Source organism: Scardinius erythrophthalmus (assembly GCF_964197995.2).
Source record: "Scardinius erythrophthalmus genome assembly, chromosome: 11".
In the NCBI taxonomy this organism is placed as follows: domain Eukaryota; kingdom Metazoa; phylum Chordata; class Actinopteri; order Cypriniformes; family Leuciscidae; genus Scardinius; species Scardinius erythrophthalmus.
In genome coordinates, this window is record NC_138231.1 from 30,555,398 (window position 1) to 30,829,061 (window position 273,664).

Below are 273,664 nucleotides of genomic sequence, written 5' to 3' on the forward strand. Positions count from 1 at the left end.
TGAACAGTCATAAAAAAATGTCACATGTAACTGCGTCAGTCAGAATGACTTGATCGGTGCATGTGTAATGACGTATGACATGTGGAATGAGCTATTGTTGTTGAATTTTGTTGAATCATGTCATTCTAAAATTCTCCTTCTACTCATCGTCTGTGAAGTGGAGCAGGACAACGTCCCGCCAGTCCTGGTTTCTGTCATCCACAGACGCCTTGTTTTGGGCGCTGGAAGGGACGGCTTTACTGCTTGATAAATATAAGCAGCACTGCACTACGGTTTATATGCTCGTCGTCTCCTAATTAGAACCCGAAATAGATAAATTTTAAGTCTGCTCTTTAAAACAGAGAAAATAAGCAATGTTGAGAATAATTAGTCTGTGCAAACAGCAGGAAACTATGTATAATCGTGCAGTGTGCCCATGTCAAAAAATCAATTCCGATTTGAAGTTTGTGACACATAAACGCGCACATCAACCCGATCGCTTTATTTGGCGTTCATTTAAACACTATGTTCGGATTCATCAATGAATTCATTCCGATTGAAGCAAATGCGTCCATGTAAACGTAGCTACTGTCAAATCGACTATGAAAATTTTTATATGATTACCACTTAGGCTAAATGTAAACCTAATTCAAATGAAAAGTCCATTTTGTGGTGGTAGGCCAATGATAAACCTCTTCAGTGGTATGGAGAGGCCCGTCTTACGAGCTTGACTTGTGTTTTGTGGATATTTACAGCGATAACGGTTTTCAAGGACAAATGCAGTGAGTTGGTCTGCGAAAGCAATCCTACACCTGACTCACCTGCCTCAGAACATTGGGCCTGATAACACACTCTCTGATACACTCCTTCGCTCGGGCTAATCCATTATTAATTGAATCAAGAACATTTTTAAGCTGTAACCTTGAGGCAGGAGGATGATGGGAGGTCTTGTAGTTGCTATGTTGTGCCAAAATGAGTGCAGAGGCTTTTGACTCTTGGCTGAGTTTAGCACAATGCACTTAGTGTATATTAGATTATTTTTCCAACAGCAAATGCTGCTTTGAATTGTGTGTTGAATCCTGAATAGTCGTGTAGAAGTACTGGTAGGCTGCTGGTTAAGGCATTGAGCAGGTCAAAAACGTGTTCTAAACATAGGTTCAATACAATGCTGTGAACTATTTCCTCATTCGTTTTTCACCAACAAAGTTCTTTAGGTGTTAAAGCATCAGTGTGTTTGCCTGTTTAAGTTCCACATAAGAAAGACAGCCATACAGGTTTGGAACAACATGAGGATGAGTAAATGATGACAGAAATTTTGAGAATGTGAAGGCATACTATGCAAGATTTGTACCTTAATATGACAGCTTCGAAGTCATGTCGATGGTAAACGAACTCGCCGCAAGTTTGAGAGGTGGTGCCCCGACAAATCTCGTGAGAATCACGACTTGCTTTACGGCGCGACGTCACATACATCAACAACCTACGAAGCAGCCTTTATGGAAGACACTAGCACACATTTCAGACGTGAATCATGGCAGAGTTGACGAATAAAACGAAGAAGAAGAGTCAAGGAAAAGAAGACGAGAAACTGACCGCGTGAGGATTTACGACAGTAACGTTAAATACAAGTACTCCACAGCGACTCTAGGGGTCGCTGTTTGACAAAAACGGAAACTGCATAGTATGCCTTTTAAAGTAAGGTCCCTCTAAGTGTACTGTAAGCCACCTTGGATGATTTGTCTGCTGAATGACAAGTTTCAATCAAATAGCACACCAAACATTCCTCTGAGACGACAGAATAAAGAGAGTTTTTCCTACCGCAGATTGAATATCAATCTCCAATATGTGCCAGGACTCCATAACCCAGTCTATATAAAGCTCAGGGAGACGCAGGACGTGTTTTGCATCAGAAATGGCACAGTACTGTAATGGTTTGTGTGTGTGTTAACAATGTTAAAGCCTGAATCAATGGAAGGGACTTCATGCCTGCTGACTGTGAACTCTCATGAAATGAAGACAAAAGTGAAACGTGTGACAAAAGCCAAATGAAACGATTGGTGGAAGGACTGCTACTTTGAAATACATGGATATCATTACACTTACGTTCGCTGTTTTGTACTCTCGTTGCTTTTTGAGGTCATTTGAGGTCATTTTGACCTTTAAATATCATATTTCTGTGCATTAGTGAGGCACAGGAGTAATTATATGGTAGTGTCTTGAGTCCCATATCAGCTGAGGGTCAGTACATTCATCAGTATCTCCCTTGATGCCTCTCATTTACAAATGCTCAAGTCGCTTTTTGCGCTTCAGAGTTTCATAGATTATATGTATGTACATATTTCTCCTAGGAATACGCACACAGCTCCTGTTTAATTTATCATGCAATGATGCAGAGAAGCAAAAGGAAACATTGTCATATTACAGTAATGTTGTGTCATTTACATATGTATGAACTGTAAATGGCTTTTGCTGTGATATGATTACTTAAGAGTTTACAATATGCAGCATTCATCACAAACCAATAGCTGCAGCCTCTCTCTCTCTCTCTGTCTCTGTCTCTCTCTCTCTCTCTCTCTCTCTCTCTCTCTCTCTCTCTCTCTCTCTGTGTCTATGTGTGTTTTGTGTCTATTCCTCATATCTTTCTCCTGCTGTTCTGTGGTTTAATGAAATGTGCACAGTGAGCACAGTAGGAATGCCAGAGGAAATCAGGAAATGCAAGGGATAGGAATAGGATAAGTGGAGAGGATCTGGGGTGATTAGACCTGCTTCTCAGTGGGGTGATGTCAGTGGGATTTGTGCATGTGTGTGTGTGTGTGTGTGTGTGTGTGTGTGTGTGTGTGTGTGTGTGTGTGTTAGGGTTAGGTGTCCACAAAGATGGCAATATCCGAAATTCAAGGAAAACACTTTATAAATCAAACTAAGAAAAATAATAAAATGAAAATTAAATATAAAAATACAGAAGGTTTTCTGCGATGGGCAGGTTTATGGCAGGTGTGTGTGTGTGTGTGTGTAATTTCCGTAAAATCTGTGAAATTGGAGGGTGAAGGACGCAAAACTTCTGAAACCTGCCTAAACACGGGCTTAAATTAGCGTCCAGAGGAGATATTCACAAGTAATCTGATGTCCAAAAGGCTGTTAGTGGAAACGTTTCTATTTTGTAATTCGATACAATTGGAAAAGTTTAAGTGGAAAATTTGTTAAAAGCTCATAATAAACAGACATTTGGCTCCCAGAAGCTTTTGATGTCAGTGGTTTAGGAACTTTTTTTAAAGAGACAGTTCGCCTCTCCTATCACGGTGGAAGGGAATGGAGTCTCTGCCTAATGAGATATAGATTAAAACGCAAAACTAATTAAAAGACCCATTAAAAGTTTGGGAAGATGCTGCCCTGGCCTGCGGAAGAAGGGAAGAGAGAAAGTAAGCATACAATAGAGTAAAATAGCGATGCCTGCCAATAATCAGCCATAGGTCTAAGAATAAGGTTTTTGTGTGGTTGTTTTTGTTTTTTAATTTCCTCTCCCATCTGATAAAGATAGAGAAAGAGAAATTCATGAAGGCCCCACTAACCTTAGTCTCAGCTTCAGACATCGCCAAAGGTCAGAAATTGAACGTTTTTTTAACATGAAATTTAAAAAGTGAGTGAGTGAGTGAGAGTGAGCAAGCGAGCGTAATTTGCTGCTTAACCATAGTATGATACATCGTTGAAGAAAACAACTAGCTAGTCACGACTGTTTCCCCCGAATCCCCGAAACCATATTGTCGCAAATTTGTCTTTCAACCACATTGGTTAATGATGCCACACAGGTGGTGGAGTAAAAACTTATTTTAATTAATCATTTTGAGATCGAATTAATGCCAGATTTTTTGCTCTAGATTACGGACATGCCTTTGAGGAAATTCTGTTTTTTTGCTAATTTTGTATTGTTTTGATCGCTCAGATTGACAGGTCTTGATTTACCATGCGCCATAGAATAGGAGCGCAAAGCTGAAACAGCGCTGGAAGACCATCATTCATCAACCAGGATTTTATTACAGTTTGTTTATTCTATGCAGTTTTATTGTGGCATTTACACATGTAAGTAGTTCGGTAAAATCATTTGTTTGGAGGGTTGTTTGGACCCTTGGTGAATTAATTAATAATCATGTTTGTTGGAACTAAGGTTTCGGGAAACACAGACTCGTTGAACTATGCTGATAACGACGGAACTTGCGACCTTAGTTGGCTAACAATGCTTTTGGGAAACTTATCCCTGAATGGTTGTCGATATGCAGTTGCTTAATTTTTCTCAGTTGTTGTGTATGTGTTGCTTTGCAGTTTATATGGCATTTTGTGTTGTTTCTATGGCGTCACTATTGGTTTTCTTGGTGGTTTCTTATATTTTATTTATTTATTTGGACAGTTAACTGACATTTGAAACTAGTATATAATAGATATATTCTCCTACGCCCAGCATTTTAAACACTCTAATGTGTACATGACACACACATGCACAGCTACACCCCACGCAAGTAATTACTGAATCTGTGAGGTCTGGTTCACCTGCGATATCAAATGGGTTCTCCATGCCCATTTCACGGTGGAATTTTTGCCGTATAGATTTGAATATGCAAACGAGTTAGCATGCATGATTAATGAGGCATTCCACAATGCAGATGTAACCCCCAAGAGCCGGCGAGGAGTATTACTCTACATTAGAGTATTACTCGTGTTCATGGAACAGAATGGAGCTGATTTCTATGGTAATGCAAGCCACAAATCCTGTTCATTTTCTTGAAAATACTTCAGCTGTTATTGCTTCTTAAAGTCATCTTCATTGTCATCACTCCTAAGACAAATAGCAGATTAAATGACACTGTATTTATGAAGTAACCTTCAACAACATGGACAATCATGTCCCTCAATAATTGGCTCCTGTGTATGTGTCCAGGTCAACAGGGAGCTTGGGGAACAATCCACACAGAAAGATAATGATTGGCTGTACTATATAGACAGATGTATAGATAAAAGAGAAGAGAGAGTAATAATTTTGCTGTCCAAACTTCCTATACCAAATAAACCTTGAGCTAAACTCAAACTCGCTCTTTCTCTCTCTGAACTGTGCTGCAATCAATGCTTCCACTTTCACTGAGGCCCCAATTAAGACCACACTGGATCAATCCATATTTTTTTCTTCATTTTGGTGAAAATCAGTGGGCCGCTCCAGATCAATGGCTACTGTGCTGAAGAAGAGAGATGGAATTGAGGTTTTTTTCACTGTTCTCCAGCTCTAATTGATCTGCAGGATGAAATGCTTAGGCAACATATGATGTGTGCATGTCTCTGGCCATTTTGTACTATTTTGAGACCAAATGATACAGTACCTTCATGGTTCTTTCAATTTTACCCCATACTGGGGGAATTTGACAATTGCAGGGTAAAACTCGGGGATGGTAGAACCAAGGAGGTCTATGATAAATGGAGAAGTCTTTCTTTGAACATTCATTTCAGTTAGCATTCACTGTTTGCAATTCAGTATTTGGAATGAGCAGTATTTCCAAACACATATTCATAAAACAGTGAGAAGAAATTTGCACAAATGCAGTGCATACTCTAATAGAATGCTATTTCAGATGCAGCATAAGGCTTTGTTCCAGTCTCTAGTGAGTGGCATTTAAATTGCATTCAGTTTTATCCAAAACAGATGGACGTGAATCTGGCACGTGAATCTATGAGCATGTTTTATTACGTTGGTTGTTGCACGTATCGCAGCAATGAATTTCGGAAATGAAATGTGAGTGGTGGTAAAAGGTTAAAGCTTTATTGTGTTTGAAAATATCGTACCACCTACAAAAAAACCCTACCCTAATCCAACAGATAGTGTTAACAAAAAAAAAAAAAAAATTTACATTGACAATGCATTTTTTGAGCAAACATGCAACCATGCAGGACACATACCCATGTGCTCCGTATCACAAGTGCAATGCTGTTACAGGTGAGCTACCGAGCAAGTTTACTGCATTAGAAAGCCATTCATATGGAGTTGGTTATGTGATGCAAATGACAAAGTGTAAACAAAGTTTTATGCAAGAAACAGTTTTAAAATAAGTTTTTATTAATTGATAATCTGTCCCTGTCATAATCTGTGTAAAAAGGAATACAATTTTTAGTGTCCATTTTAGCTGGAAACTACAGTGAATTGTACAGTATAGTTTTGCAACAATGTACGTAGAGACACATTTTTCCAATGAGCCTGTTTTCAATATATTCGACAACACCTGCAATTTTGGACAAAACAAGGAATAATTTAGCTGGCAACTAATTGAAATGGGCTTCACACCTACGATGCCTCAATAGGTTGCTTAGCTAGGCAGCTGACAACATTTGGGAACAGAGCTTAATAGTGTAGCTGAATGAAAGGCATGCATTGAAATTCTAAAAAAAAAGTTCACACTGTCGCCAACCTTGCTGGTGCATTAACACCCCAGCTGGTTCATGTCTATCTGTTATGTGTACACACATCTGCTATGTGTGCTTACTATTGTTTACATCCGCTTATTCTGTGTTTGTTTACCTTTTCTTGCATCACAAACAATCATTGCAGTGATGGGGCAAGGCATTAATTGTATGCAAATATATGAAAATTACTGTGACTCGCAACTCAGTTCGTATTAGTCCTATGCATATTATGTTTGCTAAACAGGCATGGCTCATGTTCAAACCTCGTTCCCACCCCCACAAACCCTCGATTTCGCTAACCACACTAAATAAACACACAAACCATTGTCAAATCCCCCAACCTAATTAAATACGAGTCTCCAATCCAAAAATGCTCTCCCATCCACCTCATTGTCTTGGTTAGAAATCGGCCATTTCAGCCAAATGTTTGAAGCCTATCTAGAAAGCAAAATTCCTCGCTTGCGGAGGTTCTCTTCACGCTCATTTTGATTTAATTAAATGAGAAAAGAATAAGTAGCCTAAAAAGAGACTTAAAAGAATAAAGCATGGTCAGATGGTGGCAGGAAGAGTATTTCCTTTGCTCATTATCATTTAGAAAGATGAGGATGGCTTTGTCTTATTCTAGTCTAAATTCCCTTTTTTGGGTCATCTCCTCTAGGAGAGATTGTAATGACTTGGGGTTGGCACGACTTGAAAGTGGGAGGGGTGTGTGGCGTGTTTGGATATGTAGGATATTTATGGATTGCTGATAGGCTATATGCACTTTCTGTCCAATGTCATGCCATAGAGGATTATAAGACTTTATAAGAGGGAACATTAAGGGCCCTATCATACACCCGGCGCAATGCAGCGCCAGGCGCGATGCAAGTGTTTTTTGCTCGTTTCAGCCCGACGCAATTATCTTTTTCCCGTCCCGTGCCACGTTGTTTAAATAGCAAATGCATTTGTTCCAATATCAATATCATATTCTGTACAATAGATGAGCATGGAGGCCCACATATAACAGAAGATGTTGTTGTAAAACCTTTATTTTAAAAGTTAAATGTTTATATACAAATTACAACTAATAAAAACTAACAAAAAGCAAGAAATTGTTAAATAATAATAAAACCAATTTTAAAAAAGTAACAGCAAAATAATGTGGTTGTTTTTTCCTCATCAGTCTGTTATAATTCATAAATCAAAAAGTAGGCCTAAACATTTAGAAATTGACAAGAAAGGAGTACATTTTTTAAAATAAAATCATTTATTGTCTTATTTTTTAATAAAGATAATTTGGAACTGGTAATTAAATAAAGCTAATAAGTGTATTCATCCAAGTGCAGTGTGTTGTATTCATGTTTTCTTGATTAATAAATACATCATCAGCCGGCAGGTCAGGTGCATAATGCAATGCTTTGTGACTCGTGTCAATTTTTTAACTCTATTTACAATAGTGTAAAAAGATCATTCGTCGATTATGGTGCGCACCGATAATGAAAAGTGACAGTACCCTGCAGGCTGTAGACGGTAGTTTTCTTATTCCCAACGAAATAACAATACAACCTGTCTTTAAGAACGTCTTGATCGACTGGGTTACATTAACTCTTCTGGCCTCCCTCTCCTCCTTTTTCATGGCGTTTCTGGTACCCTGATTTATGTTTTCTTTTCCTCAACATTTTTCAGTCAGTCAGTCTCCTGCTCTTCCACCAAGTTAACTTCAGGCACCGCCGCCTCAACTCTGATTGGTTCTGTTCACGAGCTGGGCTGGGAAGTTTATTGGGTCCATCTGATGTTTGTCACTGACTGAATAATTAATAAATACTTTAGATCGGACTAAACCATTTTTTAGGGAGGTAAGAGAAGCAGATATTTGGAAAAAAGATTGAACCAAATTGCATGTTTTGTGTTTTTCATTTAAATCTCAGACATATAACTAATATAAATATTATAATTATTCATACAATAGGGGCCTATATAGTATAACTGCTGGATTGTGTGGGGCCCCCTGGGCAACCTATAATTGTCACCACCTTTCACCCCACTAGCGACGGCCCTGTGATTTCTACGCATTTGCGTTAAGTATATTTGTGCATGTCTTGGGCAGAATCTTGGGTATCTTAGAAAACACTATATACAACCCAGGAATTTGTTTACCTTTGCCCTATGGATACCCCTTTTCCCTCTTCCTGGGTTTGCCGCAGGGCTTTGTGCTCATCTAACACCGCAGTATTGTGCTCAGAGACAGCAAACTGAGCTAAAAGAGCACTCCTGACTTGAGACAAAACTGATTTGTTAGCTCGTCTCAGGCAGGTCATTTCTGCGAGGGCTATGAGACGTCGGGACACTGTGTGTGAGGAATATGTGTGTGTGTTTGTGACAGGCAGCTCGGAGTTTAATAGTGACACTTGCACTAAAACACAGAACTTGCCTGAAGCACAGCCTGCAGCTACATGCCACGCTTGCACTGCACGCACACACACACACACACACACACACACACACACACACACACACACACACACACACACACACACACACACACACACACACACACACACACACACACACACACACACACACACACACACACACACACACACAGTCTATTCTTATCCAGCTTCACACAGCCAGTGTAAATGCGTTAAGACAGTACAGTGCATTGTCATACTCCACCTGCCCACAGCAAAAAAGTCTTCTGCTATTGTTTTGTAACTGATCAGGACTGGCAAGATACAACACCAGGTTAGAGAGAGTGAGAGAGAGAGCAATGCTGTGTGATGCCAGCGCTAGAGAGTGTGTATCTGTATGTGTGTGTGTGGGTGGTTGGATGGGTAGGTGGGTGTCTGTGTGAATAATTGATGTTGTGAGAGTTGTGTTGTGTTGCTGTGGAGTCTCTGTCACTCAGTGCTGTCAACAGCTCCGAATCAAAACATACGCCAACCTGACAACTTCCTCTAGGGTCTCCCCTTCTGCCACACTATACACACATGAGAGAGACAGAGATACAGCAGCAACTGTAACGGAATGAGACTGCACTCTTTCAGACATTAAAATCACTGCTGTGTTTCCTCTATCTGTTTGATTATGTACATCGGTGAGTTTATTTGCCTCAGGACCTGATATACACCGTCTTTCAACTGACTACTGCCAAGTATGTGTGTGAGATACAGAGAGAGAGAGTGATATATATATATATATATATATATATATATATATATATATATATATATATATATATATATATATATATATATATATATATATATATATATATATATGTATGTGTATATGTATATATATATCATCAGCCGGTCATATATATATATATAGTAGAGATCAAAATTAAAGAACAACATACAATTTCCTAAATTTTAGGTCACTGCTTAGTTCTAGATTTAACCTAACAGGAGAAGAAGGGCAGTTTTTTATAGCATATTTCATAAGTTAAATATATTTAACTACATTATATAAAACTTGACCGAGACAATTAAAAAAATAACTCTGGTCAAAATTAGAGAACTCTTTCAGATACCTTCAAGTTATTGGTGATAATGAGGCACCTGGTGCTAATTTCCATAATTATCTGGCACATCCTATGTAACTGGCAGCAAACTTTCCAATTTTAACTGACTTTGCAAGATGGCAAGCCGCTCTAAGGTGACTGAAACCCTACGACACCAGGTTGTACAGATGAAGGCCAAAGGGATGACCCTTTCAGCTATTGCAACAGAAATTGGTAGTTCCTAGAAATTGGTCGTTGATTTCTATAATATTGAATCTTTACAAAGACACATTCATTCAAGTCCCCTAAAAAGGCTGGTCGTCCACGTAAGACAAATGCACGAGAGGACAGGTCGATGCGGAGACTTTCAATGGGGAATCAGTTCAACACTGCAGCTGGAATTGCTCGCCAGTTCAGAGATGGACACGGTAAGGATCTGTCTCGGCATACAGTGTCTCGTCGTTTAAGAGAATTCGAACTGAAAGCTCACTCTGCAGTGACCAAGCCTCTCATCAGCAGCAGAAATCAAAAGGCTAGACTAACCTTTGCGGAGGAGCATGCCATGTGGACAGAGGAGAGCTGGTCAAAAGTTCACTTTAGTGATGAAAGTAAGTTTAATTTATTTGGGTCCGATGGAAAACATTATGTTCGCCGTCAAACTGGGGAAAGATTGAACCCAAAGTGCATAAAGAAGTCAGTCAGAGGTGGAGGAAGTGTCATGGTTTGAGGGATGTTTTCTGCTACAGGAGTTGGGCCTCTGCTGGGCCTATTATAAAGCTACATGGCAGAGTGAATGCAAATGTTTATCAGAACCTCCTTTGGCAACATGCGGTTTCTCCCAATCAGCATCTCCCAATCAGCCTGGAATTTTCATGCAAGTCAATGCCCCCTGTCACACTGCAAAATGGATAAAGCAGTTCCTTGAAGCTCAGAAAATGTAAAAAAATGAAATGGCCAGCCCAGAGTCCTGATCTAAACCTGATTGAAAATCTTTGGAAAATCCTTGGCGACAAAGTAATGGCTAAGAAACCCACTACAGTTACTGAACTATATATATATGAGGAGGTGTGTGTGCGCTGCAGCATCTTTTCGAATAACTCCATCCATCCATCCATCCATCCATCCATCCATCCATCCATCCATCCATCCATCCATCCATCCATCCATCCATCCATCCATCCATCCATCCATCCATCCATCCATCCATCCATCCATCCATCCATCCATCGTTTTCTGTCCATCTGCCTGTCTGTCTAGCTAGCTTTTAATCAATTTATAAGAATTTTGGACAGATCCAAAATGCGCCTATATCTCTGTGGTGACCCAGTGAACAGGAGTCTTTGAGTATGTAGCGCCTCATACCCTGACCACTCACCACACTCATGTTTTATTCATAAGGCATTTCCACTGATAGTGCAGTTGTTTGATGCACAAGAGCCGACAAGTCCGACATTGATATAGAAAGCATTTGGGTGAACGTATGATTGATTGATACAAGAAGGTTTGAGTGGCACTGAAAGTTCACCTGCATCGTTGAGATCATCAATGGCTTTTTCTCTGTTACATTCATGCAAAAAAAAAAAAAAAAAAAAAGGTCACATCATGTTCTAATGATAAACTGAGGAGACTTCAAAACACAAGTGTGTAAGTGATTTAAGAGATGCTTCAAAAATGTGTGTGAGAGAGAGAGATCAGACAGACCAATGGATTGATCCGTCTATGGTGTCTATAGCACTCACCCGAGTCCAATACAATTGATCACGGAAAAGGGACAAAGAGACGGAGGGAGGAGAAAAAGACAAATCTTTTTTGCAGGCATGCTTACACCAAATGCCTCTGCTGGGCTGATTTCTATTCCACTGGCACAGACTCTCCAAGAATGTTATTGTGTTTCTGTCAGAGGTGCTTCAAGCTGATGGGCCGCCATGCCCGCTTGAAAAAGGCAATTTCACATCTGGAGTGGGAATCTTCTCCCGTTGTCAAAGACGCAGCGACTCGCCCCCTTGTGAGTCATGCCTCTCATCACAATAAAACACAGGAATCAAACCAGCAGGATAACAAAGTCTAATCAGCTATCGAATGGCTATGCTGTCTGGCCTTATTAATCAACACAAACCATAATGACCTTTTCAAACAATGTGATGGGACTGTTGAGCTCACATACAATTACAAGCTCATCAAGAGATGAGTAAAGCCCAGCATGGCTATGACCAGACGTCATGGCATGATTTTGCCAAGTAAAACATGTTCCTGGGTCAACATGTTTTGTTGATCCTGGAACAACATTTCTGTCTGAAAATTTAGTCCTAACCCTATCCCTACCCCTGAACCTAACCCTGCCCATAAGTTATCCCTAAAATTATAGAGAAATGAAAGGTAAATAACACTGATGTAGAAGCACCTAAACAGTCATAATGTTGAAAAAAATTACTAAAATTGACATAAACTGTAAACTTGTCCCTCAAATCTGATTGGTTGATTGGAATGTTGTACCAGGATCAGCGAAAACTTTGATCCAGGAACACGTTGTACATGGTGAGACCACGTTCACCATGACGAGTTACAGTTAAACACTAATAATGTCTATGATTCAAAACAGGAATTGAAGCGTTCTCAGCGAATGGTAAAGCAGATTTGGGACAAGGAAAGCGAGAAGAAGACGTTTGTATCTTATCTTCCATATGATATCCATATGAACAAGTAAGATATCATATGGAAATTAAATCTTCCGAATAGCAAAATAAATAAATAAATAAACATTAACTGAAATAAAATTATATATAGATAGATAATGTTCACGTGCCAGCGATGACTCCATTGGCACACATGAAAATAGATTATTTAGATTGTGTATTATGATTTCTGTATTAGCTCAAAAAATATAAAGAGGAAAAAATAATAATATTTAAGCTCCATTCTGGCTCAGTTATCAGGTTTCAGCTGAGGAGTGTAAAGTCACCTCTGAGGATTCTGGATGAAATGGCAGTTAATCCGTCTAAGGTCTGTAGCTCATTCCACAGTAGACCTCAATAAGCCTGATGGATCACCGCTGAGTTTCTCTCACTCCAAAAGCGTCCGAGACATAGAGAGACTGAGAGAGAGGCAGCTCCCGACTGCTAATTTGTTTGTTTCTTGGCTTAATCAAAAGTAGGTATCAATAACATTGACAGCTTTGTATAGTGTGAATGGCACACAGTTTCTCTTTTTATGCTCCACCATCAGTTTCAACGGTCTGTGATTATTGATACTTGCCCTCAATGGAAGAGACAACCTTTTGTAAGGATGAATTGAGTAGTTTTTCTGATGTTAATATAGATTCTCATATCCCAGCTAAATATGTAGTAGTAAATATGCAGACAGCTCTCTGTGAGACATTTGCAGGTTGATTTTCCAGGAAAGTGTAAACACTGTCTCTGTGCGTGGTGCTATCACAACATTGATCTGTTTGTTTGAGCATCACAACCAGCCTGACACAGCAAAATTGACTCATTCATTGTTTTAATATTCCAGGCATGCAAAACCAACTCCTATCTACTTGAATTGGGAAATACAAAAATCATCCAATGGTGTGAGTTTGATGTATGTTGTGTGGGGCGGCTACTAGGGTAGCTATGCAAGCGAGGGTGTTCCTATGCAGTTGTTAAGGTGATCTGAGTGATAAATTTGATATGCAGTTGCTTGGTTGTTCTGGATGGTTGCTAGGTCATTGCTAATACGTTTCTAAATGATTCTGACTGGTATGTGCTTGCTATTCAATTGCTAGGGTGGTGTGGGTGGGGGCTTGGATGTAGGGATGTCGCGATAACCCCAATATTGTAGTACCGCGCTACTGACAAGACAACCGCAGAGGAATGCAAGTAACCGCAGCAACCGTAATATTCACGTTTTCTTTTTTCAAAAGGCTATACCCTTCTTGTTTTGAACTTTGTGTGTATTGAATGTTAAATAAGTTAATAATGATAACAAGACTGTGTATCATGTTGATTTGTACAGAGGCTTTGTGGATTTGCACTAAAGCCTAAACAGACAGTGAATGAGAGAGATTGACTGAGCGTGTGCATTACCTGCGTCTGTCTTTGAGTCATATATATTCGTTAAAAAGGTTGCTGTGTCCAAGGAAAGCGAAATATCGTATTGCCCTTTTAACGTTTAAGGGTATTTCCCATAAATGGCATGGTAAAAAAAATCAGCGAGTCACGCATTGAAACAATGCCATTGGTCTCTATTAGGTGAAGCATCAGCTTCAGCTAGGGCTGGGCGGTATGACGGTATATATCGTTACCGCGGTAGAAAATGTCAACCGTAACAGTTTTTTCATTCCATGTATACCACGACATGTAAATAAGTGGGCGTGGTTAACTCACATGCAACGTGCGAGAGACTGAGACACTGAGATTTGTCAAAGAAACATGGAGAAAGCAAATCAAGAGGATCCACAAAGGAATTACGTTTTCTAAAGGGTTGTTGTTAACGTGATATTTTCGGGGGGAAAGGCGCAGCAGTCAAATAGAGTGCGGCAGGAGGAGTGCATGATCGCAACGGGGAAAGCATGAAGCTTACTTGACAACAACAGTTCATATATCAATATCGTAACGAATAGAAATAACCTTAAATAATGTATAGTTATCTGCATCTTTCTGTCTCTTATGTATAGTTACTTTTTAAACACGAAACTCGCATTCAGTATGACACGCGAGTGGTTGCCGTGGTAACAACCTGCTTGTTAAAGTAGCCTAAATAATCCTGTATCTGAGGCAAAATTACTAAATATGCAGCACGAGTTATATATTTCTAACTCCAAACAATTGGCCACTGAATCAGCTGATCAAATCTTGCTTCGATTTAATGCGTGATTACAACTTGTCATTCAAATTAACCGATCGCATTTTACTGATGCAAAAGACGCGCGCGTGCACACGCACTGAGAGGGAGCGCGGCATGTCGGTGTTCACCAAGCTATGTAAAATAATGGCGCAGTTACAAGATGTGTATAATTTACACTACTTAGTCAACACTAACAGTAGTTGCTGTTCGGTTTTCATACTGCTGTTCTCCTAGTCACTTATGAACTTGACACTTCTGATCCTCTCTTGATTAAAGCTTATATTAGTGCTGCTATGCAGTTACTGGGGTGTTTTGGGTTATAAGCTCTTGCTACCCAGTTGCTAGGGTTTTATGGGTGGTTGCTAGGGCGTTGCTATGCAGTTGCTAAGGGGTTCTGTGTGATAAGCTTGCAATGTAGGTTGTTCTAGATAACTTTTAGGGCATTGCTTAATGAGCTGGGTGGTGGCTAGGGTGTTTCTATGCAGTTTCTAATGGGTTCTGGGTAATAAGTGCTTGCTGGCCTGTTACTAGGCTTTTCTAGGTGGTATCTCGGTGTTGCTATGCAGTGGCTAAGGGGTTCTAAGTATTAAGTGCTTAGTGAAATGTTGCTAGGATGTTGTTATTATTCAGTTGCTAAGGGGTTCTAAATAATAAGTGCTTACTGGCCTGTTTCTAGGATTTTCTAGGTGGTGGCTAGGGTGTTCCTATGGAGTTGATAAGGGGTTCTGAGTAATAAGTGCTTCCTGGCCTGTTGCTAGGATGTTCTGGGTGGTGGATAGTGGGTTGCTACGCAGTTGCTAAAGGGGTTTTAAGTATAAGTGCTTCCTGGCTTCTTGCTAGGATGTTCTGGGTGGTGGCTAGGGTGTTGGTATGCAGTACCTGAGGGGTTTGAAGTGAAGATAAGCACTTGATATGCAGTTGCTAATATGTCCTAGGAACTGGCTAGAACGTTGCTACGCAGTTGTTACAGGGTTCTGAATGTGGAAAAATTGACATATTTGCAACACCTCCGGGCATCTACTGTATTTCAGGCGTGCAAACCAACTCTTATCTACTTAAATTAGGGAAATACCGAAATCTCAAAAACTACCTAGCAAACACACATTTAAATATTCCAAATCAGCAAACAAAATCTGACCTAAACTGTCCCATCATTTTTTCTCATGCTCAAATAGCATTGAAAAAAGTGTAGATTTCCTGTTGGCCTAGTCAATGTGCATGTGCAGTCCTCATGTATGTGTAAAGACACTGTTTCTAATGGGAACTGGAGCTTTTAATGACAGCTGCAGTGATGCAATGTCTTTACCAATGGGTGGCTTGCTGTTTTATTTAGAAGACAGGCCCTAATCCACCATATTGCACATTCCACTGTCTCTCATTCATAGTAATATGAGTGAACTGCCTTAGTATAAATACAGTCTTTGATGTTAATAAGCACTTGCTATGCAGTTGCTAGGGTGTTGGTACTTGGTTGCTGTGGTGTTCTGGATGGTTAATAAGTGCTTGCTTACTGCCTGAATTAAGCCCACCTGCAGGGTCTGACTGCATAGAAAAGTAATAGCAAGCCCACCACTCCTCAACAAGCCGCATGATTTGAGGTATCAATCATGTCCGTTGCACAAATAGTGCAGGACGACTTGCACTGTAAAGTTTAATATTTAATAATACCACAGTGTTTATGCTCTTTGGGAAGTTGAATGACAAATGTAAGCTTATTCACAGTCTGCACTTGGATAAGAGAAAGGGTGAAAAATTACACACTTCATCTTTTAAAAGTAGATTCATATTTCTCATATAATAATCGATTTTTCGAACTCACCATTCAAAATTATTATTATTTATTTTTTAAATACGGTGAAACTCATACACACAATCGCAAAACCCACACCACTTAGCTGCTTCACAGCTCTCAGACAGGAAAAGGAAATCAATGCGGGAAGAGCGAATCACTCAGCCCTCTCCGTGTCTCTCTCCCCAAACGAACAGCAGGACATAATAGCAAGTGACAGAAGTTAAGCGTCTCCAAAATCCAACACACATACCCTGACAAAAAGTACTAGCTCAAATAGTTTTGAGCAGTTCTGAAGCATATGTCTGTCTCCGGGCCAGATCATGAGGATGAAAAGAGAGACAGACTGTATCCGAGAACGAGAGAGCAAGGGAGAGTCCAGCCGGCGGATTGCTTTTGGCGTGTTGTTCCACGCGCACATTTCCCTCGAGTCTTCTGTAACCTCTTCACGGCTTGTCACCAGCTAGGAAAAGAGGAGAGAGCAAACGGGGGGAAAAAAAAGACTGAAAAGAGGAAAGAGAGAGATTGACAAAAAGAAACAGCCTCCACAGCCAAAGTGGCACTAAACTAGAGCATTACAAAGTGACTGTGAGGAAAAGATGTTTCTGAAGTTTGTCAACGGGAGGATGAGAGACCCTGTTTTTATAGATTCTGGGTGTTTTTTCCTCTCTCTTTCCGTCTTGTAAATGAAACTGAGTGACTTTTAGAGCGCTGCGGTGCTTTTTTTGGTAGTTTCGACATCTCCGAGAGTCTCTGTTGTGGCAGCGTATGCTCTGTTGAATGTAACTCTGTCAGTGTGTCAGTGTCCTGTCTCAGCTGTCTGTGAATCAGCCAGACATGCCTTAAACTTCCAAAATTTTACAAAAAGATATACAGTATGTACACTACCATGTAAAAGTTTGGGGTCTTTTTAAAATGTTTATGGAAGAAGTCTCTTTTATTCAGCAAGCCTGCATGGATTTGTTCAAATTTTGAAATATTATACAGTATAATTACAATTTAAAATAACTGTTTTATGTTAATATTTTAAAATGTAATATTTTCCTGCATGTGATAGCAAAGCTGAATTTTCAGCAGACATTACTCCAGTCTTCAGTGTCACATGATGCTGATTTGGTGCTAAATAAACATAATTCTGCCTACAAACGGAAGTATCGTATATATGTGTTTCCTAGTTAAAATCGGGCATTTACCACTGGGAATTTTGGGGATAATTTTGATACCCAAGTTTCCGAGTTAGGCGGGCCATAAACTTTAAACATGGCGGAGGGGAGAACAATTGCTACTGTAACTGGTATTCTTTATTAGTTTTTTTTCCCCACAACAGCTAAATCGCCTTGTCTTGTCTTTAAAATAGTGCATATTTACATATATGAATATTCATTTTAAAAGCAGGTAGTATTTGAACAAAATTCCTGAATAAATATAATTTTGGCTTTAATAAGATTTTCCCAATAAATAGGCAAGAATAAACCTGGTGTCCTCCATGATTACTGTTCTTTCTGACAACAAAGAACTTGAATGCGACAAGCTCGTAATCTCGACTCCAAAAGTGGGAAGTAGGAAATTGAAGGCGGTATAATTAACCTCACATAAAAGAACATAAAAGAACCTCACCTATTTGAAATATTATTTTTTTGCAGCATTGTTAATGTCTTTACTGTCACTTTTGATAATTTTAATGCATCCTTAAAAATACTAATTTCTTAATAAATAAATGAAAATAAAATTCTGTCATTTTACTTGCCCACATATCAGTCCAAACCTGGATGCTGTTATTTTTGCTGACTCATTGATTCAGTCTGGAGAAGTTAACAGCTCACTGGAGGGGAAGATTATTAATGAATAATGTCTTTAGGTCTGTTCCTCACACAGAAGCCTTTGATTATACACTGTGCCCCAAATTATTATGCAAGTGACATCGTAGGATTTAGTTTTAAAATATTCAGATTTTAGTTTTCAAAGAAAGTTGTTTGCTTGTTTTATTCCTCATATCTTTTTAGATTACTGGTATCAATCTCAGACAGGTTTGTTAAATAGTTTTCCAGGTCTTCTTTGGTAAATGGAAAACCTACTTAAAGAAATGATTCCACATTATTAAGCAAGTCACATTTCTCTTGTAATATGATCGATCTTTCTGAAGATGAAAAGCATGAAATAGTGCAATGTTTTGCAAAAGGCATGAAAATAACTAATATTTTGCAAAAACATTTTGAGTGATTTAAAGTACAGAAGAACCCAGTCAGATAAAGGCTTAAGGAAAGTTTCTGTCAAATAATTTAACTCTTAAATGCATGAATATTTCACCGATCATTATTGCACATTATTGCATTATTGCAATCGACTGTCTATTTATCTAATGTATTTCTACCTGTTGCGATAATTTAAAACTCTCCTGATATTAGAGCAACAATTACAGAAGAAAAGAAGAACAATTATAGCAGCAAAGTTACTTATAGTTATTAGAATGTCTAAAGTGGACTATCATAATAAAGTGTTACCAATAAAAATTATGTTGTTACCTTTTGGAGATTGGAATGGTTCAGTTTGAGCCGATGTTTTATACCATCATCACTGTCCTTGTGAGAGCTCATTTCCCAGTACATTCAGCATCTGGCTCATATTCACAATCTCAAACATATTCTCAATACTATCATTTTCAACATCTTCAAAATCAATATTTTGATCGCTGACAGCTTCTTCACCAGATCCACCATCAAGTGACAGAGACAATAATATATGATTGCGTTCAGTACTTGTTCTGCAGTAAATCACTGAGCCATTTCAAGTTTTGCTGATGATACTTCCTATTCTTTTGTTTTCTGCCTGCGGTAACTATGTGTGGAACGTCACTTCATCATTGTGTATCAAACATTACCACCTTGTGGAGTAAAGATGAATTGCACTTATTCAGTCATTAAAGATTCAATAATTGTTGTGCAGAAAAAAAAAAATACACCGTTACACGGGTCGTTAGCAATAGGGCTGTCGCGATAACCGCAATATCGCAGTACCGCGCTACTGACAAGCCAACCGCAGAGGAATTCAAGTAACCGCAGCAACCGTGATATTCGCGTGTTTAAATAAGTTAATAATGATAATAAGACGCGGCGATCATGGTTTTATCATGGTGATTTGTACAGAGGCTTCGTGGATTTGCACTTAAGCCTAAACAGACAGTGAATGAGAGCAATCTACTGAGCGCGTGCGATTACCTGCGTCTGTCTTTGAGGTCAAGTCATATATTCGTGAAAAGGTTGCCGTGTCCAAGGAAAGTTAAATATTTGTCCTGTCATCCTTTTAACGTTTAAAATAAAGGTTATTTACCATGAATGGCATCAGCGGCAGCGCTGGTCAGCATCCACAACGCGAGGAACTCGCGGTCGCGGGAAACAAAACTCAGTGAGTCACGCATTGAATCAATGCCATTTGTCTCCATTAAGTGAAGCTTCAGTCAGAGAATGTCTAATAAGACAGGCTCTGCTTCAGTGTTACCCGTGCGACGCATTGCTGGTCAGCTGAGCCTTGAAAAGTGGAGCTAAAAGTTAAAAAATAATTAACCTTGTTTCATTACTATCTTTTAATGAATCAGTCAGCGTTTTTGAACGTGTTATTGAATGAATAGTTTAATGACTCACTCAAAGACAGTCCGTTGCCGTAACAACTGCGCTCTGAGTGACAGACTTTCAATGCGGAGAGACGCTGTTTAGTTTCGGTTTATTGGTCACTAAAAATGTACTCGTTTTTGTGCATGCTGATTATTTATATAGCAACAAATAAATATAAATAAATCAAAATAAATTAATAAATGCGGTAAAACCGCATATCGTGCTATTGAGCCACTCAAAATTACCGCAAGGGAAAATCCTTCACCGCGACAGCCCTAGTTAGCAACCCTATACAATTTCTACAAAAAAAATAATGGTAAAACTGGCATTCTTGTTATATTACATTATGTAAACAATATATACACTTTTTTTCTTGTTAAATTGTTTATAATGAATTGATTGAGGAATACCAAGAAAGTTGATGAAAATGGGGCCAGTTTTTATTTCTATCTTCAAGAAGACGAGGGACCCACCTCAAAATCCATTGTACAAAATTGAGACCATAAATATTTTGTAAACATTTTCTCAAATGCTGACTTTGAATTACTTCCAAGATTGCAGAAATTATGTGAGTGCATCTCCCCAAAGCTTCCAGCTCGCTTCTTCATACTGAACCACTCCTATGAATTTCACTTATATAAGATGACTCTCATGAAAGTTTTATTCTCTGATATTCTCTTGGGCAATTACTGCTGTAAGCAGCACTATAAGCTTCATATTTCATTTTGTGAAGTTGAAAAGTGCGTTACTTTCCCTCCCAGAATCAGGAAAGTGTTTATGCAGTATGCACATATGCATCATTTTACACACAAAACCGAATGACGCGAACACGTCACTGTGTTTACCAGCATGTGTGACAGTTTATGCCTCTCCATTTGTCTCTGTCCAGAAAGTGCCAGGCTCATCATGGGCGCTTAGTACGCTTACATAGAAATAAAAATGGAGATTTTAATGTTCCAAATTGGACATTGGCATGGAAGCACACAGTTAAATGGTGATGGATGTTCTGTCTATACAGTATTTGGCTGATTTTATTTTTTTTTTTTATGTAGGGAAGCCACACGAACACTATACATGTATTAAATATCTGCTTACATGCGCATATATGTAGACTTTTACCATGCACATATGATTTATGGAAGAAACTAGCCCCTCCTAACTTTGATAAGTCCATTATCTTGGCACTTGGCTGTGGAAAATTTACTAACGGTGGCCTGACTTCAAACTATTAATCAGGGCTTCAACGCTTAGCACACCGTAAAAAGGTTATTTGTGTAATAGATAAAAGGGTGAAATGAATTAGCAAGCCGGAATTCAAAGTTCTCTCTTTCTGCATGGCTTTCTCGCTCCGTCTTTCTCCCAAGCGGCAGCGTGAAAGGCTGACCCTGTGCCCACCACCATATAGCACTTTACTTTCATGGACGCCTGGCTGTATCTCATAGGAGCGCTAATGACAGTCTCAAACGTAACCTTTGTGTAGTCCTCTCAATGCAACTCACTGTCACTTTGCAAAAAACACTCTCGGTTTCCACAGTTTTCTGTGCACTCCATCTCTCTCGTGTTCAGCAATGAGATTTGCTTTGATTTGTACAGCAAGGAATGAAGAATAACTAGTTAGCATTTGATTATCTCCCGCCAGAGAATATTGGTGCCGGCGTGTGATTAATCGAGGTTCTTTGGAATGTAAATTCAGATCAGCTGTGGTTTTGTGATCTGCAATGGCACCACATTGACTTCTTTTTTGTCACTCGTGTAAGTGCACTGGGTCATGTCATGTTTATTCCCTAGCAGGATTTATGCAGAATGGGCGTTCACATTTTTTTATGTCATTTATGCTTGAAATGAGGTTAGAGCTAAGTATGTGAGTAGCAAGATTTTGTCTGCAGTGATTTTGTTATTTCTCACTACAAGATAGCTCCATTACATGTAAAGAGGAAACTACTACAAGTTAATAGACTACCGTATTTACACAAAGAACAAAGATGACCTTTGCCGACATATAACACTCACTTAAAGGAGAACTCCGGTCAATTTTAACATTGAGCTCATTTTTTTGTACATTTGGAGTGCTGTCAATACAGAGAACAACTACAAAAATCGGTGTTGCCTACACCGAGTTATTCTATTTTTAAAATTTGCACCCTGTTGACTTCAATGGGGCAAGTACTAAACCTGCTTTTAGGCTCTTAACATCCTTGATGTGTCATTACAAGTGCACAGAAAATGTGAGTGATTCCTTCTGAGTGAACACGAGTGGATCTGACTGCAGTAGATGTAAAAGATATGTATAAAAATGATGTTATTTAAGCCAGCGCAAATACCTGTTTACATCCTGTTTTTCGGTTGAAGTCCAAAGTAGTCGATTGCCGAGTTCACGCGCGTGATCATAGGTAACTAAACCTATGCGCGTGAACTCGGCAATCGACTACTTTGGACTTCAACCGAAAAACAGGATGTAAACAGGTCTTTGACTGTACTAAAGCATAAAAATACCATAATATGTTTGCAGATATTTAGGAAACATCTATATATCTATATATCTATCTATCTATCTGTCTACCCATCTGTCTACCCATTATCTATCTATCTATCTATCTATCTATCTATCTATCTATCTATCTATCTATCTATCTATCTATCTATCTATCTATCTATCTATCTATCTATCTATCTATCTATCTATCTATCTATCTATCTGAGCACCGGACTCTCCCATCCATCCATATAGCCATCCATCCATCCATCATCCTTTCTTCCATCTATCCATCATCCTTTCTTCCATCCATCCATCCATCCATCCATCCATCCATCCATCCATCCATCCATCCATCCATCCATCCATCCATCCATCCATCCATCCATCCATCCATCCATCCATCCATCCATCCATAAACCAGTTTCAACCAGCATATAGCCAAAGCGGTTTTGAAATAAGTAATTTTAATAAAAAAGTAAGATAAAATAAATAACGACGAGAGGCTTGTCTCAAATACATCTCTCTCTCCATCTCTCCATCTCTCTTTCTCCCTCTCTTCCATCACACCCTTAGTGTAATCCCTCATTTCTGTGTCTCTATACCTTCTTTCAACCTTTTGGCAGTATGTGTCACCCACCCAAACCCTGTTGAGCTATTCATCAAAACACACAAGCACACCTACTCATCCACATTTCATAGTCAGTGACAAGCTGCTAAATGACACTTTCAAGCAGCACCTGCTCTGACTGACAGGTTTTCCTCCCCTGGCGACATGGTCTGTACAGTCCCTGGGTAGCCAGGACAATAATAGAAAGGCACAGACTTTCTCCCCAACCGCTTCTGTCTCAGACTTCATCAAACATGCAAGCGGTGTAGTACTTTTCCAAGAGTGAGCTAGCTTGGTGTACCTTTTTTAATGGGGCTTTTTTCCCCGCATCATGGTATAGCAGGACAGTTGATTTGGGCTTTATGCCCCCAAAAATGTATATATAAAAAACATACTCTTTAAAGATTAGATGTATTGAAGTCATTTCATTTATAAGTTGCATTTTTGCTACATTTTGGAATAAATTAGTCGATCTTGAAGAGTTCTTAGACTAAGCAGTTCTGTTTCTGTATGCGTTTGTATGGTAGTGGCAGTTGTGTCAATAGTGTGTGAAAAGCCTTCTTTTTCCCTCAAAGTACAGTTTAGAGAAAGTGTGAAAATATGACATGCAGATGTGAACTGAGAGTAGACATTCACACATCTGCCTCTCTTCTCCTCACCGGTTCTTCTCTGCTGAGAGTTTGTGCTACTTTAAACATTTTGATGCGCAAGAAACCAGCTATTGTCTCCCTTTCCATTCCTCTCTTTGGCAAGAAATGCTTCTCCTGTTGCAAGACATGAGTGACAGATAGACAGTGATGACAAGTAAAAGTAACAAGGTATTGAAGAGTGGGAGAAGGTAGATTGGAGACATTATAACATGCTTTTGTGTCACATAGACCTATTGATAAGCGCCTGTTTGCTTTCAGTGTGATTGTCATGGCAGTGACCGCCATTATACCTGTTAATCATACCCACAGCTTAATGTGATTAAGACAGATAGGACATGTTGCTTGATCAACATCCTTATTGGTCCTTGAACAACATTCTTATCAGCCAATCAGATTTTATTGTTGGGGACTTTAACAACATTCTTATCAACCTATCCTTTCACTCTGTTTAGCTTTAGGGCTATGTTTGTAATCTGTGTGGACGCATCAATTGATTTTAAGACTAGTGGTTTAAGGTTAGAGGAATTGGTAAGAATTAGGAATTTAAAGGGATAGTTTACCCAAACATTAAAATTATCTTGTCATTTACTCACCCTAATGCCGCTCCAAACACAAAACAACATTTGACCCCATTGACATTTGGACCCACGCATGCATAAATAAATTAAATAAATAAAACAAAACCACAAAAGTGGAGAATATCAAAAATATCTTCTTTTGTGTTCTACTGAAGAAAGAAAGCTATTCTGTTTTTTAAATACATGAGGATGAATAAATGACAGAATTTCCATTTGAGTGAATCTTTAAGCTTGTGTTTAAAAAAAAATGTCTGGTCGAACTCATTTAAGATAGTTTTACACATTGGAAATATTTTCTTAATATAAAAATACAGACATTGAGATACTTTCTCACATTACTCTTGTGCATAGGCAAAAAAAAAAAAAAATCAGCAAAAATAATTTCAGAAAAGCCCTCTGAATAAACATTTTTGAAGATTTTATTTATCGAAGGACATTGTGTGCAGGCTTTTGTATGGAAGTATGGAGTTTATATCTCACAATTCTATTTCTTTCTCAGAATTGCATGATATAAAGTCGCAAATTGTGTATTATGAAGTCAGAATTGCGTGAGATAATCTTGCACTTGCGTGTAATGAAGTCAGAATTGTGAGATAAAAACTCGCAATTGTGAGAAAAAAAGTCAGAATTGCGAGATCTAAAGTCACAATTGTGAGGTAAAAAAAAGTCTGAATTGCGAGATATGAACTCGCAATGTAAGAAAAAAGTCAGAATTGCGAGATATAAACACAATTGTAAGAAAAAGAGTCAGGTTTGCGAGAAAAAAGTCAGAATTGCGAGATATAAACAACTGTAAGAAAAAGAGTTAGGTTTGCAAGAAAAAAGTCAGAATTGTGAGATATACTGTAAACTTGCAATTGTGAGGGGAAAAAGTCTTAATTGTGAGATAAGAAGTCATAAATATCTTTTAATATATCTTTTTTTTTTTTTTTTTTTTTTTTTTTAGTAGAATCCTACCTGAAGTGAGTATAGCCCGAAAAGAAAGCCCAAACATAACACGAATAAATGTCTTTAACTACTGATTACAATCTAGCTAGATTGAAGACTAATTCCCCAGTGGTTCCCTCGAGATTTTCCTATGGGTTTTTATAATGGGGTTTTTCAGTTTATGCGTGAAATAAGATCTGTGGTACACATAAGTTGATGGTACTTTGACGTTTTGTTCTACAGAGTAAACTGCACAAGCGTTCTTATCTAGTTACTTCTAGCCTTCAAAAATAAACATAACTGCTTCAAAGTTCATGTTTTCAGTATGGATGTGTGTAATTTACGTTGTCGAACAAAACGACCTTAGTATTGTCAACTTACCACAGACCTTATTTTACTTATTTTAAATTGAAAAACCCCATAGGAATATCTTGAGGGAACCAGCAACGGATTTGTCTTCCAGGTTTTGACGTCATCCTTGCACTCGATTGTTTCATTATTAGTTTGGTATTAAGATGAAGGGTTTTGGGTAAGGGCTAAAGTCATAGGTGGAGGGTGAACCAACTCTTGGGTGAGGCTAGATGCGAATAGTTACGTGTCATCTATCAACAACCTACACATTCCAGGATAAACGCTCTTATTATTAAAGTAGTTACGTTCACAAACCACTATAATTTGAACAGGCAAGCCATTGCCTCACCCAATGCAGCAAAACATAAGTTTTCTTCCAATCCTGAATGGGTTATCGCTTAAGCAAGCTTATAAAACGGTTAGTTCCAGTCCTTGATTCTGATTGGTAAATAGCTGTGTTTTATTCACGATAAAACACGGCCATGACCGCTTCACCCAACGGTTCTATCACTACACAACACTCCTAGCAACCACTCTAGCAACGTTAGCAACGTAAACATATGTTTGATGATATTGTTCATTGAAGCTTATAGAGTAGAGTATTATGAGAGATCGAGTAAGTGTACCTGCATTTACAGTAGATATAGCATTTTCCTTCAGGTCAGTCCTATATTCGTGATAAAAAATCAGTTTGAATGTCTGCAGCGATATCTTGTCCTTTTAAAGAACACGCCGACTTTTTGGGACTTTAGCTTGTTCACCGTATCCCCCAGAGTTAGATAAGTCCATACATACCCTTTTCATCTCTGTGTGTGCCGTAAATCTCCAGCTAGCATACTGCTCCCAATAAGTGACAAAATAACGCCAACATTTTCCTATTTACATGTTATGATTTGTATAGTCACGGCATGTACAAATAACAAGGTCACATGATACACAGCCATCTTCTAACCGTATACATACTGGGAACTATATTCTCAGAAGGCGAAGCACTGCTACTTTAGCGGAGTGATTTGCTTGCAGCACCTGAGAAGCCCTGTGGTGAGGAGCTTAGAGTTGGAGTGAATCACTCCGCTGAAGTAGCAGTGCTTCGCCTTCTGAGAATATATATTTCCCATTATGTATACGGTTAGAAGATGGTTAGAAGTGTCTTGTGATCTTGTTATTTGTACATGCTGTGACTATACAAATCACAACATGTAAAGAGGAAAATGTTGGTGTTATTTTGTCACTTATTGGGAGCAGTATGCTAGCTGGAGCCGTTTACCTCCAGTCTTTGTGCTAAGCTAGGCTAGCGGTGGGTGCGTCAGACAGAGTTACGGCACGCATGGAGATGAAAAGGGTATGTATGGTCTCTGGGGGATACGGTGAATAAGCTAAAGTCCCAAAAAGTTGGCGTGTTCCAATTGATGGGTTTTCCCGTGCCCTGACATTTGTCAGTTGCATCATGCTTCTCTGGGTTTACAAGTTTCAGTCCTTTCAATATAAAAGTGCCCTCCTTAGTTACTGTCGCTATGTCCGACAAGCAACGCCGTTCTCACGCCACACCATGTTCTCACGCAGTGAAAAATACATCGCGGAGCAGAGAGGAGACTGACAACACGCTGACAGACAGGACAGACCAGGTTACTTTTCGATTACGTTTGATATTAAACATATTAAACAAAGTCTCACCTTTCAAATTTGGTAATTTTTTTTAAATAAATTTAAACAATAAATACCGTTTTGTGGCTCTTTAATGTGTCGTGACAGATCGCTGTAGAGCATCAGTTAAAGCTGCTCGTGAACCGATCATCTCTTCCTTCTAGTTAATTTATAGCCTCAAATAAACATGAACAAACATAAGAAGGAATGTTGTTTTAACCACGGAAAGGCGTCAGTACACTCTGTTTTTCAAGTTCAAATCCTCCCATGTTAATCTACTAACTCTCCTGACTGCTTTGTCGGACAAAATGGCGGATGGCGAAGTATGATTGGTCAGATCACCTGTCAATCAAGCTCCCTGCGAAGGGTCAATTAAGCTGACTGTACAATGAAGATCTTATTTAGCCTACATAATGTCTAATTTTTTTTTTGTTACAAGTTAAACTATAACGAGAGGATTTGAGAGTGCAGATCTTAGCACTGGACAAAAACTCTGGCGTTTTGAGTGGTGAGGGGATTCTTATTTAAACACCTCTGATTGGCCATTGCGTTCAAGAAATGATCAGATATGTTTGTGATTGGCTACATTGCTCAATGCTGCAAAAATACATTGTAAATAGAAAAAAACTATTTATATCATCTTTGACGCTCTCAAGAGCACAATCATTAAATCTTGTTTATCGGTTTATGATGAGAGTATTCGCGAGAGTGCAGAATTCAGTCAGAATTTGAGTTCAGCACACTGAACAAACCTCCGGTGTTTCAGCGATTACTTATCTTAATGCATCTGATTGGCCATTGCATCTCAACAGATCGTGTGTGATTGGTTATAGTGCGCAACGCTGTAAACCGTGTAAAACACGTAAAAAGTATGATGCAACATATATACAGATCTAAATTTAATGCTGCAAGCCCACAATCAACACTTTATTCACTTTATTACTAGATATAGTTTAAATGTGCAGGTGCATTTTTGTCCCAATCCCCCATTCATTTTTGACCCGTGGCCATTACACACGTAATGTGTTTGTTTGATATGAATGTTATTCTAGTACCACAGTGGATGCTGATCCAACAACGTTTTGATGGCAAGGTCTTATATGCAATGTGTACTCCCCTATGCCAGGAGACCTAACACCTTATGGTGTTTATTTTTTATTTTTTTATTGTTAATGCATTCCAGCAGGTTTTGCCCTCAGCTCCTGCCTTAGGTAATGTCCCTTTCACTGAATCATTATGAAGCCCCAGCCATCTTACTCTCTGGATCAGACCTGTGTGTGTAACCTTTCTCAAGCTCTCGGTACAAAAAGGTCATTTCTCGTCACGGTGCATCAGATGTGTTTAATTTAGCCTCTGTCCCCGAGGCTGAGCTGTCGGGTCTCGGTGTCCCGTCAGCTACATTCAGCCGTCTTCACTTCCATAGAGAGTCTCTCGTGAATTTGCTCTGGCCCAGATATGAGTCTCATGTCCACAGGCCTAGTAACACACCTGCAGCACACTGAGGCCTTCTGAAGAATCTCTTCTGGGAGATGAGAGAGAGATTATGATCATCAGAGAGACCGATGCAGTTATTTTAGAAGCCGAAGCATCAATCTATGCATGTCACAATGCAACAGGACTTATCAAGGCATAATCTTATACCACTATCTGATGTCATCTGTCAGGGTGGACAGATCGTCAAGCATGTAAACTTCTGTAAAAGCTAACAATCAGCGGTAATGGTGTAGGGGTTTCAACACATCTAAGTGAGGCTGAAAATCGATAAATTACTTGAGATTAATTCATCTGATTCATCAACACAGAGATAACCTGTCATTGCAAAAAGCTTCATGACAAAGCAGCCGCTGACAAGAGCATTAAAGGAGTAGTTCAAGTTGTTTCAAACCTGTGTGCATTTCTTTCTTCTGCTGAACATAAAAGAAGATATTTTGAAGAGTGTTGGTAACCAGACAGTTGTTGGATCCCATTGACTTACATTGTATTTTTTTTTTTTTTCTACTTTGGAAGTTAATGGGGTTCATCAACTGTTTAGTTACCAACATTCTTCAAAATATCTTCCTTTGTGTTCAGCAGAAGAGAGAAATTCATACAGGTTTAAAACAACTTGACGGTGAGTATATGATGACAGAATTTTCATTTTTAAGTGAACTATTCCTTTTAGCTACTCTTTGGCGGTCTGCGAGGAGGTGGTTGGAAGTCTGTAGAAGTTTTGAGCGAGAAATAAAAAAGGAACATTTATTGTAATATTCATTTATTTCTTCTGTTAAAATACATTTATAAGATTAAAATGGTTTATTATATTAAAGTTCTGTTATTTATTTATTTAATTTATTATTTTATTTTTAAATATTCATATACATTTCCTTCTATTGTACATATATTTAAGAGTATTTTTGTGTGTGTTTTCTTTCTTTCTTTTTTCATCACCTCTGTGCTTGTGCACTATAGTGTAAAGATGCTTTAAAACTATATTTAATATGAATACTGTGTTCAAATGAAATATTAATTTGAATTAAATTGAAAATATCCGTCCATCCATCCATCATCCACATCTCACAGTTGTCCATCCATCCATCCATCCATCCATCCATCCATCCATCCATCCATCCATCCATCATCCGCAACTCAGTTGTCCATCCATCCATCCATCCATCCATCCATCCATCCATCCATCCATTTTGAAGAATGTTGGTGTCCATGACAAATAAAAGCTAATAATACATTTAAAAAACAACGCATTGTCTTAATAGTATCATACTTGCTGAAAAAAAAAAAGACATGGATTTTTACGATGGATCTACTTTGAGTGAAGGTTGTGATGCATCAAGCCTCCGACATCAAGGATTATTAAATTCCAAAAAGTTGTTCTTTGAGATTCCGCTTTGACGTGATAATACTCTACCTAGAGCACCGGGCCATTAATCCCAGGGCTGAATCACATTTTTACATTTCTCTCTGATCAGCTGAGATAGTGTCTTCAGAGAACCTCCGGCTCGCTAGACAGCCTTCACCTCCGGATTTGATCAGGTGCAGATATGATGAGCTCCATAGTACATGCTGCCAACTCCTGTATTTTGTCAAATTACCCATGTCTGCTGTAGATCATACACTCCTCGCAACCTCATCAGAACCGCCACTGCTTTTGATGTACGAAAAGAAAACCTGACATTCCATTTAGGACGAAGGAAAAGAGAGAAAACATTAAATATTTTTTGATCAATACCATTTTGTACAGCACTGGCAAGATATAGAAAACGGTCTGGGCATATTCAAATATTTTTTAAAGAAATTTAAGATACGGTTTTGAAAATGTGACTTGTTATTGGCTCAAACGTGTTTTGTAATAAAATATCATTACAACAAGCTCCAAGTAATTCACCAAGAAAAAGAAAATACCACAACTAATATAAAATTATAAGATTAAAGATGAAACTCACTCTATAAATTCAAGTAAAGATAAAATTAGAATACATAAAAGGTGAAACATGGAAATTAAAACTAATGAATAACTAATGCAATATTTGCTAATTTTTTGCTAATGGAATTATTGATTTATTTATTTTGCAATTATGCACTATGTTTTCTAAATAATAAGTTGAATGTATGTCGCATCTGGTCAGCACTGAATTGTTGATAGCAATAGAAATAATAAACACTGATAAGTCAAATCCGTGCATTTTACATTCAGAACAGAATTATAAATACAATGGAAAGTAAAAACATTCCAAACAAATAAACATTTAGCATTTTACAACATTAAATAAAAATTTAGCCATGCAACTGATTTTATTTGACTGCATTTTAGTTGAGAATGATGATGAGTAAGCTACAATTTCAAGACATTTTTAATTTGCTGTGTTAATTTTCAAATGACGTAAGCTTGCCTAAAACTTCAACATTCTTTTGCTGCATTGAAAACATTGTTATTCCTTCTAGAAATGCAAATCTAGTTCAATTCATCACCCTGCTAAAGGCACAATTAAATCAGCATCTGTATAATTTTTTAGCATGGTTGATGCCTGCAACAGTCTGAGACACATGCCTTTAATATTTCAGAGCATAAACTGGGTTGGCGGAATACATTATTAAGATGTTTTAGGGCAATGAAACAATTAAAAGTGACATGGAGATAAAAAGAGGATTTGAATAGTGGATTGAATTGATTCCGAGTTCAGTTCAAGAGATGCAACAGATCTTAAGAGCGGATCTTTCCTGCTCAGGCGTTACTCTTTGACATCTGCAGTGTTTGAGGTCCACTGAGGACTCACTGACCCTTCATGCAGAGGATTGTTCTTCTCAGATATATATAGAGAGAGGTAGACACTCTATAGTTTTGCCATAGCTGGCCAGTGACAACCACAAGTCAATAGCTGCTAATACTGGAGAGGTTAGCCATAAATCCATCAGTTGTGTTAAGGACAGAGAATAAGGACAGAGGGAGAGAAACAGAGGGAGAGAGAGAGTAAAGAACTGCTGGTGAGCGATGCCTTTGCAGGGTTTCACTAAAAGGTAGGAAAACCTAGGAAAAAAAAAGGTTTTGGATGATTTACGGTGTGCAGTGAAAAAGATATTTGAGAACACTACTTCCAGAGCTGTGTGGCTCAAATGATCAATCAGTGGCGGAGGAAGGTTAACCTAAGGGAGAGAACAAAATATGTGCTATTCTTTCTTTTTCAGACACTTTTTGAGTATCTTAACATGGCCATTAGAAGTGCTCTATTCTGGAACTTCACAGTCACTGTATTAAACATTGTTCTTACACAACAAACTAACTTTGAATAACCCACTTCAACCCTGTGATGATGTTAGGCAGAAAGACCCTTAAAGTCTTCTGATTGGCTAAGCTAAAACTTTTGTTTATTACATTTACAAATCCTTTAATGTATTTATGCAGTTACTAAAACTAGTAACTAAAACTTTTAGTTATGAAGGGAACTAATAGATGAAAAACCTAAACTAAATGAATAAGAAATGTTGCATTGGCAATTAACTGAAATAAGTACAATTTGAAGCACTAAAAGGAATAACTGGGAAAAAACTATTGAATGAAATAAAAGTAATATTTAAAAAAATGCAAAATTACAAAAAAGCTACAATTAAAATAAAACCTTAAAATAAAAAACAAAAGCTAATTCAAATTATTATAGTAAATGTACAACGGTATAAAATAGTAAATAAATAATACTAACATTTATAGAACTACATCAAGTGAACATTTCAGGATCCTTAATTCAAAGATATCTGTGAAGTAATATGGATATTTTCTGAGTGACATAAAAAAATGACAGTGCATTTAAGAACAAAGTTAAGGCTAGTTTACACAGAAAACGTTTTTTTTTGCATTTCATTGCACTTTTTTTAATTTATATATATATATATATATATATATATATATATGTATGTATGTATGTATGTGTGTATATATATATATATATATATATATATATATGTATATATGTATATATATATGTATGTATGTATATGTGTATATATGTTTGTATATATGTATATATGAATATGTAAAAATTAGTTAGACGTCATTATGACGTCTTTGACCATTGAGCCTGCATTCTTTTCTATTCCATTGTGCTGCGTCTCAAAGTTTTAAACACAAGAACACATTCTGTGTGAATATTCCCTCAGGCCTTGGCTCAGATTGCTTGGAAAAGCTTTAATGCCTCAAACAGGATGCCAGATCTACATATTAGTATATGCTGACTACTGAATTCATTGCATCTAGTGTGTATAGTTTGAGAATCTCAAAGAGAATGGACAGAAATCTGCCAAGCGGGACGTGTTCCTGGATCAAAATGTTCCGTTCTGGAACAACAGTCTTGTCCAATAAATATAGTTCAACCCCGGCCCTGACCATCAATTACTCTTAAATTCAGAGGGACATGACAGGTTGATAAGAACACTGTTAAAGCACCAGCCCAGAACTAACCCTTAAATCTAATTGGTCGATAAAGGACGTGGATCCAGGAACACGTGCTACTTCAGTGAGTAGGTATACAGGCCTTGCTATCTGTGTGTCCATCATTAGGACTTTAACCAATTCTGATGCCCTGCATGGCGTTACTCTGGAAGATCTGACATGGCTCCCTTTGTGTGGTTCTGGTTCATTTGTCTGGTCTGTGCTGGCTTTTTAATCAAGCTTTTAGCATGAAGCTTTTCAGTAATGGGCTGTGTAAGAGCGATGACAGTCTGATGGACACAATTAAAGCTCTCTCTCTTTCTCTGACGTTAACAGAGCTTATCAGAGCAGACCTCTGTGAAGCCCTGGTCCCTGAAGAGATAATCAAGACCAACATGTACATGTGTGTCAGAATCAACCAGAGGGGATATTCCCCTAAAACACAACATATGCCCGCAATTGCTCAACCTTGCTCCGTGTATCCTACGTGCTGGTGAGATAGTTAGTTTGGCAGCAATCTGTGTGCAGTGTGGTGGATTGCAGTCTGAAGTGATGCATTATGTGAGGCACGCCGTGACTTCTACCAGTGGGCAATAATAGTTCAAAGGTCCTACAGTCAAAACTGACAAGGTCAGGATACACACTGCTTGATGTATTAGATCAGTATTCAGCACGATGGGTGACACACGCACACAAACATTCAATGTGGATTGCATATACTTTTCAGCAAACATGTTTCATTTCCTCCCTCGTGCACTTGTGTGAATGAGAGAAAAAGGGAAACCCATGTGGAAACTGCTACGTGTGTGTGTGTGTGTGTGTGTGTGTGTGTGTGTGTGTGTGTGTGTGTGTGTGTGTGTGTGTGTGTGTATATTGTGTATATACAATGTTTTTGAAAAAAGCCTCTTATGCTCATCAAGCCTGCATTTACAGTTTCTGAAATATTATTGCAATTTAAAATAATAGTTTTCAATTCTTTAAAAATCAAAATACTTTAAAATAGAATTTATTCCTGTGATGGTTACGCTGAATTTTCAGCATCGTTACTCCAGTCTTCAGTGTCACATGATCCTTCAGAAATCACTCTAATATGATGATTTATTATCAGTGTTGGAAACATGTGCTGCTTGATATTTTTCTAAAAGTTAAAAAGAACAGCATTTATTTCAAATATAAATCTTTTCTAACAATGTACACTACCGTTATCAACGGTTTGGGGTCAGTCTTTTTTTTTTCTTCCTTTTTTGAAGGAAATTAATACTTTTATTCAGCAACGATGTGTTAAATTGATTAAAAAAAAGTGATAGAAAAGATTAATATTATTAGAAAAGATTTCTACTTTGAATAAATGCTGTTCTTTTTAACTCTTTATTCATCAGTGAATCCTGAAAAATGTATCACAGGTTCAAATCAGCATATTAGAATGATCTGTATTTTGATCAAATAAATGCAGATGAGCATAAGAGACTTCGTTCATAAACATTAAAAATAGTGTTGATGTTATGTAAGTGGATAGAATATACAGTTGGTACAGTATAAAAACCATTATGCCTATGGAGAGTTCATGTAAACAACATATCCCAACGTGTGTGTGTGTGTGTGTGCGTGTGCATGCGTGTGTGTGTGTGTGCGTGTGTGTGTATGTGTGTGTGTGTGTGTGTGTGTGTGTGTGTGTGTGTGTGTGTGTGTGTGTGTGTGTTTAATTCAATGTATTTGTAAACATTTTAAGGAACACTGAATATGAATGCAATTAATGTCCAATAATGTTTAGTTTTAAGCACTTAACCAATGACATTTTCCCATTTTCTGTGACCTAATCTGAAGTGAGAACTTTTTACTCCAAATAACAAATAAAAAAATTCTTTACTACAAGCTAATTAAATAACAATAACCTTGTGCTTATTCTTCTCTCTCTCTCTCTCTCTCTCTCTCTCTCTCTCTCTCTCTCTCTCTCTCTCTCTCTCTCTCTCTCTCTCTCTCTCTCTCTCTCTCTCTCTCTCTCTCTCTCTCTCTCTCTCTCTGTGCGCATGTGCCGGGTGAGTGGGCGGAGCGAATGTGAGCGAGTGTTTGGCTGCTGTGTGAGGTACGAGTGGTCTATACTTCTCTATCTTTTGTTCTTTTCTTTTTTTGTTTGTTTTTGGTTCGTTGTTTATTGGTTTTTATTTTGTAGATTTAAGTTGTGAAACAGGGAAGTGAGTGTTGTGTCGGGGTGTCGGCTCCCACGTGTTGGGAGCATGGCTACCCCAGGCAGCGGCGGGAGTTTTAATTCTCTCACAAGGCGTCATGGTGATAAAATAGATTCAGTCGCTGGTGTGGAGGGATGCAGTTTAGCGGTGGGAGAAGCGGTCGGACACGAGAATATTGTATCAGCGTCCCGTATGAACAGCGCTGTTGTTGTTTTTGTGAAAACAGTGGATTTAGCAAATCAGTTAGTACAAAGTGGCATAGTGATTAACGGTATTTTTACACCAGTGCTTCCCTTGTCTACACCTTCTAAAAAGGTGACGTTATCGAATATGCCACCTTTTATCCCAAATGAAGTGTTGACTGGATTGCTGGCCCGTTATGGTAAAACAGTTTCACCTATAAAGATGATTCCGATTGGCACCAAGTCTCCTCTCTTGAAACATGTAGTATCTTTTAGGCGTTATGTTTATATGATTCTGCAAGATAACATTGATGAACTGGATTTGTCCTTAAATTTTCGACACGAGGAATTTAATTACGTAATTTTTGCCACCACAAACAACATGAAGTGTTTTAATTGTGGTGAATTGGGACATATGATCCGTGCGTGTCCAGGTAGACAGGATAAGTCAAATGAGAGACCTTTACAGGTTTTAGAGGTTGGAAACATTGTAAATGAAAATGTAAATCGGAATGTCGCTGCGATAGTCGCAGATGATGAGGTGCCTGGACCGAGTTCAGTGCGGATAGCGGCGCCGGCGACTGTCACAGTGGATGTAGAGCGGGCAGATCGTGCTGAGGAAGATGAAGGTATGATGGTCACTATGGGTGAAGATAATGAGGTGGAGAATAGAGACTGTGTTGTGGACACGGTAGACAAACCTTCTGTTAATCTTGAAAGTGTGATGGAGACTGAGTTAGTTGATTGTGCTTTTAAAACGCCACTGAAGCGAAGGCTAGAACAGCGTCCTTCAGATCAGCAAGCAAAAAAAGGATTGGGTCGTGATTTAAGCCAAACGGACACAGAAAGTGAAAGTGACTTTTCGGAATGCAGTGTGGAGTGCAGTTTGCCGCTAAGTGGTTTTTCGAATAGGAGTTATAGTTCAGATGACATTAAATCGTTTTTGAAGGCAACTAAGAATGTGAGAAAAGTTCGTATTGAAGAGCATTTTCCTGATGTGCTGCAGTTCATTGATAAAGCAAGAATATATAGGAGTGAAGGGTGTTTTAGCAATCAAGAAATATATCGTCTGAAGAAAATACTTGCCAAGCTTAATGCCCAACAAGAGTCCAATAGTTGTAATGAAAAATGAAAAGCACAGTTATGTGGGGTTGTGTTTGTTGAGTCTAATTTGCTTTTTTCTTTCCTCATTTATGGGAGAAATATGTATTGCGTCTCTGAATATGAATGGGGCAAGAGAAGGGAAAAAGCGGTTTCATCTTTTTGAATCAATTAGACAGAAAAAAGTGCAGGTTTTATTTGCTCAGGAGACTCATAGTGATGAGATAAATGCGAGTGATTGGGCAAGAGAGTTTGATGGATTGTCTATTTTAAGTCATTTGAGTTCCACCAGTGGAGGTGTTGCTATATTATTTTCCAAGAGTTTTGTTCCTTGTTCATATCAAGTGGAAGAGATTTTAAAGGGTAGACTGTTAAAAGTCAGAGCCCAGTTCGAGAATTGTTTTTTTGTATTTATTTCTGTGTATGTTCCTACCAGAGCAATCGAAAGAATGTGCTTTTTAGACACGTTGAGTCATGTATTAGCAAATTGTAACGTAGAGGATGTTTTAATTTTAGGGGGGGATTTTAATTGTACGGAAAACTTAACAGACAGGAATCATGTCGAGCCTCATATGCCATCACGAAAGAGACTCATTGAATTGATGAAGTCTAGTGAGATTGCTGATGTGTGGAAAAATTTTCATTTTACGCAAAGGCAGTATACTTGGATGCATGTTCAGGATAATCTGGTATCTCTAGCGAGGTTGGATAGATTCTATGGATATAAACATCAACTTAATCTTTTTAGGGGATGTTCTATTATCCCAGTTGGTTTTTCTGACCATAGTCTAGTAAAATGTGATGTGACAGTGGGTTCTATTAAGCCAAAAAGTGCTTAATGGCACTTGAATAACAATCTGTTATGTGATCTTTTTTTTAAAGGTATTTTTAAAGGTTTTTGGATTGATTTTAGATCAAAAAAATCTTCCTTTCAATCTGTACAGCAGTGGTGGGATTTTGCAAAAACACAAGTTAGGCAGTTATGCCAACATTATACCTTTAATGTCACACGAGAAAGAAAAGGTGCAATTTAAATGTTAGAAAAAGAACTAAAAGAATTGCAAGAACTTGCTGATGTCACTGGAGAGTTGACTGCTATCAAGAGTTTTAAAGAGAAAGAATTCTTTAAATGACCTGTTAGATGTAACTGCACAAGGAGCTCTCGTCAGGTCAAGATTTCAGAATATAGAGTTGATGGATGCACCTTCTAAATTCTTTTTTAATTTAGAAAAGAAAAATGGGCAAAAAAGGCTTTTACACACTTTACGTTCTGAGACTGGAGATGTGTTGTCAGATCCTTTTGAAATCAGAAACAGGGCAGTTAGTTTTTATGGAAAATTATATGAAAGTGAATTAACACTTGATGAAATGCAGGATGAGAGTTTTTTGAAAATTTGCCTCAAGTATCTGAAGAAGTAAATGTTGAACTTAGTAAAGCCGTCACTTTAGAGGAATTAGAAAAGGCACTTCAAAGTATGGAAGGTGGTAAAGTACCTGGAATAGACGGGCTACCAGTTGAATTCTATAAGACGTTTTGGACAGAGGTGAGCCCAGATTTATTGCAAGTATTAAATGAAAGTTTGATCAATGGACAACTACCTTTAAGTTGTAGAAGAAGTATTCTCACATTATTGCCAAAGAAAGGTGATCTAAATGAGATAAAAAATTGGAGACCAGTGAGCTTGCTGTGTACAGATTATGTTAAAACTCTGAATAAGAAGTGGTTGCATAAAAGAGTTGATACGCCTTGTCGTTCTGCCCTCCATCTAGGGGAGGATGTCAAGCCAGAATGGCGTGCATTGTATAAGTCGCCTTTGCCAAAAAAAGTGGGTGACTTACAGTGGAGGATCCTTCATGGAGCGATTGCCGTGAATGCGCTTGTCTCAGTCATAAACTATGATGCTAGCGATGAATGCCCTTTTTGTTTTCAGAAGGAGAACATATTTCATGCTTTTGTGTATTGTAACAGGCTTCTACCATTGTTTCAGGTTTTAAAGAGTTTATTTGGTCGTTTTGATGAGAATTTTTCTTTGGAAATGTTTATTTGTGGTTTTAAATACATCCGGAGACGTCGATTTTGCTGTCAATTATTGAAATTTTTTACTGGGTCAAGCGAAGAAGGCGATATATGACACTAGAAAAATAAGAATTGAACGCAATTCAAGTGTTGATTTGCAGATTATGTTTCTTAACCTAGTAAAATCCAGAATTTTAATTGACTTTCGGTATTATAAGACTATGGGGGATCTGATGACTTTTGAATTGATTTGGTGTTATTATAAGGGGGCTCTGTGTGAAATATTTAATGAGAGTTTACAGTTTGCACGTGTTTTGGATTGAGTTTTTTTTTAATTTTTTTTATTATAATTTTTTTTGGGTATTTATTTGGATATTTGATATGTTGAATGTGTATGTTTTTGTGTACTCCTGTAGCTAGGAACTGAATGTATTAGTTTAGGTTATTTGTAATAAAGGTGTGTTAAAATTCAATTCTCTCTCTCTCTCTCTCTCTCTCTCTCTCTCTCTCTCTCTCTCTCTCTCTCTCTCTGTGGCGAGAGATGAATTTGTAGTGTGACTGTAATTGAAATGTAGTCCAAAATGATTTTCCTACTATGAGTACGGCCGCTTTGGAAATTAGCATATTTTTAATTAAATGCCTTGAAATTTTGAAATAATCCAAACGAACCTGTCACTTTAAACATTTTGGCATTAATTAATTAATGTTTGCCCTTGACTTGTCAGGACAGACTTACATGTTTATTCATAATTTTGAGACTTGTATTTTTCCGTAACCCCTCGAGGATGGGGAGACTTCATGGGTGAAACAGCGTGAGAGTGGGAAACTGCCATATAAATTACTAAATGCAAATTTGATTGTATAAGCTACTTCCAGGAAGTGTGTGATGTCATGACACTATCATGAGCAAACATTAAACTGTTCTTGCCTTTCATCATGCTGTGGATCGGTTGCCATGGCAGCCTTCTGACTGGCTGGCCTGTGGATTGCTGACTGAGCGGAGTGGATACTGTGATGTGTGCTTGGCCAACGTTTCACTCTCACTGGAATGAATGTATATATATATATATATATATATAAACATATATATAAACATTTAGTAAATAATATATATATATATATATATATATATATATATATATATATATATAATACAAGGTGAACAAACCTCTTCTATAATGTACTTAGGCTTAAGGCCCGTTCACACCAAGCACGATAACTATAAAGATATCGATAAAGATAACTATATATGTGTCCACACCAGCGAGCGATAACGGTCTTTTTATTCTAAGCACGCGCGCGCCCGGATGATCCAGATCCATTTTAAATGCGCGAGACCTTTAAATTAGAATGGATTCTGATTGGCTGTCAGTGTTTTATCGTTCGACAGCTGGAAAAAAATCGTTCTGAAAGTGATCCCAACGATATCGTTCCTCATATCTTTATCGTTATAGTTGTTATTCTTTAATATGGAGAACGATTTTTAGAATTATATCCTTATCGTTATCTTTATAGTTATCGTCCTTGGTGTGAACGGGCCTTTACTCTTGTTTTTAATTTCTGAATTTAAATAAAACAAGTAATAAAAACTCAGTGAGTGTTTTAGCGCAATTTTCTGACGTCATGGGATCACAACACTAAGAGATAGTAAATCTTTTTAGGTTTTATTTTTTTTTTGTGTGTGTGCGTTCCCGAGATTAGACCTTCCTTAACATAATGCCGAAAACCCGAAGTCTCTAGGTGGTCTGGTTGAGGAGGAGATAGAAGTGCAAGATTGGTGCGCACAGACAGAACAGAAATCATGAGTCAACAATCGCAATTTTGTCCGTTGGAAAATTGCGCTAAAAAGCAAAATTTTACAAAAAAATTGTTTTTGTTAGAAATAGATTAAGAAAACTGCTTCATAAACATTTATCTCACACACTATCTCGCCTGTTGGCTCATGTTTCTGATTTCATAATAAATCCCAATCACCCTTATGTGACAACATGCAATCCTTGTAAAATATCAGATAATTTAACATTTTTGTCATGACAAGGTTAGTTTAGGAATGTCCCTAAACATATTTAGGAATTAATCATATAAATAAATAAATAAACAAACACATTTTTTACCTTGAAAATATATATTTAAATGTTTTGATGTGTGCTAAGGAAAATGTCATTACTTTTTACTTGATTACATTTTTTTTGAATCATTAAATTTAAACTTTTCTTGAAAATAGTCTAATATAAACTAAAATAAAAATTGAAACCAACATAAATACAGTAAGACTTTTCTACGAATTTTTGACACGTCTTTTAAACTAGATTTTTCGGTGACAATTTACAATACGTTTTCATTGTTTACATTTTGTTACTGCACTGTGAACTAACATGTACATAAACATTTTTTTAGTTAATACTTTATTTTACAGTGTCTTTGTTACATATGTTACATGTACTTACCATAGTAACAACAGTAAATTATGCATAATTACATGCAACTAACCCTAAACCAAATCCTAATCTTATACCCTAACCCTAACCCTATAGTAAGTACATGTAGTTGCTCTCTCTCTTTGTAGATGCTCTTATTAGTCAGCAACCCTGATACACTTCTTGAAACAGGAAGTCACAATCTGCGGATTAATTTTAAAGGCGGTATGGGAGTGTGTGTGTGTGGCACATGTACTGTATCCTGGAGAAACAACACAATTTATGCTTATTCAGATCACTCAGGGTCTTATTCACAATAGCTGTTTGGTTTTCCTGCTTTAAATTGCTTCCCAAATGGATGTCAAAGGGAATTGTTTGACTTTCTACATGCACCCTGCCTGAGAGGAATACTCAATGGCGCTCTGCATTAAGAGACCGACAGGAAGTGTGTGTGTGAGAGAGAGAGAGATGGAGGAGAGGAGGTATAGAGGGTTGGAGGGGGTCAAATCGTATCACGAGATCCAAATGAAACCATGGCATGAGAGTAATTGTAATTACTCAGCATTATTTAATTCATTATGAGTATTTAGTGGAAGTGTGGCCAAATGGCAAATGAATTGCGACACCCCTGTTGTGTCTTTCCATGAGTGACCGCACTGAGGATGTTAATTTCCTCATCAGGTTAAAGATGAGATGAAATTGTGTTTGGCCTCGATCAGGCACTGGGCGCTTATTAAATAATCCTCACATAAGGTGGATGTCCTTGTGATTGTTATCTCATAGAGAACACGGGCGCCTGAATGGACGTGAGATGGAGCCTGCGCTCAAACACATTCTATCTCTTTTTTCATTCATTTTTTATCAGTTCTGGTCACTTATACTCATTTACTCATTTTATAATTTCACCCAAGTCATTTAATAATTAATTTACTAACTATTTACTCTCTAAGTGGTCTTTGCTGTGGCTCTGCATGCAGATTTAATCACAATTAAAATAGGTTAATTCAGTCTGTTGACATTGAGTTCCTCCACTGGAAACTAAAAAGGCAATGTACAGTATATGGCACATTGCTGATGACTGTATCTATGACTAATCATCCTCAAAATAATCGAACATCATCAGTATATTATTCCAACAGCTAAAGAATAATGAATCATTTTGACAGTGTAATACTAGAGAGGGCAATTCCTGACACCTGGTGAAATGCTTAGAGTTCTGCTGCACCACGGTTGAACAAAGTGATTTTGTGACATTTACTTTATCTTATATACTGTATATTACACTTATTCATCACCTGAAGATGTCACACATAACTCAGTACTAGAGTTACACCCACTTTAATTTACAAAGAGCAAGACTTTTAGTCAGAGGTGCTTAAACTTGTTGTATACACAGTATACGCTGTATTTGCTGGTGATGGTGGAGGACATTGTTTTTATTTCTCCTCATCATTCTTAGCCCAAATTATTCAAATTGCTTTTGCGGAACAAGGTTAAGGCAACCCACTGTGTAGATTGATTTGTAAATGTGACTTTGTACATCCCTACTACAGAAACAAAGGAGAGCAGAAAGAGATGTTAATGTTGCACCCCTTTTGTTTCTCCTTGAGTTAATAATCCACAATGCTCTTTTATTGCGTCTTCCATCATAATCAGACACATCTATCATGTAGTGTCCTCTGTGTTTGGTCCCATCCACCCGGCCGCATGTTCCATTCTGCTGCGCTGTCCGTGGTGCTGAAACATTGAAGGCTCTGCCACTTTACCGATAGAAAGCATCCTCTTTGATTATTTTATTTATTCACTTGTGTGTGTGTGTGTGTGTGTGTGTGTGTGTGTGTGTGTGTGTGGTAACCCTTTAGATTAAGGAACACATATTCACAATTAACTAGGAATTTTTCCTCAATTAACTCATAATTACTGCTTATTTATAGTTAGCAACTAAGGTAGTTGTTGGAGTGGTTATGTTTAGGTATGAGGTATGGTTAAGGGACCTAGAATATGGTAATGCAGAAAAAAATAATTAATATGTGCTGATAAACAGCCAATGTGCTAATGCATGCTAAAACACAACCATTAATAGTGAATACTGTATGCGTTCCCTACTCTAAAGTGTTACACCCCACACACACACACACACACACACACACATTTATAGAAATTGAGAACGTTTATATTAATAAATTTGCAAAACTATTTGAGTTTATCAGTTACATGCTATAAAAAATCTAAAAAAAAACACTTAGTTCTGGGTAGATATATATATATATATACACATACATTTTTTAAAGAAATTCAAAAGTTTAAGTTAGCAGAACTTGCAGATTTCTCTTTTGTACTCGTACATTTTTATTACTCATAACTTGAAATATTTGAATAAGCTAATTCATCTTAAAATTATCATGTAATCTCATCATAAATATTTTTAGTAGTAGAATCTTGGCTAGCTTTAACTAGCTAATTCAGTAATTTCTACCTCGCTAATTGCTTTGATAGCATTAGCATAGCATAGCAATTGTTGAATGAGTGTTGCAATATAAAACATATCTGTTCTCAAACCAAGCTCATTCTCTACTCGTTACCATGATGGTAACCCTAAAAAAAAAACATATTCTAAACTAGCATAGTAAAACATTAAACATTACTAAATCTCCCACTTAACATTAATCTTGCACAAAAACATTATGTAACACTTAATTTTAACATTTACTCTCCCTTTCGAGTGTGGGAATTATCTAAATCAAGTGACTTGACGCTTAAAACAAGAAAAAACAAAACAAATCTGACAATAGAGTCCGAAAAATCAACTTGATTTCTCTTTTTTCTTTCTTGTTTTAAGTGGAAAGTCGAGTGTAATACATTTTTCATAAAACACGTAAATGTGAAACGTCTTTTTGCTTCTCTGGTATGTTGTATTTTCTCATTTGTAAGTGACTGTGCATGAAATGTATTCATGTTTTATTTAAGGGGTCTCAGACATAAGTAATGGTACTTTTTATTGGAGGACATTTAAAGCATGCGTTTGCAAATTTTGTTTAGAATCACATGAGGTTTCATACATAAAAGCATTATTTTAAGATTTTTAAAGGGACATGAAAGATAAACAGTTTTGAACACTAATTTACCTTACCTTTTTGCTATTGCCATGTCTTTTTTGGGGGGGCTAAAATCCCATTAAATGAGCTGTTGGTGATGATCCATTTGAGTTTATTTGTGTGCTAGTCATCATTTGAGAAATGCAGGCTCCGTTTAATACATTTTAGTATCCAATTCTTCCCTTGAGTTTTTATATGCCTCAGGTGCATCATCTGTGTATCTGTAAAAGTGGCAGTCAGTTTGTCTTGTTAGCAAGTCGTAAGGCAGTACTTCATTTAGTGTAATCCAAGACCAAGCGAGAATCAATTTACAGAGTCATGCATAAAAGAAAAATGCTTCAGTCAAACAAATGTTTGGGTTAACCCAGTAAATCACCCTGATGTTCGCACTACAGTAAAACAAAAGCATAAATACGCCTTTATAGTGGCTGACATCTGTGTGCAAGTGCTGGATTCACGCTTTTAGTTTTTGCTTATACTTTCCAAATATAGCTGGTCTAATTAACGGTGTCTGAAAAAGAGAAGGGTGAGGGGAAAAAAGAGAGCAGTTCTCTTCTTGGCCAGCCTGTACCCTGTTATCTGAGAGCTGTCATTAGGGAAGGCTTTGTTTTGCTACTGTTCATTAGCATTCCCGCTGTGGCCTCTTTACCTCCGCTACGCTGTTAGGGAGTGTCGTGAGGAAAAAGCACAGCCTACGATGTAATTAGCATTAGCATGTTTGTGCACTGACTAAGTGTGATGACAGCTAGGTTTAATGTGTCTTAGCGAAACGCGTTTACTTAGCGAGCTTTTAAATGCATGGTGCGATCAGAGCTTTGGCAGGAGGTTCGCACTCTGCATTTAATTGGGAGATAGCGGGATGCTACGCTAACCCAGGCCTGACTCCACGGTGTCACTTTGAGCTCCGTTTCCTTCTCTTTTGTAGTGAATTGTGATCAGATGTTAATACTCTTATATTATTTAGCAGGCGCTTAATCAAAGTGACACTTACTACAGGGGGTGATTTGTAAAGTAGATCATATATTGCACCTTGCAGGGTTTGAAGTTGTCTCACATTGCCAGACTTTTAACTTTTGGCATACAATCTAGTCTATTTTGCTGTTTTCCAAAACACCAATTTACACTTACATTTTTGATACTGTTCACGTTATTTAAATAATTTGTTTTGATTTAAGACAGTTGTGTCGGGATTCTCATTCAAACATGAATGAGAAATGGTTACTCTTTGGCTCAACTCAATTTTTTTTTCATTTTGAAAGAACATGTTTCAATCAAGTATCTCGATTAAAAAGTTCAAGAAACAAATTAATTGTTCATCCAGTTTACTTTTGAGCTTTTTTTTATAGTGTGGAAACAGGAGTTCCTCCTCCCATCATGCTTTGCTCAGGGCTGGATAAGGAGAGTAAATGTTGAAGTAAAGTATTATTTTATGCATTTTTTTGCAAGATGAGAAAATGTAGAGACTTGTTAATGTTTAATGTTCTATTATGTTTGTATTTAAAAGAGTTTCTGTTATGCTGGTGTTTTAGGGTTACCATTGTGGTGAAGTGTTGAGCATGTGCTTGAGTTGAGAACCTGCCAATATGTATTCGAGTTGCGTTTTAGAAAACAAAAACTATGGGAGTGTCATGGATGTAACTAATTTCGTCTTTGGATTGTTATCGCCTAACATCATGAGCCCTATTTTAACGATCTGAAACGCAAGTATCAAGTGTGAAATGCAAGTAACTTTGTGGGCGGGTCTTGGGCGCTGTTGCTATTATACCGGCGGGATAAATGACTCTTGCGCCCAACGCAAATCTAAAATTGGTTGGACTGAAGTAGCTTCATTAGTCATAGGTGTGGTTTGGGCGTAACGTGAAATAAACCAATCAGAGAGTTATTCCCTTTAAGAGCAGGCGCGCTTGTTCCATGGCGGATTGCTATTATAACGGCGGATTTGCCAGGCGCTCGCCACGAGCGGTTCACAACCGAGGCCGAGGAGACCGACGTTCTCGTCAGGGCCGTAAAAGACAGAGAAGTGACATTGGGGATGGGAGAAACCCACCCAAATTAGCTTCGGTTAAACAGGCGTAAAATAATTTGGGTAAATGTGTAAGCTAGATATATGCCTATTTTTTCACAACTTCATGGACACAACAATGATTTCCCTCGTGTGTTATTTTTTTTCCTTGTAATAATGTATGGTTTTCTAAAAAGAGAACTGCTGTGTATGTGTGTAGATGAGATAAGCAAAGTGTATGCGTGTTGTGCCCTTAAAATAGCATATGAATAACATGCGCAACACACCACTGACTTTAGACTAGGTTTTTCCTGGTCAGTGGCGGAATTGTTTTCTAAACCTGCAAAATAGCACCAGGGAACGTTTGCGCCGGAACACGCCTCCTCTTTGCGCTGCACCGCCCCCGGGAGTGCAAGTTCATTTATTAATTTACCGACGTGCGTCTGTGGATGGAAAAGAACGCTGTGTGCGGGTGCAATATAGGAATGATACATGCGTCGGTGTACAAAGTCAATTGCGCTGGGTGCAAGACAGGGCCCCTGGTGTGTAAAGAAAAGTTATATTTAGCTTGCTAGTATGGAAACATGCCCAAATAACTTGATTGAACAGCGTCAACATAATTCAGTCAAGTTATTTACGCATGTCAAAATTTAGTTGAGTGTACTCAATTCACTTTAGGTCATCCTACACGTTTCCATCATAAAGCAACCATTATCCATGATTGAATCAAATTCAATCAAAGAGTTATTTTTTAAGAGACTGTCAAAATGAAATGTAAAGTGACCAAACATTTCTTTTTCCAAACCATGCTTTTTCAGGATGGGTAAATCTGAAATACAAGATCATAACGTAGTAATAGACCAGCATCTGTCTTTATAAAATAAATAAATGTATATAATTAGGATTTCTGACCATCCATTTTTTATTTTTCAGATATTATTTCAGACATAAAAAGAAGAATGTCCAATTACCGGCCAATTTTTTTGGGGGATTTTGAATAGGCAAATATTTAAAGAGTCTATGACTGGATAATTATTACAGTGATTATCATGTTTCTAGCATATGTTTGGCAACATGCTAGAAACACAATAATCACATCAACAATTATCCAATAATAGACTCTTGAATATTTGCCTTTTTAAATCCAAACAGCGACTTTAGTGTTTAGTGTAACTGTTGCTCAAACAAAAACTTCATGATTGTAGCAACTTGCATTGTGACAAGTATATGTATGTATTTTATGTAAAGTGTGGTTATACCAAACCTAAATCTCATGATATTTGCATAGACGATACAATGTCCAATACTGACAACATTTAAAACATAAATGATTTATGTATGACTATTTTATAGATATCCTTATTTATGAATATTGAATTAATCAATTAATTGGTTGATACTATTGTATTTATGGCCATTGAGATTACTTTCAATTGCATTTGTTTGTTGCAGTTGACAAATTAACATCATTTGAAATTGTAACATTTCATTGTAACATTTGTGCTCTGTAATCCAAATATTTAGATCTTCATCTCCATCCTCAGTAGCGGCCGTAATCGCCAGTCATCAAATGGTCAGTGAACGGATTGTGGGTCCATGTACTGTCTATGGCTGAGACTAAGTTTAAACCAACAATTCTGGTCTTTTTCAGACCTTTAAAGGTGACACATTATGCCCCTTTTCACAAGATGTAACATAAATCTATGGTGTCCCCAGAATGTGTCTGTAAAATTTCAGCTCAAAATACCCCCCAGATAATTTATTATATCTTATCAAATTTGCCCCTTTTTGGGTGTGTGCAAAAACATGCTTTTTTTATGTGTGTCCCTTTAAATGCAAATGAGCTGCTGCTCCCCGCCTCTGTTCAAAAGACGGCCGATCCTTTACACAAGCTTCGGATACAACAACAAAACATGCAAATAATCTCACTCATTCAAAATCCCAGAAATAACCAGCGGAGTGCAGCCTTACGGAGAGACTCAGGAAGAGGTTGCAACTTTTAAACGCACATGGACGTTTCTGAATGTTTAATGGATACATTTATGTAGTTGTTGTGGAGTTAGTTTCTGGGTGATTTCCATTGAAAATAATAAATCTACTGTTGTCTTGTCTCCTTTGAGGCTGGGACTCTAAATAGTGTTCTGTGATTTTCATGATATGTCCCCTTTAACCACATCACTGTATGCCACGTTTTAAGCATTTTGCAGGGCACAGCACCTCATAGCAATGGATTTAGTCCACATTAACTTTGAAGGTATGGATGTGTAGTTTACCCCTGCATTAGGCCGTTGGCTACATTGTAAAAGTCAACCTGAGCCATCATGCACCTGCAAGACGCCATTGGCATTTTCCTACACATGTCCTCAACAAAATTAAACGTTGGCCTGTCGGGCATAGTGCGTTCTCTGAACACGAGATACATTGAAAGTAGAGAGTGGGAATGTGGCCCATCTGTCATTACATGGACATCATGTGCTATGTGATTGGGTACATCTTGAGGCTCTCTTTATAGTGACTCTCTGCTGGCTCCTTGCAGGGCAATTTTACATATTTCAATGCAATTTCTCTGAAGCTCTCACTCTCACCCAGGGAGAGAATTCTTCTCTCTGCTTCACACTTCTGTCCTCCTCCTCCTTAGACATTTTTTTTTGCTCAATGTGTCTACGATAAAGAAAATGAACAATCTAGTTTAAAACACATGTACCAAGTTCTTAGAAATGTACTCATTCAAGTATTTATGGTAGTTTCATATGGTTTTGAAACTTTTTAATGGTTTACATATGTATTCTACAACCGGAAGAATTTTTATTTATTTAATGACTCTAATAATGTAATGTGACGTAACCATCTAGTAAAATTAATAATTATATTATAATAATATTTTTCTTACATCTGTCACTGTACACATCTCGATCAGTATTAAAAATGTTTTTGAATGTAGTTTTTATGGTAAACCTTTATATATATATATATATATATATATATATATATATATATATATATATATATATATATATATATCCTGAATTATTAATCCATAAATAGTTGCATGTTATTTTACAACCTGAACTAATTTTACCTTGTCATATAAAGGTGAAATCGTCTGAATTGTTTTCTCTCCCTGGTTGCAGAACTTTTTTTTTTGGTTGCACCACATGACTTTGATTTGCCTTGCATGGTTTTTGAATGCAGTGAAGCAGATTATTATTATTTTTTTCTTAGGAAATAATAATAAAATGCCATACCAAACTATATCTCTCTGACATTTTTGCCTTTATGCCCCAAAATAAATATATTAAATTAATTTTGAGTCAGGAATTAAAAATGTTTATTGTACAAAGATATACACATGACATTATATGTATGAATTACATTTTTTAATGAATAGATGAAAAAAAAAAAAAATGAATGCGACATCAATGACCTAAACAGATATCACAATATAGGGAGGGAGGAATATATTGCAGGGAGGAATGTGTGTGTACAAGTGGAGTTCACGGCCCGTAGCCAGATTTTGATTGTTTTTAAGGTGCAAATGCGCCCTGTGCAAATGATGAGTAGTATTGACACAAACGCGAAACTGGCACACATTCTGAGAGAACGAGAGCGAGAGAGAAAACCTGGCAAGACGTGAGCTACTGTTTAAATTGCCCAAGCTGTTGAATAGCTTGACCGGTTTGGGCTCTCCTCTGCTCTCATGGGTACTTCTGTTCATCTGTCTCTCTCTCTGTTCCACTCTTTCAAATGAGTGCACCCCCTCAGGGCAGCACATGGCTCTAACAGGCCAAACCCCCACCTTTCCCTCACTCTCTCTCTCTGTCATACAGACACACATACACCCTGCAGTTAGGTTATAGTAATGAATTGTTCACAGGTGCTGATGATGAGCCCCTGAGCATCACTGTGGAGACGGGATGTGCCAGGCACAGGCCAAGTGGAAGAGAACAGATGCACGCTTAGAGTCCCCATGCACCCCTTCCGCACGGTTCTGTCTTTCCTTCTCATTATATCTCTCTCTTCCTCCTCCTCCTGTCTCTCCTTAAAACATAATATTTCAAATAAATAATATTTCACATCTTTGAAAAAAAAAACAGAAATGCTGCTGACCTTTGGACTTTAGTCCATTCTTAATAATGCAGTGTCGGCTTCTCCAACGTCTCAAGACCTCAAGTACCCTTACAGAGAAAATGGTTCTTTATAAGAACCACTGAAGAATCACTGAAGATCAGCTTAGTCTGATGATATTCCTTACACCTGGATGGCCTTTATACTGTAGATATAGGACACACATAGCTATAAGAAATGAAACTGTGTCCCATAATTCAATTCAATTCACATTTATTTGTTTGGCTTTTCACAATACACATAGTTTTAAAGCAGCTTTACAGAAAATGCATGAGTCCACATTACAATTTAGAATAATCTGTGATCAGAGGTCACTGTCTAAGTTAAGTATTTCAGAAATGTACATATGCAAAATCAGAGTTAGCTAAAAATGTATTAATTTAAACAATGTAATAATTTAAGGCAGAAAGAAGGAGCTCATTGAAGTAATAAAAACTTGTTTGTTGACAAATGATTATGACATTTAGAAAATTGTAGCACTGGAGAATAACAGAAGCATATGTAGCATAACAGAAGACCAAAGAGCTGCAATCACACAATTAAACATGCTAAGTGAAAAAAAATACCAAAGACTGCAGTCAAAGAGACTGAGATATCAAATATAAAATACGTATTATACAATCCTGAAAAGATCAAAAAACAACATTTCAATTTAGTTATGGATTATTCTACTTAACTATCATATAAAAAAGTTATCGCATTCCTGGTCAGTTTTGACCCAGTGGAACATACACGTATAAAACAACCATAACTTATCATTAATGAGGGAATTTGCACACATTTTGAAGTTTAGCATGTGGTATTACCACCTTATTATGTTATTACTACACTTACTACTTGTGACAAGTGAAAGTGACAATATGGCAATTCATACTCGGAATTTGTCCTCTGCAATTTAACCCATCCAAGTTAGTGCAATAAGTGCATACACATTAGGACCAGTGAGTAGTGAACACACATACACACACACACACACACACACACACCCGGGGCAGTGGGCAGCCATTTTTGCTGTGGCACCCGAGGAGTGATTGGGGGTTAGGTGCAGTGTTTTTTTTATTTTTTATTTTTTATTGTGCCGTTATGGATAAACATCCAACATACGAAGTCCCGCACATGACTTGTGTATGACAATATGTATATCGTGGCCACGAATTAACAACTTTTCCTTTGACTAATATGTTTTACTAATTCGTTTTTGCTAGTTTTGAGTGAATTTTTGCGAACAATATAATAATTGATTCCCTCGTTTTAGTAAATCGTGGTCACGTTGTAATAATTTGTTCCCTTGTTTTAGTTAAATCACCCAAATTTTCCTGGTAAGCCCTGGCAAGTGAGCAGTGTTGCCAGATGATGACTGACTCACACTTGGGTTTAGTTTGTTAACCAATTAGCCTTTGAAAACTGCCAAACTGACCCAAAACCAGCCCAAATTTTGTCCATCTGCCCAAACCAAATTTTCCCACACAATCAAAATCGCCCAGTTTGGTAGAAAAGCCACCCAAATCTGGCAACACTGCAGGTGAGTTTAAACGAGAATGTGTTGGTGATAATGCAGATGGGCCTTGTGTGTGTCACGGACTGGTTGTATATACACAACAAAGATGATAAAAAAGTCTTAAATTAATAATCCACATAGAGTAACAGATGAAAGCAGGAAAATGCTACAACAGGCAAAAGCTACAGAAGCTTTTGTTGTAACAAAAGCCCAACTCAAGATGAGACTGGGCAACTAAGAACAGACAGGCAGGGAGAAAGCAAACTCAAACTGAACATAATCGTAACAGTGTGAAAATGTGGAATGTCAAAATAAAGGTGTCTCTATTTACTGTAGGTATCGATTTTCTACGCGTTGCATCGATGCATCATATAATTAGTCATTTGTATTGATCCATATCGATGTATTGTTACACCCCTACTAAACTGATCAAAAGTGACAGTAAACACAAAATATGCTGTTCTTTTAAATAATCATGAAAAAATGTATCACCGTTTCTGCAAAAAAAATATTAAGCAGCGCAACAGTTTTTAATTCTGATAGTAAAAAGAAATGTTTCTAATCACCATATTTTGATTTCTAAAGATCACATGACACTAAAGACTGGAGTAATGGATGCTGAAAATTCAGCATTGCCATCAAAGGAAAAAAAATACATTTTAAATATGTGCATATGTATATAAAGTTATCTTAAATTTTAATAAGATTTCACAATATTACTGTTTTACTGCATTTTTCAAACTTTTGAATGGTAGTGTAGTATATCCTGCTCTCTATAAGTGTGCTTATTAAATATTTAGGCTAATTTGGTCACACTTTGAACCACTAGTTTTCAGTACGCTCGGCTCCATTTACACACATTTCGCTTCATTTAATTCTATTCTGCAGAATTCCACACCTGCTGGGGCCGGTTGCATAAACATAGACATTATGTTAAGACAGTTCTGTATGAAATTCCCACCATACCCATTAGTCAGGGGCAGTCTCAAATTAGGCCAATGTACGTTTTTATGTAACTGATTTAAAAAACAGCCTTAAAGATTTTATTTTTAAGTCTAACTAGTAACTAGTCTTAGAGGTTTAAGCAACCGGCCCCAAGGTCTGAGAATGAATAATAGTGGTCTTTGCAGTCATATTGCTCTCTTTCTTTAGCTCCTTCTATACCATTGTGCTTTTCCTTGCTCCATCTCAGTCCACTTGCTCCTGCCTCTTTCCCTTAAGGCTTATAGATTATGTTCTAACGTGCCACTAAAATGCTCATTACTCATCTGCCATAAGGATGGATTAACGCTCCGGTGTGAGGTAGCTTATGTATAGCTGTATGGGGACACAGTGGAAACACACTCGACATCCCATCAGTTCACTGTTTGGTTTTGTTTTAAAGGCCGCCATAGTTGGGCATGTTTTGGACCACAACACACCCCTCCACAGAGGTGCTATCGGTACCACAAGGTCGACTTATGCATCCCAAAGGGGCTGTTCTCCAAACGGCGACATTTAAAACCCCCACCACTCTCAGCTTTCCCACTGCCGGGAGTCTATTCCCCAAACTAGAGCTGCTTTAAATTAGATTATTTCACAGAGATTGGCCAGTGACCCTCTTAAAAGGCTATCCTATGGTGTGTGTGTGTACACACACGCTAAATTATTTACACCATGAAACAAGTGCGGTGCGCTCCATGAATAAATGAAGCCCGGAATGCCCTGCTCACCGGAGCACCCGTGGCTGCGGCTTCTAAACACACTTTAATCAACAGATAAATATTTCACCAGTTAATCAAGGATAGCTTTTAAATTAATTCAAGTTCTAATTTGATTCGGTTTCATTTGAAGTTGTGAGCAGAGAGATATTAGCTTGATTTATTTTTCCTTTGTTTTTTTTTTTTGGTTCAGACAGACATGTGCTTAGGCTACATGTGCATTACAAACACTGTCTGGCATTGGTAATTAGCTCTGAGCAAATCACTGTAAATTGATTTTAATGCATCAGCAGTCAAGCCCTCCATTTTGCTGCTCCTGTAAATATGGAATCCATGTCTCTCTGACCTTAGAACGGCTTTCAATCCATAAGAACCGTGCTGAACTCATTGAACGCATGGAAAATGTGCATTTTAAAATTAGTCAGTCATTTAATTCATGTTTTGACGCATTTAATTGAACTATACACTGCAGAAAATTATTTTCTTAATCATATTTTGGTCTTATTTTCTGAAAATAAATAAATAAATAACATCCTTAAAACAAGATAAGTTAAGCAAAAATCAGTCATGACAACTCGCATGGCAATGTTTATGTATTTGGTCTTGAAGGACTATTTCTGCTACGCTGCTGTTGCTGTTGATTATTGCTGCTGCTGTTGCAGAGCAAATATGGACTTGATATTGCTAATAGATAACACAGGCACTGTGATCATGTACGATATGTTGCTGCTGCTGCATAAATAGACATACATAAATCCCGTTGCAGATCTAGGCAGGTGGAGCTGGGGGAGGTAGAGGGGTGCTGGGTGACTAACTTACAACAAAAACTGAACCAGACTATTTAAACACTGAGCTAGCGATCTCATTGGCTCAATTTGAGTGCTAACTAAGCCATGTGGTAATGATGTGATTGCTTGCAGATTGCATGTAAAGGACCTATCAGCCTGCGCCCTCTAGAGTTTCATGGCTGAACTAATATTATATATGTGTAAGATAATCAGACTTTAGAGAACATATATAATGGCTTTTAACCTCTTGTAGACCTATTTCTAGAGAATTTTGTGGTTTGTTAGATTTATGCTTACATAAAGTAGGCTAAGCTAATGGTGTAAGAAAAATAAAATAAATAAAAGAATACAAAATTATCTGCTTGTATTATATAGCTTCTATTTGTAAATTAAAATCAGGTAAGTAAATAGATCTTGATTTAGGAATATATGTAGAGGTTCCCACTGGAAAACAAGAACACATTCTGCATTCTGAAGCTTAACTCTTTCCCCGCCGTTGACGGAAATTTCCAGATTTCCGTGTTTTCACCGTTGTGCGGTAGCTTACGCATATTCTGAAAGAGCGGATGATCTCCAGATCAAAACACATGCGAAGAAAATACAGAAACAAGCGATATCAATCATATGCAAATGTAAAATGACACGATCATCAACATTAAACGGCATATAAATCAAAACTGCCTAATGTTACTGAATGAAATGTTGACCCAGGATGAGCTATAGGACTGCTCAAGCATTAGGGGTGTTGATGGACTCGATTTACTCCATCTATGTTTTGATCATCGAATCCGATCTGAATGTAGTTTTTTACAAAAACAGGATTTTCTCAGCTTTTTCCTCAAAATGTTGCTTTTTATTAAACTTACCCACATTCAAGTGTTGATAAAAAGATGCATGTTTAAAAGCAGAGGGTCTGTTCTTTCTTTTGATATACTGCATGTTCAGATATTCATACAACAAAGTATTCTGGAAATTAAAAAAAAATTGGTGAAAATTATTAAAAAAAATATTATAAAAAAACGCTGGCAGGGAAAAAGTTAAAGGGACAGTTCATCCAAAAATGAAAAGTCAGTCATTTACTCGCCCTCAAGTTGTGTCAAACCTGTATGAATTTATTTTGCTCTGTTGAACACAAAAGAAGAAATTTAGATGAATATGGGTTATCAGACAGTTGTTGGTCCCCATTGCATGCCATATTTTCCATGGTGCCCAACTGTTAGGTTATTGACATTCTTCAAAATATAATCTTTTGTGTTCAACAGAAGAAAGAAATGACTCTTTTTCTCCCTTTATTACACCATATCCTGACAATTAGACACAATTACCAACAGAGGAACAAATTAAAGGCTTCTGATTGGTTATACTCATTTTTGCTCATCAGCCTGAACAAAAGGGACCTGCAGGTCACAGCCACAGACATGCCTGACTTATATCTGGTTTTTGAGCTTTTTTCAAAACTCTGTGAAGTACTGCTTCACTGTATTTTTATGCTGTGCTAATGGCCCGGATCAAATAGGGAATATCAGACATTCTGAGTAAGAGGGAAAAAGAGAGTAAGCGGGGAAGCTGATAGATTTTTATTCCTGTTTGAATCTCTATGAATCACGAATTTAAAGATCAACAGTGGACCTGTAGTCTTCAGATGAATAAAAGCGAAGTGTCTGTCTGCTTGTATACAGATTGGATTTTTAGTGTTAGATGAACAAGTTAGAAGCATAAGGAGAAAAGAAATATGTAATATACTCAACCTAATCTGAACCTGTATGAATTTTATTTTCACAAAATTAGATTTTTAAGTGTTTTGTGTGTGTGTGTGTGTGTGTGTGTGTGTGCTTCCATATTTTCTGAGACCATATCATTACATCATAGCTTTGAAAATGGGGGCAATTTTGCAAATTATGCTCCAAAATTTAATTAGGAAAAAAGCCATTTCTGTCATTATTTGAAAAAGAAAATTCAATATGTATATTTTTACCTTAGCATTTAACATTTTCTATGAATTATGTTTAGTATTTTATACTTAATGTGTTGTGCATCTTATATTTTTGATGTATTTTATATGTATTAGATGTGATGTTGTCATTGACATTTTAGTATGTAATTTTTTATGAGCCGCATTTTATGTATGGAAATTTGTTTATTATTATTATTGTGTGAGCAACAGCCGAAAAGTTGTATTGTATATACTTGGTCTAAAGGAGATTTACATTCTAACTGCAAGATTTTTATATTATATTGTATTACATTACATTACATTATTATAAACAACATACAGCTGAATTAAAATATAATTAAAATACATTTAATTAGTTTTGTGAATATATTTACACACATATATTTTCGGGCAACAGCCAAAAAGTTGTATTGAATATATAGTGTAATGGAGATTTACATTCTAACTGTGCAAGATTTTTATATATTATATTATATTATATTATATTATATTATATTATATTATATTATATTATATTATATTATATTATATTATATTATATTATATTATATTATATTATATTATATTATATTAAACAATATACAGCTGAATTAAAATACAGTTAAAATACATTTAAATAGTTTTGTGAATATATTTAACATATATTTTGTGAATGTAAATCTTTTTTTCCCCATCTCAACCGCCATTAGACCAGATAGCCCTCCAACTCTCAGCCCAGCTGTTTTTGCAACATAGTTTGGCGTGTAATTTCCTCTCTGCACCAAACATATCTTTATCTGTCTAAAGTTACAGCAGGCACATCTGTTCATTCCTTCCTTGCAAGCTCTGGTAGAGCCAGTCTGGCAAGCGTCTTTATATCTCTCTTCTTTCCATCACACTCTTCCTCTCTCTCTCTCTCTCTTTCTCTCACACAGAAACACAGACACACACAGACTCACACACTGCGGTCATGAGGGCACCCTCTCTTCCCTGGCATGGCTCAGCTCAATTAGCCTGCAGGGAAATGGAGGGAGGGAGTTAGCGCTTGAGAAAAAGAGGGAGAGAGAGGTTCTTCGTCTGCCAAATCTCCCTCTCGCTTCCGCAGGATCTCTGGAGCCCTCCGTGGGCTGTCTTTGTGTGCCGTCTGCCCAGCCGCTTTGTTTGTAAATAAGCCGTCTGGAAAATTAGCTAGGGCAGCCAGTCACTCACAGTTAGACGTCTCATCAGGCCTATAACTACCACATTATAGAGAGAATATCATGAAGAGTAGGGGATGGAAACCATAGACAAGGGTACCACAATTGGCGCTCGCAGAAGTAACGATTGGCACGCGAACGACGAGAGCGAGATAGATTCGTATGAAATGTGCGGTATTAAAAGTCCTTCACATCTGCTTGCCAAACAACCTCTTGGAGTCCTTCCTAATCATCAGAGAAGAAAAGACTACGACAAGCAGTTTTTTAAAGTGAGAATCTTTGCAAATGAAGAAGACATTTGAATTTAATTTGTTCATGGTGCATGCTTGAAAGTGAAGTGAAATGAGTCATTTCTGCACCACTGTGGCATTAATGAAATTGCAATAATTCCTTTGAATGGGCTGACTTGACTTTGAGGCTGGACTATTTGTTTGTCTGGCCAATGGGTGAAAAAGGGAGAGTTTGAAGGAATCAGTTTTCTTTATTATTATTATATTATAGACCAAAATTCATGATTCATAAATATTGTACGATTTGATTTGCAATCAGTATGAGAAATCAAATGAATCGAAACACCTTTAGAAAACCCCCAAAATCAACCAAAAAAGCAATGCCAGAGATCAAACGAATTAAAAAAGCACATCACGCAAAGCCGAAATTGGCAATCGCAAAGGCCTAGAACAGTGAGGGAGACATGTGGCAGCCTGTCTTTCTTGATGTGTGGGGTTGAGCTGTTTTCTGAGGGCCTTTGGGAAGAGGAGGGTGTCTTGTGGCGGCGGGCCAGTGAGCCTGAGGAGCGAGAGCCAGAGGAAGCAATGCCTGCAGAGCTCATAAATTACAGCCCTGCCTGCCTGGCTTTACATTAATGGATCCACAACTCTGTGCTTCTGACTGAGACTCTTCTCACTTGTTCTCATGCTGCGTGTGTCTTCAAGGACGAGGGTAGGTCGGATTGATGCCGGGCGGTCGACAATTTTAGCTGTTTTCCCATGGGGAATTGTATTCATATTCGGATATTTTAATGTATCGAATGACATGTTAGTTCATTCATAAGCTGTAATGATTTTGAGCGTCAACACTTGTTTTTTAAAGGAACAATTCACATTCAGTGTTACGTCGATACTGAAGTATTGGGGTCTCGCCGTTCGTCTCCGTTCCCTCCTGCAGGGAATGAGGGTTACATCAGTAACTGAGATTTTCACTCAAAAATTAAAATTGGAAGAGCCAGGATATTAGTTAATATAACTCCAAATGTATTTGTGTGAAAGGAGAAAGTTTTACACACCTAGGATGGCTTGAGGGTGAGTAAATTATGGGATTTTTTGGTGAACTAGAAGGTTTTTACCATTTTAATGGGACTGTTCACCTAAATGTATAATTTTCTTCTAAATATTATGTAGAACACAGTAGAAGATGTTTAGAGGAATGTGTTTTCCCAAAAACAAATAAATAAAATGTATGCAAATGGAAGCTGTTGAGATTCAAAAATGACCAAAAAACAAAACAAAACACACACACACACACACACACAAATGTACTGGTTATTGATACATTTTACATTGATTTATTAGCATTCATGTGCATTTATGTATGGTGCATTAAGAATCATTATGCTACACAATTGGTGTATTTGTCTTAAAATTATGTCACAATATTTGTCACAATATGTCTTTGAGGTCATAGGGGTTTTGATTTGAGGGTGATTAAATAATCTCCATTTTTGTGTCAAAATACTTTCTCCTACCCCAGTTTAATGTGCAGAGACAATGTAAGCCTTTCGTACGTTAAGCGTTGAAACTGGTGCTTTCAAAACATTGCTTTATGTTTGAGCATCCCGACATGTAAACTTCTCAGGCAATAGTGTGAATTTGGTGGTATGTCTTTGAAAAATTACAATATTGATTCTTAAAATCATTCGATCAATATAGTATACCAGTATTTACTGTGATAACACTGTTGAATCTGAATTTACATTCTGATAGTAAAAAACATATTTTACCTTGTTTTGCAGTCCGAATTGAATCTAATGCGATAAAACTGCATAATGAGGTAAGAAAAACACTCCTATTGAGTTTTCTACACAGACCGAACGCGTTTAACATTCATCGTGTCAGATTCACAGACACTTTAAACAAATCGAATTAATCTTTAGTTAACTAAAAACATATAGTGAAACACTGATCCAATTCACAACCAAATGGCTCTTATGAACTGGTTCTCAGCCAGCAGTGTGAATCTGGGGATGTGTTGGCTGGAAAATCTTTTTTTTTTTTTTTCAGTGGTGCAGAAACGACAGACTTCAGCTTTAATGCCCAATATATGCAGTACATGCCGCAGATCAACATTAATTCTTGATGAAGTGTAACTCTCATTCGTGAGAAGTTTTAGCCGGTGTACCCTGAGTATTTGATTCTCTCTGTGTCAGGCGCTGAGCGGTGTCGAGTCTCACCGAAACGCCCTGATTATTCAGTTATGATATGCTAATAATGCTCTGATGGGCATCTCTGAAGACCTCTGACTTTAAATGCATAAACGTGGACAGGTCACGCAAAGGTCGTCGTGCTTTTTTTCCTCCGCTTAACTAATTAAAGAGAAAAGTTGGTGGATTCAGGCTCTTTCTTTTTTGAATATGGAAATTATGAGGAAATTAATGGACAATTGTTTAAGTTTAAATCCTCTGAAATTATAAAAAAGCAATTTGCCTGCACCTACTTAGCCTCTAAAGCAAAATCGCTGGCTCTGTTAAATGCCATTAAATGGAGCTTGCTCACAAAGCTATTACTAATTTAACAAAATAACTGAAGAAAAAAAAAAAAAAAAAAAAAGCTTTCTTAAAAAGTGCAACACTCAGCTGGCTGCAAACATAGCAATTTATTACGGCAGTTAAATGGCAAATTAGTTGTTGTGTTTTTATGAATCCCGGAGGCGCCAATAGTTTTATTCAGAGATGCGGCTACAGAATGATTTTACAACGCTACAATGCCACGTGTCACCAGTCTCCTGCCAGTCTTTTGAGCTAATTAGCTGCAATTATTTCAATTAGATATCACAGACAAATAATCATTACTTTGTAATCAGTTTGCGCAGTAACAGTTTTGGAAACTGCCTCACACTGTCAGGCATCATGAAAGTTTTAGTGCGTTTTCTCTCTCTCTTTCTCTCTATCCATCCACCCTCGGCCCTTTTTTCCCCTTGGCCGGCATCCAGTGTCAAAGCAATCCTGAGAGTTGCTTTTCTCCAAAGTGTTCTAAGTAATCCCTTTTACAAACTGTATTCACGTATGGGAATGTTTTTGGCTCTGAGCAGATTTTTCAAGAGATAAGAACTGCCCCTGGCAAAGACCCAGGATATATTTCAAGTATGAGAGAAATATGGATAATAGTATTTCCTCTCATCTCTGTAGTTGCGTTAGCTGTGGATGCAGCGCTTAGAACTGCTCTGACTTTACGAGTTGCTCTGGCTTTAGAGATTAAAAACTCCTCTACTGGATCAGTTAGCATTCATTGATTCTCAAATAGAGCTGGAGAAAAATACAGATTTTCTAATATTGCGATATGTTTTTGAAAGAACACAATATTGATTCTTAAACTCATTTGGTCAATACAATTTGCCAGTGTTTACTGCACACCCCCACTGTTGAATCTGCGCCAAGGTAAAATATTTTGTTATGACATTAAAATGGTGTGTAGTATACTAAGATATAAATACAAGAAAAGTAATCTTTTCATTGAGTTTTCTTTCTCAGACTGCAAATGACTGTGACCAGTGTAGTATGATTCAGAAACAAATGACTCTTATGAACCAGTTATTTTTAATGAAAAAAAAAAAATAATAATAAAAATACAGTGCAACCACTGCAGTCTGACTCGGAAACAAATTACTTTTATGATCCGGTTCACTTTAGTGAATCAGAAACATTCAGCACAACATTTCATGAACAAATGACTCTTATGAACTGGTTCTTTCTAATGATTCAAAAACATTCAGCACAACCAGTGTAGTCATTTTTTATGAACAAATAAATCTTATAAACTGGTTCTCTTTAATGTATCAAAAAGTGCAGTCTGATTTACAAACAAATGACTCATATGAACCGGTTCTCTTTAGTGAATCAACAACATTCATTGCAACCAGTGTAGTCCGTTTCATAAACCAATGACTCTTATGAGCCGGTTCTTTTTAATGAATCAGAAACATTCAGCAGAACAGTGCAGGCTGACTCACAAACAAATTATTCTCATGAACCGGTTCTTTTTAATGAAATCAAAATGGATGAATGAATTCCAAAAATGGAATCAAAAACATTCAGCGCAACCAGTGTACTCTGTTTTACGAACACATGACTCAGACGCTCTAAAAAATGCTGGGTTGTTTTAACCCAATATTGGATCAAATATGGACGAACCCAAACACTGGGTTAAAAAATGTAACCTATATTTGACCCAAAGTTTGTTTATCATCATTTTTTATATGAACCGGCACTCTTTAGTGAATCATCATTCAGTGCAACCAGTTTTATGAACCTTTTATGACTCTTATAAGCTGATCCTTTTAATGTATCATTCAAAAAGGTTCACAAAGACTCATCACTTACTTCCAGTGATGGAATATTTTAATATATTGCAGGTTGAAAAAGATTGCTTGTGAATCAGAATAAGAACCGTGTACTTGACACTAATGCTTTCTCTCCATATTTCTCTCAATGTTCACACTATATTAACACCAGGACTTTGTTTTTATTTGTGTCTGTCTCTAATTGAAGGCTTTTAGGCTCATCTAACCTTCAGTTTTGTGTCTGTGGCCTTTTTGTTTGTATGTGACAAAAACATGTGTGGACACTGTATCTCAATTTGTGTGAAATGGGGACAGGTGAAGGTGAGACGAGACACTGGATGAGGTGTGAGAGCGGGCCAGGACCCCGGACGTGTGTGTGTGTGTGTGTGAGGCTCCTGGCATGGTCCCTGTCAGCAGGAGTCTGATGTCTGTCTATTCATGTGTGGAGCACTCATCATGGGCAATTAAGGCCGAGCAGGGGGTCTGGCCTTCCCTCTCATGTCCTTGAAGAAAGAAAGTAAAAGGGGGCAGGGAGAGTGATGGGGTGGAGCGACGTAGAAGGAGGGGCGGGAATTTTACCGGTAGTTTCTTGAAGAAGAGGAAGTTGAGCGGTATGCCTCCAACCTTACAGTAGGACAACAAAAGCCTGTCAAGGATCCGTAATGACTCTGTTTTTCTCCCTTCTGGTGCTAATATAGATTCTCTCCACAGGGTGATAATCACCATTCATTATTCACACTTCAGATGGCCATTAAAAGTCAATCTCAAAAACCTTGGAAAATGGCCCCAACTATGGGACCACTTGTTGTTGTCTTTGATATTGTGTTGTAATTTAGCACAAATTGATATTCCTCTTCAGTGCTACTCGTATAAGATAAGAGGGTTTCGTGAAAACACAATCCCTTTGGCTTGTAATTGATGATTTATTAATTTCATGTTCTGCCAGAGCTGGAATGAATAATCTCTTAATATTTAATTTGTCATGCCTGTGCACATGCCAGGAACATGGAGAAGTGTAAAAGATGGATTTGCGCAGTAGAAAGATGATTATGACCTTTCTCACGAGGATGTTTTAACAATAATTAAGTGCACTGCAGATTTTTAAATGATGAATAGTTGGTGTTTTCCCAGTGTCAGTGTTCTTGTCGGATGATAACAAGACCTACTTTTTGGGTTCACTTTAATGCACTGCGCTAAACATATTTAGAATGGAGGGTGTTTTCATTATTTTCTATTTACATGCAAGAAAGTGGGATAGCAGACTCGAGACGGCGCATACTCCCCCTGGAAAAAAGCGAGAGTGCTTAGCAGAATCAAAACACACACACACAAAAAAATTTTGAATAACACATGAAAGCAAAAAAAGTTATGTTCGAGATCAGGCTTGGGGCAGTTCTCTCATGCTTAATTGAAACACTTATTTTATGTCTGTTTAGATTTTTTTTAACCTGCGTTCAAACTGAGGGAACACTCAGAAGTTTGGAGCAAGTACGATGCTTTAAATTAATCAAAAGTAACAGTAAAGATTTTTTTAAATAATGTTACAAAAATAAAAAATAAAAATCAAATAAATGTAGAACTTATGACATTTCTATTCATCACAGAATCCTGAGAAAAAAAATGTATCACGGTTTCCACAAAAATAGTAACCATTTATAATGATAAGGAATATTTCTTGAGCAGCAAATTCCAATGATATCTGAAGGATCATGTGACATTGAAGACTGGAGTAATGATGCTGAAAATTCAGCTTTGTTATCACAGGAATAAATTACGTTTAAAATATATTAAAATAGAATAGAGTTATTTCAAATAATAGTTTGCAGTTTAACAGGTTTTACTTAAAAAATAAACAAATAAATTTGGTGTTGATAAGCATAAGAGACTTCTTTCAAAAACATTTACTAATCTTACCGACCCAAACGTTTTGAATGTTATGTATAGTTCAAAAAGTCTCATAATTTTACGTATTATTTCCTCTTAATTCATCTTTAGTTCTGAAAATATAGAAGAAAGAAAATTCTTGGTTGTCAAGTTTACTTGCAATTTAACTTGTTTTACAGTATATTGTGCATAAACATGACAAACAGTATAGGACTAAATGGATCAGTGTCTTTGGATGGGAAAATGTATTATTTTTATTTTTATTTTATTTTTTATGGTTCAATATAGTTTAGATACGTTTGCCCCCATTCTTGTAACCCACTTTTTAAATAGCTGCTTAAAATCCACAAAAGACATCAGAGTTTTTTTTCCCCCATCACACGTGGTGTGGTGTCATTTGAAGCAGGAGCCTCCTGTTGTCTGTAGGTTTCACCCAGCTGATGGTTGTGGCCCGGGGAGATTAACCTATATCTGTTAGCGCTAACCCTCATGCACCTCATCGTTGCAATTGTATTTACTCATTAGGCGTTATAGAAACAATGCGGAAGAGTTAATTATAAAGCGAGCAGCTTGCATTCTGCCTTCTCTGACCCAGTTCTCTTTCCTTCTCTCTCCTCCTCCCTCCCTCTTTTCCTTCCTCTTCCTTGTCTCTCTCCTGGTTAATGAGCGCACTTCATGCTATGAAATGGTTGCATGATTATTTTCACATGACTCTGACTGTGTCGTGATGAAAAGGCAATTTCTTCCTTTTGTGAGCTCGTTCTGTAAACGTCAGGACTCTGGTTTGATTTCTCCGCTTTTCATTCCGAGAAATGTGAGAATGTGTTTGTAATAAGGCTTTGCTGCACAAAGTGGAGGTCGTAATGCAGTGTGAATGATAATAGTGGTCAACCTCGGCCATAACATTCCTCTTAGATGGCTAAAGAACTCGCTGTGACCTGTCGAGAAGTGTTTGGCTGACCAATGAGATGATTTCCACACCTGCTGTTTCATTCTTAATGGCTCATCTACCTTGCCATACCGTCCTCCTGTCTCATGACCACTGGCTTCGCTTTAATAATGAAATCTCACTCCCGAATGGGTGTGATCAGGGCTGATATTGCATTCTAATGAAAGGCCAGGAGAAATTCTCAAAGGTTGGAGTAATATGTGACTTGACAGGCTTGTTATGTAACACTCATGGATTGTGGGAGGCAGGGGAAAGTGTATTCTTGTGATGTAATGTGATATGAATATAGGTACATATGGAGTATGAAATGATAAGGAATCCCAGTAGCAGCTGTGGGATATCACTGCCTTTAACTGCTGGTCTAGAATCAGTTTCTCCACTTTAAATCCTAAACTTCATTACTAAGAAGGGAAGACCTGACTCTAGTGGCGTGTTTTGTTTTGTAAAAAAAAAAAAAAAATATATATATATATATATATATATATATATATATATATATATATATATATATATATATATATATATATATATATATATATATATATATATATATATATGTTTCTCAATATGCATCTACCCTGAACTAACCTGCTCATAAACCAACTCTGGTGAAACAGAATCCAGAAATCTTCTGAGCACCGATGGTGAGAGGACCCTCTTAGAATTGCTCAGTTTCTTATTATTCTTCTCCAAAGTGAATCGCATTTTTGAGGGCCTAAACATGATCGAAAACTCAAGAAACTTTGCACACACGCCAGAACTCGTGAAAATTTACATCTGATATGGGTTTCAGAATTGGGCGGGGCAAAATGGCTCGATAGCGCCACCTATAAACGTTCAACGGAGTGCGCCTCCCACTACGTTTCACGTACTTGTACGAAATTCGGTACATACATGTAATGACCCTATACCTACGAAAAAGTCTCTTGGAGCATAGGCCTAAACACAACAGGAAGTCAGCCATTTTGAACTTCCTCTCAGATTTTTGTGTAGTTTTTGCCATTTTCAGGCCTCGTACTTTAATGAACTCCTCCTACAGTTTTAATCTGATCATCTTCAAATTTGGTGAGTATAATCTTAAGGCCTTTGCGACGTTAAATTGCGAAGTTCTTGAGTTTTCGTATAAGGGCGTGTCCTCGGCGGCCTGACAAATTTAGATGTTTCGCCATGAAACAGGAAGTTGCTGTAACTCAGGCAAACAATGTCCAATCTGCCCCAAACTTCACACGTTTGATAAGAGTTCTGTCCTGAACACATGACCCTGCTTATATTCAGTTATAGTCATAGCGCCACCTGCTGGCAACAGGAAGTGACATGTTTAACACTGTTGTGGATTCCTAATAACTTTAAAAATATGCCAGCAAGTGTTAAACATGCTAGCAACAAACTAGAAACATGCTAAAACATGCTAGCAAACTCTTAGCTAAGTGTTAAAGCATGCTAGAAATGCTAAAGGAAGTTGTTGTAACTTAAGCATACAAGACATCTACATGCCAATATTCAGTTATAGTAATAGCGCCACCTGCTGGTCGCAGGAAGTGTGGCAAATACAAATTACTTTTACATACTCCTCCTATATTTACCTACTCAAATGCAGATTGCCCATCGTGCTCTGTCTTCCTAAAGCCACCTGGTGGCGGTGGCACGGGTGCGAGGGCCCTTTCATCGCTGGTTGTTTCGCTGGTGATTTCAAGTTGACAAAACCAAACCCATCCAATCCAGCTTTGTTGGTACAATGATGATGATATTTTCCATATATCTTGAATATGTGTGAATGTACACATCGAAAACATACTTTAAAAAACAAAACAATTTTTTTTTTAACAGACAGATATTCAAACATATTATGTCTTGAGGGGAGTCATACCACATGGTTTTACAATGTTATTATTATTATAAGAAATATTAAATAAAAGAAATAAATATATAACAATATAATATACAATGAAAAAATACTAGAAAATTATGATTATTAAAACCCAGGGTTGGCACAAACTAAACTGAAACATAACTGGCTAGCCACCTAAAATGTCTTCATTTGCTTGTACAGTTCCAGATTAAGAAAAATAAGAATAAATGTGTGTTAGAACAATCAGAGGGGAACTGACCTCCACCTAGTTGGTTCATGATAACACTTTATTATTATTATAATAATAACATGTTTTCCCTTTATTTCTTGCAGGTATTTTAACCACCACTTTTGAGCTTTATTATGGAAACCAGATGTGGAGAAGCAGTGGTGAGTATCATTAAATACCCTCATACGTTTGGTATCTGACCATTTACTCTTCGAATCAGTTTTTTTTTTTATTGTGCTTCTTGCATCCCTGGATATAAACTAAACAAAGATAATCTTTATGTAAGCTTATGTGTCTGCGCTTTGATACTGTCCACTGCTGTGACATTTTGTTTGCATTTGCTCAGACTGTATTTGTTCTATATTACACATGCCAAATAAAACTGAATGTAAGTCAGAGTTGGATGACACCTCACACCTTTGTGTGTTTGGGATCTCAGTTAAATATTGGCTCAGTGCTAGTTTTCTTAGGGGGTATTTCTGTCTGTGACCTGTAGTGATGTGTAACTGACCTCAGACTGCGACTCATAAGGTCAAGTGAGCTTAAACGTATGTTTTCTCACACAGAGAGCGCTTTGTCCCCTGACTTACAGTACATGTCACTGCACGTATAGTGTAATAGTTGCCATCATGAGTGCAGAAATGACAAGGTAACTGTGCTCATCGAACAAAATGGACTCATTTGAGATGTTTTTGGTGGTACTTCAAATCATACCTCAAATATCTAGTCTACAAGTCTGAGACTACCAAAGAAAATGCTTCTTTTGTGCACTCTTTTCTAATTAAACAGTGTTTTTCAGGATTAGTTTAACCCTTAAATGCATGAATGTTTCTCCAATCATTACATATTTGGGTCTTTAGCACCCTGCATCTAACATGGATGGCTCTCATACTGCCACAATAGTTTAAATCTCTCCTGATATTTTAATAACAATTACAAAATAATAACATAAAGCATAATTTTTTCACATGTTCATATTGGTCAGTGTCACAAATTAGTTCAGATTTGTAAACATTTAGAATCAAAAGAGGATGAACAGCAAAGACATCTTCCCACAGCCCGATTAACTTATCATAACAGTATATTATTAAACAGCATTATTATTATACAGTATTTACCAAGAGTGGCAATGCTATGTATGTACTGTAAGGTTATTCTGGTGCAATGAGACTGTAGATGTGCTTTTAAACTCAGAACGCATTGCCTTCACAAGTTTTGTTCTTTAGTTGAATCAAATACTGAAGAAAAGTCTACCAATAACTGGCAGCTGTATGAGTTTTAATAAAGCCATTTGAACTGTAAGTTGACGGAAGGTGGAAATTCATCTTGTATGCCGCTAGATGTAGAGGCTGGAAACTTTGATTTAGATTTGTACTCTTCCAGAATTATCCTTCTCACCCACTCACTCCTGTGGCGTATGACATGCTTGTTAGTCTCATGTGTCTCCAGTGGGTGTCATGCTACCAAATGTTAGAATTATTTAGATTTTACACTGGTTTTTATTTATGTATTCATGTATTTTGCTCTGGATACATATGGAACAATCACTCCAATCGCATTGCATGAATTACATTGTTTATTCAGTGCTGACATTTTGTTTTCAGTGCTATCGCTTGGCAAAGTGAGACTTGATCTAAGACACGTTTTCTTACAATAGAGACCCTTACAAGTTGTGAAGATTGTGAAGTCTCATAGTCTATTCATCATACTATCAAAGACATGGAATTTTAGAATAGTTGACAGTATCATAAAAGAGGTGAAATCATGTGAACCAGTGCGCTTTGTAGCTGAGACAATGCAACATGTCAGCCTAGCATAGGGAATGTCTATATAACGTCTGTATTTAGGAGGAGATGAAGAGTCTCTCGGGTCCTCCCCCCATTAAGTAATGTCACTTAAAGAAAAGAAATAGAATATCAGTGTAGAAAGGTGCTGTTAAAACAGATTCTTCTGCTCCTCTACATACAGAACAACTCCAATGCCATGTAGTGCTGAGCGGCTTTACTGTGCTTTTTCGAGCGCTGAAGTGATTAAACTTTATGCTGGAAGGAATTAGAATTTATTCCCCATGTGTACTGATGCAGTTCTGTGGATATACAGTTGTGTATGTTCAGGCGAGAGGCTTGTTTCATATGTGTGTCAGTTTGCTTGGACTCAATTTTAAACGACATGGCACAATTTGTCTTTTGTCCAAATTTTTTTTTTTTTTTTTTTAAGCACTAAAAATACATACATGCATAAAAAAAAAAACCTCTTGTGATAGGATATAGAATGTTTTCAAATTCTAAATTAAAATTCATTTATATACACAAATGTTTGGGCAAAGTAAGTTTTAAAAATAAAATAAAGAAAAAGCCCCATTAAAATAATGAAATTCTTGAAAATAAAAGAGTTTGGCATAATCATAATTTTCTAGTATTTTTCATTGTATATTATATTGTTATATATTCATTTATTTTATTTAATATTTCTTATAATATTAATTAAAATAGAATTATCGTATTATAAGTATTATAAACACATACATTTCATTCATTATTATTATAACAATTTTATGATAAGGCAAGGTTAGTTTACATTGTAAAACCATGTGGTATGACTCCCCTCAAGACATAATGTTTGAATATCTGTCTGTTAAAAAAAAATTTTTTGTTTTTTAAAGTATGTTTTCGATGTGTACATTCACACATATTCAAGATATATGGAAAATATGTAATAATTTTTTTACTTGATGGTACCTGACTTTTTTTTTTTTTTTTTTTTTTATCTTGAATTCAAACTTCTTGAATAGTGATCTATTTATTTTTCTTTTTTTTCAAAACCATATGAAACCAACATGAACACACAGTACAAGAACATGGAACTTGTTATAAACAACAGCCTTTTCCTTTACTTTACCATAGACAATATGCCATCACTGACACTTTTGTGTGTGTGTGTGTGTGTCCAGCGTTGTACTCCTGTGCTGGGAGTTGTTGATAGGTTTGTCCCCTCTTTCATCTCTCTTCAGTAAAGGCAGAGAGCCCCTTAGCTGTCAACCACCTCTCCATAATATCATAGTTCCACCACGCTGCACACATACAGCCTGGAAACAAGTCAAAAGTAGTCCAGGCATCATAACTGATCAGTACATAACACATGTAACCTTCAGCTTCCCAACCAGAGCTAAAAACACACCAAGAGTGGCATAAAAAGCCAAGCGTAGGTGTGGTAGTGTGTGCCATCCTATTTCCTGTTGTTCATTTCATCCATCCATCAAAGAGAGGCCTCTGATCTCCTCCTTGACCACTGTTCAAAGCTCTCCACGCCTTCACAGACTGATTTACTATGACAAATGAGCTCTCAACCCCAGGAAGGTTAGCTCGTATGTGCATGCACACGCATTTAAACAAGCTTCTAGCTGGTCAAGGGGTAAAATAATCCGCTTTGCTCAGAAATGAATGGGCGCACTGAAAGAATTCACCTCCAGATGCCAAATCAATACGTGTCCTTTGGTGCGTTGCACTGTAATAAAGCACTGGGGAGGAGAGCGGGAAGGTTAAGACGTCATTTGGCTTCACTCGTCCTTCTCATATCACGTCTGACGGGAATGGGACACTAAAGATGCATGCATCGGAATGTGCTCATTGACATGCCATAACAAAAATTGATTTTTTTTTCCTTCTATGTAGACACAGGCAAAACTGTTTTATCATGCATCTGTCAATTTTGAGTTTTTGGCTTTTTTTTTCAGACTAGTTGAACGAAAACATCCAAAATACATTTTTAACTGTATCTTTTAGCACTATGTATTTGCGTCTCTAGATTTAAATTTCCGTATATATCTTTAAAGGCTGTTTTCTCAAAATGAGTTTTTCCTCCTATTGAGCCAGAAATCTCCCCTTCAGCACTTGTACACACCAAACTTTACAGTTTTATTTTTATCTTTATTCTGAAGGTTTTTACTGAGGGGTTTGTTCATATATAATTTTCCTGATTTTATACAACATTTAGAAAATGGTGATTTTTATTTTTGGCTGTTGACACTATTTTCTTTTTCTTTTATATATATATATATATAAAATTAAACAAGAATTTTGAATTTTGAAGCTTGTACTTTTTTTTTGTGCAATTATCAGTGTAATCAATCAACTGGTAAAGTATGGTAATGTATATCTATTAGTTATTTATGTTACCCTATTCACCTTGTCTTGCCTTAATTGTGAAATTCACTCACAATTTCTGAGTGAAAATTTAGTCTTCTGGAGCAACATTCATATTGGTCTTGAAATGATCAGTATGAGGGTGCCAAATATGATCATTACCCTTGAGAACGAATCCTGTTTGTTTATTCTTGCCAAGTTCTTTAGCTCAAGGAGAGTTGACAGGTCAGAATCACATGAAGTGCGTTGCATGGAGCGACGTGTATTGCCTGGGTGATCGAATTTTAGGATTGTGCTTATATTGATTCTTTTACTGCCTTTCTGAGCTTAAGCTGTTTTCTTGAATGTGGTCTGGCCCGGTGTATATCTGCCACAGCCTATAGAACCTTCTCTGGTCCCTTTTAATATATGATGGCCTGATTTTATTCCTTATCTCTTATACGTGTAGGGAGGGATGGCGGGAAGACAGTGGGAGGATGGGCTGCTATATGGTTAGATGGTGGAGAGGGGGAGGGGTGCGCTGGATTAAAATCTTGGTTGAAAACATCCGCATTAAAAAACGGAGGCAATGAAATAAACATCCCACCACCAAATGAGAAGGCAAGTGGAGATAGCAGAGAGAGAGAGAGAAAAATGCTCTAAAAGACGAGCAGAAAAAGGGAAAAGTGAGTGAGAGTGAAGTGAAATGAACTGAAAACAGGACACTGACTCTGTGGCGGGAAAAAAAACTGGTGATGAGATTCTTGCAACAAAATGAGTTTAGAACAACACAATTCTCCACCAAACCACAAAGGGAGAGCGAGATAAAGAGAGAAAAGTAATAGTATTTGTAGTACATATTTCATCATCTGAAAAGAGACACATATCCACATACAAAACAAGCAGATGTACAATAAAACATAATACCATCACACAGGCTTTATGCAGCTGTTTGTGATTACTGAATAAGATTTTTTAAAATCATTTTAAAGAGATTGCATTCACAAGGTACTTTCTTTCAGATTTTCAGAGCTTTGCATAATGAGAAAAAATGTACTCACGGTGGAAATATCCATGGTTTATCCATGACTTTTTAAGATTTTATTCTAAAAAAATTTTTTTTACTGGAGAAGACAAAGATATACTCCTTAAGAATGTTTTTTTTTTTTTTTAGTATTAATACAGTTATCCAAAATACTCACAAAAAAATGTTCCTCATAGAGAACAGACAGACCAAGATGTGCTTCACCTGCGACACATGACCCAAGATCACATCTCTCTGCAGGTGTGATCTACTTTTGACATTTACTTCAGAAAACCAGCAAATCATGGCAAATGTTAAAACCGATTTAATAAAAGATTATAAAATAGTGCAGTCAACAAAGTGGTCCAGCTTCCCGAATAGAGGGAGAAAGAGGACGACGATAAAGGAGTGAGAGCCTACTTTTAATGATAACACTACATTTTTATTGAACTTTCAGCTTTGCTGTTGCCATCCAATAAGAAAAAACACATGTACATGGTCGGACTACAGTGTAAAAGAGTCTTTATTTCCCCGTTCCCAGCATTTCAAACTTTACAGAGACCCATAATCTGTTTCAATGAGCTGCCAAATGGTGATTGGTCAAAGAGTTTGAATTGCTCCACTGCAGTAAAAGCTTCTTCCTAAACAGTGCTGTGAATATTTCTAGAGTTTCTTATGCCTTGGAATGATCATGGTGCCATGTTTAAGCCCACATACGAATGTTTTGAATCAGTGTGGAGCCAGATGTTGCCTGGTCCCGTTTACAATGATTGAGAGTGAAAAGGGCGTAGTGCACTTGGCAGCCCCTAACTGAGAAGAGGATGGAATTAAAATCAATACTCTGCATGATGAGGTGACTCAGAAGGTTAAAATAGAACTCGCAACTCTCCAATGGCCACTACGTAGCCGCTTTAAGATTATTAGCTGTCATCAACAGATGATCTAGTCCTGGGCGTAGATTTAAGTATAGGGATGGTGTTACCAACTTTCAGAAAATCAGAAATGTCCAGGCCAACATTTGGGCAGTTGTCCACAGTAGAGATCGGAGGGAGAGTTTAATGGATAGGAATACAAGCGAATCAAGCGAGAATACAGCACATTAAATTTCCCAAAGTTAAACGCACCGCTAAAGTTTCATTAGTCTGTAGATGCAAACGTCAGAGTTGATTCTAAAAGTTCAGTTTTAGAGGTCAATAATTTGAGTCTTGATTGGCTAAACGCTGTTTAAAATAAATAGAAAATGTATCTGGTACGGTAACGTCCGTCCGCGAGTCGATTTTGGCGGAAGAGTGATCTCTGACCCGATGTAAGACTTATTGACGAACATGGAAGCGCAGAGGATAGAGTAAAACAAAACAAAGGTCGCGAATTAAAAGTCTAAACCGAGAATTTTTAAAGAGAAATGTCTGAGGAGCTTGAGTTTGTTGCCCAGCCCGGTACTATACGGTTATCCGGACCACACCTGACCACACGTGACCACAACCGCTCTTGGTTGGTCGTAACCCCGGTGACGGGTAGGTTTAGGGGCGGGGTTGGGGTAGGTCATCACATGTGGTCCGATAATTTATAGCACCCCCAGCCCTGTTTGTTTGACCATTCACTCCCATTATAAAGCTGGGAAGAGACAGGATTTTTAAAAATATAACTCTGATTGTGTTTGGCTGAAATAAGAAAGTCATATACACATAGGATGGTGAGAGGTGGTTTCATTTTTGAGTGAACTAACCCTTTTAAGTTTGAGGTGGTTGTTTTTTTCGTGCCCCCTGTGCACCTGTTCTACTTTCTTGCTGATGTCAGTTGAAGATATCGTGTTCTTTTCTTCTGTTTCAGCAAATAAGTTGATGTTAATTTATCTGCCATCATCAATCCCCCAACACATCTCTTTCTGTCTTTATATTCTTTTGCACATGCTAGCTTTTTGGCATTGAAAACTCTCTCGCCCCTCCCACTCCTTGCGTTTTCTCCTGAAACCAAGAAACCAGGACAGCTCGGCGCTCGACGGGTTAACGCGCACTCGCGCTCGTGATTGGCTGCGGGAGCGGCGCTTTTAGAGAGAGGTAACCAGGCAACTTCAGCTGGAACAGCGGAGAGAAAGAACAGGGTAAAGGGGAAAAGAAGCGCAAAAATCCCATCAGTTTTGGTGTGCGATAGAAAGGATGTAGTCCAGGTCTGTGGCTGTATGTCCCCGGCATGGGAAAGTGGATTACTGCTCTTCTACAGACGGTAGAGACTGGATACGGAGTGATTGCGCGTGGATTTTTATAATGAGAAGTATGGGATCTGAACGCACCAGTTTAAAGGTAAGAGGGTTTGTCTTAAGGATGTGATTCGTGATGACATATGAGAAAAAAAGAAAAAAAAAAGAAAGAAAAAAAAAAACCCCGGCGTCGGTGCTGTTGCAATGAAACTTGTCCATGTGGAACATGAGGACATCTTCCTGCGCTTCGGTGATGGAGTTATGTCAGTTGATTGTATTCACGCATCTAAAGCAATTGGAGAGATATGACTTAACAGTTATCCCACATTTGATTTGCGAGGAAATGAGCCGAACCAACTGCCACCAGTTGACGGTGATCATGCGTCCACGCGCGTATGGAGAGGAGCGGCGTTTGCTGCATTGACATCCATGTTCTGCCCTGTTCGAGAGCGATTGATCAACTGAGATTTACTACAACGCTTCATATTTAACACCCTTTTCATTCATTGCGAAGCAGGGAGGTCTTGTAGCTACACTCAAGAAGTGCTATATGCGCGCACTCATTTGCAACTGCAGTGAAAGATATGTTCACTATTCCGGACGGATTAAAACGCACGAGTAGCCTACTAGTTCAAGACACGGTAGCGTGATCTTTCCATGTATTTAAACGTGTTACGAGTAAAGAAAAGTGTAGATTTTGTTTGTTTGGTTCAGGCAGGATGATCGGTCCGCAGGGGCTCCGCGGCAGCAGATTCCCGCATTAATCGTACTGCCCGTGTGTGTGTGTGTGTGTGTGTGTGCGCGCGTGCGCGCGCTCCTGCGCGTGTGACAGGGAACCACCGTCCGTCCGGGCGGCGAGAATTCGTTACTCGCACTCTAAGAATCTGTCAACTGACTTGGGGCACCGGCGACCGCGTTAAACGCGTCTCTACGTGACGTTTTATGAACGGTTGCGCTGCAGGAATATGTTCCTTCAGTGTTTGAAGCGGTAGAAACGGGAGCGCGTGAGGATAATATGTGCTTTGACAGAGAACATCCTTTTCTGACTGCCTGCGGACCGCTGCTTGTGGTCGCACTGAGAGCTGTAGTTTCAAAACGAAAGACGGTCCCCTCGACGTTTACTAACAACGCTTGAAAAGACACCGAATCTCGTCGTGTTGCCTTCACGTGCGGTTCCACTAAGCGGAGCTCGGTCTGAAAGACAAAAGCGCCAGTGACTGGAATGTCCGGTGAGGAAGACTTTACCATATAGTAAAACCTAAAATAACCTACACTGTGGTGACAAGCCAACGGTCTCCGCAAGGGAAGCAAAAAAACAGTTTAATCTAGGCTACTAAGTAATGTCTTGATGAACATAAACATGTGGAATGGTTTGTGTGAGGGTTAGCTTTGGGATTAAATTATTGCAAACACCATTACCTCGATAAAAACAACACAAGTCAATAAAAAGTCCTCATCATCATGGAAAACAAATGTGTATGACAGTTTCATCATTTATCAAAGACTTGTGAAAATTCCTGTGTAAAAAAAAAAAAAAAAAAAAAAAAAAAAAAAAAACGTCCTTAACCCATTTAACAATTCAAAGGCAGCACCCTTTAATCTGTATTTCTGATGATAGTTCTGACCCTTATACATGCCTCCGTAGTATTGATGGTTGAAAATTCAGAGTCACAAAGGTGTATTTTGTTTCTTTTATATTTGTGTCTGAACTCATCCAGGTGTCAGGTGTTCATTGGCAGCGGCTTGTTTTTAGGTCATTTGTTAATATGTCACCCATCTTTTTGTGTGGTTCAGCCATCAATTTGTGTTTATTTCCAGCTGAATGCTATTTCATTGTTGTGTTTTCAGGCAGAACTACCATTGTGAATTGTTAAGATAGATAGATAGATAGATAGATAGATAGATAGATAGATAGATAGATAGATAGATAGATAGATAGATAGATAGATAGATAGATGGATGGATAAACATAGATAGACGGATGGATGGATGGATGAACAGATAGACAGATAGATAGATAGACGGACAGACAGACAGATGATGGTTGGATAGATAGATAGATAGATAGATAGATAGATAGATAGATAGATAGATAGATAGATAGATAGATAGATAGATAGTCAGAAAGAATGATAGATAGATAGATAGATAGTCAGAAAGAATGATAGACAGATAGATAGATAGATAGATAGATAGATAGATAGATAGATAGATAGATAGATAGATAGATAGATAGATAGACAGACAGATAGACAGACAGGCAGACAGACAGAATGATAGCTAGATAGACAGAATGATAGATAGACAGACAGACAGACAGATGATGGATGGATAAAAAGATAGATAGATAGATAGATAGATAGTCAGAAAGATAGATAGATAGATAGATAGATAGATAGATAGATAGATAGTCAGAAAGAATTATAGATAGACAGAATGATAGATAGATAGTCAGACAGAATGATAGATAGATAGATAGATAGACAGACAGACAGATAGATAGACAGACAGATGATGGATGGATGGATAAAAAGATAGATAGATAGATAGATAGATAGATAGATAGTCAGAAAGATAGATAGATAGATAGATAGATAGATAGATAGATAGATAGATAGATAGATAGATAGATAGATAGTCAGAAAGAATTATAGATAGACAGAATGATAGATAGATAGTCAGACAGAATGATAGATAGATAGATAGATAGATAGATAGATAGATAGATAGATAGATAGATAGATAGATAGATAGATAGATAGATAGTCAGAAAGAATTATAGATAGACAGAATGATAGATAGATAGTCAGACAGAATGATAGATAGATAGATAGATAGATAGATAGATAGACAGATAGATAGGTAGATAGATAGATAGATAGTCAGACAGATAGATAGATAGATAGATAGATAGATAGATAGATAGATAGATAGATAGATAGATAGACAGATCAAACGAGGATACATAAAAAAGGGGGAAAAAAGCGTGTGTTTTTTTCTGCCATAATCAGGTCACTATGCCAACCTGTGCCAGATGGCTCACTCTCCCAACCGCTCATATTACATCAATGAACTGCTTATAGGTTGCCATTACCGTGGTAAAGGTGGTCTGTTCAGTGCTCTGGACTGTTCTGTGTGTATGGCAAGTAGGCCTTTCCTTCTCTGCCTGAATGGGCCCAGCAGGAAACAGTGCATCTCCATGGAGACGCAACACAGAGTGTGGGAACCCTCAAAGCCAACATTGTTTTGCTCTCTCCTCTGTGTTCATTTATTCATTCTACAAGCTGGGTTTGTTTTGAGTTAATGTAGAACTCAGAGGTAGCAGGGTTCATATCAAGACTTGGGCAACCGCATGTTTAAGCAAAATTAACAATAATGCATGTTAGTTTGGCCTGAATGAATTTAATGGCAAACCAAACCAGCTTGCTGTTCTATGTAAATGTCTGTTTAAATGAATTCCAGGATTGGTTTGGTACTTATTTATGTAAAGATGTGAGGAATAATGGCCACAATAGACCTTATTCAGAGCAGCGCCATGACTGGTATGAAAGCGAGGCTGTGAGGGATAGACTTACATAGACTTACAAGGCTGTCAGTCCCTCACAGCCTTGCTTTCATTCCCGTTAAAAATCAAAGATGGCGCCTATGTGAATAAGGTCTATCCTGTAGGACTTTTCCAAAGAAAAAAATGTGGGTCATTATTTCTGAATGCCACTACATTTAAAGTTGAAGTCGCACTTTAGTTTTCTGAGGTGTTTGTTGTAAAAGGAGTCTAAGGATGTTTTGGGTTGATGGCATTGCACAAAATGGAGCAGCTTGTGTCTTCATCAGATCAGTAGGTGTTGGGGATTCCTGAAGTAGAGCCGTTCCGTGGGGGATGTCCCTTCTCGGGAATCTGTCCGACATAGAGAGGAGGCATCGACTGCCGTCCCTCGTCCTCAGTATTGATCCCTCTGTTCTGTGTGACATTATCTGCTCCTGCTAATTAGAGCTCGGGAATGGGCTCACCCATCGGATGGCATCCGACACTGAGGACATGACACTGAGCCTGAGGGCACAGCTGCCACGGTTTTGGCTCAGACTTTTGCACATCAGAAGCTTTCCACTCAAAATTTAGGAGTAAAAGTGACAATTTAAATGCGAAAATGCCATTGCTTGAATTCATTGGATATTCATTAGGGTTCTGTGTATTTTAGGAATCTCTAGGTGAGACACTAGTGAGCTTCCTAAGGTAACATCCTTATAGGATTGCAAATTCATAAGTGACCACAGACTAACTCACAATTGAGTTTTTCATGTTGCTCAACTAACATCACGACACTCTATTAAGCATAAAATACATAAACACATCAGTACACACTGAATTATTTTCATCAATACATTTACTTTTTAAAAGCTAATTTTCTCTCTAAAATAGTGATGGCATTGTATACGTCTTTTAGCTATACAGTTGAAACGGATTATTTTAATGTTTACAGATTGCCCCATTCACTTCCGTAATAAGCCTTCCATATAGCCTACTCACCAAAACTACTGATTATCTGTACACAAAATCCATTCTCCTTTCTTTTCTCAAGAAGACTTCAATTACACTGTTGTAAATGTTATTTGTGCGTTTCAGTTCCAACAATAATTCCCTTTCTATCGCCATGGAGGCTAATGCTGAAAGTCGAGTCTGTCCAGTCTTATTTTTGGCATAAGTTTTAATTCTCTTTAGGGCTGAGAATGTCCGCTCGACAGAAGCAGTGGACACAGGGACAGTCAGCGCCAAACAAGCCAATGTCTGCCCCATGCTCTCACTCAGATTATTCTGCTGAAGGAAATGAAGGAGATCAGCTGGACTTTTAAAGTGAGTCATGGCATACATTACAGTCCTGTTTTTAGCCGGGACAGATCGAACAGTGTTCCGTGACTCTGTGTCAAGCTGGATTTTTTCCGGTATGTCTGAAACTGCTGGGGGTTGAGGAGAGAGACACATTCATTTTTCGTGGTCTTGAAATCTATTCCGTATCTGGCAAAGAATGTTGTCCAGAACAGTGCTGTGGAGTTGGTGGTAGTATGCACGAAGGTCTCCTTGTGCTGGACCTCTCCGTCCGCTCCTTGACATCCTGTGTCAGCGTCCACCATAACAGCGACTTTTTTAATCTCCCTTTTTATCTCTTCTCCCATTAATTCAGCAATGGTATTAATCAGGTCGTTTTGCATTTTGCCTTTGCATTTGTGGATCCAGCGCTTTCATCGTGTCCCCGAAACTAAAGTTCTTGTTTACCCAAACAATATGACACAATCTATCAGTCTTTTCAATATTTCCCTGTTTTTCTTCGCTCCGTATCCCTGTTCATTGAGCTGTAGATCCACTCGGGTTTCCCCAAAAGTTTTCAAAAGCACCGTTGCTTGTAAGTGTCCGGCCGTGATTTGGTGTCTCGCTGCTGCTTTGGTTAGACAACTGAAGTCTGCAAACCCAGTGTGGCTCCAAACACCAGTGTTCCTCGGAGGCTGTGAGCCAAGGATACCGCTCGTAGTTACTGCATTGAAAGTGGTAAACCCTTTCTCCGGCTGGGACAGGCTTGCTAGCTTCAGGTTGGCCGACCTTTCCTTATAATGTCCCGCTTTTCTTGAAAAGTACATTGTGAAAATGGCTTTGCAAGTAAATCTGCGACCAAATAAATGTATTCTTCTCTGTCAGCCATTGTAGTTTGCACAGTGGTATTTAATAGCTACATGAATATATTTTTATATTGTACAGATGCCGTTTGCATTCAGCTCTGACTAGTAGTAATAGTTCGCGTTCTGACCTTCCAATCAAAGGACGTGAAAAGGCCGACGTTATTCTAAGCCTGCTAGATGGCCTCAGTGTCACCATCTTGAAATCCGATTGGTTGATTAAATCTGATTGAGTATCTGATTGGTTAAAGCGCACTGTTAAATTGCCATTCATTTTTAAGCTACAGACGCCCGCACTATTGATTCTGAAGGCCTCAAGGCAGATTTCTTTGATCATGGCAACACATGATGGCTGTAATATGATTGGATAAAAGCTCTAACATAAACTTGGACTACTGGAAGAAGCGCGACCAAGAAAAAAGCTATGAAATTAAGAGAATAGACTATTTGGAATAATTTAATACACATTCACGGGAAAATATATATTAAAATGCAATGTTTATGCCAGCAGAGAAGGCCTTGATGGCCCTGACGGCCCACCACTGCAGGTTGTACAAGGTGGAAGCAGTGGTTCTCTTTGTGCCACATGCTGCAATGCCCCGCTGGCATCTGCCCCATAATCTCCTTAAAATGGCCACAATCTGTCTGCACAGCTATTCGGGGCCAAAAAACGACACTGAAACATCAGCCCGCACACAAGCAAGCTCAGCATACTTTCACATGTAGTCTCATCTTTGTTCCACGGTCTTTTGCTGATGTATAATTCAAACACTTGTTAACACTGGCCTTCTGTTCTTGTCTATCGAACCTGCCTTCAAGTACATAACTAACAAATAGCATAACAGTTGCACATTGATTGCAGATGACTGCAGTTTCAGGGTCTATAGTCTTGAACATATATCTGCTTTTCATTTACCGCATAACCATTCTCCAGTTCCTCCTCTGACTGTTTAAATCAAATTCCCTCCTTGAGCTATGAATAAAGAACCGTGCTCATATGTATTTTTTTTTTTTTTCAGTCCGAATAGAAAAAATTAACTCACCCTCAACGAGCACGCAGTCCCATTTCTCACTGCGGCATAGAGGAACGCAACGCTCCACTGACTTCAGCCTACCCGTAGAAACAAAAGGGAGTAAAAAGGCAGACAAAAAGTCAATGGTTGATAATTTAGTCCCGCGAGAGCTTCGCTCCAAAGCGAGTTTGATGTGCTGCATTGCAAACAAAGACTGGGAGAAACTCAGAAATGCAGCCCATGCAACAGTCTCAGTACATTAACACTTCAATTAAATCCATTCTTTCTACATTCTCATTTACTTGCGCTCACACTACGCCGACTACTCTCCCGGGACAGATTCTTTATTTGAGGTGCTACTTGGCGCTCATTTACAATGTTTTATGTTTTGCATCACCAGAGACCGGTGGTTTTGCATCTCTTCTGTCCTCTGACATTTAAAGACATTGAAAAGCATGGAGATGAGAAGAAAAGAAAGGAAATGTATGACATTTTAAGCCTTGCTTTTCTTCTCCACTGCCTTTTGTATGCATACACTATTGTTGAAAAGTTTGGGATCTGTAAATTAAAAAAATAATCTTATGCTCACCAAAGTTGCATTTGTTTGATCAAAAATACAGTAAAAACAGTCAAATTTTTACAGTTCAAAATAACTGTTTTCTTTTTTAAAATATTTTATGTAATTTATTCTTGTGATGGTAGAGCTGAATTTTCAGCATCATTCTAATATGCTGATTTGGTGCTTGAGAAACTTGTCTTATTATTATCAGTGTTGTGCTGCTTAATATGTTTGAGGAAACTGTGATGCATGTTTCTTCGGGATTCTTTAATGAATAGAAAGTTCAAAAGTACAGTATGTACAAAACTGATTTTCATTTTCAACCTTTTTTATCCCTGTTTTTTTTTCTGTCGACACAGACGAAGACTTGTTGAGCAAATGGCTGTTGTCCACGTTGCTTGAGTAGGGCCAAGTGCCACTTCTGCTTCTACTGTCACTACTGTCTCTCTTCTGTTGTTTTAAGGGGTAGTTCAGACAAAAAATGGCAATTCTGTCCTCATTTATTCACCCTACATGTGGTTCAAAACCTGTATGCCTTTCTTTCTTCTGTGGAAAACAAAAGATAACGCTGAAAATGTTGAAAAATGAATCCACACAAAAATCCACATCCAAAATATCTTCTTTTGTGTTCCGCAGCATTTGGAACCACACGAGAGTGAGTAAATTATGACCGAATTTTCATTTTTGGTGAACTATCCCTTTAAGGGTTAGCTGGAAAATCAAAAGGAACAAAATGGCTCCCTTAGGTACCTTGACCTAAGGACCCGAATTGCTTTTTTTTCTGACAACAAATGGCATTAGATTAATTCTGCTCTTACTGTCTTTTCATCTGGTCTAATCTATTGTCTCTCTTCCACTCGAGAGAGAGAGAGAGAAAGAAAAGATTTGGCGTGACCTGCTCAGTGGGGCCCCGGTCTGCTTGTATATTAGAGTGGGCTTCGGCTCTTTAGTATGCGCAGGCCTCTCTGTGCACCATTATCAAGCTGAAATGAAAAGCCTGTATTTTCCATGGCGGACAGAGTGGTGAGCTGCATAGAACTGGAGCGCTGCAGCTGTTATGCGCTTTAGAGAGAGAGAGGGTGCAGTTGAATGTAAGGACGGAGACATACACACACACGGAATCAAAGACGTGAGGTTTGCTCTACTAATGTCAGCGTAGATTTGTCAGTAATATGACGGTGTGCATATGCTGCCAGCTGGTGGTATTCTCTGTCAGATGTTAGCCTTAGGGCAAGACAAGCCAGGTCTGTAGTCAAACACTAGGGAATAACGACACTTTGGCTGTCTAATGAGACACACAAAATGGCTAACTCGGGTTTGTCTAAATGAACAAATAAATTGCTGAAATACGCCATTTAATTTAATCCATGCCATATTTTATCTGTGGAATTATCAGAGATGTCAATAAATAGCGTGTCAAGGCTAGGCGTGTACGGAATCTGAACACGGAAATCTCTGAACATTTGTATTTTTGTATCAGAACATTCATCGTTCATGGAGTTCTTTACATTCCCATACTCTGAGCGCACTTTTATTAAACAAGCCATGAAATGATTTGACAAGTGCTATTTTCTGTTGATGTATTTCCTGTCTAAACTATTAGTTGGGGTCACTGTGTTCTGCTGAACTAACTTACTCAACTGCTCTGATTTATTTTCTTTAAATTAATATTTTCATTTTGTTACTAGTTAGAAGCTTCACTGCGTCGCTCATTAGTTCTCCTCAGCTGAATCTTCAGCGCTGCAGCACAATACCGGTAAATCTTTTTTTTTTTTTTTTCGAGCATGTGATTTTGCTGTCTGTTTTGAATATGACTCAATAAGAAATGCAATCAAAAGACTGTACCACAAAATAAACCTACAAAGGAACCAGTGGTCCGATTCACAAACAAATGACTCTTATGAACGGCTCTTTTTTGTGAATCAAAAACATACTGTGTGACCAGTGTAGCCCAATTCCTGAAACAAATGACTCTTAGTCAGTTCTTTTAATGAATAAGTAAAAAGGAGATTTGCAGTTGGAATCAGTCATGTATAATTTAAAGCATTAGCAGAGAGAGAATTTAAAAATGGATGTTGTGACTGAAATACTGTATAACCAACTGAATCAAACATCAATTGTAATGGAAATCAAATCGATTCGTATCGGTTCTGAATTGGAAAAAGTCACACTTAAGTGTGAAAACCTTTAACAGGCCTTTGTTTACGTTACAGTGATTTTGATAAATAACGGCATTAGAGGGATTCTAGAGAACACTTATTTTGACGAAAATGTACACGCCCCTGCAAACAAGATGATTCATCAATATTTTTGGTCTGTTTTATATTGCCAATATTTCTATGCTAGTGCAAATTAAATGGCCTCAAAACTAACATACCTGAGGTGTGTCCAAAGTCATATTCTGTCATTTGATGAGGAATGGACTTTGCAACCATTAAAAAAGTATGTTCTATTTAATATGAATGTGTAGAGTATAAATAAAATCTGTATGTATTACATCCGCCATGTTGCATCCGCTTCGCTGCCATTCACAAGTTCTCATAGCCTCATGGAATAGTAAATTGTCTATCAGATACACACTTCGAAATCTTGGCGAAAGTAGCAGATCCTTTCCACCTAGTGTTTTATAAAGACTATGAATTTGTACACAGTCACACTACCATTTCACATATTGTTTTTCGTGTACTATGTAATAGGGAAGTAAACATTTTAGTAGTGAAGTAAGCAGGGTTGTACATGTTGTGGCAGCATGGTTTTCAGAGATGTGTGGCATTCATTTCTTTGATGGACATGGACACATCTGTGGTGTGATAGTTTGTCCAAGGTGTGTCAGCTGGATCACAGCTCATTTGGACCAGAAAAAACACACCGGTGCCAGATCCAGATGTGCCAACCATAAGCATCCAACACCTACTATTCCAACCTGTCTCCTTTCTCTCCCTCTCAACTCTCTCTCTCTCTGTCAGTCCTTCTCACTCTATTTTTGAACTAGGAATGTAGATGTGTTTATTCATGAGAATCAACATAGTGAATGCATCTGGGCAGACAGAAGACCAGCCTTGAACTCTGGAGACGGGGTGTTTCCATAATGATTACATGTAAAAGAGCTACGGTGTAGCATCTCAGGCGGTCTCCTGGCGTTATTGCCCTGGCTGGGAGAGATTTCGCTCTCATGTTGCCAGCAAAGCCTTCTGCCCTTGTACTGCAGGAAACTGATTCTGTTTTTTGAATAGTTGCCTGGGAAATCTACTCTCCGGCTTTGCTCGAAACGAACGTACATCTCTCCAGAGCGATTGCTTTTCTCTTCTCCTCTGCTGCATGCGCTGCTAGAAGTAACTGCACTTCACCGTCTCTCTCTTTCTCTCTTTCTCTCTTGCTTGTATGGGGAATTCCATCTACGAATCCCTCTTCTCTTTCCCTTCTCTTATCTCTGTGTGCAGGGAAGGATTCAGAGTTGTGCGTACATATCTGTGCCGAAAAAAAGATGAAAGTAGTATTTTATTCTCCTTTTTTTGTGTCTGATATAAAAGCAAGGGCTCTTTTGCTTGTGATAACACTCAGCCTCTCCGTCTCTGGAGCACAGTCAGGGTCTAATGCACAGACACTCTATTGCACCCGCGCGTGTCTTCGTGGAACGCATGTGTGTGTGCGCATGTGTTTGAGCAGGGCCATATTAAACTGACATTCTGGCGACGTGGCGTGTCATGTTGAAACCACTGGATAAATGGCTGAGACTCAGCATGAGACAGAGCAATATGGAGAAATATGTGGAGTAAGAGAGAGGGAGGGATGAGATGAATGGATGGAGAGATCGTAGAATGGCATAAGATGGTGAGTCTCATCTGTAATGGTTAGGCAACTGTGCATGGATGCACAAACAAGTAAATTATTCATATGACAATTGGTGTTTTATGGGATTCAAGATGGTTTTTGACTCCAAGAGGAAAATTTGCCTATTCAGAGGTTGAGAGATTTGAGATTTGTTCATGTAGAGAGATATTTCATCATAAAATGAAATGATGTCTTGCTCTAATATTGCTTGTTTGAACTATTCACATTGACATCCCTGTGGTTTGATTGTAGATTTAGTATCTTTGGCGGTATCATTTGTGATTTTTCTTTCCTTTGATCTAGAGATCTCACTCTTCCCATCGATCTCTTTATTTTGTCCATTGGTGTGTTTAGTTTCTAAAGTGTTTCTTTTGTGATCTGCAAAGTCATTTATTTCTTTTCTCTAAAATGCTAATCCTCTAGATCATTTGTCTGATTTTGGAGTTTCACACTTCACTGATCTTTCACTTGTGCCGTTTCAGTCCTTCACTCTAGATCCAGGTAGCCGTCCAGCGCTCAACACCACAAGATCTCACACTTTTCCTCCCACAGACCTCCCAAGATTGAAAAACAAAGCACAGACACTCCCTATCCACATTATGTGTGTGTGAAACCATTAAGATATTAAGTCTTCAATTAGCTCGATGTGTTAATGACATTAGACTGTGGCAGATAAGAGCCGGGTTAGATGGCCCTCTCGGAATTGATGGGGTCTGATTAGAAGGTGGTGGCTTAATAATCCAGTGCCTTTAAATGAGATGCCCTCACACGAAGACGACTAACTTGCGCACACACACACACACGCACACAGAGGCACTTGACAGTGAGATACTTGGATGAACCCCAGCAGATTTAGCTAAGCCCCTCCCCAGTTTAATGACAGCCGCTGAATCGGCACGCTGCTGATAGCAAAGTGGCACAAAGTGGGTTTAATGGAACAGGGCAATTCCAAAGACCATCAGGATTAAATTGGAGTGAAATGATTTGGGGGAATAGAGAGAGTGAGATTGAAGAATAAAACCCCCTCCCCTTTATTGCATGATGAACATAAATGGCAGCCCAGGGTGGTGTGATCAGTTAAAGACTCTCTCTGAGTGTGAGTTTGTGTGTGTGTGTGTGTGGCTTGATGAGAAATGGAGTGGAATGGCTTGTGGGGGAGGGAGAGATGCAGAATCATGTAAGGTTAACCGTGGAGATAACCCACATTTTTAATGTGTTGACGTCTGTCTGCGCCAGTGTGTTTGAGTGGAAGAGAAGCACATTAGAACGCTACTGTAATTACAGCGAGTGTGGGCAGAGTGATTCGCCCTGGCATGGATGCCCGGTGTGGGTAGGGGTGGGTTATTTGGAGGACAGCTGTGTCCTCCGCGGAGGGAATGTACAGCAGGGGGTCTTTACCCTTCGCATGGACTCTGCCCTTCCTGTCTCTTTCCAGCCTGTTTCGACACCTCAGCAAACCATCACGACTTGTAGGAATATTTATGTGAAGTCGGCACTGAATTATTTAAAATTGGTCCAGCCTCAAGGCCCAACAGTTATTTTATTCATCACAATTGCACTGTATGTTGGGGTGAGTTCTAAAATAATAGTCACAAACTAGACACATACTGTGATATAGATGGTATGGAGAACAAGGGTGGTCTGACTGACTCTTCCAGTGATTGTCTCATCACAATAATTGTTTCTTCCTATAGTCTAATTGTGAGTGTTGAAGTCAAGTCACATTTATTTGTATAGTGCTTTATAAAATAAAGATTTACTTCAGTTTCAGCTGTAATGCAGCTCTACAGAAAACATAATGTCATTTTTCAGCTCAATTCAGATTCAGTATTGATTCAATTCAGTCCAATGACTGTCAATGTTGCAAAGTTAATCAAAATACATTAAATTGAAGTTGACTACCTTACAATTTAGACACAATTTTGTCAGTTGCTTTTTTTCAGAGAAACTCATAGTAGTGGTATTTTGTTCCTGAATGAATTCGTGTTTTGAATGAATCAGTTTAGTGAATAATTCAGTGACTCACTCATGAAGACAGTCACTTGTTTCATTCCTAAATGAATCAATCTCACTAATAAAAACTCTCTCAACAAATTGGTTAAGTGAATGATTTATTCATAAAGACAGGTGCATGTTTGGTATGTAAATTAATCTGCATATTTGAGCAAATTGTTTGAGTGAATTATTCAGTGATTCATTCATATAGGCAGTTACTTTTTTATTCCTGAATGAATCAGTGTGTTTGGATGAATCGCTTGAGTAAATGATTCAGTAATTAATAATTCAGTAAGATTCAATGAATCTCCGTTTTTGGAGATAAAAGGTTTCTTACTGACATTGACACTATGTAATCTGCAGGAGTGACCACTGAAAAATCCTGACAACTGTCCCCATTCTATCTGGAACATGCAAAAAACAAACAAACAGTAAAAGTTTTATACGTCCATTACCTAATTTATGATTTGCTAACATCTGCATACTAAGTTCCTGAATAATGAATAAGCTTTATACAAATAAAATAATTGCAGCTTAGTTTTCATAAGGGGTTTGGATGGACCAGCTCTGCATTGTGAACATTGTACTATATCTACACAATGCATCGGTTTTGATATCAAAAGAGCAAGAAATATCATGATGTGTCATCTTTCAGGGCTTCCACCCCACCAATCACAGCACATGTTTCTGTTTCACAGATATAGTTCATATAGTGTGCTACTGAGACAATCCAAAGAGAGAAAGAGAGAGAGAGAAATGAAGTGAAAAAATGCATTGACTGCCACATTAGATTCAGCTGAATTGCTAGTCAAGCCCACTGTGAATGAGGCATTGAATTATTTGACCCTATTGCCCCAGATCCTCATGTAAGCTTTATAATTTGCCCATGATGAAAACAGTTCAGGGTCCATTGCTCCAATATTGCTGAGAGTTTAAGTGCTTTCTGGTTAAGTCTGGTGTGCTGTTTATCCACTGCTATTTTCAATGCGGTTTTCTCTTTTTAAACTCTTTTTTCATGTTTACTGCATGTCCATACAGTGATGCAGATGCAACATTTTCTTTTTGTGAGAGACAGATATTCCTGACTTTGCATATACAGTATTATTAGCCAAACACAGTTGCAAAGACTGCTTATTTGAATATTTTCTGAATAAATATTTGATCATGAATTTGAATTTAAATATTTCCATGATCAAATTAGTCCAAAATGTTTTATTTTACCATGTATTTTAAAAGAATAGGTCACTGAAAAAATATTTTGTTGTTCCAGTCTGCTGTTATTTTCCATTTGTTTCAAGTATAAACGGTAAAAACAAGACACGCACAAAACTGCCTGATACAGACACAAAATTGTCAACTTTTGCAGTGTTGCTTCTGATGTAAATTGAAATATTTCAGTGTTTTTACTGGGAAATAAATCAAATACGTTTCTTTCCAACCACTCTTGCATTGTACTGAGAGAGAGCAGAACCGGTGGCACGTAGGCCACCAGGAGCAATAATAGAAGCCACAAAGTGATTTGAGCCTGAAGCAGGTGGCTGGTCTGGGGGTCACCGCTGAGTTTCACAGAAATCAATAAACTCTCCAGGCCGAGTGCGGATGGGGAAGGAGGGGGAGGAGGTGATTTTTAAAGGGATCGGGTTTGAGGCCTGCAGGTAGGAATGCTCTTTAAATGAATCTGATTTGCCTGACACCATGGAGATGTTGATATATACCACACCTGAGAAAGAAAGAGGTCTGCCCTGCCATTATACAATCCCCTTTTCTCTCGCTTTCTCTATGGCTTTAAGGGAAATGTCATTTAATGTGGCGATATATTAAAATATCAGTGTGTGGAATACTAATAGTGTTGCCCCTGCTGTAGCCGCAGAAAGAATATCACCGTTGTATGGCTGTATGTATGTTGGTTTTGAAGTGTGTGCTAATCTGTTACAGAAGCACCTGTAATAGATGCCTATCTTGCAGCCCAGGAATGTTTTTTTCTGCATTTCTACGCCTGTATTTTTTGTAGAAGCTGTACAGCTAGGTTGTCCTCTCAGCATTATTTAAGGAAAAACGGTTGTTACTCATCATTTTACTTCTTTTTCATTTTTGGCCTCACTGTTGCTGTTATTAATATGGAAAATAAAGAGAGGACATGAACAGGGTTGGGGAAATCAAAAAAGAGCAGGACTCAAAGTCTTGTTAGCCACATAAGCGCCACCACTAAGCCACAACTCTGACCTACTGCTTTCTTTTCCCACTCTATCCATCTCATTCAACTACCTATAAGTAAGTTTGCAACTACATGTCATGTTTGGTTCATTTAAAACAAACTCTGGTGCAGTTGCTCTGTCAGTGCGGTTAACTGTAAGTGTGAATGCTGCCATCTGAGCACTGGTGCACACCAAACAAGCTAAAAAAAAAAAAAAAAAACTAAACCTTGACCTAAAACGGGACATGATGTCACAAGATGCGATCCTAAAAAGGACAGAATGCTCAAGCATACCTGTTTTTTCTCGTCATAGTCGCGATTTTACCCATCACAGTTTAGCACAGGCATCAAAACCGCGTCTCCTTGCAGCAGATCTTCGTTTGCGTGTGTGACTACTGTTTTGACTCCTTTACACATTTTATAAGCTCTTCATGAGTTCTCAGCTGGTTAAAATATCATCATATGGAGGCTACGCACATACAGTACAACGAGCGCATTGAGCCCAGCAAACAGCATTGATTTGGATGTTCGGTAAGTTCTGTGGTGAAATACGTTAAAAAAGCTGACCAGTCAGGTTGTTGAACCTATCCCTATGCCTTTAGGTTCGGTATCTTTAGGTTCAATGTTAAAATCCCAATGTGAATGCTAAGCAGACCAGGATTAAATGTTTTGTTTTGTTGGTCCAGACCAAACGAACCAAGCGAACCAAACTACAAGTGTGAACACACCCTAACTCTAATTAGAATATTAGTAGAGTTTTAGGTTAGAATTAGGGTTAGTAGAATAAGTACTTGAATAAGGACATGCACTTGCAAAGTTACTTATAGTCAGTAGAATGTCTGTTGGTGGACCATCAAAATAAAGTGTTAGCAGATATTAATAAGCAGATAGTCTACTAATGACTGGTAGTTGCAGTGGACATGATTTCACCAAGTAGAACATGTTCCTGGATCAACATCCTAATTCATCCTGAAACAACATTCCAATCAACCAATCAGATTTGAGGGATAGGTTTATAGGTTTAAAACAAGGGTTGGGTGCTTCCATATCAGTGTTATTCATCCTTCATTTCCCTGGGACTTTAGGGATAACTTATGGATAGGATTAGGTTTAGGGGAAGGGATAGGGTTTTTGGACAAGAGTGTTCCTTGACCAACAGTTGATCCAGTTGCATGTCTTACTTAGCAAAATCATGGCTACTTGTAGTTGATGTGTAGTTGCAAAGTTACTTATAGTTACTAGAATAAGTGGACTATCGAAATTAAGTGTTACCATATTTGTTGTCTTTGGTGATGTATAGACTCAGTTCAGTATTTCACTATTCTCATTGTGCTTTGCCATTCTTTCTTTCCCCATTTGGGCAGTTTAATTTGTTCACATTGTGACCGTCTGTAGACCTGCACTCTGGACCACCACACATTTTCATCTTATAAATGACAGTCGTTGTGAGAGAATTTAGTACACGTAGTACATTCACTTTATGTTCTATATGAAGGTATGGTTTTTCTGGAGGTGTTTTGAAAGCATCTGTTAGGGATGAGAAGAGGCCCAGGAGTTGTGGTTTAGATTGCCTCGAGCTCCCTGGTGCGACTTTGCTAAACTGTCCTGAATAAAACGGCAGTCAAAGCTTTTAAAAGGAATGAGGATTAACGACTCACAGCTCTGCCAGAATCAAGATTCAGATGTGTCTCAGACTGAACTGAAATGAAGCAACAACCTCTGTCAACACAGTTTAAAAGCAACATGGCAAACTGATTTTTTAAAGGTCTAAATGCTGAATTTTAAAACAAAAAATTTAACTCATTATTTACTGAAAATCTTGGAGGCATATTAATAATTTAATCACTGAGTCTGTGAGTTGAACTCAAAGATTTAATAACATTTGCACTAGTAATGTCTGATTTGTGAACAAATATTTTAGACCAGTTCTGTGAATTGGATCAAATGATTCATTAAAAAGATTTGACTTAAAAGAATAATTCGTTCACAAATCAGGCATTGGTATTATTGCAAATATCAAGACTTTCAGTGCTTAAATGCTTGAAATATAGTGCAAAAGTCTGTAACACTTTATTTAACAGTGTCTTTGTTACATGTAGTTATTGTAGTAATAACTATAAATTATGCATAATTACATGCAACTAACCCTAAACCAAACCCAAATCCTAACCCTAACCCAACAGTAAGTACATGCAGTTAATTATTATTACTCAGTACTTAAATGCATAATTATACTGTTCCATGGACACCTTAAAATAAAAGTGTAACCCAAAAGTCATATGGACCGCTTTATTGTAATTTTGCAGCTTGATAGCCTCAGCCCTCATTAATTTTCTTCATATAAAAAAGAATTGCCTGGGATATTCTCCAAAAATTCACCTTTTGTGTTTCACAAAGGAAAGTTAGTCATATGAGTTTCACTAGCAGCAGGCACAATTCTATCTTAGTTAACTCCAACCTATGGTTATGGCTACATAGAGTGAAAAAGAGTGAAATCAGTCTAAAGATAGGGCTCAGAAAGAAATGACATGTGGAGAGAGAACCTCTGTTCACACTGAGAGAACAGAGCGATGTATGGAAGGTAGAGGAGAAATGGTGGAGAAACTGTGAGGCTCCTGTGGAGAGAGAGATGAAAAGAAGAGCAGAGCTTGCCAATTTCATAAAGAGGGAAAGCTGAAGAGAGAGATTGGATTCATTCTGACTGCTAAATGAGCTCTTGAAGGGCTGGAGTGACAGGACACATCCTCAGAGAATCAGAGAGAGAGGACCTCATCTTCACTTTTCATTTGCTTGCCATCCATTAGTATGATAAATACAGGGGAAAAGGGGAGACCATACCATGTCTTGCCTTTGCAGGGGTCTCGTTTGAATGTTAAAAGGCTATTTGATTCTCTAGTGAAGTGTCTTCCAAGATCGGCTGAGTACTAACAAGCTAGTTTCAAACCCTAGCATGCGTCTCTTCTGTGAGCTCTTGTGATGGTAGTTCGTCGAGGGGAGGGTCACTGATTTTGAGACTACATACATACATTGCCAAAAGAGTTTGTAGCACTGCATGTTAAAGCTGGGGATAGTCGATTGGAAAGCCTGATTATAGGTGTATAGTATGGGCTAAGCTAGCAGGCTAATCGGCTTCATGTACAGTATGCTAAGCTGGGTAGCTCGCAACACATAACCTAATAATAAAAAAAACACTTAAAAATAAATAAATCTTGCCACCCCCAAACTTTTGAAACTTTTGGTAGTGTATCTGAAGATTTGTTTACTTAAGAAGCAAAACCTGAGCAAGATATTACTACTTTTCAATAAACATATCTTTAATCAGGCCTATTTTTCTTATCCCACTAGTCTATGAAAGTTTGTTTTCTTGTTTTCTAAGCATAAACCTCAGTAAATGTACTGAGAAAAACAACCTGCATTCAAAATGTAGTCTCAGATAACCAGTCAAAACTATTTTATCTCAAATTTTTTTTGTTTCTACAGTAAATGTGTCTTGTTTTTAAGGACGTTTAGATTTTCTTTTTACATCCAAACAAAACAAAAATACTAATTAATAAAATTTTGTTTTGCAGAGCTCAGATAGCTGTCAGTGTAAATGGCCCTATAGATAAACACACATTTCCAATGCACATTTTACAGCATTCTGCATGTGCAGAGACAGTGTGTGTGTGTGTGTGTGTGTGTGTGTGTGTGTGTGTGTGTGTGTGTGTGTGTGTGTGTGTGTGTGTGTGTGTGTGTGTGTGTGTGTGTGGAATAGAGATGACAGGCCAGACGATTGGAGGTGTATTTGCCTGGCTCCAGGTGTTACAGTGCGTTTAATTACTCTCATGGCAGATTAACGAGACAAAGATTGTGCAGATTTCCCGAACACACACACACACACACACACACAAACTCACACTCATACTGGACTAATTACCTTTCAGCTCTGAGAATCTACTGCAAAGCTAGCGTAACACACACACACACACACGCACACACATACACACTAATATAGCGTGTGTTGCGTTGCATTCAAATACGCTCATTCTCTCACTACCAAGGCAACCCAACTTATCGCCTCATAAGGACAGACAAACAGTCGTAATGAATTAACAGAGGAGTACACTATATTAACCAGCTCCTGCACTAGCTCTCACATTCATCAAAACAATAGAGTGACTTCATTAGCGACTAAAGCAAAACACCCGGTCTGCACTTTCTTCCAGCCTAGTCGGTTCTTCACGTTTCCTTTTTTTTCCCCAAATGTGGGCTCCACACGCATGCTGATAGAGATAGTCCTCGTCCCCAGAGCGTCTGTCTGCGGGCGCTGCTACAGGTAGCAGTGGCGACGACAGCAGCTTGACTTAAAACACAAATGATTTCTGCCATATGGCAGAGCAGGGACTTGGGAATGAGGGGGAAATCTCAGATTCTGTGTGTGTGTGTGTGTGTGTGTGTGTGTGTGTGTGTGTGTGTGTGTGTGTGTGTGTGTGTGTGTGTGTGTGTGTGTGTGTGTGTGTGTGTGTGTGTGTGTGTGTGTGTGTGTGTGTGTGTGTTGAAAAGGCTGCTGTAAAGTAAAGTGTTTTAGAGAAAGGCTTCATTAAGTCAAGTATTCTGGCACCTCGTGGCTTTCTCACACTGGTCTTAAGCTGGTCTTTTTCTCAACTTCCTCTGGGGCCGATGGCTGCTCACTGCTTGGCACAATGGACTGTAGGAACAGAGAGAAATAAACATTTCCTCTAAAAAGCCTTCAGACCTGCCCACTGCTCTCCTGTGCCCGAGAGCCAGAAACCCTCCTGAATATTCCTTATTCAGTCTTTTTTTTTTTTTTTCTAGTAAAAATGTTTAAATCCTTAAAGCAAGATAAAATTATTTGAGAAGCAAAATTGCACAAGGTAATGGGACTTCAGAGACAATGTTCTGAATTATTTCTGTTATATTCTTAAACGTACAATATGTAATTTTTTCGCCGCTAGGGGTCGCTAACCTCTTACAATAACAAAGGCGTAGTTTGATGACGCAACATTTGCTAAGAATTATGGATCTTGTCGTCAACGTCAAGCCGACCGATCTAATAATGTTTATGGATGAGTAAAAACATAGATGTTTTTATCATGACTATGATATAAAGCAGTTCGGTATTGCTAAGAGACAGCTATCAGCTCCACACGCGACGCGAGTCCCGCGGATATAAAAGGAATATGGACATTTCATTCTACCGAACTACACGCAAGTGCAGAATTACTACTCACAGGTCAGTGTATTAGACAAATTAAACTTGTGAGGTAACGCAGCGGTTTCACTTGGTCTAACATTACACTAGCACACTAAACTGCATTTGAATGTGTTGAAATGTATGTGTTAGTTTGTCTGTATGAGACTAGCAGTAAGCTAGATCAACATTAGAATAACATACAGATCATATTCTGACATTTTATAATTGTTGAACTTTATAACATTGATTAGTTTTATGTAAATGCGCTCACCTATTTAATAAAGTACATGTAGGAGCGGTCTCGGACGTGGCGCTCTCGGCATCTCGAAAACACCGCACTGATATTGATTCTCGTTTTAGTTCTCCTTTTTTATCCAAAGTCTGCTTGCCATGGTCCATAATGTTTGAACGAAACAACAACAGCGTGCAGATAGACATTACGAACTACACACCTTGGTTACTACAAGACGGCTGTGGTTGCTATGGCAGTACGAGCGGAAACCAGGGAGAACACGGATATGACGCCATTGACGGCGACAAAACGGAAATAAAGAAACGGTCTGTGTCTTCGAATTAAATTACAAATTTCTCCTGGTTTGAAAGTTGTTGGAAACAGTCGGGATAATGTAAGTACACAACTAAAAAAAATATATAACATAGATATAGTGATTTTTACTATTTTTAAAGCAAAAAAACTACATATTGTACCTTTAACATAAGAAAATAAGACAAAACATTTTAAAATCCTTAAAACAAGATACAATTATTTTGGAGGCAAAATTGCATAAGACAATAGGACTCGGTTTCTGAGATAATATTGTTATTTTTTCCCTTTATTGTCTTGTATTTTTATGGGAAAACAAGACAAAAATGTTGCTTAAGAAGTAAGGCGGCAGCATTGTTTCTCTAAAAAATGTCTCATAGTTTCCTCAAAAATAATAAGCAGCACAACTGTTTTTAACATTAATAATAATAACAAATGTTTCTTGTTCAGCAAATCATCGTATTAGAATGATTTCTGAAGGATCATGTGACACTAAAGAGTGGAGTAATAATTCTGAAAATTCATTTTTGAACACAGGAATAAATAACATTTTAAAATATTTAAAAATAATTTAAAAAAGGAATTTAAAATTGTAATATTTTTTCACAATATTTAAGTTTTTATTGTATTTTTGATCAAATAAATGCATGCTTCTCGTACTGGCCCCAAACGTTTTGAACGGTCGGGACACACAAACACACATCTCGCTTTCTCTTTCCCTGGCAGGTTGGACGTGTGGGTTTGTTAGTGTGAGGAATGAATGGGCTTTTTCATGGACAGAACTCACACAAAGCTCTCTGCCCGTCTCAAGAACAGGAAGTGCGAACAAAGAGACAGGAGGGTCTGAACAATTGCTGTCTGATAAAATGTTTTCTGAACGAATAAACCACAGAAGTGGAGATCTCACTTTCTAGCTTTTGCACCTAAACCCAGAATTATAAATCGAATTCAGCTGATTTTTATTTAAGATGGTTAGAGGAATCAAGTGAATAATACGAAATTGTGAGTATTGACCATAGATTAGAATAGCGATAAAGCTTGGAAACGAAGCACTTGTTTATGAGAAGACTTGTGTGACCAAACTACATTTCCCATCATTATCTGTGACAGTGTGAATGTTATTTATTTTCTTTTTTAATTACACACTTAATGTGCATCCTTTGCCCTTTATTTAGTTGTATTAGCACTTAAATGTTTCCTGTGTAAAATACTTCTAGTAGGTCCATTTTATTTTGTGTGAAATCCTTTGAACACACATTGTCACTCTATAATTATGATTTTTTTAACTTCCCAGGAGGACTTGAACGCACCGTTGAGTTCATTAAATCTGCAAGTAAAATGCAATTATTGCCGCAAAATATAATGTGTTACACATTTTTAATTTAGTCCCTATACCGATGTACCAGAGCTAGTATGGTAATTGTGATGTACTATACAGTTACGGTTAGTCGACCACGAATTTACTAGAAAGCCCAGAAGTGCGGTTGTTCAGCACTATGTACGCGCACACGAGAGAGAAGCGCTTTTCATTCGTCTCATTCTTCAATAGAATAGTAAAAATAATCAACGTCAGTACACCTAATTTATTTTCACTGACTTCGAGATATGCCTATAATGGTCTTTTGGTGTATTTTTTGTTTGTTTGTTATCGCGCTGCTCCCCCGAGGAATAGGCCTCTGTTGCCCACCGACGTCTACAATATGAAATATAGGCTATATTGTTGTCGTCTCTATTTTTAACTTTTGATTCTGTTTTTTTTTTTGTTCTAAAAGTTTGTTCTATTCTGTTTAAAATGTACTTTTACATATTTCATTTTTGCTTTCGTTAAATTTAACCAATTTTGTTGTAGCCTAATAGGCAAAAAAAAAAACAACAACCTTGTATTCTTTTCTTTCTAAAAGTTTGTTCTATTCTGTTTTGTTTATTTTATTTTTTTACATATGTAATCAGCCTCATTCTTGTTGAAATAATGAAAAAAGTTTTTTTGGTCCCACTTTATATTAAGTGGCGTTAAGTACTATGTACTTACATAAAAAAATAAGTACAATGTACCTATTGTGTTCATGTTGTATGGTAAAACTCTTTTGCTGCTGTTGAGGTGTGATACGGGTAAGGTTAGAGACAGGTGTGGTGGATTGGGTAGGTTTAAAGGTCCTGTATAATGCCCCTTTTCACAAGATGTAAAATAAGTCTCTGATGTCCCCAGAGTGTGTATGTGAAGTTTCAGCTCAAAATACCCAACAGATCATTTTTTTACAGCATGTTTAAATTGTCATTTTTTGGGGGCTCAGAAAAATGCGCTGTTTCAGTGTGTGCCCTTTAAATGCAAATAAGCTGCTGCTGGACAACACAGGGGGCGGAGCTTCATGAGCTCGCGCACAGTCTCTCAGGACAATTTCATCTCACGGAATGATGATAATATCAGAAACTCTCAGAAACGGTGTTCAGTTCGAGTCGGACAATAATGCCTACAGAGTCAGAGTGCTGTATAGAGATGAAACAGGTATAGTTTAGTAGTTTAATTACGGTTATTATAACGTATTTGTCATCTGCTTGTATGTATCCATTATTTATTAATAGCCTACCATTCTGCTGTCTGAATGATGATCAAAAATATACTGATGAGTTTAATAAAGTTTATTGTACATCACACAAAAGATGAAGCGTCAGTTTTACTTCAGAAAATCACCGTAAGAGCTGAGTAAACACAGTAAATTATTAGAAGTGCGCAAGTACATAAACGAATTTCGGTAGAGTTGAGGGAGCATTCCTGTGGGCGGAGGTTAGTCAAAAAAACGGTTTTAGTGACGTCATTAAAGAAGGAAGTAGAGGGATGTAGTCCAAACAGGCCGTTCGATGTAGTCAACTTCTGTTAAATAAAATATCTCGCTTGGCATTGAACTTTGAGCTTTATAATTTTACAGATATTATTTATACTCTAACAACAACATTACACACTAACTAAAGTTTGAAACATGGGATCACGAAGAACGGGACCTTTAAGGGTGAGTTAAGGTTTAAGGGAAGGGTCAACAAATGTATTTTTTATTTTTATTTTTTTAAATTCATAATATTCCAATATTCCATGAAAAGATGGGCCCCAGATGCTTCAATGGCTTGGATATTCTCTCTAGAAAATTACTTCACCTATAAGAATAAGAGCTTATGTCTGAATGAAAGCCAAAACGACAGTCAAGCTTTAACCTGAGGGCAACATAAATGTATCTCTACAATCTCTCTCACTAGAAAGAAAACCCTCTGGAGGGAGGAGGAGGAGGAGGCCGAGACTGGAATACATTTAACTCTTTAATTAGTCTTAATGCACATGAAGCACCTTATCAGCACATGCCTCCGAGGGCTTCATCTCACTCTCTCTAAAGTTTTACAATCATATCAGGACAAAACTTAATACGGCTGAAAACTTTGATCTGCTATTGGAGCGTTTCATTAGGCCCTGAGGTCTTTCCTTTTTAGGGTTTACTCTCTAGAAACGCTCACACACACACACACACACACACACACACACACACACACACACACACACACACACATTTGAGGGTAACGGGTGTCATGAGACACCTGATGTGATTTTTGTTTTGTTTTATACAATTCCTGTTTCTTGTAGATCTACCGTATATTAGGGTAATGATGGAGCTAAGAATTATATCTTTCATTTCCCCCCCTGGCCATAATGAAAGGTATTTCACTGCATGATGACTGGAATAGTATATTCACTCAGCCTCTTTCATTAGTTTATTCATTCATACAAATATGTTTTGCCTATTTGCTTTTTGCTTTCACCGTTTTATCTCTGGGAGTACAGATAGAAATGCAATTGGCTTTATCCCACAACACTACAATTTACCTGCCAGCGCCTCCGGAGCTTGCTCTGTATCTCCATATGAAGGTTTTCTTGAGTTTATGGGTTTATTTACAGTGGCCCCAAAAAGTGTTTGTGGGCACTTAAGTCACACATGAAAATGCATAAATGTCATTGCTTTAGTTTTATGGTTTGTTGGGCATTGTATATGCAATTTTTTAACTTGTTAAAAACAATGTTGTCCCTTCTGAAAAAGTGAGACAACAGTGCCATACATGTTATGTGTAAAAAAAAAAAAAAAAGGTAAATATCACATTTTAATTTGGCCGTTTCTGTTCAACCTATGAAATGAGCTATGCAAGCTGTTAAATTAGCCTTAGAAAGACATGTGTTGGCTGTTTTATTCTGGAGCAAATAAATCCACCACCATAATTCCAATCACTGAATGATAGCTATAATGAACGCTGTATGGAAATGCCAGAATGGTCTTAAATTCTAAAAATGCGTATAAAAAATGTATGCGCTCAATTGAGTCGGATAAACGTTTTATCCGATAAGAAACATGCTCAAAAGCTACGATGGAAACACATTTACCGAATAAATTCCTCTGTGTGCATCAAAAAAGACGTGACTTTGCGATGGGACGGCATAACTGAACCAACCAGCGGACCGATCTCATTGCACAGCATCTGAAATGCTGTTTTGATTGTTCTCAACAGCCTGAGCAAAGTCTGTCATCAAAGTGGTTCAGTATAATTACCTCCCAAAACTGTCTTACACGACTGTGTTCCAAAACAGCAGGAATCCGCCTCAGAAAGCAAGATAACCTTATTGCGTTTCGTCTGCGTGCTCTGAGGCGCAAGGAATTTATTATATACAGTGGCTTCTCCTACTACAGCAACTTCCATTTTTCTTGGTGATATTTAGCACCGGTTTATCAGGAAGTTATGGTTTTGTTATCTTCTGCTCACTGGATGAAAACGATGCTTTATTCACAAATGTTGAGATATTTCAATTTTGCGCATAAGTTAAATTCTCAACTTTGGATGGAAAAGCGTGTGAAAGGTGTTTGTAGAGCATTTTTTTTTAAGTCACCAGGGCCGAAATTGGCCATAGTTAAAGAAACCCTTATTTGATAAGGTTATTATCAGTGATGAAGTATATATATATATATATATATATATATATATATATATATATATACTTATATATATATATATATATATTTAGCTGTGTTTCTGCATATTACTTGGCGGTCTCCACTGAGATCCTGCATATAATTGCAATATTTAAACAAGCTTGCCTAGTTCATTGAGCCCTTACCTTATGGGAAATTATAAAACGACTCAATATGTGGTTGAACGTGGAAGCAATCAAGACTCAGAGAGAGGGCAGAAACCCAAAATCACTGTAACAGTGCTAAATTTCACCTGGAGAGGCTGTTCCATCAAACCTTACAGAGGAACCCACTGGGCTTTCAAAATAGCAGTCTCCTAATCAAACACACTCTTGCTCTCACATCCCTGTTTGGCCCTCTGACAACACTGTGTGCGACCTGTTATGTCTTACCCGATATAAACAGGATCCGTGGGTGTGAGCGCCGCATTCATCTCTGCAGGAAACCACAGCTTTGGTTTCTCCTCGGGCCTTGTTTGCTGGGTCGCATGAGGGAGGAAATCATGCTGGTCTTTTTGTACCACAGCAGTGAACGACTTATGACCCACGCATTAAATAATATATTGTTGGGTTTAATTAAACCGGCACAGAGAGAGATATTAGGCGAATGAACATTCCCTGCTGCTGGTTGGCGATCGGCCACGCGTTCATTTGTGGATTGTCACAAACGCCTGGGTGGCGCGGGAACCCGCGGGGAACGTGGGCGCTATGCACATCGGTGACAAGAAAAAACATCTAGATTTAGTCGGAGCTGTGGCATAGAGGTTAGTGCTCTAGTAGTTTACAACGTGGAGATCGAGGTTTGAATACAACTTCGGTCATGTCCAGTGTTATTTTAGAATTATTTATATACTATTATTGTATTTCTTAATGTTTTGAATCAGCTTTTATTGTTATATTTTTCAGTTTTCATTTTAATTTTAGTTTGTTTTGTGCTTTTATCATTTTTAGTACTTTCAATTTAGCTTTAATTTACATGTATTTCAGGTTTAGTTTGTCATTTTAGTACTTCAATTTACTTATTTTATTTCAGGCCGCGTTTCTAATTTTAATTAAATGTGACCCTGGACCACAAAACCTGTCACAAGCGTATTTTTTTTGTTTTGTTTTTTAATTGAGATGTATACATCAAATAAGCTTGTGTAAATAAGCTTTCCATTGATGTATGGTTTGTTAGGATTGGACAATATTTGGCCGAGATACAACAATCTGACCATCTGGAATCTGAGGGTGCAAAAAAATCGAAACATTGAGAAAATCGCCTTTTTGTTCATTTATGTTCGCGATTTTGCTGCATCCACTCACAAAAATAAACTTTTTATATATTTACGGTAGGAAATTTACAATATATCTTCATGGAACATGATCTTTATTTAATATCCTAGTGATTTTTGGCATTAAAGAAAAATCGATAATTTTGACCCATACAATGTATTGTTGGCTATTGCCACAAATATACCGTGCGACTTGTGACTGGTTTTGTGGTCCAGGGTCACAAATAAGCTAAATAATTAAATAATAAATGAAATACGTTTTTTTAAGGTTAAGTTTTTCATCTTAAATGTAGCCTATATTTGTATTTCATTTAACGAAAACTGGTGTTGTAACACAAATTGGGGGCTCGTACGGGAGTTAACAATAGTTTATAACACTGGCCATGTCCATTATTGTTTGAGTCATAGTTTTGTATTTTTAAATGTTTACAAAATTATTAAATTATGTCAAAATGTCGTCATATCATATTTATTTATTATATGATAGATATTGCTTTAGTCAGTTTTACTTTGACTAAAATGGAATCTAATTTTAGTTGATGAAGGTAATATTTAAGTGGATGAGAAAGTCCAAAACTAAACTTATTTAAATGATAATGTATTTTAAATCATTATTTTAAAATAATTAGAATTTTTAATAATAGTATGTAATTTAGTTCAAGTTCACTTTTGCATTCATGTAATTTTGTTCAGATACAAGATATTATATTAAACACTATAAATGCTCATGTGCTGTATATATAAATGCTTTTGGGGGAGTTTACCTCGCTAGTAAATCGCTTCAGTTTACCCGTGTTCAGTCCGCTTCAGCGCAAGTGGGTCAGTCTTCTTCAAAAACATTGTTATTGCATTGATTTGTGTATTTTTAAAGCGGTTATCCTTGGTTTTTGTTTTGAAAGCTCATTCCTCAGGTCTAAAGGTTTGGATCCACTACACCAAATGTTACATCTTTTCAGAGAATCATGGCGTTGGATTCATGTGATGCAAATCTCAAATCTCCGGAGTGCGGTGAACAAACCTGGGCCTGAGGGCGCAGCGTGTATGTGTGTGTGTGTGTCACCTGCAGTGAAACACCGTCTGTGTGCATTTACTTGCAGCGAAACTACAGCAGCAGTGGCGTGTGTTTGTGCCGACAAAACGAGGCTGCTGTTTATTCCAGTCACATCTCATCCCTGCACCGTGCTGCTGCCAGCATTAGATTCTCCTCTTTTCATGCCTGTGCACTGGCTGCTGTGTGCGCCACCATCATTAGCACACAAAGAAGGATTGATAACCTAGACTGCAGTGCCATGGGCAAGAGAAAGGGAGAGAGAGAGAGTGCTAGCAATGTTCAATCCTTAACACTCTCATTACAGACCACAGAGGAATATTTTACCACATCTAATACAAGTTTGTGTAGACTTTGTTTACACTCATGCTTAAAGGGACAGTACACACAAAAAAAATCTTACCTTCATGTTTTTTACCGTCATCTAATGTTCATTAAGTGAATCTTTAAAAACACTAATATTTGAATAACACTGCACTACATCTTCAACAAATCTTCACGTGGATATCCATTTTTTTCATACTGTACATTATAATGTTGTGATGCCTAACTGTAGCATTTAAAACAATTGATTTTATTTTATTTATTTAGACATAATAGTATGTATAGAATTTTTATATTTCTCCATTGTCTGTTGTTGTCTGTCGTAATGTGAAAACAAGTAATGACAGCATTGTCTTGAATTTTAATATTGGTTCATCCCTAACAAATGTAAATAACTTTTATGTAAATAGTAGATGCAAATAAAATAAATTCTTCAGAATCCATGTGTGTAAGGAAAAGAGCAAAATTTTAAACGTTAATGCATAAATTGGTCAGCCTATGTGTCATAACATCATTAACAAGCTTGCAAAATTTTATGGAGATCGGACGATAGGTGACATAATAGATCATAACGATCTATTATGTCAGTGGTTACATGCTTATTAAATAAATCTTAATAACTTTTGATGCTTTTGTGCTTAAATGCCTTAAAGGCCTTAACTGCTTGAACCCCGATAAATGCTGCTTGCAGCTTTAATTATTATTATTTTTCTTCTGCCGTAAAACGCATCGTGCAGCACAACATGGTTTTGACACATCCCACAATCCTGGCCGTGTGCTCAGCTGTTGCTGGGAATAGTAAAAATGCCACCTGATGGAGCATTTGAAAGAAGTAAAATCCAACTTATGCCTCAATATCTACTGTAAAATAGGCATATGGACAGATCAACCAAATGCTTGCCTTTTTTTTTGAGGATTCACTAAAGACGCAGTGAAAAATTAGCTCTGAAAAGGCATGGACAGGGTTATTTTTGTGGCTAACCTTATTGCATATCCATTTGTAGGGGTTTCCCTTTTAGACGGAAAATTTATGGGAGGAGAGTATTTAAATGAATCCCCCCCCCCCAAAAAAAAAAAAAAAAAAAACATGTCTTAAACTAAACGCTAATTGGTTGATTGTGTTGGTCATTATGGAAATGATCAGGCTTCGTCTGTGTTGTTTAATTTGTGTGTCATCAGTAGATTTGGAATTGTGCTCACGCTAATTTGCCCTGTTTAGTAAATCTGTCCCTTAGTCTCCTTTTGTGTTCCACGATAGAAGAAAAAAAACATCATGCAGGTTTTGAATGACATGAGAGAACATACTTTTTTTTACTCTTCAGTGCTGTTTTTTATTTTTCAGTGATGTGCATGTGTTAACCTGGAAACAATATATGACCTATGGAATAACAACAAGGTCGAAATGTGACATCTGGTCAGATATTAAAAAAGATTTTTACGCACAGGTGATCTTTTAAAACGTTCCTCACAGTGATATTCACTGAGACACAGCAAAGACAATAAAAGTGTTTTCTAAATTGTAATCTTCCTCTGAGCTGACAAGGACCTTCACACTGTGTGACACTCAGTTGGTTTATTTTATAAATTCTTTCTATGGTTTGTTTTCGGCGTGATTCCCCGCAGACAGTGATAATCTGTTTTGGACTGACTGTGAAAAAGAGATGAAGAAAGAGGATCTGACAGGAATCATGTCAGATGCTGTTATTAGGCTTTGCATTCTCTTTTAGTACAAAGCCTAAATGTGTCTTCATGCAGGAACGCATTATTTCTACCTCATGCCAATGTGCATTTTCTTTTTCCTTGATCTATTTAAAATATTTATGCCTGAAAGGAAGGCTTTGTGCATCATGATCATGTGAATGAAACACCCCCATTATTCCTGTGATGGTAAAGCTGCATTTTCAGTATCATTACTCCAGTCTTCAGTGTCACATGATCCTTCAGAAATCATAATTATGCTGATTTGGTCCTCAAGAAACATTTATTTTTGTTATTATCAATGTTGCAAACAAATTTTTTCAGGATTCTTTGACGAATAGAAAGTTAAAAAGAACTGTACTTATCTGAAATAGAAAGCTTTAGTAACATTATAAATGTCTGTACTGTCACTTTTGATTTAAATGCACCCTTGCTGAATAAAAGTAATTCATTTCTTCAATTACTTTAAAGGGTTAGTTCACCCTAAAATGAAAATTCTGTCAGTAATTACTCACCCTCATGTTGTTCCAATAGTGAGCCTACGTGGTGACGTGCAACACAGATGCGCTACGCTATTACACTACGTGAAAAAACTCGAGGTCCAGAGAGAAGGAAATGAAAAGTGGAATAAAGTCGTTATTTTTGTTTGTTTTTGTGCACAAAAAGTATTCTCGTCGCTTTATAAACTTAAGATTGAGCCACTGGAGTCACTTGGACTATATTAACAATGTCTTTAATACATTTTCTGGGCCAGCAAGTTATAACGTCTATAGAAGCCTATGGAGGAGTGGTCCAGCTCTCAGATTTAATCAAAAATATCTTAATTTGTGTTCCGAAGATGAACGAAGGTCTTACGGGGTTGGAACAACATGAGGGTGAGTAATTACTGACAGAATTTTCATTTTTGGGTGAACTAACCCTTTAAAAGAAATATATATTACTGACACCAAACTTTTGAACGGTAGTGTGTAATGTGGTTTAATAATTATGCAAGCTATGCAACCAGAATGTTGCAGTTAACCAAACATTTTTCACACACACCTGTAGAATCAAAGAGAGAAAAAAGAAATGTACAGTCACAAAATACCATAATAAGCGGCAAGAATGCTATAATGTGGGAGAGGCAGGAGAGAGTGATGAAAGTTGGAAAAAATATGAAATCCATTGCATCTTTTGCTGTTTATCACTCTAATAAATGACAGCATTACTCGCCGATACAAGAGGGACGAGAGTAATCTCAGAGCAGTGCTTTTATGCTATGAATGCTTCAGATTCTGCTGTCCTGATCAGCTTTGCCATCCTCTGGTCTGATCCCACAATTTCCCATTCTCTGTGTGATTTGAAAGAGAACAATTCCCAAATGCAGAGTGTATAATCTATAAAAGGTTAATGGAAACAGTGCAAGGTGGTGCAAAACCCTGTCACAAACACTTTTGACACTTCACTGAATACATGTGAACACTGTAAAAATAAAAAGCGGTAAAAGACTGAGGTGAAAAACTGCATTTCAGACTATATACGGTGAATAACTGTGATAGATCTAACCGTACATTTTACAGTAAAATACCATTAAATTAACCGTTTTTGGACGTGAAAAAGTCGTCACTGTATAATTTACAGTGAAAAAAAAAATGTATATTGGCATTCCCACAATTCCCTGCCTGACACTTAACATTTGATGTATTTTTTTTTTTTCAATCAGTTATGTACATTAGGGTTTTATGTTACATTTAATGTTAAATTAATGTTTATTGCATTTTTTAAATTTCATGTGTGTTACCATGATGGTGTTTAGTGTTTGTGTAAATGACACCTTGCAGCTTATATATTTTAGCATTAACTTTCTCAGCTTGTGGAAAAGCAGCCTCTGATGAGCATAGACTCATCATGTGACTCTATTCATCACTGTTATGGGTGGTTGCTAGTGTATAACAATGGTACAAAACAGATATTAGTACTTCAGTATGTCTGTAAATTAACATTATATCAGATAATGAAATGTATTTATTTTTTTACTGTAAATTTAAGTTAAGGTCTGTAAAACCTAAAATGTTGCTACCGTATTTTTTTACGGTAAATTTCTGGCAACCACAGATGTCGTTTTTTTACCGTAAAATTGAATTGCTTTTTTTTTTATGGTAAACACGTGTTATACGCATTACTGTATGGTTCCATAACTGTCTAATACAGTAAATAATACAAATACAGAAGCTCTTCCCAGTGTACGAGCACTATTTGAACATTTTGTATCATACTAAACCATAAACTCGTTCTATTGCATAATCTCGAGATATACAGGTTCACCGGAGATACCTGTACCTCCAGCTGTCTCATATTCTCTGGTTAACATTTCAAGGTTGAAAATCTGATGCTCAGATCAGCTTTTCATTTAAATGCTGTTCCAGTGGTAGCTACTCAGCGTTTAGTTACTAAGCGCTAACAAGAGTAACGTTAAGTGGTCTGAATGGCTCTTGTGCTCTGAGTGTATTCATTTCCTACACACAAACACACATGGTCAGATTCACTGCTGTAGGAGTGATTTGGAGGGCGAAGAGAGGGTGAGCAACTCGGTGGGAAATGCTCTTCAGTATAGCTGCACTTTGAGTTAATGGAGCTCACTGTCACACACACGCATTCTTAATGGGCTGTCTGTTTACAAGTGGGATAAGGTTCCACCGCAATGCCTGGCAGTCATAATGTTTGGCCTTGGTTTCTCAGAACTCCTGATAATTCTTTAGTAGAGATGGAAAGGTTATTATTATAAGGGTTTTGGAGAGTGTAGGATTGTTGGGAGAGGTTCCTGAAGGTTGCAGGTGTGTATTTCTGCTGGGGACTGTGGGATTATGGGATACATGTCATTACTCCACCCACAGCTGCTGTGTCCTTGAGCAAGATGATTTCTGAATGTGTTGCTCCAGGGGTCCTGCGATTTCAGCCTCCTCTCCTCAATCACTCAGTCTTGCTTGGCAGGTCTGCAAAGGTGTAAAGACTGCTGAATGTCCTTAAATTTAAACCATAGCCTCTTTTCTGAAAAACACAGGCAGTTTTTGTATTTCATTTAATGGCTCAAAGTAAGAGTTTGCAGGTTGGCTTTTTAAAAGTCCATATAGTATTTGTTGTTTATTTTATTTTATTAGTACACACAAGATGGGACTGTATGTGACCTGCTTGCTGCCATCTTTGCTTAAATTAACTCAATTATTATTTGAATATTATTTAAAAAAATAATAATAATAATAATTTCTTTATTTAAATTTAGAATTTTTTTATTTTTTTATAATATATCTGCATTTATTTGATTATGAATTTTTACATTTTATTTGAAATTATTTGAAATACAATTTTTATTTATTTATTTGAATTTTACACTTTTCACATATATTTATGTTATATTTAAATTCAAACGGTTATTTTTTTTTTTACAAATACATATTTAAATGTATTACAATTTTTATTATTATAACATAAATGTTGATTTTGGCGGGTTTATTTAATTTAATTAAAAAAATTATTAATTTGTTTGTATTATCAAATACATTTTTACATATTTTTTATATATATATTTGAATTTTTCTGTTACATTTTAAAATTGTAAGAATTTCAGAAATTTGGTTTATGCAATCTCTTATTTTTAACCATGTTTGGTTTGTAAGGACTAGATTAGAAACAGGAATTTGTCTTGCGTGTATAGAAAATCAAGTACTGCATGGATGAATGTTAAGTGATTAATATATTCTGGAGCACCACCTCATTTGGTTAAAATAGATTGGTTTAAATTTTAAAACATGCACGTATTTGCGCACAGCTCATCTCAATCTCGCTGAGAGATGTTATATTTTTATGTAATTGTGGCTTGTTCTCTCTCCAGCGTTACGGTTCTTTCATCAGGCAAGCATAATGGAGCTGACCTTTTTTCACAATATTTCTCTAATTCATTTTGTCATACATGATTCATTTTGTCACACAGCCTTCACATGCTGCTCAGTTTTATATATTCAGCCTAGTTTGCTTCAAATGAACAGTCTCCCCATGAGAGTATCGCCTCAAGGTGTGGTAGGGAAACATCGGAAGTGTTTGGGAACCTAAATTCAACTCCCTCTGCTTGATGCTCTGTTTGAAGTGCACTGTCAGAAATGGATGCGTTTTGCATGGAATACTGCATCCAAGAAATGCATGTGGAAATATGAATTTTTAATCATTTGATGAACTTATGAGTGTTGTTTTGTGTAACCTCCCTCTGTTTCACTTTTTCATGTAGTTGTCCTTTTGTCATTTTATCCCTCTAATGCAAGTCAAATATCTTTGAGAGGGTGAGCGTGAAATTTGGAAATGAATGTGAAAGTGGCAGTCAGAGCTGGGTGATTGATCCCAGTCAAAAGCAGGTTCTTTAATGATTAGCAGCTTGCTCTGAGGCAAAGGTTAAACGCTCCACAACTAGGAGTGATAAAGTGTTCTTTAAGCTAACCAATTATCTGCTCTTGGCGCCCCATAAAATATTTAACCATCTGTTATCGACTTTAGATTATAGGGCAGTGGCAGCTTCCTTAGAAGGCCACATTTGTCACAGATGTACTTATTATATTTTTTTAATCAGAGTCTGTTGTTCCTCTGATGTTGTGCTTTTTTTTTTTTTTTTTTTTTTTGCATTTCCAATTTTATTTGTTTTTCTCCCTTTTTTTAAGGGTTTGCTCTATGACATCAGTACTGCAAACTAATGTGCTGGTGTGTTATCTTAAGAGGCTGAACACTCAAGAAATAAAACATTCAATGAACTTAATTAAATTGAGGAAAAACATTCCATGCAATTAAATTAAATTTTTTTGAATGCATTTGCTCTAAACCCTATACAACAGTCATACAAAGTTAAATTAATTTTGACATTCCTTCTCGAAATATCATTTGAAATGACTGAGTGAGTTTCAGTAAAACTGTCATTTCGTTATATAGAAGTGCCCCTACCTGCATAACAATGCAACAAATTTGCATAATGTCAGCCTATGGTCTTCATTGGCTGCCCACGAACAACGTCTAGTTGTTTTTGCCTTTTGATTCATAATAAATTTGATTTATATAACCCTTTTGCTGATTTTTTAAGTGTTACATAAACAGGACAGGCAACAGGTGCAATCTAAAACAAAACACAGGTGTAAAATGTAAAAACTTGAAAGGGTTAATTCACCCAAAAATGACAATTATCCCATAATTTACCCACCCTCAAGCCATCCTAGGTATGTATGACTTACTTCATTCAGCCAAACACAATCAGAGTTATATTAAAACATATCCTGGCTCTTCAAAGCTTTATAATGGGAGTGAATGGAACCTTAGATTTTGAAGCCCAAAAAAGCACATCCATCCATTATAAAAGTAATCCACATGACATTTGTTTAAAAAAAAATCTCATTTTAGACTTCTAATTCGTGACCGGTGTTTTGTTTTGCTCTATCTACTGCGCTTCCGCGTTCGTCAATACGTCTAGCGTCGGGTCAGAGGTCAACTAGACTCGCTTACGGCCATTACCGGAAGCCAGTGATTATAGTTATAAAATATGGATATTTTTCTTTCAAATACACATCGCTTCGCTTCAGAAGGCCTTTATTAACCCCCTGGAGCCGTATGGATTACTTTTACTGATGGATGGATGTGCTTTTTGGGCTTCAAAATCTAAGTTACCATTCACTCCCATTAAGCTTTCAACAGCCAGGAAAGAAGAAAGTCCTAGGATGGCTTGAGGGTGAGTAAATTATGGGATCATTTTCATCATTTTTGGGTGAACTAACCATTTAAATATCTTGAAACAGAAGCCAATAAGTTGTTTTGAAGGTCATATTTGAATTCAGCACATCAAAATACATAATAAATAGCAGATTTTATCTCCGAAGTAGATGACTTCTAAAATGTTTTAGACCAGAGTTATTTATGTAGTTCCAATGCCAATGGATCAACTCAACTCCCATTTTACTCCCAAGTTTTAAATGATTGCATGCAAAGTCATTTTAAGTAATACAATGTAGAAAGCTGTTGCTTTAGCTCATTTTAATTAACTAGAACAGCCAGCATAAAAGTAAAAAAAATCTGTGTTTAGTAGATATTTGTTGGCCTTTGTGGTAGGTCATATCTTAAGCGTTATATTGTGCTAGATATTGCATTAGATGTCTTCAAAAACTCCACAGGGAGTAAGTGTTTTGGAATAGGATAATTTGTTGGGCTAACTTCCAAACAGCGCTCTGTGCTAATGCCGTATCTCAAAGTGACTGTTTGTTGCATTAGACGATTAGCACGTCCTTAACACCTCAAACGATCAGTCGAGCCCCCTAGTGTGGTTTCTTGAGATGTCTTATTTTCCAGAGACTGGCAGACAGGCTGTTGCAGATGTCTCCATTATTTAACGGATTCGCTGATGCAGACGAGATGCAGGCTGACAGAGACGGGCAGCTGTTTTGTTAGTGTTTTCACTGCTTCAGTTAGAGCCCAATGTTTAGGAAATGGTGTGGAAACCTGTGGCGCGAAGGACATTTCCTGCGAAGCCCCCTGGGACTCAAGTCCTCGAGAACGTACTCTGTGAGAGCATTTGTTTATTGGATTGCAGTATGCGACAACAAGATTAAGTGTTGTGAATGACTGATGATGCCATCCCCCATTAAACATACAACTTTTCAGCTCTGGAGGGTACAGAAGATTGACTCAGAGTTCAGTCGTCCATTATATCGCATTACAAAACATATGTTGGATGTTTCATTTTTCTTTCCTTCCTTCTCCCATTGGTTAGCTTTCTCTTTTCTCAATTGACGCTTCCGGTTCGTTTTGACAGACTGCCAACTCTCTGGCCCTTTTGATTTTTATGACCCCGTATAACAAGAACCTCTTTATCTCAAGCTCAAGTGTCTTCCGAAAACGACAACTCCAATGACCCTGCTGAAAATGGACAAAGAGGATGGTCATTTATTTTGTCTTCATGCTGTTGCTGAGGTCTGTGGTGTTCTGGTAAACTTTTGAAGTTGTGGGATTCTAAATGGCTTGTAGTTTTTTAATATAACTACTGAAACAAAAGCAGTTGAAAGATGATGTGTTTCATTTTGAATCGGACCTGCACTTGCAATTAACCTTTATTAACAATTATTATTTAGGTTGTAAAAGGGGTTTCCTAAATACTGCTTTGGAAATATTTAACCAAATGCTCAACTCTGACCAGACGCGTAGAGGAGAAAAGTTGCATAAAAATAAAAATAAAGTCTGAGTTAGAGCTTTTGTAAGAGTCAGAGCTTTTGTAATTTACCCAATATTTGGTGACTAAATTATGTTTATAGTTACAGCAGATGTAAAAAAAAACTAACACTGTAGAAAGACAAAAGCATCTTTTGTTTCTAGTTGACATCTGAAATATTTTTATACAGCATTTTTTTATTTTATATATATATATATATATATAACGGATGAATGCAATACCGTTCAAAAGTTTGGGGTTGGTTATGCTCACCAAGGCTGGAATTATTTAATCAAAAATACTGTAAAAAACTGTAATATTGTGAAACATTACAAATTTAAAATGTAAATTGTTTTCTATTTTAATATATTTAAAAAATTGAATTTATTCCTGTGATGGAAAAGCAACCATTACTCCAGTCTTCAGTGTCACATGATCCCTTAGAAATCATTCTAATATGCTAAATTGATGCTCAAGAAACTATTCTTATTATCAATGTTGAGAACAGTTGTGCTGCTTAATATTTTTGAGGAAACTGTGATTTTTTTAATTATTTTTTTTAGGATTATTAATGAATAGAGAGTTCAAATTAACACTATTTATTTAAAATATAAATATTTTTTGGGGACTAAACTAACTTTGGGGACAGTACCTTTGGACTGGCAGACCGGGGTGGTGGTCCCTCTTTTCAAGAAGGGGGATCGGAGGGTGTGCTCCAACTATAGGGGGATCACACTTCTCAGCCTCCCTGGGAAAGTCTATGCCAGGGTACTGGAGAGGAGAATCCGGCCGATAGTAGAACCTCGGATTCAGGAGGAACAGTGTGGTTTTCGTCCCGGTCGTGGAACACTGGACCAGCTCTATACCCTCTACAGGGTGCTGGAGGGCTCATGGGAGTTTGCCCAACCAATCTACATGTGCTTTGTGGATTTGGAGAAGGCATTCGACTGTGTCCCTCGCGGCGGCCTGTGGAGGGTGCTCCGGGAGTATGGGGTCCGGGGCCCTTTGCTAAGGGCTATCCGGTCCCTGTATGACCGGAGCAGGAGCTTGGTTCGTATTGCCAGCAGTAAGTCAGACTTGTTCCCGGTGCGTGTTGGACTCCGGCAGGGCCGCCCTTTGTCGCCGGTTCTGTTCATAATTTTTATGGACAGAATTTCTAGGCGCAGCCAGGGGCCGGAGGGGGTCGGGTTTGGGGACCACACGATTTCATCTCTGCTCTTTGCGGATGATGTTGTCGTGTTGGCCTCATCAGACCAGGACCTCCAGCATGCACTGGGACGGTTTGCAGCCGAGTGTGAAGCGGCTGGGATGAAAATCAGCACCTCCAAGTCCGAGGCCATGGTTCTCAGTCGGAAAAGGGTGGCTTGCTCGCTTCAGGTTGGTGGAGAGCTCCTGCCTCAAGTGGAGGAGTTCAAGTATCTTGGGGTCTTGTTCACGAGTGAGGGAAGGATGGAACGGGAGATTGACAGGCGGATCGGTGCAGCTTCTGTCTGCAGTAATGCGGTCCCTGTACCGGTCTGTCGTGGTAAAGAAGGAGCTGAGCCGCAAGGCGAAGCTCTCGATTTACCAGTCAATCTACGTTCCTACTCTCACCTATGGTCATGAGCTGTGGGTCATGACCGAAAGGACAAGATCCCGGATACAAGCGGCCGAAATGAGCTTTCTCCGCAGGGTGGCTGGGCGATCCCTTAGAGATAGGGTGAGAAGCTCGGTCACTCAGGCGGAGCTCAGAGTAGAGCCGCTGCTCCTCCACATCGAGAGGGGTCAGTTGAGGTGGCTCGGGCATCTTTTCCGGATGCCTCCTGGACGCCTTCCCGGGAAGGTGTTCCGGGCATGTCCCACCGGGAGGAGACCCCGGGGAAGACCTAGGACACGCTGGAGAGACTATGTCTCCCGGCTGGCCTGGGAACGCCTCGGTGTCCCACCGGAAGAGCTGGAGGAAGTGTCTAGGGAGAGGGAAGTCTGGGCATCCCTGCTTAGACTGCTGCCCCCGCGACCCGGCCCTGGATAAGCGGTAGAAGATGGATGGATGGATGGATGGATAAATATTTTTTGTAGTATAATAAAGGTCTTTACTGTACGTTTGATCAATTTAATGCATCTTTTCTGAACAAAATTATTAATTTCTTTCTATAAAGTAAAATATTTACTGACATTTATTGACCCCAACCTTTTGAATGGTAACATTCATCATTATAATAAATTATAAATTATAATTAAAATATAGGCTTTTTAAATAAAGACTAAAGAGGATTTATTTTAATCAAAATCAGATATTTATTTAGTAATACAAGTTACAAAGTATCACATTTATGCACCAATGTGTACTAAAACTGCAGCATGAATTGTCTATTTAGTCATAAATATATAAATATATATGAACACTGATAAGGCAGGTTTAATGATCCACCTACCCTTCTTCATAACACGCATTTAAATTATTGTGGTGTGCATGACATGTTTAAGCCAGTCATTACAATGAAATGAAATGTCAAAGTACATTTAGTTACCAACAGTATATATATCGATAAACTGCATTTAAGGACTCACAGATGTCTATTGATTTCACAATGCTTATTGTGACAGTAAAATGAAACCAAACATGAAAGGAAAATCTATAAAAACTAAAAGTAACAATAAAATGTGTGCTGTGGGAAAATACAAAATTTGTGACCAAATGACGGATAGAGATGTTTCAAGTAGACATCGATATACTGTGATGATACAGAGATATATATGGTATGATAAAGTCAAAGTACCATCAGTAATGTTCAATTTATAAACGTAGGTTATAATTTCAATGAAACATGCAAAAGCTCAGCTGTGAGATGTAAATGAATTTGAATAGCCTATGAGAACATTAATCTCAATTAGTGTGGGAGCAAGAAACTGAACCGGGACACATGAAATTTCAATAAACATGCTAATTAATGTACTTTAATTGGGAAAAACACCAATTTGTGCATGACTTTATTAGAACATGTCTGAGCATGTAATATGGCGCATGTTGGGATAACAAGCAACAAAGTTGATGATGTAAAAGGACCAGTTAAAAGAACCAATCAATAGAAACAAGCCAGGCTTCCAGTTAATATAAAAAAAAATAAACCACTTAAAAATACAGAGAATGAGCTTAATTTGGCATCAAGTGGTTATATTTTCTTACATGAAGTGTTTGGTTCTGGCACACAAGACCTGTGAGCAAATGAATGTAGCGGAAAAACTGAATAAAAGAGAGTAGATAACGCTAATTAAAGCTGGTTGGCTTCCAAAAATGGCCTGTTCGCTGTTTTCCCAATACATGCAGGGGACACGTTTGTGTGAGGAGTGAGAAACTCCTATTTAAATCTGAGGAAGCAGCCAAGGCCATCTCACCAGAGAGAGAGAGAGAGAGAGAGAGAGAGAGAATCCCTCTCTTTCCCTCTTCCTTCATTCCCGTCTAAAAGATGAAACGTGTGGAATTCCCGTGAGCCGGATTGGGTAACGTTTGATATCTGCCGCGTCTGTGTTTCTGTAAATAAACGAGAAGAGGGATGATAGAGGAGGAGCGAGCGCAACGTTACAGAGATATGCGAAGCTCTATTTCAGGATCGTTTCTCGGCAGATTTGGAATAATGATTTGAATTTGTTTATTCTCATTTAATGAACACGCCGCGTATGAGCCGATTTCAACTCTCGTTCACACACAGCAGCTGTATGTATTCAGCTATTCATATCAGTTCATTGTCAGGTCTTCATTAATTGTGATGCCTTATTTCTTTTGAAATGGTGTAGTGGGAAGGAAAGAGTCCCAAAATAATTACAGGAGAATAAAAGTAAAATACAAAACAAGCCCCTTTGATGCCCGCTCTAAATCTCCAGCACGGAATTTGTAATCCCACCCAGGTCCGGTCTGAGAGGATTGGTGCATTTTCTGGAGGTCACTGGAGACTCATCTAGATTTTAAACTTTGATCTTTCACTGGCTTTATCAATATTCATAATTCAGCTCTGTGGGATTTTTACAGCACATTTCTTCAGGTTTGGTGAATCTTTCATGCATACACAGACACACACACACACACACACACACACACCACCTCACATGGTGCTGTGGCAGGCTGCAAGCCGGCAGATGATTAAGAGTTGTTTTTTCATAAGCGGTGTTATGACATATGTTGGTTGTTCTGAATAAGCAGAAGCTTTGCTCTAATCCATGTTACTTGCAACAGTCTGAAAACCAGACAACAGCGGCAGACAGGAAGAACATTACACACCTCCACTTATTACCTTCCACCTCCACATTTTCATTTTCATTTTCTCTTTCTTTCTTTCTTTTTCTTTCTTTCTTTCTTTCTTTCTTTCTTTCTTTCTTTCTTTCTTTCTTTCTTTCTTTCTTTCTTTCTTTCTTTCTTTCTTTCTTTCTTTCTTTCTTTCTTTCTTTCTTTCTTTCTTTCTTTCTTTTTCTTTCGAAGTTCAATCAACCAACCAGCTAACCATTTGTTCAATCAATCAACCAATCAATCAATCAATCAATCAATCAATCAATCAATCAATCAATCAGACATTTGTTTTTGTTTTCCATTCGTTGTATTGATTGATTGGTTTGTTGGCTGATCAATTAATTATTCAATAAACCAACCAATTGATTGATTGAATTATTGATTGATTGATTGATTGATTGATTGATTGATTGATTGATTGATTGATTGATTGATTGAACAAATGGTTAGTTGATTAGTTAGTTGGTCGATTGTAGTGTTGACACAATACTGGAATTTCCAACTTCGATATGATACCTCAAAAAATATTGATATTCAATACCATTTTCGATACTAGGGGGAAAACTGCATGTATATGGTATACAGATAATTTGTTATTATCTCATCAATTTTTTTATAATTTTGATCATTTTGTTCTAATAGCTTACAAACAGCATAGGAAGTCTTTGAATCATTGAACTACATTTACAAAAAAAAGTCAAGTAAACAGTCAGTAATAAAATAATAAACAAATATACAAATTGCAAATGGTAGCACAAATAAATACAAGTTTATAGAATAAAGAGACAAATAAAATAAACATTGTTTTAAGGCGAGACACTACAGGTGAATAGGGTAAAATTTTTAACTAGCAGATATCACCATGAAACGTTCCCAGTTGATTACCTACATTAAGATGAGAAAAAACATGTATTACAAGTTTTCTGTAATTTAATGTTTAAATATGCAAATTAGGCAATATCTAATTAAATATGCGCTAATTTGTATATGTTTAAAAAAACGAAATCTGAGTATTGGATAAAGCCAGAATATTTTTTTTTTCATCGTGTTCACATATTAGATGGGGAAAAAATTACAGAGGGATTTATGGATATCTACTTTTGTTATCCTGTAAATCAGAATATACTGTCAATAGCCTTAAAAAAATGATTTTCGCCATGTTTTTTGGAATAAAATGTTATATAAATCAGGCTAGGAATAATATATTTACAAATCCCTCTGTATATGTCTTCATAATATAACTAGGTACAAGACTGGAAAGTTTGGTGTATATAGGTGCTACTGAAGTGGAGATTTCGGACTTGGAGTATGAGAGAAAGGTCATTTTGAGAAAACGGGCTTTAAAGATTTATCATCAGCCAATGAGATTGCGCATTCAGCCCTTTTACTTTCGCGATTGGTTGCTGATAAAAAGGAAATTACCATATTTGGATCTGACAGCATTGTACAGTGAAGAGAGAGCTTTCCAGCGGTGCCTGTGATGACAGGGAGCAGACAGGGATCGCGGATCGGCGGGATGATTTACAACGCCAACTTTTGTTGAATTTACGCGTAATCTACAGACGCAAACAGACAAAGTGTAATAAAATAAAGACCTAAATGTGTATTTCGGACTTTTTTTCACCACAGTCTGAAAGAAGACATGTTATTGAAGACAAATATCCAAAAATCTCAAAATTGACCAGTAAAAAAAACAACAATGTTTTTGCCTGCCGTGTCTTTAGGTGGGGGTCTAACAGTATTCAGGTAAGAAATACTACAGAAATGAAAGTAATCAAATGTAAAATAACACTGGATAGTTGTATTTAGTTTTTGTAAAAATTAAATATGGATTAATGCTTAGAATTAAAGTTATGAAACAAGATCAGCGATTGAATTTCTCTTTGTCTTTTGTTCTTAGATTAACATGACAGACAGCAGATTAGGCTTTATTAGGCTGCTGTCACTTTAAGATCTTAAGCACGGATCCAATATACTGTTACACAACGTGCGTTTTCTCTCAGCCATTTACATTCCAAAACTGACTGTACTTACCCTGAATACTCGGCAAAAAGGGCATTTTGACATAATTTTGTATGTATTTGACCATTTTCCACAATGAAAAAGAATGTTTGAGTGCCACTTATATAGATCAGTGGTGCGCACTCTTTCGGTGTGATCGCAAAACCTGCGGGAATGACTAAAATTATGCGCAATACAAGTACTATTCAACCAGAGCGAATGAGACGAGTGAGTGAGAGGAGGCGGGTGTGTGTCACTTCGGAGCGAGAAAGTGCAGCTGGTATCTGTGTATCGAAACTGCAGCAAAGGAGTACTGGAACCATTTCAGATATTCCAGTATCGATACATATCGAAATATTACATATAACACTAGTTGATTTATCAAATAAATCAATTTCCCAATTACTTAATCCTTCATTTTTTTGTTTGCTCTTTTGTTGGTTTTTTGCTTTGTCCGTTCATTATTTTAATTGTGTGTTTGTTCAGTTAGACAGTCATTATCTGTTGTTTGTTTGTTTGTTTTTTCGTTCGTTCCTTCGGTCGGTCAGTCAACCGACCAATCAACAGTTTGTTCGTTCATTAACACTATTTACTCAAGCCCACTTAGAACTTAATCTGTATTTAATTTAAACTGACACATTTTTAATGTAATGGACACTGCCATACTAACAGATCACCAATAAAAATGTCAATGAACAAACAACAAACATTGTTTCAACAAACACATCCCCATTGTATAATAAGAGAGATCTGGTTCTGTTGTCAAACTCAGATTTATTTTTGACTTTCAAACTGACTCAAATAACTCTTATTTTACATGAACATTAAAAATTGGGTCATGTTGAGCCGTCTTGTTTTTAGATCCATATTTGAAGAGTTTGCATACAAGAGTTGAAGAGTTCGTTTATTTGAAGAGTTTGTGTATATAATTGTCTCCAAATAACTTGGACTGGATTTAGATTGGCGCTAACACAACCACTTAAACAAGATTCACGTCCACTTGAGCTGTCTGTTCATATTTTTCTGTCCACCCGACAGCCGTTTCCCTTGGTTTTGGGTTCACAGTCCAGTATGATAGTTTGGCACCGGCTCTCTCACATTTCGTTGGGGAGCATCAACAGCGATCCACGAGCACTTTAGGTAGCGCTGACATCACAGTAACTTAAGCAGCTTCTTTCCTGTGGCTGATGAAAAAGGACCAGCAAAACACGCCGACTGGCTTTACTCATCTGGAATATGTTCAGCCAAACACAGATCAATAAGAGCTCCAATGAGGATGGCTCAGGGCACGCCAACCGCTCTGAAACACGTCAATCGGGCCTGGAACAATTAAAGCCAAATAGAAAGCAATAGAGGAAACGAAAGGGCGAGAGAGAGGCAGGGGAAAACAAAATAGCGGAGGAGGAGTAGGGGAAAGGTTAAGTGGTCTTATCAGTTACTACCCATGATGCCACAGTGATGGGCGGCTCGTGATGAGACAGCTGGGATGTGTTTCTGATATCTAAAAGGGCAACCAGAGAGATGATTGGCAGGCTGCAGCATAAGAAAGGAGTGCGCACGTTAAGTGGATTGTCACTCCGGTTGGGAATAATGAGCCTGGAATGACACTTTAGCGGGATGCCTCGGATCAGACAGCGGGAGAACCCGCACATTCCTCAAAAATGAAACCAAAAGAAATCCTCATGCATTATTCAGAGCCAGGATACCTCTCTTTTTTTCTCGCTTCTTCCTTTTTGACTAAAAAAGAATGAGTCCTTGTGTCATGCTGATAAATGTACTGTGCTAAGTACTACCTCCTCTGTGCATCCCAAACTTCCCAAATGTTTTAGAAGATACGCAGCACTTATTCAATTTGAGTGTTGCAAGGAAATACGGGCAGTCGCCTGCAGTCAGACGCATAATTAACTGAGCTCACTGTAGAGTCCAATGAATAGCTATATCTCCTAATCACATTTTTAATGTTGAGACTGGGTGGGTGGAAGAATATGGAGGATAGGGATGGAAATCCTGAGGAACTCTGGTTCAATTTCCTATTTCCTCTTGATGATTATAGTTCATTAATGTTTCCTTAACAGTTCCATTAAAATGTACTTGAATTTGAAGAAGACAAATGCAATTCTGTTACCAAATATTGGAATAATTTCAATAGTAAATGCAAAATAAATAAGAAAAAACATGTGGTAATGTTTTATAATGTGCATCTTTGAGTTCACTCAAAACTGTCATGTCATTAGCTTGGGAATCAGACTCCATTGTTGGCATTTTCAGAGTATTTTAAAACGGTCTTCCATCCAAACCCATTGCACATGTGAGAATTGTGAATGGATCCGGATGTCATTCAAATGTAACCAGTCCACATTTATTTAAATAAAGCATTTTAAACATTGGTTTATTTGACAATACATCTGATATGTGCTGTGTCGTTATGTGTGTGGAAACGTCAATGTTCTTGGCTCGTACTGGTACCTGTGCTGAGGTGTGTTTCAATGGCAGCTGCTCTCATTGGGCTGAAAGATGCCATGTGCACTGACAGTGCCATCTGTGCAACGAGTACCAGATGCCAACCTGTCCCAATCATGTCATGCCAAGGCCTGTACATACCCTCTACAATCACCACAAGTAATGAATTGAGCGCCCCGTCACTCATTAAATACACACGCTCAGGGAAACAAAGGATTGTGTTTCTTCTGTGTATTTCACACAGTGGGACGCTGTGATCCTGTGGATGTGGGTCACTTTAGGGTGGATCAACTGTCAGTCAAAGGCCAAAAGGACCTCAGAACAGTCAAACAGAGGCAGATAGATCACACAAAGCAACATACTGACTGACAGTGTTGGGGGTAACACATTACAAGTAACATGTTATGTAATCAGATTACTTTTTTCAAGTAACTAGTAAAGAAATGCATTACTTTTAAATTTACAACAACAATATGAGTTACTTTTTAAAAAAAGTAACACAAAAGTTACTTAGTTTTCCCATTTATTGAGTGACATCTCTCCTGTCCCCATGTTGAGAGAAATGCAAAGGCGTTGTGTGTGATGTGTGAACATGACATGGCTATTGTAGACTAAAAAACAAACAAGCAAGCATAAACCAGATGAGAAAAAGTAACGTGACATACTTTCCATAAAAAGTAACCAAGTAACGCAATTAGTTACTTTTTTTAAAGAGTAACACGATTTGTAACGCATCACTTTTAAAAGTAACTTTCCATAATACTGCTGACTGACTTCAGGCCAGACCAAACCTTCAATTCATCTGACAGACAGTAAAATACCCCACAGTAAGTGATGTTCTTTGGGTATTGAGTCATAGTATTTAGTGAACATGAGCATTTGTCATCTTTTCTGTTGACCTGGATATCCCAAACCTTGCTAATGCTCATGATTTTGTAAAGGCCACTGCAAAAACAGCTCAATGAGTCAAACAGTGGAGTCACCATGCGTGTATAGAGGATATGGGCGCTGTATGGACGCGTTGTTCAGAGTATTCTGAGTCATAGTGGCAAATCAGATGTGCAGGAGCTAATCTCCTGTCTGAGAGAAAGACAGACACTGAGCATAAAAGAGGTTGGAATGAAAGAAAAGGGAGAATACATTGACATGAAGGGGAAGGAAAAGTACAGCTGTCTTTTGTAGCAGTGTTTCGCAAACTTATTGACTTTTAAAAGAGATCCCATATGGGATGTACTGTACACTACCGTTCACAAGTTTGGGGTCAGGAAGATTTCTTTTGGAACAATTAATATTTTTATGCAGCAAGGTAATGGTAAAGCCTCTTTTAAAATAACGTTAGAAACAAATTAATGCTCTTTTTTGAAAACTTTATATTCATCAAAGACTCATGACTCAAAGACTCAAGATCATGTTTCCACAAGAAATATTAAGCAGCATAACTTTTATCAATGCAGATAACAAGATAATAAGATAATAAGAAGAGATGTTTCTTGAGTAGCAAATCAACATTGAAAGCTGTGACACTGAATATATTAAAATATATTACAATAGAAAAAAGATGTTTTAAATTGTAATAATGGTTCACAATATTACTTTTACAGTATTTTTAATCAGATAAATGAAGCCTTGGTGAGCATACAATACTTCTTTAAAAACATTTTAAAATCATACTGACCCCAAACTTTTGAACTGTAGCGTACAGTAAGTTCATCTGTCAGGTGCTAATATGTGCTATTATAATATTTGACCATGTGTTAGTTTAGTAAACCACACTCCTGCCGATGTTTATGTTTACAAAGTTGTTAGTTTTCCTATTCAGACTGTCAGTCATGTTAAGAATGCTGCATATTGTTGATTTTTTTGCAGTTTGTTAAAAACTTAAGTGCATTTCAGTGATTGATTTTTCAGGGGTATTTTGGTGTACTTTTGTACAGTGAGTAACTCTGTCATATAAGTCAGCACTTGATGTTGAAGCGAAACCAGTTTAGCTCTGTGATACACAGTAATATGTGGTTTCACTATTAGCTTTCCTCTCTCTCTCTCTCACTCTCTCTCTCTCTCTCTCTCTCTCGGTAATAGGCTGAACGGTGCTGGTTGGAGTTCAGAGAGAGGCTTTATTAGCTGTGGTCCAAATAAGATGAGACACGAAACGACAGGAACAGACTGAGAGCTACCGTGACCCAGATTTTGGTCAGTTTTGTGTGCAAGACTCTCACTTTCTCTATTTCATTTCTCTCTCCCACACACACACACAGCGCATAAACGTCGCTAGACTTTCATCTCAGCCCCTCTAAAAATCTGTGATTAACTCAGCTGTCAGATAAATGTGATTATCTCTCTTTACATTTGCTGAAAACAGCGGCTGCAGTAAGATATCTGAGGTTAGCATTTTACACAATACATTTATATATTATATTTTATCTTATTATATAACAAAAAAAACAAAAAAAACTTTGAGCCTCAACAGCTCATATCCAGGAATGGGCCGGGCCCCCTGAGGTTAAAATTTATTAGAGATGACTACTAGATTAGAGAACACTATCTGGCAGGATGTAGAGTATTGTGGGTACAAGCATTTGTTCGGTGTGTGGATATGTGTTTTTTGATTGGCAGGTCTGATTCACTGTGATGTGTCTGCTGCTTTGTCAGGTGTGCTGTTGAGTGACAGCACGTGTATTAGTGTTATCTGCTATATTCAAATATTCAGAATAGAACCCGTGACACATAATTGTTCAGCATTTTATCCAATGCGTTTGACATACTGAAGAACATTTCTTGTAGCTTCTCAAGAATTGCTGTCTTTATCTAAATATCTGAGTGGTAAATGTTATGGGCTGATATGAGGGTTTTTTTTAGATAGCGGAGAGGGACTGAATATGTAAGAGGAACTTACATATTCAGGGCACGTCCCAAACTTAGGAAGGTGAACTGGGACTCAGTGCAGATGGCAAGGGAAAAAGAGAGCAGAGCCTGACATGTCCTGTCATTTACCCAGACGGTACGCACGCCTGTGAAAGCGAGTGTGGTTATCTGCATTTTATGTCTGAGAATAGCTGTCACGCGCTGTCAGTCGTGGAGAGGCTAGTAATGACACATATTTATCTACCCATATGTGCGTGAATGTGGGTAACATTGCATTTAAACACTTAGAATTCCATCAAAGGAGGGAGTGGTTGGAGCTGTGGCAAACTGGTTAGCGCACATACTGCAGATACCTGTACATTGAGAAATGGCTGAGCTCATGTAGGTGGGACGGGTTCATTCACGGCATGTCCTGAATGCGTTTCCCCATCCCTCCTATTTACTCTCTCTAATAATGCTAAAGTGTTCTGGGTGGTTGCTAGGTGGCTGGGTTATTATAAATGTATATAATATTATATAATTTTTAATTTAATTTTAAATTTGTCTTTTCAATTTAGGGTCGTTTTTTTTGGGGGGGGGGTTATCAGTTTATTTAGTTTTTATTTTAGTTTTAGTATTTTAGAGCTGACAAAGATAATGCACTAACTAGTATGATTTAAAAAAATCTCAACACAATCTAGTGTTATTGCTATCCTGTGACATGTTTTATGTTTATTTCAGGTGGGTTGTAAAGGTTTTAAGTTTTATAATATAAAAACCTAAAACGGCAATTATTTTGTAGTTTTAAACTATTGTAGTTTATTTTTTATTTTTTGTATTGATTGATTCAAGTAATGAAAACCTAAAACCGATTCATTAAAATGTATTTTTATCAGTTTTGGAGTCTATCTATCCATCCATTCATCCATCCATCCATCCATCCATCCATCCATCCATCCATCCATCCATCATAATTGTCCATCCATCCATCCATCCATCCATCCATCATAATTGTCCATCCATCCATCCATACATCATCACAGTTGCCCATCACATTTGTCGATCCATCCATCCATCCATCCATCACAATTGTCCATCCATTCATCATCCACCACAGTTGTCCATCGCAATTGTCCATCCATCCATCCATCCATCCATCCATCCATCCATCCATCCATCCATCCATCCATCCATCCATCCATCCATCCATCCATCCATCCATCCATCCATCCATCCATCCATCCATCCATCCATCCATCCATCCATCCATCCATCCATCCATCCACAATCACAGTTGTCAATCACAATTGTCCATCGCAATTGTCCATCCATCCATAGCAATTGTCCATCCATCCATCTTGCCATCCATCCATTACAGTTGTCCATCACAATTGTCCATCACAATTGTCCATCCATCCATGTCCTGTGACATGTTTTATGTTTATTTCAGGTGGGTTGTAAAGGTTTTAAGTTTTATAATATAAAAACCTAAAACGCCAATTATTTTGTAGTTTTAAACTATTGTATTTTTTTTATTTATTTTTTTTATTGATTGATTCAAGTAATGAAAACCTAAAACCAATTCATTAAAATGTATTTTTGTCAGTTTTGGAGTCTATCTATCCATCCATTCATCTATTCATCCATTCATCCATCCATCATAATTGTCCATCCATCCATCCATCACAGTTGCCCATCACATTTGTCCATCCATCCATCCATCCATCCATCCATCCATCCATCCCAATTGTCCATCCATTCATCATCCACCACAGTTGTCCATCGCAATTGTCCATCCATCCATCCATCCATCCATCCATCCATCCATCCATCCATCACAGTTGTCAATCACAATTGTCCATCGCAATTGTCCATCCATCCATAGCAATTGTCCATCGCAATTGTCCATCCATCCATAACAATTGTCCATCCATCCATCTTGCCATCCATCCATTACAGTTGTCCATCACAATTGTCCATCGCAATTGTCCATCCATCCATGTCCTGTGACATGTTTTATGTTTATTTCAGGTGGGTTGTAAAGGTTTTAAGTTTTATAATATAAAAACCTAAAACGCCAATTATTTTGTAGTTTTAAACTATTGTAGTTTATTTAAAAAAAAAATTTGATTGATTGATTCAAGTAATGAAAACCTAAAACCAATTCATTAAAATGTATTTTTGTCAGTTTTGGAGTCTATCTATCCATCCATTCATCCATCCATCCATGCATCCATCCATCCATCCATCCATCCATCATAATTGTCCATCCATCCATCCATCCATCCATCACAGTTGCCCATCACATTTGTCCATCCATCCATCCATCCATCCATCCATCCATCCATCCATCCATCCATCACAGTTGTCAATCACAATTGTCCATCGCAATTGTCCATCCATCCATTGTAATTGTCCATCCATCCATCTTGCCATCCATCCATTACAGTTGTCCATCGCAATTGTCCATCCATCCATTGTAATTGTCCATCCATCCATCTTGCCATCCATCCATTACAGTTGTCCATCACAATTGTCCATCGCAATTGTCCATCGCAATTGTCCATCCATCCATCCATCCATCCATCCATCCATCCATCCATCCATCCATCCATCCATCCATCCATCCATCCATCCATCCATCTTGCCATCCATCCATTACAGTTGTCCATCACAATTGTCCATCGCAATTGTCCATCCATCCATCCATCCATCCATCTTGCCATCCATCCATTACAGTTGTCCATCACAATTGTCCATCCATCCGTCCTTGGTATTCTAGGTGGTTGCTAGTGTGTTTTGGCTAGTTGCGAGGGTTCAAAACAGCCCTTCCCCTAGTCTTCACGAGGTCCAATGCCTTAGCAAACACCACTACAGTAATAAAGCCTCAGTGTTTGTCTGTATAGCATGTCCTGACTATTTGACCCCAGCTGGTCAGTAAACGGCAGTGTCAGCAGGGTTCCTATAAGACTGGCCAAGATGTGGTCAGAGAAGTGTGCACTAGCCCCGGCGCCCACAGCCGGCCGCAGCGCCTGGCACTGTGTGCCTGTTAGTGGTGGGTGATTTATGGGGATTAAGCAGGCTTGTTGGCAGCGTGCTACTTATGGGCATCCAATTTACTGCCTGTTTCCTCCTCCTCCTCTTGCCCTCCTTACTCTTCCATAGCTCCGTGGGTGCTGTAGTCCCTGGCATGGTGGATGATCCTTTAGACGTAGCGGGATGCACAATTCTTTCAGGAGCTTTTTATAGAGCGTCAATTAGTCTTGGAAAGCGTGAAGGAATATTCCGGATGGATTTGTAGTAGCGGCAGTTGTCCCAGTAGAAGTGGGAGGCACGGAATAGTCCTCTGCCGTGATGATTTCTGTGCTCTACAAAGGTGTATCAAGCACCTTATGTACTAGTTTTGTCTAATGATGTCTGTTGAAGTCCATCCCAGCTATGCAGTTTTGCTACTGATCTACTCAAATATGGAAGCTGAAGTAATGTCAAGAGGACGTAGGAGGTTTGAATAGTATGACCTTGGAAAAGAAAGTCATTCTTTCCATTGTGTTATCTGCTGCTGGCTGAGCATACTGACCTGACATAGTTTCAGCAAAACGTTCCTCATTCCTCTATCTCATTGAACTTCACTTCACTCTTTAAGCAGTTTTCACACTGGGTTTGATTGACTTGTTCAAATCTGAGTTTGATTCCACCCTCTTCCCCCTGCAGGACTCCTTCCCCTTGTAGTCCTGAACCAAGATATGGTTGCCAATACATGAGTACCATCATAGTGTTTAACAGTTTTGCTAGGTAACAATTAGCGATTGTCAAGTCAAAATGTCCACCAACCGACTAGGTTTTCTTTTTCTAACTTTAGAAATAGTTTATTGTTTCTTGCAGCTGTGTTGTTAAGGACATGAATTGATATAGGCCTACAATTTGTTACTATGCTAATCGTGTAATACACTGTCAGCAAGGTAAACTTTCTGTGAAAAATTGCGTCTCTAAATTCATCCGCTTTAAAACACTGTAGTTCTCGTTTTTTTTTTTTTAGAAAGGACTTTTTATGGTTTGTGCAATATTTTTTACACATAAGAACCCTTAAGAAACCTGTCCGATGTGATGAAAATGATGCAAAATCAGCCTAAATATAAATATACCAGCTAATCATTCTGACAACCTACTGACTATTCAGTTATGATAATTTTGAGAGATTGGTTTTACTACCAAACATTAACATGAAATAAACACATCACAGTCTGCAAATATTATGCATTAATAATATGCACGTTCAAAAGTATCAGGTCAGTATTTTTGAAAGAAGTCTCTTATGCTCATCCAGGCTGGATTTTTTTGATCAAAAATACAGTAAAACAGTAATATTGTGATTTTATATATATATATATATATGTTTTTTTTTGTTTTTTTTTTTTATTTTTTTTATGTAATATAGACCTGTGATGACTTGCATCATTACTCTAGTTTTCAGTGTCACATGATCCTTCAGAAGTCGTTCTAATACAATGTATGCTGCTCTGATTTATTATTATTCTCAATGTTAAAAATATTTGTGCTGCTTAGCATTTTTGTGGAAACAGTGATACATTTATTTTTTGTCAGGATTCTTTGATGAATAGAAATTCAAAAGAACTAGATTTATTTTAAATAAATATCTGTTGTAGCCATTGTTAATGTCTTCACTGGCACTTTTAATTTAGTTTTTGCTGATAAAAATATTAATTGCATTAAAAAATAAAAAACCTTACTAACCCCAAACTTTTAAATGGTACATTGTAAAGAGTTTAAGCCAAACAGAAATGAAAAATCCAATATTCTATAGTAAGCAAATGAAACGTCATCATTAGTGATTCACTGTATCAAATCATGTTGAGTTGGATTCATACCAGTTGGAATCCATAATGGAGTGCACATACTGGACTCCATTAGGTGGTTTGCCGGTGCACATCCAAGTTCACGAGCAGAGTAGATGTGACAGATATGAGGATATGAGCTTAATTCCTTCATCCATGGTGTGAGTTTTTCACGGATTTGGCTTTGTAAGCACATCTTCTCAGAGTCCTGCAGAGCCGTGTTTTATCTCACCAAACATTTCACTCCATCTGCAGTCAGTTCTGAAATAAACCGATAAAGAAAAAACACGAAAGGCAACCACAAATGATTTACTTCTATGTCTGGTGGATTGGTCACCACTTTTCATGCGCGGTAAAGTTCTCCGGCTCACCCACTTTCCTCGCATGCTCTGAATGTGTGGCGTGTCCCAGAGGAGACCTTAGCCTAGATATTCGAAATATCTCCAGCGCCTCAGGAGAATGATGCACTAAACCTCGCCTTATGTCTCGTGGAGGAAGAGAGGAGGGCAAATAACATAAAAACATTTAGCATGTGCCTTCATTGAGAAACTGTCATGTTTCTGATAGGAAATGTGACATGATTTTTTATAAAACATTTTGCTTCATGGAGAAGAACCATTCATAGTGTTAAGAAATTACCAGGAAGACAGGAAAATAATAGGATGAAAAGATGAAATTGCATGTTGAACCTGCTTAGCCCATATGAGCATCAAGGATCAACGTGTCCTTGTTTTACCACAATTTTTTATTCTATAATCGTTTTTTTTTTTTTTTTTACATGTTCAATACACAAAAGGTGAAGCAAACAATGGTATTTTTCCTCCTGAAAGTGACAATATTCACAGATTTCCAGTGCAGGACAGTGAGCCAGCTGGTCTGAATAGTATCAAGGATTATGCGATTCCAGATGTGCAGAGGTAAAGAGAGAGGCTAATGAAAATGGAAAAGAAAAAAAAGGCTAGAATGGGAAAATGTTTAGTGGAGAACTCGCTCTCCCTCTCTCGGAGAGATAATGGCAGTAATTGGACTGACTCACAGCTCCTCTCTGTGTGTTTCTCTCAGATAAAGAGCGCCGTGTGAATCTCTGCTGCTCTGCGACATGCTCTCTCCATTCGGAATTAAATGTTCTGCACACAATGTGCGGCGCGTGGCCAGGCGGTGGCTGGAGCTGGAAATGAAATGGCTGTTTAAATCCCCTCAGCGGCGGCTTATAGTGGCCACTACCCCGGCCTGCGGAGTGGAGTCCGGGACTTTAGAGGCTTTTTGCAGACTAGCCTCTTAAAGCTACTGCGCTCAGAACTGATGTGTTTGGGCTTTAACGTCGCAATACATTTAGTTTTTTTTTGTGGGGCAGACTAATTCCACTGATTTACTGGTATTAAAGCTTTACATTTCAGATGTGGGATTGGAAATGAGCTTCTAAATCACATCCAAAATACTCCATATCTACAATGCAAGTAAATCTGATAGATACTACCACATCTTTAAAGGGACAGTTCCCCCAAAACATTTACTCACTGGATAGTTCCCCCAAAACACTTACTCACTGTCATGGCGTTCCAAATATGTATGACTTTTTATATTATATACTTATATTTTTTTATTTTATACATATATATATATATATATATATATATATATATATATATATATATATATATATATATATATATATTTTTTTTTTTTTTTTTTTATGTTTATTAACATTTTTAAGAGTTTCAACTGTTTTTGTCCATACAATGACAGTCAATGGGGTCCAAAATGTAGGACCTATTTTTTTTCATTCATATACTATAATAGTATTTTATTAATGTTTTGAAATATTATACTTTTTTTTTTTACCTTTTATATATTTATTTTTGTTATTTGTATACATAAAATATGTATACATAGTTTTTATTTTAGTACTTAAACTTTGTTTAAAAAAAGAGAAATTAAAAAAAAAATATTTATACCGTATATTCAGATTTTATTTCAAGTCAATGTTTAGTTTTAGTTAGCCTAATTTTATATTTTTATTTTATACATATATTTATATTATTAATTTTTTATTGCATTTGTTAAAATTTTTAAGAATGTTTCAAATGTTTTTGTCCATGCAGTGAAAGTCAAAGATTTTATATTATATTCAAATTTTTTTTATTAATGTTTGAATATTTTTTTCTTTTTTTTCTTACATTTTAACATGTTTTGTTTTTGTTTTTTTATATCTTAAATATTTATGTATAGTTTTTATTTTAGTACTTAAAAAAAATTGAAATGACATAAAATAATTATATATATATATATATATATATATATATATAGTATATATAGTATTTTTTTATGGTTTTAGTGTTTTAGTATATATATATATATATATATATATATATATATATATATATATATATATATATATATATATATATATATATATATATAAATAAATGCATTTAAAAAAAACTAAAACCATAAAAAAATGCTTTTGAAATAAAATAAAAGTTCATATATAATGTTACCATTTATTTGATTTCAAAAATAGTTTTTATGGTTTAAGTTATCGATAGTAACCCTACCCCATATGAAAAAAAAAAAAGCGTCATACAGGTTTGTAACGACATGATCGTGAGTAAATAATGAGGGAAATTTCATTTTTGGGTGTACTATCTCTTAAAATGTTTATTTATTTATTTTTAATTACTTTTTTATTATTATATCAAAGAAGGCCTACACTCCGGTTGCTCTGCTGTATTATGTCTTAGAGGCATCGACTCATCCCAGTCGATACATCTCGAGGTGTATCGATTTCTAAGTGATGCCATGTTGCTCGGTCGGCCTGCCTGAGCAGTTAGTGACGGTCCCTGTGGTCTCTTCTTCATCTGATGGCTGTTGTGGGGCAGAGCGCAGTGAGGTGGAGCTGGGTTTGATCTGCTGATGGCTCTGGCACCTGCAGTGATGCTACAGTGCCTCTGCGGCCAATTAACACATGAAAGGTGCTTCCCACCACCCGAGAGGAAGTGAAGGGGGCGACGGTGGAGGTGCACGGGAAAAAGAGATGGCTTTGTTTGCTCATGCAATGACAAGGTGAGAGGCGAAAGAGAAGGCAGAGAGAGCTGATGAAACAATTTGGTGCTTCCTCCTGCCTGCGGAGAGAGGAAACACTGCGAGAAAACCAGCCAAAACCTCCTCCAGAAAGAGCGATGTCACACTGTGGAACATTATTAACATCAACAGTATTAACATTTAACATTTTCTGCAAGTTGTCATCTAAAGGGCTTTTAGAAGACATTTGGCCTTCTAAATATTTGCATTCTAGTTTATTTCAGACTTGGATATGTTAGTTTGTGAGAAAAAAAAAGTGTAGATTTGTAAGATGTCTTTGTTTATCGCTGGTTTTAGTGCTTAAAGATGATGTGTGTGATATTTTTTTTTTTTAATCCCAGTGTACTATATAGAGTTAGAGTATACTTTATTGTCCGTTTCAGTAAATTTGTCTTGGACTCAAAGCTGCATTGGTATACAACATACACACAACATGCAACAACAATATATATATACAAAAATGCAAAAATATGTATCGTTGATAGTGACTATGTATTGTGTATAGTTCCGCCAAAATAAAAATAACTGTGTGAGAAATAAATCTAAGTTTTCAGAGTTTTAGTGTCAGTAGTACTACATTAAACTACTATATATAATGTTGAATATAATGTATAATAATGCAGTGGGGGAATATTTGTGGGTTCTGATAATGCCAAATGTCTCTTATGTTACCAGTAAAAAGTGGCCTACATTATTTTAAATATACTGTATCTAGTCAGTGACAGAGTGCAAGCAAATTCATCTAAAATAATTCTGTATTTTCAGCTTCAGAATCATGAATGTTTTTATTCTGGTGTCACCATTGTTCAGTGCATTGGGTTTCCAGCAACAAATCCAAACCTATTCATTTACACCCACAATCTATTACCAAATTTAGCATTTTAATCAACATTAAATTTTAATCGCAATAATATTGTACCATGAGTTCAGTATCTTGATATGTATTGTATCGTGACATAAGGGTATTGTTACACCCCTAATATATGTAAGGGTTAAGGACAAATACTTAAGTGAGCCCAAGAAAAAGAAAACAAAATACTTTAAAAACTATATGTATATAAAATATATATGCTCATCATAGATTTCAAGTCACTGTATGCATTAATTGCATTTTTATGGTATTTTTGTGTGTTAAATTCGAACGGACTTCCCAATGCTATGGATGCATCAAATTATGCCACAACACTTAGGTCAAATGAATTAAAAATGTCTTTTATCTCTTCCTTTGCAGCCCTCGCTGGGAGTGAATGAGATGCCGTGTCGAGGCTAGAGGCAGCGGTGGACTGTTCCCGAGTCAGTGGAAAGCCCCTCTAGATGAGCCAGTCACAGCCACCCAGCTGCACGGTAAAGGAATAAGGATTTAATATGTCAACAGAGGCCGAGCTCCAGCCTGCTGCCAGACCCAGCGTCAGAAAGGATTCCAAGAGGAGAGGTACGAGGCCCTCATACGGGCGCATGTGTAAACAGACAAACACACACTCACGCCCGGGGGTTTGTTCAGTCTGTGGGGGTCGGCTTTAAAATCACAGGCATACTGTGCAGGTTCTACACACACAAACAATCACACATGAACAAAACCATAGTGCCTCAAATACAGAATGGATTGGAAGGTTAGCTGAAGTCTTTTTTATGTAACGTTTCACATGCGTGATGGATGGATGGATGGATGGATGGATGGATGGATGGATGGATGGATGGATGGATGGATGGATGGATGGTTGGTTGGATGGATGGATAGAGCCCATCTTTACTGTGGATCACACTGTAACAGGTACTCAGACAGATGTTTGTGGATGGGACCAGTGCCAAGGGGCCTGTCGGTCATTGTATGGCCAGTGTATAGAGGGGACAGGCTGTTGCCTCTCTTGTTATGAGTCTTGTTGCACTGTCCTCTTGTGATGTACCACCTGTTCCTTAGCGGCCAAACAATGGCGTTTTGTGCCAGACCATGAGCCCATGAGACCGTAGCGGCACAGCTGAGGGGCGAAGTGACACCAGATGTCCCATAGAGCTAGGAAATGGAGAGCAAACAGCGAGATCTGACTAAGAACAAGTCTACGAACTTCTCATCTCTTTTAAAGATCTAGATATGCACATAGCGTCATATTCGGGGTGTTTATGTGTCCTTGCGTTCAGAAATAACTCGAAGCACAACAGAATGCATTTATATTTATTGTTAAATAAATTATTTATTCAGTTCAAAATTAATTGAAAGCATATAATGGTGTATATATAATTTCATTCATTCATTCATTCAATCATTCATTCATTCAATCATTCATTCATTCATTCATTCATTCATTCAATCATTCATTCATTCATTCATTCATTCATTCATTCGTTCGTTCATTATCATGTGAATCTCACAATAAATTGAAACATTCACAAAGAATGTTATAGTTAGTTAGTTAGTTAGTTAGTTAGTTAGTTAGTGCAGCCTTTCTCAAACTTTTTTCAGTCAGGGCACCTTTCAAAAGTGCATAAAATCTCAAGGCACCCCAGTGTAAATATAATTTAAAAACACTGCATAACCCAAATGTAAATGCAAATTTTATATATATATATATATATATATATTTATCTAAAATGAATGTACAATTTTATTAATCCGGTCATATGTTTAACCCTTTCACACGTAAATTTAAAGTCCCCATGAAATCAAAATTGACCCTATTTACCTTGTTAGCGCATATTACTAGTCTTGTGGTGAACAATTAATCCGTGCAAGAAAATATTTAAAAAAAAATTTTTTTACCATGGTAATCTTTAATCAAAATCTGAAAATGCCCCTCCCCTCTGCATTGGAGGACCTTCTCTGATGACGTAGGTTTGAGGAATTGGTTTGGGAAACGCTTAACCACTCCCCTCAAACCGTTAGTCTGCTATGAGCAGAGATGGAGAGGAGGAGCGCTAGAGTAAAACCCTGCCCTCTGTTCAATATTCCGTTTCACTGGGAAATACGTCATGACACTAGAGAAAAGTCGTTTGCAACTTCCGGTTCACGGGGACTTTAAAATATTCTGGCTGACCCCCCAGCGTGAGTTTTTCAAAGTGACTGTTATTTAGAACGTGTCACTTTAAGGTTTCCATGGTGACGCGTCATTGCTTGTCACGTGACACACCGCAGCAACAACAGAGCTGAATGAATGATGATCTGCTTTTATGTCATTTTTCCTTTTTTATTCAAAATATTCACAAATTTGTTAGATATGGCATGAAATATCTGATATTCCGATTGTCAAATATATGCAAGTGGAAGTGTTTTGTTTTTTTGAACACCATTATAACGATCGCGTTAGTTGAGCTGTATGCGCCGCCATGTTAGTTTGTGCCGCAGATGCAGTTCAGAGAATCGGATCTGTTGGATTTACAACAAGTGAATTCATCCACTTCTCCCGAAATACATAAAAGTAAGTGGCAGGTGAACTGGGAGAAGAATAGAGTAAACTTTAAAGTTACTTACACAATGTCTATCTGATATGAATAAAACTAATTATAATGGAAAGGATTATTATTGCCTCTTCCTTTGACATCGGTGTGTATTTTACAAACTCTAAATGTATTGTTTTTTTTAGTACTTATGTCTGAAACCTAAAACAAACATTATGTGGATGAAAACACTGAAAAGTTGTGATATATGACAGCTCTGAGCACGCCTGTCTCTGGCTCAGCGCCAGCCAACGCGCGAAAGCACATTTGAATTTAGCAGTTGATCACGTCATGCACTGACCGTTCTAATCACACCGGTGCTCCAGGGACCAGCCTAGACTGATCACACCGGTGTGAGCGTACGTGCGAAAAGGTTAAAAAGAAGAAGAATGTATTTATGTAAATTCAAATATATTTATATATGAAATGTCAGAATTTTTTTTTTTTGCCTACTTAATTTTTTGGCGGCACCCCTGACACAGTCAGGGGGCACCCCAGTGTGCCGCGGCACCCACTTTGAGAAAGGCTGAGTTAGTGAATGTGAAAATAAATTTTAACATTCACAAAGCATCCTATAGCTAGTTTGTTAGTTTGTTCATTTGTTTGTTAGTTAGTTAATGTGAAAATAAATTGAAACATTCATAAAGTGTATTATAGTTAGTTAGTTAGTTAGTTAGTTAGTGAATGTGAAAATAAATTTGAACATTCACAAAGCATCCTATAGTTAGTTTGTTAGTTAGTTAGTTAGTTAGTTAATGTGAAAATAAATTGAAACATTCATAAAGTATATTATATTTAGTTAGTTAGTTAGTTAGTTAGTTAGTTAGTTAGTTAGTTAGTGAATGTGAAAATAAATTTGAACATTCACAAAGCATCCTATAGTTAGTTTGTTAGTTAGTTAATGTGAAAATAAATTGAAACATTCATAAAGTATATTATGTTAGTTAGTTAGTTAGTTAGTTAGTTAGTTAGTTAGTTCGTTTATTAGTTAGTTAGTTAGTTAGTTAGTTAGTTAATGTGAAAAATAAATTGAAACATTCATAAAGTGTATTATATTTAGTTAGTTAGTTAGTTAGTTAGTGAATGTGAAAATAAATTTGAACATTCACAAAACATCCTATAGTTAGTTTGTTAGTTAGTTAGTTAGTTAATGTGAAAATAAATTGAAACATTCATAAAGTATATTATATTTAGTTAGTTAGTTAGTTAGTTAGTTAGTGAATGTGAAAATAAATTGAAACTCACGAAGCATATGAAATTTAGTTAGTGAATATCATAATAATTTGAAACATTCATAAAGTATATTATACTTAATAAGTGAATGTCACAATAAATTGAAACATTCACAAAGCGTAGTATAGTTAGTTAGTTGTTAGTTAGTGAATATTAAAATAAATTGAAACTTTTACAAAACATATGGAGACATTTGTGGTTTGTATCGGAGACCTCTGCGCCAGACTTGAAACGCTTCTCACTGGATCTCACACTGTTTAGTGGTCAGCGTAAATGCATTTGTTCTGAGCTTGCGCTGTGCTGTATATTGGGCAGAGCTAATAAATGCTCCACGCGGGACAGTTCAAACGAGCAGCGCTGTTCTGTGTTTAGAGCGTTTAAGGTTTCTCATACGCAACAGAAATGGCAGCGCTTATCAGTTTGGCACTCGCGGTTTACTGCTTCACCTGGCCTAGAATCTATTGCTGTCATCTTGTGTTGACATTGTGAAACTTCATGATTTGCATGGCGGGCTGCATATAATGCTTTAATAGTCAAGCTGTGGGCTGTTTGAAATTCATCCCTGGGCCAGGATACAGATACAGAACTGATACTCTTAAGTAAAGTCAACAGGAGGATCCATCTGATTCTTTCCTTTCTTTTACTGCTTCAAATAGTCTTGTAGACCATGTTTTATGGTCAGAGTAGATATATGAAACAGCAGTGAAAGACTAGATTGTTAACCTTTCTATTTTTGTCCCGTATCAAACAAAAACAGATGTAATTACGCCTCTGAGGAAGCACATGCACACAAATATGTTTTTTCTGTCATTTGCATTGCCTTGAATATTTAAGCACTAAATAGTGCTGCTTCTCAGCCAGTCAACAGTAACAAACAACATCCACCTGTCTCTTCACCATCTTCATAACAAGCCTGACCTGCATCTCTGTTCCCTATGGAATGGATGTAATTGCTCCTGCTGTCTTTTCCACTAGAAACCGTTTGAGGGGGACAATCTATTGAGAATCCGTCTTTTTATGACCTCAAAACACCGGTAATCTGTTACTAATGACACTGACCTTCCCTCCCCTATGGGAACCGGTTTAATATGACCTACAGCAAGCGGTTAATGACAGCCTTCTCCTCGTTCGAAGAAATGATCTGATCCTCCTATTAGCTGCTCTCTCCATACTGTACGTGCCTTACCCATAATGCAACAGTGGCCATTAGTGGAGAATGTGGCCTATAACTGCCTTGAATCATTGAAAGGGCCATATGTACAAGATAAGCACACACCACCAAAATGTTGGACTGGTGATCTATCTATCTATCTATCTATCTATCTATCTATCTATCTATCCATCCATCCATCCATCCATCCATCCATCCATCCATCCATCCATCCATCCATCCATCCATCCATCCATCCATCCATCCATCCATCCATCCATCCATCCATCCATCCATCCATCCATCCATCCATCCATCCATCCTTACAGTATTGTTTGAAGTATTTTAACATTGTGAACAGTTGTACAATTTATTTTGTATAAGCACACACCACCAAAATGTTGGACTGGTGATCTATCTATCTATCTATCTATCTATCTATCTATCTATCTATCTATCTATCTATCTATCTATCTATCTATCTATCTATCTATCTATCTATCTATCTATCTATCTATCTATCTATCTATCTATCTATCTATCTATCCAGAACACCATCCATCCATCCATCCATCCATCCATCCATCTTTACAGTATTGTTTGAAGTATTTTAACATTGTGAACAGTTGTACAATTTATTTTGTGTGATTATTTATATTTGTGTAAATTTTTTGTTTATTTTTAAGTATTTTAAAGAAATAGTCCACACAAAAGTAAAAATGTTGTTCCAAACCTGTATGCATTTTATTTATTTATTTATTATGCAGATTATATATATATATATATATATATATATATATATATATATTTTTTTTTTACAATGTTGGTAAACAAACAGTTTTGTCCATTGTATGGATAAAAAAATAAATAAATACAATGCAAGTGACAGGGAACCGAAATTGTTTGGTTACCAACATTCTTCAAAATACATTTTATGTTCTGCAGAGAAAAAAAAGAAAAAGAAATTCACACAGGTTTGGAACGACATGAACGGTGAGTAAATTATGCCTTTAAATACAATAATCAAGGGAAGAAAAAAACACTTCCTATATGTTTATTGTAGACATTAAATAGAGAAATTAAAACCCATTCAAAGAAACACTGTGTTTACCACAAATTAATTTTAAACAGCCAAATCAGACAAATGCAGACACGTTTGTTTGACATGCCCTCATTCTCAAACACTATAAAAATGTTGAACAAAATTATTCAAGGTGAAAGAAAATCTGTCCTAAACAACATGAAATACATTTTTACTTTTAGCATGGATATATGACTTGATCCAAAATTCAGTTCAGTTCAATGTTGGGTCGCCACTTGATGTCCATTGTAAAAAGTGGTTTATGAAGAAAAATCATTTGAAAAGCAATGCCTTTGACAATAAAGAATTTGACAATCCACAGTCATCAGGATGATAATGACATTGGTGCAAACACACGCTGAGGTTTTAAACATGCCGCTAAATTAATTGAGGAATAATGAAGCAGGGTTTTACGTGTAGTCGGGTCCCGGAGGTCCATAGAGGGAGAGCATAATAATAAGGAGAGAAAATACACACACACACACACACACACACACACACACACACACGTGAGAGTAAGTGCTCTTGGGGCAAGGTGTAATGAATATCAATGTCATTAGGGCACATTAGAACACCGCAACTAATAAATAAAGCATTCACTGCAGTGTTGATGAGCTCATCCCAGCTGCATTATCCCCCTTTCACTCCCAGTCCTTATATTTTCTAATTAATAACATAAATAGAAGTGAATTAAGCCCTTTATTTAACCTCAGCTATTGAGGAAGTGACAAGCGGCTAATGTGAAGTGTTATGTGTGTGTGTTTTCGTGTTCCTGAAAATGGTACTGTAAAAATCACAAGATAAAATAGTTTATTCAGAATCATACTGTGAAATGGAAGCAGGCTAGGACATTTGCTTTGGTAACACTTTATTTCACAGTGTCCTTGTTACATATATTACATGTACTATAGTTCTAACAATAAATTATGCATAATTACAAGCAACTTATCCTAAACCAAAACCTAACCATATAGTAATGTTGTTAATTAATATTACTCAGTACTTAGATGTATGATTACACTGTAAAAAGGGCACCTTAAAATAAAGTGTAACCTTCTATTGCACAATAGACTTTGGTAGACAACACAAATATTTCAAAACAAGAAACTTTTAGTAAAAAAAAACAAAAAAACAATGGTAATTCTTAAGGCAAACTATGCTTATGCATTATTTTTTCAGACAAATCAGGAATGAAAAAAAAAAAAAAAAGATTTTTACTTTTTTTTTTTACTTTGGTGTCAATATCTTTTTTGGGTGGGGGGTTAAATCAAGCATACTAAGACTAATGAGTACCTTAAATGCTTGAATTTAATATTTAAATGTAATTTAACATCAAGGTACAGTTGGGCAAGTGAACAGAACATTAAAATATTTTTTGGTGCCAATGTGTGCACATTAAAAACTGTAAACTGCTATAAACTTCTATAAAAACAGAAAAGTGGTCATATATTTAGCAAAATCTATGAATAGTCATAATTTATTCACACTATTACACAGTTAATCTGCAAATATACAAACAAAAACAAAGTCAAAAATGAAGTCAGTATATAACTCACATTTAATTATAATAAATTGTAGAACGATTACAGTAAAAATTAAACCTGAAGTACAGCAGGAACACACTGTATGTAGATTGTGTAATGCAGGTGTATAAAACCTGTTAACCTGTTAAAACCTGTGTGAATATGAACACTGAAAAAGGATTAGAGGAAAAAAAAAAGCGGGAGGAAAAAGAGTTTGCTTTCATAACATGATGATTGCTGTTATTGTGTTCACGATCTTGTCGAGATCTTCAATTGAAGGTATTTGAGTGTATGAAAGCAAACTGCAATTTCACATATATGCCTCCATAGTAAGACGCAACTATTGTTATCAGAAGCGGGAGGCGGAATGTTTTCTCTATTGTATTTTTGAAGAAGCTGTCAGATTCACAATACACTTCCTGTCAAACACAAATTTTAATGGTAGGCATACATGTAAGAAAACAAATTTAAAACATATAGTGTATAGAGTGTGTCAGTGAGTGTTGTGGTATTGTTGGATAGAGATACCGTAATCACCAGAACCAAGGGTTTAATTGATTTGGTTCTGAATTGTGCTCTGTTTTCCTTTTCCTGGACTGGTCTTTTGTTGAAGATGTGGATCATTGTCAGAGTTGACATGCTGGGGTTTATTACGCTCTGAGACTGATCATTAAGCTGTCCAGATCTCTGTCTCTCTTCCATATTAACATCTCTCATTCCATCTTTTTTATCCAGAATTCCTTTTTTGTGTGCCTCAAATCAGTGACTGGCAGCTTTAGATGGAGGTTGATTGCCAACGGGAGGGCTATGGCAGCTTAACAGCATTTCATCAAACGTATGGAATAAGAATAAAACTGGAAAGGATTTTCAGATGAACGGAAATAGAACTGGAATAAAACCAAAGCAGATCTCTTTTCTGTGCTTCTGGTTAGCCGTCATTGGCTCAGTGCATGCGACTGGTGGGATATTATCTCCAGTGTTGTGCGTTATTCAGAAATGAATGGAAAATACATTTTAAATTCCCATTCAAAACCTAGATTTGAGTTGAGATAGGTGAATTTGGATATAAAAAAGGGAAAGTGAAATGGAATGATAATCTGTGAAATTAAAGAAACTGCTTTATTGTTCATTATTATTATTTATTGTACAATACAATAAAATACAAACATATGGGAAATATTCTACAGTTTAAAGTTGTTTTTAGAAGTATCTTATGCTCACCAAGGCTACATTTAATACTGTAAAACAGTAATATTGTAAATTATTATTATATATAATATTTTAATATATTTTAAAAGGTCATTTATGTGACGCAAAGCTGAATTTCCAGTATCATTACTTCAGTCTTCAGTGTCACATGATCCTTCAGAAATCATCAATATGCTAATTTGCTGCTCAAGAAACTTAGAAATATTTTGTAAGAATGTAAACGCCTCTACTGTCACTTTTGATCATGTAATTGAAAAGAAAAATCTTACTGACCGCAATTGTATAATGGTATAGTGGAAAATATGGCAGTTTGAAATGTTGGCAGTTTAAAATTCCATTTAAATTGTACTTGTACTATAGTATTGCTGTGGTGTTTTGGGTATTTGTTAGCATCACTTTACTGGTTGATTAGGGTTTGCTGGGTCATTGCTTTCTGGCCCACTTCAAAAGATTCCACCAAGTCTTTGTTACTTTCTGTCCTGATCTGATTGATTCCAGTCCCTTTTCCGATTTTGTCACATATTTATGATCCACCATTTTATCATCTACCAGGCAAAAACTTAAGTCTGATCACTTTGATTACTGATTTGAGACAATTCATGTCTGTAGTAACTTGTCCTGCACTGTTCTGAAAGTTTAATACTCAGGCCCTGTCCATACTACTGCGTTTTCGTTTAAAAACAGAGACCTTTTGCTACGTTTGCATCTCCCGTCCACACTAAAACGGCAAAAACGGAGACCCAAAACGGAGAAGTTTAGAAACGCCGTTTTTCGTTTTGAATCTCCGGAGGGCGTTTTAGTGTGGACGGGTCAAAACTGAGGACTTTAGAAACGATGACGTAGTAGAGGCTCACGCTCGGCTCTATGATTGGGTGTCATCAGTCATGGTGTATATCTTTGCTATCAGCTGTTGTCCAAGTAAATTCTGCATTTTACAATGCTATAACTGCCTACATGCGCCGGAGGCAAGCTATTATTCGAGCGATCTGTGACAATTTCCCGTGTGCAGGGGCGGTATCGACCGTACATGGAGCGTCGGTTTTGGGTTAACCCGGGAAGAACCAGCGCATGGTGGGATAATTTTATCAATGAAGTTGTGTTTACACCGGCACGCGCATGCCCAGTGTTGGTGAATGGTCACGTGATCCGCGTTTTCAGTCGTTTTAATGTGGACGGAGATCAATTCTAATACGCAGCTAAAACGCTGGTGTGGACGGAGATCATATTCGTTTTAATTCTCCGTTTCTAAACGAAAACGCAGTAGTGTGGACGGGGCCTTAGGGTTGGGGTGTGTTCCATTTTAGAAAGTCAACAGTGTTGTTTTCGCCTTTAAAAGCTCATTAGTTATGCCATTTTGCAATCTCCTCTTCACAGCTATAATATTTCAGCTATCATTATGGTTAAAATAATGGAATTTGTAAAACAAAAAGGCTGAGTTGAAACTTGAAGTTCTGACAGTTCTCAGGAGGGAGCATATGGTGTGCGGTGATTAAGACGATGAGGAGAGATTTGGGGCCTTTTGTCACAGTGACACAGATGAAGATCTAGACCCAAATAAAGATCTTATATTAGTAATTCATACAGATACTCTGTGATACGCTTTAGAGACAGACATTCCTGAGCCTAAGGGCAAAGAGGAAGACACCAGGCTGATGAAACACTAATGAAATATTATGTCAAGCTGTATTTGACCCAGGTGAAGTTTGCAGTCCTTCATGAATATAGGACATTTTCAGTTTTAATTTGTGAATTACCATAGCAGTCCCTTTTAGGCTTCGTACAGAGTGGCAGGGGCGCAAAAATTGGACATAATTAACTAGGATACCAAAATCATGCTGGGTTTATGCAAATATTTAATTTGAACATAATTTGAAAGGTTGATAGGCATATAAAATGATGATTTGTTTTGACCATTTGGTCAGTAGTTTACACTGCTGGGTATGGACTATGGACGGACGAGGTGATGGGCTTTTTTTTACAGTGAATATTAATGCTGTATTAGATGGAAAACAACAACGCAATGCAATAGCCTGCCAGCATTTCCGAGAGCAAATGGCTCTCAGCCCTCATTATGTGAGTTATTGCAGTTATTCTGCTGCATCTCCTGGCAGTATTTAGTTATGTATAATTGCTGCAGTATATAGCAAATACAACTCTACCCAAAGCAAGGAGGTCATTCAACTCAAGATAACACGCATATAACATAGCAGATGGAAAGGAAACATGCAATACTTCACATTCTTTTTAGTAACATTTTCTGAAATGGCTTAACAAATGCAAAAAACATTTGTATGATTTTTTTTAATTTTTTTAATTTTTTATAATAGCTCTGGAAATGTATTGTTCTTTTATTTTAACTTTTATTTTTATTTTACCTCAATTGAAGTAAATGTTATACCTCGGACACCGTCGAGGTCACTTTTTGCGCTCTTTAATCAAAATGCCATTTCATTTATGTGCCATCAACATTCTGATTACTCTCAGCCCTGAGGAAGCACGGGAAACAATTTAATTCCGTAATGTTTTCTATCTTATTTCATAACCTTGACGTTTGTTTTGATTGCCCAAGATTGTCTGGAACGACCCTTCTTGAATCAATATACGTGGAATGATGCGATTAGAATTTAAAGGCACAGCAGAATTATCTAAAACGCCTAACAATGACAAGAGCGCTACTCTTGTTAAGTGTCACTTCCTCATTCTCTCTCCTAACCTTTGTACAACCTCTGTGCAATAAAGTGTAACCATTCAGTACATTTCAATGAGACCTTTGGCACTGTGGTTGTATAACTGATATGATGACACAGAAACAGGCTCATATTTTCAAGTGAAAATATTTCCCTCAGAGGCAGAGGAATCAGACAGTGTGCAGATTCTTGTGGGGATCCTCACGCCCCATTCGCTTTCGCCCTCGGGTTTCTCTCTCTTGTCATCGCTCCTTCACTGCTTTAATTAAGTGACAATTTATGTGCGATTTTTCCGTCTGACGATCAGGGATAATCACGCCATATTACAGCACAGCCTGCTGAGATGGGTAAGCAAACAGTGCGCTACAGAAAAACTGTGTTTGTGTGTCTTTTAATCTGAGCAATTGTTGCATTAGACTGCAGTGTGTTTAGGAATTACAATTATTATTGGGTTTATTTATTTAGGCAAAAAAGCATTTTAGACTCGTTGTTGACTCATAAGTTGGATTGCTCTTAGGTTTTTAAAAAATAGTTCAAATAGGTTGTCTAGGGTATTGGACATCGTGACCATATTTTCTGCTCTATTATGATGTACATCAGGATTTTCAGCAAAGTGCCTTGACTTTCACTTAGTTATTACTGTGGGTGTCTGAGGCCTCTGTGACCCATGTTTCACTCATCAGAAGGAAAGCCATGAAAGTCCTGTCTCTGAGCCATCGGCATATCACAGTGACACTGTGTCTCAGATGAACTTGATTCTGGGCTGAGAAAAATCTTATTCTTTATGCTTTATGTCTGGCTAATTTATCAGTGCATGACTGAATCTCCAGTTTGAAGAGAATGACTGAATGTCTTGGCGATTTACTATACTTCATGGTTCATCCTCACAGAGAAGCCGCTATGGATGGGTTTTACTGATAAGATCTTTATCGATTGACCAGTGAGCTGCTTTTAGTGTGTGGGGTTTGTAAGATACGGTATGAATGTTGAAGGGGGCGGCGTGGTTGTTTGGAGAGGAGCGAATACTGGATGAAAACACGACTTGTGTTATGTTTGTGTGGATAAGTGTTGTAACATGAATCAGGCTGAAGATAACCTGGTACAGTCTAGAATACCTCCAAAATCTAGGTCACTTACCCTCTCTCACACACACATACATATATATACTGTACACACACACATACACACACGGTAAACCCTAGAGCTGTTCTCCATGACCAGAGGCGAGATTCCCTCTGGGTATTTGTTCAAAACACACTATCACACAGAGAAAGAGAGCCAGAAAATGTAATGTTTAGCATGTTTAGGCATCATGTATGCCCCAAACATGAGAAGGTGCCTTCTAAAAAACCCTTTGTTAACATTCTAAGGCGGCATTGCATATTTATATGCAGTATTGTTCTTTCAGGAGAAAGCAGTCGCAGAGTGCACTGCAACAAGCTGTGTGAAAATAGAAAACATCCAAGATGGCAGATTATAAATCAACCCAGGCTCATTGGAAAACAGGCTCATTCTGCACAACACTGGGTTGTTTCTTGCGAGTTTCACAACCCTTTCAAAATTAAAGGTCCAGTGAGTTGTCCTAAAAGTGCTTTCATTTTAACTCAGAACAGATGAAGGTGAATCGAGCAACATTTCGTTACATTGGTTGTTGAACGTACAGTATCACGGCTGTTCGGAAATGAAATGTCCGGTGAGTGGCACTAAAAGGTTAAAGCTCCAATATGTAACAATTTTGTAATAAAATTTCCAAAAATAACTTGCACAGTGTGATATATTTCCTCCAGTTATGTTCTTACAATATCTCAAAAGTCTCCAAAGATTTTTTATTTCAGAGAAATTCCGATTTGAAATAACTGTCCGTCCCGGAAAAGAAATGTCGCCTCTCAGTTACGCAATGTCCGCACTATCCTTTTTTTCCGGTGTGGACCATGTGATATTCCACCACACCGGAATATCACATGGTCAAATGCGGAAGTGGTGGTTATAGCGTTATAGCCATAGACTGTATGGTTATATGGATCACGATTACTCTTTGGCGAGTATTGAAGTGCCAACAAAACGAAAGTGTCCATATTCGGATACATGCAGACTGTGTGACAAACGGAGGAATAAAACCTGGATAAATATCGGCCAGGCGTTTTCGAGATGGAGAGAGCTGCGCGACAATCTTGGACTTGACAGAGACTCTGCTCTCGTGAGTGTATTGATAGACAGGTAAGCAAATACATTTTTTTTATTGTACAAGTAACGTAATAGTTACAGTAAAGATGATTTTAATAGATATGAATTAATGACAAATAGCTGTAAGTTGTAACGAATAATATAGCATAACATTTCACGTTCCTTGCAGTTCATTAATTATGATGACATAAAATAATACAAAAACGAATAAATTACCTCATCCGTGATCATGATTCATTAATTCCATTTAGATACATCGCTAGATGGTGAAAACGCATTAAAAACGACATCTCCCATCGTCACCTCCTTCATAGCGTCATCAAGCTTCGCCTTTGTTATTGTTGGAAACTGCGCCCTCTTGTGGTCAAAAATTTTTACATATTGGAGCTTTAATGCTCTATCGTGTTCGAAAATAACATACCACTTACACTAAACCAGTGGTTCTCAATCCTGGTCCTGGGGACCCACAGCTCTGCACAGTTTGTATATCTCCCTCATTTAACACACCTGATTCAGATCATCATCTCGTTAGGAAAGAGCTCTGAACTGAACTGGGTGTGTCAGATAAAGGAGACATATAAAATGTGCAGAGTTGTGGGTCCCCAGGACCAGGATTGAGAACCACTGCACTAAACCCTACCCTAAAGCTAACCGATAGTGTTAACAAAAGCCAAACTTGAGGTAAAATCACATTTACTGAAGGCGTTCATGTCATATCAGCTCGAGTCTTTGAGCTTGTGTACCCGCAAGTACAAGTCCTGTGTTGTACCCGGTGAGCTACCAGACAAGTTAACTGCGAAATGTACAAGTCATGCACTATGTTAAAGGTGTTTTAGGGTTGTGCAGGGAACTGTACAAAAAAAATAAGTCTTAGTCATTGATAATTTGACCTGTATTCATATTTGTGTGAAAAAGAGTAAAAGTTTGTTGGTGTTTTTCAAGTCAAGATGTACATCAGTTCTACAAATGCACATACAAAACATATGCGAATCATGTTTTTGTCTGAGAAGATGCTTAACAAATAAAAGTCATGAGACTTTGCCTCAACAGATCATGTGATCAGAAAAATGTCGGAGAGCCAGAAGTATGTTTGGATTGACTATAAGGTGCAAACATTCTTAAACATAATTTTTAAATACTCTTATTTGGCGCGTGTGGCAACTCACAGTGCAATGGGAATGTGTTTCCCTGATGGAACTGGGCTGCGGTGGGATGGCATAACTGGACCAGTGGGCTAATTTCATTGCACACAGCTTCTCAAATGTTGGTTTAGTCGATCTGAAATGCCTGAGCCAAAGTCTGTCATCAAAATGGTTGGGTTTAATTACCTTCCGTAACTGTCTCACATGACTGTGTTTCCAAACACCCGGCGTCTGCCTCAGAATGCAAGATAACATGACAGGGTTTATTGCGTTTCGTCTATGAAGTAATTTATAATGTATGAAAAAAGTGCCAAAGTTGCTTCCCCGATTGCAGCAACTCCAATTTTTATTACAGATATATTGCGCCAGTTTCCCAGGAAGGGGTCATTTTGTTCTCTTTAGCACATGGGATGGAAACAGTGCTTTATTAACAAATGCTTTATGCGATATTCCAATATTGCGCGCAAGTTAAATTTGCAACTTTGGATGGAAAAATAGGGTGTGTCTCAATCAGCTCCCTATGTTGTGAATCAGTAGCCTATTTTATGTACATGAGTTCAGACACTGGTAAGGACACATTGGGACAATGCTGGCTCTATTTCCAGCGACATGGCAATGTCATATACAATAATCTTTCTGACATTAGTTATGTTATTAAAAAGTACATTATGATAAATACTTTGATTGTTCCATCCTGTAACATTTCAGCTGTAAATTGATTATAAATGTTAACTAAATGATGTCCATTACCTGTCTTGCGATGTATGTTTATCCTCAAATATAATTAATGGTTTATTTAAAAAGAAACATCTTTCGTGTCATTGTGTAGTGAGTTGGCTCACGCGATTTATGTTTCACGCTTCAAAACTTCCAGTAAGACAACATACTGTAGTGGTTTTCATGGTGTTTTTTTAGGGAGCGAACGTTTCAGTGCACTGGAAGGATTTTGTGATTGAGAAAGCCCTTAAAATGTCTGACTCCCTGATCAGTGCCAGACTAGTGAACTAGGGTGCTAATTGAGACGCACCCATAGGCTACTGATGCATTAGTAGGCATATCCTTTCTGATTTGTGGTACAGACTGTAGCCTGACCCCAGAGATGCTTTCAATCCAATCATGTTAAAATTCAACTTATATTGCTTTTATACACTTGTGTGTTCATTTGATTTTCTAAAGCGAGATTGAGGACACACAGTCGAAGAATGAGTGTGTGTGCAACTTAGGTCAAAAGTGCATATCCAAGCATGTGTATACTGTATATCATCAGAAAGAGCTTGACATACTGCTGCATACCTCTGAATACAGAACATAAAGAATATTTAATAGCAATTTCCATCCATATCCACCCACTGCCTCTCAGAGTTGGTGAATGTGTCATATAAACAGAGAAAACCTTTGGCTTTCTTCGTGAATGTATCCTTCAACCTGCAGCTTCAGCAACTTTTTTGAATGTTTATGTAATTTATTTATTCTGACTTGGTAACTTCGTGTTGCCCTGGATATGTTGGCTTGCTGATAAGTACACACTTTCAGCAAAGAGTTCACTTTAGTATCAACACTTTGTCTTTTTTAATCTGTACAAGCCAGTGTTATTTTAGTATTATCCATATAGAAGTACTGTCCTAATTAACATTTTTCATTTTAGTTTAAGTTTTAGTAATTTTATGTTATTTTGACATTTTTTTTAATTTTAGTAGCCTACTTCAACTTTCAGTTTTTATTTCATGAAAATTTTTATTTCATTTTTTATTATTATTATTATTATTAGTTTAGTTTTAGTTAACAATAACAGCCTCATCAAGTTCTGACCTGTTCGTGGTTTTGGAATATTAACATTTATTGTTTTTCTTCAAATCTGTCATGGAAACATGAACAAACTCATTTGTGGTGTTGTGGAATCTAAATGACATTAGTGAATCTGTTGATTCAGATGATTATGATATGAAATCCATAATTTTCCAGCACTGATTTTTTAAAATTAAATAAACATATTGTTTGTTTTGTAAAGTAGCATTTTTTATTAACAGTGCCCCATGTGCTATATACATTATTATAAATAAAGTTATTTTTTTTATTATTATTGTTATTATTAGTTGTAATTATAGGTCAATTACATGACATGACAAGTCATGTGATCTCAAAATGGGGGCACGTTTGAGTATGAGACCACTACATGTAGATTAAAAGACATTTTTTATCAATCATATTATTCCCATCTTTATCTTATGATAGTGTTAATATTTTTTTTTTTTTTTTGTATGTTAGTTAGCAAATAAATTACAGAGTACACCTTTTAAATGTGAGTTTAATTGGTCACTTTAATTTTGAACGGATTTTGACAAATTACATTTTTTTGCAGTCATCCTCTGACGGATATTGAAAGACATTTAGAAATCAACATTGAAAGACATGTTGAGTTGCCAGTTGCCGTCTCTTGTTATGCAGCTTTCAGTTCAGGCGTCAGTCAGTGCCTCTGACTGCTGACATTCTCGAACCTATTCAGCTCTCTGACAGATTGAACAAAACCGCTGCGTTTCATAATGGAATGATTCTCTGCTCTCCACTCTGCATTCTCTCATTAGCCTCGTTCTCTGATATGTTTTAATAAACTTCACTGTGTAATGCCAAACCAACAGAGGGAGCCCTCACCTGAGTACTGACTGTGTTCCACTCCCTCTGCTTCTTCTGCACTCATTTCCTGTTTGACTGCTATTTAACCAGAGACCATTCTTGTACTCATTGCCAGTTTACCTGCCTTACCGAGCGTTATTTCCTGTTTATCCTGCCTGTCTACTGTGTATGATTCTGCCTGGTTCTCTGTTTTTCGATTTTCTGGATTATCCCCTTTGTTTTGGTTGCCTGATCGGACTGATGTTTTTGCTCAGACCTATTGCCTGCCTACTCACTCTTGCCTTTTGGAATTCCCCTTTGTATGTTGAAAGATCTGACTGCTACCTTGGTTTTGACCCTCTGCCTGCCTTATCGAATTTGTTTGTGGAAACTGTCTTTAATAAACTTCCGCACATGGATTCTCACTCAGCCTCAGCGTCCTCATTACACACTGTCATTTACAAACCAGTCTGGCTTATATGTTCACGTCAGTGTGTTTGTGTGTGTATATGTGCGCCCCTGTGGACATGCTCGATGCAGCTGTGTGTGTGTGTGATGCATTTATTTGGTGGCAGTCTAATCAGATAGCAGTAATTGTGTTTACCCTGCTAAGGGAACATGTGTGCAGTAATTGGTGCCTTGATTAGATCCGCCGTGGCTGTGAGGCTGCTATGCAATCTCCTATTAAAAACGCATTGCATTCAAATCAGGACGCGCAGGCTGTGGCGGAACACTTTTTGTTGTTTAGAAACTCCACCTTTTCATTGACAGTGACGCAACAAGAAGGAGGGAGATTGGGTAGGATTGGTCCTAAACGTCACAAGAACTAACAATATGTGACCCTGGATCACAAAACCAGTCTTATGTTGCACGGGTATATTTGTGGCAATAGCCAACAAAACATTGTATGGGTCAAAATTATAGATTTTACTTTTATGCCAAAAATCATTAGGATATTAAGTAAAGATCATGTTCCATGAAGATATTTTGTAAATTTCCCACCTTAAATATATAAAACATTTATTTTTGTGAATGGATGCAGCACAATCGCCAATAGAAATGGACAACTTTAAAGGCGATTTTCTCAATATTTCGATTTTTCTGTACCCTCAGATTCCAGATTTTCAAATAGTTGTATCTCGGCCAAATATTGCCCTATCCTAACAAACCATACATCAATGGAAAGAGTATGTATTCAGCTTTCAGATGATGTCTAAATCTCAATTTAAAAAAAATTACACATAAGACTGGTTTTGTGGTCCAGGGTCACATATGAGCAAAATGACAAAAAAGTCATTTGAAGGAAGTCTTTGAAGAATGTGAGGATCTTTCCGCCTCACGGTATGGGTTCTGCTCCACTCTATTGGTGAAACTAATTGCCTTGTAATTAAAATGATGCTGTGATGTGGTGAAGAATGCTCATGTTTATCTCTTCTCCTGTCTCTGCTTCTGAATCTTTCTCTCTCTCGCTCTCTGGTTTGTCTTTTTCTTTATGGGTTCTGAGGGACAGTTGATGTAGAAGGGTAAAGATATCGGCCCATTGAGAGTGTGTGTGTGCGTGTGATGCAGGCGGCAGCAGTTGGCTGTGAGTGTAATTAAATGTGAAGGTGGAAGAGAGAGGAGTGAATTGCAGATTCATTTATCTTCTGCCAGTCAGACAGATACGGAGAGTGCATGTGAGGATGGCTGGCAGTTAGTCATGCAGCACTGGACTGGAATATGAGTGATGGAGTTTGCTGATTGAACTTCAGAGGGGGGTGAGAGAAGAGGAACTGCATGGGTACAGTGTCATGTAGTAATGTTGAAATAGTTCCTTCTCTCTCTTTCCTGAGTTTCTGCACATGTTGGACACAGTTGGTTATCTTCATAACTACTCCTCTGGATAACCATGTGTTTGTGCCAAGCCAGCTGAGAAGACCAGCATGAGTAAGTACTGGTTTGGTGATGGTCTACCCCGCTGGCCATTTTTACTTACCTTGCCAACATTACCACAAAAATTTTTGAGCAATGTAGTCTTATATTTTTTTATACAAAAATAATTCTGCAGGGATGACTCTTTTTGTATTCAACCTCAAAGTTAGCGTAGCATTAACCCTACTATCGAGTGGCCCTTCAGACTGATAGCAGAAGGTCTGGACGCCATTGCAGTTTTCATTGGCCAAGAACCACCCAAGAGATCATTTGACTGACATGTAAAGCAACCAATCACAGTTCGTTTTGCACAGCGTCATGTTTAGGGGCATGAAAATGTAAAGTTGATGTCCCTACGATTACAGATCGGCGTGCAACCAATAAATCATTCTTTCTAGAGCTAGATACATGAGTGTTTCAACCAGGTCTGGTACCCAAACTGGGTGAGGCGGGGCTTTAGTTATTTGTTGTATTCATCTGCTACGGCATGTGTAAAAAATGTATCAACTCTGCATATATCCTTCGCGATCGATATCGCACGTTTGTCGATGGAGTGGGTTCAGACCATACTAAATGTTCTGACTGCATTTGTGCAGGACAAAGCTCTGAAGACATCAGAAGTTACAGGGACTCATGGCAGCTGTACAAAGTACACAGGCTACACCGTAATTTCAATTTTAATGGACAGTAAAACAAAGGCAGAACACCATACAATCTGATAGGTAGCATTATTTGATAGAACACCGGCATAGTAACTTGATATTGACAACAAAGGCAGAGTATCGTAACTCAATTTGAGCATTCCAAAACAAAGCCAAAGAGCGGTAACTGGTGATACGGTGTTTTGCCTTGGTTTCTCATGGGCTTTTGGAAGTTACTGTTAAGACAACCCATTATTTTCTCGAAAAAACAATGGAATTGACTCAAGATACTTATCCACATGATAAAGGAGGTCTTGAATGTGCCAAAAATATCAATAACTCATTTTCGACCAAAAACGCATGGCAGAATTGGCATATGTGCTCCTTACTGGTACATTGTGGAATATCACCATTGTTCCTTCTGTGAATTTCACAGTGAGTCAAGCCCAGCACACTCGCACCTCTGTGTTCCCTCGAGAGATGTGTTTATGAGTGGACCTCAGGACACGCCACACTCCGGTCAGCATGTCAGATCACTGGTGTGATTCAGTGGCTGGCTGCACTGAGAGTGACATTAGAGGACATAAGAAGGCTAAAGTAGAGCGAGCAGGGGATAAATGCCCTGACACACACATATTCACAACCCACAAACTTTGAAAGTTCTGCTCTGCTGACTCATAAGTAGTGGCCATTCTTCACCCCATCTGGTGCTATCTGTCCTTCTCAAGACAGGAAAGGTGGGCACTTCTTTCTCCTTTCTTTCCACCCACCTGTTTTCATCCTCTGTTCACCTCCTCAATCACTATTTATTTTGCTCCTTTAAGAAAGGAATTGGTTGATGAATGTGATTTTAACGAGTAGGTGAACCCTGGATTAACAGCTTTTTTGGCATTTATGCTTACAAAGTCTGTTGCAAAGTGTCCTAACCAGGCTGGACACAATGAAGCGTAAAGCCATAAATCACATATTAATCTTTCAGGTTTTCTCCTAACCAGCCACGACAAATGATGCAAGACATGTCGCGCTCAGTTTTTTTCTGTCAATATCATGTTTTTTACTTGCTGCACCACTAAACAATTTGATTTTTGTGAAAATATGTTTTACTTTTTATTTTCGTTTACGATGGACGAGTGTGGGTTTGGCGGTTGCCAGGAGAACGGTAATTGCCTGACTGCATTGTGCCAAGTGTTAAGTTTGGTGGAGGGGGGATTATGGTGTGGGGTTGTTTTTCAGGGGTTGGGTTTGGCCCCTTAGTTCTAGTGAAAGGAACTCTTATGCTTCGTTTCCACTGAGCAGTACGGTACGGTACGGGACAGTACGGTACGGTTCGGGTCTGTTAACCATGATCTGGCTAGCGTTTCCACTGCCAACAGTACCCTTACTTGATAGGCGTGGTGTTTCGATCGACGTCATTTTCGCGCGAAGAAGAACATAGTAAACTACAATGGATGACATGCAGCAGATCTTATTCTTGCTCCTCGACATGTTTGTCACAAGAAGACAAGCGCCGACATTAGGCTTTTCTCAATATCAAGTACGCAAAGTTTGTACTTGCCATGTGCGACTCCTACATGCAAATGGTACAGCGCGTTCTTAAAAGCGTCGCTGATACACCGGTTATCTCGGTTACTCTGTCTGTACATTTTAAGCAACAATAAAACGAAATATGTTATAAAACACCACTCTGCCTCTTTTCGTTTTCATTTAAATTAATTAAACATTATAGGGACACAAATGTGGTTCATGCGCAACACATATTGATTATTCACTGCACGTTATACGTTATTCTATTTATAACGAAACGAAATTTAAAACACAACCCTAACGTCTTTTCGTTTAAAAAAAAATAAAAAATAAACATATTCCAGGCAATATATGCATTTGTACAAATGTTGCAATAAACATCAGTGATAATCTTGTAATAAAAAATGACAAGAAACCATATTTCTTTTTGTAAAATTTCAGTTTTATCAATAATAGCCTATATAAAAGTTTAAGTAAAGTACAAGAAGCTATACAATAAGAAATAAAGCAGACAATTCAGTCAAATATCCAAATGCAGCGCTCTAACATTACAAGTAGTTAAACACAAATAACGTTAATATAAAACTAAACTTAGCCCTCAGCCAAAACGATTGACAGGGAACTCATTATATATTCACGAGACCAAAGATCGCCCGTTAGGTCTACACAAAACGAATTATATCTTATGTTTAACCACTACCGTCGGAGACAAAACTTTTGGACATTTAGTATATGTCTGACTGGCTGCAATGTTGTCATATCACAGTAATATTTCGCATTCAGTGAGGTTACTGTACTTCAGTAAATTCAGTGAAATTACTGTACTTGATGCTAGAAATGCTCTTGTATCAATTAAACAATCTAACACTCTTCTCTACAGTCCTGTCAATCATTCCATAACCACTTTCAGCATGGTAGCACTATTCTTTCTAATCGCCATCCCCAGAGACATCTCAACTTGTCTCCCTTTCATGGTTCCAGCCTGAAGCTGTAGCAGTGTCTTCTTGTTAGGCACCTCATATTGATTGCCTACACTTCCCACAAAGCAATTTATTTAGGAGCATCTCTTAGGGCTCTGTCTGTTCAGAGTGTTATCTGAAGGCTGTTATCAGAGGCGGTCTGAGCTTCATTCAGTGTTGTATGGAAATGTCGAATGTTAATTGTGGGGTCAGGAGTTAATTGGCTAGTGTAGGACTGTACATAGTTTTTGTCCACCTGCAGATATATTCAGAATAATGAAGTGAGCGTTCTGCCCAAAGACATCTACCTGAAAGAAGCTAGCGTTAAGCCTTCCCGTTCATCTCAAAGGATCTAACTGATTTGATCCCTAAAGTTGTCATCATGCCACACAACAACTGGGTAATTACATAGTCAAGAGAATCCAAGATGGCTGTAATCTCTGTGTCCGTTTGTGAATAGGCATGCAGACAGACAGGACAAAGGTCAGGTCATGGCCTGTCTAACATCCCAGAAAACACACACACACACACACAAATGCACACAAGGTCAAGATGGGTTATTCATTGGTTTTGACATATGCAAGTATTTAACTTCAACCACCACTGGTTTGCAAAATCTGTGTACTGTAGTTTCAGAAAATTACCCGTTTCAGAGTTTAAAAGGGTTTATTGGCTGGATTAATTGGAATGAATCCCAAAAATGCTAATTCTGACATAATTTGCACACACTAATGTTGTTTGGGCTGTGAAACTTTAAAATGGACACCAAAGAACCTTAACCAACTATATTATTTGTTATACTGTATATCCTTCATAGTTTATTGAATGACATTTTAATTAATTTAATTTATAGGTTGATGTCGAATATTTAATTCTGCATGCTCATTTCCATTATTCTTACATTTATGTTATACGGTATATTAATCAAATTATTAATCCTTAAAACACTTATTGAATAGCACTGTTAAATGTAATCTTTAGCAAATCTCAAAATTAATGTGCATTTTTACACTGTACGTTATAATGTTGTGATGCTTAAATTCCCTTGTAGCATTTTAAACGATTTTATTTAGTTATTTAGTTATTTAGTCAAGATAGTATACAATTTTAATAGTAGACATTTTCGATTATCAGCCATAATATGAAAACAATTGTTGCCACAGCCTACTTTGGGCTCGATTTACTAACAGCTTGCACCAGCACAAACCCTCTTTTGGTGTTAAAAAACTTCTGTCAGGATTTACTGAAGACACGCAGTGAAAAATTAGCGCTAAAAAGGCGTCAACAGTTATTTTTGCTGCTGATCTTATTGCATATGCATTTGTAGGAGTTTCCCTTTCAGACGGAACATTTATGAGAGGAGAGTATTTAAATGAATCACGCAAGGTGATTTACTAAGGTTTGCGCTAGTCAATTAACTGGTGTTTGCATCATTTACCACCCAAAATAGCATGTTTTAAACCAGACGCTGTTGGCTATTATGAAAATTATCCGGCTGTGTCTGTGTTCTTTAATTTGTGTGTCGTCAGTAGAACACGCGCTGAACTTTCCACTCCCATCGGTGCTTTTATGGGATTGTGCTCTCATGCTAATTTGTCCTGTTCAGTAAATCTGTCCCTTTGCCTATATCGCTATCTCTAATGGGGTGAATGGTGGGACAAATTCTTGGGGCCTGCAGGTCCAGGGGAGCGAAAGAAAGTCATTTGGGTTTGGAACAACATGGTGCTGAGTAAATTAGTCAATTAAGGAACTATCCTTTTAGCAGATATCTGTTGGTGCATTAAGCTTACAGTAGATTCGTGTGTGTGCGTGTGTGACTCTTGGCAGAGGTTAATGTGCTAACACACCAGCCATGTGGTTTGAGAGATGAGTTGGCAGCGAGTGGAAGCAGTATGACTGGGAAGACTATGACAATACAGCGAGAGGACAGAAATGAAGCATTCACTTTGACCTGAGCATCTGCTGCTTTCACTGGAAGAGACTGGCAGGTTGACAATTGAGTGCACTATAAAGGCAGTTGTGTAGAAAGGACTTAAAAGTTATCTTCTCACAACCTCAAAACGAGCCATTTGAAGGTGAAAACATGACATATCAATGACTGGCACATCTTAACACATATTTGGAGAATGTGTGCAATGACAAACTGACAGCATTTCACTCAGGAACTTTTCCAAACATTGTCTTGCAGAATAAGAGTTGGACGCACTTATAGTAGAGTAGTTGTCACTGAAGAATTTAATATGAAAGTATATTTATCTTTTTTTCCTGTGTATTTATTTAGAGTATTTTAGGCATCTTTACCAAAAAATGTTTGACTAACCTGTATGTTCAAACTTCTGAGAAAAATGAACAAAACTTTCTCTAAGCATGAGCTTAATGTGGCATGTGTGCTAACTGCTAAGCTATAGCTCTGACTAGCCTGTGCATTCATATGTATGCGCAACATGAACAACACAGAGTGATAATTGAAATGAATCCATAAACGCAGATTTAAACCAGTTAATTAAAATGAACATTATGATTCAAAAGGCTCGCTAAAATGAATCAGACTTTCCAGCGCTATCTGAAAGAGTGTTGTTTATTGCTTCAGCTTGCTTGGTTGCACAATATAATGAGGCTTAAAATAAGTGATGTAACATTTTGTCATGCTAGCTACACTGGTAATCGTTAGGAAAAAATAGCTTGTTACTGGAAAATCTATACTATTTTCAAAACAGCTTAGCTACTGAAAAATGTAGTTATGTTTGCATGGTTGCTAATGTTGCTAAGTTCTTTGCTAAGTAGGTTTTTTTTTTTTTTTTTTTTTTTACTATTCTACTGCCACATTTTTTATGTTAGCAGTGACTAGGAGCTTGTCTTTACGCTATGACCCTTTTTGTCCTTTGGACATGAGTGCGTCCCTCATTAACAACTCGCCCTTAGCCCTCTGTCCTACACAGCCACATCAGAATCGCTAAAGAGTCCTACACGGCATAATGTAAGGTGCTCCACTTGTCATCATTGTTATGCTAACTTTATGCTAAGTGCTGACTGGCCCAGAAAAGGTCATTCTCGGTATAATGGGAGTCATTCCCTGTTGTCATGGGAGTTAGCCTCTATAGACCTCTGGAAACCAGTTGTCCTCCTGTAAGTGCTGGGTCACCGTGATTTTGCCATGTAAGACTTCTCCTGGATCAACATTTATTGATCCTGGAACAACATTCCTGTCCAAAAATTTTGCCATAACCCATCCCTACACCTAAACCTAACGCTACCCATAAGTTATCCATTAAGGGGATGTGATGGGTGAGGGAAATGATAGGTGAATAACACTGATGTAGAAGCACCTAACCTTGGTTGTATGCCTAAACTTGACATAAACTGTAAATTGTCACTCAAATCTGATTGTTTGATTGAAATCCTGTTCCAGGATCAACAAAGACTTTGATCCAGAAATATGTTGTACTAGGTGAAATCATGTTCACCGTAAGGACTGAAGATAGATATTGTCCCTAAATACCAGTTTAGCCAGGCTGGAAGGCCAGCTAGCTATACCAAGTAAAAGCAGCGAAAGACCATTTTATTTTATTTTCATTTTTTACTTTTTTTTACTTTGTAGTTTTTATTCCTTCAGCAAGTTAAAGTGAGATCTTGAGTTTAATATGCAAATAGCATAATATTTGGACAAATTTAACTCTGGAATGACTTGTCAAGCATTTAAATTATAGCATTTTGCTTCCCTAAGTCTCTATACTTTTAGCAAAAACTTTTTTTTTTTTTTTTTTTGTCTGGACCAAAAACGTTTTTGATTACAAATTATACATTTAGTCCTGGTTCACCTAGAATTCACACTGGCATTTTTAACACAGAACCTAAAGATACAAAGATAAATAAATAACGCTTTTATGACCTATATTTCAGTCGAACCGCACCAGCGTTCATTTGGAAGCAGACCGAGACCCACCTATTCAGGGGTCTTGGTGTGCTTGTTTGATTCGCACCAGGGTTTGGATGGCAGTGTTCATATTAGTATTAATTTTGTCAGCTATTTTTGTATTTAGTCTTAGTCCTGTGTCAAATATACTTTTCATTTCATTTCATTTTTCATTTTTATTTAGTTAACCTTGTCCTGTTTTTGTTTAGTAAAATTTTAGTTTTAGTCTACTTTAATCACAATCACCACTTTAGAATCACAACGGCTGTTGTCATTTTTGGTTGTCTTTTTTTCCCGACAAAAATAAAGGAGATTTTGGTAAAGTTATTATTTTTTAATTACTTTTTAGTCTTGACATTTTAGGTCAATGCCATTTCATGTTGATATAGTCACAGTTAATAACCTTGGTGTCGTCTTGCCATTGTCTTGTCTTAGTCATGGGAATAAAGCTTGTTGACGAACATTTTTGTCATAGTTTTCATTAATGAAATTAGCACTAGTACACAATTATTCAAATGAATCACACTGACAGAGCAATCGCACCAGAGTTCCTTTTAATCAGACAACCTTTTTGTGAAACCTTCGTTTTTTTCTCTGTAACCATTTACAAAGTTGCTTAGTGTTTTAAAGGTTGAGTATTGTATTCCAGTCTTTAATGCATCTTTAAAATTGCTCAGCTTACTTTTGTCAATGCACCTAAATGCTTTTCCAACTCATCAAATCTTGAACAACTATTTTATGCTTTAAACAACTCTGCATCCCACTTCAACTTTCCACAGCAATGCATTTCAGACCAGCGATCGATTCGGCCCATCAGGTAACATTTAAGTTGCTGTGTTGTCAATAAAAGCTGGGAGCTTTTTTTATTTTTGCAGGCTGAATGCACAGTGAACATCTATTTAGGCCCGGGACAAAAGGCCATTGACTTGGAGACAGCCCACGCACTGTGGGAAAAGGTCAGCGAGTAGGTGCTAGTCATACCTGGTAAAACTGAATAACCTGCCATTGATTTTGCTGCACACTGGATGACAAGCAAATCAAAGGCCCCCTAAAGTACATTTCAGTGCTCACAGGTGCAGAGCGGCTGTCAAACACCTGCAGTTGCTGTACAGCAGGGTAGAAACCCTGCTAAGAGGGTCACATGTGCGATAGTTTTATCCGTGTTAGTCTTCGCGGTGTTGAGTCGTGTTGTCTGGGATGTCATTATGCCGGAGAAGAAACTCTTCCTTAAAGGATTTGTTTGTGCAAACATTCTTTCATCATTTACTTTATTTCTCATGTGGAACACAGAATGCTCTGATTTTTAAGCTTGAATCTCTGTTGCATGGAAAATAATGACTAGTGCAATTCTTTTGGGCAGAAATAAAGTCAGTGTTGATTAATTGATAACAGTGTTTTTATTTTTGGCTGTACTATACTTTTAAAAATGTTCCTTTCCTTTTTCTGTCTTTCGGCAGAGGGGGGGATCAGAATAAAGAGTCTCAGAGTGTGTGAGCGAGTGAAAGAGACAGATAGAGAGAGAGATTGATGGCTATGTCTTGTGAATTCTGCACAGACAAACAGGATTGGAGTTTTAAGGACGTGTACAGGGTCAGGAATTGAGCAGACGAGCTGAAGCTACACTGAAACATGGCTGCCGCAGGCTGAGGGAGTTCATGGATGCGAAGAAGCTTCACGCTCATTTCAATATCACTCTATCAAGGGATGTGATGTGAGACGGTGAACTCTCTCTACAAGGTTCATAGCATAGGCTATTGTTTGAATGAGTTTAAAAAATAGGCTACCCTTTAAAAATTGTCCGATTTGCTCAATTGGTCATTGAAATTGTATTAGCATACACTTTTTTTTTGCATTATATATCACTAGTTACTTTGCCTTGTGAATTATTTGTTAAAAAGGTTTTATTTATTTCTTTTTTGTACTTGTTGAGTCACATTTGGTACCTGCAGGTGCTGCAGCTTGTGTGTCTGACAAAATGTTTTTCAAACTGACGAACAAGGACAATATATGCAAATAAAACTGTAGAACAATCTTAAAAGTTTCCCGCAAACCACCCAAGGCCGCATCTTTACGAATCTCCTATTCCCTGTGGAACATAACTCAGAAGACGCACTCCCACAAAAGCATACATTCAGCGGTAGTGTATTCAAACAGGCATACACGTACAACTACAGTATACACACACTCTAAAAGTGTCTTCATTCGTCTCCTGCTGATAAAAGAGTCGTAAAGGTCTGACTGTAATGTGCTTATATATATATACTGTATATATATATATATATATATATATATATATATATGTACATATATATATTTTTTTTTTTTTTTTTTTTCTGGTCAGACTTCAATTCCCCACCAACATATATTCTCATCTCCCCTTTTTGACTTTTTCCGACGAATCGCAGAACTTTTTACTGGCATCTCTCTGGTAAACCTTGACACTTGTAAAGTGTCCCCTCGCAGCCCCTTCACTCCTTGAACACTGTAATGAGTCATGTGTATCCTGTCAGGACCGAATCACCTCAGCTCAGCCTTAAGTTAGACCTGCACCACGCTGATAGTCAGGGGGTCACGATGGCAGGACAGGAGAACACTGCATCAGCACCCGCTTACATTACTGCTGCACTGCCCCCCGGTGACTTGGTTCTCAGACTGTAAGTCAACTTTAAACAGCATTTGTAACTTCCAAAATGATACATAGTATATTCAGAGGGAAATAATCTAGAGCCAGATTCTGTTGTTCTGAAATATAGGATATATAAGGCATTTTACATATCCATGTAAGTACCTCCTGTGATGAAAATCCAGCTTTTAATGTTGCTTATATGTCTATGTGGTGTTTTCAATATGCTTTAAGACAAACCATGTGCAAACTCACTATTGCTGAGTAATTTCTCCTTAAAACTGCAGTGAACCAAAGACAGTCTCAAAAACGCGGTTTGAAATCGCTGGTGTGTCTGACGCCACAAACTACCTTGGAAACAATCACGTCAACGAGTGGATATCTGAGCTGGTGCGTGTGAGTGGAGGCGGGGCTAATTTGCATATTTATAGAACTGCGTATACTAAATGAGGAAAGGGTGTAGAGTTACATTAAAGCTATTTTAAGCTTTTATTTCTATTCTAAAAAATTTGGTCATTTTGGTGATCAAAGATGAGTTTTAAGGGATAAAATTATTGACTACAGAGGGACTTTAAAGCTTAGATTAAAGCTTCTGCTAAGAATAATCATTTATTATAGTGTAGACAACAATTTGCCAACAAAATGTATTGTTTATATATATATTTTAGCTGATTTATCTGCAATCCAAGAATATTTTTCTATAAATTAGTCAGCTAACATATGTTAAGCAACAGTTTTACTGTACATTGTCCTGTAGTTTAAGTTCAACTCTCTGTATCTCTTGCCGGTTCCTTTAGTTTTCTTGCATTAACTCCTCCTGAGATGTTCACTATAAAATTAAATATTGCAATTAAAATAGCCTTGAAAGTATCCATGGACAATGCTTGAATACACCTTTTTTCAGTCATTATATGCAGAGATTATATATATATATATATATAGACAAATATAGAGTTTAGCCTCAGCCTCAGTCGTCATGCCCACGGAACGTTGGCTAAATGTCTGATGCATAAGGCACACAAAATTGGCAACACTTCAGAAGTTTCGAAATTGTCATCTGATTGGTTGAATTCTCCAGGATTTCCAGGAGATGTGTGTGTCACGTTCTTAACGGTCCACCTGGAAACAAAGCCGCCGTGAAGCCAAACCAATTTTTTTCAGAACTTGCTTCGCTATTGATTTTGTTGAAACTATAAATTATCCCTGGCTTATTTTGTCTGATGCATGAAAAAAAAGGGAAAAAAAACTACCTAGACTTAACTGAGAGGTGCAAGTTAAAGTGGGTCCATTACTACGGTAAAGATTGCTTTCAGTCATGTTCTAGATTTAGTAAATCTACAATCAGAGACATGCAGAGAGATAAGTTTCTCATAGCAAAATTGATCCTCATGTTCTGTTGACAGGCCTGTCTGACAACATGCTATTAAAGAGATTTAGCTTTTGCAAAGACAAAACATGCTATTACCCAAACAACACACTGCAGGTGTTCCTCAACCCACAGCATTCAGCTGTGTTCTGGAGTGAGTTTTTCAAAAAAGACTGATTTCGTGAATGTGTTTGTGAAAATCATTGCCTAGTGATGTAGAACCATGTTCTGCTTTTACCTGCGGTAGCTGAGCACGTTTGCTAGAACAAAAAGGAAAGAAACAGCTGCCACTGACATTTGTAAAGAAGATTGTGAAAGTTTTGCCCTTTCCAATAGTAATCATGAAAGCGGTCAAGCAGGACTAGAATACTTTGACTGTGCAGGGCCAGAATGATGCTAATAATTTAGTTTTATACAGTATATGAATGCTCCAAATGAACGTTAATGTGAACAGAACCCCATTTAAAGTGAACTGAATCCAGTTTCAATAGTAGCTGAGACTTAGTTATGAATGTTGTGATCAGGCTAGAAGATTTTGCTTGGCTAAATATGTATTGCTGAACAGGAGCATTAGAACTAATCTGCATAATTTGTAATATACCAAGTTTATATTTGTAATATACTCATGTAAATAAATTAGTTTAGAAGCAGTTCAGGCTGTTTAAATTTAAAAGAACACATTTTCTATAAATTACTAGTTTAACAGTGCCCTAATGTTTATACTGTGGAAGCAAGGCTTCATTTATGCTAGCTATAGTAGGCTTTACAAATCAAATGTGAAAGATGAAGATGGAATTGTTACACTCTCTGTTCCTTTCTATGCGTGCGTAAAACATGCACGGCAGCATTTTCCATCTGATAAATTGGCCTTTTTCTCAGATATGGCAGACAATTGAATGAAGGGGCTGGTTGTGTTGAGGCACATCTAATCTTCCAGCTATATGTGCTGCGTCTCCCTCAGGCCTAGTTGGCTGTTATTAAAATGTGCTTTTCCATCAAGACAGGACCCAAACGTACTTACAGTCTCAGTTCGTTCCATTCTCACTCAAATAGCCCTTGCAAAGCAGCAGACTATTTCTCCTCACTGCTCATCGGCAGTCATCTTTTCTCCAAAGGTGCATTTGAAGCCAGGATAGAGGGGATTAAGTGGGAAGGAATATGCTAGATTTATTGCTTTGCTGTGATGGCATTATTGCCACTCGGCACTCGCTGTTTAGGTGATGTTATTCTTTTGCTGTGATAAAGTAGCTTTTTATTTTTCTGTGGTTCAGTGTTTCATATAGTAAATGATGAGTTCTGGGGGAGAGAGGCGTACCAGTGGGAGGGTGTTTAGTGCTGAGTTATAGGCCCTTTAACTCAACTATGGAGCCATTTTGTTTAGAGAAAGTGATACATGATCGTGGGTGCAGAGTGTCCAGTTTTCATAAAATAACAGACGAGAGCTGCTACCAGTTAAAGCATTCTGCTATTTATTTATTTTTTTTGTCAAGAGAGACAAGTGTTTTTTATGTATCAGCCTCAGATGGCATGTCCATGGATTTATATGCATATCTTTGTATGAATATAATGCATGTCTTTTGACTACTGCATGTATTGCATATTGAAAAATGCCAAAATGTATTGTTAATATTTGAAAAAAATACTCATGAAGAAGACATATTCTTCAAAATAGCAATATTCAAAATTGTATTACTGGCATTAAAATTGCACTCTTTATTTATATTAATTTATAAAAAAAAATAAAAAAAACATCATTACAAATGCATATGCACATAGTTAAAAACATTTGTATTTGTTTGTCTACCAGATCAAATCTAAGTCGTGTGGTGTGACCAGCATGTAAAATTTGATGATGTTTCAAAAATATTAATTTACAATAGTTTTTAACTTGGGAAATATGTTTTAAAAAAACTTTTGTTTATAATTAATAATAAAATTATGTAAAATAAAAAAAAAGAATTGAATAATTTAATTGTCTAGAATTTACTTAGTGTAATTAAGGTGTAATAACAATATTTATGGGAAATTATTTTCCCTGATCTTTATCTAGGACACTCTTAGATGTCATTGACTCTATAATAATCTGTTCACAAAGTCCGTTCACAAAGTTTACAAGGTACACTCTCAGAAAGAAAGGTACAAAAGCTGTCACTGGGGACAGTACCCTTCAAAAGGGTTCTAATATGTACCATTTAGGTACTAATATGTACACTTTTGGTACCAATATGTACCTTTTAAGGAACTAATATGCACTCTTTAGGTACAAAGGTGTACCTTTTGAAAAGGTACCGCCACAGTGACAGCTTTTGTACCTTTTTTTCTGAGAGTGTACCAATTGCTAATGACCAATTTAACTATTCTGACATATTTTACATTAAGCAGGAAAATGCCAAACATTTTCATAAGTTCTGTGTCAATTTGCTAATCAAATTTCATCTTAGTTGAAGAAAGTAAGTCAAGAGTTAAAATAACTACACTCACATTTCAGAGGAGAGTCGGTTATCTGTAGGAGGAACAGCAGGGTCAGGTAGACTGAAAGACTGAGGTATAAGGGACGACGTCTTGTTGAATGACTGCTTCAATTGAAAGTGACAGCAGGAGGGCGGTAAAGGGGATTTGGAGGGAACAGAAGAACAGGACATTGTGGGAGCAAAAGGGTCGTGACTGCCACAGGCGATGCCTCAGGGTTGCCACTGTCATTGACAGTTCACCTGTTGCTTACGTGTCTTAGTCAACCCCATGAACAAAGGAACACTTAGGCCTATGTGTACATTGTGTGATTACTTTAGCTTTAATGATAATTAGTTGCAAACATCTCAACACCACCCACGCTGCTGAGAGCAGCTAATGAAAATATGTGCTGCTCGCTTTCCTCTTAATAACTAAATAAACACAACTAAAATGGCAGCGCTAAGAAAAGCTAGAAAGCATCTGATCATAGCGATGTGGATGTTTGCACAAGCTCTGCAATTCGTCACTCCATTCATGTCATGTCATGTCATGTTTATTTATATAGCCCTTTATAAAATAGATTGCTTTAAAGTAAGCAGATTTACAGTATTCAACATGAAAAACAGTGTCAGTGTCACTTTCATTTAGAATTACAACTTGAGTTTTTACTGTAAAGCAACAACTGGTGCCAATGGTTCTACAATCTCCTTTTGCTTACGGTGCTATTTAGAAATGCACCCCTGAACAGAAGAAATGAACTGGAGAAGATTTCCACAATAAAGAAGGCGGAGCCACACCTACCTATTACGTAATCGCCACGGACCAATGGTAGTTCGAAGGTGTTTAACAGCCGGAGCAAACTTTTCTTTGGCAAGCTGTTTCGAACTTCAGAAACAAACTCCAATTGAGCTTCATCTTAGCCTGATTGAAGTGACGTCACACCAGTTCGACCTTCGATTTTGCTATATGTGATTTTGAGTATATGATAGCAGTGATAGCAGGTTTTTAATTCCTGAAGGATGAATGTCTAACTCTCTCTCTCTCTCTCTCTCTCTCTCTCTCTCTCTCTCTCTCTCTCTCTCTCTCTGCTCAGATGAATTTTGGCTGAGACTGAGAAGCCATTTGATGAGGCATATGAACGCGAACTTGATTGCAAACATGGAAGTTGCATAAAATACTCAGTGGGAATTTGCCTCCCTACTCTCTGCTGAACACTGAACTGTGAATGTGTGTGAGGCATGGGGGCTTTGAAATGATGGATATAAAGCTTAGTTTCCAGCACAGCTTGCAAATTGTTGTTTAATTTCTTCAGGCTCGCAGCAACATTTCATTCAAACCCTCAGCTTCAGGTTTAATGTGCTTTATTGGCATGACAAATGATTAGTATAATTCATATCGCTAAAAGGTTTGCAGTTTAATTGCATAAAAGGAAAACTTAAATAATGTACGTACTGTAGATAAAGTGAAGTGATTTCTTTTTTATTGTTTTTTCTTAAACTTATAAAACACTTAAAATTATGTGTAGGTTGATTCCCCCCACGCACACACAATTACTAGGGAAAAAATCAATAATTTTCTCTTTCTCTTCCATCTATCTTGTACTTCATGTTTCTGTACATTGAGCATATATTATATGTGTGTTGAGTTAGCTCAGGTCGAGGCCAGATATTTGCTGTTAGTTGTCTGTTAGAAATGTACAATGAAACTGTGTATCGTCCAGGACTGATGATAGTTTTCAGGATGCGATCTGACAGTCTGGGGTTTATGGGACCTCTCTGTCTCTCCTGTCTGTTCTTCTGAATTGATTTGTGTGGATTCTCTCCGCAGGGGTCAGGAACACTGCAGAGAAACTTTTGACTATAAAGTGATGAATGAATCATAGATCTGCCACATAATCACACACACACACACACAAACAAAGTTGGGCCTTTATGTTTTATGGAGACTTTCCACAGGTTTTTATACTGTGCAAACTGTATATTCTATCCCCTTACACTAACCCTACCCATAATAGAAAACCTTCTGGATTTTTACTTTTTCAAACATCATTCTGTATGATTTATAAGCTGTTTTCCTCATGAGGACCAAAAAAAATTCCCCAGAAGGACAAAGATTTTGAATATTGCCATGTCTTTTTCCATAGATTCATGATAATACCATGGTTTTCTTTGTAGTAGCTTTGACTACCATGTAAATACCATTGTAAATTAATATGTAACCTTTTTCTACCAAGGAATTGCAATGATTGCATCATGGTACTGTAACAGTAAATATATATTTAATATAATAAAATATATATAGGTTACGCTTTATTTTAGGTGTCATTGTTACAGTGTAATTGTATATTTAAGTACTGAGTAATAATAATTAACTACATGTACTTACTATAGGGTTAGGGTAGGATTGGGGTTTGTTTGAGGGTTAATTGCATGTAATTATGCAAAATGTACTGTTATTTGTCAGGTAGAGTAAGGGAGCGAGGGCTCAATTGCGAGAAAAAGGTCTTTTATTCAATATATCACAAAATAAAACAAAACACAAACAAAAACTACCCCAAGGGGGAAAACAAGACAGACTTAGACTTGGACTTGGACTAGGACTTGAACTTCGACCTGGACCTGGACTTGGACTTGGACTTGACTTGACTTGACTTGACTGAAGCACACAGCAGGGAAACACACAGTGTACGACGACGAACCAGCACAGAACTGCAAACACAAGGAGAATAAATAGGGAGAGCAAACAAAGCAGGTAACGAGGGAGGACAGGTGGGGAAAATGAATCAATAATCAGGTAACAAGGTGGGCGGGGTTAGACAATCGACAGGAGAGCACATGGCACAAGGAAACACATGACAAGCCATGTGCTCACAACAAACAGGACTAGAACACAAAACGAGACATGAACACGCAGCTAGTGAAAACTCATAAGCCACGTGTTCACACAAAACATAACATGAAAGCACACAGCCAGTGAAAAACTAGCTGTGTGCTACACAGCACAAGACAAGAAAAAACACGCAGACAGAAGAGCGCGCGGCTCGAGCGAACTCGAAACCGCGCGCGCTCACGTGACAAGACAGAGCGCACGAGAACGAGCGAAAGCTCATTCCGTGCGCTCACAAAAGAAAACAAACACGCGGAGCATTGATGTCCGAATCCCGACACAGAACCGAAACCTAACTAGACAGACATGTCGGGATCCAAACACCATGCCCCGCACATATAACAAGGCACATAGACAAGTGAGTGAACCGCACACTCACACAGAGACGAGACAAAACAGGGAGTGTCAGAGCTCTGTCACAAAACCAAGAAATTAACTAGACCGAAGTGACAGAACCCTGACACTACCCCTCCTCCAAGGGACGCCACCTGGCGTCCCAAAGCGGGACATCAAAAACAAGACAGGAACATGACAAGACAACTCACCAGACAATACAAGACAGGAAGATCAAGACACAGAGACAAAGTGGGGAGGGAGGGAGGGAGGGGAGCCAAGTCAGAGCCAGCAGGAACATCTAAAAAGTCAAAAAGAAGGACCAGGGAGGGACGGGCGGGTTGAGCCAGGGAGGCTCAGGCAGATCTGGGGTCATGGCAGAAGACCAGGGTGGAACCGGAGGGACAGACCAGGGAGACTCCAGCGGGTCTGGAATCCTGGCTGAGGGCCAGGGCGGTGCTGGGGGAACTGACCAGGGAGACTCCGGCGGGTCTGGAATCCTGGCTGAGGGCCAGGGCGGTACTGGAGGAACTGACCAGGGAGACTCCGGCGGGTCTGGAATCCTGGCTGAGGGCCAGGGCGGTGCTGGAGGAACTGACCAGGGAGACTCCGGCGGGTCTGGAATCCTGGCTGAGGGCCAGGGTGGTGCCGGAGGGACTGACCAGGGAGACTCCGGCGGGTCTGGAATCCTGGCTGAGGGCCAGGGTGGTGCCGGAGGGACTGACCAGGGAGAATCCGGCGGGACAGGAGTCCCAGCTGAGAGCCAGGACAGTACAGGGGCCTTGGGTGGCGTCGACAGGGCAGGTTGCAAGGGCAGATCCATCAGGGCAGGCGGAGCAGACTGGCCAGACTTGGGAAAGACAGGGATTATAGTGAGGAAGGGAAATCCCACAAATATCACTGCTCCAAAGGATGCACAGTGGGCATAGGACAGACGGATCTCTGGGACGGCCTCCGGGCTGGCTGCGGGCTCTGGGACGGCCTCCGGGCCGGCTGCGGGCTCTGGGACGGCCTCCGGGCCGGCTGCGGGCTCTGGGACGGCCTCCGGGCCGGCTGCGGGCTCCGGGACGGCTGCGGGCTCTGGGACGGCCTCCGGGCCGGCTGCGGGCTCCAGGCCGGCTGCGGGCTCTGGGACGGCCTCCGGGCTGGCTGCGGGCTCTGGGACGGCCTCCGGGCCGGCTGCGGGCTCCAGGCCGGCTGCGGGCTCTGGGACGGCCTCCGGGCTGGCTGCGGGCTCTGGGACGGCCTCCGGGCTGGCTACGGGCTCTGGGACGGCCTCTGGGAGCTTGTCCGAAACCGGCATGACAGGGAGCATGGGTGGCGCCGGCAGGGCAAGGAGCTTGGGTGGCGCCGGCAGGGCAAGGAGCTTGGGTGGCGCCGGCAGGGCAAGGAGCTTGGGTGGCGCCGGCAGGGCAAGGAGCTTGGGTGGCGCCGGCAGGGCAAGGACCCTGGGTGGCGCCGGCAGGGCAAGGAGCCTGGGTGGCGCCGGCAGGGCAAGGAGCCTGGGTGGCGCCGGCAGGGCAAGGAGCCTGGGAATGGCCTCTGGACCCGCAGCAGGCTCTGGGACGACCTCTTGGTCCTGGGGTATGGAGGAAGCCTTCCTCCTTCTCCTCCTCCGTTTCCGAGAGCGAGGTGGTGCTGCAGTCTCTTGGACCTCCACAGGGGGCGCTGCAGCCTCTTGGACCGCCAGTGGGGGCGCTGCAGCCTCTTGGACCGCCAGTGGGGGCGCTGCAGCCTCTTGGACCGCCAGTGGGGGCGCTGCAGCCTCTTGGACTGCCAGTGGGGGCGCTGCAGCCTCTTCAGCCGCCAGTGGGGGCGCTGCAGCCTCTTCAGCCGCCAGTGGGTAGGAGGCAGAACTGTTCTTCCTCCCTCTCCCCGAAGGGGTCATCGGAGGACTGGGGACCTGGCAGTTTGTGAGGTGAATAGGAGGTGGACCAAGAGGTGGAAGGCCACCCTCCTCCCCACGGTTGTATACAAACCCCACAAACTGCCAGAATGAAAGTATCCCCAGCATTCCCATCTCCCAGGCAGGGACAGGCTCATTGAGGCCGTTGTTGAAAATGTCCTTGAGCGCAGTGTTGTTAATATCAAGCCCCTCCGCAGTGATGACAAACTGGTGGGCAAACTCTTTCACTGTAGACACCCCTTGGCGAAGAGAAAAGAGCATGCCATAGCGCTTCATCTTCAGAAAAGTGGAGGGGCAAGCTCTGGGAGATGGAAACAGGAAGATGACCATCTTTCTGCTGAGTCCTCTGATGGCTGGTTCGTTCTGTCAGGTAGAGTAAGGGAGCGAGGGCTCAATTGCGAGAAAAAGGTCTTTTATTCAATATATCACAAAATAAAACAAAACACAAACAAAAACTACCCCAAGGGGGAAAACAAGACAGACTTAGACTTGGACTTGGACTAGGACTTGAACTTCGACCTGGACCTGGACTTGGACTTGGACTTGACTTGACTTGACTTGACTGAAGCACACAGCAGGGAAACACACAGTGTACGACGACGAACCAGCACAGAACTGCAAACACAAGGAGAATAAATAGGGAGAGCAAACAAAGCAGGTAACGAGGGAGGACAGGTGGGGAAAATGAATCAATAATCAGGTAACAAGGTGGGCGGGGTTAGACAATCGACAGGAGAGCACATGGCACAAGGAAACACATGACAAGCCATGTGCTCACAACAAACAGGACTAGAACACAAAACGAGACATGAACACGCAGCTAGTGAAAACTCATAAGCCACGTGTTCACACAAAACATAACATGAAAGCACACAGCCAGTGAAAAACTAGCTGTGTGCTACACAGCACAAGACAAGAAAAAACACGCAGACAGAAGAGCGCGCGGCTCGAGCGAACTCGAAACCGCGCGCGCTCACGTGACAAGACAGAGCGCACGAGAACGAGCGAAAGCTCATTCCGTGCGCTCACAAAAGAAAACAAACACGCGGAGCATTGATGTCCGAATCCCGACACAGAACCGAAACCTAACTAGACAGACATGTCGGGATCCAAACACCATGCCCCGCACATATAACAAGGCACATAGACAAGTGAGTGAACCGCACACTCACACAGAGACGAGACAAAACAGGGAGTGTCAGAGCTCTGTCACAAAACCAAGAAATTAACTAGACCGAAGTGACAGAACCCTGACAGTTATTACTATGGTAAGTACATGTAACATATGTAACAAAGACACTGTAAAATAAAGTGTTACCAAAAGCCTCTAAGTGTTATGCAAAAGCCTCTAAGTGCCATCTGAAATTTCCTTCTAGAATGATAATTTTTATCAAGATTGTATGTTTATGTTCACTTATTTCACATTAATGGCAATTAAAATGACCTATTAATTGCCATTAAAGTGAAATTACTGAAATTAAATATACGAGCTTGTTAAAAATACTCATATTAGAAGAAAATTTCAGATGGCACTTAGAGGCTTTTGCATCTGAAGTCTTCATATATATATATATATATATATATATATATATATATATATATATATATATATATATATATATATATATATATATATGGCAATTAAAACATTTTTAAAACATTATGTGCCATTTTTTAACCTCCTAATTTAGTTTTAAAAGACTTTAAAATATGTCTGGTGACTTTTTTTTTAGAAATCAGGCCCTCACTTACTGTATGTAGTGCAAACAAGTACACACATGCACACATAACATCTAAACTAGGTCTGAATACAGTGCGCCCCGTGGAGAATTGGCCCATTTTGTCCATTCTACAGAAGGCTGATTAGATGCGCTCACATCCTCACTGATGGATATCTCACACACTTTGATGTTTTCTTACCCATCAATCTAATAAGATCAGCAAAAGCTTTTTTTATATCTTCCTGCCTTCTCACTCTTAAAAGGAGAGTGAATGAACATACGGCCATTAAAGGAGATCAATAGGTCAAGCTGTAGTCAGTTTTATGTTGGGGAAGTCAGGTTCATGGCATGTGTGTTGAGAGAACAGTAAATGAACCATGCGTTACTTAAAGTGTCTGTTTTAGTGCTTTTGTCAGCAGTGACCTACATCAACACAAATTTCCAGACGCGTGTACATGCACGTGTGTGTATTTGCGCACACAGATTCTTGTGTTGTCTCTCGACTGCATCTCACTTGAGGGGATTTAAGATCTATCAGATTTAAATTCGACCAAGGCTTGAAAAACTGTACGATTCTTTGAAGTCTAACGAACTAGCAACTTCAAACGACAACACGACTATCGCTTCTGGTCTCAGAAGGAACATTAATTAATTTCCATTTTCATCTGGAAGGATAAATAAATAACTAACACAAAAAGAGGTTTACAACACCAAACATATTGAATCCTGCTAGCGCCATAGCATGTAGCCCAATACGATTTGACATAAGTTCTACTTGTTAATTAGAATATAGGAATGGATGGATGGATGGATGGATGGATGGATGGATGGATGGATGGATGGATGGATGGATCCCCAGAATATCAGCAGTGAACTCCATCTCTAATCAGCGCACAGGGACAAAAATAAATAAATAACCTAAATAAAACGCACATCGGCAAAGCAAACCTGACCTTACCTGACTAGGCTACTGTACAATTTTATAATTGTAATACATTTTTTTTAACATTAAATTGATGTTTGTCGGGTCGTGGAATATCTGAGACAGTTATTTTAGCCTGTGTTTACACTACAATGAGTGATAATCTTTTGTGTGTGTGTCTGTGTTTGCATTTTCTTTAGACTTAACTAACCATGCTTATATTACTCCGTACTAATGAGACTGTGGAAAGATTGGTATAGTTACAAATCTTTTTATTTTATTTTTTAGAGCCAGTACTGTTTGTGTAGGTTTATACTGATCTATGTTTGATACAGAGGGTAATAAATAGGGAAGAAAATAGAGAGATAAAAGTCTTGAGAAACAGAAAGCTTGAAGAAAATGAGAGAGAGAGAGAGAGAGAGAGAGAGAGAGAGAGAGAGAGAGAGAGAGAGAGAGAGATTTAGTTTAAAGTTGACAGCAGCTGCCTTAATTCAATAAAGACGGGAGCTGTGTTGTAAGAAAATGAAAAGTCTTGTAGGGAGTCATTAGGCGATGTGTGGTTGCTGGCATTGACACAATGCCACAGGGAGATGCCAGCCCAGTAGTAATAAAATGAGTGTGTGTGAGAGAGAGAAAGTGCGTATAAGTGGGCGAGGTAAGCAGCCCTCATGTTCTTTCTATCTTCTTCTAAGATTAGACAATATTTTTCTTTGTGTAAATTCAGATATGTTTTACAGAGCAAGGTAATACAAAAACAGAATATATTCGCTTTTTTATTGTTTATTAGCTTATTTATTAGTTTTTCAATTTTTTCTCATAAAACATCCCTCATGAATTAGCAGGTTCTTTAAATAATATTTAAATTATTATATAGCGGTATACAGTATATATCGGCCTTTCTGTTAATTCACCTAATTGTGTTTGCGGTTTATTGGCCAGTTTCTGATTTGCTAGTTAATTAGTTTATTCATTTCCTATGGATCATTAGTTTATTCCCAAAGTCTTTTAATTTTACTGTTTCAAAGGAAAATGGTGCCGGGGAAATTGTGACACCTTTTAATCAGTGTTTAGCTATAGTGTCTAAGATTTTAAATTCTAAATATTTAATAATATTTGTATTTTTTGTTCTTTATTTTTTTCATGAATTTTAAATAATTAAAAAAAAAACTAAATAAACATACATCAGTAAAAACAATATTATTGGAAACATATATTTTAATAATATGTATTCAATTAATAAAATCTTCTTTCATATACTAACATTGAGAATTTGTATTATATGTAAATTCAAATGAAATAGGTCTCACGTCTAGCTTGGGTTTCCCCATACTGCCTTGCTCGCAGCGCGATTTTATTCACGCTGCTAGGCAGTCTGGACACCATGGACCAAATTTTCCCCTGAAAAAGGGAACCAATCACAGAACGGGGAGGGAGCAGCAAGGCGATGATGACACCGAAGCAGTTTGTTTATATCTATGGATCCAACATGGCATCAGACTCGACGTTACCTTCTACTCTCATGTTTATCTTGCACAAACGGTAATATTCGCTAAACGCCATCGTGTACAAATAAATCTTTGACCCATCGTCTTTTTCCTCGTCGAATTTCTGTCACTCTACATACGTCATCTGGTATAATTGAAGCGATTGGCTATGAGCTACATACAGGCGCATTTGATAGACATTCATAGCGCCCAATAAACGGCTCTGGGCATTCGTAAACCACGCCTCAAATACGAGAAAATGAACACGTGGTTCCCAGACCAAGTCTCAAATGAGACTTGGTCTGACGTTAGCCAGGCTATCTCACGTCTTCATTTAAACAATTTTGTCAGTGTTATCAATGTTATATTATAATTTAGCAGTTAAAGCAGTTGTACTCTCAATTTTTTAATGTGTGGGGGCTCTGGATTTTGGGATTGCAGTTGCAACTGCATAAAGCAGTTCACGTTCCTGTGCCCTCCTTCAATTAGACCTAATGTCAACAGCTCACTGCAGCTTGCTGCCAGAGTTCCCTCATTTTGAAGGGCCATGGGAGTGGGTGAGATCCAGACTGCTCTCCAAGAAACAGCGAGCTGTCCTCAGCCTGAATGAGGACTTTGGAGCCCTGCAGGGTAGAGAGCTGGAGCTCATTTCAAGACATCTCTACTTGGACAGTATAGTTTGCTGCCTTCTGACACAGATATATCCACCCACACACTCATACGGTCAGTTCTTTACCGCCAAAGTTCAGTCCCTGAGGTTGGCAGTAATAATAAGCGGCATTGCAGGTGCAGCGTTCTGAACTGGGGGGAAATAAATGAGTGTTTATCCTTGCCATCCTTGCCGCTGAGGGACAGCTGAAAGTTATCATCTTTCCGGAGCTCTCCACAAACTGTCAGAGTTAGAGTCAGAGCGAATGGGTTAAATCACTAGTTCAGTTAAAAATAAAAATGCTGTCTTCATTTTCTCCCATATGACATTGTTTATTTTGTGGAACACAAGATAGTTTCAACTTTTTTGTCCATTTAATTAAAGTCAGTGGAGTCTAAAACAACTTTCGTTGAACAAAAAAAAAGGATGAGTGTGTTCCTTCCATCATGTGTGCGGTGACCTTCGAAGAGTTGTTAATTTATCAGCTGTCTTGAATGCTCCTCTTCATCAGCTGCCTAATGTATGTGTTAAGCATGTGAAGGACATAGACTACTATTCATTATGGCTCATCTCTTACTTCAGCATAATGCCACATTGTGTCAGTGTTATTGATATATGTTGCACTAGAAGCCCAGAGCAATTTCTCTCAGCACTCCTATAGATTAATGATTGTTCAGTTGCTTGGACAGCCCGCAATACACCACAGATTGGCAGTGAAATCCATTGGACGGGTGCGAAGCATTTAATACATATTTGGTACACTATACACACAGTTTAGTAGCATGTAAAAACATACTTTGGAGTTAAACTTCAGTGCTCAAACCTTTCCTTATGATGAGGAATGCACCCATTGACTCTTTTAAAGTTCTACAAATGGGGTTCTCTAAAGCTTTTTAAGTTTATCAGAGAACTCGTTTTGCTCTATCTAAAGGAGTTTCTCCAGAGGTTTCATCCAGTGTGGCAATCTGAAGAACTCCATATAAGAATCGTTTTATATTTACTATCATTTTCTGGCCACAAAATTCTTGTTTATTGCTTTCTATTCTGGTGTATATGAATACTGAATAATATTTCTGACAAATAAAACATTTGCATGAAATATTGCCTTAAATTGTGTTGTTAAATTTATATTACATGCGTGTCTTAAGTAAATTACATCAGGTTTTGGTCAGAATTGTCATTCAGAATCCCAAATGTTTCTAAATTTAGCTACATGCCTTGTGTAGCTTTGTATTGCATTCACAGCTTTACCACTTAACAAACAGTAGAGCGTTGGCGCTTGCAACGCCAAGGTAATGGGTTCGATTCCCAGGGAAAGCAAGAACTGATAAGAATATAAATGTGTACCTTGAAATGCAATGTTAGTCGCTTTGGATAAAAGCGTCTGCCAAATGAAAAGATGTAAATGTAAACTTGTCCTACACCCTTCTGAATGGGGTTCAAACCAGCGTCATCCAGCATGAGCTTAGGGCCAGAAGAGTGAGGTTCACCTGCACTGGCCCACGTTACACTCGCCCCTCTAAACCTCATTGGTATAACATCACGACACCAATTTATTTAGTTTTACTCTCACTGCTCCAGGCGGGATTGGACTCTGCATCAACCGGCATTGGAGGCGGGTGTACTAACAAAGATGCTAAATACTGCTGCCTCTAGCATCGGTTTCTAGTGCGCCTCTTGAGGTCACGGAGGTCTTATTAGATGGCCTCCATTACATCTCACCCCCCATAACCTCACTCAATTCAGCATCGACCGGCATTGGAACCTGCTTCCACTAACAAGGACACTGAAGACCGCAGTCTCTAGTGTCAGTCGGTCAGTCAGTGTTGCTTCCCCAAAGCTGGCGCATCCCGTTTGCATAATAGTTTAATTCTTGATGCATCCGTTGAGCTGCAACAATGGAGAACTTGAAGGGGTATGTAGAAACAAGGTCAACATAAGAAACTACTGATACCACAACAATTCAAGAGCTAAAAGAGACAGAATGAGTGAGTGAGAGAAATGTCAAGTTGGTAAAGGGAGAAAGACATATACAAAAGGGGCGGATATGGGGGTCAGCGGGTTGACTGTGAGTAAGGTCTCCAAGTCCTTCTTGATTATTTTTTTATTGAACATGTTCTCCTTTCACCCTTCCTTCTTATATATGCTATCAATTAAGCCTAAGCAAGTTTATGTGTGTCCTGGCATGTGTCTATTTGCCTTTGTCTTCTGATCAAACTGCAGGCTCAGACCTAATTGGGTCTGTTTGTCTTTGCTTCACTGAGTGTGAGCCAGTTAATTGGTCTACATCCTTTGAGGCTCATCGATTGGTCAGTCCAGTTATCCAGTTATAGGCTTTGTGATGAAGGTGTGGGAGGAACCACTTGATCTTTCTATGCCGTGATTGGCCGATAGGCGTCCACTTTGATGTGAGAGCTCAAAAAAAAAAAAAAAAAGGCTTTCATCCCTCCTATCGCCTCACACCAGACCTGGACACAGCACTTTTACTTAGAAACCAACCTTTCACCATCATGCCCCGGGTCTGACATACCTGCAATTACGGACACACACATGCAGCAGTCTTGACCTTCATTCTGAGCTGCAAATATGGCGGCAAATGCGGGGCATCTGGGGGTTAGGGAGGGTTTTCAGAGCTCCGGGTTGATTTTAAACCTTGGCTTTGAACAGCCCTCCAGACTCATGCAGACAAACTCCAGCTGGAACTCAGCAACTACACTGAGATTAAAGATCTAACTGCTCGAACAGAACACAGTATTAGACATATGAGGATGTGGGCTGGGTTAAATACAGGCTATTAGAATATCGCTTGGTATTTTTGTCAGCTGCAAGGTCCAGATTGTGCTGATCGTCGGAAAAGTAATGGCATTTTGAGATGATAGTGGATGGAAGGAGGAGGAGATGTGCTGCAGATATGCAGAATTCATCAAATGACTGTGTGCTTCATCTATCTCCCTCTCTTTTTTTCTTTCTCCAGGGCAGGACCGCAGTGAAGCAGCTCTGATAAAGCGTTTTAAGGGGGATGGTGTTCGCTACAAGGCCAAACTCATCGGGATAGATGAGGTCACCGCCGCAAGAGGAGACAAACTCTGTCAGGACTCGATGATGAAACTCAAGGTGTGTTTGTGTTGGTTGCTTTCTATACATTTTTGTATTTATTTATGCTGTTGGTGTTTCTGTATATTGGTCAATGACATGGTTTAATTTTGTCTACTAATTTATTCAAAAATACATTAAAAATGTATTTGAATTCATACATACAATGACTAGAATACAGATCTTCTAATCTCTCTACTGTTATTCTTTAGTTAAAATAGAATATTTGACCAAAACTTAATTTCAGTGCTCATTAACACTTTTGTCTTCCAAATCAGTCATGTGGTGTGACCAACATAAAACAGGAAATTATATCATAGAGAGGGCCCTGCAGAGCCGTAAACTGTGTGTCAATAAGTATCTTAAAATATCAGATAATTTGAGTTTTTTAAGACAAGTTAAAGGTCCCATGACATGAAATTTTCACTTTCTGGGTTTTTTTAACATTAATATGACTTCCCCTAGCCTGTATATGGTCCCCAAGTTTCTAGAAATTTTAATCGGTGTAAATCGAGCTTTTGCTATCTTTCTCTGCCTTTGAGAAAATGGACGCTCAACCGCGCTGATCTTGAATCTCCTCCTTATGACGTTATAAGGAGGAATGTTACCTCCCCTGTCTCTGCTTTGCCCGCCCAGAGAATATTTTCCACCCATGAGAAAATGCGATAGGAAGTAGGAACGCGCGCGCGCGATTTTAGTTTGTCCACGGGAGATATAATGGCTTTTGAGCGAGCGAAGCATAATAATTGCTCAATAATTGGATGTACAAATGAACACCGAAGGGTTAATACAGAGCTGGGCTTGCTGAACGTCTGAAACTAAAGTCTGGATCAGTACCAACTCTCTTTGGCTCAGCTAACATTACACACCTCGGACAAGCAAGTCAACTAATAATACAAGTTGTTGCTTTACTGTTTATGGTTACCTAGCTTGTTACACGTAGAATGTGGCTGTAACATTAGCTATGCAGTTACTTGCGCTAATGTAAAGTTAGATAGCATCAAGTATGTGTGTGAATACACACACTGTAACGCGAGTGTTGTACACTTCTTTGTTATTTGGATAGCGTTTTCCTGTTGGTTATACGGCGTGCGCGATATCCGCATTTCAAGATTGCAGAGCTTGATGTAATTGTAATAAGATAAATTACAGATGTTACAGATCTCTCGTGAAAAGGCAACAGTAGGTTAGCATTAGCTACATGATAATAACTAAACCATCCGAATAAAGTCCAGACATAATATTTTAAACTAAGCATTCGGAAACGTCCTGCTGGAGCTGCTGAGTTGCAACTTCTTCAACCGTTGCTTCTCCATCTGGATCAGATTCTGGGTCAAACTGAAATGCTTGAACGACTGCGTGTCTCCTTGCCATTGCAATATATCCAATGTAAACATGCATGGTCTACCGTTGCCGCAGATGGTCAAGGCCACACCCACCCTCCACCTTACGCCGCCTATCTCCTCCTCATTAACATTTAAAGCTACAGACACCGAAACGGCCCGTCTGAAGGAAGCTCATTCTGGGACTGGCTTATAGTGGCTATAATTCTGCACCGAGCCTGAATTTTTGGAAAGAGATTTCAGATACAGTACTAGGGACCACTAAGGCCTATATTAAAGCCTACAAAAAGTAGCATGTCATGGGACCTTTAAGGTTAGTTCAGGTTATAAAATGTCATGTGATGCGACTATAAACATTTTCAAAAATATTGAATTAGATGTCACAAAACATTTATTTTGTAAATGTCTTTAATTGGAAAGAAAGTATTCATATAAAATCTTTCAGGTAGTATTTATAATTACATTTATTTAAAAACTAATAATAAAATACCTTTGGCAGTCCTTGTGTAAATAGGTTTTTAAAGGTGTAACTTCAATAGCTTAATAAATAAATAAAACACATCCATCAGATTGGGTAATAAGCCGTGTGAACAGCAGAGGTCACACTACTGTGTTGTCTCTAGTTTTTGCTACAAGCCTTGTGAAGCATTGTATTGCATGCACAGCGTTACCACTTAGCAAACTGAGCAATTATCACCAACTTGAAATGCCCACCCTTCCTCTCAAAAGAAGTATAACTGGCCCTACTCGCACCCCTCTGAATGGGGTTCAAACCAGCGTCATCCAGCATGAGGCTTTGTCTACATGAGCTTGGGCCACAAGAGTGAGGTTTACCTGCACTGGCCCACGTTACACTCGCCCCTCTAAACCTCATTGCTATAACATCACGACACCAATTTATTTCGTTTTACTCTCACTGCTCCAAGCAGGCATTGGAGGCGGGGTTGCTCTGTTTGTGTATAGATGAAGACTTTCCAGAAATCAGTGTATTTTGTAGTTTTTTGTACATTCACCATAAATCGCACCCCTTTTCACCAGTGTGTTTGAGAGAGAGGGTAATTTCGCCATCCGATTTGCATGTTGGTCTGATTGGAATGTCCAGACTGTTATTGATCAGAGCTGTTTACCTCTCACTCATCCAGACACATAATCTATACTCATATTCCCACAATCCTCCACTCCTTAGCAAACAAACAAGTCCCATGGTGTCATTTTTTTATCCTTTTATTCCTCTCTCATACTCTTTATGTCTCTCTGGTAAGGAGAGTTTCAACAACAGTTTGACTTGAGTGATTTCATATAATCCCCATCCTCTCTTGATAATCAGCTATAAAAACTTTCTTAACATCACATCCAGCATCTGTCCAGCTTTTCCTACAGACGATGCTCTGCAAACAGACCTCTTATATTTCACATCTGCATCTCTTCTTCACTCCAGCAGCACTTATATGCACACACTCCCACTTCTGAGTTTGAAATGTCAGAGCTTGTGCTGTTTCCACCATGCTACTACTGGCATTAGAAAGGCTCATTCATCATCCCGCCAGCACATATGGATAGGCATAATGGTGTGCTAAGATACATCACAAGACTGACGGATGCTTCTCCCTGCGCACTCGAAAGGGAGATCAAGAAACGGGCTCATCTTATTGGCTAGGACAGATTACGGTCCTGGAAGAATCGAGGGCTCCAGCATCTTGAAAGAATGCCCACACCCACCCCAAACACAGACCTTGGATTGGATTGGACATATGACGCAAGCTTGATTTAAAAAACATTTTTGGCTTTGGCTTAAGATAATTGCAACTTTATATTTTGCAAGTTTGACTTGACAAGTTGCTTATAAAAATGTATTTAAAAAGAGTTCCAGGTGTGATATCTTCTTATCAGAGTGACGGATTCTGGCAAAGGCGACGAATCCGCTCTAACCGACGTACAACCATCCGGGGTGGGACTTTTCTCTCTATGGTGCTCTTAGATTCTCTATTGGTCTTTTGCAGCAGTTTTACTAAAGGATGCCACTTTTAGTTCCTCCCACCCTTCTTGTTGAAAATGAATTGTGTCCATTGTGAGTTGTGTGTGGGTGCACAGTACAGATTAATCATGTCCGTGAATTACCAAATAAAATTCATTGCTGTTTGGTTTATTGAAAAAGTGCAAGATGTACTAATACATTCAAACCTGTGTTAAAAGGATAGTTCTGTAATCATTTGCTCACCCTCGTGTTGTTCCAAACCCGTTAGACTTTGTTTAATCTTAAAAACACAAATTAAGATATTTTAAAGAAACCTGGCCTTCGAAAGGCATTCTCTCTTATAGCATGTACCTGTACACTGTCTAAAAACTTTTTTTTTCGCGATTTGAGCCACTTGGTTTTAAATCTGTATCCGTGTATGATAACGGGCCACACTCATATCTCATTCACATAGGGGGAGATAAATGATATTTTAATATTTAAATATGTTTTTAAATAGTTCCTTGTGTCTGCATATAGAATGGCATACTGCAGTAATAACAGTTGAACACAGTGTTGACCAATTGTGCAAACCACTGGACAGTACCAAGTGGATTCATTTATTTGCTGGAAGCGCAGACCAGTTTCGTCCATGGTTTCGATTGGGTAGTGCAGTCCTGTTCACACTTTACACTGATAATGCAGTTTAATTTGCTAATTCGTTGCTCTTTGTTCTCAAAACAATGGCTTATTGAGAATACATTACCATAAGAAATGTGGTTTGTGCATATACATTTTGGGATTTATGTCTAGTTTTGAATGACCATAGTTATGGCATCCATCAGTATAGGGGATAAAAACCCAGATGTCTTCAATCTCTCTAAACCAGCACATATAGAACCTCCAGCCAGAAATTGTTGAAAACATGGAGAAACTGAATCAATTTCTTTACATAACCGCTAATGCTCCCCAAGGATTGCAGCAAGTAGCGAAAGCTGCCGTTCCCTGCTCTGTTCCTGTTTTATCTTCAATTCGTCTTTTCTCATGTTTCTGTTTTCATCTTCTTGTCTGCAGGGAATCGCAGCCTCTGCGCGGTCTAAAGGAGAACACAAACAGAAAGTTTTTCTCACTGTGTCCTTTGGAGGGATCAAGATCTTCGATGAGAAGTCGGGGGTGAGTCGGGGGAGTGGTTGGGAGTCGGGGACAGTGGGAATTGTGTCCTGTCACTATCCATGATCCTTTGAAGCAAGTGTCTGAGCCATGAATACAAATCCTCAGATGCCTAACCTGGTTTCTGTTTGTTTTATCTACAAAAATGAAATTTTGTGTTTTTCATTACTTTGGCGATGTGTTGTAGTTAATATCTAGCTGACATTTGTTTTATTTTACTCTCATCGATTGACGAATGACAGGAAAGTGCTATAAAGTAGGCTAGTCGGCATCAGTAAAAACCACAGTACAATGGGAGAGCTAATTGCAACAACAAACACAAGATGAGCCAAAATGTCAGATTCAAAGACAAATGATTCTTCAGAAGTTGTTCTTTTTCATGAGTCAATCAATAGTCTCGAATTAGCGATTTGAATTGGACTAAAGACCTGTTCACACCAAAAACTATGACTATAAATATATAAACTATATGTTAGCATTCACAATTCATGATAACGTTATGTTTATTATATCTGTGTGCTGCAGTTATGCTGGCTGCTGCTTTAAATGCTTGAACTCTTATCTTTTTTTATCTTTTTTTATGTTCTGAAACTGATTCCAACAATATTGTTCTTCTGTGTCATTTTTGTTATAACTGTTGTGTGGACTTTTTCATAATAGAATGTTTAGTTAGTTATCAGGATTGATGAGAACAACCCTTAAGTCAGTGAATCGAAATTCGTTCATAAGTGTTTACGTCATTTCTTGGTTACGTCTCATTTGGAATTTACTGGATCTCTCAATGAGATATTTTAGGTTTGTGAAACTTATGTAAGTCTGCTTACTGACTGATTGTTCAAATAACAATGTGTAATTAACTCTTTCCTGACCATTGATGGAAATTTACATCATTTATGAGACAACGCTTCCCAGACACTGATGGAATTTTCCGGTTTTCCGTGTTTTCACTGTTATGGTAGGGGGCGCTATTACGCATCTTCTGAAAGATTTTTTTTATTTTATTTTTGTTTCAAAAATGCTGCGAGGGAAAGAGTTAATATATATATATATATATATATATATATATATATATATATATATATATATATAATTACACAAATATTATTGATCATTGTTTAATGTAAGAGGTACAACTGAAAGGTGAATCAACATTTGTTCGGGAGTTAATAGCCATATTTCTTATTAAACTGTCTGAAATATTCTTTAAAATCAGCAATATTTAAATGGCAAAAATACAGTGGGGATTACTAGAGTGACAGCATTAATCTAAAAGATTGTAATTTAACCAAATATAAACCAGTGTGGAAATAATTGTTACGCAGCTTCGGTCTGTAACCATCTGAAATGTGCACAGAACTCAAAATGTCTTTTTGCACTAAAGTATAAGTGCCAATTATTTCACAGACATAACTGAGAAAACAAAGCAGATGTACAGTTATACTCGTGGACATTTAAAGTCTAGTCCTCATGGCTCTTCAGGAGGCCCCTTATTTTCTAAGCCTCAAAAGTTTGGTTCTGTGTGCTAGTGTGCTGTTGCTCAGGCTCGAGTCTGCTGTACGTCGGGCGGGCGGTTAGGCCATCCTTTGGGAGAGGTAAGCCTGTGTTAATGATGCGTTTTAAAGAGAGGAGCGCTCTCTGGGGAAATCAGAGAAGCCTAATTGAACAGACTTCTTAGAATAGAACGACCGTAGCTTTACAAGACCCATCTGCAGGGCCCGACTCCATCTTGATGGAGAGTAAATGGCAATAACAGCCAGTGAATCACACCTGAGCTAGTTATAAACGGAGGGAATAATGCGTATTTATGAAGTATCAGACCAGATCACGTACACCTAAGTGCTGCAACACAGAAGAAGAGTTTGAAAGGAGTTCACTCCATAGTTATTAATTTGCCTTTTTCTTTTTTGTTGTGACATGCCATTAAGCCCTTTTGGTTTGAAACCAGTTTGGACATTGTTTTTTTTTTTTTTTTTAAAGATGGAGCAAATCCCAAAGAGTGTTTTTGTAATTGGTTTCATTAGTCCCACATTGATTTACAATGTTTTTATTTACAGCATTTCACAGAGGTGTAAACAGCATACTTTATCATTTTAATTTGTTTTTTGATGATATTGTCATGTAAATGTTCTTTTTACATTTGCTTAACATAACTTATTAACATACTTAACATACTTATGTGATGTCAGTCTTTTTATACCACAAAATGAAAAAGTATTTTCAACGTTTGTCATATCAGTGTTGCTAGAAACATACATAAGACACATAAGGCAATCAATGAAATGTCATGCGTAATGCTGCAGTATAAAGTTCAGTATCACTGTTGATATTAGTTAGTGAAACTATTTTCTACATAAAGTGGGTTGCCCCTTCACGGTGGCCACAGTTTAAGATCACATGACCAGCTGTGGCTTTGCAATTTAGTTAGTACTTCCAACATTTGTCAAAATGTTGCTAGAAACATTCATTCATTCTATAGAAGACTGAAAAATGTTGTGCAATGCTACATCCACACAGGTGTCAGTATAAATTTCAGTTCACTGTTGTAGTTAGTCAGTCTAACAATAAGGTACACTTTCCACTAAAAATGTTTTACACCTAAAGAAATTAGAAGTTATTTTAATGTTTAACATGATGTAGACAAGCCAAAAAAAAAAGAAGGTGTTCTATTATATAAGGTAGGGCTTCCCTTCATAGTGGCCGCCATGTTGTGATCACATGACCAGATAGCCTATGGCTGAATCCGAAATCGCCCCCTAAACCCTCAATCACAATTCCCTAGATTAGTCCACTAATACAGTTCACTTAAATGAATGAATGACAACTAGTGAGTGAATTCGGACAGCCGTTGAGTGTGCATTGAATGTACACTCGTTATTGGGATTGAATGAGTGCACCCCAGGCCCGGAGTGGGTAATCGGGAGAATCGGGAGTATTCCCGGTGGGCCGCTTCACTTTTGGGCCGGTCGAGGATTTTTTTTTTTTTTTTTTTTTTTTTACATTTCAATGTCACATTATACGGTGGCCCAGTAGTGCACAACACAACGAAATGTAAAAAGGAAACATAAGTTCACAACACAACGAAATAAAGCCACAACACAACGGAAACAAGCCACAACACAACGGAAAATCCACAACACACCGAAATAAAGCCACAACACAACGGAAACAAGCCACAACACAACGAAAAATCCACAACACAACGGAAATAAGCCACAACACAACGGAAAATCTACAACACAACGAAATAAAGCCACAACACAACGGAAATGCTCCCGACCACTTGAGGGCTCTCGGAGCCCAGTAAAGTTAGTTTTCCAAGTCATTGTTCTATAGAGTCAGCAGTCTTAATATATAAATACCACGATAAGTTTTAACAGTGTATATCAACATTACTTCAAAATAACCTACATGAATTATAGCTGCGTATTTGATTTATACTCGAGAATGCTTGGACGCGCTACCACAGCGCATGATCGTCAGGGAACGTCTGGCAATTCCACCAAGTGGTTAAAACGTATAATTTATTATAATATAATTTGATAAATAAAAATAAAAACCATTTGGTGAAATTGGAAGGAATTGGCACAATTCCACATATAATAAGTCAGTCTGGTCACTAGGAACATGATAAAAGAAAAAAAAAACTTTTACAGAAATTTCCTAAAAAAAAAAAAAATGTTAATTACTGTAAATACATGAAGGGTATTGGAAAAAAGTCATTATTAAGTCATTATAAAAGTCTTATTAAGTCAGTCTACTATCAAATACAATCAAGCTTTGGATTTTGAACATGTCTGTTTTTGAATGTTAAAAGTAATTTTAATTAAAACAAATTATACGTTTTAACAACTTGGAGGAATTGGCAGACGTTCCCTCAGGGATAATGCGCCGTGGTAGCGCGTCAAAGCATTCTAGAGTATAAATATGCAGCTATAATGCACGTAGGTGATTTTGAATTAATAAATGTCGATAAACAATGGTTAGCTACATACTGTTAAAACTAATCGTGGTGTTGATATATTTTTATAGACTGCTGACTCTCTAATGAACAATGGCTTGGAAAACTAACTTTACTGGGCTCCGAGAGCCCTCTAGTGGTCGGGAGCATTTCCGTTGTGTTGTGGCTTTATTTCGTTGTGTTGTAGATTTTCCGTTGTGTTGTGGCTTTATTTCGTTGTGTTGTGGATTTTCCGTTGTGTTGTGGCTTGTTTCCGTTGTGTTGTGGCTTAATTTCGTTGTGTTGTGAACTTATGTTTGCTTTTTACATTTCGTTGTGTTGTGCACTACTGGGCCACCGTAACATTAGGATACACACGTTCCGCATTCTGCCACCACAGCGCGCAACTCAGCATGGGTTGTACCATGTGAGGGAGTTCTCCCCTCCCCTCCTATAGAAATGGTTGGGTCCATAGCCCGTCTTTTCAAAACGTTTTCTCAGGGAGGCTACCGCGGCTCCGCCGGCGCCTACTGATAGCTGGGCCGGCCGTAACGGTACGCGTCAGGGAGGATGGATGGGAGGAAGAGGCCAGGAGGTAGGTTATGGAAGCTTTGTTTCCGCCACAGAATAAAACATTTTAAAAGATAATAGCGACTTTTTATCTCGAGTTTACATCTCGCAATTCTGACTTTTTTTCTCAGAATTGCCTGAAATAAAGTCGCAATTGCGTGTTAAAAAGTCAGAATTGTGAGATATAAAGTCAGAATTGCCTGAAATAAAGTTGCAATTGCGTGTTATAAAGAATTGTGAGATATAGAGTCAGAATTGCGTGATATAAAGTCGCAATTGCTTCTTATAAAGTCAGAATTGCAAGATATAAAATCAGAACTGCCTGAAATAAAGTCGCAATTGCTTATAAAGTCAGAACTGCAAGATATAGAGTCAGAATTGTGTGATATAAAGTCATAAAACGTGTTATAAAGTCACAATTGCGAAATATAAAGTCAGAATTGTGTGATATAAAGTCGCAATTGCTTATAAAGTCAGAACTGCCAGATATAGTCAGAATTGTGTGATATAAAATCATAAAACGTGTTATAAAGTCAGAATTGCAAATTATAAAGTGAGAATTGTGTGAAATAAAGTCGCAATTGCTTATAAAATCAGAACTGCAAGATATAAAGTCAGAATTGTGTGATATAAAGTAGCAATTGCGTGTTATAAAGTCAGAATTGCGAAATATAAAGTCAGAATTGCGAAATATAAAGTCAGAATTGCGAAATATAACGTCAGAATTGTGTGAAAAAGTTGCAATTGCTTCTTATGCTTCTTATAAAGTCTAAGTGAATTATTATTTAACCTTTACATTATTTGTTAACCCATGGTATTAATACAAACTACACAATAGTAAGAGCTGAACTGTTGCTTCATTTATCCAATTTTAAAAAAGTGCTAATTTGGAATTCCACCATGGAAAAAGTGGGCCGGTCTTGGGCCTGAAACTCCCGGGCTGAAAAGTGGCCCCACTCCGGCCCTGGTGCACCCAATAACGTCCACTAGGGTTTCAGACGCCACTACAAATGGATGTAATAATGCCCTATATGAGGGTATAGGGGGCGATTTCGGATTCAATCTATGTCTTTGGAATTCTATCAAGTTATTACACAAACACAAACTGCAGATGAACTTATCTCAAACTCTTGAGTTTGGTTTGTTGCCCACCAGTCAACTGCGATAGCATTGTGTGAACTGGTGGGGGCAGTAGAGAGACCAATATTGTCATTTTACTCTGATCTGATCTAAACTGATCTAAAGAAACTTAAGAGCTGGGGAAAAAAAATTGGTTCTATGATCTGTCACCACTTTTTCAGAGTTAAATTATATTTTAGCAGAAAATCTAGATGCAAATTCACATCGATTGTATTTTATAGAGAACAGGCTGATTAATCTTTGTTCAGGGTTGGGTGTTGCACCGATGAGGGCCGGTGACAAATGAGAGGTTACTATGTGAGCACAGTTGTGCTCTGTTGACATGGCGCCAGGAGGTGACCTACATGACAAGGTTTTAATCTGTCATTGATGCGTCTGATCTATTAGCACCATGACCTATTGTTCTCTTTTGTGAGTGTGTATGTGTCTGAGTGTGTATGTGTTTAAGTATCACACTACAGTTGCATCATTACACAGCATTTATCAAGTTGTTCTGCTGTAAGTTTAGCTCTGACACTAGTGCAGCAATGGTGTTTCATTCTATACCGGCCATGAAACAGAATTTTGGTAGTTTAAAGGGGATAGTTCACCCAAAAACGAGAATTCTGTCATCATTTACTCACCCTCAAGTTGTTCCAAACCTGTATTTTTGTAATTCCAAATCTGTATTTTTTTTTCTTCTGCTGAACTCAAAAGAAGATACTTTGAAGAATGTCATTAATCAAACAGTAGATGCACCCCATTAACATCCATAGTATGGAAAAACATATAATGGAAGTCAATGGGGTCCATCAACTGTTTGGTTACATTTCTCAATGTTCCAAGGAAGAAAAAAGTTGTACAGATTCTTGGAATAACGCGAGGGTGAGTAAATGATGACAGCCTTTTTTCTTTTTGAGTGAACTATTCCTTTAAATCTGTGAGGGTCACACTATCATTCTTTCGTTTTACTTTGGCGACTTTCTAATTTAGACCCTGAGACTGGGCCAATTCAATGAGCCGGATTGATGCTCTGTCCTTTCTATTACAGAGTATTATAGTGTTTGCAGTGGTATTCTCAGGGTTTAGAGATGTTATTGAGTAATAGAGGTGTGTGTGAGAGAGAGAGAGAGAGAGAGAAAGAGAGAGAGAGAGAGAGAGAATGAGAGTGTTGCAGTCCGGGTTGTTGATCACACTGATGGTTTATAAGGGAAGATGACTGGACCATGTCACAGTGGCTGTGCTGGAAGTCATTCGATTTTAGATGTGCTCTCTGCTTCTGCAGACAAAGCTATACTTCATATGTACCACTTTTTATCGCTGTCTCTTTCTGTAGCTCATTTCATTCCACTTACTGACATAAGCTCCCCCTCATGTCTTCTCTTTTTCTACCATTTTGAATTGTCAGCATTGTTTGCATAATAGTTTGGATGCCCAAATAAAATACAGTTTTTCCCATCTGAACAATTTAAATGGTATTATGGATTGTCACAATATGATGTGGTGTGTAGGACTTCAACAAGATGCTTAAAAAAATAATCATATACTATATATATATATATATATATATATATATATATATATATATATATATATATATATATATATATATAAAATACAGTATAATTTCTTTTTATAAGTATAGCTACTTTTATTATCCAAACAATAATAATAATAATGCATTTAATATTGTTTTTATTTTATTTTTTATTAGACTTTTGGACCTTACTTTTTTTTTTTGTCTTTCCAACTAATCTAAATCAAAATCATTTTATTTGCCCATCTTCTGCGTGTGCTAAGTAGACATATAGATGTGGTGCACATTAGAAACTGAGGACTGAGACTGCACAACAGAGACTATTATGTTATGAAGAGAGAATAAAATAAGGAAGAGACAAAGGATGAGCAAGCCAGTGTGAGAAAAAAACGAAAATGGTAGAAGAAAGAGAGACAGAAACCACTGGACAACTCCCTTTAGGATTCAGCAGCTTTCCTCACTGTGTAGTTGTTCCAGCTTCATCTGCCTGTCCTCCATCTTTTCCTCCTTGGCATTGGCTCCCCCCTCCAGGCCCTCCTCTGATGAAGAGGAGCTGCTTCCTGATTTCATTATGGTGACTCAGTGGACAACCGTGTGCGGCACTGTGACTCGGCTAATCGTATTGTTGTCCTGCCGTCTGAAGGCCTGCCAAGACCAGCCACTCGTATTATTAACTCTCCCACAAAGAGGGAGACCAGATCGGAAGCAGAAACCAGGGAGATCCTCCAGCTAGCCCACTGCCCACCTCCAGCTCCTCCTCAGTTAGGACCGCAGGCGTCTCTACAACAGCAAAGCCTTTAATACCTGAAAGATATTCCTTAGCATTCTCATTCATCTTAGTGGCAGTTGCTCGGCTCGGTTTCAAAACTAAGAGAGTTGTCTTGCTATCTACTGCTTACACGAGCAGCCACCTTCTGGGGAAGTGTCCTGACTGAAATGAAATCTCATAAGTGAATGATTTGGTATGCTCTACTTAGCAGGCAACACCATACATCACAGCGCTCCCCACGTATTGTGTATGACATTTCAGATTTTATTTGATTGGCTGCATCCAAATATGCATACTTCCCTAGTATATAGCAGGCTAAAAACAATAGCCTATGTAAAGAGAGTAGTATGCATTCATACTACACACATTCATACTATATAGAACATACTTTTTTTAAAGATCACAAAGTAATAAAGCTGTGTCCCAATTCAGAAGCTGCATTCTTCAAAGGAAATGGAAAAGTCCACGCCTTCCATAATGTAGCACACACAAATATAAGGCAATATAATCCTTTTTAATACGATTGTTATGGCTAACTATTTTTTAGACATTTTGCATTTTTTGGTGTTGAATTGTAAGTAGGCTATGTTTTCAACCTTTGCCTAGCTTTATCAAGAATGCTTTTCTTTATGAATTAAACGTGTAAAGCTATCTTAGAAATCGCAGAAAGGACTTCTGACATCTGGTACCTGCTGTATGTTCTCTTGCCCCCACAAAGCGCATTTGGGAATATGGTTTGTGAATGTTTCAGAATGACTCCAACCTCTCATATCAAATGTGTCTAAGATGTCCAATTTGGTTCCCAGATTCAGTCTTCATATACTGTATAGTTTCATAAGTCACAAATAGTATGCAGGGAGAGTAATCTTTGATTCTGTACCACTGATTTGCATAGAAATGAGATCTGACCCACTCAATAGAGTAGTCTAATGCATGCAAAAAGCAGCTGTTGGTATAAATGACTATAACTGTTCCACTTACTCTAATATCATTAGACAGAATGAGTGTGTGTGTGTGTGTGTGTGTGTGTGTGTGTGTGTGTGTGTGTGTGTGTGTGTGTGTGTGTGTGTGTGTGTGTGTGTGTGTGTGTGTGTGTGTGTGTGTGTGTGTGTGTGTGTGTGTGTGTGTGTGTGTGTGTGTGTGTGTGTGTGTGTGTGTGGTAAAGATGAGAATGCATATGGAGTGAGGGCAAGTAAAATGAGCTAAGTGTCTCTATAAAAAATGATAATTTAAAAGTAGGGCTGTGAATTTAATGCATTAATTTGGTGTGGTTAATAAAATAATGTAAAAAAGAAAAGAAAAATATATTTATAGTTACAGTAATTTAATATTTAATACTATTAATTTTACTAAAAATGTCAAGAGAAATAAAATATATTCCATTCTTTGTTATCAACAACATTAAGTGCATTAAACATTACATTACGCCTAGGTTTCACAGACTGGGGTTTGTGAAGGAACTGCAGGGGGTTTGTGAGTTTAATAAAAGCTAATAATTAAATAAATCAGACAAATTGTAAATTAAAATAATAACAAAAAATTATAAATATGTGTTTGAAAGACAAAAGCCTTCAAAAGACATGGCAATACATTGTTAAATTACTTAATTAAATGAATTAAATGTGTTCGTCACGAGTTGATTAGATATGCAATGTTGAGAAAACACTGTTTTTTTTTATTATTATTATTATTATTATTTTGTTTTATTCCTGTGGTCAAATGCTTTGTGGCTCTCAATTTACCATGCAATATAGTCTTCTGACTAGTGGCTGGTCTGTGTGTCCAATTTCACAAAACTAGAAGGCTTTCTGAAGGCATAAGTGACATGCTTTTTTAGAAAGGAAAATTTTAAACACTATAAGAAGAATTAGGGAGTGTCTGAATAATATATAACCATGTAATCAATAAAAAGCAACTAGTCTGATTACTAGTATTTGAAAATCTAATATAATCTAATTACAAGTACTTCATTTTTGGAATCTGATTGCGTAATCCAGATTACATGTAATCAGTTACTACCCAGCACTGGATATATGTGATTAATTCCATTAGTTAATCAGCAATTCATTTGGCATTAATACTATTTGTAATTCATTTTAATTGATTAACAGATATCAATTCTTGATATTTTGAAGATATATTTGAGTAAGAGGAGTCCCAGAGCTCCTGCTGGTACAGTAGAGCAGGTTGGCACTAACAGCATGAGATAAAATTCTTCATTCTAATGGCATTTCAAGTCCATTTTGCGCTGTCAAGAGTTATTAGTCTCTGCACCTAGTGTCTCTCTCTCTCTTTTCCTGCCCATATGCTGCGTTTTCCCAGAGGCGTCTATGGGCGGCTCATTTCTGAAGTTCCTTTCCAATCCCGCTCTCAGAGGAGTCATTTTGGCTGCCCACCCGCTAGCTTGTCCACCCTTGATCGAGTGTGTGTGGGTGTGTTTGTGTGAATGTATGTGTGTTGGCACCAGTGGCATTTTTGATTAAACTCAGTTCTCTCCTTACTAATTACCCTTCTCTCAGGCCCAGTCGCTATATAGTTGTGCAGTTTCTCTTGCTCTTTCTTTCTAATCAAAGACCTGGAACACTCATCATTGCAATGGCAGCTGCTAATTAGTGGATACCTGGCGCCGTGGCAACAGCAGGTTTGGGGGGTGGGGGTGGGGGGTGGAGGGCGAGTCAAGGCTGGTTGATGGGAATAATGACACCGTGTCTCCATGTCTAGCTCCCACACTGAGGTGATTAAATATGGACACACACTACACCGCAAAGCATGTTTTAATATAATGATCGGACTCCGACATGGTGACATGGAACATGTAGAATAACTTTAATCATACCGTTTTATGTTGTATTTGAGGCAGGTATGTCTAACTGTGAAAGGGAGGTCAAAAAAGAACCAAAAAATAAAATAACAACAATGTAGTTTGTTAAGTACTGGTGGTACAAAGTACTAAATCAATGTGTACCCAACTGTTAGCATACTCAGCTTGCTGTATTTTCAGTGTTAGCCTACTACTACTGATTTTCTTTGTATCTTGACAACTGTGGTCTGCGAGTATGTGTGAGGCTTCGTAGAGAAACTACCTGAAGGTTTTTGGGCATGCTGTGACTAGAAAGTCCCATAACGTTGTTTGTTTGGCACATTAGCACTGCAAATAACCCAAATCAAGCAAAAAAATATTTTAACTCTTTCCCCGCCAGCTTTTTTATAAAAAAAGTTGCGAGCCACCGCCAGCATTTTTGATCAGTTTCTCAAAAGTTTCATGGCCCCCAGAATATTTTGTTGTTTGAATATCTAAACATGCAATACATCAAAAGAAAGAACAGACCTTTTGCGTTTTATTCTAGCTTCATGCATTCTGTTTTATCAGCACTTGAATGTGGGCAAGTTTCATTAAAAGAAGCTGAGGAAATCAATATTTTTGTCAAAGGCTACATCCAGATCAGATTCAGAATGATGATCAAAACACAGATTGAGTAGATCGAGTCCATCAACACCCCCAAAGCTTCACAGTCCTATCGCTCATCCTGGGTCGACATTTCATTCTGTAACATTAGGCAGTTTTGATTTATATAGCCTACTGTTTAATGTTGATGATCGTGTTATTTTACATATGCATCTGCTTACATATGATATGGCTTGTTTCTGCTTCTCTTTGTGTGTAATAGCGCCCCCTACCATATAACAGTGAAAACACTGAAAGCCGGAAATTTCCGTCAATGGCGTGGAAAGAGTTAAGGTGGTATAAGTGAGCAATGAGCATTCTTTAAATGTTATATGGCACTTTTTGTTTTACAAAATGCATATGTCCTTAAATATATAAAGCACCATTCTGAGAGTTTAACCAAAGATTTGAATGTGTCTAAAGAAGTTAAACGAATCACATGTACAGAATGAGTGAATATGGGACAAAAAAGCTAGAGAGAGAGAACATGATAGCATGGTTGAGAATAAGGTGGGACGCATGAGATGAGAGTATTGAAGGAGAAAGACAGAGAGAGATATGTGGAGGAAGGGTGATAAATCATGCTAAACTCATTAATGAGATAACGGTGGCTGAGGAATATGAAGGTTAAAGGGTTGAGAGCTCTGGATGTGCCGTAGACAGAGTTATTTCCTGCCGGGGCCACTGCAGTCAGTCACGTACACACGCATGCATATATGCCTATACATGTAAGGCACAACGGAAGTGACAAAAGGACATTTTGTTGATCAGAATTGTCAAGATTGATGCAGAATCATTCCCTACTGAATTTATGATTTGCTCTGTGTTCCTGATGTTTAGACATCAATCCACCTTTACTGTGACACACCAGAAATGGAGCTCTCTGTGATTTACAGCAAAACACATTACAAATTCATCGGCATGTCATGCTCTCTGATGGTTCAGGTTCATATGGCTGTGAGTTGATTTAGACACTGTAAATGATGTGCTAGTGGCTGGTTTCATTAGTCTAGAAATCTAGACGCACCCTATAGCGGCAGCAAATTTTATTTTGCAGCCAGGGTGGTCTAGCAACTCTACGTTGGCTTTCGAGCTGGAAAAACCTAACCCTAGTCAGGCCAATAACATCGTGTATAGAGTCGGCGGGCGGGCTTAACATAATGACGACAGAGTTGCGACGGTTCCCTACTTGAAAACAAAGAATGGCGGCTGCTGCTGGCGAACAGCAGTCTTTCGAATCGGCTTTGGCCGCGACTCTGGAGAATTTGGAGTTAAGCTTTTCTTTGTGAAAAGATCAAAGAACGGCACTTAAGTCATTCTTAAAAAAGGAATATGTGTTTCCCCGCTGGTGGGAAAACGCTCTGGTTGTTTGTAGCGCTATCTTATTGCGTGCAGAGGGAATTTGAAAGACAACCATTTATCCCGCCCCTCGGATTGAGCCCTGTCAATGGTGTGTTCCCAGACCCAACATCTTGATGTGGGTCTAACTTGCCAGGCTATGGTTTCATCATTCAAATCTGTAGACTTCGATAGTTGACGATGTATTTTACTGATTGCTTTTAATTGACTCACAATTCAGCTTACATTAAGTGATGTAACAGTGTTGGTTGAGCAGATTTGTCCTCTGTTCTGTAGCGTTCTTCATTGTTCTAGATCTTTCTAGATTTCTCCCTTTTAGCATGTTTAAGGGTGTTTCTTTAACTATGAGCAGTGTTGGCACTGTGGAGAAAATAGGCATTCACTCTTAAAAATAAAGGTTTTCACAGAAGAACCATTTTTGGTTTCCATAAAATATCTTTCTGTGAACAATTCTTAACCTTCTGTGGTCTCTCTCATTTTGATTATTGAAGATGAGTTTTAAGGGATACAATTATTGAAATCAAAGCTGAATTTTCAGTCTTCAGTGTCACATGATCCTTTCTAAAAAATCATTCTAAAATGCTGATTTGCTGCTCAAGAAGCATTTCTTTATATTATCAGTGTTGAAAACAGTTGTGCTTAACATTTTTGTGGACACTGATACTTTTTTTCAGTAGAGAGTTCAAAAGAACAACATTTATTTGATTTTATTCAATTCCTTGATAGAAATGACAGTTGTGGAGATTACATTTTTGGAACAAAATGGAACATTTTGTAACTTGAGGCTAATTACACAGCTAACATTTTATGTTGTCATAATACACACAATTAAATAATATTTGCACATTTTTTGCATCATTTTGGAACATTTTGGATCAAAGAGTAAATGAAAAGAAGCAAATTAACAGTAAAGGCTCGAGAATTGTCGTCCATTATAAAACCATTACATCACAGGCAGTTTACAAGGCAAAGGCTGCCTGAATCGAAAAATATAAGCAGAACTTCATTCAGCGATGATCGTGCATTTCTTATACAGTATATGGCGTATTCTATCATTTTGTCTCTGAACAATTCCTTCACAAGTCACCCTTTGAATGAGACCTTGGAACATTGGTTGTTAAATCTGTAATTCCTCCTCTCTGACTTATCTGTCTGTTTTCACCTCTAAACAAGTAAAGGAGACAGAAAAATATGTTTTTCCTCCTCATTCCCTCCTCTCGCTTATGATAAATGGATGATAAGTCGCGTTTCTCTGGTTCGACTTTTTGGACAGGCTTCAAGGCAACAGATGTGAGATTGTGTTTGGAGAATGAAATATTGAACAATTAGAGCGTCACTACATGCCCAATCCAACCGCTGTCACTTTTTATGTGCACTCAGTTTCTTTCTCACCCTTCTCTCTTTCTACTATGAGAAATTTTACTAGGCATACATATTTCAATTCTTACTAGCCATAGATGGATGGCTGGATTGATTGATTGATTGATTGATTGATTGATTGATTGATTGATTGAGCTGCAAATCAGCATATTGTAATTCATTCTGACAGATCATGTGACACTGAAGACTGGAGTAATGCTGAAAATTCAGCTTTGCCATCAAAGGAATAAACACATTTTAAAATATATTAAAATAGAAAAGCAGTTATTTTAAATTGTACTACTATGCAATACAGTTGTACTGTATTTTTAACCAAATGAATGCAACCCTGGTGATTATAAGATACTTCTTTTTCATTTCATTCATAATAGTTTCCTGAGGTCAGGGGCAATCCGGTGTCACAGAGCAGTACAAAACCCCCAGAAAAACATTCGAAAGGCTGCATTTTAGTCTGATGTGCGCTTAGATGTGGATCTGAAGTGTCGTGTCAGTTTGAAGTGATGTCATTAAGAGGCTCTTATCATCCTCAAACAGAGTCTGTTCCTCACGGCAGATGATTGTTACAGTTTCAGTGGCTGGCCTCCCTCTGGGCAGGATAGTGTATCGATAGTCCCGCCTGTTAACACCTGCACACACACACACACACTACCGAACAGTCATGATCTTCTGCACTCAGGGAGAGGATACTATTGAACAGAAAGGGCTTCCATTTGAGGAGCAAGACCAAGTAGATAAAGTCATTCGCTTTATAGCGTGTCGAACAAGACCGGGAGATGAAATTGAAAGAATTGTTCTACTAGGCAGACTCATTTGCAAAACCCAGATAGTCCTTGTATAATCCTCCCTCGCTGGATGGCAAACAATGGACGACACCAAGCTCTGAAGGGATTCTGGAGCTGCTGTCCCTCATCTGCACTGATTTAGGGGAAAAAACGTCCTGTTTTGGGACACTTTGTCCTCTTTTTTCCCTTGTCTTTCCGTCTCTGAGCTCGGTCGGCGTAAGCCAGCGGCAAAGCTTACACATAGCCAGCTCCAAAACGATATGAAATAAGGGGTAAAACGTGCACTTTATCTCTAACTATTGGCCCGTAGCTACACAAGGACCTAATGAAGCCGTGGCTAATGTGTGCGTGTGAGTGTGTACGGGAGTCAAGCGGCTGGTTAATTAGCTGTGAATGTGTGGTTTTGAAGAGCTTAGCGTTGGACTCTAGATCCTCATTATCTCTGTAACACCAGCGTTCCCTTTCCGCTGTCTCCCCTCTCCTCAAACCAGTGTTATACAGCAGCACCCAGAGATAAGCAAACACACGCACACACACACTCGCTCATCACCAGTGTTGGACACGTCCCCAGTCGCTAAAACCTCATTATGAGCTCTGTTTGTGTATTGTCATTAAGTTGTATGTGCGTTCCCTCAGGGCGCGATTAAACAGGGCAGGGCTTTTGTTTTAGGCCTTTGTATTTATAATTCTTTGACGGCTGTGAATAACCTGAACCCTATGCCTTTAAATCATATTGGTCATAGGATGGGTCTGTTCCAAAACAACATAGGTAGCATCCTAACTAAGATGCACCTCATAATTTAGCAATTTAAAATGCTCTATAGAGTGTATGTATATGCAGAACCTGATTTCACCAAGTTAAACATGTTCCTGGATCAACATCTTTATTGATCCTGGAACAATAACATCAGATTTGTGGGACAATTTACAGTTTATGTCAATGTTAGTGTTACAGTACAACCAAGGTTAGGTTCAGGGGTAGGGATAGGGATAGGGTTAGGACAAAAATTTTCGGACCGAAATGTTGTTCCAGGTTAAACAAAACATGTTGACGCAGAAACGCATCTAACTTATCAAAATCAGGATGTGCGTATGTAGATACATAGGCAGCAACTTACTTACCAATACCGCTCTTCATGTGAAGGCTTATTTTTTTCAGTAATTTCACTTAAATGACAATTCATAGGTAATTTTCATTGCCATTTAAGTGAAATTACTAAACTTAAATATACGAGCCTGATAAAAATGATCATTCTAGAAGAAAATTTCAGATGGCACTTAGAGGCTTTTGCATCTGAACTCTTCATATATATTGTGACGGAATGGCTGCCTCTCCCTTGTAATTATATAATGGCTGCCTCTCTCATGTAATTAGCGCCATGTCCTTCGTCAGGTTCCCGACTGGAGTGGGTGTGATTGTTTTTTAATGCTTTGTCCAGAATGTTGTATCTTGAAAGCCAGCATAACAATGAACAGCCTTCACGTGAAGAGCATATACATACGTATATGATGCCTTAAAATGCTAATGTCTAGGCAGGTTGCTAGATTGGAACAGTGCTAGCGTGTCCTTTTCTGACCTGGCTCTTAGAAGCGTGATGCTAGTGTATCTTCACCATGGTAACAGTGTAATCGTCAATGCAGTGGAGTGACCTCAGAGGTCGTAGGGCCGCTGTGATGATTTGAATGAAAGAAAAGTAATGCATGAAAGCCACAAAAGGTAGCAACCTGAACGTGCTGTTCTGATGAATCATCGCCGTATGGTGCTGTGCGTATTATTGAGCATGAGTTCTTACGTGTGTGAATGACCTGCAGATTATGGGTCATTATGATGGAAGCGGCCCATGTGCTGCGATAACACAGGACTCACTACGCAAGCTCACGGCAAACATTCCACTCTGTGAGCTACTGAGAGGGAGGCTGGCGTTGAATAGGCACACAAGTAATTAATCTTTAAGGATTTTCTATGCTTCCAATTTTAAACTGCCCAGAAGGAATGGAAACGCAGTTATGTGCCGAAGATTTTGCATCTAAAACCCAGAAAAGCACTTGAAAGATTAAAGTCTGCAGTTGGTAGGACTGTTTCATTTTGTATTACAAGCAGCATTCTTGAAAAAAAAACAAGCAATTTATTCACTGGGAAGCCAGATATTATAATTTTTTTCCAAGTTAATATAGTGAATGAATGAAATGGAATTTCTTTTTGTGTAAAATAACTATCCAAAATCAAAAACCAGCTTGCTGTGAATGCCACCATTGGTGAAACCAGTAGTGGAGACACCACAAAAAGATGACATAAAATCCACCACTAAATCAATCAGTGAACCATTTTTTTGAACTGGTTCATTTCAGCATACAACCCAATTCACAAAAATGAATTGAAAGCTGCTAGACTGACTTTCTATGCTATTTTAAAAACAGCTGAGCTACTAAGTTACTTTGTGAAAAAGAAGTGTGCTTAATTGTATTGAATGTGTACTTAATCTTAAAAGTATAGGCCTATTTAAAAAAAAATTCTATTTGCAGATAAAATAAAAAAAGTTAAAGGCCAGTATTTTAATGAAATAAAAGGCTAATTAAGTGTACATAAAGAGATGTTTCTTAACACATTTTTAAAAAGAGAACTTTCTAATGTTAGAACGAAAGTTTTACTTTACACTACATTTTAAATCATGTTTTAATATTTGCCGTCTTTTAAAGAAGTAATGTTATTTTGATGTGTTGACAAACATACTAAAGCATATGAAGAGTTCAGATGCAAAAGCCTCTAAGTGCCATCTGAAATTTTCTTATACTGTCGAATGATCATTTTTATCAAGCTTGTATATTTAAATTCAATAATTTCACTTAAATGGCAATGAAGATTACCTATTTATTGTCATTTAAGTGAAATTACTTAACTTAAATATACAAGCTTGATAAAAATGATCATTCTATAAGAAAATTTCAGATGGCATTTAGAGGCTTTTGCATCTGAACTCTTCATATATAAAGTACTTAATTTTAGCGTTTTAATATTACATTTAAAGTAAATGTATTTCAAAGGTACTAAATTGAGACTTCACTACAAATGTACACTTAGCAATATATTTAAATACATGACACGACACCTTCAGTAGAAATTACATTAAAGTATATTTAGTTTACCATAAATGCTTGTCTGTACATGTACTGTATTTCAACGACAGTGGAAATAATTATGAAATTACATATAAAGATGCACTTAAAATAATTGCATCTAATATAAATTTAAACTATAATACATTTTCACATAGGCTACAGTAATTTAGAGATCTGCACAGGATGGATTTTTAAACATGTTATCCCGCTCCCACCTGAAACACATTTTGTCTCATTCCCACCTGAAAAAGGCCGTAGAAAGAGATATGTTGAATTTTCAGTCCAGGTCCGGTTAGATTCTGTCTCATTCCGGTGTCTATAGGCTGTTTTTTTTCCCAATTTCCACACACACAACGCTTCAGATCTCCAGTTACAGATATTTGCGTGCTGTTAGTATTAGATAATTAGATTTTGTTTTGTGAGTGCAGACCTCTACAGTAATTGTAAACAACTTGCAATTAAGAGTCCAAAAACATTACATTCAGTTTGCACTTACTGTAAGCATATTCTTTTAAAATGTATTATTTCTGTTATAAGTCCTCTTTCTATAAATATACTAAAGTGTCACACCACTGAAAATGTAAATGTGAAATCGTCATGCTCAGTTTTAAGTGTGAAATCATTAAGTTTGTGTGGGCACACGGCATGATGGTTTGATAATGAAAGCCGCCCATTAACCTTATTCAAAACTTTTTTTTTTTTTTTTAACAAAGCAACCCTCTTTCTCAAAGTTTGTTTAACACATCACTGACAACACTTCATATTTCAGCAGGGAAAATAGCACCTCGCAGTCAGACGGGTTGTCATAAGATGTCATCCCCTGTTGCAACTCTCGAGTTAACTGCTAGGCCCATGGGGGTGCGTCTCTCCTTCCCCCCGTGCATGCGGCATGTGGCGTGTGTATTGTGTTAGTGATGTTTTAATGACTCTAGATGAAGTGGGTGGTGAGGGGAAGATTGCCACTTGCAGTAGATTTCAGCAGATGATTGCTCTTCAGCGGCAGGAGGCTGACACTAGTGCCGAGACCCTGGTGTTTCAGCCATCATCCTGGAGGACGACTCGCTCCGAGCTCTTGACCTATTTCTGCCCTCCAATTCCCTCTCTGGGTTAATGTCTCTCTTCATTCCATGACCATTCAATGTCTATAGTTGGATTTTTAAGTTTAAGTGGGTGCTCGGATGTAACATGTTTGCTTTCACAGAAGAGGTTTCAGTGCACACCTTGGTTCAGTTGACCATAAAGTTCAGTTTGGGCACAAACAAACTCAAGCTTCAGTCCTTTGAAAGGGGGGTGTAGAGTTTGAACTCAAATGATGGAAAATAAATGTTCAAGTAAGCAGTAACTTTGTTGTTGACACACTGGAGGTTTTGGTGCACATCTGGGTTCAGTTGACCATAAATGAGTGATTGGCATGGTAAAAACTACAAAGGACTACAAAACATGGCGCAAAACAGGAAATACACACAAGACAAGGGGAACACAAGACAGAAATCGTAACATGTGACACATGTGACAATGACTTCATTGTTTGAAAGTGTCATTGGTTTATTTTGATCTTCTTCTTTTTTTGGACATAATTTAGGGAGTCTATGGGCCCTATTTTAACGATCTGAAACGCAAGTGTCAAGCGCAAAGCGCAAGTAACTTTGTGGGCGGGTCTTGGGCGCTGTTGCTATTTTCCCGGCGGGATAAATGACTCTTGCGCCAGGCGCAAATCTAAAAGGGGTTGGTCTGAAGTAGCTTCATTATTCATAGGTGTTGTTTGGGCGTAACGTGAAATAAACCAATCAGAGCGTCATCTCACATTCACTTTAAGAGCAGATGCGCTTTTTCCATGGCGGATTGCTATTATAACGGCGGATTTGCCAGGCGCGCACCAGGAGCGGTTCACAGCCAAGGAGAGCAACGCTCTCGTCACGGCCGTCAAAGAGAGAGAAGTTACATTGAAATGGAGAAACCCACCCAAATTAACTTCGGTTAAACAGGCGTATGATAATTTGGGTAAATGTGTAAGCTAGATATATGTTTTTATAATAAATTGTCTGTCTATCTATCTATCTATCTATCTATCTATCTATCTATCTATCTATCTATCTATCTATCTATCTATCTATCTATCTATCTATCGTAATAATGTATGATTTGCAAAAATGAAAACTGCTGCTTCTGTGTAGATGAGAGAATCAAAGTGCGCGTTGTGCACACGCTACATTGATTATGGCCAAGCATGCGCCCTTAAAATAGCATATGAATAACATGCGCAACGCGCCACTGACTTTAGACTATTTTTTCCTGGTTAGTGGCGCAATTGTTTTCTAAACCTGCAAAATAGCATGAAGGAACGTTTGCGCCAGAACACGCCTCCTCTTTGCGCTGAACTGCCCTGGGGAGCGCAAGTGTATTTCCTAACTTACCGGCGTGCTTCTGTGGAGGGAAAAGTCCGCTTTGCGCGGGTGCAAAATAGGCATGATACATGCGTCGGTGTACAAAGACAGTTGCGCTGGGTGCAAGATAGGGCCCAAAATGTCTGAAATCAAAGCTAAACTTCATCTTCTCCTCTAGCTGTATATGCAGCTCTAAAGTACTTTTTTTGTTGTTTTTGGCCACAGGTTCTTCAGCACCACCATGCAGTTCATGAGATTTCCTACATTGCGAAGGATATCACGGACCACAGAGCCTTTGGTTATGTATGTGGGAAAGAGGGAAACCATCGGTTTGTGGCCATCAAAACTGCTCAGTCTGTAAGTACTCATACCTGAAAATAGTCTCAAATTTTCACATGCGTTATATAACCAAAAGGATATTTCAAAACCACGAGTATATTATGTACCTACAATCCGTTTGCTGTTATGACAGCTTCCCTTAAAGACTCTGTCCCTGACTGGCGTTCATTCCCTCAGTCTGTTTCTGCCCATGTGTTGTTGTTTCTGCGGCTGTTCTTTGTTGTTGCGTTGCTCTAGTCTACAATGCTGCGCTTCTTTTGCAGTTGCTCAATCGATTTCCATACTGGGACGATGAGTATCTGCTGTCCTCTCTCTCTCTCTCTCTCTCTCTCTCTCTCTCTCTCCCCATCCATCGCTCTCTCACTGTGAACTACAAGTGACCCAGCAAACGCAGAAAGATAAAGCAATGGCAACATGTTCCTGCGCTATTTTCACTCACTCCTGCCACAGTTATGGCTCTCATTTATACATTTTTCCAACCTCATGTTGTCGTTTCCTTCTGTTTCTCCCCATCTCTCTTTTTCTTCCGTTTTCTGCCTGTTACTGTGGCAGTATCAGTATTGTGGTATAGGGATTGTATTACATAATAATACCATGGTACTTTTGGCTGTTCCTTTAAACTTCGTACAATATGTTCCAGTGATTGTTTTTAATTAAAACTAACAGATTTATTTTATTTTATTTTAACTATAATCTAAAAAAGAAAACTTAATTTCCACCACAATTCACTCTCTTTCTTCAGATAAAGTCTTATTGTGTTTGATTTCTATTCAAGCAGTAATTTTGTCAAATTTGTGAAAATATGTAATTATGTGTATTTGGAATATACAAAATGCTAGCTTCAAAATTTGCCTTAGCAAGGAGTGAGCTATTATATTCCAAAAATATATAAAAATGTTATTTCAGCACAAAATACTATTAAATAGTATGCAATATATAAACTATTAAAAGTGTGAAAATAGTTTTATTTCTACAAGTAAGCTGGGCCAAAAGCGCATACTCATATCATGCTACTGAATGCTGAAATGATTGTGTATGATTTATCCACAAACCCACTGCAGCATGTATTCATCTTTACTTTCTTTTCTCTCTTTTCTCATTTCTTTCTCTGAAAACACTCTTTCTTTCTCACATCTGCTCAGAAAAATCCCCACGGCGTGTTTTGAGGGCATTTTCATCCATGTATTTATTGAGATATAAGTGACATTTAGGCTTCACTGGGAAGGAGATGCATTTTTAATGTAACTACAAAGAATGAATTTTGATCTGACCCAGCCCTTGCAAACGGAAAGCACTTTGTTCTGTCACCTCTCATCTGGCAGATTTAAAAGCAGCTGAATAAGAGGTTAAGAGGTCCTTGTTTTTTTTCTTTTTTTGCTCTGAATTGCTTGAAGAATCGTACAGGAAATACAGCAGATATGGATCCTTATTGAGAAGATCATGTCACTTCTTCCTCTCTCTCTCTCTCTCTCTCTCTCTCTCTCTCTCTCCCTCTTTGCCTCTATAAATCTGTCTCTCTGCCTGTCTTTCTGCATGTATTCCCAGGCTGAGCCTGTGATCCTCGACCTCCGTGACCTTTTCCAGTTGATTTATGAGATTAAACAGAGAGAGGAGATTGAGAAGAAAGCTCAGAAGGACAAGCAATGCGAACAAGCTGTTTATCAGGTAACACACACGCATGAAACCTTCACACTCACATAAACTCAAAAACCCAAAGAGAATTTACAATTTCTAATGCTCGGTCAAAATACGGCCGCATATATATGTCAGCAGACGAATGAGAAAAGAGAAACAACAACAAACTCAAAAGGGAATAATGAAATATGCAATACAAAAAGGGTGAAAATACAGAAACAACACATTTCCGAGAGGGCATATTTATTATTTATCTCAGAGAATAACATAATTATACTCATATGAGGCCGGGTGCACTGTTTTTTTTTTTTTTTTTGTAACTGTTGCTTGTAAGATTGTAAATTAATGAGAAGTGGGTAAACAAGGAGGCAGACTGTACAACAACAACTGTCTCACATATATATATATATATGTATGTATGTATATTAATAACAGTCATGATTAATCGTTGCACAGCCCTATTATATACAGTATATGGGGTATATATATTAGTGTCCAATTCTCACTATTAACTAAGACTTTTTCCTAATAAATTCAGAATTTCTGCTTATTAATAGTTAGTAAGGTAGTTGTTAAGTTTAAGTATTGGGTAGGATTAAGGGATGTAAAATATGGTCAAATTAAGGTATTAATACAGTATGTGCTTTATAAGTACTAAAAAAAACAGCCAATATTCTAGTAATATGCATGCTAATAAGCAACTAGTTAATAGTGAGAAATGGACCCTAATTTTTTTTACTATTTCTAAATTAACAATCTCACACGACAAAACAGTGGCAAAATCCCACAGTGCGCACCAATGGTCTGGCAGCTTTTTCCACTCCCCTCTCTCTCTCTCTCTCTCTCTCTCTCTCTCTCTGTATGTTGAATCTCAGTTGCATATATGCGGGGTGATTTCCTTCACACTGCTTTTTCAATCGAGACAAAATCCCTTCTTTTGGTCCTGTGCAGGCCGCATTTTTGTTCCTATTTTCACTGGCTGATGTCGAAAATGTGCTTTTGCTCTGTTTCTACATAAATGACCAAAAATTGGCTTCTTTTTCTCGTCATAATCACCTCTCCCGTTTCCTTCTACCAATACTCTCCTTCCTTCAATCACTCCCTCTGTGTGATCACTCCTGCAGACCATTTTGGAGGAAGATGTGGAGGATCCCGTGTATCAGGTAACGCTTTGAAATAAATCGTTAATCATTATGTCTGCCTGAATGTACGCTGTCAATTTAGTGTGCCTCTCAATGTCACTTTAAACAGGGCTCCCTGCTCAGTAATGTGCGTTTAATCTCATTTACAGAAATAAATGATTCCACTCCATTTTCTCTGCTCTTTCCTCACTCCTCCTGAATTAATAAGTCTTGTTATTTCATCATTTCTATATAGAAGTAAACTGTGAATCATCGCTGCAAAGTGTTGTTAACCTTTCCTTTTCATGAATTGGGAATATACTGATAAAACTCTGATGCAAGAGCGATTCTGGGAGCCTCCTTTATTTTGTACTGAAAACAGACAGCTTTAACACATCTCATCTGGGCTGCGTGTGTGTGTGTGTTTACATGCATTACATTGCCTTTTCGTATTGTCCGGTGTGCATCATATTGCGAATGATCTAGCCTTCTATGTATTCTATTGTGTATGATTGGAGTGTATCTTTAAAAAGCAAGACTGGACGTCCATTGGCTGTTACTAACAAAGTAGAAGAGAAATGAGAAACATTGCTTCTAGGCCCAGCAGTTAGCTTAAGAATCAGTCATTACTTGCAGTATAGTAAAGACCTGATAAGCACTATCAATTTGCTGTTAAGACGGCTAGAGAAGAAGAGAATTAGCCAATGGCTAACTGTGTAACAGAATGAAATGGCCAATGGCGACAGTAGCCTAGTTTGTAAATGAGAACGACTAAGCCATTAGATCTAATGTCACAGAAAATGGAGACGATTCTGCCATTAGCATTAATGTGGTCTTGAATGGATAGGAATTAGCAATTAGCTAGAATGTCGCTTGCCAAAAATCGCTCTCATCTCTGTGTGGTCCCTGCGTTATGGAGGAATATATCACAGCTATGGGTTTAAACGGGTCTGCCATTCCTGAATAATGCCTAAAACTCAGTGGTTAGCATCTTAAATGCAGACCAACACTGGGAAAGTTTTGTTACCCCTGCTAAGCTAACATTAGCATGCATCGTAAAAGAAATATTGGGTTTTAGACTTTGATTTATTTCTCCTTAACGTTGTAAAATTCATAACATTGCCCTGTTCGCAGGTACAGAAACAGAGGGGTACGGATACACAGAAAAAATAAAAATAAATGGGATGATGAAAGTTTAAAGGCCGAAATCAGACTGAATATATGCATGAGGCGTGGGTCAGAAAGAACAAATCGTAATTATTCCCTCCGAAATGTTCTTGTATTTGTTATTATGGTTATTTTAAGCTGTCTCGAATGTAGAGAGTGAATATTCTTCTCTGCATTGAAACTATCATAGTTGTAGCTGCAGTGAAACATGAACCGTCCGCTGTGTCCCTCAAGGCTACAGGGGTCACTGCGCTGCTCCTGGGGGCCGCTGTTGATTCTGTGTGATCAATCAGTCTTCTTCCTTTTCTCTTTTCTTTTCGCACTCACCTTTTTCCTGTCCCTTTGCCTTTTTATCTTCTTCTGCTGCCGATGTTGTAGTACATTGTATTTGAGGCGGGACACGAGCCCATCCGTGACCAATCAGAGGAGAGCATATATCAGGTACACTACCAAATCTTAATAATGATACCTTTTAACTGATAATTACATAATCAGATTTCAATATTAGTTTGAAAACATGTTCAACACTAGTAACAATTTACTTATATTATTATTATAGTACAAAACAAACAATTCAGAGTAGCATATGTCCATGCAAAATAATATTTGTGGGGGATTTGAACATGTGGCAACTATAGTACTGTATTTTTTTCTTTTTCTGAGAATTGGAAGTTTGCCAGCTCTGCTATTTTAAATTGGACTAATTCAATAAAAATGTTAACAATAAATTCGTATTTTTTTCATGAATTATTATAATATTAATTTCAATATGTTTTATGTTTCACTGTAAAATATGATTAAGGTCAAATACATAACTTACAAGTTCTACTCAAAATTCATTAAAATAAATATTTTACATTTAAAAAAAATAAAAAACGGCGTAGTTTCTAATTTTTTTACATAGTTTAAAAACTGATTTTTGACCTAATTAATATTCATGAGCCAGGCTGATGAGGTTTATAATGTCACCCCTGATTTTTCAGAATTTTCCTATACTCCTGCTTGAAAGAAATCTAGTCTAACATTTTTTTTATAAAATATATATTATAAATTATTGTAAAAAATGTGTATGTATGTGTATATATATATATATATATATATATATATATATATATATATATATACATATATATATATATATTGTACAGAAATTTATTGTAAATTTCACAAATAATTTAAAATAAATGTCAAAAAAAATTAAGGAGAACGACTGAAATCGTATTTTCTTGTAAAACATACGCCAATAATCTCATTTACTTTGAAGAATCACTTTTACAGTGTGTTGAAATTACTGTCGCCATCAACAACACAATATAATCTGTCAGTTTGAAAAAAAAACACGCATAATACATCGAGCTTAGGTCTATCATTAACAGCTTTCATGGACCAACACAGGTTTTGATGATCAAACAGCCAATAGGGAGCCTCCAAACAAACCGGCATTCTTCTTTAAATAGCACTTTAGAAGAATCCCTTGGTTTTGATGGTGCAGCTATACTGACAGCTCCACTGTGTAGCTGCCAGAGTCCCACCTGTGAATTAGAACAGAGTGCTTCGCCAAGCCACACTAATTCAGCGTGACGGCCCTTTCAAAGATTTACACCCAGCAATGTTTCGTGCTCCAAGCGCCATGACCAAGACAACAGCAGGTGTTGTATCCTCAGGTGCTGCTTTGTTTTGTCACCTGTGGCTTGAGTCAAAAAGAGACACTGTCTAGCTAAACAATAAACACATTAGTGCCCCAACACTTTGCCAGTCTGTCTCCTCCACAACTTTTTACAGAGCCGAGTTAATGTCGTATTCAGTTAAGTAAGCTCCACGAAAGCTTGAAACACCATCACGGACCAAATTATACCCTTTAAATTCAAATATCTGCTCGGCTCTCAAGCACTAAGCTGACACTTCACAAACTCCTTCACTTGTTGCTGACATCAGGACAGATATCGGAAACTCAGGAGCATGAAAGAGACATCTGCTTGCTGTCACATCAATAAAACCAGGATCAGCTAACACCTGATCTCATCTCATATCAAACAAAAAGCCAGATTGGCCGAGTCAAATTGAATCTGCGTGAACATCACTTTTGGTGTTCGCTAACAGCAATGAAATCGGGAAACCTAAACGAACAGAACAAGAGATTTGTGTCCACTGTCAAGACTGAAGCTGTATAAATGGCATCAATCGAACCAATGAATCGTGGTTATATTGCAGAGCGCCATGAAAATATCAGGGAATTAAAAATAAAGTGAACAATTCATGGAAATTTCAATTCTAGCTATGCTAAGCTTTAAAATATGCCACTGGTTTACAAATTGCTCTTTTTTGTGTGCAATATTCCTAAAAATTATTTTCGCAAACTTAAAGCAAGACACTACAGGTGAATAAAACATTTAACTAATACATACCATACTTTATCCAGTTGACTTATCACGGTACATTAAGACAATTGTTTTTTTCTGAAATGTTACATTTAAATATGCATGTGAGGCATTAGTTTATTAAATATGCACAGATTTGCATACACTTCGAGAACAGGAATTGAACTTTGGATAAAGCCAGGTTTGAAATTCTTATTCCATTTTGTTAAATGTTTTTACTGAGGGGATTTTGGATATCTCTTTTTATCATAACATAAATCAGAAAATTCTGTCAACAGTCAGAAAAAAGTGATATAAAATGTTACATAAATCAGACGAAAGTTATATGAACAAACCTATCTGTTAATACCTTCAAAATATAGATAGGAAAAAAATGGTTTATGTAAGTGGAGATTTCTTGCTGAGTGCGGTAGAAAAAAAACAGATTTTGAGAAGATAGTCTTTAAAGATATTTATTATAGTTGAAATGTACAGACGCAAATAGATAAAAGTGTAATAAAATAAACACTTACATGTGTATTTGGGATGTTTTCTTTCCACTTGTCTGAAAAAAAATGCAAGCAAAATAGCCCAAAATCGTAAAATTGACCAGTGCCTGAAAAAACAATAGTTTTACTTGTACTGTATAGCATCTTTTCTTAATTGTTATAGGGGAGCCCTATTTTAAGGGAAAAAACTGTAAAGAAACGCTATCTAACATTCCTTAACCTTATAGAACAGCATCTCATAACAAGATATGTTGATTAACCGAAGCTAACACTATGCATCAAAAGTAACCTTGACCTCCAGCGGGCCCCTTGGGTCCCAAGTAGTTTTGGCTCTGGTAAAGTTTGGATAGCATGACTGAGCTGAGGGATTGATGCTGAGCGTAGGGAGATTTCCAGAGTCTGCATGGAGAAATTACTCTGCTGTGAGAGGAAAGCAGCAGGTCTCTCCTCTGCCCTTTCTCCAAATGAAAGAGGGAGAATGATTAATCATTGCTGCCGCTGTGTGATCTTTGAATAAAGGAAATAGAAAGATCACTTCAAGTGTACGATCAAATAAAAACACAGCGGCAATCAGTCTCTCAGCAAGAGGGGAATTAAGAACAATGGCAAATTAAAAAGAGAGAGCGAGAAAGAAGACGTGAAAATAGCAGACAAAGAAAGGATCTGCATCTTTTCTAGCCGTCTAATTTGAAAATTTAACATGAAAATGATGGTACACTGTAAAAAGAAGTCATTACCTTAATTTTTTAAGTACAATCAACTTGGATTTTTAATTCAACTTTAACTTAAATTGTGCTAAACTGACTTAAAAAATGTATGTCTTGTATAACTTATACATAAGTTAATTTAACTTATTTTGTTTTAAATATATTTTTACTTTTGAGTTAAGGCAATGTAAAAACACATGTTGTCATAACTTATTGATCAATAATAGAAAATAAAATCAAATATTTATCATGCAGACTAAAATTATATTGATATTATTTTGATTTATTTTATCTAAAAAAAAAAAATATATATATATATATATATATATATATATATATATATATATATTTATAAATAATAAAAAAATATTTATTATTATTCAAGCTCAATTTTAATTTCTACTATGCACTATTTTCTGCAGCTTGCACTTATATTATTAATTAGAACACTTTATACATAGACAATGGCTCATTTTGCTGTCCAGGAAACATAAAATTTGCATTCTGCATTGACCTTGTAAAATCTCTTGCTGAAATCTGAACTAATGGTAACTTGTCATGTTAACTGTGCATTTGGCTGGGCTCCCTGTCCACACCAGGTCCCTACCAGCCAACAAAAGGAGGGAGTTTATGACGTCCCAAAGCGACATCCAGTGAGTGGACCTGTGTGTGTTTGTTTATGTGACTATCCTGTGCCTCTCTCTGGCAACCCTTTCAATATGTGAACCACCAAGCATCAAGCATGTTTCCGCTCCCTGTCTCGAGTCCCATGAGGAGTTCAGCAGCACTCATTTCCCGGCTTACAGTAAATCGCATAGACTGTGCACTCTTAATTTACCCCCCGTTGTTTGTGCGTTTTTGGCTGGTTGTGTATATGTGTGGTTTTTGTGTTTGTTTCATTTTCTTTGTGAAAATCTAGCTGGGTGGTGGGCATTACGTTGATTGGTCGGTTTTTGCATGATGTACGCTTGTCTTCACCCCATGATAAGGACAGCTGGTGCGTTCATGAGGGCATTCCAGCCTTGTGAATCAAGTTGACAAGAAAGTTCACCCAAAAAGAAAATTCTCATGAATCATGTATGACTTTATTTCTTCCATGGAATACAGAGATTTGAATGAAGAATGTGCTCATTTTTTGTTCTTTAAAAAAGGATATAAACGCGTATTCATGCACAGTATCAGGCAGAAATTTAAGTAATTATTAAATAAAAGCATGAATATAGAACACAACTCATACGGACTATTTTTGCTATATTCATATTTTTATGGAAATGAGCAACTAGAACAGTCTCCAAAGGGTTTCTTCTTTTGTGTTCCAGGGAAGTTTACTGCAAAAAAACAAAAACAAATTTCTTTTTGTCTTGTTTTCTAGTACACATATCTAAATATTCTTAAATCAAGATACATTTAATAAAAAAAAAAAATATATATATATATATATATATTCTTAAAAAGAAAAAAAAAAGGATTAAAGTGAGCTCAAGAGGGTTTAAGCTTAAACAAGAAAAAATATCTGGCTATGGGTTCAGAAATATAAACAATTCAAAGCGAAAACAAGATTATTTTTCTGACCCCATTCACTGTAAAAATTATTGTCATGATCTGTTATCACAACTTTTTATCTTTTGTCAAATCAACATAATATTTTGAGTTTCTGTTTATTAAACCAATCGTTGGTTCGTTGTATTAACTCATTTTTTATTTATTTCGATGAACTCAAAATTTTAAAGCAACCAGGTAACTCACTTTTTTTTGTTAAACCAGCAATAAATGTATATATATATATATATGTTTTTTTTTTGTTTTTTTTTTTACAGTGGCAATTCTTTTTCTTGTTTAACACAAAAACTCGCTCAATTTTAATAATTATTTAAAAAAAAAAAAAAAACTTAACATCATAAGTCATTTTGCTTCTCAAGTAAATGTATCTTTATTTAAGAATGTTTAGATATTTGTACTAGAAAACGAGACAAAAGCACAGAGGAAGAACATAATGTTTGGAGTGTTGAAACAACATGACAGAAGTTTAAATTTGGGTGAACTATTCTTTCAATGCCACATCATGAATGTCCGTGAATCATGCATGATTTACAATAATAAAAAAAAAGAAAGTCTGTGTAGCTTAAATGGGTTGACAGATAAAGTCATTTAAATGAGAGATGGCAAACATTCTTCTGCATTTTTTGAGTTGAGCTCATGCATCTGTGATCGTACTGTGAACGAGATTCAACTGGTCAAGAAGTTATAGTGAATTTTGCTCTCTCTCTTTAAATGGTGGATGATCTCTTGTCAGGCCATTTGGCCTCAACATTGACACTCTGTGATAAAGAAAGATGGCTGATCTTTTCATGTTCTGGCCAGTGTCTCTGCTGTCTGTATCTCTCTTGTGTTATAGCTGCTCTGTTCATTCAGTCTTAGCTCAGCTAAATGCCTAAACCCTCACACAATCACCATCACAACACATACAACCCCTGCAAAAGTACCTCGTACCCTGGAGTTGGTTGAGTCTGTCCTCAATATTCAGTTGTTTGGGTCACTCCAGACCCGGTAAACAATGTTTGAGTTGGATTTTCCTCATCCCAGCCCTCATGTCACTCTGTGCCGCTGTCTGGCATCTCTTCCTCTCGCCTCTTCCATCATGTTTTCAAACACCCACTCACTCTTTTCTCTATTTCCCTCGCACATATTTTCAGCCTTCTTCCTCTCTCCTGTTTCAATCTAAGTCGCGTGGCCTCTTGATCCTGCCTTCCCCAGCTTTTTCATTTCTGCCGAAGCAAAATCTGCACAGCTTCAACTCATAAAATAACTCTTTCGGCACTACGGAATTGGCTTTTGAACTGTTAGGCTGTAAATCTGTTTTGTGTTGTGCATCTGCACATACTGTACATTGTTTGTCTGAATTTATTTATTTATATGTATTTATTTACGCTTCTTTGATTTTCAATACATTTTCAAGCATTTCAATACAATGAAAACATTGTCATTGTTTTTGACACAAGCACACTTCTATAAAACTAATTATATATATTGTATAATGTACATTATATTTATACATTATTATAATTATTAAAATTTCAGTAAACACTTTTTTTAGGAGACATTTGTGTACATTTTCTAGCTTTCATAGCAGGGCTGATTCATTAAATGATTATCAAATTATAAAGACAAATAGATTTAGTTTCGTTGTTTAGTTTAGTTTTTCTTTGTTTTCTATTTTGTTTAATTTTAAAAAAAATTTGCCTTCCTTTGTTTTGGGGTTTTTGCTTTGCTTTGCTTTGCTTTGTTTTGTTTTATTTATTTGCTTTGCTTTCTTTTATTTAGTTTTCCTTTGTTTTCCTTTGTTTTGCTTTGTTTTGCACGTTTAATACACATTGTTTTAATCCACATTGTTCAAAAGAAGTAAAAATAAAAATAAAAATGCAGTATGCCAGATCATAGTATTCTGCCGCATCCTTCTAGCCTAGAAATCTAGACGCACCCTAGCGGCAGCAAAATGTATTTTGCAGCCAGGGTAGTCTAGCAACTCTCCGTTGACTTTCGGAGCTGTAAAAACCTAAATTGGGTCAGGCCAATCACATCGTGTATAGAGTAAGGCGGGGCGGGCTTAACATAATGACAGAGTTGCGACGGTTCCCTACTACTTGAAAACAAAGAATGGCGGCTGCTGGAGAACAGTCTTTCGAATCGGCTTGGTCCGCGACTCTGGAGGACTTGGAGTTAAGCTTTTCTTTGAGAGAAGAGCAAAGAACGGCACTTAAGTCATTCTTAAAAAACGAAGATGTGTTTGTAGTTTTGCCGGCCAGATTCAAAAGTTGAATCTATCAACTAACATTAGCTCCGCTGTTGGGAAAACGCTCTGGTTGGTTGAAGCGCTGTCCTATTGCGTGCAGAGGGAATTTGAAGGACAGCCGTTTATCCCGCCCCTCGGATTGAGCCGTGTCTATGGTGAGTTGCCAGACCTAACATCTTGATGTAGGATCTAGCATCCTTCACAACTGAAATGGACAACAGTGTCATGCAAACTGCGTTTAGCACATATATTTGGAGCATGTTTGCACATTATTTAATTTTCATATTTCCCTTAGTGAATCATGCGGTGGAACAAAGCAGGCAGTGTGCGCAAATAAACAACAATATCAGTCAGTGCAATTTATTCTTAGTAAATTCCCCCCATTACATTTTTGCTTACTAAAGAATTGACTTTGATAAACAGTATTTAATGAATCATTTCTTTGAATAACTCTTTAGTATTGTTGTTTTTTCTTGTACCTCTTCACATATTATTTAATTTCCAAGCAGTGCTTCTCAGTTGGTTTCATGCCTGTGGCTACATGATCATTACTCTCAGTCCGTAATGAAATGGGCAGCACTAAAAGCACACAGGACACTGCGAAGATAATTATTCTCTCCGAAGGGACGGCTAATTGATAGTCTTTTGAAGTGATGATGATAGAAAAGTAGGCTGATGGATTGTGGCAAAATAAACGTGATACTAATATTCACTCCCAGCCTCGTTCTAAATGTTGCCATGGAGACTGTTTAGTGTAAATACTGTAGTTTCGGTTATGGAATGACAATACATCATGTGAGTCATACTTTCGCAGGAGAGGCAGCTTGTTATAATAACAGATAAGAAGGTAGTTATCAGCACTCGTGATATCCATCAGTAATAAGGTGTCAGCAGCATGCAAGGCGCTTTGACTGACACAGTTCATCACTGTGGGGCCCAGATGTCATCTTTCCCATTATCCTCAATGGTGATCCCCAAGGGTGTGTAAAGAGATTGATTTGATGGCATCTTTTGGGCTGGTAATATTGCGGCCATTTAATTCAGCTACTGGTCGCAGTGTAGAACGGCAGTTCCAGCTCAATGACCTTCAAAACCAAACAACGTGAGGCGAACACCATCACCCTGGAAACATGGCAGGAACAAATCAAATTTTAGTTTTTTCCCCCTTATTCGGCCTCATTCGTGAAACACAAGCAGAACCAAACTGAGTGAAATGTAGATTGCTGCATTATTCAGAGTTCTGCTTATGTTTTATGAATGAAGCCCTGTTTAATGTTAGACAGCTGAACTGATCGAGTGAAGAAAGCTACACAACCCAAACCTTGATGATGCTTTCTCTCTTTCCCTTTCTATCACACTGCCTCTGCTTTCCTTCATGTTTGTCCATTCACTCATAACTGCATTAGCAAATGTAACATGTCACTAGCAGTGGCTTATTTCTGCTTACTTTTCTCAGACTGATATGACCATACTTTGATTCTTAAAGCTAAGCGCTAACACCGAACACCAAGCGCTAACATACAGTAGAGAGACTTTCAGACTTAACCATCTCAGGTGTCAACTGCTTCTGAAACCTGAGCCACTGACCTGGAGTCAGTTCTCACTTGATTTTATTGCATGTTTTACATGTACATGTCCAGATCTTGTGTGCTTATCTTGTTGTCAGTGTTAATTCTGGTCTTACTTGGTTAGCCGGATAACTTCCCGGATTCCATCGTAATCCTAAATTATCTTTTGTAGCAGAAATCAATGTGAATGTCTGTCATTTGAATGTCATGAATGTCAAATTTTACATATCTTGTTTTTATATTAAGGTGGGTTTTTAAAGTGAACACTAAATTATGTCACAGGCTGTTTGTATCTAATGAATCGCACGGCTGGAGTAGGCCCAATCCAAAAATTCAGCAGATCACAGGTCATAGAAACTCAGGAGACAAGAAAACAACCACTTTACATCAACGAGACCAGACAAACAACTGAACACAAGAGAGAGAATAATACACAACCAAATGAGGAAACTAGTGAGATAATTAATGAACAACAGGTGAACTGAATCAATCTGATACATACTTGGAAATTAGGTCAATTGGCAAGACAGGAATTGAAACAAACATAAAGAACAAAACATAATCCCGACAAATTAAAATTGTAATGACATTTATATGTATGCATTGCAACTTAACGAACAATGAATAAGACATTTGTCACAACATTTATCAATCTTTGTTATCAAAGTACTAAAACCATAAAAACAAATATTTCCTGTACTTGAAATAAAATAGACGCTAACTGAAATGAAATAAAACAAAAAAATTAAACTTATTTTATGTCAGCTAGTGCCCATTTCTCATTTTTGTTTAGTTTAAGTTGAAGTACTAAAATAACTAAATAATCTCAAACTAAAACAAGACTTAATAAATACTATATGTAGACATAATAAATCACTAATAAAAATGACAAAAACACAACAAAAATACCGAAACAAAAAAATTCAAACATGAAAATAATGTTAAAATTAAATGTTGAATGTTGTAAATTAACAGTTATAAATACTTTTTTCTACTTTTTAAGTAATTGTAGTTAACTAATGTTAACAAATGGAACGTAAAGTTACCAAAATAAATTGTTTTCCTTCAGTCATGTCTCTCTGAGGGTACCAAGTGAAGAAAACAAATATGCACATGACACCTCTTTATCCGGCTAACCAAGTAAATCATGTTCGAAGAAAGGGTTCTTGGTGTTCTTTTCTATTTCATGGTCTACCCATCCTCTCCTTTTGTATAAGATCCTCTCCTCGCCTGTGTTGCTTTTTCAGCAGCACAAATATGTAAGATGGGAGCAGCTGTTGTTCATGGTCTTTTGCTCTTCCCATGTTATCTCAAGGGACGCCCATTTGAGCACATTATTTTCCCATTAAAGCCTGCCGGCAGCTGGTTAAAAATCATTTTTTAGTTTGATTGCTCCTTCCACAAATTAAAGTTTGGGACTAAAGGGTGGGATGCGAGTTAGCGAAGATAAATACTGTTGGTTTTTGCATTTGTCGGGCTCAAACCTGTTGAGAGATAATCTGGTAAATAAAAGGCAAAAGCCACGAATTGATAGTGGGATAGTGAGGTAAACATGTGTTCAGGTAAAGTACCATCCATCCCATATAATCACACTTCACCTTCCCAAAACAGACCTCATTTTGTGTGTGTCCCATTTCATCTTTCATCTAACACCATGTTATCATTGCAGAACAAACATAACCAACAGATCGATCTCTTGGATCTAGACACTGACCTGTTGCTGGTCACCAAGGTAAGGTGGACAAAGACTGGCCGAAGTTTCTCCACACCTGCCCTTGGCCTTCCCATGATCCTCCAAGCTGTTGTTTTGATTGCAAATGACCAAGAAAACTCCTCTAGCTGAAATCTAGTTGTAAAGTAATAAGTAGTGCACTATGGTCCTCTGTAGACTTCAGTAGAGTCCCTGTACAGGAAAGTAAATGTCACACTTCCCGCTATGAACAGTTTATAGCCCTGCTAAATCCCCAGTCTCTTGCTTTTTACCTTTTCCACTAGTCTCCTGGAAGTAGTCTACTTACTCATACCTGACCTTTCTTTTTTATAGTCAAATGACAGAGCTCTTTTAGGTGACCCTAGTGTGACCCTGTTGAATAGGTTGGATTTTGTGCTCCCATGAATAAATCAGTCAGAGACCATGTGCGCAAGATTTTTACAGTGGTCTCAAAGGTCATGCACACAGTCGTGTTATTGTCTGTGCTGTTTTTTAATTGTTTTAAAATGATTAGGGGGGAAAGCAATATTGGCTAATCAAAATCCATAATTCCAAGCCCGAACAAATGAATCAATCAGTTGTCCTGCCATTGTACCGCAGTGAAAAGTGTACATAGTTGGACCCAGCCATACAGAGAACAAGGACTTCGGCTTTGGCAAGTTTCAATAAGTACAGTATGATATGATTGTTGGTGGGTTTTCACTGCTAAACAACACAAATAATTCAGTTACTATCACCACAATATTAATAAATGAATAAAGGTGCAGAAAATTCAGACATTTTAGGCAGCAAAAAAACAGAAAAAGTCCTGCTAAATCCTACTGGGACTGGCATGCCCTTGTTCAGCCATGACCGTGAATACAGGATATATCCCAAAATATTCACTCATTATCTTCCTAGAAATTATCTCTTATTATATTATACTGTCGATTAGATGACTGGCTGGCTGGCTGGATGGATGGATAGATGGAAATGAAAATAAATTACGGTTTATTACCGTTTATTTCTCCGTGCTGTACATGATCGGTAGGTACAAGAAGTCATCATCGTCTTTTATTTGTTTTTTATATAATTTTTATAGCAACTCACTATCATTTCCATGAGTCACCATTTGTATTCAAACCACTGTTTGCCCAAGGTAGATGCCTTGCCAAAAGTATTCTGTGGCAAAGACTAGACTGTCATGGCACTGAGTCCTGAGGTGAAACACATCTGATTTTATGCTGGTAAATGTTCCTCTTTCATCTGCAGAATATCAACCAGTTAGAGCTTTTCGGAGACATGTCCACTCCTCCTGATATCACGTCCCCCTCGGTGAGTGACTCCAAATGGAATGCAGGAATACTGCACAGTGTATACTGCATACTAATTAGGCAGTATGTAAACAGTATGCCATTTTGATATAGTTGAGCCATGAGCAAGTGTAGTTTTTTTTTGGAAAGCTTCTGTTTAGACTGCTGTGATTCTCCTCTTCCACAGACCCCAGCATCTCCGGCTAATACTCTGGACCGCACGCTGGCCCACCAGACTCCATCCGAACTGTTCACCCCCTTCAACCCTGCCTCTGTACCCTCAGGTAGGAGAAAATTCGCCTCTGGTAAAACAATACCAAGAAAATGGATAAAGGAGACATGGAACGGGGCGGATGTAAATTAAGTAATGTGTCTGTCTAGTTCCGGCTAAATAAGATGTCCCGTCCTCCTGCTGTAGAATATGAATTCTCTCATTACTGGCTGCTGTACTGATCTGCATGATAAATGCCTTGCAGAGGACACAGCGTTACCTCTATCTGCTCTAGTGCTACTTTTACTGTTTGTTTGTTTGTGTGTGTGTGTGTGTGTGTGTGTTTGTATCTGTGAGTGTTTGATGCCTTTTTAACATGCACATCTGTTCGGGAGTCATATCATACAGTTTTATTATGTTATTTTTTTCCCTGATGTCCACTTAGTCAAGGATTTTTGCACCACTAAGGGGCAATGTTTAGTTTTTCATCACCATTTTCACCCCTCTCTCTTATTCTTTGATTAAATTAAACAAAATATATACAGATTATTAAAGGAGTGGTTCAAATATTTACTCACCCGTTTTAAACTTGTATGAATTTCTTTCTTCTGTGAAACACAAATAAAGATATTGTGAAAAATCTCAGTGATTTTCTCCATCCATTGAAAAGTTAATGGGTTCGAATGTTGTTTTGGGCCACATTGACTTTCATTAAATGGACAAAAACAGTTTAAAATATCTTATTTTACAGTTATGTTTTGCAGAAGAAAGGAAGTCATACAGATTTAAAATGACATGAGGGAAATAAATATGACATAATTGTCTTTTTTGGGGGGTGAATTACCCTATGCCTGAACTTGCCAGAACCAACATTTTAATAATGTTAATATATCTAATTACAAACATCTTTTATAGACTACTACCGGCCTTTAAGGTGACTTTTCATCTTAGAAACATTATGGTAAAGAGAAAGCCATATTATTAATCAAAGTTCCCACAAGTAGCTTTTCCAAAATCTGAGGTAGATATTAATATATAGAAGATGAACACAGTGTCATCCACACAAGTACAAAACACCATCATGGTAACACACATGACACTAAAATAATGCTATAAACATTTATTTGAACATAAGGTGCAACATAAAACCTTAAAGGGTTAGTTCACCCAAAGATGAAAATTCTGTCATCATTTACTCACCCTCACGTCGTTCCAAACCCGTAAGACTTTCGTTCATCTTCGTTCAAATCTGAGAGTTTTCTTTCCCTCCATAGACTACAACGTTAATACCACTTTCAAGGCCCAGAAAGGTAGTAAAGACATCACCGAAATAGTACACCTGACTACAGTGGTTCAACCTTATTGATAATAATAATAACAACGTTGCACTCTATGGAGGGGTCAGAAAACTCTCGGATTTCATCAAAAAGATCTTCATTTGTGTTCTGAAGATGAACGAAGGTTTTATGGGTTTAGAATGACATGAGGGTGAGTAATGAATGATAGGGATGGGACGAAATATCGTTTGACGAAATATCGCGATACAAAACGTGACGAAACGCATCGAGGTCGAAAAAAATGGATCGCGAAATAAAGATAGATGGCACTGCTGCATGATTTGCGTAGTATATGTAATAAAATATGTATATTTTATTGACACTGGAACAGTATGCATTCAAAAAGAATGCTTATTTAATTCAATAATAAATATTACAAAAAGTTGGCTTTAGCTGGTTTCGAACCCCAGTCTCGGTGAGCACCTGCAATAGAAAACAGTGTAATATAAATGCGTGATTTTCCCACACGAAGAAACCGGAAATTGTATCATAAGACCTATGCTGAGGAAGACATATCTCTGAACGTCACATTTCACCTTTTCTTTTCGATTTTCTGCGTTTTTCGCATCCACAGCCTGTATTTTGAATGGTGTTTGACAATTCAGAGCCACAGTGCAAGCGAACGACAAAATCCAGCTGTTCGGTTCTGTGTTTGTGTGTGTGTGTGTGTCCATACCTTAGACATACTGCCAGTCTCTGTTCAGGATCGATTGGTTCACGGAAATTGGTCGTCTTCTTTTTAATATGTGGCTTCAGTATCGCTAGCAAAGCATCAAACTGTTCCACTGACATTCTGAGGTAAATTTTGAATTGCTCGGGATAATTTCGCAACTCCTTGATAAGGAGGTGAAACTCTCCTTCCTCTCGGCGCAATCTCAGGATTGGATGGACCCAATATTTTCCTCTTTCTTTTTCTCTTTTTAAGAAGAAAGAGGGCAACGAAATCATCCTCACTGCTCGACGAATCCATTTAGTATTTTTTGTGTTTTTTTTTTTTTGTGCAAAGGTTTAATAAATACGCATCGGACTCAGTGTGCAAGGTTTCTGTGCGTTCGTGACGAATTTTAAGGCTGACGAACACGAAAAAACGCATACGAAAATTTCAGACTCAGTGTGCAATGGCCTTAAGACTATGTAAGGTATGCCATGCTGTCATTCCGTACACCACATCCAACACATCAAACATGAACCACCACCTTCAACGTCACCATAATAAAGTTGTTGTTAAACAGTAATATTTTTTTTCTTTTTTGATATCGTATCGTGACGTATCGTATCGTGACCCTGGCATATCGAGGTGCATCGTATCGTGAATTTTAGTGTATCGTCCCATCCCTAATGAATGACATAAATTTCATTTTTGGGTGAACTACCCCTTTTAATGTACAGTACTAATTAAAAAAAAAATCCGGAATAACTTACTGTTTACCAATTAAAAAGTTTTCACCGTAGCATTTTTACAGTCTTTTTTCATAAAACATCACGATTGTTTTGTTACATAGTGAACTCTAAATTGTGAAGTGCTACCACTTTAAATTCTACAGGAACACTCACGTCATGATATTCGAACCAGTTATTAAAAACTAATAGCCCTTGTGCAGTGACTTTGCTCTCCCTGGGACATCTGTTCCAGCCAGATTGACTTCCTCTGAAACAGTAAACAGTACAGCATTGATATGTGTGGAATCAAGTCGTGTATCATCTGTCCCATCTGTCTTCAATTCTTTCCCTCAGTCAAACTCCCCTCTGTGTTGTAAAATCATAAACACCAGGCTTGACTCCGACACACCTGTCCTGATGGGATTCTCACAGTTCAGTTATGATAGCATGAGCACATCTTTCACCTTTGTGGAATCATTCTGGCTTTTTTCAAGTAAAATCTTTTCCCCAGAGTGCTTCAGGGGGTCTGGTCCCGCTGGCATTGTATTGTAAGTCACTTTCAATGAAACTTGTGGGCTAAATGGCATGTCAAATGGAACATAAATCATCTGAACGAGAACACGCTACTTAATTATGATCTTACTTCGGAAAGCTATGCTGTATTGTGAACATAGTCACTATATGTGTTCTATATTTATAATATAGCATGACTTTAAGATTTTATGAAGCAGTTAGTTACATAATAAAATCAAATAAATAAATAAAGTAAAATATAAAATAAATAGAAATAAAATAGAATATGATTATAAATAATATAATTCATTTTATAAAAAAATAATAAAAAACGCTATTAATTAAATTCATTTAGTGCCATCTTTCCACTAGAAGATATAGTACTCCTCGACATGTCCGCAGGATACTGGAGATGTGCTTCAGGTTTTGCTTCCCATGTACCTGAATAACAGTCCATAATTCCATCATATTTGCCAATGGTGGATCCATTGCTCAAAAATGATTGCCGAGGGCCTCCATCATGGACCAGTGCAGGGGTGCATTGCTGTGATGAGACAGCCCATTGCTGCCTGACTGAATGATGGACATGCATGATTTACTTAAATTCACATACTGTATAGAACTTCTCCAAGCATTCCACTCACTAGTCCTTGAGACAACCACACACCGTTACTGCAACTCCATGTGTCATGTGTCTCACACAGCTCAATGACATTATGTCAGCATCATGAATTGAGGAGTAACTAAATACATGTAAAAATGCTGTTACATTTATTAGTGTGTGTCAATAGCTAAGCTGTTTTCAAAATACTAAATCACTTTCTTTTTTTATTTTCTGCATGTGAAGAAATACAGATGCTCATAATTTTATTACTATTTATTAAAATATTGTTTAGTTGAACTATTTTAAAAATGCTGTCACCTTAATGTTGTGGATAAAGTAGATAAATAAATAACAGATATACTTTAGATTATTCATGTAATATTATTTATATATTTTATATTATTTATCATAAATAAATGTAGAAATAAAAAATTGCTTTGTTGAGAGAAAAAAAGGTCACATTTTATTATTATATTCAGAAATAATTCAAATACTGTAAATCAGAACATAATGGTTCCCCTAACTCCACAACAAGAATAAAACAATCATAAATTATAGTGGTATTCATTATAATCAACATTTATTATAAATGCCAAGCCTAAACAAATTTACATGCCATATACAAATAAACTTTGTACTTAAGTACTTAAACTTGTAATTAACTTAGCTCATACCTTAACACAAATCCAAATGTGCGTGCTTTGTGCATGTTTGCATACCTGACTTTAAATGCATTGAATAAGTCACTTTGGAAGGTAAGTCACAGCAGGTTTCAGATGATTAAAACGATAGATTCCTCTTTTAAATAGCTAATGTCAACACCTAAGTAGACTCATTTTTAAAGATATAGGATCACATCTTTCCACAACTTCCTATTTTGTGAGCAACCCAACTACAGTTGATCTCACGCCTCTTTGAAATATTCCAGACACGCTCTCACAGTGCGTGTGGCATGTCATAGAGATAAGATACGATGGGGAGTTTTATTATTTGAATCAGCGTTACTCATTGGAAAGAAAGAGCAAGATGTGTAATGAAATAAGCCTCAATGTGATATGAGTCAGACTGTTGTAATGGCCTCGTTTAAAGGGCGTTGCTATTCATTAAGCCCGGACCTATTGTGAGAAGTAATTACAATAGTTCATCTGAGCCATAAAGACCTTTTTCATTATGAAAATCTAGGTCATCTTTCCCAAGTCATCAAGAGATATATGGCTGCAGCCTGAAAGTCCTTTAGTGAATGCTAAAGGTTACAGCACAACCTCGTAATGAGGTGTGCGTGTTTTACAAATCATTTTGGCGGTAAATTCTCTTTCGATAGTTTGAAGAGCTTTGTGAACAGAAAGTCTCATTGTCTCCGTCCTTTAGGTTATGTGACGATGGGAGCCGTTCCACCAGCGTGGGCGCAGCAACAGTTCGCCGCACAGGCTCCATTAGCGTTTGGCGTCCAGTCCCCGGTGCCCGTTGCGCAGGTTTTACCGGGCGCTCAGCCTCTGATCTGGGGTCAAGCCAACCTTTTTCCTGCCACCCAGCAACAGTGGGCCGCAATGGCAGGGGCTCACTTTTCGCCTGCCGCTTTCATGCCTGCCCAGACAGTAGGGCCGCTTCCCGCTGCCATGTTTCAGACACTGGCTCCCATGGCAGTGCCCGCGTCCTGCGAGACGCCCGCGGTGGCCATGGGCGGAGCCGTGGCAGGAACCTCGGGCTCCACGGCCTCCAGTCCGCAACACGGGGAGCGCACACTGCAGAGACAGGCTAAGATGAGCAAGGAGATGTTTAAGGACTTCCAGATGGCAAAGCCACCAGCCATGCCTGCCAGGAAGAGCGAGCAGCCTAGCCTGTCCTGCACCACAGACGCTTTCACCAGCTACTTCAGCAGAGTGGGGATGGCGCAAGACACGGACGACTGCGACGACTTCGACATCTCGCAGATGAACCTCACGCCCGTCACCTCCACCACGCCCTCCACCAACTCACGTGAGTAGGACGCTTGACTCAAATTTGTGGCTGGTTATGTAAATGCGATTATAGGGGGGGAAACTAGTTTAAAACACGTGGTCAAATAAAATAAAATATTTGTATTCATGTTGATTTCATATGGAAATATGTTACGTCTCCCTATGTAAGATGTCTATGGGTAATGTGGTATATAACATATAAGTGTTAAAGTTAGATCAATTAAAAAAAAAAAAGTATTACTCCCTCATACCCTATTACCCCTAGATATCTTAAATAGGAAGACATAACATAAATGGGGGCTCGTCCGGGATTTTTATACCATTTTCAAGAAAAGTTTAGATATATAAATGGGGTAATATTAAAAATATATATATATATATTTTTTTTATACAAATATCATGAATTATTCATTCATAATTATCATTACATTTTTGGAAAGTTGCAACATATGCATTTACTACCTCAACTTAAAGGGTCAATTTACTGTAGTATTTTAAGAAACTTATTGACTACGGGATTTTGATCCACATTTTCTGACGGGTTTTAAGCTTACATGCATAAGTTTAGTCACATTGATCATGACTAGTTTAGACAAATCCAAAATTCATTCACCTAAGTACAAATTTCTCCAGTTTCAGGGGTGAAATATTTACTGGTTAGCAATAAAAGTGAGTTGTTGTTTTTTTTTTTTCAAGAGGTTTAAAGTTGGAACGAAACGGAAGTCTTTTCTCCCCTATTGTGATGTATATCCGAGTGAAATGGCTTCTCAAATTAGCAAAAATATAGGGCGTGACTTGATTTTAAAATATATATTTTTATATTATTCATAAATATCATAATTTTTTGGAGAGTTGCACCACATAACATTTTACAACCTGATTTAACCAAGTTATGTGATATTTTAAAAGACTGATTTACAACTTTGCGAAATTAAGCTGTTTTCTGCGGGTACATGAGTGCTGAACGGCCGCTGAAAGCCTGGCAAAACGCCTTTAAAAAGCCTGAAAGCCTTTGAAACTAATTTTAAATCAGGTGCTATGTTTATAGTCACATGAGGTCTAAATAACTACATTCTCGCCTAGAAAACTCGTATAACTACATTTCGTGACACAACAACAGTAGTGTTTTTAAAAAAAATATGATGGATTTGCTCAACCGCCATAACAGCCGCAGTAAGCAGAATGATGCAAACGGTAAAACGGTTCCAGTGTTCAGCCAATCAGATTCGAGAGCCAGAAAGAATTGTTGTATATTGTATTAATAAAATATTTTGATATTATATATGCACTAGATGCTTTTATCAAAAATGTGTTACACAACGTTAAATTACATTTTGTTAGTTCATGCATTACTTAAACCCATGACTTTGGCATTGTTAGCATCTGCTCTACTCTTTGAGCACAGCCACAGGACATCAATTGACCTTTCACTGATGTCTTAATTATTTAATACATTATAGTTTTAATTTGAGGTTGGTTAGCATCTTCCTCTTATTTCAATAATAAGAATTTATGACAGCCAACATTTAAATTATTATATCTTGGCACTGGTTTAAAAACATAATGATTATCTTTAGAAAGCTGCAATTTTCCTTTTTGCTTCACTGCATAAAATTCAAAATGTGTTTCTGGGTCAAGCGACTACACATATTAGATTAAATTATTTGAATTTATTTATATTTATTTATACTTTTTTTATACTTTCACTCTGATTTAAGAGGTTGGTCACGGTTAGGTTAGGCTTAGGGATCGGTATAGGGATATGTTTTTATATCAGGAATGTTGTTTCAGGACCAACAGAATCACATAATGCTGTAGCTCCATAAACCCTAAATACATCAACAAAGAAAACGAATCTCACATAGAAGAACTTGGTATCTCACCACATGCCTTTCTCTCTCTCGCCTCTCTCATCGCAAGCCCTTAACAGTGCTGACACGGCTAGAAAGGCTTTATCCGTTTCCTACTACAGAACTTCAACCTCATCCCGTCTTTCATCAACACATCCTTTTTCACTCAGAGGTTGAAAGGTGGGCTTTGATGCTGTTGCCCAGAAGGCATTGTCTTTAGTCAGCGTGAAAATGACAATTAGTACTGCGGTGGGGAACGACGGCAGGGGGAAAGAGAGAGTCAGTCACAGGCCCAGCTGTGCTTCTGGCGAACAGTGTAATTATCACTGATCTCTAGGGAGCCCTGCGCTGTGTGTTGGGCCTGTTTGGATCCTCTCGCTCCTGTAGTGCTAATTATTGCTGCGATGGAACGCCACACCGTCCCACGTTTGCACACAGGCAGGCCGTGCGTGAGAGACATACTCATTTATTAGGTGTCAATAAGGGATTTTGATCCACATAGGACCCTTTCTGACAAGTTTTGGGCTTAAATGCATACGTTTAGTCACACTAATCATGACTAGTTCGTGCAAAACACAAAATACATTCCCCTAGGCACAAATCGTTCCAGTTTCGAGACGAAATATCAACTGAATGGTGCCAAATAGTGATTTTTTTTTTGTTCAAAATTAACAAAGATTAAATGAGTCATTACGTCATCATTCCTTCTTCCAAAACTAGTTTTAGCATTATAAATCTCGAACCTCATCCGTTTGAAAAAAGATAACCATATTCATCCGCACAGTCACGCAGAGCCGAAGCACAACCAAAACAATATTCTTCCGCAAAATGCATGTTTTCAAGTTTGTTTGTTTTTTCAACCGCTAGAGGGCCAAAAGTTACATAGTGTACCTTTAAAGGGATTGTTCACTGTGAAATAAAATTTTGGTATGTTTTAGCTTACCTCAAGGGCATCCAAGATGTAGGTGTCTTTTTTTCCGCAGTAGTTTCAATTTTGATATTTTTAGGTCAAACCGTTCTTGTCTGTCAGTCATATAATGCAGTTATACGGTCACTGTCTCAAAGAGCAAGCACAGAGTCCAAATTAAAACAATTCCACATCGTCCAAATTAAACAATTCCCCATCATAAGTACACATTGATGGCCTAAGACACGAAACGAGCGGTTTGTGTGAGAAAACAAACAGTATTTATATCGTTGTTACCTCTTGAACACAGCCGCGTCCAAATGATCTGAGGGCGCGGGCGGGTATAGATATATACACTAGATGTCGCCTTGGCTACGGTTTCGTTCCAATGAACTGCTGTAGCCAAGGCGACATCTAGTGTATATATCTATACCCGCCCGCGCCCTCAGTAGCCAAGGTTTTAATTTGGACTCTGTGCTTGCTCTTTGAGACAGTGACCGTATACCTGCATTATATGACTGACAGACAAGAACGGTTTGGCCTAAAAATATCAAAATTAAAACTACTGCGGAAAAAAGACACCTACATCTTGGATGCCCTTGAGGTAAGCTAAAACAAACCAAAATTTTATTTCAAAGTGAACTATCCCTTTAAGTAACAAATATAAACCACATAACTAACTCAAAACCAACAGGAATTCTCTTACTCACCCTTAAGGCTGGAATACTCCACATGACTTGATTTGCAGTTTGGATAAATTGATGCTAGTTGCCTAAAGACAATGACAGTCTGCAGATTTTGGGCAGATGGAGTTGACATTTCTCTGAAATCGCGTAGTGCTTGGTAGGCATAGGCTTATTTTTTAGCTTCGGGCTTTTAGCTTCATTCCACCGAGTCAGATGAGATCAAACTTATTTGATATTTTGAGCTGATTTTAGAACATGCGTTGAGCGTCTCTTAACAACGAGGTGCCTGTTTGATTTTGTCAAATCCAAAATGCAACCTCAGATGAGATCATAACATTTTCTGATGTGTTTAAAACACTTGCAGCACTTTGAAGATAAATTCTGTGAGTTTGTGGGTTCACTGTGAGCCGGGCTCATTGCTAGCAACATGCTAGAGCCAAAATAGAACTACAAAATATTTGTAGTGCGGTATTTCAAATAAAATAAAAGCTGTGTTCTAAGTCTTCAAAAGCTTTTTGATGGTTAGGTGCAAGATGCAGACTTTCAATGAGAGTAAAAGTCATAGTGCTTTTAGCGCCACCCTGTAGACATTTCGAATGGAAACTGCAACAATTTGTAGCTGCACTAATGCATTTTGCTTTTGGAAAACCATATCTGTTTTATTTTTAACGTAAGAGCGGGTTATGTAATTTGAATGAGTATTTTAGCTAGCGAAGGCTAATGAATTCAAAGGAAATAGCTTAGAGTACATACGTGTTGAAAAATAAGTTGAATACATAGTCATTGACGGTAGTCATAGTCATTACATATTTGAGTAAAAACAGGAAAATTTCCTTGGCTGGATGCAACAACCGTCACTGAGCTGTGAGAGCGAACGGCTCGCTGAAGCAGTTTAAGGTTGCATGAGCCCAAAAAGGAACATTGTTTTCATGTATAATTGATCACAAATGAGCCTCGTCTTTAATGTAAGTGTGAAAATTTCAGTCAGACTGCAAAAGATATTTAGTTATTCTCCCAGCGGGTGAAAAACATATTTGTGCTTTCTTAGCGTCACCCAACAACACATCAGACGCTTTAAATCAGCTAATGCAATAAACAAATGTGAGATTTACTATGTGTGGCGTGTTACTAACCATAACTCTGGCCTTTTCTCTCTACAGCACCCACCCCGGCCCCCCGGCAGAGTTCTCCATCAAAGTCCTCGTCCCACGCCAGTGACCCGCCCACCGATGACTCTTTTGGTGAGGCAGAGGGCAGCCCCAGTCGGAGCGGGGAGGAGGATGCTGTAAGTACTGCTGATTGTAGGAAATGTAGTTTTTCAACAATATCAGCTCTGATCCCACATGTGCTTTTTATTACACAAAATACAATCAGAATCAAAACCTAAAGTTCAAGTTTAGTTTCTCCTATCAGCACTGACTTCATGAATCCTTGCAGACTTACATGATTAATATTGTTAAAATGTAAATACATATTGCATATCCTTATGAAAAGTGAAGTATTAGAATAGAGCCTGATTCTCCCCTACTGATTTTAATATGCATTATTACCTCATAAAGATTATAACACCTCAAAAAAGCTATTATCCAAATGGCCAACACTTTTTAGACTAAAGACGTGTTGTGTCCTCGTGTTGTTCCAAACTCAAACGACTTGCTTTCTTCCTTCCATGGAAAACAAAAGGAAAAATAGTTGAATAATGTACTGGTCACTCTCACTAGCTTTAAAATCATTTCAAAGTGTGAAAAGGATATAAAAGCATCATAAAATGGTTTATATGGCCTGTCTGATGTATTCAGAGTGTTTGGAAACCATGTTAGCTTTGTGTTATGAACAAACTAAAATCTTCATTAGAGTTCATAATTTGCAGTTCATGGACATCAGATTTTCTTTTATAGTTCGCAAAATTGGTTTAAATGATTCATTCATGGATTTGACTAATCCAGTTATCAAGTTCAAGTCAGATTGAGTCAGTAGTTAACATTATGAATAACAATACATTTCAATGTTTTTCACTTAAATCTGCTTCAGAAGACATATTGAAATAACAAACACATCATATCAGCTATTTTATGGTGCTTTTATGTAATGACGTGAAATTTTGGGTGAAAGTTCTGTGAAAACACATCAGTGGTGCCGTCCACTGTATTTCAGAAACTGTAGGTATTCTCTCTCTCTCACTCTCTCTCTCTCTCTCTCTCTCTCTCTCTCTCTCTCTCTCTCTCTCTCTCTCTCTCTCTCTCTCTCTCTCTCTCTCTCTCTCTCTCTCTCTCTCTCTCTCTCTCTCTCTCTCTCTCTCTCTCTCTCTCTGGATCTCTATCAGATATGACTCATCAGAAAATGCCATGGAAACCCGACTAGTGCTCTTTCTCCTTTCTTTTATATTTCAGCTGAACAAAAAGTTTAATTAGTCCTTGAGTGTGTCTCTCTCTCTACTGAAATGGCATTGGACTTACGAGTGCAGCCATAGAGGGAATATTCATAAAAATCCAAAATGCTGTAGTCTAAAGCCTTTTATGCGGTAGCACAATACAGGACTCTTTTTAACAGTAGGGTTTTCACTGCTCCGGTAATGGGCACATGTGTGCGGGAACTTATGAATACATCAGTGTGTGGGTGGACTAATAAATGGATGGATGGATGGATGGATGGAGAGATGGACAGATAGATGGATACTTTATCTTTTTTGCACATTTACAGCACTGCCTATGCTTCTGTTCTTACCGTTGCAAGAAAAAAATGTGAACTATTTGATTTACTATGGGTTTCTTCTTTCCTGCTGCTTTATAAAAGCTTATTTCCTGTCACTTTTCCTCTTTCTTTTCCCCTAATCTTTTCCTTTCCCCTTCTATGCTACTCTCTCTTTTTCCAGGCTGGAGACTCCCAGCAGTCTCCGGGTGCGAGTGAGCCTCAAGCAGAGCCTGAGAGCTCAGAGACGGACAGTCCTCAGGTCGGTAGCTAGATAGCGGCAGGTCAGGGTAGGTATCTGTCCTCTTTTATTCCCCCTCTTCTTCGTGTCGGCCTGCTCCAACCATGAAGTCACGTCAGCACGCCTTCACCCGTCCTCACCACCATTACATAGACCCACACATCGTGGCCGTGTGTTGTGGTGCTCTTTCTCTTTATACTTTACACTTTTTCTACTCTCTAACTCTCTTAGGCTGCGTTCACACAGTCAGTGTACTAAAAGGTGTGACTCTTGATTTGTCCTGTTTGTACTATTACAGATCTTGATTCAATCCTCTGTTAGGAATGGGATCTTGATTTATGTCTTTAACCCAAGTGACATGGTAACCATAGTTTAATGATCGTAAAGAATTATCAAGACTTTTTGTGTTTTGTAGCATGCATAGTGTCTTGTAGTGTTAATTTTCATTCTGAACAAGGACATTTCAGCCATTTTATGATGGTCAGGACCCTTAAATATGATTGTCCCACTTGCGAGGGAATCCCTTTCTAAATTATAAATACAGTTAAATATTAGGAGTGATATTATAAATATTTCAAAATAATCGATAATTGGGTTTTAAAAAGTCAAATCAAATTATCAAAATATTTGGAAACTTTTTTTAAGCATCCATTAAATTGATAGAGCATATTTAAATTAACTTTTATTTACAATTTGATCAATAAACATCAATAATTACAAATATTGTTACATAGCAGCTTTACAGAAAATATTGCCTATTTGCACAACATTTGTGTGTGTGTATATATATATACACCATTCTTTACCATATATATACTATACCATTCAAAAGTCAGTCATTTTATTTTTTATAAATTAATATTTTTAGACAGCAAGGATGATTTTAATTGATCAAAGTGACTGTAAAGTATTTTACAGTGTTATATTAAAAAAAAAAACTTTTTACGCATTAAATCCAGAAAAAACACCACAGGAATAAATGACATTTTAAAAAAATATAAACATAGAAACAGTTATTGCAAATTTGTAATATTTCATAATATTACTGTTTTTAATGTATTTTTAATCAAATAAAAGCAGCTTTGGGCAAGTATAAAAAAAAACTAAATGTTAGAAAATTAGGGTAATAATCATGAAACTACTGTATATGCTAATTTTTTTATACCTAAAGTTAAAATCTATGACTCTATGGAAGCTTGTTTCAACGGTATAAAAATAATACAAAATTAACTTTTTATCTCATGTGATAAATAAAGTAAAAACTTTATTTATCACATGAGATAAGTTACATTTTACATTTTTTTTATTGCACAGCGGAAAAGCTTCCATAATGATTGCCAATAGAATAAAATAATTGTGATTTATCTTTGGATTTTTCTTCGTAACCTTAACAGCCATCTGTCAAAATGTCTTCCTATTTGTGTACTTTAACTGTACTTAGCACTCCAAACATGACTGACAAGTGTATTCTGCTACTGTGTGAATGTGGCCTTATTCTCTGCCTTCAGTTTCTTTCTCTCTCTTTCGCTCTCTCTCTCTCTCCGTTTCTCATCTCGCCGTCCCTGCCTGCTGCTGCAATCACTCTTACGCTGGTATGCATCTCATGGGAACATGGTTTATATGCTTTTATGGTGTAATTTTGTTTAGTTTATGACAGAGTATGAGTGAGTTTGTGTGTGTGTGTGTCCCTTTAATCCCATAAAGCTTCCTGATCTGTGTGAGTAGCAATGCTTTTGAACGTGTTTTTTAAACAGCGGTGTTGCATGGCATACCCATGAACATCATGAATGATCCACATCTAAGTATCTGTGTTGTGTCATTTCCAGATATACAAAATGAGGTCATGAATGATTTTTATATTGTCACTCATCACAGCAAAAGCACACAACATACTGAACTGATCTGAACCGAAGTAAAACGAGGTCTGACACGCAAACTAGATCCTTTTTTTATCTTTGATTTCTGTCATTGCGACTAAAAGGATAAAATAATGCTGGTCTTAAACATTTAAACAATGAACAAACAAGCCGCATGCCATTCTCTTTCTGTTTATCTGTCTACAGCTTATTTAATACTAAATTAACACCAATCCAGTTGGCTGGTAACCTTAGAATTGCAACATACAGTGTTACTCAACTTAAACTGAATTGTATGAATGATAGTCCCAACCTCGATTTGATGGAGATTTGCCCAAATACTTGTCACAAGAAACAAAGTAGCACCTTGATTTCTTTTTAAAAATGTGGACTTCCAAAATCCGAATGGGCTGGAAAGTGAGCGATCGCTCGGTGGTACCTGTCTGGAGGAGACATGAGCTCATCAGGATGAATCATTAATGAAGGGCTCTGGGAGCCAGAGGCTTGTTTCTCTGACTGTAGGAAGACTGATGTAGCAGACTCATCTCTACCTGCCTAATGATCAGAGCCAATCCTGACCTCCCTGGGGCCCTAAGATAAATTCTGTTAAAGGGGCCCTCCTACCTGACCCATGAGCGATGTAAACCATTTGCCATTGCCACACAGTCACACCTGACACCCCAGTGCTCCCACTACAATCCTCCCTCCTTTAACTAGTACTAATGAAAATGTAATTCCTGAAATCAGAAATAGACATTGTTACTAGAAAAAGTACATTCTTAATATCAAGAATTCACATTTAATTACAAATTTAATTATTGATATCAAAAATGCATCCTGTGAATGAACAAAAGCTAAACTGGCTTGCCATAGCATGTCACTGTGTTTTAAATGGTTATTATTTACTGAGGGATGTGCATCCTTATTGACCAGTATGTCCAGCTAATCAACATTTTAAATGCAATATAGCCTATAAATCAATCAATGTCAATACATTGCTTTCCATCTTGCTTTATTGCAGAGTTGTAACTTAACCTTGACTTGGAGACTAAATAATCATTGTCTTGTTTTAAAAGTATGTGCGCCTATAATGAGGAGTGCCATCACGCACATATTGTACTGGTCCCCACAGATGTTTTGCTGGAAAGTGCGTGTTTCATTTCACGCACGCGGTTATCTTTTCCGAGCTGCAGTTTATAAACAAACACCGTTGCCCTTTGTCGTTTATCAAACGTAATAAATAGTTGTATTTCACTCTCACTTTTTTTTGTCACACAAAGTTACAGAACAGCCCTGGAAGTGGCCAGCATTAGCAAGCAAGACACAGTTTCACTTAATTTTCTCATTGACGTTGTAAACTTTGATTGACGCTCTTTGACACAAGGGGGAGGCGGGTAATTTGAGTAATTTGCGGGGCCCTACTCAACTTGCGTAGTGTGCGTATAGGGCTGATCGGCTCTGCTAATGATGAATGAAGCACTGGTCCCCACTGAAATATTAACACACCTACATACACCCCCTATAAACACACAGACTGTAGAACAGATGTGTCTGTCCATTACTATAAAATTAAGGAAAACTGATTCTTTTAAAAATTCTTACAGAGTTCTTGAGAGGTTTTATCAAAGGTTACTGTCATAGTTATTAACGATGGTATATTATGCCCTTTTACAAAGTCTTGATTTTGTTTTTGGGGACTATTAGAATAGGTTTTCATGCTTGAATGTTGAAAAAACATTCAACAGCAATTGAATTGTACATCGCTGCAGCTCCTCTCTTTACAGTCTGTCAGTAACGCTCTGGGGTGCGTTTCCCGTACAACGACATAACTCGCTGCTTCACTACCATAATACGATGCATCGTTGAAGAAATCAACTAGCTAGTCACGACTGTTTCCCGAAACCATATTGTCGCAAATTGGTCGTTCAACCACATTGGTTAATGATGTCACGTACGTGGTGGAGTAACTTTCAATTAATCTGTTTGAGATCGAATTAATGCTAGATGTTTTGCTATAAATTACGGGCATGGCATCTAAGAACTATTTCTCATTTTTCTCAGTTATTTAGCTTTATTTCCAGATTCAATCATAGGCTCGTTCTTACGTACTAGAGCATGTACGCATATGCGCAGTCTTCAAAAATGGTGCTTTAAATCTATTGACAAACTAAAGACGTAAATTACATTTGTAGGTATTCTAAATAAAAGATATAGATCATACTGAATGTCAGCTTGCTTATTTTGCTCAAGATAAGGATTTAGTAAGTCCACATGTCAAGCAAACTAGAAACTATGCTTCTAACCACAGGTGGAGAGCTGTCGTTCCGACCACACAACTTTGCGATGCTGTTTGCGATTGTTCGTTGGAACTAAGGTTTCGGGAAACACGGACTCGTTGAACTATGCTGATAGTGACGGAACGTGCGACAATAGTTTTTCTTTAGAGAAACGCACCCGTTTAGTTCCTGTCTCTATGAAGCCCCTCCTTCTGAAAAGCTCAATGTGCTCTGATTGGTCAGCTGGAGCAGTGTGCTGTGATTGGTCAAACGTTTCAAGCGTGTAACGGAAATGTCACGTCAGTCCTTTACCATAACTGCAAGTTTCAACACACTACTAACTCAACTCAACCAGGCCTCGTCCTTTTATTTTGCACATGGCTTGATTGGAAATTATTAAAAGGAGGAACGTGACGTGTTCGTTCCCGGAAGAAAACTCAAGAGTACAATCGAGGCGTTTCAGGGAGTTCAGAAACAGTGCTTACTGATATAGAGTCTTACTCCCTTTGGTGTTGATTTGTCCTGTGTATGATCCTGGTATGATATTGTCTCTGATCATAGTTTCAGAGCACACGATGAGCTAGTAATACTCAGTTTACTGTGCTTGAAGCAGTATGACGGCTGGGCACTGTGTGGTTGGCAGTCATTGCCAATAGGATTATAATAGCGGTTGACTGAAGATGATGTTACTCTGTACTGTCTGCACAGTGATGATCAGGAACGGTAAGTGTTCTCGCTGACAGTGACCTTCTGTTGGAATATGAGCCAATAGCAGTGTTGCCAGATCTCACTAAAAAAAACAAGCAACCTTTAAAATTGGCTTAAAATAAACAGTAGGTTACATTGCATTCTGCTACAAAAAAAAGTATTTTCAATAGTTATACTCTTTCACAAAAATAAGTCAAATGTCAATGAATAAATTGCTCTCATACACACACATCTATGGAAAGGACGGGGAAAAAGCACAGATTTTAAAGGTGCAATTAACTACAGCGATTATTAATGACATTATGTCAGAGAACAGAGCAGTTGGAACTGTAGGTGGGGGATTTGACAACTGCAATTACTTGTCTATCAAACTTTCGTTTTGCTAAGCCGGAATACATTTTATTTTAGCACGGAGAAACGACATTAAAATGATCAAAAGGGACAGTATGCGACTAAAACATACTTTTTTCCTCTTGCGATAAGTTATTCCAAACATCATGGCGATGGATTTTGGTAGGTTTACGTACACCGCAGCCACCGCTATAGCCATTAGTTGTAATTGAAGGAGATGTAGGCGTGTTATCCAAGCATTAATGGCAAGGAAAGACCCTTATACTTAAGAGCGGCATGTATGAGGTGTTTCTCCTTCATATCTGCTTCAAGGTTTTGATATATTGTGGCACTTCTTTGTTGTTTGGCAACCAGTATTCCTGTAATTGTTTTGTCTTTAATGAGTTTAATAAAGAACTCTGTCTCGTCTTCTGTCCAAACATACCGCGCCACCTTTAAAGAATGATCGACTTTCACATACGCAAGGTGACCTGTAAATGCTGTAAATTTCAATTGCAGTTTTGCGAGATAATCCTTTTTCGAATTGCCTGAAAAACCACCTCATGCGAGCGCAAATATTTTTTCCGATATATGGGACTTTTTGCGAAATTTACGTTATTATTTTTGGTGAAGCATTATTCAGCTCAGTTTCAGCTATGATAAAAAGACATCCACTCTTGCATTTCGTGTTCATGCATTTTGGGCGCGAAGAAATAAAGTGAGTGTGTTTGTTTGGGTTGATTTCGAAAATCAACAGTGTTTCTCAGAAATTGCTTACTGCACCTTTAATGTAGATAGCATTTTTACGTGTATAACAGAAAAAAGCTGCTTAAGACGTTACCATAAAGGACTTTGCTTATAAAAGTGGACACATCAACGCAGTCTTTCTTCAATTTATTTCATTTTCTCTACCACTTTCACTCAGCAGGGTTGACTGATCTATTTCCCTTGCTCTACCTCTCACCTACTTAGTCATCCATTTCTTCCTTCCCCTCTTTATGTACTTCCTCCCACACTCCCTTTCACTTGGCTTTCCTCTTTTTCAGCTTTTTAGTGTTCCATTCATTTTATCTTCTGACTCTTTCTCTCGCTCTCTAAAACACTTATCCTGTCATCTCTCGCCCTGTGTGTCCGTTTGAGCGCCCACGATGGGCGGAAATGTCTGTAAGTGAGTGATAATTGCTGTTTGAGGTTCTGATTTCAAACTGTAGGGTTCAGGCTGCAGTCTGGACACACACTGACTGGAAGCTCTAATTGTACCTTATCTAAGCCTTCCTTTGCTCCTTAATGTTCTTTTTTTATAAATAACCTTTTGATGAAGAGAGAATCCACAGGGTTTTTTGTTGTGAAGTGGGTGGTTCTAATGCAGCTAGTCTGCAATTATTAAATATAAAGATTAAAAACATGGATGAGCTTGTTCTGAGAGCAGGTAGAGTACGAGGCTGGTGAATTTTTGGCACACATTTTGTCTCTGTTTCCAGTGTTTTCTGCAGCAGTTTATCTACTGAGCAGCTGATGTGGTGTAGCTCTTGGTGTCATGGAGTAAGTTTGTGAATGCAGTGATTTTCAGAAAGACCTCTGTTGCCACCTGGTGTTAATTTGGAAGAAATGCTTGTTTGATTTATGTTGCCAGATTTATACCAGATTTTGCTCCCTCACATGCAACACAGACCAATTTTTTTTTCACACTAACTGTACTTTTCAATTGAGATCTGGGGTACTTTCATTTATATTATAGGTAATGTTTATTAAATAGAAATTATTTTCACACTCTATATATACATACATGTGTATGTGTGTGTATATATATACATATATATATATATATATATACAGTATATATATATATATATATATATATATATATATATATATATATATATATATATATATATTAGGGTGCATCAAATTTGAATGGAAAATTTTAATTTCAAATATCAATTTGGCTGGCATTGCATTTTGTTCCAATTAACATAAAAATGACTTTTGCAAAGTTTTGAGGGATTCCATTGAGATTTAGGGGTGCCACCTAACACATGAACTTTGGCGAAATTTCGAAAAATGTGCAATTTTTAGTCTAATTGCCAAAAGGTTGACCTGGAAATGTTGAGTACAGTGAACTTTTATACAGTAACATGTTCTATAGGGTTATCAAAGTAAAAGTGGTTTGTTTGAAACCTTTGGGCAACTTGGGCATTTCTCAGAATTCAACTTTCAAGATTGTCCATTCAGTTGTCCTATAGACAAAATGAATGGAGGTCAATGGGACATGTTCACGTGGCCTTACCCTGTTAATTTACTGTAACAACTACAATGCTACTCTCAATACACATGAGACATCTACAGTGGGGAGAACAAGTATTTGATACACAGCAGATTTATTAGGTTTTCCCACTTACAAAGCATATAGAAGTCTGTCATTTTGATCTCTAAAGTTGACTCTTCAACTGTGAGTGACAGAATCTAAAACAGAAATCCAGAAAATCACATTGTATGATTTTTAAGTAATTAATTTGCATTTTATTGCATGACATTAGTATTTGATACATCAGAAAAGCAGAACTTTGGTACAGAAACCTTTGTTTGCAATTACAGAGATCATACGTTTCCTGTAGTTCTTGACCAGGTTTGCACACACTGCAGGAATTCTGGCCCTCTCCTTCATACAGACCTTTCTCCAGATCCTTCAGGTTTCGGAGCTGTCGCTGGGCAATACGGACTTTCAGCTCCCTCCAAACATTTTTTATTGGGTTCAGGTCTGGAGGCTGGCTAGGCCACTCCAGGAACTTAAGATGCTTCTTACGGAGCTACTCATTAGTTGCCCTGGCTGTGTGTTTCGGGTCGTTGTCATGCTGGAAGACCCAGCCACGACCCATCTTCAATGCTCTTACTGAGGGAAGGAGGTTGTTGGCCAAGATCTTGCGATACATGGCCCCATCCATCCTCTCCTCAATACGGTGCAGTCGTCCTGTCCCCTTTGCCGAAAAGCATCCCCAAAAAATGATGTTTCCACCTCCATGCTTCACGGTTGGGATGGTGTTTTTGGGGTTGTACTCATCCTTCTTCTTCCTCCAAACATGGCAAGTGGAGTTTAGAGCAAAAAGCTCTATTTTTGTCTCATCAGACCACATGACCTTCTCCCATTCCTCCTCTGGATCATCCAGATGGTCATTGGCAAACTTCAGACGGCCCTGGACATGAGCAGGGGGACCTTGTGTGCGCTGCAGGATTTTAATCCATGACGGCGTAGTGTGTTACTAATGGTTTTCTTTGAGGCTGTGGTCCCAGCTCTCTTCAGGTCATTGACCAGGTCCTTCCATGTAGTTCTGGGCTGATCTCTCACCTTCCTCATGATCATTGATGCCCCACGAGGTAAGATCTTGCGTGGTTCCCCAGACCGAGGGAGATTGACCGTCACCTTATTGCATTTTCTAATAATCGCACCCATCCTAGCATCCTAGCCTTGTGCTTGTCTACAATTTTATCCCTGATCTCCTTACACAGCTCTCTGGTCTTGGCCATTGTGGAGAGGTTGGAGTCTGTTTGATTGAGTGAGTAGACGGGTGTCTTTTATACCGGTTCTGAATTTTTGTTTTAGATACCGTCTCTCACAGTTGAAGTGTGCCTATGATAAAAAATAACAGACCTCTACATGCTTTGTAAGTGGGAAAACCTGCAAAATCGCCAGTGTATCAAATACTTGTTATCCTCACTGTATACCCTGAATATGACATTGTCCACTCTAGAATACTGTTGATGTTAACACTAGAACTGCCATGGCGGTCATTTTGACCGTTTTGAATTTTATATCTGCAATAACTTTGTTGAAAAAATAAATACAATCCTGATGGTACCTGACTTTTCCTAAAAGTGTCTGTATTTTCATTTAAAATGTTTTTCATATAAAATACACATAAGGCAAAAAAACAAATTAACATATTTACCTATTTCGGCCATAGACGGTCATATTGACCGCACTGAATTTCGCAGTATTATATAGGCTATACTAATATACACAACAATAAAATGTGGTAAAAAATACACTAAACATATTCAAGAACAAATCATTAAAATGTAATGATATTCAGAACAGAACAAGAATGAAAAAATAACTATAAACAAGCCAAAATAAAATAGGCTACTTTATAAGCGAAAGTGAAAGTAAGCGGCGTTGGGCTCACGTAACAGGGTTGAGGTCGGGTTCTAGAATCAAAATGTTTCAACATTCGCGATGTATTTGAATGGTAAACTATTCTTTATTATAGGCTTTGTACTTCACTCACGTTCCAATATCGACGGAAAAAATCATCCTCTTCACATGCACAAAATGGTACGAATTGTACTAGGCTACTGACAAACAGAGCAGTGGAATTTTTATATTTTAGGTTGACTATTTTATTATTATATTTTATTATGGCCATAATGAACAGGCTGCAATGTCAAGATTGCAATGCTGGAATATGGTGTGTGTGTGTGTGTGTGTGTGTGTGTGTGTGTGTGTGTGTGTGTGTGTGTGTGTGTGTGTGTGTGTGTGTGTGTGTGTGTGTGTGTGTGTGTGTGTGTGTGTGTGTGTGTGTGTGTGTGTGTGTGTTTGTGTCTGTCGGCGGGCGCGGGCGCGATCAAACAGAAACATGAAAACATAGGCTATACTCCGTCATTTTGTTCAGGACATATATGGATATTATTTATTTATAAATGTATAATTAAACTTGTTTAAATGTACAGTTTGGTTTTGTTTTGTTTTTAAAAGACATCCTAATACAATAAATGCATTAATCTCTCAATTGGGTATTTATCATTAAAGATATAGCCTAGTTTGGAATCTAGCGGTCAAAATGACCGCTTGCGGCAGTTCTAGTAGTTATGGAATTCTGGCACTTCTAGTGTTAAGCTTAATAGCTTAGCTAACATAGATAGCTAACTGTGGTTAGCAAACTGTTGCTAGCTAACGTTAGCTAGATGTAATGAGCACCAAATACCTATAAATATGACTTAAATGACTTATGATAAATAAGTATACAAACACACAATTACAGATATGATAATAATTATGTAATAATACATACCCAACACAGAAAGAGCACCTCAAATAGAAAGATCGCCTCAGTTTTCTTGAGCTGTAGTATTGTTTACCTCAGATCTCCATTGTGACCATTGAGCACTGTTAAGCACTTTATCCAACAAAAACAGATGTGTGGTGGCACCCCTAAATCATCATGTACTGGAAAAATATTTTGCATGTGTTGTTTCTACATATATTGGAACATTTTTAGCACCCAGCCATATCAAAATTCAAGAATTGTGTTTTTTGATGCACCCTAATATATATATATATAGGGACCTGTGAACAATAAAAATGTACAATTTTAAAAGCCCTCAAAAAATGGTCAATTGTGTGTGTGTGTGTGTGTGTGTGTGTATATATATATATATATATATATATTAGGGCTGTCAAAAGATTAATTGCGATCAATCACATCCAAAATAAAAGTTTGTGTTCACATAATATATGAGTGTGTACTGTGTATAATTATTTTGTATATATAAATACACACACATGCATGTATATATTTAAGAAATATTTGCATACATATACTGTATATATTTGTATATAATTTATATTATATATAAATATATTTTTTTATATATAAATTACACATTTTTCTTAAATATATACAAGCATGTGTGTGTATTTATATATACAAATTTAATTATACACAGTACACACACATATATTATTTAAACACAAACTTTTATTTTGGATGCGATTAATCGCAATTAATCTTTTGACAGCCCTAATATATATATATATATATATACATATATATAATGGATATATTTTTGTATTTATATAAAATATAATCGTATTTTTTAACAAATAAACATCGGAAGGTGTGTCAGACCTTGTTAATATATATTTCTGTAAACAATAAAAATTTACACTTTTAAAAGCCCTCAAAAAATGGTCACTGACTAAATATCTATGATAATTCAGATAAACTTTAATAATAAATATGTTGAAAGATTCGTTATGTGTCCAGATGATATAGTTACAACTTTTACTAGTAGGGGCAAACGTGTTTCCCATCTGAGAGTTTTGTCATTTATATTTTAGTGACCCTGCTCTGTTTATGTTCAGGGGAAGGACCCTCTTTATGCCCAGATCAACAAGGGGAAGAAGTGAAGGATCATGGGAACTCTGCACAGACGTGATCAGCGCTGGGGGGAGCAGGAGACCAAAACACTGGAGATCAACTCTCTGCCCTGTGTGTGTGTGTGTGTGTGTGTGTGTGTGTGTGTGTGTGTGTGTGTGTGTGTGTGTGTGTGCACCCATCCGTGTGTATATGTATATGAGAGAGAGAGAGAGAGAGTGTGTGTGTGTGTGTGTGAGCGCGGTCACTCCAGCCTGAACGGTCCACTTCTCCAAGCAGCCATCTCTCTAGAGCCGCCCCGTCCCCCTCACGACTTCCTCCGTTACTCCCTCCGCAAGGATCGAGAGGGACAGACTCTCTCCATACCACTTTGTTTCTTTCTCACCGTGTTTTCTGCACATGACAGCAGTGCATTGTGGGTGATTTCAACCTTACAGCACCCCTCATAGCCTTATGAGCCCAGCTCTGCAGCTTAATTCATGCCCTTCGTCCTACTTCCAGTTTCTGCTGGTCTGACTCTTTATAGAGACCGCACTACGGGAAACTCTCGAGAGGTGCCTGTCGGACCCCCGATCACGCATCCGACCCAAGACCACCATAATCCATCACAGAGCGGATCCATCTGTGACTTACGCGATCCATCCTTTTGGGTTTATTTGGTTTTTCCTCTCACACGTATTTGAGATTCTGCTGCTAGAAAGCTATGCAGAGCTAAAAGAAGAAAAAAACAACAGCAACTCACTTTCTCTCTCGGATGGAGAACAGACACGAGGAATGACTTTTGCCAAATCTCAAGATTTTGGAGCAGCTGAATCTGACAGGGGAACTCGAGGCAACGGACATTGCAAAAACCTGTGATTGAACTGTTCCTTCTCTATAGCTTTTGTACAATACTAATGAGAAAACAAAACAAAAACATGACGTTGAAATGGAATTTTTATTTTATAAGTCAAGTGGAGCCCTTGAAGTCGACTTTAGATGTGTTTTAGGGGTAAACATGGCTTTAAAATCTGATCGTTGGTTTGCCAAACTCATTTTGTAAATAATAATAATTATTATTATTATTGATCATAATAATGACGACAATGACAAATAATAATGATGATAATAATAATGGTTCCGATTATAACAGTGTTCATTCCATCCTGTGGACTTCCGTGCCATAAAATAGGCTGGCCTTAGTGATGCAAACTCCTCATGAAACCCAAGCAATATTGACACGTGTCCCAAACTCCCAAGCGGTTTACGTTTGCTTTCTCTGTCTTTTGATTTCAGCAGGATGGTGGAGACTGTCTTTTTAAGTGGCCTGAAACCAACCCAGAGAGACTGTTATTATGTTTTTAATGGCTGAAGTGGTGAATAGATGGCGTCATACTTATGTGATTTCTTTTGGTTTGTTGTCATGAAGCTGGTTAACGTGATAGAGGAAGACCAGAGCATCTCTCAACGTGTATGTTAATGCAGCAATCTCAAATACGCATGTACACAAACACATACAAATTCATTCACAGACCTTAAAGTCAATATGACATCAAAATGGGCTCTGTTTGCTTTTTTTAATTCACCTTTCTGCACATTTATCAGTGCATGTTATTCCAAAGAGAAAATGTCTTCTTATTTTTCCAGCAAATTGTTGAACATAACCAAGGCCGAAAAGCAGATATCCTACTTAAACTACTTTAAAAAAAAAAAAAGAACGGCTCCAATCTGATACATGTAATGCCCACTTTTTACATTTCAGTCAATGTGAATTCCAGTCTCCTATTTGTTGAATAGCCCGTGTTTTACTCAGAAATATAGGTCACATTAAGACTAAGATGGTTTGCGAAGGCTGTTTCATGTTGACTTTAGGGCCGTCTGATCACATTAAATCACACCAGAATATCTGTCTGCGATCCAACCTCCAATCAGAGAAAATCACCATGAATGGCATCTGTTTTCATTGCATCTGAAAAGCTCAGAGCATTTCATTACTGTGACGATAACTTCCTCCTATTTTATGGCCAGAGTCCCATTTTAATTTAAAATAAAAGCAGTTTTGGACCTTCAGGATCTAAATTTTGAGCATTAAGAAGACGAAGGTGAAAATCAAGGTGAATGGGAGTCCTTTCAATTTCGATACATTTCTATTTTGCCTTTACCTCAAGCTAATGGTTTGGTAATGTAAAAGGACACGTTATTTTTTATCTTGATGATAATGACATTCTACAGTGGATTTTTAGAGCATTTTTTTTTTCTTTTCTCTTGATTTACGTAACCCACCATGTAATACTGTTACCAATAAACACATCCCAAAATGTTTCCCTGCCTCTCTGCCTTAGCCGCAAAAAAAAATCTTTTTTTTTAGCCGTAAGAAAAGGCTGTTTTATTCTACATAAGTGTGGTCCTCTCTCATGGTTCATCACATCTCTTGGTAACCCAACCCCCATTGTTACTTTAGGTTGAGGGGAAAATTAATCATGAGCGTGAACAGGACATTTCAAGAATATCAAAAGTAACTTGCTTTTGTGTGTTGTTGCATCCACACCACTAGGTGTCAGGATAAAGTTCAGTACCACAGTTGTATCTACCAGTGAAACAGCCAGCCTGAGTTACAAACAGACAATGAAATTACAACTTGTTACTTCAACCTAAACTCATACTGGATTTGGAAGATAAAAGAGAACATTTTACTATAACTGAAATGCTGTTTCAGGTGTTAAATGATCTAGCCCCGCACAATCTAAATTAGATGCAGAATGTGAATTGAATCACTGAACTGGATCCTTGCCAGGTAAATGAGCACATTTAGGCATTCCATTGAACACCACTCAAATTCACTCTCAACTTGCTTATGTGGAAAATGAATACATTAGGCCTGCTTAGTTTGTTTTCTCTTTCACAGGAACTGGTTTCAGGAGCAGTTTGGTGTTCTTCTGATCACATTTTAATCAACCTTCTTTATGTCATTCATGAGTACAAACTGACATCATGTAAGAAATGTCACTTACCAATTCGTACGTCACAGGTCAAATGACCTTGACTCATTAGTAGTAAGATTCCTTCTCAGGTATGGAGGGAGATTTACCAGGTTAAGAACTAGTTTCCTTTCTTCTTATGTAAATTCCTGCGCTCTGATTGTTTTGACTTCTTGTATAAGAAAGATGTGCTAGATGTCATGTGTATTTTAGTCAAAAGTGCTTTAATTCTATATTGTATTGGCCAAAATGAGTTTTTACTTGATACAGCATTTTCTATTCCAATATTTATCTCAAATAAGTGTTAATAATTCCACACTGAATATACCCCACTGTAGGGCCAGTGAGTATACTGAATGAACGTTTTTCCTATCGTTTTTATAGTCAAAACTAAGATACAGAAATTGGCTTTCAAAAATAAAGGCACCTCAAGAAGAATTAACTTAAGTATAAAGTGTGACAACTAGCCCTGGTCTCCTTTATTGTCGAATTTCAGATCTTCAGATGTAAAGCTAACCAACATCTCTTTTAGAATTTAATTTAAAGCAAAAGAACTAACTTTGATTAAATTCTTGACAAGGTAGAGACTGTTCTCCTGAGTGTAAAGCACATCTCTGTGAAAGTAATCACAATACTGACCAATACTTTTATGCTTCTTCTAGCCTACCTGGTGTGAAGACGTAATGAGAGTTTGTTTGACAATAGAAGCTGTGCCTTCTTGGATTTCTGTGGTTCTTGACTGACCGCATTCTTTGAGAATGAAAACAGTCCTTTGCTGGCATTCAGTAAAGTGACTTGTTTGACATTCCTTTATCTCGTCATTAGCACATGAACATGCTCATCCAACCTCATTCCAGTCTGAGGGCCAATGGGCGAGTTCTCACTCTATGTGCTATTTATCCTCTGACAACTGCGACACAACACCATTTTATTTGTGCATGCTGGATCATTTTGAATCATAAAGGAAAAACTCAATGGATTATTAATTATGAGGGGTTGAGGAGAGAGAATTATCTCTTTTTGAGGAACTGCTGGAAACATTTGAGTCACAATGATGGAACAGGTGAGAAACCATGACATTAATTTTATTCTATTATTAGCAACTTTAAAATGTAATTTATGTAATGTATGTAAAATAAATTTATAATTTATTAAAGTGTAATATTAGACAGTTGTGAAGAAAATCGAATTTTGCTCACAAAAAGTACCAACATAAAACCATAGTTTCTTTGGACATACCTCATTTTGGTTGTACAATGCTATTCTTTCGTGTAAATATCATAAATATGGCAATTATTCAGTACCATGGTATGGCTGTCTCTTTTGTGAGAGTTTCCATACTTATCAGTTTATTGATTTATAGAAAAGAAATTGACACCAGCCATATTTTTGATGGAAATAACCAGAAGTTTCTTAACGTAGCTCTAGCGTTGATTTTCACCTCAGCTTACTGATTTCTACCAAATGCTATTGTAGATTTTGACATTGGCTAGTGTGAATGTATGGAATTTGTTTGAGTAATGATTGCATGTCATCACATTACCGTCCCAAAGCAGTTTATTTTTAAGCTCTGAGATATTGCTGACAATACAAACCTATCATATGCATTTAAATCATATGCATGCCATAGTGAAATGTAAGGTTTACTTTGATATTTTTTAACATTTACTACATTTCATACATCAGGATGAATCAATAGACTTTAAAAACCTGAAGGCACGGTTCCAAGGTGAAAATGGTCTGAAGATCCAGACTAAACCTGCTGTCCCAGAGAAACCCAAAACCATCCCTCCGCTGCCAAAAGCCAGCAATCCTTTGATCTCATCTATCAATGCTGCCGTGCAAAAAGGGACATTTCATGCACCTCGAGTAGTTTTCAAAGATGACAAAAATCTCAGTCGCCAGCTCTCTCCACCATGGGGATTGAAGACTAGAGAGAACCAGCCCATCAATAATGCTGAACAGCTAGATAACAACCAGAAGAAGGAGGTTAACGCTGTTAAGCAGAATCTGAAAGACAAGAATCTTCCACTGGTTCTGCCAGTGGGTCCCAAAAATGCAGAAACCCCGGAGTCCGAATCCAGCCCACTTACACCTGTGTCCATTTCACCATTCAAAGTGTCAACACCCAAAAAGTTTGTATTTACCCCTAAAAAAACTAGTAAAAATGAATGTGAGAAGACAGACCCTGTGAAGGAGGTAAACATTACCAAAAAATCTTTGAAGGAGAGAAAATTTCCACTAGTTCTGCCTGTGGCTCCCAAAAAATCAGAAACCCCAGAGCCTGAATCCAGCCCACTTACACCTGAGGCCATTGCATCAGACAGGGTGTCTACACCCAATCATTTTGTATTTACCACTCAAAAAAATAGCAAAGATGAGAATGAGAAGCCAGACACCGCAAAGGAGGGCGACATTGTCAAAAAGTCTCTGAATGAAAGGAATCTTCCACTCGTTCTGCCAGTGGCTACAATAAAAGCTGATACCCCAGTGCTTGAATCCAGCCCTGATACACATTTTTCCATTTCACCAGTCAAAGTCTCCACACCTAAGAATTTTGTATTTACCCCTCAAAAAACTAGCAAAGATGAGAATGAGAAGCCAGACACTGCTAAGGAGGTTGACATTGCCAAAAAGTCTCTGAAGGACAGGAATCTTCCACTTGTTCTGCCAGTGGTTACAATAAAAGCTGATACCCCAGAGCCTGAATCCAGCCCCTATACACCTGTTTCCATTTCACCAGTCAAAGTGTCTTCACCCAAGACTAAAAAAACTAGCAAAGATGAAAATGAGAAGACAGATACAGTGGAGAGCCCAACTCCAGCTAGTCGTACCCCGGCTCCAAGTCACTCGGCTCCTGCTGGCCCATCTGTACCAGCCAGTCCCCCTATGGAAAGTGCACCTGTTGTCCCTTCTCAGACTTCAGCTGGAACACCACCTGTCCCCAACATTCCTACCCCAAGCATTCCAGCTCCAGGTATTCCGACCTCTGCCAGCCCTGAGCCAAAGATTCCAGAACCAGCCATTCCAACACCAGTTATTCCCTCTCAAGCTGTTCCAAAATCAAAGAGTTCTAAGCCAGATACCACTATTTCAACTCCTCTTGACCCTGAACCTCTTAAACCAAATATAAATATGCTCAGTTTATCAGAAGTATTTCCTCCCCCTGAAGGAAGTCCACCTCCAGAGTTCCTTGATATTCCTCCCCCTGTTCTTTATGGAGATTTTCCCGATGGAGACCTTACTGAGCAAGCTATACCCCTTCCAGCGATCTATACATTTATCGATCCAGTTCCCAGGAGTCCAGTTGTCTCCAGGTTAGCCTCCCCTGCCCCATCCACCCCTCCAGTGATATGCCCAGAGCCCTTGGGGATGCCCTTAGAGTATACACGTGGTCCAGACTCAAGACTTATAGTCTCAATCCCTCCTCCATATGTTCATACTCCAGCTGCACCTGTCGAGGTGGTACTGGAGAACGCAAAAGCTCTTACTCACAATACAGCTATTAATCTAGAGACTGAGGAGGACCAGTCCTCATCCAAGCCGCTTTCAGCCTTGGCGAGAGCGGAGGAGATGGCCTCAGTTAAACGGACACCAAATGATAGCCGAATATTTAGCATTCTGGAAAGGGCTAAGAGAAAGAGCACAGTTAGCCAGTTGGCTACCACACCTGGAAATACAACCCCAACTGAGACAGCTACACCCGAGATACCTCTGCCTGAAACTCTCACACCTCTGCCTGAGACTGTCACAACTGAGGTGACTCAACCTAAACTAGCTACACCTGAAAAAGCCTCACCACAGTTTGCCACAACTGTAGAGACACTGCCTGAGAAAGCCCCACCTGTACCAGAAGTGTTTGATATACCTGAACTCCCTCCAGTTGATTATGTGGATCATACTCGGGTGCCACCTAAAACCCACCCACCTGAAACTGCCAAGGTTAATGGCCTTGATCACAGTAAGTATCTGTTTCAAGCAGGGTGGACACTGTGTGAGCTTGCCCACAATTTTGTTGTCTAAGATCATTTTCATCCATCGTAGAAGGTTATTCTTACTGTAGGGCAGTCTTGTATCAATAAGTGTGGCATTTTCACAGACAGCCAATTAATTGGTTTTGCAAAAAAAATAAAATTTTGTTCAGTGCTACTGTTAATCAACACAAATCAGTTTTTGATTAACTTTTCACAAATGTAAATGCCATTTAGCAGTGTTTTAATGCCTTTTTGATTGTGAGGAGTTAGGTGGATTCCATACGCTAGGAAGGGTTGGTATGCAGGATATGTAAGTCTTTTGTGGCTTGTGTTGGGTAACATATTTTTCATAATTAGAATGACAGAGAATATTTTGTCTCAAGGACATATCCGCAAGAGTAAGACATTTTGGTTTTTAGTTAAACTAAATGCTAATTAGGCTTAAATATTATCATAAGTAATTGTTGTAATTAGACCATATTGCTCATAGAGACATCCTTAAAGAGAAAATAATTGTTTTCATTACAGCTTAGATTAAAATTACATTTACTGTCAATTATTGGGTATTAAATATGATTGTCACCTAAAATTTTAAAAAGAGAAACACTTTGTACCATCTCATGTATTTGATCAGGCTTATAATTTCATAAGTATTAGCATTATGGTTCCTCCATTTTCATTCCATATGTGCTTCCTCGTCCTCACCGTTTTTATTCGCTTTGCAGACATAACTTTCTCGGTTCGCTCTCTCTTCCTCATGCTTCTCTTTGAGGGTTATAATTTTTGGTATTTCTATCTTGTTTGTTTTAGAATTCAGCAAATGCATGCAAAAATTTCTTAATTTTCTTAAAAATAAATATGTTCAATAAACATCATTAACAAGATACATTTACTTGGCACCATCTGCAAATTTTCTAGCTTTATGTAAACATTTTTCTTAATTCTGATGTATTCTGAAGTTGCTGCCTTAAATCTTTAAGTACAATCAACTTGGATTTTTAAGTAATTTCAACTTAAATTAGATTAAACAGACTTAAAAATGAGTTGAATCTTGTATCAATCATAAAAGTTATAAATTGCTTAACTTAATGTTAAAGTTAATTTTGATGAGTTAAAGCAATGTAAAAACACATGTTGTCAACTTATTGATCATATATTTTTTGACATGTTTTTTTTTTTTTTCTTAAAATGCTGGTGGTCCAGTGGTTGTCCATTCTAATATCTATTCTCGTGTTTCTGCAGAGATGGTGACAGTGGTCAAAAATGTGCACCCCCCTCCCCCTCCGCCTAGGAAGGCTCTGCCAGCCATACCCACTGTGGACCCTCCACTTGAAAAACCAATTCAGTCTCCTGCCAGAGACCTCCAGATTCCCACAACACATTTTGAACCTCTAGAAACACAAGGTTAACTTTATATGATATAAAAGACATGATTCTCAGAAGTGTTTGTCCACTAAATGTGTACATTAACATTTGTTTTCTTCAACAGAAGATTCACTACATGACAAGTCATCTGGGGATGTGTTTTATGAAGATGTTGAGAAACCCTTGGCTCCAGCAGTTTCTACCTTTAGGCCTCCATCAATCCAATCATCAGATTCTAGTTCCAGAAGGCCAGTTTCAGTTCACGAGGAAGCATTCCTGAAACAGTTGAGCCCAAAACAACAGGTTCAAGAAAATGCATTTCTGAACACATGGGATAGAGACATTGTGGATGTGGATTACGGCTCTGTGAACTCTGGCTCTCCAAATCCAGACACTCAAGCTGCTGTACCTCAGGACTCAATGCGAAGCTCACCTACCTTGTCTCCATCAGGGTAAGCCATTAACTTAATGATGATTTAGTGTGGCCACAGAGAAAAAAATGGCTTTTGTGTATGTGTTGTTGGTATTGCGTGACTATTTTTATTCCGACTTTCCTCCAGAACCCTTGAAAGAGGTCACAATGTTAATGAAGATCAAGCAAACAGTAAAAAAGGCAAAACAATAAAGAATAAGAAACAGAAAGGACCTCTAAAGAGTAAGTGAAAGAAGTCTTCACTAAAATAGGCTAATGTTGTTGTGAAGTGTGTTATTTTGTCTTGTTTTCAGTAATCTCATCTCTGATGACCTTCTGACCTCCATAGAAATGATAAACACAGTTTATTTTAGATTCTCTTTTTATCTACAAAGTATTCTGCTGACTAAAATATGTTTTGTATTGTTTGCGACTTAGATCCATATGACGATGCAGCGGTTGTGGTACGTTTTTTTGGTTTTGATTTGTTTTGTTTTTACCATTATTGTTAAAAATTGTTTTAGAATGACTGTTGAATGTCTGAATGTTAATGTCAGGACATTTTGTTTGCAATGCTAATAATCCTACTCTTTTGTAGCATTATCTTATGAATCTTTTGTATCTTCTAATTGCATGTTCCGTTGTTGAAATGATCTGTTCAAACATATTGTTGTCTTCAATTAATCACCTAAGAAGGCTCCACCTAAACGGTTGTTCTCCAGGTTTGTAGCAACATTATATATTTTTTGTTTGTTTTTAAACTCCTGATATCTATTTAAACTGCGACTACATTCCCAAAATAATCTGATTGTAATGATGAAAAACTTCAATCCGCAGGAAGAACTCAGGAAAAGCCGTAGATGAAAAAGAACTAAAGAAGAAAGAGAAACAGCGTGAAAAGGAAAAAGAGAAAGAGAAGGAAAGAGAAAAGAAGGAGCAGAAAGAAAAGGAAAAGAAGGAAAATGAAATGAGAAAAACATTTAAGGTATATTTTTCCCTTTTTGGACATAGCAGTATTTCTTACATATGTCAGTATTTGTATCCGAGGCAGCAACATAGTGTCGGCCCACATCTGGTACAAGTGGAATCCACATGTACCAGATGTGGGCCGGATCTCGGCTGACACTATGTTGCTGTCTGGGATGTGTTTGCACTAAAAATTTAACCTGATTATTGCAGCTCTCACAATCCATTACTTATTACAATCCAGATTCCACTCCTCAGGTGCATTTACCATCACTAAAACCCGATAGTTTAATCAAAAGTGAAATGAGCCTTACATTTCAATTTCTCTCTAACAGCAAGTATTTTTCTAATGCACATGGCAAGTTCAGCAAGTGATGTGCACATATTCATGCAACTGTCTGTGTGTATTGATGTTTAATGTAGATCACAGGCCAGGAAGAGGCCATGTATCATGTTAAAGTGATTGAGGACTGTAAGGGCCGTAAAAACGACCTGCCGGTGAAGGTTGGAGACACCGTGAGCATCATCCGTACCAACAATTGCCCTAAAGGGAAATGGCTGGCTAAGGACAGCAACAACAAATGTGAGCGAAACACAACAAATTAATTGAATGCCATTATATGCATATATTGGCAGACACATAGTTAGCAAGACGCTAAATCAGTATTACAGATAAATGGCGTGCAGAAAATAAGCATTGTTATGAATTTACCCTGATAAGGACTAAATGCCTGAACAGATCTGTCACTAAGCAAAGACCTGAACGAGTCCTTGAGCTTTGACTAATCTGTTAGACTGTGTATGTAAGAGCTTATCTCATTTTCCAGATGCTTCTGCTGGAATGCAGATTGGCAATGTGCTGTGTGTTGTTTTTTCAGACGGTTATGTCCCGGTGGAGAGTATGGATATGAACATCAATGGAATTATGGAGCTGGGGAAGATGACCACAGCATCTAACAGATCCAACGGCAATGGACACAAAAACACAGAGGACATCAGTACAGACACCAGGTAGCCATCGCAACAAATATAGGCTACTGCAATATACTGTACAGTAGTAATGCTACGCTAGCATTGAGTGCTGATCTTGCAGTTTACAAATGAGATTTTCTTTATTTTTATCTGTATTTTTTTTAGGACCTCAGAGCATTATGACATGAACCATGAAAGCTGTAAGCACCTTCTTTTAATATTCTTTTTTATAGTTGTAAATGTTTTATTTTGTATTTTGCTTTGTGTGTTTGATCACAATAAGTATCAGCATATTTTATTGATAGCTTTCTACTGCATCATACTAACTAGCCCCGCCCACTGTGAAATTTCATCCAAAAAAAACCCCACCCACACATTATACATCAAATACTCTCTTCACTTTGATTGTACCATAGTAATGCTCAGAGGTGTAAAGAGTACCTGAAAACCATACTTAAAGGGATACTCCACTTTTTTTGGAAATAGGCTCATTTTACAACTCCCCCAGAGTTAAACAGTTGAGTTTTACCGTTTTCGAATCCATTCAGCCGAACTCTGGTTCTGGCGGTACCACTTTTACGCAGGAATGAGAGTATAGTTCCTAGCTATATCAGCCTAGAAAATCACAACTTTACATTTTCTGTCGGTCTTATTACACGATGTAACTACAGAAGAGTCAAGTTTTAAATAGGAAAAATATCGAAACTCTTTTGTCATTTTTTTGAGAGAGATGCTAATGGTCTTGTCCGATTCAATGATCTATGCTAAGCTATGCTAAAAGTGGTACCGCCAGACCCGGAGATCGGCTGAATGGATTCGAAAACGGTAAAACTCAACTGTTTAACTCTGGGGGAGTTGTAAAATGAGCCTATTTCCAAAAAAAGTGGAGTATCCCTTTAAGTAAAAGTAGAGATAGCTTACAGCAAAATTTACTCCATTACTAGTTACAAGTCACCAATTCCAATGCAACTTGAGTCCCAGACAGCAACATAGTATCGTCCAAATCCGGCCCACATCTGGTACATGTGGAATCCACACTTAATTAAAGGTGTAGCGGAGGATTTTTTACTTCTGGGTGGATCACCTATACTATTGGTCCTCCTAATTGTCAATCATTCTGGTGAATCAATCAAACTTTTCAAAAAGTGGAGAGGGCGGGTCTTATCTAAAATTCCTCCGCTATACCTTTAACTAATTACATATACTCAAATACTTTACACCTCTGATAACACTATGGTTATTTGGACAGTACTTTGATTTTAATACTATTATATTATTGAAGTATTTTGGATTACCTTCTTAAAATCATAAAGTAGTATGGTAAACATTAGAGGACTATGGTATTATAATATAACCAACACAATTTTCATAAAGGTAATGTCTTTGGATTTTGCTGTTTTGGGTGGTTATAATACAGAGTACAAATCCCACTCTTGACAGGAATTCAAATTTCTAGTTAATTTAAATAGTATGTTTACAGCTATAAACACTTTATTCTTTTATTTTCATTGTATTTCCTCAGTCTCAGAAGACAGTGAGGAGTGGACAGCTGATGATGATGACCCTGTGTTTGACTCTCCCAATGAAACCTCACACATGTAAGTATTACCTTGTGTGTTTGTATGTGGCCTTCTATTTGTTCTCAGTAACAAAACTTGACTGTTAAGCTATTGTATTGTTTACATGAGGTGTATGTTCAATCTTTCAGAGGGCTGAATCAGTCGCTGGCCACACCAGCTCAAGGTGAGTCACTGATGATGAGACATGAGGGAAAAATGTTCACAGGAAACCAAACCAGGAACAGCCAAGACAGAGATCAAATCTCTCGGGAAACTGACATTATAGCTACAGAATGTCATTTACTTGGTTGTAAACATTTATGGAAGAATATTTCCGCCATCTCAGCAAAAAAATAAAAAAATAATTATGATTGTTTTTATCATGTTGAATCATTGAAATAATGACATTAAAAGTCATAATTATGTCACAAAAAGTGAAACATTAAAACATGGAAATTTTGACAAATAAGCAAAATTTACGAGCCAAAAAGTCTAAATTATGAGCTGAAAGTAAATTATCTCATCAAGTCAAAATTAAGATGAGAAAAGTTGACATTTTGACAAAGTCGAAATGGAGCTAAAAAGTAAATTATGCCATTAAAACTTGAAATTATGAGTTAAAAGTGCTAATTATGACATAAAAAGTCAAAATTGTGTCATAAAAGTCAAAAATATGGGCTAAAAAGTCTATTATGATATTACAAGTCAAAATTATGAGCTAAAAAGTCTATGATGACATTAAAAGTCCAAATTATTAGCTAAAAAGTCATAATTATGACATCAAATGTTGAAACTGACTCTTGAGATACTAAGTCATAATTATTAGATAAAAAGCCATAATCATGACATTAAAAAAAAATCGACTTTTTTGAATATTTATGTCATAATTATTACTTTGTATCTCGCAACCATCTTTTTATTCATTCTTTTATCCCTGTCGGTCAGGTCCTGTCCAGCCAACCCAAACTGATTCAGCTTACATGAGCGTGCAGTAAGTTCTATTCTATTCACTAACAATGACACATACTGTACTACCTTTGATCTGAAAGAATCTGTTTTACATTAAAAACACAAGAATGATCATTTGTTTATTGCGTGTTGCAGACCAAAACAGGAAGCCCTTCAAAGACTATCCACATTCTTTATGACACCCTTTCCACTTCTCCCGCAAGACAGCAACCCAATGTAGGCCATCACTTTACTTAATGTCTATTTTCTTTCAAATTCACTGAAATTGATTGTAAATGATAAGATTACAGGAGAGCAAATGATCATGGTTTCTCTGCTTCCTTTTTCCTCATTTGGTCGTTTGTGCATCCAGAATGCCAGAGCCTAAAGCAGGTATGTTTCGACTCTCTGAACCTTAATAACATAAACCATCACATCTACCCACACTCACTTATTTTTTTTTCTTCTGCTCTTTCACTTCTGGTTTGATCTGTTAGCACACGAAGAGAGAGAAGGCAGTTTGTAAGTATTCTCACAAATATGTGCAAGTTCTCAACGTAACACAGAGTAATTTATGAGATGTCTTTTCTCAGCTGGAATATGCAGTCAGACTGGTTTTACATGGATGTTTGAGATGTTTTTTCAGAGAGTCTCATTCCTTCAGCCTGTGCAGCACCTGATGACCTGATAATGCTAACTTGTGTTGTTGTTGTATATTTCCTTTAGAAATCAAGAGGAAGAAAATGAAGATGTTTCAGAACTCCAGATTCTTCCTCCTCCGGACCTGTATGCCGACATCATAGCTGGAGACTCCATGCCCATTTACAGCAAGTACGTACATTAAACACATGTTGACCTTTTGCGACAACATGCCCCAATGGCAGAACATGTTGTTGCAATATATAGGGTTAGTTGTCACTGTGGATCCATTAACTCTTTCCCTGCCATTGACGAGATTTTACGTCATTTATGACAAAACGCTTCCCCGCCATTGAGGAGTTATTGCGGAAATCTGTGTTTTCACTGTTATATGGTAGCACTGTTACAGATCTTCTGAAATAGAACTGCATCTCCACATCCAAAAAGCAAGTGAAGAGGAAGATCTGCGTAAACCAGAAGGAGCGGATAAGCATATGCATATACAGCATACACAGTACTAAATCAAAACTGCCAAGCGTTACTGAGAAAAATGTCGAACCCATGAACACTGTAAAAAAAAAATTACATGGCTTTAACTCATCAAAATAAGTTGCACTTTTTTATAAGTTATACAAGATTCAACTAATTTCTGTTTAAGTCAGTTTAATGTAACTTAAGTTGAAATGACTTAAACATCCAAGTAGATTGTACTTAAAAATCTAAAGCAGCATTTTTTTTTTTTGCAATGTAGAGGTATCTGACAGTCTGATAAAAAATACAGTAATAATAACAGTAACATTTTATATTAATATCATTTAAAATAACTGTTTTCTATTTCAATACATTTTATGTCATTTATTCCTGAATTTTCAGCATCATTACTCCAGTCTTCAGTGTCACATGATCCTCCAGAAATCAGTCTAATATGCTGATTTGTTGCTCAAGACACATTTCTTATTATTATCAATGTTTAAAGTTGTGCTGCTTAATATTTTTGTAAAAATACCAACATTTAGGATTGTTTGATGAATAGAAAGTTAAAACAGCACTTATTTGAAATAGAACCTTTGAATCATTATAATGACTGTAAAAAATATTATATTTATGATTTGTTATCACAACTTTTTATCTTTTGTCAGATCAACTTAGATAAATAATGTGGTTCAGTAGCATAATATTTTGAGTTTCTATTTATTAAATCAATCTCCTCTGTTGTATTAACTCAAAATTTTAAGGCAACCAGGTAACTTAAGTTTTTAAGTTAAACCAACAATATTTTTATAGTTTACAATTTTGATCAATTGAATGCATCTTAGCTGAATATGCTGACCCCAAACTTATAAACAGTATAACTTGTAAATAATGCAATTAATAAATAACTATATAATTAAAAATATATGTAAAATAATTAGACATACATTCAACCATAAAAACATGCTAAAATTGCAACCTTTTATTCCTGCTTGACTTTTAACATTCAGTGCAGGCTTTATATCTTCACCCTGGTCATTTCTGAACTTTTTTTTTTTTTTTTTTACATTGATGTTTACTGACATTTTAGAGAATATGTTTGTCTATTCTAGGCCAATCAAACTCGTCTCAAAATAGCCGAATAGCTCCGGCTGCAAGAGGGAAAGATGGACTGCGCTGGATCTTCACTCTTGAGTTCATAACCCTCCTGTGGGGCGTGATTTGATGAGTACCACAGTAAATGTCACCAACATAAGCTCAAGAAGAGATGTGCCTGTCAAGTGGGAAGAATAATGTTTGTGATTGTGCATCTGTCTGTAAGTGTCTGCAGGCGAGTTCTTCTATATTCATGTATATTATGTGCATTCTGTGTGAAAAAAGCCCATGCGTGGTGCGGTGAGAAGCTCTTCAGATTATTTAGACCCTTGCCATCGAAGTGTTAGTTCACTATTGTGTGGAAAAGACAGTCTGTGTCTAGAGGTTGTCTAATAAGTTTAAAATCATAATTGAACAAATGCGTTCAAAGCATGAGAGCGTATGCATGTTGAAACAGCTTGGCATTTGGGTTTGGTTTTAACAATATACCTTTATATGCTGTAAAAAGTCAGCATTATTTTTGCGGTATAATTTACTTACAAGTCAGGATTGTGACTTAAATGTTTATATAGCCATACTTTGTATTTGTATTAGATTAATTAGTATTATATATTCATTTTATATTTTACAAGCAGTTCTTTGCGTTTAAGTGTTCCCAGTCTTCAGGGCTACTCTACATTAAGGAAAATATGCTGACGCTTTTGAGTGCTGCTTATTTAGTTATTCGACTGCATGTACTAAGTTTTCTGCTGCCGACAATAAATGCCACAGTTGTATAAAATCTTCTGCCTTTGTTGTTTCAAAACTGTTCCCAAAAGTTTCCCCTGATTTTACCAGTATAGCTGCTCAAGTACGGATTAAATAAATAAATAAATATTTTGTATAACTATAAAAGCTGCAAAAATATCATACTGATCTGTATTGATTTTAATGTATTTGAAAGAAGCATTTATTTTATATAAAAAAAATGCATAAGAGTAGCATTGTGAAATATTGCTATAATTTAATATAACTATTTTAAGATATTTTAAAACTTGATTTATTCCTGTGATGGAAAAGCTGAATTTTCTGCATCATTACTCCAGTCTTCAGAGTCACATGATCCTTCAGAAATCATTTTAATATGCTGATTTGCTGTTCAAGAAACATTTCTTTTTAATGTTTAAAACAGTTGTGCTGCTTAATATTTTTGTGGAAACTGTAATACAGGAGAAAGGTTTTCCATAACCGTGGGGACTATATGTTGTCATATGTTGACTGTTTAAAATTAAATTATCAATAATTTATGGCAACATATGTTTTTACATTGCTTTACATCAAAATAACTTAAGAAATTTCAACTTTTGTTATACAAGATTCAACTCATTTTTTAAAAGTCAGTCATTTAAGTTGAAATGACTTAAAAATCCAAGCTGATTGTACTTAAAAATTTAAGTCAGCAACAATTTTTAGAGTGTTGTTGATTTGCTCCAAACTGATAATGTTACATAATCAAAATAAAAAAATAAAAACTAAACTAAAACAACTACACAAACTAAAAATTGCATATACCTCTTTATTTTCCCTATTTTTTATTTTCTTTTTTTAACAATAAAAATGAAAGTGCAAATCAGAACAGGAACACCATGCAGTGCATAACTTTTAAAATGAAAACCGCACACAGACAGGTAGTGACACACACATGTACAATACAGACATGTATACACTGACAGGCAGAGGTCGTCTCCCAGCAGGGCTCGGGAACAGGTAGCAAACACATTATTCTCATGTTTCACTGCAGGGGAGCTGTTCACACATACAACACTGCACTGGAGAGAGAGGAAGAGAGAGGGAGGGTATACTATCCAGCACAAACGCCTCTACATAGACAAAACACTGAACATGAGCTGAAGCCATGGCCAACACACTAATGCCCCTGTGAAACTAATGGGGGCCGTAAAGTTTCTGACCAGTTTTCACAAAACACAGCCATAAAGCTGATATAAGTGACATAAAACTGTCGTAAGGGACTTGAAATAAGACAATGATTTACCACAAGGGCGTCAAGCATGCGCACATTCCTGCGATTCCCACCCAAGGTTTGCCATTGATAGTAAATAAAATGGCTAAGTCCAGCAGCAGGGCGGGGGCGATAAACTCCCTAAACTATGTGTTTAAGCTTTTACCTCAGCACTTTTTCTCCAGAAAGGTGCACTGATCCTCAAAGTGACCCGGAGTTAACTTGGGATTTGAGGGGAGAATGTTAAGAATGCGTAAAGGCTTTAAATTCTGGGAGGACTGTGCAATATTTTTCCACGAAAACAACATCCTAATCCAGTCTAATCTTCCCCGGCAATAACGGGTCCCCCAGCAATGGCGGTTTGCACCGAACTGTTAAACTTTTTAGAGGCATCATATCTATTGCATTTCATATAAATGATACGAGAACTTTCCATTCTGTTTTACATTCAGTTAAAATGGTACAACTGCAGTATGTATCATAAAAATACAGCATACTGGTACAAAACACATAAACGCTCTGCTCCATGCACACAATGGTAGACATTTAACCATTACGTACAGTACAAGTGGGGGAGATTCAGGAAGATCACCACATCTATAGAAAACACAATTTGCGATAAAGTCAGTTTTTCCGGATTATGAGCAGAAATTAATATGAAAATGACTAGTAGATCTAGCTTTGCAACTAGTTCAACACATATAAAAAAAATTATTGGTTCAAATGATTCAGATCTATCCTAGACAGACAGCAACATAGTGTCGGCCCAGATCCGGGCCACATCTAGTACATGTGGATGAATGTGTATCAGATGTGGGCCGGATCTGAGCCGACACTTTGTTGCTGTCTGGTATTGGTTGAACTGAAAACATCTTTTTGGCTGTCTTGTTTGATTGAATGATTTGTCATAATGTAACATCTGCATATAATAATCAATATAACTCACTCCTCTTATTTTCAGTCATCTTTCACTGCTATTTCCCATCTGGCTGTTTTGTAGTTGTCCATTCACACACGTTGGCACAAAGACAACTACAACAGATCCACTACCTGAATCCCCACTTTTTTATGTCATTTGTTCACAAGTAACACTTAAGATGTGAGCTTAAAAAAAGAATAAATATGTGTAACTAATAAATACATTGGATCTACTCCATACAAACAACCACACACATAACCAAATATGTTAAAGCATTAAAAACGAAGTTCACAATCTATTTAAGGCATCGCAGGGGATGGGGTCACGTGGCGCAACCTTTTAAATGCTCTTGGCTTGGGTCACTTTATATGTTCTCATCAGATACACACCACATATATAATGTTTATATAAGTATAAATAATATTTATAGTATATTACTATTACTTTACTTTTGTAAAATAATTACAAAAATACAGAAAAGCATAAATAATAATGGGTTGAATGTGTCATTCAGGGAAAGTGCTTTAATAATGTCTGTCTGTAATCTCAAGCATTGAGAATATTTTAAGGCCGTCTGATTAAAGGCTCGCTCATATCGACAAAATGACTGGCACATTCTCCACTTCACCGTCTGTGTTCTTCTCTATTTGCATTTTAGCCATATCAAGGCACAACATTTAAGCTGGTCTGTCTGCCCTCGTCCAGCATATTTGTCTCTCTATGGCAGCGGCACAGCCCATGATGTAAGCAAGGCCTCTGAGACAGACGCAGATAGGTCACGGTCAGCGGTTTCCACTGCAGATGGTGTGTATCATCTGAGATTCACCCTGACATTCACCAACACTGCTATATAAATGCTCTCTGGAGACTGCAAGCCAAAGCCTGAACGCTCAATATAAGTTCTTCACTCTATAAATTAACTCTTAAATAATGTGAATAGATTTGATTTCTTTGCAAAATAAGGAAGAATCTCTAATATAATATAATTCAATAATGAGCTTTGCTCTGTATGTATAAACCTATTGTTTTGGTATGTCATTGCAATCAGTAGCTATTCAACTAAACTATGCAACTCAAGTGATCGATATGCAAATATAAATATACTGTATAATACATGTTATCAAAAGAAATGTATATATAAAATCAGAAGTATGTTTATAGTTTTTGAAATCTTTAAACATATGACGCTGACACTCTGACTAAAGTGGCCCTAAAAATGTTTTGGACAAAATTAATGTTTTATTTTATTTTTAAATAAAAGATCTGTTAGGTTTAAAATAATAAAAGCTATACATATACAGTTACAAAATAAAAAGTTATGGGGGGAAATTGTCAAACATAAATGAAACATAATAATAATTATTATTGTTATTATTATATAGTAATAATAATTTCCATTATTATATTATTATTCCATCTCTATATTATTATGGTATAAAGAATAAATTGCATGCCACGTTGTTTGCTGATGGCCTTGATGATTGGTTAACTAATACAACGACTCATACCTGCGTCTTTAGTGTCCAAAACCTTTTTGGGGCCACTGTATGTCTGTGGCTGCTACTGTGGGACTGACATAAAAGCAACCCCGAACTCCATAATTCACAACCCCTTAAACCCTTCACCTTTTGACTGGTTTCTAAGAGGTAAAGCCCACCAGATGGTGGTGTTTTCTGGGCGCGTTGGTCTCAGCGAGCCAAGGTAGTGATGAGACTGGCACACATTTCAAAGAAGTCCATGGTGTGGCTGCCCTGACGTGGGGCCAGCAGGGGTGTGCTCCCGGTCAGAGACCCCGGCAGAGAGCTGCTGAGCTGGGGCATCTCGACAGCCACGCTCGCAGAGTCGATGCTGAGCCGTGGTCGATGGAGGCCCGCTGTAGAGCCAGAGCGCTGAGGAGTCGACGACCCTGACTTGTGCTCGATCACATCATCTGAAAAGTGAGCGAAACAATTTTTACATTTTATCAGACCGATATAATGAAGAGTAACAAGCCAGGATAAAACTGGCTAAATAATTTTTGTACATTAGGGGCTTCACATCTACACTTTAAATTAGTTTTTTTTTCTTTTACGAAATTAATATTTTTATTCAGCGAGGATGCATTAAATTGGTCAAAAGTGACATAAATATATTTATAATGTTACCAAAAATATCTATTTCAAATAAATAAACGTTTTCAGGGAAATATTGAGCAGCGCAAAATTTATAATAATAAGAAATGTTTCTTGATAATCAAATCATCATATTAGAATGATTTCTGAAGGATCATGTGACACTGAAGACTGGAGTAATGATGCTGAAAGTTCAGCTATGCCATCACAGGAATAAATTACATAAATATATTAAAATTAAATAAAAAAAATTTATTAAATGGTAATAATATTTCACAATGCAACATTTTTTACTGTATTTGTGATTAAATAAAGAAGTCTTGGTGAAAATAAGAATTTTTTTTTCTCGAAAACATTAAAAAATATTACTGGCCCCAAACCTTTTTTTTTTTTCACACGTACTGTATCTTAAAAATTTGTTATGGTTTTAGTACACAAAGTCACAAAAAATGTCAATTGAAATTAAAATGAATAGCCAATTATTCAGTTTTGGAAATGTTATACTTTTAAAATAGGTACATGAAAATAAATAGCTGCCTTTTAATTCTAGCAAAAGAGATCATCATTTTTGGTGGTACTTTTCATTAAAAAAGACTGATTGATTGATGCTCACCATCGATGCTCTTGAAGTCGAGCAGGTAGCTACGGTTGTCCACCTGGTAGAGCTGCAGACACATCTTCACAAAATTCCCAGTGACAGGATTCTTCCGGCGCACTCTCAGGTGATACGGGTTCACCACCTAAATCCCACGACATCCGACACACTGACACATCTATTCTCACTAATCAAATCAAACATGCATACTTGTGCTTGTTTCAAGCCACTCACTTTCCACTCGTACTCCAGCTGTTTCATGGCACGGTAAACCTCAGCCATGATGTCGTACGGTTTGCTCTGGCTCCGAATGCCCAGGTGCCATTTTGCCTTCTTCACGGCCAGCGGTTTGGGTCGTGTAGTGTTGAGGGCGTCCAGAGGGCACCGTGCCTTAGGGCTGTCGGCCAGGAGCGGGGGCATCCGTTCGGGGTGAGGTTTGACCCCTGGTGGCAGAGGCATGCCCTCCTCCATGAAGGAGCCAGTTGGGGGACTGGAAGCCAGGTAGAACTCGCTGGCCTGGTTCATGATTCTCCGGTTGTCGATGATTAGGTGGTACGCCACGGCCAGCTGGTCTTGAGGGTCTCCGCTGTAGAGGCTGCTCAGTACTTCGGCTTCAGTGCATTCAAACTTGTCGCACACCTCCCGCACAGCCTCCTCGTCCACCTCTGAGGAGTCGTACGAGGGGTCCTCGGGGAAGAGGTAGCCAGGAAGGTCCTGTTTAAACCACTCATCCTCTCTGCCATACAGGAGAGAAGAAAATAAAAGTACTGTATGTTGTATTTAAATATTTGTTAAAATCAGAGTGCATAAGTTCATGGGGCCCTATCATACACCCGGCGCAAAGCAGCACCAGGCGCGACGCAAGTGTTTTTCGCTAGTTTCAGCCCAACGCAGTTATCATTTTCACGCCCTGCGCCACGTTGTTTAAATAGCAAATGCATTTGCGCCCATCTGTGCGCCCATGGGTGTGCTGGTCTGAAATCGAGGTGTGTTCATTGTTGGCGCGTTGCTATTTTGAGGCAACTGAAATAAACTCCGCCATTGACCAAATGAAACCTGGTCTAAGTCAATGGCGCAGTATTTTTTTTGTTATTTAAAGAGCGCATTAGTAATGTGCACCTATAGGCGGGTCCACAATGCGCGTACACTCTGCTTATTACACACACAGGGACGTGCAGCAGCACAAAAACATACCAAATTTTACAAATAAAAGGATTATAATGTAAAAGATTAATATTGTGTACATAAACATATGGTGGAATCCGGCTTGCCCAGCTTTAACCTCACGCATGAGCAGATCCGTTTCCTCACTGGAGAAGCGTTCAGCCTTTCCACTATCAAATTCCGTCATGTAAATGGCGAATCTGTCATTGCGTGAGCACAACTGGCTTTTAAAGGGAATGGGAGATGAGACTCTGATTGATTTATTGCACGTTACACCCAAAACACACCCATTAGTCATTAAGAGAATAGAGACAACCCCTTTAAGACCATGCGCCGCGCATGCAGACCATTTTTCCCGTTGTTAAACTAGCAAAAGTGGATTCAGACACGCATTAGGTGGACTTGCGCCCTGCGCTTTAGACCATGCGCTTAGATAGTTAAAATAGGGCCCATGAGTGTGATGACTAATAGCAACCTGATGTCTTTGATAGTAGCTCTCTTCAGTGGGTCCACCTGCAACATAAGCATTAGTAGACTGGCCACTGAGCGGTTGAGGTATTCTGGCATGTAGAAGACCCCTCCACGGATCTTTTTGAAGAGGGTGGGCACGTGCTCGTCATCGAATGGCAGAGTCCCACAGAGCAGTGCATAGAGAATGACGCCACAGCTCCAGATGTCCACCTCTGGACCAGCATACAGCCTGAAACACAACATACGTGTCATTGTGTGAATGTGTGGGCTACTACATTGTGTCTACATTGTGCGTTAGAAATCAGGAATGGTGAGAGAACATTGTGCTTGTGCGTTTTTTCATCTTCAAACCAAACTTAGGTCTTCAGCCGACAAAGTTTAAATCCCATCTAGCTAGTGCACATCACATGTTTACACGTTAGGTCAGTAGGCTGAGAGTAGGTGGTCTCTTGTGGCTGTTTGAACACATTCGACCACATGAGCATCCACACTACGAAAGCAATCCAGTTGAATGCGTTTGGAAGTGGTCAAAAGTGGACAAGCTCAAAACAGTTTAGACCCGTTTACACCTGTAGTTAGCGTCATCCACTTGTGATCCGATCGACCAAAGCGCATCTTAATACCAGGTGTAAACAGGGCCTCAGAATGAATGAGAAATTTTCCAGAAACAAGCAGAACAAGACGACAATCGGTATTACATAAAAAAATTGATGCAGTTCTTATATAATAAAATGGTTTGTTCGACTGCTGGTCTTGCAGGCCAGACCTTTGACTATCGATACATATAATACAGTGTAGCGCAAATTGTCCAAGAACTGTACATTCTTTACATAAGACTTTAATAAAACTGACTACATGACTTCTCACCTTCCTGAAATGACCTCTGGTGCAGCGTAGTTTGGTGATCCACAGCTTGTTCTCAGGAACTCTCCGTCTGACATCATGTTTGACAGACCTGACAAGCAGAACCGCACAAATACACTTAACAGACAATTTGATTGGTCAAGTAAATTTATACAAGTAAAACAAAACGTATTTCAGGGCAGATCTAAATACAGTGTGGGATCCAAACGTATGACTCTATATTTGACAATCTGGGAATTTTAATACAAATAAATAATGAAATAATATGAAGATGTAAAAATCTATTAAATTAGAACATTTTAAAATTGAAGAATTTTCGCAAGTGATCTCAGGCTTTTGGACCCCACTGTATATATGGTGTAGCTCAGTGCATCTGCAGGGTGCAGATAGTTCAGGTATATTCATTTCAATCATCATTGTAATGCATATGTTATGCCCACTGCACAATACAATGTCATTATATTAATAAATATTAAAATAACATTCTACCAATATATATGTAGATTGGGGTATTTATATTTGTTATATACACAGCTTGCTGTATCATTTTTAAAATCTGTGAAATAAATTTATAGAAATTGCATTGTATTTATACTTAGTATGTGTATGTGTGTGTAAATAATACAAAGTAAAAATATAGATATATATTATATATATGTTAAATTAGAAAATTAGGAAATAAAGCATTTTTACTAGTGCTCTCAAACATTTGGACCCCACTGTATATGTGGTGTAGCTCAACAAATCGAGCTGCAGGGCAGATTTATGTGTATTTCTCTTTGCCTCTTTCCTGTCTTCGCTCTTCTGTGGATAATCAAACAGCATGCCTCATATAAACCACACGAGTGGACATGCAACAAAACTGTAGCTGGTTGCTTGGCAACTATCCCTCACTGTCTGCACAACATTAGCTTTCTTTGTGTGTGTGTGTGTGTGTGTGTGTGTGTGTGTGTGTGTGTGTGTGTGTGTGTGTGTGTGTGTGTGTGTGTGTGTGTGTGTGTGTGTCTGTGTGTGTCTGTGTGTGTGTGTGTGTACCAAAGTCAGCGATCTTGGCATTCATGTTGCCATCCAGCAGTACATTTTCTGGCTTGAGGTCTCTGTGCACCACCATGTGCCTGTGGCAGTAATCTACAGCTGAGATGATCTGCTGGAAAAGACGTCTCGCCTCTGTGTCCTCCACCTGCACATGAGAGACATAAAGAGAGATTACTACATACAACATTATGTATAATAAAAACAAGTATTTGTTCTCTGTGGGTTAAAGCTGTCTGCATTGTATTTGATACAAAGTTCTACATTCAAGTCTAAATCAGTACTACTATCCAGATCAAATCTTTCTAGGAACATTTTTTATTTGGATAAAGTAATGTCAAGAATAACTTTTGTATTGTTAATAATATTTCAAAATGAATATTTACTGAATTTAAGCAACTTCCTTACTTAATACGTCATTTCATTTCTAGAAAAACAGTATTGAAAATGTATTGAATATGATACAGCAGGTATTTAGATATATTAATTTCAATCATTTAATGCATGTATTATGCCCCCAATACAATTAATTTAAATTATTTGAATAATGAAATGAATTAAAAATGGAAATGTTTTACTAAAATATATTTAAAATGGGAACTTATATTTGTTAAATACACTGGACGGACAGATAGACAGACAGACAGACTGACGGAGAGATAGACGAACAGATGGATGGACGGACGGACGGATGGACAGACAGACAGACAGACAGACTGACGGAGAGATAGTCTATGTTATCTATATAAAGGTAGACTATATGTCATTTGTCAATGCAAATTATGTATTATAATTCATTGAATTTCTTAAATGCTAAAGTTTAGATAAATCATTTCAATAGGGAATATTAATGTAAACTCTGCCACCTTTTAGATGACAGTAAAAAAAAAAAAAAATCTAATTTAACTGAATTAATCTTATTTCCAACAACACTGTCAAAAAGTAATTCAAAAACTTGCTCAAGTGTTGATGAATTAAGGCACTAAAAATAAAAAGGATCAAATTTCACCATAGTCAGCTGTGTGTTCAAACTAAACGTCCTGCAACATGAACCATCAGGCAGTGCCATTGTAGGCAACCCAAATAACACAAAGACTGAACGCTGTATATATGCATGAACTCCCTGACCCTTCCCACGAACACTTCACTGGATCAGGCTGTTTGGATAAGCTAGATCCCCATAACCCCAACAGGTCTGGAAGACTCAAAGGTTAATCCATGCTCAAATCCAGACCAGAGCCACAAAAGCAAGTTAAGAGTTCTGAGGCTCATAAAGCAGTTTCCAGCTATTAGGTGACTAACACAAAACATAATTGTGTTGTCCATAATTGTATATGTTTTGTTGTGCAGAACTCTATTAATTGTAATGTTCAGTAATTTTACAGGGAACCATTGAGAAAGCCAATAACCTTTCCCATGATTCTAAGAGCCTGTTAGCCTGTAGCTCACTTTAGTAGCAGGAGCTCTTCAGATGATTCTTACCCTTCCATGCTTACAAATATAGTCAAAGAGTTCCCCTCCAGACACATATTCCATCACCATGAAGAAGTCTGTGGGAGTGCTGATCACCTGATACCTGCAACACACCAGAGAAAAGAACCACAGACACTCAACAAGAGGCTTTAATGTTGGTGCTTTCAACATACAGCAATACAGAGCTCAACAATAAGGATGGCCAATGGCCCGGGGGACACTGTCTTTATCATGTACGTATGCCTTTATACCCTGGAAAGAGAAACATTTGGATTTCTCTGATATGTGAAACAATATTATTATTGCAACTTCAGCTGACTGCAAGCATCAACTATAATAAGATGAAAACTCCTTGCCATTGTTTTCCAGCAAATTTTATAGTTGTCATGAAGTTACATTATAGTCATATAATTTCCAGCTATAATTAAAAACCTTATAAATTATTTTTTAATGTAATATTTGATTTAATGTAATGTTTAATTTATTTTTTATTTCTTGCTGACATAAATATGTTGGTATAAATTTTACATTTTAAGTTAGAATTTATATAAATAGTATTTTTGTGAATTTAACTGAATTTATTTCTGACACATAACAAATATGTTGCGCTATATATATATATATACCGTACTTTTCCAATAATTAGTGAAATAAGTTGTAATCATTTTTTTCTATGAATAAATTATATACAATTGATTTATAGATATAACTTATCTATAATTTATAGATAGTAAATCTATAATTTTAAGTTACAATTATTAAATTTATTATTTTAATTTAGATAAATTGTTTCTTGTTAATTTAATTTAATTTAATTTAATCACTAAAAAATTACATTTATAATTTTCAGTACAAATCTGAACTACTGGCAAACCCATAAAACCCTGCCCAACATAACTTCTTACCAAATATTATATTTCACTCACACACTATGGAAGTCAAGTGCATTAAAAAATGTCATTGCACAGTGCATGTAAAAAACTATAGTAAAAAAAATTAAATAAATAAGTCAATAAAAACTCTATTCTATAAAAACTATTTAACAAGCTTTTTTTTAAACTCAATTGTATTGGACGACAATAAGAGCAACAGCATGTTATGCTCCAGTTCTTGGAAACAGAAATGTTGATCGTAATTTCTGCAGGGAAACCTACTGGCAGTCTGCGGTGTTGTTGTCCCTGTTTATATTCAACATAAGATCCCTTACAGTGGGAGACACAGACAGCCTTTCAAACAGCAGTAGAGAAGGACAAGGCCTGTATTCCTCAGAGGGGCTTAATATGGAGAAAAGTCTGGGACACCTGATGTGATTTTCAAATAAACATAATGTAACTTAACAAAATCCAATCATTGAAAACAGAATGATAAAAGGAGAGAACAAAGCACGCTCTCAAAACAGAGCAAATACCCAGAGAAGCACACACAAAAACACAGCAGGGGCTTAACATGGTACATGTGTCGAGAATACAATAACACAGCTATTGCATTATGATGAGAGAAGGGGAATAAGTGAGAGTGGAAAAGAAGGAAAGTGAGAGATTGGGATATGAGAGGATAAAAAGATTATGCTGTCTTTGTCTCCTTAACTTCTGATCAGAACAACCCTGAAATGTGCCATTGAACTGTGAGTGACAGAACAAGAAATGCACCGCATAAAATGCAGCTACATTTCCTCCCAATTAAAATGTGTAATGTATCTTAGTTTGTTGTTCTGTCTTGTTCCTGTTTCCCTCTGTTCCTCTAAGTCTGTGTACACCTGTGCCTTATTATCCACTTAGCCCTTTCTCTAGTCTAATGCTTTGAACTGTCTTGTTGGTGAGTTTTGTTTCTTGTTCATTGTGCTCCTGTCCTTGGTTTTGGTTGTCTTGGTTTATAGTATAATTAAAACTGTGTTTAACTGTCTGCTTAATATCTGCTAACTCTTTATTGTAATGATCACCCAAAAGACATTCTACTGACTATAAGCAACTTTGCAGGTACCTGTCAACTTATTATACTTCCCTGAAACCTAACACCTAACCTTAATCCAACATTCTACTAACTGGCTACTAATACTCTATGACTGGTAGTTAACATGTAGTTGCAAATTACACAAAATATATAAGTGTAACCGTCTAATCTATTAAATGCAATCTAGAAATCCTTGTTTACTGAAATCAAGCGACTTTGGCAGGTTGATACATGCTACTACTGGTATAAAGTTTCAAAGTGTATAAAGTGTATTTATATATAAATACACACACATGCATGTATATATTTAAGAAATATTTGCATGTATATACTGTGTATATATATTTATATTATATATAATTTATATTATATATAAATATTTTATATATAAATAACACATTTTCTTAAATATATATATGCATGTGTGTGTGTATTTATATATAGAAAATAATTATACTCCGTACACAGACATAAATTATGTAAACACAAACTTTTATTTTGGATGCGATTAATCGCGATTAATCGTTTGACAGCCCTAATATATATATATATGTGTGTGTGTGTGTGTTTGTGTGTGTGTGTGTGTGTGTGTGTGTTTTTATGTATTTATATAAAATCACAATTACACCAGAAACCTGAGGATTTCAGAACAATCTGTTTTTGCAGCTTAGTTTTAATAAATGTTTGTCTTGAATTGGAGAGCTTATAGGCTTTTCTGGAGAACATAATTGCTTTACCAGCATCCAGCACACACCAGACTGAACCAGCATGGGAATGTAAGCAGGACGAAGCTGTTTTTTTCAATTGGACTCATTAAAATCAATTATCCGTACATGTCTAACCACATAGGAAAAACATCTGTTCCATCACCTTTGATCAAATAATTTGTATTTGAAGTATTTGCCCACAAAAATATTCCACATCCTTGTCATTAGCGATGGTAAATCTCACAAAAACTGACACACACTGAGCACATAAAGTCAGCATGTGTAATGATCCTCGTAATACTCCTAAAGTTTTAAGTGCACCATATTAAAGTCTCCTGAAATTCCAGTTCAAAGACATAAAGCTTCTTAAAATCTTTAAGAAGCTTAAGCCGTCAGTTAACCCTGTGTAAAAATGGTCAAGGTAGATAATCACCAGTGCACTGCACAGGTATACTCAGTGGATTTTGTTGATGTTGATTGCGTTTTTCATGTTTTTTATATTTTTTTATGTGTGATTCACTCACAGCTTGATGATGTGTGGATGTCTGAAGAGCTTAAGGTTCTGAATCTCTCGTTTGATTTTCCCCACAACATCGAGACTGCGGATCTTCTGTCTGTTGAGGATTTTCACAGCAACTTTGTGTCCTGTTAGCTGGTGCTCTCCAACTGTTGGCCAAACACACACACATCAATGAAGACTCAGCTGAAATAACCATCACCAGCAGTTAGGTTATTGTAAACACCACTGATGAAAAGATAAGTTTTATTCCAACGAAAGCAAGCATCAACGCTGCGGGCCGGCGACCTCCAACACAAACCTTCTAAGAAAACAAAGAAAGAGAGGAGACTTTCATTTCAGGTCTAAGGCCTCAATATACACAAACAAAATCTGATCTACTCTTGAGTTTAGACTTTCATATACTAGCCTTAAGACAATTGCTTATCTACTGCTCACTTTTGAGCAAAATTTACAAAAACAAATACCCACATTTTGTTTGGTTTGATATATTATCAGCCTTGCATATTATTGTAACAAGTAAGATTACATATTTTTCACCCCCAACCTGAACACACACACACACACACACACACACACACACACACACACACACACACACACACACACACACACACACACACACACACACACACACTTACATAAACAATTACAAAAAAGACATTTATAATGTTACAAATCTATCAGTATTTATGTATATATTTCAGATATTTTTGCATATTCTGAACCTTAAAATAATTAGAATGGTGTAACCTAATCTATTCAGGTTTATTCAGTATTTTTTACTTAATAATTTTAGGTTAGTATTTTTAGTGTCCATATTGACACTACATTCACTGCCTGAGCTACATGAAGAAATAATGAATTAAAGGTCAGTTAATAGAGCTGCAAAAGCAAAGTCTCTATTAATGTATACTAACAGTTGGAGGGTCACTTGCAAACAAAATGTGCTTCCGCTGTGGATATTTAAGTCCAATGACACCCTGAGCATGCAGTATGGAGGGAGTTTAAAGGGCTTTATTCATATCAGCACCCTCAAGCAGCTTCTGTTGTACATTCTTTACAGACCACGAATAAACCATTTCAATGTTTTTAGTATTATGGTGGATTATTTGTTATCTTGCATGCATTTCCCTGAAATGTTGCATGAGTGTGCTTAAACTGCAGTCATGGGATCTCATGTGGAGCCTGATAAGGCTGTTAGATTTCCCGCCTTGATAAAGATCTTAAGACTCTCCTCAAGGTCATTTGCTCTACTGGTCATTGTTTGTTTGTTGTGAATGCTATACTTTGGTTTTGCCTCAAGCCTCAAACCTCAAAAAGCGAGCTGCCTACCTAGACAGCAAAAACCCTTGGTAGATGGTGTAACTTTATCATCTGACTGCAAGGAGCATCTTTCTCCATAGAGTGCATTAGCGCCCGCCCCCTTTTTCAGCAGCCCTAGTTCTGGAAGTATTATTTTCCATTCATTTTCCCTTAGGGATTTTTAAAAAGTGTTTGTTAAAGCGTTATAGGCTAAGTCATGAACCAAGACAATCATGAGGTAAAATACAACACTACAAACTTTGATTTGAAGCACAAAAAAAAGTATTTAAAATATCAGACAAAAATACAAAGGTACAAAACTGTGTACTTGCTAACTAACGGCTTTAGTAGGGATAGAACTACAATCCCATCAAGCATTGCAAACAGCATAAACTAAAACCTACTCATTTACAAATGTTGATTATATATACAGTATATACAAACATTTAGGCCTAAGTATTT

At 37.7% G+C, this 273,664-nt stretch overlaps 3 protein-coding genes across 4 annotated transcripts in view; 2 read left to right on the forward strand and 1 right to left on the reverse strand.

The window, feature by feature from the left end:
- Positions 1-74,342: 74,342 nt before the first annotated feature.
- Positions 74,343-231,448, forward strand: dab1a (DAB adaptor protein 1a; the record flags this gene model as incomplete). The annotated part of the gene is made up of 16 exons (XM_081378721.1): positions 74,343-74,416; positions 122,653-122,763; positions 132,580-132,780; positions 177,860-177,999; positions 182,350-182,448; positions 203,070-203,201; positions 204,729-204,848; positions 205,943-205,981; positions 207,485-207,547; positions 211,279-211,332; positions 217,707-217,769; positions 219,000-219,062; positions 219,228-219,324; positions 224,454-225,062; positions 229,647-229,771; positions 231,359-231,448. The coding sequence occupies exons 3-16, from the start codon at positions 132,714-132,716 to the stop codon at positions 231,446-231,448; spliced, it is 1,761 nt and encodes a 586-aa protein (XP_081234847.1). The 5' UTR covers positions 74,343-74,416; positions 122,653-122,763; positions 132,580-132,713.
- A 13,827-nt stretch (positions 231,449-245,275) lies between these two features.
- On the forward strand, positions 245,276-259,431 carry LOC308698987 (uncharacterized protein). Of its 2 annotated transcripts, XM_081379502.1 has the most exons (21): positions 245,276-245,510; positions 245,622-245,807; positions 246,357-246,757; positions 247,381-249,655; positions 250,911-251,072; positions 251,158-251,485; positions 251,594-251,688; positions 251,884-251,909; positions 252,139-252,167; positions 252,283-252,430; positions 252,835-252,994; positions 253,290-253,422; positions 253,549-253,583; positions 254,906-254,981; positions 255,092-255,126; positions 255,888-255,933; positions 256,047-256,127; positions 256,264-256,283; positions 256,388-256,412; positions 256,617-256,721; positions 258,113-259,431. In XM_081379502.1, exons 3-21 carry the CDS (start codon positions 246,746-246,748, stop codon positions 258,135-258,137), a joined length of 3,816 nt encoding a protein of 1,271 aa, XP_081235628.1. In that variant the 5' UTR covers positions 245,276-245,510; positions 245,622-245,807; positions 246,357-246,745; the 3' UTR covers positions 258,138-259,431. The 2 variants fall into 2 exon arrangements, with proteins under 2 accessions (XP_081235628.1, XP_081235629.1); XM_081379503.1 differs by lacking the exons at positions 245,276-245,510; positions 245,622-245,807 and having other exon boundaries at positions 246,172-246,757.
- A 205-nt stretch (positions 259,432-259,636) lies between these two features.
- prkaa2 (protein kinase, AMP-activated, alpha 2 catalytic subunit) overlaps positions 259,637-273,664 on the reverse strand; it is a 15,923-nt gene continuing 1,895 nt past the window's right edge. The window contains exons 2-9 of the mRNA XM_081379505.1: positions 271,905-272,046; positions 268,733-268,826; positions 267,254-267,398; positions 266,222-266,309; positions 265,359-265,583; positions 263,954-264,455; positions 263,738-263,864; positions 259,637-262,943 (exon numbers count right to left, since the gene is read on the reverse strand). Of these exons, the coding sequence (XP_081235631.1) occupies positions 262,702-262,943; positions 263,738-263,864; positions 263,954-264,455; positions 265,359-265,583; positions 266,222-266,309; positions 267,254-267,398; positions 268,733-268,826; positions 271,905-272,046 (1,565 nt within the window). The 3' untranslated portion in view covers positions 259,637-262,701. The remainder of the gene's footprint in view (positions 262,944-263,737; positions 263,865-263,953; positions 264,456-265,358; positions 265,584-266,221; positions 266,310-267,253; positions 267,399-268,732; positions 268,827-271,904; positions 272,047-273,664) is intronic.

Excerpts from the sequence above, each read along its gene's own strand:
- LOC308698987 (XM_081379502.1), top strand. Across the intron at positions 251,910-252,138 it reads ATGACGATGCAGCGGTTGTG|AAGGCTCCACCTAAACGGTT; the intron begins GTACGTTTTTTT and ends TAATCACCTAAG. Across the intron at positions 254,982-255,091 it reads CCCAATGAAACCTCACACAT|AGGGCTGAATCAGTCGCTGG; the intron begins GTAAGTATTACC and ends TCAATCTTTCAG.